A 288,358-nucleotide genomic window follows, 5' to 3' on the forward strand; every position below is an offset into this window, starting at 1 on the left:
GCAGCAGCCAGTTTCATCAAAAGGAATTTCTATGTTGATGATGGGCTCATTAGTGTAGAAAATGTGGACGCAGCTATCAAACTAATCCAGGAAGCCCGAAATGTGTGTGCAAAAGGGAAATTGCGTCTACACAAGTTCATGTCCAACAACAGAACGGTTTTGGAGTCAATTCCTGTCAGCGAAAGAGCCAGCGAAGTTCAGAATGTGGACCTTGGTTCTGATGAACTCCCAGTTCAGACTGTGCTGGGGGTAAAGTGGAGTGTAAATAGTGACACCTTTTCCTTTAAAGTTGCCCTGGATGAAAAACCAGCAACACGGCGAGGAATCCTCTCCACTGTGGCTTCTGTGTTTGATCCACTAGGCTTCCTGGCTCCCTTCCTCCTATTAGGTAAAAAGGTACTGCAGGAGATGTGCCAAAAGGGCATTGGATGGGATGAACCGCTGCCTGAAGAGTTAATGCCACAATGGACAAGCTGGCTGAACGAGCTAAAGAAACCTGCAAAATCTCCAGATTATGAGATGTTTTGCTCCTGAACATCTTGGGACTGTTCAGAGGATCGAACTCCCATCACTTTTCAGATGCGAGTAGCCATGGCTATGGTCAGTGCTCATATATCCGAGTGTTGAGTGAAGACAAAGTGTACTGCTCCTTTGTTATTGGCAAGGCAAGGGTTGCACCCGCAAAAGTCGTGACCATACCAAGGCTTGAGTTGACAGCTGCGGTGATCTCTTCAGCAGTTAGTAGCATGTTGAAGGAGGAGCTGGAGCTCAAAATTGATCAAGAATATTTCTGGACAGACTCGAATCTAGTCCTAGGCTACATTAACAATGAAGCACGTAGGTTTCACGTGTTTGTGGCAAATCGAGTTCAAAGAATTCATAAAACAACTGACCCTGCACAGTGGCATTATATAAATTCGGATCAAAATCCAGCGGATCATGCCTCCAGGGGCCTCAAGGTGTCAGATCTGATTCACTCAAATTGGCTAACGGGACCCAAGTTTCTTTGGGAAAAGGATATTATCACACCAAAGACAACTCCAGAGCTGCTTGTTGGTGATCCTGAAATCAGAACGACACAAGTACTACAAACAAAGGTAGTAGAAGATGAGAATTTTTTGGAGAGATTTAAGCGGTTTTCAAAATGGCACACAGCATTGAAAGTTGTTGCTCGTATCCAGCAATTAGCAATATACAAAACCGTTCAACCCATAAATGTTGAAGACATGAGAAAGGCCAGTATCGTGCTTGTAAGATTGGCACAAAAGGATGCCTTTAAAGATGAGATGCAAAAACTGAGTCATGGCAAATTGTCACATTGTCATCCATTGTTCCAACTTGACCCAGTACTGCATGATGGTGTTCTGAGGGTGGGAGGGCGATTGATGAAAGCTTCCTTACCTCTTGACTCGAAACACCCAGCAATCCTCCCGAGAGATAGTGTATTCACACGTCTTATCTTGGATTACTGCCATGAAAAAACTCAGCACCAAGGCAGAGGACAGACCCTCAATGAATTGAGAGCGACCGGTTATTGGGTTGTTGGTGGCAGCAAAGTTGTGGCAAATCACATTAAGCAATGTGTTACGTGTAGGCGAAATCGCAGGCCAACAGAGATGCAAAAGATGGCAGATCTACCAGCTAGCCGTGTTGATCCCTCTCCACCATTCTCTTATTGCGGGATGGATTGTTTCGGACCATTTTTCATTAAGCAAGGTCGTAAAGAGCATAAGAGATATGGTCTCATAATCACCTGTTTCTCCTCAAGAGCAATCCACATAGAGATGCTGGAAGATCTCACAACTGATGCCTTCATAAATGCCTTGCAGTGTTTTATAGCTATCCGTGGAGCTGTAAGAGAGATCAGATCGGATCAAGGGACAAATTTTGTTGGGGCGAAAAATGAGCTGACAAAAGCTTTGAAAGAATTGGACAAGGACAGATTGACTGCTTACCTATCCCAGAAGCAATGCGATTTCATAATGAACGTACCTGATGCCAGTCACATGGGAGGGGTTTGGGAAAGGCAGATCAGAACAGTTAGGAGTGTTCTAAGCTGCGTTCTTTCACAGAGATCTGGAAGATTGGATGATGCTTCCTTGAGAACTTTCTTCTATGAAGCCATGTCAATCATTAATAGCCGCCCACTCACCACAGATACAATCAATGATCCCAAGGGGCTAGAGCCACTTACCCCAAACCATTTACTCACCATGAAAACCTCTGTTCCTCTGCCTCCACCAGGGAAATTTGTGCAAGAAGACCTGTACGGAAGAAAAAGGTGGCGCAGAGTACAATATCTGACAGAGCAATTTTGGAGTAGATGGAGGAAGGAATTTCTGACAAACATCACTCTCAGACAACGGTGGCATACTCCAAGACGCAATGTGAAGATTGGGGATATAGTCATCGTCAAGGAGGAAGGGGTTCCGCGCAATGAATGGAAACTTGGAAGAGTGCTTGATGTTTGTGAAGATGAAGATGGCCTGGTGCGAAAAACCACAATACAAATAGGAAATAGAAAGTTAGGGAAAGAGGGTCAGCGACTTACTAATCCATCCATTCTTGAACGTCCTATTCATAAATTAGTGGTACTTGTAGAAAACAATTAAATCTTATGCAATGGAACTAATCTCTTTACTCCTACACAAGTTGAGAGTTTGAAGTATTAAGAGTTTAAATATTAGACTTGATGCCAAGAGTCAGAGAACATTCTATTTGGTTCTGAAATTTGGTTTGTGAAATTACTAAATTTATTCAAACTTTTGCAAGTTTACAAGTTCATCATAAATTATAGTAATTTGGTGGGAGTGTAACTGTCAAAGGACATGTTTTTTGTTGATATGTGTATTTATGTTTTTGTTATAAATTAATGTCAATTTGAGTTCATTAAATTTGAAACAATTGTGTTATTCAGAAGCCGATATTTATAATGTATGCCCTTTGAGGTGTTTAAAGTTAGGGGTTCTTTGAGATTTACGTAGAAAACGTGATGTGTCACATGACCCAGTTCAGTTTGGAGCGGGTCTGCGTCATTTTTGGGTCAGAGCGAATATAGATGCAGAGAAACGACATATAGTCTGAGAAGGAATTGTGTGATCTGCATGGTTTGAGAGGCGCACACGGTAATTTGCCTTTATATATTTCATAATGTTTATAGTGTTGTTTTATATTACTTTACGTGCAATGTGATGTGCTATTCATGATGTTGATTGTGTTTGTCGTATTTCTGTTGCAACATTCACGTGCATTTCATTGGACATTGGCTCGAGAGACTTGTGAAGGACTGAGAAATGCATATTTTGAGTATATGTTTTTATTTCTTGTAGTTTTCACGGTGTCTACAGTGTCTACTGAAGAGAGAGAGATACAAAATAAACTACAAAGACATCTGTATGAAGCGTGGCCTTTATTTCATCAGACCAATGCAGCTACAAAAACAAACTATTATACACTATTTTATGTTTTATCTATGTAAGTCAGTGTTTCACTGTGTATTAGATTAAAATATTTATACTTGATAATTTAACATTTAAAATAATATGAACTAATATTCACTATTAAAATACTTATACTTGATAATTTAACATTTAAAATAATATTAACTAATATTCACTATTCAAATACTTATACTTGATAATTTAACATTTCAAATAATATGAACTATTATTCACTATTTTATGTTTTATCTATGTAAGGCAGTGTTTCGCTGTATATTAGATTAAAATATTTATACTTGATAATTTAACATTTAAAATAATATGAACTATTCTTCACTATTTTATGTTTTATCTATGTAAGTCAGTGTTTTGTTGTGTATTAGATTAAAATTTAAATAACAATGTAACTCTCAAGGAAGCAAAAAAGGCATCTGGGGTGTATTCCAGAAAGCAAGGTTATCTTACCGTCAAACATACCCTGAACTCAAGGTTGATTCACCCAAACCTTGCTTACTCGAGGTATGCTGGTTCCAAAAATGCGTCAGAGAGTAAGTTAATCCAACTCAGGGTATGTTCGTGGTTAACACATAAGACATTCTCAACAGAGATGAATCGACGAGTCACCAAGGAAACAGACGCTAAGAAAAAGTGTGCCTTACTAATTCTTTCTTCTTTTGTTAAATGCTTATTTACATAGTGCATATGACCACCTATTTGATTGGTTGTGCAATCGTTTTTCAATCTTTTCATTTAATAATATTTAATCACGGTGAATAAGAACTATATTGTTTGTTTGATGCTAATTATATAATAAAAAGAAAGACTGATTAAACTAAATTACAGTTTGCTTACAAAGATAACATGGCTTTTTTTGTAAAAGTTTTTTTGTTTAGTCATTTTGCTTCTATATTACTTGAAAGGCAATATATATCATATCATATATCATATCATTTCATGTCTTTTATTATAGAAATACATTATAGCAGAGAAAATCGTCCTGTTTCAAAAAAACAAACAACAAGAAAGCGTCTGATCAACGGAGATCAAAGATGTGTGAGAATAATATAGCAATATATTAGAATAAAATTAACATTATCTTGTTTTAATAGTGCTTTATTTATCAATATAACTATATGATATTGTGTGCAATCTGTCACGCCCACTGGAGCCTCATCAATAGAGCACGCATGCGCTGAACACCTCTGAAATAAACTAACCCTGGAACAGATCCTGCTCCGGAGCAGGTTATGTTCAGAGAGTAAGTTGCTATGGCTACTTACATACCCTGAAAGTTAACTCCGTTTTTGGAACCGAAAGTTAAGGTTATCCTCTTACTTACCCTTAAAGGAACACTCCACCGTTTTTTGAAATAGGGCTTATTCATATTCTTTCATACATTTAGATAGGTGGGTAAATGCATTTTTGTCTCAGTGCATGCATTGTTTTAGTTTGACAGGGTCGGCACTAGCTTAGCTTAGCACAATGAATGGAATCCTTTGTTGCCAGCTAGCATGTCCTGAGAAAATGTGATTTTTTTTTTTTTTTTAAACCCACGTAATTACTTCATGTGGCCTGCGTATTCACAACAAATACAAATAGCGATGCAGATTAACACTAGGTGATTTCTTAGGCAGATATTGACTTGGTACTATATTATGGGGAAGCACAGGCGAAGCACGGCTACTTAGGCGAAGCACTGCTACTTGGGCACAGAGATATCACGCAACACATGAAATCCCACGACTTCCGTCAACATACCGGTGTGAATAGTAGCTGCCTGGCTATTTTCCCAACAGTACATGAATGGCGATGAACATGGCTGATTTTGTGTGAGCCAGAACCATACCTATATACAAGAGTTTACAGAAAATTAGTGGAAATAGAACGACAGGAGGAGGAGGTTGCGATCGCTCAACAGCCCGAGGACGTGAGGATGAGAACCAACACGAACTGGTGGTGTGAATGTGGGGGAATATGCCGACTAAAATAGAGTGTCTGTGCTGTGGCGAGTGGGACAAGTTTCTGTCATTGATAACCAGGCTCAACGTGTCAGATCAAGATGAGCGTGCCCGCAGTTGTGTCACAGCTAACTTTACCGCGGATTTCACGGCGTTGATTCATCCGGCAGTAATCGATTTTTTTTTTCGGTGTGATAAAGTGAACTGGAAAAAACGCCCCACGCCGAATAGACCAAATGGACAGCTGTCCACAGAGTAAGTGATTATTTTAAACATGACTCATGTATAGTAAACTGCTTGTAGCCTTCTCCTCTCTAGTAGTTATACTAAAACTCCTGAGTCAAAAGAACCAGGCTAACTCGGTGAGAGAAATATAGCTAACTTAGCCCTCAGTCATTTCATTTTACAGGTAACGATAACAGCGATTTTTATTTTATTTTGGTTGTTCATGCTAAACAGGTTGAATTCAACATGAGGTTATACTAGAGGAGGCTAACGTTATTTGAACCGTAGTCTTCTCAGCTTCTCAGCATCTATCGTACAACCGAATAAAGACACAGATTAACATAAGAAAGAGTAATAAAGGACAACTTTCATGTGCACTTTGTTCTGCCTGTGCTTTGAAAATAGATGGGATGGGTACAGCCGTATGTTTCAGACGTAGTACCGTCTTTCTGGGCCCATATTCCATTCTTTCAAAGTAACTTAGTCCTCAGGTGCAAAATGCTCTTCGCAAACACGATACTGTTTGATTTTGTAGAGAGGCGTTGAAGTACAGATCTCCAGAGCAGCTAGCCATTTATTTCTCAGTTCCACATTCGATGGAATTCTGTGAAACATACATTCGTGTATGTCCTTTGCTTGTTCTCACAACCTTTTGCTACGCAGATAATTACCATGTTTGCTGTAACTGTAGCTGTAACTTCTCAAAAAAAAACAATCCAAAAGCGAAGACACTCGGTGCAGGTCACGCGTGTTGTTCTTCTGTGTTTTGACTCGTTGCACACCGGTATGTTGACAGAAGTCGTGGGATTTCATGTGTTGCGTGATATCTCTGCGCCCAAGTAGCAGTGCTTCGCCTAAGTAGCCGTGCTTCGCCTGTGCTTCCCCATAATATAGTCCCAAGTCAATATCTGCCTAAGAAATCACCTAGTGTTAATCTGCCTCACTATTTGTACTCGTTGTGAATACGCAGGCCACAAGAAGTAATTACGTGGGTTTAAATTTTTTTTTTTTATCACTTTTACTCAGGACATGCTAGCTGGCAACAAAGGATTCCATTCATTGTGCTAAGCTAAGCTAGCGCCGACCCTGTCAAACTAAAACAATGCATGCACTGAGACAAAAATGCATTTACCCACCTATCTAAATGTATGAAAGAATATGAATAAGCCCTATTTCAAAAAACGGTGGAGTGTTCCTTTAAACATACCAGGGCATGTCACATAACCTGCTTTCTGGAATGCCCCAGCAGACAACATCTAACACTATCTACACTATTATACCGGTAATAACATACAATTAAATAACCACGGAATGTACCACTATGGCCATTTACATACCCTGAAAGTTACCCCAGTTTTTAGAACCAAAGGTTGAGGTTAAAAATAAATAATAATGAATTTAATTTAATTTAATTAATTTTGAGATTATACAGGTTTACAGTAAGCAGGTAGGTGCTAAGCTTGGTAAGTTTTAACAATATGTATACCAGAAGTTTCTTATATATGCTCACTTTTTCACTGTAGGTACATACATTCCTTGGTATATTATAACAAAGTAAGATAAATATTATTCTATTGTGTCAGGCAGGACAGATATATGAGAGAAACATGTCGACTTCATTAGCAATGATAACAGGACCTGGGTGAACATTTTCACGTAGATAGTGACAGGACGTCATCTGCCAGACATCGAAGTAGATTACTCCATCAATATCTCGGAACATCTCCTGCATCACTGTATTCATCTGTATTGTATACCAATCACTTTGAAAAATATCCTGCAACAACACAGATCAGTAACAGACAATACTATAAGCATTAATATTAACTTGGTTTAAATAAACTACATTGTTTGCATTTTCTACCAGAAACAGTGATGAGTAGGTTACTTAAATTTTTGTCTGTCACCTGTTATAACTGACATTAAACTTTGACCTTGTAGGCCTGTCTAATAGGGGGAAAACAAGGAATAGTTAATTAAAAAAATTATTAATTCATCTACGTTTCCTCATGTTTTATGCTGAGCTCTATTCTAGTCTCTATTATTGAACAAAAAAGCGATTTATAGCAGAATGTCCAGTAAACGGTGACCATTTTTTCATGGGAAAAATAGTTCCCTTTCAAGAATGGTCACTTCGTATTGCGTAGCTAATACGCAGTGGGGAAACTCCTTTCCTCGAGAATATTGAAGCCTATATTTAAAACGCAGTGCAGCTGCACAACGAGCATCAGTAGAGCGACAAGCTCGCCCATTGACTGTGCTGCGGCAACTGCACTAACCAATGGCGAAGCGGCTCTGACGCACGAACCAATCAGGCAGCTTGACGCCCAGCACGTCAGAACCCACCAGAAGGGTTTATAGAACCCACCAGAAGAAGCTTATAGCTATAAAAGCACATCATTTTAGCCATAGCATCCAATTTAATCTCCTTCAGCGACCTTCACGTCACTGCCTCACTCTGAAGTCTTCGCCGTGGAATCAAGCCTTTTCAGGTGGAACGAGCCTTCTGCTTTAGTGGGCCTCGCCCGAGGAGCTTGCTAAGAGCTGTTTGGGTGGTTGGTTTCTGCCCGGGCGCCTATAAACAAACGCTGTTTTTACAGCGACCCAAATAAAGCACAAAAAGAGTATGTTTCAAGCACACAACACCTGGGTATCCGGATCCCCTTCACTTGGCGGCCCATCCCCAGTTGTCACTCTATCTCAATCCAGTCGGGTCGAGGCCTGGCAAGCCAGCCCCGAAGCATGTATGAGCACAGAACACAACACACAGGTACTAGGTCCCCCTATACTAGGCGGCCCATCCTCAATTGTCATTCAACCCCTAGCCACATGGACCAAGGCCTGGCAAGCCATCCCCGGTGTGTCGAGTTGGGTAATGAACACTATAAAACGAGGCTACTCACTTCAATTCACTCGCAGACCCCCACGCTTTCAGGCAGTCATCAAGACTTCGGTGAGAAGCAGCGTGGCTCACATGCTTCGAACCGAAATATTAAACCTGCTAGCAAAAGGGGCTATAGAGAGAGCACCCCCCGTGCTGAGTCAGTCGGGTTTTTACAGTTGCTATTTTCTTGTACCAAAGAAAGACGGCGGCACCAGCCCCATCTTAGATCTCAGATATTTGAACCCTCATGAGATGACCATTCAGAATGCTAACCACCAAACAAATCCTTGCACAAGTTCATCTGGGGGATTGGTTTTTCACAGTGAATCTGAAAGATGCCTTCTTTCATATACAGATAACGCCCATAGACCACAGGCCACAGGCCATTCTTGAGATTCGCCTTTGAGGGGCAGGTATATCAATACACGGTCCTACCGTTCGGTCTGTCTCTAGCACCCCGTACATTTCTGAAGTGCATGGACACAGTACTTTCTCCCCTGAGACAACGGGGAGTGCACGTGCTGAATTACCTCGACGACTGGCTCATTCTAGCTCAGTCAAAAAACGAGTTATTGACACACAGATCCTGACCTGTTTGGAAGGGTGGAGGTCAACCTTTTCGCTTCAGAAAGCAACACTCACTGTGCAAAGTTCTTTTCAAAGAACAGGGATGCGCTGGCCCATGCCTGGCCCAGGCGCCCGCTCTACACGTTCCTCCCTGTCTCGATGATACCACAGGTCATTAAGTGGATCAGGGAGAGCAGATGCGCGGTCCTTCTAGTAGCCCCCTCTGAAGAACCCAAGTTTGGTTCCCAGCGCTGGTGCAGATGTCAAACACAGCCCCTAGCCGATACCTGTGTGGAAGGACCTCCTCACGCAGGCAAACGGGGAGATCTGGGACCCTCGTCCCGATTTGTGGGCCCCCCATGTGTGGCCCCTCAACGGATATCCTGGGACCTCCCAGAAGAAGTACTAAATATCATCACTGAGGCAAGAGCACCTTCTACTCGGCACCTCTATGCTCTGAAGTGGTCAGTTTTCACCAGTTTGTGCGCAGCTAGGGACCTCGACCCACGTTCGTGTGTGGTACCAGTGATACTCTCTTTTCTTCAAGAGCTTTTGCACGTGGGACGCTCCCACTCCATGCTCAAAGTATATGTGGCAGCCATAGCAACCTACCATGCTCCTGTAGTGGGCCAATCACTGGGGGAAAACGTCCTTGTTGTTCGTTTCCTCAAAGGCGCCAGAAGGTTCCAGACCTCTTATATGTCATAAGAACCCGACTCATGTCTGGTTCTTGCTGAGATTCATATCCCTTTGGGAGTTTTTGATTTGTGGCTTGTGTCTTTCTGTGTACCTCGGGCTGTTCGCCCAGGGCGCCAGTTCTGGACAAAGTCAGTTGCTAATGTGCGGAGTTTTGCATTGCGTAGCCACTGCGTATTATCTACGCGTTAGGAAGTGACAGTTCTCGAAAGGGAACGTACTCGGTTACTAACTACTGAGAGTAGGGAACGAGTATTGCGTAGCCTGCCGCACTATTGCAATCTGCTAGGTGCTTCGCTTCAATCGATTTAACCTGATGCTATGGCGAAAATTATGGGCTTTTATAGCTATAAGCTACGCCCCTTCTGGCGGGTTCTGACGTGCTAGGTGCCAAGCTGCCTGATTGGTTCGTGCGTCAGAGCCGCTTCGCCATAGGTTTGTGCAGTTGCCGCAGCAAAGCCAATGGGCGAGCTTATCACTCTGCTGATGCTCACTGTGCAGCTGCACTGCGTTTTAAATATAGGCTTCAATATTCTCGAGGAGTATTCAATATTCCCCACTGCGTATTAGCTACGCAATACTTGTTCCCTACTCTCAGGGAACCAAGGTTACATTAGTTATTTAATTTTATTTAATAAGTTTTAATTATTTCTTTTATTATTTTAATTTCTTCTATGTAAAGCACTTTGAATTGCCATTGTGTATGAAATGTGCTATATAAATAAACTTGCCTTGCCTTGCCTAGTAACCGAGTATGTTACATTTAATTCTGTTTCTCTCACAGAACTATCATATGCCTTCTGAAACATGGAATAGTGCTTGAGTCATATGGACTACTTTGCTTGTACTCTGGTACCCATCCACTTTCATTCAGCAAAACCATGGAAGACAATCATACAGGTTTGTAATGACAGGATATGACTGAAACACCTTTAAGGGATGGAATTTGGCATGAATTGGAAAATGAAGTGTCACCTCAGCACATGCATATTTGTGTTTCTAGACTTTAAATATAAAGACAGCTGGACAAATGTACCATATTACGAATACAAGATAGAAAGTTATTGAAAATGGAGTAGGATTGGAAAATGAGCAATTGTACCTTTAATCCTGCAGTGTTTCCAGACTTGATGATGACGGTAGTCTCTGGTGCACGACTCAACAATGCAACAACAGACTGACGGATTTTGGCCACTTCATGCACGTAAAATGTTATTGGGTGATAAGCCAAGTGGGCAAATATTGTAAAGACAACGACTGCATGATGACCACCAGCTATTTCATCAATATCATTGCTGATATAATGCAAGTCAGTAATGAGCATTTTAGGAAATCGCAAAGGAACACCGTGTGGCCTCCAGTGAACAATGATATTATTTTTTAACCCTACAGCCATCAGGGGTCCACCAGAACGAGGAGTGTGGAGGTCCATTCTTTTTATGTCTAAATAAGATAAGTAAAACTTACATTAGACTCATTGCTTTATTTATTTATTAAACAACTTTGCAAAGCTGCTTTTTATTGTACACAGCAGCCCCCTAGAAATATGGGCACTTAAGGAATAGTACACTTAAAATGTTTTATTCTGTCATCATTTACTCACCCAAATTGAATGTTTGAATGCTGATGAGTAAATGATGACAGAATTTTCATTATGTGGTGAACTGTCCCTTCAAGATGCACTGACTCATTTGCATGTCTGAATGTCATTGCATTAGATGCAAACAAATTCTTTATGAATTTTTGCAATTACATGTTGCAATGAGGAAAAAAATTACAGTGTAATTTTTAAGTGTGACCTGTTTAAGTCTTTAAAAACAATTGTCACTTGATTTAATATTTTGGTGTAATTGCAAGACATTCATGCATTTGTTGATGAAGTATCCAAATACTTTTTGGGGCTTCTGTATATTTCAGTTATATAACTTTTATGACATCAAGTCTTAAATAACATGAGAACATTTTGAAATAATCCTCCGCCACCCTCCCATCAATGTCATTTATGAACAACTTGCCTGGCACTTTTCTCTCTAAATACTCAAACCACTGCCTTGTGGTAGAGTCTCCCATCAAGTAGACAATCTTCTTTTTAAGACAATTTCTCATTTGTGAAGAACTGAACTTCTGGGTGTTGCACACAAAAGACTTCCAGACGTCTTTCAGATAAAACCCTGCAGGAACTGGTGTTGTCATGCCAGATCTGCATCTCTCCATTGTGCCTGAAGCAAAGAAACATTTACCTGAAGAGACTGTGCCGTAATTATGCAAATTCTTAATTCTCTTGCAAATAACAACATTTGATTTTAGATTATATCGGTCCTCCTGATATATGAACATACCAATGCCTGTAGTGTTGGGAAGGACATTTATGATTTGTGTGTATCCAGTAATAGCAACATTTGTTAATGTCCTGTGTGGAGAAAAAAAAAAAAAAAACATCTTCCAGTTTTTCTGGTTTTATAATTCCTCTTTAATTCATTTTGAATCCTTTCCCACTTACTTTGTGAAAATTTGCTCCTCAAAAGGATTTAATGGGTTTTCCAAACCACCTCTTGAGTGATGAACCAGTTTGTCACAAGAAAGTTTCTTTGGTCTCTCACATTGCCACACCGTCCCTGTTTTTATATCCTTATACTCACAGCAGCAGTCGCCTTTACTCCAACTTCGATCTGCACCCCACTTAAGATTGCATTGTACTACTTCACTGATCCTGGTTTTTTTGGGTCCTGGCCCTTCAAAATAGCCATTATAGTGGCTGCGTGGAAATGAGGACTCCCTGTATTTTTTTAGAATCTGCACAAGCTCACTGGAGTGCTCTAGACGTACAAAAACTTGTGCCTGACCTTCCCAGGGCAGAAGAAGAGCAACAGAGTAAGTCCCATTACAGTGATCCACAACCTCCCCGTACACACTCGCCTTCAGGAAGAATAGAGAAGGTTAAGTGTAATGCAGAAAACTAATTTATGTTAGTAAATCAAATTTTAAAACATAAAACTTTAATTATAAAATGTAAACCAACCATTAACAGGCAAATGAAACTCAGCTAATCAAATTCAGTGTCTTAATTTTTATAAAAAGAAATATTATAAAATAATATAAAACAAACACACCTTTAGCTCTGAATTGAATAGCTTTGCTTGGAAAAAATCTCCTCCATATCTTTTCAGGTTCTTGTTGTGGTCTCTGGCTGTGATGGTAACAGAGATCTTTTCTCCCACTTTGTAACTCTCCTTGAGTCCCACAATAGAGAATGTTGAGTGGACTGGGCTTGTGCTCTGATTCAGCTGAGTAATTTCTTGATCTGGACCGGGCCAGTCCAGAGCCTTCTGTAGCCCGTCCCACTCTTCTTCACTGATTCCCATGTCATGAGCGGATATTGTAGATGAATAAATATTATTTCGAGGAACTGGTTTAGGTCTGGGGTGCTGAAATGGTCTTATTTGGATCCCACCATTCAATCCCCATAGAGCCTGGGAGAGGACCAGAATTTTAAATCGACCAAATTCAAAAAATTCATTATTTATTTATTGTAGATAAAGATAATTTCTGGATAATACTATAAAAGTTATGTGGATCTCATTTGCGGTTGGTGAAATCCTGCACAAAGTGTGAATGGGTTAGGTCCTATGTAGCGCTAGCAACGCCATCATGGGTTCAAAAGCAAAGAATTGTCTTTACTCAACAAGTCAAAAGGGAACATCAAAGGGACATTAGTTCTCATCAAGATGGCTGTATGTTCGACATTTTATCTGCTTCTCCACTACTAAAATAATTATGAGAATACTTAAAATACTTTCAATCCTAGATAAATATGCAGAAACAACTATAAGTAACCTTGAACACTATGAACACAATGGTCTGTGGTGCTACACTGAAAAAAAAAAAGTTTAGTCAGTTCAACTTAGAAAATGTACTTCATGTGGTAACATCCACAATAACTGGTTTTGGTTACAGTTTTTTCTGAATGCTTAAACCCTAACCGTGATTCTTATAGCATAATTTCTAAACCTATTAATACTTATAGCAAAACCACTCACTGAGTTTGCAAAACTAAAAGCACAAAGACTGCTTTGCACTCAGTTTGCAATTTTGTAAAACACACTTTGCAAAACTGTAGGTACAATCCACTGCACAGCACTCTTTTTGCAGAACTGTAAACACAACTCACTGCTTTACACTTAATTTCCAAGTGATCAGCACACTCCTAGCAAAATTGTACACATGTATGGCTATTATTTACACTATTTTGCCAACTGTCTGGCACACTGTCACATGTGAAAACTGTTTTAGATAATTAGTTCACTTTGCAATCAGCCTAAGCACTATAAATAGCCACAGGTAAGCTGTCCGTGTGGAGTACAATGGAGGGAGCAGGAAGAGTGAGAAGAGTGAGAATTAGAGGAGGCCGAGGAAGAGGACGTGGAGGTGATGAAGCGAGAGGGAGAGGACGACAAGGACAAGGAGGGGAAGTTAGAGGAAGAGGACAAGGAGGAGCAAGAGGAGGACGAGGAGGGGGAAGAGGAAGGGTAAGAAGAGGAAGAAATAGAATTACTGATGACATCAGAGCTACAATAGTGGACCATGTAATCAACCATGGAATGACCCTGAGGGAAGCTGGCCAAGGGGTTCAGCCTAACTTGAGCCGCTACACTGTAGCAAGCATCATTAGGACATTTCGAAATAAGAATCGGTTAGTACAGTCACTTTGCACTTGCAAGTTTTGTAGCACTGCCATACTATAATGAGAATCACAACAATACCATACAAGTAAAAATACTGAAATTGTTACTTTACAGAACTGCTGGACGTCCAGATGCCGGGGGCAGAGGAAGAATGTTCACTGCAGAACAAGAGACCTATATAGTCAATATGGTGATTGCAAATAATTCCATAAGACTACGAGAAATACAGCAGCGCATAATTGAGGATGACACCACCTTCCAAAACATACACAATGTGAGCATTTCTGTATTATCTCGTGTTCTTGCCCGCAACAGAATCCGAATGAAACAAATCTACAGAGTCCCTTTTGAAAGAAACAGTGAACGTGTAAAACAACTGCGATATGACTATGTGCAGGTAAGCTATAGTATCATTGGTACTGAATCTGGAAGTGCACACTGTAGTGCTGTGCATGGGCCTGCTGTGCTGCATTTGTTTTGTCTTGTCCAGAGAGTGATGGAGCTAGAGGCAGATGCCATGGGTCTTGAGCTGCTTTTTGTGGATGAGGCAGGTTTTAACCTCACTAAAACAAGGAGACGTGGCAGGAACATTATTGGACACCGTGCCATAATCAATGTCCCAGGACAACATGGTGGTAACATTACTATGTGTGCAGCTATAAGTCAAAATGGTGTTGTTCACCATCATGCAACCCTAGGTCCATATAACACTGCACACATTATTACATTCCTGGACACCTTACATGACATGCTCACTAGGTGTGTGAATTGGCACTGGTTTCAAGATTCAATTCGATTACGATTATCATGTCAACGATTCGATTCAATTCGATTTCACGATGCATCACGATGCATTCTTTGCAACCTCGGTTTTCAATAATCCTGCACATGGCTACATTTTCATCAGTAAATAGTCTACAAGCAGTCAGATATATGAACTCCCTTTTTATTTTATCTGCTTCAAATAAAACTTAAGTCTGAACAGAGTAAATGCACTAGTAAATGAACACTAGTAGTAAGTGAACACTAGTAAATAAATACTAAAGGCACATGAAACTGTCAAGTACTGAATGCATTTAAAGTGCAGTGTACTACTTCAAAAAGTATTTAAATGTTAACAAATGTATAAAAATTAAGTTAATTTATAACCCAAAATAAATACTACAGTCTTCAAAACAAAAACTTTCTGCAAAGCTCTAATATACAACATAAAATCAAATAAATATAAAATAGCACTGGGCACTTCCTAAATGTAGCAAACATTAAACTAAATTTAAGTCTGAACACAACAGACAACAGAGCATTTAGAACTAATAAATGCTAGTAAACACTGCAGTGCTCTAACATACAAAATAAAAGCAAATAATTGGAAAAAACATTAATTCTATCACTAAATTGGCATTCTTTCATCTACGTTGTATCGCTCAGCTCCGTCCCTTTATCAGTATCTCAGATGCTGAAACTGTCATCCATGCATTTGTCACCTCACGTCTTGATTACTGCAATGCACTTTTCATTGGCCTATCAGCTAGCTCCATTTCCAAATTACAATACATTCAAAACTCTGCTGCCAGACTACTCACCCACACCAAGCGTTCTGCACATATTTCCCCAATTCTGCATGATCTTCACTGGCTTCCTGTGGCTTACCGTATCAAATTCAAAATTCTCCTTCTCACTTTTAAGTCTCTGCACGGCCTGGCGCCCCCCTATCTCTGTAACCTGCTTCTCCCCTACACCCCGACTCGCTCTTTACGATCCGCTGATTCTAGCCTTCTCGTCGTCCCTCGGCATCGCCTTGCTTCAATGGGGGGCAGATCATTCAGTGTTGTTGCGCCCAAAATGTGGAACTCTCTCCCCCGATCACTCTGTTCTGTTAACACTATCTCTGAATTCAAATCCATGCTCAAAACTCACCTATTTTCTGAATGTTATAATTCTTAATTTTCCAATAATTTGTTATATCTGTTTGTATTCTGCTGGTTGCCGCCCCATCTACCAAATTTTTCACTTACTGTACTCAACTGCCTACTGTTGTCCTGTCTGCTGTCTTTGTCAACTGCCTTTATTGTTGTTTGTTTATTGTAAAGCGTCCTTGAGCTCTGGAAAGGCGCTATATAAATAAAACTTATTATTATTATTATTATTATAAATAACAAATCTAAAATAACAGCTCTGGGCACAGGGTACTTCCTAAATATGCCAACATGAGTCATCACAAACATGAGTTACTGATCAGCATTTGGGAATTTGTAGGTTTTTCTGTAAGAAAACTAATTGATCCACATGCTCTGGTTTAAGAGTGCTTCTTTTAGCAGTGACCACATCTCCTGCCATGGAGAAAACACGTTCTGCAGATACGCTTGTGTCTGGGATACACAAGTATCGCTTTGAGAGCCGAGAGAGGAGGGGAAATGTGACCTCATGGGCATGCCACCAGCTCATAGGATCTTCAGTCAGAGGCAAAGATGGGGCTTTACAGTATTTCTCCATTTCCTCCTCAGCCCTGGCATAGGGTGTTTTGGGTTGTAATGTACCTTCAATGTCAGTGAAAGACTGTCCCAGCAAACTCACTAGCAGTGATTTTGATGAGGCCTTTCGTTTGGGAGAAGAGGGTTTGTCCTCCATGGGTTTTTCTGTTCTTTTTGCCCCAGGCACTTCATCCACATTTGTCCTCATAACTGTACACTGAATCTGTGTTTGAACAGAAAATAGCATTAAACTAGCAGACTGTGTACAAAAATTCACCTAATGTAGCCACCAATAATATTATTAAAATGTATAAATTTTTTACAAGAAAAATAATGGAATTACCTCCAACGATGCAGCCTCCTCAGTCACTTCTTTATATATCTCCAGTCTCTCCTCCTCCATGAGGAAAGGCATTCCCTTAAACCGAGGATCCAGGGCAGAGGCTGTATAAAGGATCTTCTTCTCTGCCTCACTACTGTACCTCTTCAGGAGATCTGTTTTGATTGCATTCTTTATCTCGTGGATCATGGGTGAGTCTTCGATGGTGTCTGACATATTCTGGAGGAGTTGTGCAATTAGAGGAGCAATGAGAGACACTGTTGGATTGTTCTGACATCAGTGTTGTTGCATCTTTCATTGGCTTTAATGCCCTCACAGCATCTTCTGCATTTGTCACATCTGTTTCAGTGAGACTGCACAGGCCTGACTCTCCTCTTCTGACCTCTGGAGACAGCAAGGTGGCACAAATTGCAGGTTGTTGTTCCAAGAACCTCTCAACCATGTCGTAGGCGCTGTTCCACCTTGTTGAAACGTCAGTTATCAGCTTATGGTTATTCAGGCCTAGACACTGCTGTTTCACTTTCAGACAGTGGCTCGCTGTGGTGCTGCGATGGAAAAATGTTGATATTCGTCTGACTCTGCCTAGAAGCCTGGAGAGCGTTGTCACTTTAAGCGCCCGCTGGGATGCGAGATTCAGCGTATGCGCGAAGCATTTTACATGAGAGAATTTTCCGACTTGAGCAGCAACGCTCACGTTCAACGCACTACATCTTTATCTGATAGCTGCCATTCCTCCACAACATGAGACAATAGCTCTGCCAGATGAGCACCCGTGTGAGACTCTCGTTTGCAGCACATGTCACAAAATCTGCCAGTCCTCGCTAACATAATGTGCCGTTATTGTTACAAAAGACTCCGTGCTCACCGAAGTCCAAGAATCACACGTTATTGCTACTCGATTAGCTTGGTTCATTGACACCATTACCTGGACTTTGGTTTCATGGTAGAGTTCAGATATTACCTTTTCCGTAAAGTGGCTGCGTGCTGGGAGCTTATATCGTGGCTCTAGCGTCTTTAACATGTGACGAAACCCGGGGTTTTCCACGACAGAATAAGGCCGTAGATCCTTCGCTATGAAAGCTGCCACAGATCTGGTTATTTTCTTCCCTTTCTCCGAGTTGTGCGGCAGAGTTGATATTGTTTGAACTATTGTTGGCTGAGCTGGGTCGGCCTTGGGACCAGCAGCCGTCAGCATCTCAGGGTGAAAACGTCTAACATGATTTCTTAAGTTAGTCGTATTCCCAACATTTTTTATTTCAGCGTGACAGGTTTTACACACCGCATGTGTCTTGTCCAGCTCGTCGTGCCTACCAATGCGTTCATAAAAAAAAAAAAGTGCCCAGATCTCAGATTTAAAATTTGTAGGTGCATTTTTTTATATTCGCGTCTGTGTTTCGCCTCCTTCCGCCATTTTAAACTCGCAAGACTGACACGCGTATATGCGAATGACGTCATAGGCTATAATCGATTAAGGTCTATTACTGCATCGATGCAGAATCGTCCACGTCCGCATCGCGATGCATCGATGCAACGATTAATTTCAACACCCCTAATGCTCACTAATGTTCAGAGACCAGAGCAGACCAGATACGTCATCATATGGGACAATGTTAGTTTCCATAGGGCTGCTTTGGTCCGCAACTGGTTTACAGATCACCCACTCTTCACTGTACTCAACCTCCCCCATACTCTCCATTCTTGAATCCAATTGAAGAGTTCTTCTGCCTGGCGCTGGAAGGTCTATGACAGTCATCCCCATCAACGCATAGCCCTTTTACAAGCAATGGAGGAGACATGTGGGGATATTGACCAGGCATCATGTCAGGCTTGGATACGGCATTCCAGGAGATATTTTCCCTGGTGCCTTGGACTAGAGGACATTGCATGTGATGTAGACGAAGTTTTGTGGCCGGACCCAGAGAGACGACATGATGTAGAGTAGACTGATTATTTAATTTTTTTTCTCAGTGAAATTACTATTTTGTGTTTTGACTTGGAAAAAAACACTTGTGTTTGTTTTGATGTGTGTGAATAAACACCAATACTTGAAGTTTGGATCCCTGTATGTTTACAGAACTATGACAAAAGTATGACCTCTAACTGACATAGCCTACCTTGTGCACAGAGAAAGCAAAAGCCAGATGTGTTTTTTATTCATACCATCAGTGTGTAGTTGGCGCATTGTGTGCTTATTAATGTGATGGCTTGTGTTAACTGTTTGATACGAAAATACAATTTTTATGAAGGTTTGAAGAGTTAAGCAAGGTTTATTAGCTTTTGCAAGAGAACTACAATGTTTTGCTGATTTGGTGAAAGGTTTTCTTATTTGTGTGTAGAGTTTGGCAAAAATAGCCAATAGTTACAAAAAATGTGCTTAAGCCATCAGAAAAAACTGTAAATGAAATAAATGATTTAAGATTACTGATTATAACCGAATTTACCCAACCTGAAAAACAAGGTTTTACTGAAGCATAACTCTCAGTAGATTTCAATAATAGAAACAACTCTAAATGTCCAACATACCTGAACATTAAACATTACCATAAACTACCAACAGCTTTCCCTTTACTTAAAAACCCATAAAGTAACACTTAATCTCTAAATACGCTCTCCTAATGCAGCCCCTTGCAAAGCATGCTAGGAACTACAGGTCCAGTGCTCAGGGCTTCGTTTAGCATTGTAAGCCAATAGATCTTAAAGCCTTTGCCACCAATGGTCTCTATGATCAACTTATATCTCACAATGCTTTTGAGGAATGCAGCCCCGAGCAGTGGATCTGTAGTTCCCAGCATGCTTCGCAAGGCCTGCATTAGAAGAGTAAATTTAGGGATTAAGTGTTATTTTATGTTTTACAGTAAAGGGAAAGATGTTGGTAGTTTGTTAATGTTAAATGTTCAGTTGGACAGTTTCTATAACTGAATTTTGTGGTTACCATTGTGGTGAAGAGTAGTGCTGTCAATTGCGATTTTTTAATTTTTCACTTTAACATAATGGGCCCTATTTTAACGATCTGAAACGCAAGTGTCAAAGCGCAAAGCGCAAGTAACTTTGTGGGCGGGTCTTGGCGCTGTAGCTATTTTCCCGGCGGGATAAATTACTCTTGCGCCAGGCGCAAATCTAAAAGGGGTTGGTCTGAAGTAGCTTCATTATTCATAGGTGTGGTTTGGACGTAACATGAAATAAACCAATCAGAGCGTCATCTCACATTCCCTTTAAGAGCAGGCACGCTTGTTCTTTAGCGGCTTCCTATTATAACGGCGGATTTGCCAGGCGCACGACAGGAGCGGTTCACAGCCGAGGAGACCGACGTTCTCGTCAGGGCTGTAAAACACAGAGAAGTGACGTTGGGGATTGAGAAACACACCCAAATTAACTTCGGTTAAACATTAAACAGGCGTATGATAATTTGGGTAAATGTGTAAGCTAGATGTAGGCTTTTATAGTAATCTATCTATCTATCTATCTATCTATCTATCTATCTATCTATCTATCTATCTATCTATCTATCTATCGTAATAATGTATGATTTGCAAAAATGAGAACTGCTGCTTCTGTGTAGATGAGAGAATCAAAGTGTATGTTGTGCACACGCTACATTGATTATGGCCAAGCATGCGCCCTTAAAATAGCATATGAATAACATGCGCAACGCTCCACTGACTTTAAACTGTTTTTTTTTTGGTCAGTGGCGCAATTGTTTTCTAAACCTGTAAAATAGCATGAGGGAACGTTTGCGCCGGAACACGCCTCCTCTTTGCACTGAACCGCCCCGGGAGCGCAAGTGTATTTCTTAGTTAACCGACGTGCATCTGTGGAGGGAAAAGTCTGCTTTGCGCGGGTGCAAAATAGGAATGATACATGCGTCCGTGTACAAAGTCAATTGCGCTGGGTGCAAGATAGGGCCCAATGTTTATAATAACCCCTAATCACAATTTCTCATTGAAGCAAAATTCGCCGAACAGCAGTGAGCAGGTACGCCTGTGTCGAATGTGTCCATCCTGAGCTTTAATGGAAATTGTATGTTGGGTCAATCTAAATCAATTAAGTTAAAACAGCATATTCCCTTGTTTTCTGGTACATCAAACTGACTGAAGTTGGTCACAGAACTTGTAGGTGAAATCATGTAGAAATACCTCCTTAACCCTCTGGTGCTCTTTGGTCACTTTTGACCGAAAAGGTTTACATTTTGAAATTTAAAAAATCGTAGCTTCATCGGAATGGGACAACACCTGGTGATTTTATGGCACTTGGTATATGAACACAAAAAAATGTAGGGCATGATTTGAAAAGACTAAGTGGTTGTAAAAAAATTTGACACACTCATGGTCTTTGCGGTCAAAAATAACCGCCATGGGAAATAAATAAGAAATGGGCAAAAAATATGTGTAAACAGAATATTTTTGTGTGTACAATCTACAAATCAGCCACGATGCAGAAAAAAAGTGCACAGCAATGAAGGGGTGAAACTCTAAAACATCAAGAGTGCAAAACAGACAGACCCCCCCACACACACACACACACACACACACAAATAAACTGGAAGGACTATTACCATACAGCAAAAATTAGTCAGAAGACTTGAAAAAAAAAGGGGTTGAAATTAGATCAGATGGATTAAGCTGTGATAAAGGAATCCTGTTTATTTTTGTTATATTTTTATTGAATTTTGATGTTACATGTACCAAAATGTTTTCTCTGTATTCAGGTTTGACTGTAGTAATAATAATGCAAAAACGTTCACACTTCAAATCAAATTTATTATTTCTTTTTATAAACCTAGACAAAAAGTAGTATTAGAAATTTTCTAAAAAAATACTTTCGAATCTTAAAAGTAAGTATTTCTGTCTAAAAACTACTAAATTCACAAGCCTCTCTATACATCATATAGATTTTAAAATATTGCTAATTACTTACAAAGCACTAAATGGTTTAGCTCCGCAGTACTTGAGCTCTTAACGCATTATAGTCCTTCACGTCTATTGCGATCTCAAAATTCCGGCCAGTTGATAATACCTAGAATATCAAAATCGACTGCTGGCGGTATATCCTTTTCCTATTTAGCACCAAAACTTTGGAACAGTCTTCCTAACATTGTCCGGGAAGCAGACACACTCTGTCAGTTCAGATCTAGACTAAAAACACATATCTTTGGCCCAGTATACACATAACACATTATAGACTTCTATAATTCAATGTTAGGCTGCATAGATTAGGTCAGCCGGAACCGGGAACACTTCCCATAAATCCTGATGTACTTGTTACACCATAAGAAGGATGGCGTCTATGCTAATGTTAGTCTCTCTGTTAATCCCGAGGTTTACCGCAGTCCGCCGTATCCAGATCTGATGAAGGACCTGCGCCTGGACACGACGACAACGCAGTCCTGAAGTGTCAACTAGTCTCTCCCCTGTGAAGGCCTCCTTCCCTCCCTTTACCTCTGTACAGATAAATCGTTGTCGTTTTATCTCTACAGAGTCACCACGTTGCTACGCGGACGCGATAAATAATTCTGTATTATACATTTTTAAGGCCATTTTGTTAAGGTTGATTTGTAAAGAAGGACTACACGCCTGCAAACATATACAGTGAGGAAAATAAGTATTTGAACACCCTGCTATTTTGCAAGTTCTCCCACTTGGAAATCATGGAGGGGTCTGAAATTGTCATCGTAGGTGCATGTCCACTGTGAGAGACATAATCTAAAAAAAAAAAAATCCAGAAATCACAATGTATGATTTTTTAACTATTTATTTGTAAAACTATGTATTTGTCGTTAGCTGCATAAAGACACCTGTCCACCCCATGCAATCAGTTAGAATCCAACTACTAACATGGCCAAGACCAAAGAGCTGTCCAAAGACACTAGAGACAAAATTGTACACCTCCACAAGGCTGGAAAGGGCTACGGGGAAATTGCCAAGCAGCTTGGTGAAAAATGGTCCACTGTTGGAGCAATCATTAGAAAATGGAAGAAGCTAAACATGACTGTCAATCTCCCTCGGACTGGGGCTCCATGCAAGATCTCACCTCGTGGGGTCTCAATGATCCTAAGAAAGGTGAGAAATCAGCCCAGAACTACACGGGAGGAGCTGGTCAAAGACCTGAAAAGAGCTGGGACCACTGTTTCCAAGGTTACTGTTGGTAATACACTAAGACGTCATGGTTTGAAATCATGCATGGCACGGAAGGTTCCCCTGCTTAAACCAGCACATGTCAAGGCCCGTCTTAAGTTTGCCAATGACCATTTGGATGATCCAGAGGAGTCATGGGAGAAAGTCATGTGGTCAGATGAGACCAAAATAGAACTTTTTGGTAATAATTCCACTAAACGTGTTTGGAGGAAGAAGAATGATGAGTACCATCCCAAGAACACCATCCCTACTGTGAAGCATGGGGGTGGTAGCATCATGCTTTGGGGGTGTTTTTCTGCACATGGGACAGGGCGACTGCACTGTATTAAGGAGAGGATGACCGGGGCCATGTATTGCGAGATTTTGGGGAACAACCTCCTTCCCTCAGTTAGAGCATTGAAGATGGGTCGAGGCTGGGTCTTCCAACATGACAATAACCCGAAGCACACAGCCAGGATAACCAAGGAGTGGCTCTGTAAGAAGCATATCAAGGTTCTGACATGGCCTAGCCAGACTCCAGACCTAAACCCAATAGAGAATCTTTGGAGGGAGCTCAAACTCCGTGTTTCTCAGCGACAGCCCAGAAACCTGACTGATCTAGAGAAGATCTGTGTGGAGGAGTGGGCCAAAATCCTTCCTGCAGTGTGTGCAAACCTGGTGAAAAACTACAGGAAACGTTTGACCTCTGTAATTGCAAACAAAGGCTACTGTACCAAATATTAACATTGATTTTCTCAGGTGTTCAAATACTTATTTGCAGCTGTATCATACAAATAAATAGTTAAAAAATCATACATTGTGATTTCTGAATTTTTTTTTTTAGATTATGTCTCTCACAGTGGACATGCACCTACGATGACAATTTCAGACCCCTCCATGATTTCTAAGTGGGAGAACTTGCAAAATAGCAGGGTGTTCAAATACTTATTTTCCTCACTGTATATTCAAACACATACCAATGGACTGAACATGTGATGCGCTTGCGCATGTGCTAAATGTCAGTGTTTGCACAGAGGTTGCGTAGGTTTGCGCAGAGATAACTTGACTATAGAGAGCTATACAGGCATGTAGTGGTTACACCATAAAACCACGGTTTATTTTATTTTCTCTCACCGGATGGCTCTAATCTGCCTTCAAAAATTAGATTTAAAAGCCTCTATGGTTAGAATGCATAGTCTCTATATTAATCTAAAATTCTGCATTCATTTTATTTTATTATTATTTTCAATGGCAAAAATGGACCATTTTTGGATGAATGAAAAGGGAGTTTCATTTTCACGTGTCCGGTCACTTTTGACTGAGAAGAAACAACTGCACATGTTCACTTTTTACAGTGTATGAAATTTCCCCTATTTGTTTAGTCCCCTCATGGGAGATATATATACTGTACTGTATATATCAGTCAGTTGAGTACGTCAGAAATAAAAGTGGGGCGTTCACTATCAGTGACTGGGCGTGCATCAAGTGTGGACAAATTATAATGAGTTAAATATGATTTTGATGAGGCGCATATTGAAAAGTTTAGTTTTGTGAAATAAAGTAATATTGCTGCACCCTCCATTGCAGTTTGTGATAACCTATGTAACTGAAGTTTGAATGTCAAATTTCTAAAATAGTTTATTTAACACGTATAATTTATGATGATCTCCTCCAAATGTTATGAAAGTGGAAAAACAACAACAACTCACGACTACATTGTGTCAGAATAGAACTTTATTTAAACAACTACTATATAACATAATTATTTACAACTATAGCTCTATAGAATTATAAAATACAGACATTTGTGTCAGTGTCTGTGTAGCTGCTGGGTTCCTCTGGAGAAGTGCTGGATGTTGCCACTCCATTCTCTGTTGTGACAAACTTCAGCATGACCCTGCATTAAATAATAATGCAGAACATATTAGTTATTCAACAACAACAATCATTTAACAACACTCATGACAAAGTTTTAGGATACTGGGTTAGTTAGGTAATCTGATTTCTGATTCTAAACTACAACCAACAATTGAATTTAACTTTAGAAAATTATCTCATGATTTTCTCACCCTCAAGTCATGCTTGACATTCTTCTTTCAGACGAATACAATCGGAGTTATATAAAACATTTTCCTGGCTCTTCCAAGCTTTATAATGGAAGTGAATGGTTGTTTCTGTTTTGAAGTCCATAAAAGTGCATCTATCCATCATAACAGTCCTCCACACGGCTCTGGGGGGTTAATAAAGACCTCCTCAAGCAAAGCGATGAGTTTGTGTAAGAAAAATATTCACATTTAAAACTTTATAAAGTAAAATAACTAGCTTCGGGCCAAACGCACATAGGATTCGACTTAAGTCTAAAGTGCAACTTATGCGAGTAATGCGACGAACTGCTGATATTTACGCTACGCCACGATGCACTACACTACTTCTAACGTCACAAGTTGTGTAAGTTGCCCTTTAGGCGTAAGTAGATTGCGTATGTTCGTTTGGCCGGAAGCTAGAATTTTACTTTGTAACATGTTAAATATGAATATTTGTCTTATACAAACTCATTGCTTCACTTCAGAAGGTCTTTATTAACCCCCCAGAGCTGTGTGGAGGACTTTTATGATGGATAGATAAACTTTGATGGACTTCAAAACAGAAACAACCATTCACTGCCATATACAGTAAAGCTTGGAAGAGCCAGGACAGTTTTTAATATAACTCTGAAAGAAGAATGTCATATATACACCTAGGATGACTTGAGGGTGAGTAAATCATGGTCTAATTTTCATTTTTTGGGTGAACCCTTTAAGTGTCAGTATAAATCTAAGACATCTGCCACTTAAGAATCACTGAGTTCACCTTTAATTAAACAGTTACTTATAAAAACAAGAGCAGTGAGTGTTTAATAAAACAAAAGTTGATTATAAACCAATATAAAACATAATAATGTCCTATGGCTACTGTTGTCTGATTGATTTTATAGCCTTGGGCATTCAGAAATCACAGAAAGTAAGATTATGCAGTTTTGTTGCAGCAAATAATTTACAAAAAAGAAAACACTGTAGGCAAATATGACAAAAATGACAAATATCTTTACCATAGTTCAAAATGCACAGTGTAATTTAATTAAAATATGGCATAAATTTGATATACAGTACATTGTTGGTACTTTTATCAAATCAGGTGTGTTGGTGGTGGTTAAATTATTAATGCTGTTAAACATGTTTAATTAATCACATTAATAAAATGTCACAGGTTGGTAAACATACCTTTCTTTTTCGCTTCTCCGCACCATTGCTGTTGTGTCCTCCTGTCCATCAACTATCATTTGCAACCAGGTGCAAATTATAGTTACGCTGAAAGGTAGGGTAGGCAATTTCGGAGAGGCTAGCAATAGCAAGCTAGCTTTGAAAGCACAAGATCCCACCCTCACTTCCAAGCTTCTACAAAGCCATGCCTTCATCAATACACATGAACACACAGCAGAGTTTTCAAAGCATCACAAGACGAGAGACGGTGTTAAATTACCTCATGTCTCAAAGCACATAACATTGCAATAATAATGAACACCAGCAACTTACAGAACTCTAGTTATACCAACTGACTGCAGCAGATTAATTTCCAGGCGTTGATGGTGTTGACATAGAAAAGCATAAATCTGAGTAGAACGTCAAGGGTAGCCATCTTGTAATTATGGTTTTGACATGGCGTGAACGCAACATGAGCTCGTTGTTTTGGTTCAAAAGCTTTAAAGCGGCTAAACAACGGCTGTTTGTTTGTGATGTATGTCTACAAATCTGCCTAGCCTCGTGGAATGCGCTGATCATGTGTGATGTCTGCATGAGCATGGTGCGCAGAGGTATTTAAATACATAAGGTAACAGGCAGGTACAGTCGGACCAAATTCAATGATTGAGACTTCCACAGAAGATATATGTACACATTAGACCACTTCTATTATTGATTGCGATCAGGATATGAAGAGAGTTTAAACCAGTATAACAAAAAGTGTTTATAATACAAATTGCCTACCCTACCTTTAATAAAGTGTGGAACGTGTGGAGGTGTTTTTTTATTAGGATTTTTGATGAAGTGAATGTTTGAAGTAGAAATTAAAAAATGTTTTTAATTATTTGAAATGTAAATCTTTAGTAACATTATACATGTATTTACTGACATAAAAACAAAAACAGAAAAAAAAAAAAATCACATTTATAATAGAAGTCAGTACTTAAATATAGGCTATAATTACACATTATACATTACACAGAAATAAACTTTTTAATGTATCAAATTTATGAACTTACCAGAAGGGATGATGTACAAAGAAAACACGCCAGTAGTAGTAAAAATTCTCTTAACCTCCAGACTGAAATACACAGAAATGATCAATTTCCAAATCCTTCAAAACATGAAACCATCTTGACCCATAAATATTACAATATTCATAAACTAATGATTACCTGGGGGATTTGATTTATTTGTGGATGGTACGACCATGGCTAAGACTGTTGTTTTTCTAGAATAATTTTAAGTCAGCATGTGAGCGAAGTACATTCACACAACTTCAAACCAATGTCCTGTTAAACTGGCCACACCGCTCTGAAAATGAGGCGTTCCCACTAAATATGTGACACTCAGTTGGACATCCCATCTGTCCTCAGTAGTGGTCTAGCCAGTTTGGCTTTGTTTGATTGACATAAGTTGTTAAAGTACATATGAATGGTGAAGATTTTCTTGCTAAATTTCTTTTTTTGACGTACTAAAAACAAAATTCTTTTTCCTGTTCTTTTTTTCCCAGCAGTGTAATTATTTTGGCTCTGTGGCACTCACACAACATTATTTTCACTTTTTATTGCAAGGAAAATATACACACAATATATTATATATACAGGGTGGTGTCACGATGCGGTAGAAACAGGGAGGAAGCAGGATCCACATGCAGCACACTTTATTCAATAAACTAAAAAACAATACAAAGACTCAGACCAGGAACAGGACTCAGGAGCAGTACAACCAACATCGACAGTAACACAAGAACTCACAAAGACTGGACTAAAACACAGGGCTTAAATACAAGGCCAAACAAGCTAAACAAGATAACAAGGGGGCGTGGCTAATCTGAAACACCTGGGGAGACTAATAAACATGAAAAGACAGGGGAACACAGACTGACATCAGAACATAACCCCCCCTCTATGGGCAGCTCCTGACGCCCATCAAATCCGGAAACACAGTTCGGGAGGGTGGTGGAGCGGAGGCGTACCCGGTGGAGGGATGGAGGGCCAAGTCCGCACAGGGAACGGGACCAGGGAATGTGGGCTGAGCTGGGCCATGGAACGAGGGTGGACCTGGGCCATGGAATGGAAGAGGGCCTGGAGACTGAGTGAGGACTGGTGGCCAGGGGAAAGCAGGCTACGCAGGCAACCAGGGCGGAGCAGACGGCCATGGAGGTGAAGACCCTTCGGGCGGCCATGGAGGTAAAGACCCTTCGGGCGGCCATGGAGGTAAAGACCCTTCGGGCGGCCATGGAGGTAAAGACCCTTTGGGCGGCCATGGAGGTAAAGACCCTTTGGGCGGCCATGGAGGTAAAGACCCTTCGGGCGGCCATGGAGGAGACGACCCTTCAGGCGGAGACGACCCTTCAGGCGAAGGCAACCATTCAGGCGGCCAGGGCGGAGATGACCCTCAGGCGGCCATGGCGGAGACGACCCTTCAGGCGGCCATGGCGGAGCGGCCTCCATGGTCCAACCGCAGGACATACTGCCCCCCCCCCCCCCCAATTTTCTTGGAGACAGCTACGGAGTCATAGGTTGGAGCAGGCACCGGCTCAGGAACAGACACCGGCTCAAGAACAAGCACGTCGGCCGCCATCTCTGGTGAGGGCTGAGGTTCTGGCATGCCGGTGGCCATCTCAGGTGAGGGCTGAGGTTCTGGGGTGGAGACAGGCTCAGGACTGGGCAGAATCAGCGGCGGAAAAGTCTCTGTGCTGGACGGGACCAGCGGCGAAGGAAGCTCTGGACTGGACAAGACCAGCGGCGAAGGAGGCCCTGGGCAGGACCAGCGGCGAAGAGGGCTTTGAGCTGGGCAGGACCATCACAGACTCTGGCTCGGCAGGCATGACGCTTTCAGTCTCAGGCTCGGTGGGCATGACGCTCTCAGTCTCAGGCTCGGCAGGACTGGCGTGAAGCGTGGGCTCGGCTGGACTGGTGTGAAGCGCGGGCTCAGCTGGACTGGCGTGAAGCTCGGGCTCGGCTGGACTGGCGTGAAGCTCGGGCTCGGCTGGACTGGCGTGAACAGTCTCTGGATCGGCAGACGTGAAGTGAACAGTCTCTGGATCGGCAGAAGCGACATGAACAGTCTCTGGATCGGCAGAAGCGACGTGAACAGTCTCTGGCTGGACAGGCTCAGGCTGGAAGGGCTCGGGAGCGATGGTTCTCTTGGCAGCACGAGCTGACATCAGTGGGGAATCAGCCACGCTGGAAACAAGTCCTGGATGGCCATAGACCATACTTGCCAACCTTGAGACCTCAGAATTAGGGAGATATTCAAAGGGGGGGGGGGGGGGGGGGATATAATTCATTTATTTCTACATAATTTATACATACATATTATGTACAATAACAACAACACTCCTGGAGTGTATAATCTGTAATAGCTACGTAGATTATAGGGTAAGATCCCAGTAATTCCATGGAAATAAAAAGGCTTCCTTTTACAGTACAGTTTCACTTTACTTACTGAGAATGTGCAACGTGATCTCATGAGAATACGTGTGTATTTTTACGTAAAGTGTAATTCTACCATACGTACATTTACTTACGTTTTATACACACAGAAACGTATAATACTGACGTATTTACAGCACTAAAACGTAAAATGTTTACGTGTTAACAGCACAAAAACGTAAATTATTTACGTATGAACAACTCTACCGACGTACATATTTGTACTCTTATTTATGCATATTAAAATCGTGGCATTAATGTTTTGACTCTATTGCATTCAAATGTCTTATCAATTACGTTTTCAGTCGCATTTATGCAGTTTACTCAATAAATAGACTAATAACATTTCGCTCTGTTCGTGCCTTCTGCTGCAAACTCGTTTCGGAGGATTAGCCTACATGCAGTTAAACAAGAATACACTTTAAAACCTTAAAAATACCTTATTTAATCGTTTAACCATTGCAATATTTAGTTTATTTACAGTGAGACAAAATGCGTTTTCTCCAATAGAACAATAATACACCAAAACCCAACATAAATTCACAAAGACATCAATTTTATTATACTTGATATAATCCAAATCTTTAGAATCCATACGTTTGCAAGAAAGAGATCCAAATTCAGCCCTTTATCCAGTGAATGATCTTCATCTCCATTTCACAGGCTATCACAGCAGTGCAGTCCGTAACTGTCAAATCCCGCGCTCGTGATGAATTCAAATTCAAAAATTGCGCCCTCAAGAAGCGTTACGACATGTTTTACGGCAGTGATATCAAACGCTCATTGGCTCTCGCCTTTTCGTCTCAGGGGGGAAGGAAGTCGACCGGAAGTTTAAGTCGGCCGCGTGCCGCCATCTTGTAGCAGAACTTCACCTGCAGTTAGCATCCCATTGACTCCCATTCATTTTGGCATCACTTTGACACCGAATAACTTTACATCTGAGGCGTTTAAAGACTCCATTTGTCCATTATTTATTTCTAAAGAAACACGACAATGTATAAAATGCTCCATTACCTTGTAGCTTATGTTATGGCCCCGTAGAAGCAGTTTTTGTAAAAGTAGGCTAATGATTGCGTCATAACCACGCGACTCTCTGTCGCACAGTAGAGAGATTACCGTATGGACGGGAGGAGAAGCTCGCGGGCAATCGGGGGGACGTGGAGGCAAAATGACAATATAATTATTCAGAATACCTAGCAAAAGTTGCTCCTGCTCCAAGCTCATGGACAGCTCCTACTCACACTCTCCGTCTCTGCAAGATTCGGAAGGGAATGATTCAGATTTCTCTTGGCACAGCTACTAGAAGACAGACGGGTTGCTCACGTGGTCCGTGTAACGCTTTGCTCGGTTTGAGTCTGTGCGTCAGGAAAGAAAGTGCTAAGAAATCGCTAAAAATGGGCTTCACTTGTCTCAATTGAGTTCCAATGGGGTCGCTGTGTCCATTTCTTTTACTGTCTATGGTTCGTCTATGTTCGTCACAGATTGCGACATGCCATATTTCAGTCGGTAAACTACATTTGAAATGGAGAAGCGCGCGCACCTTCACACAGAGCGAAGCCGGATTAACATTTTCATGGATTAATAATTTAAATTCTGCTCTGTACCTAATTCAAAACTATTATATACTGAAAGAGAGGACTGTGACTGCAACACATCGTCATGTGAACGACATTTGGTACCGGTTTTGACATTTTAGCAATAAATAAATTATTGTGATTACACTTATGTTGTTTTTCTTCATAATTATAGCCTATGTAGTTTTAAGAAATTGTTATGGTAGGTTTAGGGGTAGGAGTAGGATTAGCTGCTAAAAAAAAATCTTTTAATGCTATATTGTTAATAAAATTGCCATTTCCCTACACTCGGTACGTTTTATCCTTTTTATATTCAGTATAAAATGGGTAGCAGTAACGTTATGTTTAGGTTGGGAGTAGGGTTAAGGGATCTTCCATTTATCTATAAAATGGTAAAAGGTAAATTATACAGATATCTTAATGATATGAAAGATTCGTAAATATTTAACGTTTTGTAGCTGTAAAAACGTAATAATGTTACGTTTAATTTTTGCAGATACGTCCATATCATACGTTTCAGCATCTATCCAAACGTACAAAACGTAGGCTACGTTTTCTATCTTTGAAAATTATGTATTAATACTATGTATTAACAATGAGACCAGGCTGGAATGTTTTAGTTAAGTTGCAGAACACACATGGTAAAAGTTTGTGCTTTCAAAAATGTTTAAGCAGTAGCAAAGGATGTGGTAAGAGTCTGGTAATACAATGGAAATAAACAAGGCTTCCTTTTACAGTACAGTTGCACTTTACTTACTGAGTAAATTTTCATGTTTTCCTTGGTAACGTTGCAGGACATACGAGGTAAAAAAAAAAAAAGACAATGGAAAAGGGAATGATCAGATTATATGGTACAATTCCGGTAATACCATGGAAATAAACAAGGCTTCATTTTACAGTACAGTTTCACTTTACTTACCGAGTAAATTGTCATGTTTTCCTTGGTAACGTTGCAGGACATACGAGGTAAAAAAATTTGACTATATGGAAAAGGGAATTATCAGGTTATATGGTACAATTCTGGTAATACCATGGAAATAAACAAGGCTTCGTATTGCACTTTACTTACTGAGTAAATTGTAAAAACATCTGCAAGAACATACCCAGTATTTAAGATGTGCCATGACATTAGGGAAAACTGTTCCTGCGGGGTAGTTACCAGGTAAGTGTAAGGTAAATTATTTGATAAACCCTCTATAAATGGGTGTAGCAATGAACAACAACTATGTAAGACAAGGTAATTTATTGGAAACTACTGTCTTAATTTCAAGATAGTAATAAATAAACATGGACTGTTACCAACATAACCCTAGGATAACTACAAACCTAACTTGAATTGATGGGTAATACTGGAGGTGTTTCTAAAAATTGGCTGCCTACATTCTAAGGAAGTACACAATTAAATCTGAGTTATTACCAACCTAAACAGGTAACAAGTACACAGTACTTTGTTGAGTTGATATTTAACAGTGGTGTTTTTTTTTTTTCCTGGTAGTTTCTCTGTAATTGCATACTAATCACCTTAAGTAATTACACACTAAAATACTATAATTTACCATATGCTTACCAGGTAAATACTTATTAATTAGTTTGTAGTTTCTCTGCATTTACATACTTGTTACCTGTGGTAATTACCAATAACCAACTATAACTTACCATATATTTACCCGGTAAATACCTAGTAATTAGTTTGTAGTTTCTCTGCATTTACATACTTGTTACCTGTGGTAATTACCAATAACCAACTATAACTTACCATATATTTACCAGGTAAATACCTAGTAATTAGGGGACTGTAAAAGGAAGGGTTACCCACTCGCTAACTTCCCTCTGTCTCATTCACTCGGATGTACGTCACTGCTTACGTTGCACGAGTGCCCACTACTGGCGGAAACTGCCATATGCTAATGCAACTTTGACTGTCGGGAAGAAGTCTGCTGCGGGCTCAGCAAAAGTGCGCATCGAGGGCGCATACCGCCCGTAAATGGGGTCGCTCACGAGCACCGTTCTGAGGCCTAAAATGACAAATGGGACACCCTACGGTCTCACAGACTTAACAGACACGCGCATGCGGCAGCCATTGTAAGGCCGAAAGTGCATATGAAGTGTGCCATTAGGGACAGGGCCCATATAAACTTCCCTTGTCCACTTCACAAAGTGGAACGCACTTCAAAATGGCGACAGGGATTCCCCCGAGGGGAAGTGCTTAGGGAAGATTGCAAGTGCATGTCTAAAAGAGGATTTTATTCACACTAACGTTACTATTGAATTCAACGTATCAGCGCTCGGATTCATTTCCATGGTGCTGTCAAGTACGACTTGCTGTCTGTGATGTAAACTAAATGCTATTGACTATTTAAAAAGGGGGAGAACCCTTTCAATATGTCCCACCTTAGCTTCCTGTTTCAGTGGAAATTACGTCAACGCATCATACAAAGTTAAGAGTTTCAAGGCACTTCAGTGGGCCTCTAAACATACCAGGGCATGTCACATAACCTGTTTTCTGGAATGCCCCAGCACACAACATAACACAATATACACTATTATAATAACAAACAATTAAATAACCACAGAATGTACCACTATGGCCATTTACACACCCTGAAAGGTACCTCAGTTTTTGGAACCAAAGGTTGAGGTTAAAAATAAATAAATAATGAATTTAATTTAATTAATTTTGAGATTATACAGGTTTACATTACAGTTTTTTTACGATTGCTATGACAGATTTCTCAATACTTTTGACAATTTTCCAAAACTCTTAACACAGTTAGCACTACATCCGTCTGTGTAAGCTATACTATTAACACATTTCTTGTTGATTTAACACAAAATGCATACAATTAACACAAATTTAAAATGCTTGAACTTCTTTTACACACAAGCTCAAACAAGACCAAAACAATGGATTTTTACTGCCAAATTTACCAATGCTTTAACACTGTATGTCAGAACAGATAACACCATGTTCTAAACCAAACCTTACAGGCTAAAGTCAAGGTAAACAGCTGTTTATATTGTGAATTGAAACACAAATATATCCCCTGTATTTTATTCCATTACTAGTGAGAAACAGCTGATTGAAGTTATGCAAATACTGTATGGGACAATGTGGCATTCCACCATTCCCGTGCAGTCACAGCCTGGTTTGACGCCCATCAGAGGATGATGTCCATTTTCCTTGCCCCTTACTTCCCTTTCCTCAACCCCCAATGAGGAGTTTTCTCAGCCTGGAGATGAAAGTTTTTGACCATCGTCCACAGGACCAAATGTCCCTCCTGTATGCAAAAGATGCTGCATACCAAGACATCACAGCTGAACACTACCAGGATAAGGCAAGCCAAAAGATTCTTCCCAAGATGCCTTGCCAGGGAAGATATCAGGTGTGATGTGGATGAGAACGTGAAAAAATGCAGAAGACCGCGCAGATTAGAAGATGTCTTTTTCTGTTTGTATATTTTGTATTTTCACATACAGTAATACTGTAAATGGCAGCTATATTGCATATTTTTGTTATCTTGCAGAAATGTCCTGTTGCAAATAAAGCCGTTACTGCAGCAATTCTGTCTCTGTTTTCTTTTTTTCATAAACCATACATTCTATAAAGCTACTCTAAGAAGGGTCATTTATTTTGTTGTATTGAATTTCTGCTGCAAAAAAACAACAACAACAAAATTCATGCATTTACATTACAAACAAAACAAAAATGTAGAGAGACTTAAAGGAGTCATGACCTCATGTTACCTTGGATACCCAACGCTCTATTATAGTCTTTCAGGCACTTCTAAAAAAAAAAAAGTGGAAAAAAAATAAACACAGAGCTCCTCAGACCCTTATTTCTAAAGGCATTATTGTTTCGCGAGATCTGATGCGATGTTTTGGCTGTCGTGGACGGTCATTATAATAATGCAAATGAGGGGCGCTTTGATTGGTTGCAGGAAGGAGGGGGGTTGACAGCGTTGCATGCTCGTAGTTTCTTTTGCCCTTGATCAGTGAGGCGATACACAGCGCGGGCGCCTCCGCATTTACGCGTGTATTGAGTGTGCGCTTCGAGCACAGGATAACGGCTGACAGGACAAGAAAGTTTTTCTGAAGTGAAAGACTTTATTTCAGCGTACACTAATGTCACTGTCTGGTAGTTCCTATTGTGCTGGGGTTTCTGAAGTAGTCATAATTCATCTCTCATAACATAACATGCTCTAAACACGCACGCAGAGTGGAAAAGGAAGAGCGGGGGCGCGGGGAGCAGAGCGCAAATTTGAACTATATCGATATATGCGATATGGTCTAGCAAACAGTTTTAGCCACTGACCATGGACTCCTCACTACTGTTGTGTAAAACAAAGTGGAAAGATGTGGATAGCATTCGTAGAGTCCATTCACCGTGTTTATCTCGAAGCTAACGTTACATACTTAACACAGTCTTACCGTTTCAATTTCAGGCAGGTCTCTGATGGTGGGGATGGCACCTTTTCCCAAACGGAGCTTCGAGGCCAACTTCGCATGATATTGTCCCAAATTACTAAATGAATCCTGTGTAAAATGTTTAGCGCAGACACCAAACGTTAGGCCGGTTGAAAGGGTTGTTGGGACAGCGTCATTAAAAATGAATTTCATCCACTGATCCCTGATAGTTTCGTCCGTTTTGGGTAGAGAAAACACATTAGAATGCTGTTTATGGCAGTCAACCACAGAGCAACGCAGGTGTGCACTTGGTTTCTCCATCTTTCTTTGCCGAATGAATATGAGGGGGAGAGGGGTAGGGCGTGGCTTCCTGCTGCGCTGTCCATATATGGCATATCCTCCACCGTCGTGACGTCAAGCCAGGGTAGAAATCAAAATCTCGTATTTGAGTGCGCGTGCACGTGGGATATTTTACAAACCATGAGGTAAACAAACGCTTCACTTTTAAATATCGGCTTCCCGGCCAGTGTATAATCGTTAGGCAATCATAACATACATTGATTCTCGTGGAAAAATGCAAAATGTGGGTCATGACACCTTAAAAAAAAAAAAAATGCAGTGCAAAACACAATCTATGATCAATACAATATACTGTCTGTTGTATAAGGGCATACCTGACACATATAAAATAATGCAGTTTCTGTAATTTCAGCTGATGATAGTGTTTTTATTGTTATTGTGTTATGATTGACTAAATGTTCCTGCTGGAAGAGAACATGTGTTAGTGTTTTGAATAATTATTTGATTTTGAAACATGTTTGCAGTGTTTTGGTAGACATAGTGTATTGTGTTAGTGTGTTAGTGTATTATTGTATTTTGAAAATTATTTTTGCCATTTAGTTTACAAATGTGTGATTTTGAGCATGAAATTAACCGTTTTGCCAATTGTATGTTTTAGGTGTGTTGGTGCGTTAAGAGTTTAGGAAACTTGTTAAATGTATTGAAAAAACTGTCATAGCGATTGTAAAAAACTGTAAGCAGGTAGGTGCTAAGCTTGGTAAGTTTTAACAATATGTATACCAGAAGTTTCTTACAGATGCTCATTTTTGTACTGTAGGTACATGCATTTCTTGGTATATTATAACAAAGTAAGGTAAATATTATTCTATTGTGTCAGGCAGGACAGATATATGAGAGCAACATGTCGACTTCATTAGCAATGATAACAGGATCTGGGTGAAGATCTTCACGTAGATAGTGACAGGACGTCATCTGCCAGACATCGAAGTAGATTATTCCATTTATATCTCGGAACATCTCCTGCATCACTGTATTTATCTGTACTGTATACCAATCACTCTGAAAAATATCCTGTAACAAAACAGATCAGTAGCAGACAATACTATAAGCATTAATATTAACTTGATTTAGACAAACTACATTGTTTGTATTTTCTACAAGAAACAGTGACTACGTTTACATGCAGCCAATATCCGGGTTATGGTCGGGTTAGGGTCACTATTTGGGTTTCTGAAACATTCGGAATAACCCGTTTACATGCGTGAGCAGAGAGAGTTACTCCTGTATACATGGAATTTGTAATCAGTTGGCAATATCCCGATGTAAACGGCGACGCACGGTTAGCGTCAGGACGTACGGACAACCTTAAGACGCAATATGCGACATTTCCGATTCTTCTTCCTGTATCCAAAGACATAAACAACAGCAGCAGCACCCGGATAATGAATAGTTCGGGGCAGATAGCGATCTCCTTTGTTTGCGCTTTCCTTCTCGCTCCAAAAGTGTGTTGCTGTGCTGCGTCTCGCCATGTTAACCTCTACTTCTTGTTTACTTCCGGTATACTGCACGCGGGTTTTTGTATGCGCCGTCTCTACTCAAAAGACCAAGATTCCTTGCGAATAGAACATGCGCAGAACACAAATCAATGTTCCTTTTGATGGGCATATGCCGATACGCGTTTACATGACCAAATATTCGGGTTAGAAAAGGGGTACCCCAGGGGTAATATCCGGGTTTTTAAAAACCGGGATATGAGCATATCCGGGTTTTTGCCGGTGTTTACATGGCCGTGCGCGACCGGGTTATTGCTAATATCCCGGTTTTGAACGGGTTATTGGCTGCATGTAAACGTAGTCAGTGATGAGTAGGTTACTTAAATTTTTGTCTGTCACCTGTTATAACTGACATTAAACTTTAATCTAGGGGGAAAACAAGGAATAGTTAATAATAAAAAAAAAAAAATTATTCATCTATGTTTCCTTAAGTTTTATGCTAAGCTCTATACTAGTCTCTATTATTGAACAAAACAGCTATTTATAGCAGAATGTCCAGCAAATGGTGACCATTTTTTCATGGGAAAATTTACATTTCATTCTGTTTCTCTCACAGAACTATCATATGCCTTCTGAAACATGGAATAGTGCTTGAGTCATATGGACTACTTTGATTGTACTCTGGTACCCATCCACTTCATTCTACAAAACCATGGAAGACAACCATACAGGTTTGTAATGACAGGATATGACTGAAACACCTTAATGGGATGGAATTTGGCATGAATTGGATAATGAAGTGTCACCTCAACACATGCATATTTGTGTTTCTAGACTTTAAATATAAAGACAGCAGGACAAATGTACCATATTACGAATACAAGACAGAAAAATAATTGTTCAGTTCAGTTCAGTTCAGTTCAGTTTATTTGTCATTGTTACAGAATAACAACGAAATGTTGTTAGAGCAATAACAGACAGACAGGCATATAGTTTTAAGTTGTTCACCCATTTGCCTTATCAATATATGTCCCCATGAATTGAATTACCTAATTTAACTCCCCATAAATACCCCCATATAGAAAACCCCATAAAGTGCTATGTCCAGTAAAGTGCATGGTGCAATTGATAAATCAAATAAAGGTAAGGTTATTGGAGTGTTTTTGCAGCAATGCAATGTCCAGGTCACAGGTATTGAGGGACAGAGACATTATGTCACAGAGGGATGTCCGATGGGGAATGGGGGGGTAGACTGCCCATTAAGCAGCCTGACTGTATGGGGGTAAAGACTGTTGGCCAGCCTGTTGGTTTTGGCCCTGATGGACCTACAGTATATCTTCTCCCCGAAGGCAATAGTTCGAAGAAGTGATGTGATGGATGTAAATGGTCCTGGAGGATGTTCTTCACTCGGTTCATGCAGCGGGAGGTGTACACAGTTGGAATGTCTGGGAGAATGACCCCAATGATCTTTTCTGCGGCTCTCACCACTCTGTGTAGGGCCTCCTTCTCTGCGCTGGTGCAGGCAGCAAACCACACCAGTAACCCGTAGGTCAACACACAACACACAAACTTAAAACTAGAGACCCTCTCCACCACCTCATTCCCAATGAGGAGTGGAGAGTGGTTTAACTGTTCAGTCTTGTGGAAATCCACAGTGATTTCTTTGGTTTTCTTTGTGTTGAGGGTCAGGTTGTTGCTGCTGCACCATTCCACCAGCAGTAGGACCTCTCGCCTGTATGTAGTCTCGTTATTCCCGGTGATGAGTCCGAGCACTGTTGTGTCGTCGGCAAATGTTATTACGTAGTTGGATGGGGAGGATGAACTGCAGTCGTGTGTGAAAAGTGTGTAGAGAAGTGGTCTGAGCACACAACCCTGGGGGGCCCCGGTGTTAATGATCAGGGTAGAGGACGTGTGCTTGCCTACTCTGACATATTGTGTGCGGTTTGTTACAAAGTCCAGTATCCAGTTGCATAATGTGGTGCCTAGTCCAAGTCCATGTAGTTTGTTACGGAGTTTGTTTGGCAAGATTGTATTAAATGCTGAGCTGAAATCGACAAAGAGAAGCCTTGCATATGTGTTCCTGTGCTCTAGATGTTCTAGCAAAGTGTGTAACACAATAGCTATGGCATCCTCTGTTGACCTGTTCTTCCTGTATGCAAACTGGTATTGATCTAATGAGGGCGGTATGGCAGTTTTTATATGTGTGATGACCAGTCTCTCAAAACATTTTGCAATGATGGGGGTGAGTGCCACTGGCCTGTAGTCGTTCAGGCTTGTGACATTAGACTGCTTGGGGACTGGAACTATTATGGCCGATTTCAAGCACGCAGGGAGCCATGAGGTCGCCAGAGACAGGTTAAAGATGGTAGTGAAGACCGTTGTTAGCTCGGCTGCACAGTCTTTAAGCACCCGACCCTGTACTCCATCTGGTCCTGCTGCTTTCCTTGGGTTGATGTTGCGTAGGCAAAGTCTGACATCATGGGTGCACAAGACTAGGGCCGCATCATTAGGGGGGAGAGGGGGCAACACAGAGTCTTTGTTATCCCTGTCAAAGCGAGCATAAAAGATGTTAAGTTCTTCAACTAAGGTAGCACAACTGTTGACAGGGGATGGCACTCCCTTGTAGTCTGTGATTGCCCTAATGCCCTCCCACACCTGCCGGGGGTTTGAGGAGTTGTAAAAGTGTGCCTCAACTCGGTTCTTGTATGCCAGTTTGGCATATCTGATGCCCCTTCTAAGAGCTGCCCTGGCTGCACTGTATGCCTCAGTGTCCCCTGATCTATATGCTATATCCCTGGCATTAGTTAATGTTTTTAGTTTTGGTGTCATCCAGGGTTTTTGGTTTGGAGCTACACGGACCTGCTTCAAAGATGTAATGGTATCCACACAGAAGTTGATGTAATCCAAAACTGATTCAGTGAATTCATCCAGAGATCCCCGTGTCAGCACCTCCTGGCCTCTGAAGATGTCCCAGTCGGTGGAGTCGAAGCAATTCTGGAGTCTGGGGATTGCATCATCAGGCCATGTCCTGACAGACCTAACTAAGGGTCTAGTGGATCTGGCCTTCGGGGTATAGCAGGGGTATAAGAGGAGTGAAACATGGTCAGAGAGACCCAGGTGGGGGTACGCCTGAGCTCTGTATGCGTGTGCTATGTTAGTGTATACCTGATCGAGTATATTATTCCCTCTGGTTGCACATCTCACATTACGATGGAACGTATCAAGTACAGTCTTTAAGTTGGCATGATTAAAATCCCCCGCCGCAATAAAGGTACTGTCAGGGTGTGCAACCAGACATTTGTGTATGCAGTCATGAAGCCTTGTTAACGCTAGTTTGGTATTTGCATCAGGCGGAATGTAGATCGCGCAAATGTAAACAACACTGAATTCACGGGGAATGTAGAATGGTCTGCATTTAAGCAGCAAAGCTGTTCAACTACAGTGGTGTTTGTGCACCAAGAGTCGTTAATGTAAATACACAGACCTCCACCGGTCTTCTTACCAGAGTCTGCTGTCCTGTCAGCTCGGTAGTTAGTGCGGCCGTCTAGCTCGATCGCTGCCGCCGGGGTCGTGCTGTCTAGCCATGTTTCCGTGAAGATCAAGCTGTTGCAGTTGTCCATCTGTTTCTGCATAGTCAATCGCAGTCAGACTTCATCCATCTTGTTCCGGATTGAGCGGGCATTTGATAGGAAGATGGTGGGAAGCGGGGTCTTGAATGGATTGGCCTTTAGCCTGACCCGCACTCCCCCACGCTTGCCTCTCTTCTGTCGGCGCTCACAGCGTCTCCTCCTCCGGTTCACAGCCTCGGGAGTCTCGTGTAGTGATCTAACGATCTCGGGGGGGGATGGATATATCCACTGGAAGATGGTATTCTGCTCCGTTGTTAAGTCGTAATAGTTCATGGCGACTGTATGTGTGTGTCTCCAGTTGAAAGCTGCGTGCAATAATATTGAGTGCTACCAAAACAGCGAAAAAAACCTATGCCCACTGTGAGAGCTCCTAGCCGCTGCGACTGTGCGCGCCGCCATGTCACTAACATGCCATGTAACATGCCATATTGAAAATGGAGTAGGATTGGAAAATGAGCAATTGTACCTTTAATCCTGCAGTGTTTCCAGACTTGATGATGACGGTAGTCTCTGGTGCACGACTCAACAATGCAACAACAGGAGTCTCCCATCAAGTAGACAATCTTGTTTTTAAGACAATTTCCCATTTGTGAAGAACTGAACTTCTGGGTGTTGCACACAAAAGACTTCCAGACATCTTTCAGAAATAACCCTGCAGGAACTGGTGTTGTCATGCCAGATCTGCATCTCTCCATTGTGCCTAAAGCAAAGAAACATTTACCTAAAGATACTGTGCCGTAATTATGCAAATTCTTAATTCTCTTGCAAATAACAACATTTGATTTTAGATTATATTGGTCCTGATATATGAACATACCTGTAGTGTTGGGAAGGACATTTTGATTTGTGTGTATCCAGTAATAGCAACATTTGTTAATGTCCTGTGTGGAGTAAAAAAAAAAAAAAAAACATCTTCCACAGTTTTTCTGGTTTTACAATTCCTCTTTAATTCATTTTGAATCCTTTCCCACTTACTTTGTGAAAATTTGCTTCTCAAAAGGATTTAATGGGTTTAACAAACCACCTCTTGATGACCCAGTTTGTCACAAGAAAGTTTCTTTGGTCTCTCACACTGCCACACCGTCCCTGTTTTTATATCCTTATACTCACAGCAGCAGTCGCCTTTACTCCAGCTTCCATCTGTACCCCACTTAAGATTGCATTGTACTACTTCACTGACCCTGGTTTTATTGGGTCCTGGCCCTTCAAAGTGGCCTCTATAGTGGCTACGTGGAAATGAGGACTCCCTGTATTTTTTCGAATCTGCACAACCTAACTGGAGTGCTCTAGACGTACATAAACTTGTGCCTGACCTTCCCAGGGCAGAAGAAGAACAACAGAGTAAGTCCCATTACAGTGATCCACAACCTCCCCGTACACACTCGCCTTCAAGAAGAACAGAGAAGGTTAAGTGTAATGCAGAAAACTAATGTCTGTTGGTAAATCTTATTTTAAAGCATATAAAACTTTAATTTATAAAATGTTGTAAATCAACCATTAACAGGCAAATCAAACTCAGCAAATCAAACTCAGTGTCTTAATTTTTATAAAAAAGAAATATTATAAAATAATATAAAACAAACACACCTTTAGCTTTGAATTGAATAGCTTTGCTTGGAAAAAAATCTCATCCATATCTTTTCAGGTTCTTGTTGTGGTCTCGGGCTGTGATGGTAACAGAGATATTTTCTCCCACTTTGTAACTCTCCTTGAGTCTCACAATAGAGAATGTTGAGTGGACTGGGCTTGTGCTCTGATTCAGCTGAGTAATTTCTTGATCTGGACCGGGCCAGTCCAGAGCCTTCTGTAGCCGGTCCCACTCCTCTTCACTGATTCCCATGTCATGAGCGGATTTTGTAGATGAAGAATTATTATTTTGTGGAACTCGTTTAGGTCTGGGGGGCTGAAATGGAATTTGGATCCCACCATTGAATCCCCATAGAGCCTGGGAGAGGACCAGAATTTTAAATCGACCAAATTCTGTTTTTTGTTCTATATATAAATTATTTATTTATTGTAGATAAAGATAATTTCTGGATAATACTATAAAAGTTATGTGGATCTCATTTGCGGTTGGTGAAATCATGCACAAAGTGTGAATGGGTTAGGTCCTAGGTAGCGCTAGCAACGCCATCATGGGTTCAAAAGCAAAGAATTGTCTTTACTCAACAAGTCAAAAGAGAACATCAAAGGGACCTTAGTTCTCATCAAGATGGCTGTATGTTCGACATTTTATCTGCTTCTCCACAACTAAAATAATTAAAACTTAAAACTGAAGTTTGTCTTTTTTTCTTCTTAGAATACTTTCAATCCTAGATAAATATGCAGAAACAACTATAAATAACCTTGAACACTATGAACACTGGGTCTGTGATGCTACACTGAAAAAAATGTTTAGTCAGTTCAACTTAGAAATTCATGTGGTAACATCTACAATAACTGGTTTTGTTTAAATGAAATAAATGATTTAAGATTACTGATTATAACCGAGTTTAACCAACCTGAAAAACAAGGTTTTACTGAAGCATAACTCTCAGTAGATTTAACCTGATTTCAGTAACAGAAACAACTTTAATGTCCAACATACCTGAACATTAAACATTAACATAAACTACCAACAGCTTTACCTTTACTGAAAAACACGTAAAGTAACACTTACTCTCTAAACACACTCTCCTAATGCAGCTCCTTGCCGAACAACGACACGTTGTCGTTTTATCTGTACAGAGTCACCACGTGGCTACGCGGACGAGATAAATAATTCTGTATTATAAACTTTTAAGGCCAGACAAGTAGTTTGTTGAGGGTAGTTTGTACACGCCTGCGCACATTGCGTTGAGGGTTTTCTGTTAGAACGGTGTTGTGTTAGCGGCCCCTAAGTTAATAACTAATGATCTTCGCAACGGAAGTGAATCGATCAAAACTAAATTTAGCTGGACAATAACTTTATCCTAGAGGTGCTGTAAAGCCAAAACAATCTCTGTTACTGTAATTTCCTATTATCACTGTAAAGCTGCTTTGAAACAATTAATTTTGTTAAAAGCGCTATATAAATGACGGTGACTTAACTTGACTTGACTATAGAGAGCAATACATGGGAGAGGGGGTTCTGATTAATTCGGTTCGGTAGTATAGATAAAAGCCCGCCCGCACTGACAATTCATTGGTTGGGTCCTTGCATGCGCTTCATGAGGCACACTAGCACACACACGCAAGGTCTCTCGCTCCCTCTCTCTGCCGTACGCGCGCTCTTGCTCGCTCGCTCTAGATTCCGGGAGATTTTAACTGATTTGCGGGCATCAGGGAGCCGCTATCGACATGCGGGAGACTCCCGGAACTTCTGGGAGACTTGGGATGTCTGATTATCCCATGATTTACTCACCCTCAAGTCATCCATGACATTCTTCTTTCAGACGAATACAATCAGAGTTATATTAAAAAGTGCCCTGGCTCTTCCAAGCTTTATAATGGCAGTAAATGGTTGTTTCTGTTTTGAAGTCCATCTATGTTTATCTATCCATCATAAAAGTCCTCCACACAGCTCTGGGGGGTTAATAAAGACCTTCTGAAGTGAAGCAATGAGTTTGTGTAAGACAAATATTCATATTTAACATGTTACAAAGTAAAATTTGCATAAAAAAGTAATGCGACAAACTGGTGATATTTACGCTACGCCATGATGCACTACACTACTTCTGACGTCACAAGTTGCGTAAGTTGCCCTTTAGGCGTAAGTAGACTGCGTATGTTCGTTTGGCCGGAAGCTAGAATTTTACTTTGTAACATGTTAAATATGAATATTTGTCTTATACAAACTCATTGCTTCACTTCAGAAGGTCTTTATTAACCCCCCAGAGCTGTGTGGAGGACTTTTATGATGGATAGTTAAACTTTGATGGACTTCAAAACAGAAACAACCATTTACTGCCATTATAAAGCTTGGAAGAGCCAGGGCACTTTTTAATATAACTCTGATTGTATTCGTCTGAAAGAAGAATGTCATATACACCTAGGATGAATTGAGGGTGAGTAAATCATGGTCTAATTTTCATTTTTACTATCCCTTTAAGTGTCAGTATAAATCTAAGAATTTTTTTTAAGAATCACTGAGTTCACCTTTAATTAAACAGTTACTTATAAAAAACAAGAGCAGTGAGTGTTTAATAAAACAAAAGTTGATTATAAACCAATATAAAACATAATAATGTCCTATGGCTACTGTTGTCTAATTGATGTTATAGCCTTGGGCATTCAGAAATCACAGAAAGTAAGATTATGCAGTTTTGTTGCAGCAAATAATCATTTACAAAGAAGAAAACACTGTAGGCATATTGACACGTAAAGCCACACACCACGGATGCACTGTATAGCATGTGATCTGAATGTCAATGACAAATATGACAAAAATGACAAATATCTTTACCATAGGTCAAAATGCGATGCTGCGCACAGTGTTATTGAATTGAAATATGGCATAAATTGGATATCCATTGTTGGTACTTTTATCAAATCAGGTAGATGTGTTGCTGGTGGTTAAATTATTAATGCTGTTAAACATGTTTAATTAATCACATTAACTTCAATAGCCAAAAAATAACATTTCACAGGTTGGTAAACTTACCTTTTTTTTCTTCCCTTCTCAGCACCAGATTGCTGTGTCATCCTGTCCATCAACTATCATTTGCAACCAGGTGCAAACATAAGGTGTAGGTGTGGATGCAGGAATGGCATGTGCTAACAGCGTTCACAAAATGCCTTTTTTTTGTTTTTATATTGTTATTAGTTTAAATGATTGGTTGCACTTTGTTATCCGTGTTACAGTGTAATTATACTGAACATTTAAGTATTCAATTATTAAATTATTTAAAAATAATGAAATAATGAACTACATGTACTTACTAAAGGGTTAGGTTTAGGGTTAGTTGAATGTAATTATGTATAATTCATTACTATTGTAACTAACGTGTAACAAGGACAGTGCAAAATAAAATGTTACCAATTATAGTTACGCTGAAAGGTAGGGTAGGCAATTTCGGAGAGGCTAACAATAGCAAGCTAGCTTTGAAAGCACAAGATCCCACCCTCACTTCCGAGCTTCTACAAAGCCATGCCTCCTTCAAAACACATTTTCAAAGCGTCAAGAGACGAGAGACGGTGTTAAATTACCTCATGTCTCAAAGCACATAACATTACCACATGTCTGCGCGAGCATGGTGCGCGGAGGTATGGAAATACATAAGGTAACAGACAGGTAGGACAACAATCGGACCAAATTCAATGATTGAGACTTCCACAGAAGATATATGTACATGTTTTAATATTTAGACCACTTCTATTATTGATTGCTATCAGGATATGAAGAGAGTTTCAACCAGTATAACAAAAAGTGTTTATAATACAAATTGCCTACCCTACCTTTAATAAAGTGTGGAACGTGTGGAGGTGTTTTTTTATTAGGATTTTTGATGAAGAGAAAGTTTGAACTAGAAATTTAAAAAAGAAAAGCAATTTTAATTCTTTTAAATGTAAATCTTTAGTAACATTATACATGTATTTACTGACATAAAAACACTTTTTCACATTTATAACAGAAGTCAGTACTTAAATATAGGCTATAATTACACATTATACATTACACAGAAATAAACTTTTTAATGTATCAAATTTTTAATGAACTTACCAGAAGGGATGACGTACAAAGAAAACATGCCAGTAGTAGTAAAACTTCTCTTAACCTTCAGACTGAAATACACAGAAATGATCAATTTCCAAATCCTTCAAAACATGAAACCATCTTGACCAATAAATATTACAATATTCATAAACTAATGATTACCGGGGGGGGGGGGGGGGGGTTTCTAGAATAATTTGAAGTCCGCTTGTGAGCGAAGTACATTCACTCAACTTCAAACCAATGTCCTATTAAACTGGCCACACTGCTCTGAAAATGAGGCGTTCCCACTAATTATGTGACACTCAGTTGGACATCCCATCTGTCCTCAGTATTGGTTTAGCCAGTTTGGCTTTGATTGACATTAGATGTTAGATTTCATATGAATGGTGAAGATTTTCTTGCTATGTGAACAACAAAAATATTTTTCCTGTTCTTTTTTTCCCAGCAGTGTAATCATTATGGCTCTGTGGCACTCGCACAACATTATTTTCACTTTTTATTGCAAGGAAAATATACACACAATATATTATATATACAGGGTGGTATGAATTTACAGATTAGAAGATATATGGAACCTGTTAGCCCACCCTGGGAAATGTTAACCAGATTGCAGGTGATAACCAACCAATATGGGCAAACAGGTTACACAGGTCAAACAGGTTTGTTTCTGTAAAGGCAGCCGCAGAAGTCTTCTTGCATGAGAAGATATAACAATACAAATCTAAAATGTCTGTATAGGGTTAAATCCCACAGAAACTGACGATTTTGCAGGGTCAGTCAGCTTCACTTACATAATGACCGGTGGATATTACTTTACAGTAGGAATATGAATATGATCGTGAACATGCCCTATTATGCACACTTATGCAAGCAGGTCATTGTAAGTGTTTTTTTTTTTTTTTTTGCCTATGCCCACACGTTTTTTGAGATTGGGATGTTTCTAGTGTTCCAAAATCCATAACAACAATGGACACCAAATTCTCAACACCATAACTTGCTCAAAAGACATGTGTTGTCATGCCAGACCTGCATTTCTTCTTTGGTTGTAACATTAGCTTGCCACCTGTGTGCTTATGTTGTGAATTAAGAAATGTATTTGAATTTCCCCTTTCTTTAGTTTATATTTAAATGACAGGCCTCTAACAGTTTAGGTTATTTCCAAGCATGTTTTTCCACACTACCTTTTAACCTAACTTTATACATGTACATTGAATACACCTTTTATGTAAATCTGAAACCCCTAATAGAAACAAAATCAAGACTTTGTAAAAGGACATAATAGGACCCTTTTAAAAACAGTATAGCAGTAAGCAGTAATAAACAGCAATTTATTCCAAACATTATAAAGCAGTGTTGTGTTGTGTTACAACACAATGTGTTGCATCCAAAGTTCTCTCTGGTGGTATACAATAGTTTTGTGAAGGTAACCCGTAGAATTAAAATTATTAATAGCTGAAAATCATATCCTGGACCACTCTGTGAAGGAACGCATTTTATTCAAATGCATAACTATGGAAGTAAAATAATGACAAATGTTTTTGAAACAAAAAAGCTTGTTGAATTGCACTAATAAAAAAAAATAAAAAAAATGCATTGTATTTTTAGGGCTTGTCAGTAAGGGCTGAAATTCAACATGGTCGAATATTTAAGCGGTGGATATTTCAATTCAAAACATTTCACACATATTTTCATAATTCATTCATTAATAATTCATATTCACCTTTCAGATTTCACTTCCAAAATGTTCATTCTGTTTAAAATCCAACCTATAATATTCAACAGGCACTTTTCAGTCCATTTTATTTCGCCTTACAAATTCGCTTCCACAAATTCAGTGGTTCAAATTCGACATTTGACATCTGCGAACGGCAGGAATAGCAGTAGATGCAATGTTTATTAATCCAGTAAAGAACCAGTTTTGTAACAAACTTATCTTTTATTCTCTTTCAGGTCACGAGCAGGAATAGCAACAGCACATCTACTCTGACTCTCAGTCTGCATACTATACAGGTAAGTGTAATGCTACTGACACCTAGTGGTTAGTTTCGGTACTCACATCTACAACTACACTATCAGTAGATTACCGACTACATTCTCCATAGCTGTTAGTCGACCTCACCAGCAGGAGGTGCTAGCGGCTGTTGACGAAGACCAGAGCAACGGGTGAGAGAGTCATTCATTCTTAAAAACGGATTTACCGAAATGGAGAAAGCGGTCAGTGTGATGTTTATCAGGACCAGTAAGTTAGTAAGTTAGCTATATATATGGAAAAGCTGATAAAGACATAAAAGCTGTGTTTACATTTAAGTATTCACAGTTAGTTTTGCACATGTAAGCAGCTTTCTCTAACGTGAATGAGATTATAACGTTATTCCCCGATTCTCCAAATGTTAAATCTGAGGTAGTAGACATATATTTCTCTCGGTTGTTTAATTTCCTTAATATTGCAGAGCTGTGCTTCCAAACTGGGGGTTTCCTCAATACCTCATTCTCAAGGATTCCCCTGCGTTGGGATGCTAAAGTAGCTTAATGGACTAATAGCCTACAGTGATAAAAAAAAAAAAAAAATCGCACCTTATTGGGGATGTAGGCTAGCCTACTACAGGGTTATTCAACTAGCTTCATTTGAGGGCCGGATTATCAAATTGAAAAGCTGAGGTGGGCCGGTGGGTTGGTTGGGGGGTTTAGCTTATTTATTGAAACATAACAGTTTCAATAAATAATTTAAAGTAAACCTAAAAAAGTATGGTATTTACTTGGAAATGTGGTACCCAACAGTATGCAGATATATAAAAACATAATATATAAAAACTTGATAATTTACAGCTGTGTACAACAATTTTCCTTGGAACAAATACATTAATTATACAAACTCATAGCTATTGGTGAGAAATAATAATTATTTTATTTATAATTAATATGCTTAAATGAAAATATTCTGACAGTGAGACTCGATAACCACAGGCTACTCATCCCACTGTATAAAAAATGCCTAAACATAGGTTAAAAACTATACGCACCTTTACAAAGAAACTGACATAATTTCCTAACAAAAATGCATTATATATTCCTCTACCCACCTAATAAATCTAATGCAATATAAATAACTATAACATAGTATTCAATATAAAAATTGCACATTTCTGCTCAACCCATGGTAAATTACTACAGTATATTCATGGTAAATGTTTGTAAGGGTGGTGATTAGGGGATTTAAAGTATTCTAATTTTGTTCATGACACAATGACGTTCATGTCCTGCTTTCCTCATCAGTCTTGTTGGGAATGTTGTGTAGCAAGGTAGTCTGCATGTCTCATGCCATTTCATTATGATGTGGCATACCGCACAGGTTCTCAATGCCCCTGCTGATTATCAGATTGCAGATAATGCTGTTGCTCCTGCTCCTGTTGATGATGTTGATGAGGAGTGTGTTGCTTTTCAAATTGCCGCCTGTAATTCTCTGTCTGTTACTGATGTTGATGCTGCATTTGCTTCTTTCCCTGCTCTAACCAAACTTTATATACAGATTTCTAATGGTTGGCCTCCTTCATCCAAGGGACTAGAGCTGTTGCCGTACTATAAACTGTGACTGGAACTGTCTGTTAAGGACAACTTCGTCTTCTGAGGCTTGTGGCTGATTGCACCTGCTGCTCTTCAATCTGTGCTGGTCTCCTTAGCGCACAAACGACATCATGGAGAGGTGAGAACCAAAAAATACCTTTGTGATCTCTATTTGTGGCCAGGGATGGATGTTCAGGATCATGATTCTGTCCGTTCTTGCCACCACTGCATGATAAGGGTCAAATCTGGTAATATCTGGCCATGGTAATCTGTTGTGTTATTTCAGGTATGTATGCGGAAAATACCTTAGCCAAGTTACGTAGAACAGTACATTTCCAGAAATACCCAGATATTGGCGTACACAGACATATACAGGAATCCATGAAATTTCGTGGACATACACTACTGAAACACTGACGGCTGTCAGGTGTGAAGACCTTTCATATGTCATTGACCAGCAGTTAAGCTGCTTGCTGTGTTCTCAGATGGAGGGAGGGGGGTGAGCCTGGGAAGTTTCACAAAACAGCCTCAAAATCGTCTTAACACTACTGAACTCTAATATAGTCAGTGTTATCAATTTTTTCAGCCATTAGAGAATATATCAATGTATGAATTATAATTTGAAGGCATCCTCTCTACCCAACTTAATTTTTCTTTCCATATTATTTCACAGAAATGAAGACCTGGTCCTTTACTGTGTGTAGAGGACAATTGTAGTTTCTCTGTAAAGGCTGTACAAATACTAGAAATCATGAAATAATTGCCAATCATGTAACCAACAGTACATTTAATTTATCCATTATAACTTTTATGCTGTTTTGGTCGCTTGGCTGTTTCCTTATAAAGGTCCAGAAATGCAAGTTTTTCGTCAGGTGTGTGATGTTCTTTTTTAATATGATTGTCATTACTTTTCTGTCTTGCCCAGCCCCAGCCAATCACTGCATTGCTAATCATGTATCGATATATATCGGTCCTTTCCAATGAACACAAGAACACATAGTAATCTCAGATAACTTAATCCAGATATTTTAATCAAATCCGCAAATTCATTTGAAGAGCCAAATTAGCCAGAGATCAGTTGTCACGATTAGAAGATCTGGCATTTGTCAAATCATCTCATATGTATTAAGCGAGGTACAAAGAACGGACCCCGAGACAGACATGACAAAGATTGACTAAACTAAAACACAGTCTGCTTACAAATATAATTTAAGAACACTTCAATTTAAGAGTCCTCCGGGAAACACACACATACTGTAGATCCATGGTGTGTGAGATGAGAAAATGTTGGTTTTATGATTTTTGAGGTAAAATAAGAAACACAATTCTTTCTTATAACTATGAAGTAAACTTAAGAAGTAAACTAACTCTGGAACATAACCTGCTCTGGAGTTGACTATGTTCAGAGAATACGTCACAATTGTTACGTTCCAGATGTAACATTTGCCTAGGGTGAAAGAGTAACAGTGAAAAAGAAAAAAAGATTTTGGGTGAGAGATTGTGCCAGGCCCTGCCCCACATGGGAGACATATTAAATTCCAGTTCAACAAGGTTTATTTACAAACCCGTTGCCTCATCGTCCTCACTGAAGTCCCAGCGTGTCACATAACCTGCTTTCTGGAATGCCCCAGCACACAACATCTAACACAATATACACTATTATAATAACATACAATTAAATAAGCACGGAATGTACCACTATGGCCATTTACACACCCTGAAAGTTACCTCAGTTTTTGGAACCAAAGGTTGAGGTTAAAAATAAATAAATAATGAATTTAATTTAATTAATTTTGAGATTATACAGGTTTACAGTAAGCAGGTAGGTGCTAAGCTTGGTAAGTTTTAACAGTATGTATACCAGAAGTTTCTTACAGATGCTCATTTTTGTACTGTAGGTACAAACACTCCTTGGTATATTATAACAAAGTAAGGTAAATATTATTCTATTGTGTCAGGCAGGACAGATATATGAGAGCAACATGTCGACTTCATTAGCAATGATAACAGGACCTGGGTGAATATTTTCACGTAGATAGTGACAGGACGTCATCTGCCAGACATCGAAGTAGATTATTCCATTTATATCCCGGAACATCTCCTGCATCACTGTATTCAGCTGCATTGCATACCAATCACTCTGAAAAATGTCCTGTAACAAAACAGATCAGTAACAGACAATACTATAAGCATTAATATTAACTTGGTTTAGACAAACTACATTGTTTGCATTTTCTACCAGAAACAGTGATGAGTAGGTTACTTAAATATTTGTCTGTCATCTGTTATAACTGACATTAAACTTTGACCTTGTAGTTCTATCTAACAGGGGGAAAACAAGGAATAGTTCATTTAAAAAAAATGATTAATTCATCTATATTTCCTCATGTTTTATGCTGAGCTCTATATTAGTCTCTTTTATTGAACAAAAAAGTTACTTATAGCAGAATGTCCAGTGAATGGTGACCATTTTTTCATGGGAAAAATAGTTACATTTCAGTCTGTTTCTCTCACAGTGCTTGAGTCATATGGACTACTTTACTTATACTCTGGTACCCATCCACTTTCATAGTAAAAAAATAAAATGAGTAGACATTCTGCAAAACCATGGAAGACAATCATACAGGTTTGTAATGACAGGATATGACTGAAACACCTTTAAGGGATGGAATTTTGCATGGGTAATGGAAAGTTGGATTGGATAATGAAGTGTAACCTCAGCACATGCATACTTGTGTTTCTAGACTTTAAATATAAAGACAGCAGGACAAATGTACCATTACAAATACAAGACAGAAAAATTATTGAAAATGGAGTAGGATTGGAAAATGAGCAATTGTACCTTTAATCCTGCAGTGTTTCCAGACTTGATGATGACGGTAGTCTCTGGTGCACGACTCAACAATGCAACAACAGACTGACGGATTTTGGCCACTTCATGCACGTAAAATGTTAATGGGTGAAAAACCAAGTGGGCAAATATTGTAAAGACAACGACTGCATGAGGACCACCAGCTATTTCATCAATATCATTGCTGATATAATGCAAGTCAGTAATGAGCATTTTAGTAAATCGCAAAGGAACACCGTGTGGCCTCCAGTGAACAATGATATTATTTTTCAATTCTACAGCCATCAGGGGTCCACCGGTACGAGGAGTGTGGAGGTCCATTCTTTTTATGTCTAAATAAGATAAGTAAAACTTAAATTAGACTCATTGCTTTATTTATTTCTTAAACAACTTTGCAAAGCTGTTTTTATTGTACACAGCAGCCCCCTAGAAATATGGAAATATGGCACTTAAGGAATAGTACACTTAAAATGTTTAATTCTGTCATTTACTCACCCATATTGAATGTTTGAATGTTGATGAGTAAATGATGACAGAATTTTCATTATGGGGTGAACTGTCCCTTCAAGATGCACTGACTCATTTGCATGTCTGAATGTCATTGCATTAGATGCAAACAAATTCTTTTTGAATTTTTGCAATTAGTTGCAATGAGGAAATTTTTTTTCATTTTTAAGTATGACCTATTTAAGTCTTTACAAACAATTGTCACTTGGTTTAATATTTTGGTGTAATGGCAAGACATTTATGCATTTGTTGATGAAGTATCCACATAATTGTGGGGCTTCTGTATATTTCAGTTATATTAATTTTATGACATCAAGTCTTAAATAACATGAGAACATTTTGAAATAATCCCCCGCCACCCTCCCATTAATGTCATTTATGAACAACTTGCCTGGCACTTTTCTTTCTAAATACTCAAACCACTGCCTTGTGGTGGAGTCTCCCATCAAGTAGACGATCTTGTTTTTAAGACAATTTCCCATTTGTGAAGAACTGAACTTCTGGGTGTTGCACACAAAAGACTTCCAGACGTCTTTCAGATAAAACCCTGCAGGAACTGGTGTTGTCATGCCAGATCTGCATCTCTCCATTGTGCCTGAAGCAAAGAAACATTTACCTGAAGAGACTGTGCCGTAATTATGCAAATTCTTAATTCTCTTGCAACTAACTACATTTGATTTTAGATTATATCGGTCCTCCTGATATATGAACATACCAATGCCTGTAGTGTTGGGAAGGACATTTATGATTTGTGTGTATCCAGTAATAGCAACATTTGTTAATGTCCTGTGGAGAAAAAAAAACATATGCAGATTTTCTAGTTTTACAATTCCTCTGTAATTCATTTTGAATCCTTTCCCACTTACTTTGTGAAAATTTGCCTCTCAAAAGGATTTAATGGGTTTTCCAAACCACCTCTTGAGTGATGAACCAGTTTGTCACAAGAAAGTTTCTTTGGTCTCTCACATTGCCACACCGTCCCTGTTTTTATATCCTTATACTCACAGCAGCAGTCACCTTTACTCCAACTTCCATCTGCACCCCACTTAAGATTGCATTGTACTACTTCACTGATCCTGGTTTTATTGGGTCCTGGCCCTTCAAAGTGGCCATTATAGTGGCTGCGTGGAAATGAGGACTCCCTGTATTTTTTAAGAACCTGCACAACCTCACTGGAGTGCTCTAGACGTACATAAACTTGTGCCTGACCTTCCCAGGGCAGAAGAAGAGCTAAAGAGTAAGTCCCATTACAGTGATCCACAACCTCCCCGTACACACTCGCCTTCAAGAAGAACAGAGAAGGTTAAGTGTAATGCAGAAAACTAATGTCTGTAGGTAAATCCAAATTTAAAGCATATAAAACTATAATATATAAATGTTTTAAATCAACCATTAACAGGCAAATGAAACTCAGCTAATCAAATTCAGTGTCTTAATTTTTATAAAAAGAAATATTATAAAATAATATAAAACAAACACACCTTTAGCTCTGAATTGAATAGCTTTGCTTGGAAAAAATCTCCTCCATATCTTTTCAGGTTCTTGTTGTGGTCTCTGGCTGTGATGGTAACAGAGATATTTTCTCCCACTTTGTAACTCTCCTTGAGTCCCACAATAGAGAATGTTGAGTGGACTGGGCTTGTGCTCTGATTCAGCTGAGTAATTTCTTGATCTGGACCGGGCCAGTCCAGAGCCTTCTGTAGCCGTTCCCACTCCTCTTCACTGATTCCCATGTCATGAATGGAAATTACAGATGAGGCATTTGTTTGTATCTGTTTTCCTTTCGCACGTTTAGGAATGGGGGGCTGGAATTGTCGTATCTGATGACCACTCTCCAGGAATCTCCATAAAGTCTGAAAGATGACCAAGAAATCAAATTATATTTAAGTGTTAGCATTGTATCACAAAACAACAGTGTTGGGGAAAGTTAATTTTAAGCAATATTACAATATTAATTATGTTACTTAGTTACTTTTATGGAAAGTAATGTTACTTTTTCTCACATGGCTGAGGCTCGATCTCTTTTTTTGCAAGTGTTTAACACCATATTGCACTCAACAGCCTATATAACTTACACCTGCATTTTCTTTTAAAAACACAGATCCCTTGACGTTACAGGTTATACCTACTGTACCTACTGTACAACTCTTTTTATTGAAAGTTGAAAAAAAAAAAACTAGTTAATTCAGTAGTTTAAAAAAAAATGTTTAAGCAAAATAATTAAACTGAAAAGTGATATGCGTTACTTTAAAAAAAAAAAGTACTGTAACTCAAATATTTATATGTAAATATTTATGTTTTAAAAGTAATGTGTTACTTTACTTGTTACATCAAAAAGAAAACAAATCTGATTATGAAATGCATGTTAATTCTAATGCGTAACCCCCAACACTGCAAAGCAGTTTCCTCAGTGGCGGCCAACCAAGATATTGCCTTTCGTCAGTGAGGTATTGAGGTTGGTCTTTTCTGTTGAGCTGGATACCCTGGTGTGTGTGTCTCTGTGTCACAAAATTGTGAGTAGCTTTCCATGTATTGTGTCTTAGGTATTTTGAAAAGATGAAGTCTCCTTAAGTTAATTTTTATAGATAGCAAAGGGCCCTTGTGGAATCAGGTATCTAAGTTTATGATTTGCTTTGTGGCAGAAAGGTTTGGTTGTCAAACCAATTGATACTACAATCAAGCAACTTTGAAAACATTTTTCTCAGTTCCAATGTTGGTGTAGTTACTGTGTTTGGCCTTTGTAGAGCAGTGTTGTGCTACTAATATATTTCTGTATAGTTGTTGGGATGTAGTATGTGCATAATGGGCCCAAAGTTTGTAAGGTTAGGGGCATCAAGTACTTGAAAGATATTCTGAGCTTTCTTTGAGATTAAATAATTGAAGCAAATGATTTATTCAAAATTTTTCCATGCTAGTATAATATATTTATGATATCCCCTTCCTTAAACGGCATGTATGCAGCATGTATTTTTCCAGTTAGCATGGTGACATTGAGACAATGTTGAGTTTTGATCTAAACCATAATTTTGGTTGAGATTGACATTTCAATGTTTAAATAATATTGGATCAGCATTGCAATTTTGATGAAAGTCAACAGCCACATGGGTGGAGACAGTGACATTGAACTAATAGTGATTTGTAGATGTTGACCAGAAGATCATGCAGGTATGCATCTCTGCAGAACACTAGTGGGTGCTTCTTAATTAGTGGGGCGTCTCAAATCATTATGGGCATTATTATGGAAGTAAAATAATGTCAAATGTTTTTGAAACAAAAAGCCTGTTGAATTGCTCTACTTGAAAAATAATAGGCATTGCATTAACCATGCTCGCATTTTAATGCATTGTATTTTTAGGGCTTGCATTTTTATAGGCTGAAATTCAACATGGGTTGAATATTTAAGCTGTGAATATTTCAATTAAAAAACATTTCAAACACATTTTCATTATTAAAAATTCAATAATCCATATTCACCTTTCATATTTCACTTCCAAAATATTCAAACTGTTTAAAAATACAACCTATAATATTCAACAGGCAATTTTCGGTCCATTTTATTTCGCTTTGCAAATTCACTTCCACAAATTCAGTGGTTCAAATTCGACAGTAAATTCAACAGAACTGCAGGAAAAGCAGTAGATTATCGAGCATACTATCCATCTGCTGTTAGTCAACCTCACCAGCAGATGGTGTAAAAGCGCTTGTTGTTGACGAAGACCAGCAACAATTAGAGCAAGCCATTCATTCATAAAACTCATTTACAGCAATGTAAGTGTATTTGTGATTATTATGACGGTGGTTTTATGTTAAATTCAGTGTCTTCACGGCTACTTTCCCTGTGTAGCCTACAAGCATCTTTCTCTACCGTGAATAAGATTATAATGTTATTTCCCGATGCAGATATACAGATCCAATGTTACATTTTTGAGGTTGACGTATATTTCTCTTGGTTGTTTAGTTGCCTTAACTTCATATTGTGGCGATGTGCTGCATGCAAGCTATTAGGGTTTCCCTCAATACTTCAGGATTCCCCTGCTGAACATATAAAACGCTTAACGTCGCTTAATGGACTAATTACAGTGATATAAAAGACCAAACTCGCAGGCAAGCAGATGGACTCAGAATAACGCGCAAAGTTTAATGCTGAGCGTTTCCCAGTGATACACTGGCATAAAGTTGGCTTGACATTGGACATTCGCACATTTAGGGACCGTCTCTAAGGTGTATAGGGGAGAGGCGGGACGATTGAAACGCGGGACGGATGAAACACTGAGATTTCCTTGAAAACCACTCACGTCATGTACGTCAAATTTCGTCAGCACGTACAGCACGCAGTGCCTACCATACCCACGAAAACATTTCTTCTTTACGTCGTGCCGTTTTGGAGTTAAAGCCGCAAAGCTGTTTTTGAGTGCTGTAAGTGAATTCTTTCGTGCGGTACTTTTTACTATTTATTGTTTCATGTGCCATTGTAATGATAATACGGCAGATGTATTAGTACTGCAACACACCCTTAAGTGTGCAATAACAGAGTTTTTTAGTTTAAGGGCAAAAGAGGTTTAAATGACAGGAGGCGCTGTCGGGACGGTTGAAACAAGTGTTTAAACCGTCCCGACCGCGCGTCCTGCACGTTAAACCTGGTCATAGCCTATACTGTTCATAGATTCATATACTGTTTCTAGACTTGTGTTTCTTTTAATGCAAATTAATTTTCCATTACGCAACACATGCTATCTCTGTAATAATCATCAATTGTCCAATATTCAATCTTCAATAAATTTCATTTATCGTCGTCTGGTTGACCTCGTTTTCTTCATAATAACAGGCTATTCAACTAGCAAACACTCAATATGACTCAAGAAAGAAATGTAAGAAAATTAATTGTGAACGGATTTGTCTGTCTTCGTCAAAATAGCCTATTAGAAAGATTACAAAATGCGCATATAGGCTTATCGCTTATTGTTTGTTGGGCGGCAGAACAAAAATGATTAATATGAACCTTTAAATAAAAATAAATTACAAAATATGTTTGTAACAATATGTACATAAGTTACTTGTCAGGTATTGTTCACAAAAATAAGCATTAGATGAATAGTTGCCGTTTAAACTGTTATGTTTCATCCGTCCCACCCCTGTGTTTCAACCGTCCCGCACAGGCGGGACGATTGAAACAAAGCACAACTCCCGTTCAAAGTCAAATTTTACTTAAATCATTATATATTTGTACCGAATAACACATGATACTAAGAGAACACATATGTGAGTTGTTAATCACAAAAAAATAAAAAATCTATCTGTAACCTTATCTTAGAAAACGACGTTTATCTGAAAAGTGTTTCAACTGTCCCGGCTCTCCCCTACGTCTTTGGTATACACGTTTCTAACTTCAATAGCATTTGAATAGAACGACTTACAGTCATAAAACCAACTGTAATGTGTTCATGTGGTGCCAGCCATAATGCACACCCTTTAGATTTTTTATATTTATTCAAATAAATTAAAGTTTGCTATTGAAGTTAGAAACGTGTATGCCAATGTTGTACACAACTTTTGAGACGGTCCCTAAATGTGCGAATGTCCAATGTCAAGCCAATTTTACATTTAGGCTACATTTAGTCATTTATTTAGCAGACGCTTTTATCCAAAGCGATTTACATTTAAACTAACAATAGGAGGACAACAATATGCAAGTACTATGACTCTTCCCAGTTTAAGCTAATGCAATACACGTAGGCATAGCCTACTATACTATACTATATATATATATATATATATATATATATATATATATATATATATTGTATATATATATATATATAGAGAGAGAGAGAGAGAGAAAAGAGAAAAGAAAGTGTTAGTATATTGATCAAGTGTTGATTTTATGCCAGTGTATCACGAAACGCTCTGCATGAAACTTTGCGCGTTACGTTCATATTCTTAGTCCATCTAGCCTATATTGTAGCCTACAGCCTACATCCCCAATAAGGTGCGAGTTTGGTCTTTCATATCACTGTATTAGTCCATAGCGTTTTGCCCTGACGGAAGGGGAATCCTTGAGTATGAGGTATTGAGGGAAACCGATTATAATCCTGTTCATGTAGGTAGAGAAAGCTGATAACATAGGCTACACAGGGAAAGTAACAATGAAATTATTGAATGAAACATAAACACAACTTTTGTGTCTTTATCATCTTTTCCACATACATACTGACACAGGTAATCATTTTCATTTTATGAATGAATGGCTTGTTCTAACTGTTGCTGGTCTTCGTCAACAACAAGCGCTTTTGCACCACCTGCTGGTGAGGCAGATGGATAGTATGCTCGATAATCTACTGCTTTTCCTGCAGTTCCTTTGAATTTACTGTCGAATTTGAACCACTGAATTTGTGGAAGCGAATTTGCAAAGCGAAATAAAATGGACCGAAAATTGCCTGTTGAATATTATAGGTTGTATTTTTAAACAGTTTGAATATTTTGGAAGTGAAATATGAGAGGTGAATATGGATTATTGAATTTTTAATAATGAAAATGTGTTTGAAATGTTTTTAATTGAAATATTCACAGCTTAAATATTCAACCATGTTGTATTTCAGCCCATAAAAATGCAAGCCCTAAAAATACAATGCATTAAAATGCAAGCATGGTTAATGCAATGCCTATTATTTTTCAAGTAGTGCAATTCAACAGGCTTTTTGTTTCAAAAACATTTGACATTATTTTACTTCCATACATTTTCAATTGCTTAACCTGATTTGCTCTAATCCAATGGGGGCTTGGTTTGGGCCTTCATGATTTTAGCAAGTCTGTGGAAAAATGGTTGAAAAACACTGATTGTAGTTTGAAAATGTGCAATGATTGGAAAATGGCCATTTTGATTCTTCATCTGCACTTCTCAGTAGTTTAACTGATGCTTCCTCATTAGAGGGAAAACACAGGAGCATCCTATATAGAAGTCTTGTTTGTTAAAGGGTTAGTTCACCCAAAAATGAAAATTCTGTCAGTAATTACTCACCCTCATGTTGTTCCAACCATGTAAGTCTTTCGAACACAAATTAAGATATTTTTGATGAAATCTGACAGAATTTTGACTCCTCCATAGGCTTCCAGTGTGACCGAAACTCACCGGCCCAGAATAGTTATTAAAACATCGTTAAAATAGTCCAAGTAACTACAGTGGCACTACATTAAGTTTATCATGCGACGACAATACTTTTTGTGCGGAAAAACAACAAAAATAACGACTTTATCCAACTATTAGTGTTCCTCAATGTGGGCCTCTGACGAGAGTTCACGGGAGCGCCAGGACGCATGCGCGAGAACTGAGCTTACAGCGTTCTTCTTCTACTACTACTTGTTACTGACTGCTCACTCCTTGGGAGTATTTAAGCTCAGTTCTCGCGCATGCGTCCTGGCGCTCCCGTGAACTCTCGTCAGAGGCCCACATTGAGGAACACTAATAGTTCTCTTACGAGAGGTCTCTCGTACTGCGTAAGATATCTTACGCTAGGGGAAAATCCTTTTTCCGCGAGATATTGAAGCCAAAAATTATCCTTAATTTTGTAATAATGCAAAACGCGTTGCGGCAGCATGCAGACATAGGCGAGACAGCTCGCGCGCCTATTGGCTGCTCTGCGGCAACTGCAGCAGCCTATCGAGCGAGGCCTGGCGTGACGTCAGACCCAATCAGGGCACTTCGCGCCCGCTGCGTCACGTCCCGCCGAAATGGCCGTGGTCTAGGCCTATAAATACCGCTCGCAGGCAGCTATTATCTGATTTTTCATCCTTCAAGCGAAGCACACGCATCGCTGGAGCCAGAGAAGAAGCCGCGCCGTCTGAGAGAGAGCACCTTCAGCGGGACGAGTCACTGAAGTCGCTGGCCGCGCCGCCTTCCTGCCTTCCTGCTGCGCTTTCCGGCGCTTATATCCTTTCTATTACTCTGTACTTTTGTGTGTGTGTGTCGCCGCCGCGACACACATTCTAAAAGAGCTAGCGTCTTTTTAAAGATGCCTTCCTGCGGCTCGTGCAGAGCCACACTCAGCGACGGGGACCGCCACGTGATTTGCGTTTCCTGCCTGGGTGAGGAACATGCAGCTCTCGCGCTCGCTGACGGCGGCTGCCCTCACTGCGAGCTGATGGCAATGGCGACTCTGAGGACTCGCCTAGCCTTCTTCACCGAGACTGCTCCCCCGCCCGCCGCGGCGTCGCGCCGTAAAAAGCGCCGTGCCCAGCGGGCCCCGGAACCCTCCCTCAGCCGCCAAAGCTCGCCGGTTCGCCCGCTTGCTTCCCCGGCTTCGTCACCCTCGCTTCCTGACGGACAGCGGCCGCCGTCTGCCGCCGCTTCCGTTGACATCGTGGATGAGGAAGCCCTGCTGGGAGAGGATGATTCCTGCTCTATCCTGGCGTCAGGCAGTGAGGATTGGGCGGGCTCTGAGGACCCCGCGCCCCCTGCCCGCATGTCTTCAGGCAAGAGAGCGTCCATCGAGACGGAGCTCACGCGAGTACTCGCACAGGCCGCGGCGAGCCTCGGCCTCGAGTGGTCTTCGCCTGAGCAGCCCGCTCACAACCGGCTGGATGGATTTTTCCTGCCTGGGGAGCGCGCTTCGCCTGCGTCCAGACCGGCGCCTTTTCTTCCTGAGTTACACGAAGAAGTCGCCAAGTCCTGGAATGCCCCCTATTCGGCTAGAGTGCGTCCTGCTGTTTCTTTGGCATTCTCCGCTGTTGACGATGCCAAGAACAAAGGATACCTTTCGCTGCCGCCGGTCGAAGAGGCGATAGCGGCCCACTTATGCCCGCCCTCTGCTGGACGGCGTGCTAAGTCGGCCCTACCCTCTAAAGCTTGCCGCACGACGTCAAGCCTGCTCCGCCGCGCTTTCTCCGCCGCCGGGCAAGCTGCGTCAGCGCTGCACACCATGGCAACGCTTCAGATCTTCCAGGCCGATCTCCTCCGTAAGCTGGATGAGGAAGGGCCTGACGCGATCTGCGACTCTTAAGGAGTGCCACGGACCTCGCTCTCCGTGCTACTAAGTCTGCAGCGCAAGCCATTGGACGGAATATGGCCTCTCTCACCGTTACTGAGAGACATCTTTGGCTGACGCTCTCGGAAATGGCCGAGTCTGAGCGCACCGCGTTCCTCGACGCCCCGCTTTCCGCCACAGGCCTCTTTGGATCCTCCGTCAAGGATTTCGCGGAGAGATTCGCAGAGGTACAGAAAGCGTCACAGGCTATGAAGCACTTCCTCCCGAAGCGCTCCAGCTCTGCAGCAGGCCGTGCGAAACCGTCTGCTCAGAGCTCACAGCCACAGCCACCGTCCACTGCCTCCACTTCACAGCGCCGCCAGGCCCGAAGCGTGAGACCGCGCTCCCGCTCATCCGGTCGCCGCCCCGCTGTACGTGGCCCGCGACCTAGGATTACGGTGAAGCCCGAGGCCCCGAAGTCGTCCTAGCACAGCTAGGAAAACGACGGTGTTTAAGTCCCGCTGCGGCCAGACTCACACCAAAGCTATTCGCTCGTCCAGTTCCAGCAAATGTGACTGTTCCAGTGTTTTCTGCAGCCAACAAGTCGGTTCTGTCACCCGCTTGCCTGCACACAAATGCCGTTTTCACGGCTACCCAGATAAATCCCCAAAAGAGTGTATTTTCTGGTGTCCCGGCCACGGCCGATGGTGTTTCATGTGTAGTAAGAATGCCCACTGCCCAGTGCCCATCCCTACACACAAGCACAGCCTGTCACACAGGGCTCGCGCACATAAAACCGACTCAGATCGGTTGCGCTTCAAACATGGTGAAAGTGCCCACTACCCAGTGCCCACTAACACCGCGTTGTGCATGTCTCATGGTTTCTGTAAAAACGAAACCAACGTGCACTCGCTTCACGCAAGCGAACGATGTTTTCGGTGTGATAGATGTGCCCGCTGTCCCGCGCCCACATCCACACATAGACATGACAGTTCCCACGGGAACCGCCCAGCCCTCCCCCTTCGAGTGGGTGCTGAACATTATAAAAAGAGGCTATTCGCTGCAGTTTCGCCGACGCCCTCGCCGCTATGTGGCGCGCGTCGAGACCACGGTAAAAACAGAAGTAGCACATTTACTTCGAGCCGAAGTGACGAAACTACTGAGCAAAGGGGCCATAGAGCCTCTCTCTCAAGTTCAGAGCGAAGGAGGGCTATACAGCAGATACTTCCTGGTACCGAAAAAAGACGGGGGTCTCAGACCCATACTAGATCTAAGGCAACTGAACAAAGTGCTTGTGAAGCGACAGTTCAGGATGCTCACGACCAGACAAATCCTTGTGCAGATTCGCCAAGGAGATTGGTTTGTGTCAATAGATCTGAAAGACGCGTATTTTCAAATACAGATAGCGTCACGTCACAGGCGATATTTGAGATTCGCCTTCGAGGGCCAGGCATATCAGTACACAGTCCTGCCATTCGGTTTGTCCCTGGCACCCCGTACATTTACGAAGTGCATGGACGCGGCGCTCGCACCCCTCAGAATGAGAGGCATACAAGTGCTGAACTATTTGGACGATTGGCTGATTCTAGCGCAATCTCGCGCAGTGCTCATAGAACACACGACCATTTTACTCGATCACCTCGAGGATTTGGGTCTCAGTGTCAATTGGGCGAAGAGCTCTCTGTTACCCAGTCAGAAGATATCTTTCCTGGGCACAGAATTGGACTCGCTGTCCATGATAGCGCGACTATCACCACAGCGCGCGGTAGACATTCAGCGCACAGCGAACGCGTTTCACTGCGGCGCGTCTGTCCCGCTCAAGAAATTTCAGAAGATGCTAGGTCTCATGGCCTCAGCATCGTCAGTGCTCCAGCTGGGCCTGCTCCGCATGCGCCCGCTGCAGTTTTGGCTGAAAGCGCGAGTCCCACGCAGAGCGTGGGCATCCGGTTCGCTTCGCCTCAGGGTCAATCAGAAGTGCGTCACAGCTCTGAAACCTTGGAGAGCGAACGACTGGTACCAATTAGGTGTAAGCCTGGGGACTTCCTCGAGGGTGAAAGTGGTGTCCACGGACGCGTCCACCTCGGGATGGGGAGCGCTGCTCGAGGGCAGACCGTTCTTCGGCCAGTGGTCGGAACGGGAGAAGCTCCTGCACATAAACTGCCTCGAAATGCTGGCAGTAGACAACGCGCTGACGCGTTTTTGTCCCCAGATAAAAGGACGCCACGTCTTGGTCCGTTCGGACAACATGTCTGTGGTGTCCTACATAAATCGCCAGGGCGGCCTCAGGTCCAAGAACCTGTACAGGCTGGCGGAACGCCTCCTGGTATGGGCTCAGTGCAACCTGCGCTCGCTCAGAGCAGCGCACGTGCCAGGGCTCCTGAACATAGGACCGGACAGACTGTCCAGGAACAATGTTCCGGCAGGCGAGTGGTCTCTACACCCACAGACAGTCCAACTGCTGTGGAAGAAATTCGGCAGAGCGGAAGTAGACCTGTTTGCGTCTCAAGAAAACACTCACTGTCAGGAATTTTTCTCAAAGAGCAGGAGCGCGCTGGCCCATGTGTGGCCCCGCCGCCCGCTCTATGCTTTTCCCCCCGTCTCTCTCCTGCCTCAGGTGATAGAACGGATCAGGGAAGAAGGATGCTCAGTACTGCTGGTGGCACCGTTCTGGAAAAACCAACCTTGGTTCCCAGTCGTGATGCAGTTAGCAAGTACTGCCCCGTGGCCAGTACCAGTGAGGAGAGACCTCCTCTCACAGGCCCACGGTTCGATCTGGCATCCTCACCCGGAACTGTGGTCCCTTCATGTCTGGGCCATCAACGGGTACATGTTGGACTCCCTGAAGGAGTATTAAACACGATCACGCAGGCTAGAGCTCCGTCTACGAGACGACTCTATTCCTCGAAATGGTCAGTGTTTTCGGGCTGGTGCACAGCCCGTGGTGTGTCACCCACAGACTGTGGTGTGGCGGAGGTGCTTTCCTTCCTACAAGAGCTGTTGGATGGGGGCAGGGCCCCCTCCACGCTCAAAGTTTATGTGGCGGCTATAGCAGCGTTCTCAGAAACAACGCTTGGTCAGTCAATAGGAAGGAACGATTTAGTCATCCGCTTCCTTAGAGGGGCTAAGAGACTGAATCCTCCCAGACCTCCCTCAGTCCCCGTATGGGACCTTTCTACGGTTCTGGAAGCCATGAAAGGTGCGCCATTTGAGCCTTTACAGTCAATCGATTTGAAACACCTGTCTTTCAAGACGGTGTTTTTGCTGGCTCTCGCTTCGGTGAAGCGCATAGGGGATCTGCACGCGCTCTCTGTGAGCGCGGCGTGCATGGAGTTTGGGCCCAATGACTCAAAAGTTATACTCAAACCTAAGCACGGTTATGTTCCGAAATCCCTCAACACACCGTTTAGGGCGCAGGTTATTTCCCTGTCAGCCCTACCGGTCCCTGATGAGGAAAGAGACGCGAGCCTCCTCTGCCCAGTCAGGGCATTACGAGCTTATGTGTCTCGCTCGTCTGGTTTCAGACAGACGGAGCAGCTCTTTGTTTCGTTTAGCGGACGTTCTAAGGGACTAGCCGCGTCAAAACAGAGCCTATCCAGATGGATAGTTGATGCTATAGCGCTGGCATACGCCTCCAAGGGCATGCAGTGCCCGTTGGGTGTCAGAGCGCACTCCACGAGAGGCATGGCCTCTTCGTGGGCCTGGTCAAGTGGGATTGCCTTGCAAGATATTTGTATGGCGGCAGGCTGGGCCTCCCCGTCTACATTTATAAGGTTTTATAACCTAGAGGTTCCCGCCCTGCAGGCCAGGCTGCTGTCGGTCTAAGTTTACCAGTATTATCTGACCTGATGCGTCAGCTCAGAATGCTGCGTCTACTGAGCACAGCTCAATGTTCGACAGTAAAAAAGTAGCAGCACGAGATGTGCCTGGGCAAACTGTGTAAGACCCACATTCCCCCATCAGTTCAGGCCGTACCCCGCCCTGTCTGTATGATGAAATTCGCGTCTCAGCGACGCTACCATATGTGGAAGAGTGCGGCTTCGCCCCTCCCTCTTCCTGGACTCCCTGTGAGTTCCCTGAGTGATTGTGCACTATATGTACCCCGGGCTTTCGCCCTTGGGTCTTTGGTGTCAGATCTCAGCATGCACGGCGTTTTGCATTGGGTCCCCTAGCGTAAGATATCTTACGCAGTACGAGAGACCTCTCGTAAGAGAACGTACTCGGTTACTAACGTAACCTCGGTTCTCTCTAGAAGAGGGAACGAGTACTGCGTATCTTGCCGTGCATGCACACGCTCTGGTTGCTTCGATGATGAAAAACCAGATAATAGCTGCTTGCGAGCGGTATTTATAGGCCTAGACCACGCCCATTTCGGAGGGATGTGACGCAGCGGGCGCGAAGTGCCCTGATTGGGTCTGACGTCACGCCAGGCCTCGCTCGATAGGCTGCTGCAGTTGCCGCAGAGCAGCCAATAGGCGCGCGAGCTGTCTCGCCTATGTCTGCATGCTGCCGCAACGCGTTTTGCATTATTACAAAATTAAGGATAATTTTTGGCTTCAATATCTCGCGGAAAAAGGATTTTCCCCTAGCGTAAGATATCTTACGCAGTACTCGTTCCCTCTTCTAGAGAGAACCGAGGTTACGTTAGTAACCGAGTACGTTGGATAAAGTCGTTATTTTTGTTGTTTTTCCGCACAAAAAGTATTGTCGTCGCATGATAAACTTAATGTAGTGCCACTGTAGTTACTTGGACTATTTTAACGATGTTTTAATAACTATTCTGGGCCGGTGAGTTTCGGTCACACTGGAAGCCTATGGAGGAGTCCAAATTCTGTCAGATTTCATCAAAAATATCTTAATTTGTGTTCCGAAGATGAACGAAAGACTTACATGGTTGGAACAACATGAGGGTGAGTAATTACTGACAGAATTTTCATTTTTGGGTGAACTAACCCTTTAAAGTACCTAACATACATGACTTCTACGGGTTTCACACAATGGTACATCTATCTTATTATTTTTCTGTTCCTTTGTTTTGCTTTCTTGTTATTTGCATTTGATTTATTGTTACTGACTCTAATGAGAAATTAATTAAAAAAGTTATTAAAGTGTTTGAATAAACCATCCATTTTCCACATTCTTGAAAAAAATGCATGCATCTTGCTTTAATATTATTTATTAGGAATTTCCTGATTAAAGTTCTAACAGCATTTAACAGATTTCTTGAAGTACAAGTCATGAACGTGAGCAAGAATGTCATACACTCTAAAAAAGATGGTTCTTTAAAGGTTCTTTACACGCAGTAACAGTTCTATTTAGTACCGTATCGTCCTGAAGAAACCTTTTTATGCTGAAATGGTTCTTTGTGTTAGAGTTTAGGGTTTTTAATTTTAACATTGATAAAATTATATTACCATTGATTATTTTTGGTCATTCCGATGTTGATTTAACAGCAGTGATGTAGAATCAATCAGTGTAATGTTGATTCACTGGCATTACAATTGAAAATATGCCCATGGAAACACGTCACGTACGTAAAAGTCGATCATTCTTTAAAGATGGCATGGTATGTTTGGACAGAAGACAAGAACGTGTTCTTTATTAAACTCATAAAAGACAAAAGTATTACGGCAGGAATCGTGGATTCTAAACAACAAAGAAATGCCTCAATTTATCAAGACCTTGAAGCAGATAGGAAGGAGAAAAGCCTTGTATGTGCCGCTACACATAAGTATAAGTAAAAGGGGCTTTCCTTGCCATTACTGTTTGGATAAAACAACTAGGAAGTCTCCTTCGGTTATAAATAATGGCTAGAGCGGTGGCCATGATTTTTGGAATGACTTTTGAATGTTTTAGTTGCATAACATCGGTTAATGGAAACTGCGTAATTTCGCAATAATTTTTTTATCGACATTTAGAAAACTAGTGCAAAATGCCCGTGCAAAATCAGTTTTTGTGTGTGTTTTTATTGTTGGTTTGGTGTGTTTGAGTGCTCATTGTTACAATTACACAGCAAAAGTTAAGTGACATTTTTATTTGTACATGGTATGGAAAATTGAACTACTACATGATTCAGGGAGCAGGCTACACAGTGAACTCCAAGAAAACACCATGCTTGAGCAAACAGTTTGTGAATAGGCTACTACAAATGATGCCCGTGAAAGAGACTGAACGGATTGAATATGATATGTTGGTAACACTTTACAATAACTGCATGCTATTAATCATTAGTTAAGCATCACTAAACAGTTAATTCATCATTTATAAAGCATTAATAGACATTAATAAGCAGTTTATAAATACAGCTATAAATGCTTTGTTCTTGATTTATAAGCATATCTATAATGTGTTTAACTAGATGTACCGCATGGCGGTACAAAATATGACCGCCGCTCAGGCCTGCACTGGCTTTCCACAAAAATAAATGACGTGGAGCAATTTGGCTGTATTTTGTGTTTATGTATATACCTAAAAAAAGTAGTAGTATGTGCATGTCTGTCTGTGTGTGTGTGTGTATGTGTGTGTGTTTGTGTATGTGTGTGTCTCTGTGTGTGTGTGTCTGTGCGTGTATGTATGCGTGCATACATGTGTGTGCGCGTGTGTGTTTGTGTGTGTGTGTGTGTCTGTGCATGTGGATTTGTATGTGTGTGTATGGGTGTGTGTCTGTGCGTGTGGATGTCAGTGTGTGTGCATGCTTGCGTTTGTTTGTATTCCTGCATGTGTGTGTGTGACAGTATCATCCTAAACCAGCAACCCTTCGCTCAACACCACCATCTACAGGCCGATGAGTGTACAGTCACTAAATGTGCACATAAATGAATTTATTTTATACCCCCCCATGGATGAAATTCTACGAAACTTAGCATACACCCAGAGGATGTCAAGTTAATCATACACATGAAATATGGTGCAGTTCTGAACATCTCAACTGAAGTTAGGGGCGATTAAAGCAGAATAATATTGCATTTTCATTTTTTATGGGAGGGGCGCAAATCACAAATGAGTGATTATGGGCTAGGTTGATGTGGGCCCTTAAGAGCAACATACAGTACCATAAAAATTTCTTCATCCTCGGTTCCACGGTTCAGGTAGTTATTTAGGAAAAACTGCATTTTTTGGGTTTGGGGGGGCCCAGTGCGGGGGGGGCAGTGGCCTCCGGGGACCAAACTAAATTTTTCCGTAAAAGTCTAGTGGGGCTACATGCCCACCAAATTTCATGTTCCCCGGTGTTTCGGTGTCCCTGGTATCGTTGACGAAAAAATTTAGTAGATGACAAAAAAAAAAAAAAAAAAAACTTTGACAATCGATTATGGGCTAGGTTGATGTGGGCCCTTAAGACCAACATACCATACAAATTTCTTCATCCTCGGTGCCACGGTTCAGGTAGTTATTTAGGAAAAACTGAATTTTTTGGGTTTGGGGGGGCCCATCGCGGGGGGGGAGTGGCCCCCGGGGACCAAACGAAATTTTTCCGTAAGTCTAGTGGGGCTACATGCCCACCAAATTTCATGTTCCCCGGTGTTTCGGTGTCCCTGGTATCGTTGACGAAAAATTAAGTAGATGACAAAAAAAAAAAAAAAAAAAAACTTTGACAATCCCTATATGACCGCTTTATAATAATTGTATTTTCATACTTTATTAATGATCAATTTATCATTTATAAATGAAGTATAGCATTATTTACAAACCAGTTACATTATTTACCATTATTTACAAACTAGGTGTTTGTCATTGATTAATAAGATCACTTAGAAAGTGTAAGTAAATGTTGTAGATTCAGGTAGTTATAAAGCATTTAGTAGTGGTTAGTTAACTATTTTTTGTGAGCTCATCTAACGTGAGGACTAGTTATGCCCTGTAAAACATTTACAAATTAGATTTAAAGGCTCATTGATCTTCTAAACAGAAAAAGGAAACAAAAACAACACAATGATACAGAACATTAACATATTTAACAGCCTTTAAATCTCGTTTATAAATGTTTTACAAGGCATAACTAGTCCTCACTTTAGATGAGCTCACAAAAATAGTTAACTGACCACTACTAAATGCTTTATAACTACCTGAATTAACCATGAATTACAGTAGAAATACATGTTAATAAAGCATTTATTAACACACTAAGTAACTATTACTATATGTCTGAATAATAATATGTATTTAAACAGTTTAATACTCATTTACTTACACTTTCTAAGTGATCTTATGAATCACTGACAACTCCTAAATAACCGGTTTGTAAATAATGCAATACTTAATTTAGAAATGATAAATAGATCATTAATAAAGTATGAAAATACAATTATTAAACACATTATAGATATGCTTTAAAATCAAGAACAATGCATTTCTAACTGTATTTATAAACTGCTTATTAATGTCTATTAATGCTTTATAAATGACAAATTAACTGTTTACTAATGCTTAACTAATGATTAAAAGTGTGCAGTTATTATAAAGTGTTACTGATATGTTTAGTTGGTGAATAGCATAGGCTGCTTTTACACAGTAACGATAACGTTAAGCGCACCAGAATGAAATATAATATTCAGAAGTAAACAGCATAGCTGACTTACAGATTCAGTTAACATCCACAAATGAATAAGTGCATCGATTCAGGGAGCAGTGCAAAGTGCCCGTGCAAAATCATTTTTTGTGTGTGTTTTTAGTAATTGTTGGTTTGGTGTATTTGAGTGCTCATTGTTACAATTACACAGCAAAAGTTCAGTGACATTTTTATTTGTGCATGGTAGAAAGCAAATACTGATACTGACATAATGACATACAATAAATGTGGAAAATTTAACTACACGATTCAGGGAGCAGGCTACACAGTGAACTCTGAGAAAACGCTACTTAAGCTCCGCTGCTTTCTTCGACCCTCTCTGTCTCTGGTCCTGGGCTGTGCTCACTCAGTGTCAGTGTGAGAGGGGGAGTGGCCAGCGGCTAGAGCGGCAAAAGCCAGTGTGTGCTTCTTTTACCGATATATATTTAACGCTATCTTTTGCATTTCTTATCCAAACAACGTCAAACTTGGCACTGCACTGACTCATGCCGTTGCAAGACACCTGTCAAGTTTGAAATCCATCGGACTAACGGTTCGAGAGATATGCGAATAACACACACACATACACACACACAGACAGAAAGATGTTCCGTAATTTATAGATAGATATAATATACAGAAGTAAACAGCGTAGGTGACTTACAGATTCAGTTAACATCCACAAATGAATAAGCGTGACGATTCAGGGAGCAGGCTACACAGTGAACTCGACGATTCAGGGAGCAGGCTACACAGTGAACTCTGAAGAAATGCTCATATAATAAAATATAATATTCAGAAGTAAACAGTGTAGCTGACAGAGTGTTTATGTCAGAATATTTATTTTTAAACCACAACCTTCTAAGTGCTTCTTTTACCGATATATTTACCGATATCTTTTGCATTTCTAATCCAAACAACATAAAACTTGGCACTGCACTTACTCGTGCCCATAACGAGACACCTGTCAAGTTTGAAATCCATCGGATTAACGGTTTGAGAGATATGCGAATAACAGACATACTGACAGACAGACAGACAGACGTTTCTGTAATTTATAGATAGATATTGTAAAAGTTTTGCGCAAATCTGTAATGGAAACGTGGCTAATGATTGCTTGCTATCTTGGTCCCTTTTTACACCCAAATACTACTTATAGCTAGTCATTCTTTCAAAACTTACATTACATATATATATATATATATATATATATATATATATATATATATATATATATATATATATACAGGGGCGGCTGGCCAATAGAGGGCGCTAGGGCGCCGCCCCCCCATGAGCAAATACCATAGACTGTAGGCAAATACATGTAAATACATAAATAAATCATATATACAAATTATCAATATTTGTGTGTTTGAGATAGTAAATGCACCTAGTATATGTGAAAAATATGATAGCAATTCAAAATGTCTGTTTTTTCTACACGTCCCGTCTAGATCTGTACACACGCTGGAGAATTTTTACTGTATGATAAATTACAACGGCGAACAAAATGACTCCAGACGACTCTAACTCGATTCAATCTCTTGTCCAATATCCGTTTGAAAGATGAAGCTTAGTAAATAAACTCCGTGTGAAAGAGCTGGACCCAGATCAACCAGATATTTCGATCAGACAGCAGGCAAGTGATAAAGGAAAGCAGTAAGTGCGAGGCTTCTCACGCAGCTGGTATACCAGAAAGGCTTGGTTGGCTGGATGTTCTCATGCTAATGCCTTATTTTGCTTTCCGTGCATACTTTTAAAAAATACGGGGACAGATCCAGCATGGACAGTTACCGGAGTGAGGGATATGAAGCACTTGTCTGAGAAAGTAACAAAACACGAGAACACCAAGGTACACATGGATAATTCCGTCAAGCTAGCTGTACTGGGAAGGGTTAACATCGCGACCCAGCTTGATGAAGGCCACAGGGTTGCGGTGAGGAAACACAATGAGGAGGTGGATAAAAACCGGCACATCTTATAAAAAATAATCGACTGTGTGAAGTTTTGTGGGGCTTTTGAGCTGGCCTTGCGTGGGCATGATGAGACCGACACCTCGAACAATCCCGGCATTTTCAGGGGACTGGTGGACTTCGTTGCTTCACTCGACAGCGTGCTGGAGGAGCACCTTAAGACAGCCACCGTTTTTAAAGGTACGTCAAAGACCATACAAAACGAGTTATTAGACTGCATCAGTGCTGAAGGATTACATTCTGGAGGAAGTCAAGATCGCAGATTTCATCTCCATACAAGCTGATGAGACAACTGACATTTCCACCCACTGTCAGCTGGTGCTTGTGCTACGTTATTTAGACGGCAAAAACAACATACAAGAGCGGTTTTATGAGTTTATTTCGATCCAGAATGCCACCGGCAGACACCATCGCTACAGCGCTTCTGGAGAGGCTAAGCGTCATACTCCCAGATGGACAAAAAGTCAAACTTATCGGCCAAGCTTACGACGGAGCTAATGTAATGAGGGGAGCCACCGGCGGAGTGCAGCGCAAGGTGATGGATGTCCATGTAAACGCTCATTACGTCCACTGTTACGCGCATCAGTTAAATCTCATCATGCAGCAGGCAACGTCACACATCCCCAAAATCTGCACTTTTTTTTCCGATCTTGCAGGATTTTCTGCTTTCTTCTCCAGGTCACCCAAGCGAACCACCGTACTTGACCAAGTGGTTGCCCATAGACTTCCCAGAGCCTCTACAACACGTTGAAACTTCCACAGTCGCGCTGTAAACACCGTGTACGAACAAAGAGATGACCTCCTAAAGTGTTTTCAGACCATCAGAGATAATGGAAACTTTGATCCCCTAACTGTCAGAGAGGCTGGGGGCTTTGTGAGGATGCTTGAAGATGAGTCTTTCTGTTTTTTTCTGGCACTGTTCCACAAAATCATGCCAGATGTGGACATGCTGTGCAGCTGCAGAAAAGGAACATCGACGCAGTTTTCATCAAATCACTTGTCCAGAAGTTTACAGACAGCGTGCAAACGATCAGGTAAATAACTTTATTTACGATTGGCTGATAAAACTTTTGTTAGAAATGTGATTTGTTTATTTCCAGATTTGTGTCTAAATGTGCCTAGTCATCCAACTGGATGATTATCATAAGCCCATTACAATTATATGTGTTTCAGTATTTTAAAAGCAAAGAGACTATTAGATTTGGATAATAATGAAGGTAAAGTAGTTACTTCCCCATTGACTTCCATAGTTAAAAAAAAAATAAAAAATACTATGGAAGTCAATGGGGTCCATCAACTGTCTGGTTGACGACATTCTTCAAAATATCTTTTTTTGTGTTCAACAGAAGAAAGAAATTCATAGAGGTTTGAAACAACTTGAGGGTGAGTAAATAATGACACAATTTTCATTTTTGGGTGAACTATCCCTTTAATAATCATACTTGACTCGTTCAGTCAGAATCACTTTCATTAAAATGGCTTTATTGGAAATTTATGCTGATGAATCTTTTAAAGGTATGTGATACCATCCTGACCCATGCCAAGGAGCGGTTCTCCTTCACCCAGCACCTCATCAGCGCAACACTGCTGCATGGAGATCTCTTCCCACAACACTGTGTGAAGTTCACTGACACAGCGCTTGAAACAACAGTGGAGGCATACCCCATGCTGAACAAGGCCAAGCTCAAAACAGAACTGTTCCTTATCTATGAGAACGACGAGTTCAATGCTTGCAGTGGTGCAGTACCTCTGTACCAGTTTTTAATGGAGAACAACCTTCAGAGCACTTTCACAGAGACTGTCAGTCTTCTCAAGATCCTCATCACCACACCCATGACTACAGCTGAGTCTGAGAGGTGCTTCTCTACTTTAAAGAGGATCAAGACTTTCCTGAGAAACACCATGACGCAGGATCGCCTGAATGCTCTGGCGATGCTCTCCATGGAGAAGAAACTTATCAGGGACATTCCTGACTTCAACAAAAGGGTCATTGAGAGGTTTGCCACTCAGAAGGAGAGAAGAGCAAAATTCCTGTACAAATGAGATCACACACACACACACACACACACACACACACACACACTCACACACACTGTTTCTTTGTACATTAATTTTATAAATATAAATTGTCTTAGACAAATTGGCCAGCTGATCCAAGCTGGCGTTAGCCCATAAGATTTCAACAAAAAGTGGAGAAGGGAGGAGTTCCCGCAGCGTTGCTACGCAATGACTCATTTCCGCCTCTCAGGGAACCGAGGTTACAATAGTAACCAGAGACAGTTTCAAAGCTTCATGAAGCAGATTTTCGAAATTGCCAACACTAGTTATCTGGATTGTTTGTCCTGTGGTTTTGACCCTATACCTGTTCTGAGGATTACAGCTGTAAATTACCCTCAATAAAGCAGTGTTTGGGTCTTCAACCTGTGTTTCAAAGCAGTTTGTAAAAATAACATAAATGGGTATAAATATTATGTTTTTTAACATTATATATATTATTATTTAATATGTTTTAAATGAACTTACCATACAGGTGGATGTCCAAAGACAAAGCAGCAAAAAATAAATGGAACAGTGTGTTATCCTGTGAACTAAGACACTGTAATGAGAATTTGTTTTGCAAATGTGACCTAATTGTAACCACATTCTTGTACATCCATCTTTGTGAGGACATTCATTGACACAATACAATCTCATACCTTACCCATCACAACTAGGTGTTTAACCCAAACCTTTACCCTAAACCTACCCTTAACCTTATCCCGAAAATCAAGTCTTGACCTTCAAACAGGCATTTAACACCAGAACCGCCACTAGGTAAAATTGACCCATGGCTGTTTTTCAAATGTACATAACAGATTTTCAATAAAATATCCATATAAAAAAGTCTCACAGTCATTGACTTTTACTAAAATTGTGTCCAAAGTGCCAGCAGGTCAAATGTAATAATGCTTTTATTTTGGTGCAATTTGTTTGATCAATGTGTATGCTTAATGTAAACAGTCATAAAACGCATGTTCAAATGTAGATGTTTTAGCCAGCTCAAAAATGTTCAAACTTTGTATTAATTAATAATATTTGTTTTGCAATTTTTATCATCTATTGTTCCCTACCGTGTTGCTATTAATTCAAGTCTGCCCATTTCCTGAAAAAAAAGATAGATCTATGATGTAATGAATAAAACAATTTTTATGATTAAACCAAATTTATTGGTGTTCATTTATTCAAATTATAAATGATATACATTTTTTAATAATTAAAGGGATAGTTCACTTTGAAATTAATTTTTGATATGTTTTAGCTTACCTCAAGGGCATCCAAGATGTAGGTGTCTTTGTTTCCGCAGTAGTTTCAATTTTGATATTTTTAGGTCAAACCGTTCTTGTCTGTCAGTCATATAATGCATGTCGATGGTCACTGGCTCAAAACACAAGCACAGAGTCCAAATTAAAACAATTCCCCATCGTCCAAATGAAACAATTCCCCATCATAAGTACACATTGATGGCCTAAGACACGAAACGAGCGGTTTGTGTGAGAAAACGAACAGTATTTATATCGTTGTTATCTCTTGAAAACAGCACACGTCCAAATGATCTGACGGCGCGGGCGGGTATAGATATATACATAGATGTCACAGTATTAATTCTCCCGAGTCTTTCTGGTAGAACATGGGTTATCTTAATATGCGATTAATTACACCACTCAAATATGTATTTATTTCCTTCTAATTCTCATTGTCATTGCAGGCTGTTTTAGCCTATAGAAAAGTGATTAGTGTAGCTTGCTTAAAATAGCCTTGAACATGAAACAACAGGACATAAATATAGTTGATGACTAAAAATAATAATTTCATGACTCTAGACATTACTTTGTGAAGATGGTGGCATATTACAGTAACATAATACATTTTTTAGCCATATCAAAACAGTAGTCATGTGCATGGGTCATTTTTTCCCTCCAGCGATTTTAGGTATACAAGACCCCTGGCGGTTAAGGTGTTCCCAAAAAGTGAGGACCGGACAAAATGTCCTCACTTTACTAATTTTGTCCTCACTCCACTGGTCAATGAGTTCACTTAAGACAGTAATATGTTTATCATAAAATAATTTATGAATGCTTTATTTTTAAGCAAAAATTATGCAAAAAATGTAGGCCTATTTTATCAAAACCTGTAAAAGGTTAGGTTATAGCCTATAAAAATAAAGCATTGATAAATTATTTTATGACAAACATATTGCTGTATTACTAAGTGAACTCATTTATAGTTCTCAAACTGGTCCTCACAAAGACATTAACAAGTACACAATGAATTACATTTAAAAAAATATATATATATTCCATTTTGATTTATATTCTAATCATATTTATATTCTCAGTCATAATAAACTCCCTATAAACAATTATTTACCTGAAGAATTAGCTGTGGGTTGAATGACCATGGTCACATTCGATGGTTTCTGCACAGCAGGGGTCTCCAGACTTGGTCCTGGAGGGCCACTGTCCTAAAGAGTTTAGCTCCGACCCCAACACCTGAACCAGAAAAACAGTTGGTGTTAAGAACACTCATTACACACACACACACATATATATATATATATATATATATATATATATATACAATTGCTTGGACTGATTTCTCAATACTTAGGTCACTTTTTCAAAACTCAGTCTATGTGGGCTAAGGTGTGGCTTATTTATATCCAATATATATATATATATATATATATATATATATATATATATATATATATATCCTAGATGTTCATGTCTTTCTTTCTTAAGTCAAAAATAAAAATAAAAATTTTGAGGAAAACATACCAGGATCTACTTATAGTGGACTTCAACGAGAACCAACATACCAATATTGAAGGTCCAAATTGTAGTTTCAGTGCAGCTTCATAGGGCTCTACACGATCCCAGCCGAGGAATAAGGTTCTTATCTAGTGAAACGATCAGTCATTTTCTAAAAATAAAATAAAAATGTATATACTTTTTTATATAATCATGTTGGAAAGGTCAGGCGGTAATCGGAAAATGTAGGGTAGAGCGAAAAACGTCCGACATCGCTGTTTTACCTTGTATTTCTTTCTTTTTTTTGGTGAAGGGCGTTTGACTTAGTCTTTGCACATTTACTTTGTAAACACTAGGTCTGCACTTCTGCCTATGTTACGCGTGACCTTTCAACGTGATTACGTAATGCGTGGTGAATCGGAGATGTGGTGCAAGTCGAGCGTTTGTGATTAAATAGTATATATATATAAAAAAAAAATGTATATAAAAAATGACAGATTGTTTCGCTAGATAAGACCCTTATTCCTGAAGCTGCATTGAAACTGCAATTTGGACCTTCAACCCATTCGTTGGTTCCCATTGAAGTCCACTATATGGAGAAAAATCCTGGAATGTTTTCCTCAAAAAAGACATGAATATCTTGATGACGTGGGGGTGAGTAAATTATCAGTAAATTTTAATTCAGAAGTGTACTAATCCTTTAACAATGACACATGACAGGATCACATTACGGGATAAGGGAATCACATGACAAAACCAGAAACATGACAATGGGAAAACTTCAAAATAAGAGACATGAAAACGTACTCAGTTACTAACGTAACCTCGGTTCTCTCTAGAAGAGGGTACGAGTATTGCGTAAGTTGCTTACGCTACGGGTAAAGTAATCTTTTCTCGAGATATTATTCTTAATTTTGTATTTATTGTCAACGCGTTGCAGCAGCTAGCAGACCTAGAGCGGGCTAACTAGCGCGCTCATTGGCTGCTCTGCGGCAACTGCAGCAGCCTACCACTGAGCCCTGCGTGACGCTTCGCGCCCCCACGCGCCATAGCCCGCCAGAATGGGCGTGGCTTAGCGTATAAAAGGACAGGCTCGGGAGCTGCTTACCTGGTTTTCATCGACTGAAGCGAGACCAGCTCGAGGCGCGAGCACGGCAGGTTACGCAATACTCGTTCCCTCTTCTAGAGAGAACCGAGGTTACGTTAGTAACCGAGTACGTTCTCTTACGAGAGGTTCTCTCATATTGCGTAAGTTGCTTATGCTACGGAAACCCCTTGTCAACGCCGTGCACGCCAAGCATCAACCACATGCTTGGGCACACCCGGGGGACACAGATTAGTGGGAATAAGACGGCAAACTTGAGTGGGCCAGTACATGTACATAAGCACACAGTATCAAGTGGCAGGGAATACAGAGCGGCACAGCTGGTCCATACTGAAATGGGAATATCTACCCTTATAGTGCAGCTCAACCAGGGGAGCTAGGATTAATGTGAGAGTAGCCTGCGCACGAACGAATCTGAGCAGAACATACTCCTAACTTAGACTGACAAAAGTCTAGCCTGCAGGGCAGGAACTTCTAGGTTATAAAACCTAACAAATGTAGAGGGGGAGGCCCAGCCTGCCGCCATACAAATGTCGTGAATAGAAATCCCGCTGGACCAAGCCCACGAAGAGGCCATGCCTCTAGTGGAATGAGCCCTGATGCCCATGGGGCACTGCAGGTCTTTAGACACATATGCTGCCACGATAGCATCCACAATCCACCTGGACAGACTCTGTTTCGAGGTGGCGAGGCCCTTGGCGCGCCCACCGAACAAAACGAAGAGCTGCTCCGAGTACCTGAAGGTGGCGGAGCGCGTGACGTAAACCCTTACGTAAACGTAAACAGGGCAAAGGAGGTTAACATCGACTTTGCTACCAGATCCCGGTAGGGCCGATAATGTAATAACCTGCGCTCTGAAGGGAGTGCCAAACACTTTGGGGACATAACCATGTCTCGGCTTGAGGATGACTTTAGAGTCATTAGGTCCAAACTCGAGACAAGCGGCGTTAACAGATAACGCGTGTAAGTCACCCACACGCTTGACTGATGACAGGGCTATCAGAAAAGCGGTTTTGAGTGAAAGGTATTTCAGATCCACGGTCTGTAAAGGTTCAAAGGGATGTGCTTTCATGGCCTCCAGGACCATAGAAAGATCCCAAATAGGAACCAACGGGGATCACGGGGGATTCATCCTCCTGGCTCCTCTAAGGAAGCAGATGACGAACTCGTTCCTTCCTATTGACTGGCCGCGCGTCGACTCTGCGAACGCCGCAATGGCCGCAACATATACTTTGAGCGTGGAAGGGGTCCTGCCCTTATCCAGTAGCTCTTGAAGGAAACAAAGCACCCCAGAGACCCCACAGGTTTGTGGGTCTAGGTTTTTGTTGGCGCACCAGCTAGTAAACACAGATCATTTAGACGTGTAGAGCCTTTTCGTAGAAGGAGCTCTAGACTGCGTGATCGTGTTCACAACCCCTTCTGGCAGGACAACAGGTATCCATTGATTATCTATGCATGCAGAGACCAGCGCTCTGGATGAGGATGCCAAATCGAGCTGCCGGCTTGAGAGAGGAGATCCCTTCTCACTGGAATCGGCCATGGGGCTAAGTCCGTCAGCCGCATCAGCTCCGGGAACCAAATTTGGTTTTCCCATCGCGGGGCTATGAGGAGCACCGAGTGGCCAGTCTCCCTGATTCTCCTGATTACCAGTGGTAACAGCGAGATCGGGGGAAAAGCGTACAGTGGGCAGCTGGGCCATGCTTGGGCCAGCGCGTCCTCGTTCTTCGAAAAGAACATTGGGCAATGAGCGTTGTCTTTTGACGCAAATAGGTCGACTTTCACTTTGCCGAAAAGGCGCCAGAGCAGCTGGACTGTTTGAGAATGCAGGGACCATTCTCCCGGGAGAACGTTGTCCCTGGACAGTCTGTCTGGACAGTCGTTCAGGCGACCAGGCACATGCGCGGCTCTCAGCGAGAGCAGGGAGTGCTGAGCCCAAATGAGGAGGCTTTCCGCCAGAGCATTGAGATTTCTGGATCTGATACCCCCTGGCGGTTCACGTAGGCCACCACTGACATATTGTCCGTGTGAACCAGTACATGGTGGCCCCACAGGCATGGGAGGAAGTGCCTCAGCGCATTCTTGACCGCTATCATCTCCAGACAGTTTATGTGAAGGCACTTTTCCTGGTCTGACCATTGGCTAAAGACCAGCCTGCCCTCGAAGAGGGTGCCTCAACCTAGGTTGGAGACGTCTGACGAGATACCATTCGGCCGCTATCCAAGGCTCCAGAGCTGAAATGCAGCTCTGAGTCACTCTGATCAACCAATCGTCCAAATAGTTCAATATTCGCATGCCCTGACTTCTGAGGGGAGCGAGAGCCGCGTCCATGCACTTCGTAAATGACCGGGGTGCTAAGGACAGGCCGAACGGGAGGACGGTGTATTGATATACCTGACCGTCGAAGGCGAATCTCAAGAATGGCCTGTGACGGGGTATTATCTGAATCTGAAAGTATGCGTCCTTCAGATCGAGAGAGATAAACCAGTCCCTCGGGCGAATTTGCGCGAGGATTTGTCTGGTCGTGAGCATTTTGAACGGTCGCCTGATGAGAACTTTGTTCAAATATCTCAGATCTAAGATAGTTCTGAGAGCCCCATCCTTCTTTGGTACGAGGAAATACCGGCTGTAGAAGCCTGACTCGCTCTGGGAAGGCGGTACTGGTTCTATGGCCCCTTTGCATAGCAGCTTTGCTATTTCTGCGCGAAGTAGGTGTGCTACTTCTTGATTCACTTTTGTCTTGGTCCGTGCTAGAAATCGCGGAGGACGGCGAGTGAATTGCAGCGAATAGCCCTGCTTTACTGTATTCAGCTCCCATTCTGACACTCCCGGAATAGCTTCCCATGCTTTTGCGTGCATAGCTAGGGGTAGAATGGCCTCTCGGTTCCTGTCGCCACACGGCGTGGGCTCGTGAACCTGAATCTGAGGCATCGGCGCGGTGAGTGCGCTCTCGATGCTTGAACACAGCGGCGCGCTGAAAGCAGCGGCTGGCCGGTTTACATGTAACGTCCCGGTCACCTTGAGCGGGGAACATTTCATGGGGAAAAGCCCGGAACGCGTGTGTAGCGCCGGGCGTGTAGTGTTTATCAGTAAGCGTAAGCGCTCGCGGGCAGACACAGGACTTACATTTACAACATAGCCGGTGTGTGTCGGCTTTATAGGTTTTGTCCCCTGGGATAAAAGTGTAGCAGAGCAGGCAGTGAGTAGGTGTGGGCACTGTTTTGTGGGCACATTTCCTACATCTAACACTCGAGCGGCATACGCCAGCTTTATGAGAGTGGGATCTGCATGAGTGAGTGACACAGGGAGAACCGTGCTTGTGTGTAGGGGTGAACACTGGGAAGCGGGCACATTTTCTACACTCAAGACACCATCGGCATGAGCCGGATAACCAGAAATTGCACTCTTTATGAGATTTCTCTGGGTCGCCATAAAAACGGCGTTTGGGTGCAGGTGAGTGGGTTGTACAACGCGCTCATTGGCTGCAAAATACACATCTGTAGTCGCCTTTTTTAAGGGAACTGACAGAGCGAAACGCTTTGATGGCTGTCCGGCCGCGGCGGGACTCAACCATCTTCTTCTCCTTGAAGTTGCTAGGAGGACTTTGCGGGCTCAGGCGTCAGCACAATCTTAGGCCGGGGTCCCCGCGGGGGAGGCGGCCTGCGGCGGCTTGACGAGCGCGATCTCTGGCGAGCGCCTTGGCGTCGTTGCGAAGGCGGAGGCTGGGAGGACTGCTGGGTAGAGCTCCGGGCAGGAGGCTGCTTTTGAGAGCGGCCTGCGGCGGAGCTCGAGCGTCGAGGCAGAAAGAGCTTCATGGCCTGTGTGGTCTTCTGCACTTCAGAGAACCGGTCGACAATCCCACTTACAGCTGGGCCAAAGAGGCCGGACGGAGAGAGCGGGGCATTCAGAAACACGGCTCGCTCAGCCTCCCTCATGTCTGCAAGTGTCAACCAAAGATGCCTCTCCGTAACGGTGAGCGAGCCTCAATCCCAATAGCCTGGGCCGCGGATTTAGTAGCACGAAGGGAAAGGTCCGTTGCGCTCCTTAAATCCGTGATGATGGACTGGTCCGCGCCTTTCTCGTCCCACTCACGGAGGAGATCGGCTTGGAGAATCTGAAGAACTGCCATCGAGTGCAGGGCGGAAGCAGCCTGTCCAGTGGCCGACGAGAGCTGATGTGGCCCGGCAAGCTTTAGACGGGAGGGCAGCCTTTGCACGCCATCCCGCAGAGGGCGGACAAAGGTGCGCTGCTAACGCCTCTTCCACGGGGGGGATAGACTTGTATCCTTTCTCACTGGCGCCGTCCACTTGGGAGAGCGTCGGGGAGACGGAGGAGTGAAGTCTCGCGGAGAATGGTGCGTTCCATGATTTCGTGAGCTTGTTGTGGAGCTCTGGCAGGAAGGGCGCTGACCTGGAGGAGGGCGCGTGGCGGCGGCCAGGCAAAAAAGCACCCATCGAGCCTGTCGCAGCGGCGAACACACACTGGCAGATAAAGGATATTGACGCCGGATAGCGTAGCAGGCACAGATGGCTGAAGGCGGTGAGAAATCGTCCGGCTTCCTCAGGCACTCTCCTAAGCTTGCTCTGTCGCTAGCTTCAACGGCGGCGGCTTCTTCTCAAAGATCCAGCGATGCGGAGAGCTTCGCTGAAGAGATGAAAATCAGGTAAGCAGCTCCTGAGCCCGTCCTTTTATACGCTAAGCCACGCCCATTCTTGGGGGCTATGACGCGTGGGGGCGCGAAGCCAATGAGTGCGCTAGTTAGCCCGCTCTAGGTCTGCTAGCTGCTGCAACACGTTGACAATAAATACAAAATTAAGGATCATTTTTGGCTTCAGTATATTGAGAAAAGATGACTTTACCCGTAGCGTAAGCAACTTACGCAATACGAGAGAACCTCTCGTAAGAGAACATGGAGATGAATACAAAACCCAAAAGTTTTGTTAAGAATGTAAATTATATTGTGGACTACTATTTTGAAACCGGAGAAAAATAACTTTTGTGAAATGATGTAATGTGTGAGAAGAAGGCTGAATCCGAAATCGCCCCCTATACCCTCAAATAGGGCGTTATTTGAGGGGACAGCCATTTATGGTGTCCATAAACCATAGAGGACGTTATTGAGCGCACTTATTCAGTCCCACATTGCACTGCAATAACGAGTGTACAACCAATGTACACTCAACAGCTGTCCGAATTCGCTCACTCGTTTTCATTCACTCCTTCAAGTGAACAGTAATAGTGGACTAACGTAGGGAAGAGTGAATGAGGGTATGAGGGCGATCCTGTCTCATGTGCTTCGTTGTTTAATAACTCCTGACAGATACCACACATCCACTATCTATACTAAACGTTGAGAATAACATAGAGATAAATCTTGTGTTTAATTAAACTGACCATGAGATAATGTTAGCACCACATTTTTGGCCATCTTTTATTAGCCTTATAACTGTTAAAACAAATTATAACAAGTGGAGCCTAAAAACACATTTAAACGTATGCATAACAACACACACACACACACACACACACACACACACACACACACACACACACACACACACACACACACACACACACACACACACACACACCTAACCAACAGTTAAACTCTGGTAACCTAACAAAGCACAATATTTAATTAAATTACTAATAAAATAAATAAATATTAAACAAATTAAATAAAAGGAAATAAAACCTCAAAGATATCACAGGTGTATATGCTAATGAATATATAGCAAAAAGAAAATAAATAATACTAAAAAACATTAAACGTACTTAAAAAATGTAATAAATAATGAATAATTTGGTTTAGTCTGCTGTGGAGGAAGAGAAAGTTACTGATCGACTAAGGTGAACTTTATTTGTTACTCTTTTCTTGTTACGTGGTAAATGAAATGTAAAAGATTGAACATTACGCTAAATTGTGCAGATCAACACAATCAAACATTCACAAGGTCCGTGAAATTTAATTGAAACCAGAAGTTACTGCACTGTACTGTGCACGGAATAATCAGCTCATACTCCCAGCATTAAGCGCAGTGACTATAGGGGCTTTCGCACCGGAGGAACCTTTTCATAGTTCCTAGAACTATTGGCGAAAGTACCCTGGTGTCGGCGTGTTTGCACCGCAGGAACTAGGAACGATTTTAGTTCTAGGAACTATTTTGGAGGAACTAATTTAGCTCCTACTTCAGAGTCGGGTCTAAACCAGCACTATAGGAACTATCCGAAAGCACGCGAAACACCAGCACCCGCCATTTTTTATAATTTTTTTACATAACAGCTATGTGTAAACACACAGATTATAGCCTATATATTTACTCCAGAAACTAACTATTCAAACATCGAAAACAGTGATAGATGGGCCTCTTAACCTTTACGCTGAGGAGAAAATCCAACGCATCTTTGAGGAGACCAAGCCAAACATGATTATGTATTTCTGCTCAGCAAGCAACACTGGACATCAACCACACAGTACACGAAAATAACTTTTCATATCCTGTCTACTTTGTACAACAGTTATATCTAATAACGTATTAGACATGACTGTTAGACAGATCGTAAACTATAATGAACACGGAGAATGAGAGCGCTGTGTGCTCAGGCTCTGACTGGCGTTCTCAGCGCCATCTAAATAAAAGTCACAACAACGAGCGCGGCTTACGTCACTTCAGAGTTCCTACTGGCGGTGCAAATGCAATAGGAAAACGTTCCTATGGGAACCATTCGTTTTCGGGGAACCACCCTGGTGGTTAGTTCCTAGAACTAAGTTCCTAGACCTATCCGGTGCGAAAAGCCCAAATTATCTACTTCTGACTCATTGACTTGTGGTGGATTTGGTGGTTGACACTGGGTTTTCCATATCTATCCTGCCCTACAGCACTTATAAATACCATTTCAGTAACGTTATGCTGTCACAACCTTGTGAACCTACAGGCTTGTGACGTGTTCAAAAGCCCAAATTCCGGCGGTTGGATGTTTATCAGCGACCGTTTCCCAACATGACCACTTAATTCCTACTATGTTCTTTATTGTGGACAAAGGGACACCACTCATGGGGAGGGACCTAATGTCTGCACTGCATGTGTGAGGATTGAAAACAATCAAGTCCTGCCTCCTAATGCCCTTCTTGTGCCCGTTTCTCTTGTGCCAGTCTTTCACTGCACTGTTGCTGAGTCAACTGATTTTTGATGTGCTAAAAACTTTATACTCCAGGTAAAGCTGGATGAAACTGCCACACCGGTGCGCCAGCAAATTCACTGTCTACCACTCTTTGTTTGCAGTGCTGTGACAGAGGAATTAAATTGCTTACAAGCAGCTTGGGTGATAGTGTATCGACAACTCTGCATGGGTATCACCAATTGTTGTTACGCAGAAAAAATTAAATAAAAATAGGATGTGCAATGACCTCAGAGAGCCAAATAAAGCGGTGATCGTGGACTCTTTTCCATTGTTACACATGGATGAACTGCTCTCTGCTCTAAAAGGTCCATACCATTAACCTGAAAAATGCTTACAATCAAGTGCTACTGCACAAGGACAGTCGTGCTCTCACGGCCTTTATTACTCACAATGGATTGTTCCGTTTTTTTGTGTTCCTTATGGATTGGCTTCATGCGGCATTTCAGAAGATGATGACCATCATCCTGACTGCCATGTCAGAGGATGATAATTACCTGTATGACATTATCATCCACGGACAAGACATGTCTATGCATGAAAGCACTCCAAAAACAGTCTTGCAGTGACTAGAAGCCGCTGGCTTGCAGCTCAATAAAGACAAGGGTTGTTTCAGGCAAACCAGCCTGCTTTTCTTAGTTCATACTGTTTCAGCAGAGGGTCTACTTGGTGAATCACGTTTACACGTGATTCCCAATGCCTGATTATCAGTCATGTTTGCTCTACCTGCTTCTCTTGCAGATGATGCTGTTGCTCCTGCTCCTGTTGATGATGTTGATGAGGAGTGTGTTGCTTTTCAAATTGCCGCCTGTAATTCTCTGTCTGTTGCTGATGTTGATGCTGCATTTGCTTCTTGCTTCATATACAGATATCTAATGGTTGGCCTCCTTCACCCAAGGAACTGGATGTTGAGTTTTTGCTGTACTATAAACTGCGACTGGAACTGTCTGTTAAGGACAACTTTGTCTTCTGAGGCTCGTGGCTGATTGCACCTGCTGCTCTTCAATCTGTGCTGGTCTTCATAGCGCACACTCTAAAAACTCCTGGGTTATTTCTTCAACCCATTTTCTGGGTTATTTGTGTTGGGTTAAAATTATGGGTTATTTTTTCAGAGAGTAACCATTTTCTGGGTTATAGGGCTAATATTTTGACCCAATTCATGGGTTGTTTGGGTTTCTGGGTTATTTTTCAAAGAGTAACCCATGTTCTGGGTTATAGGGTTGGCTTTCTCTCTCTCTCTCTCGCCCGCCCGCCCGCAGTTGTTCTGGAATTTTCTCACAACAGTTGTTTGAAATAACCGTCGCTTTCGCGCTCGATCCGTTTTGGCCTGTGCTTCATCGGTGCAACTTCATCTATATTCAAGGTAAGAGAGTATTTTCAGTGTTGATGTAATGTAAACTTTTCTGTGTCCATTATTTATAAAATAATACGTTGTGACTAGCGTTAGCCGTGGTAATTCTGTGGTTGGCATGTAGCCGCGGCTATCACGACAACATCCAGGACAACTCGAGGTAACGTTATCACACACCGGACGCGATTTTGAACACGTTCCTGAGCCGTTGCTGGGTGTCGCGGACAGACGCCGGATGGCGCCGCCGGTGTGTGTACACTAATAGAGAATAATGTGTTCGAATTTTAAAGACGCGGCACTGCGCTTCGCGTCCGGTGTGTGAGCCCCTTGAGAGACTGCACGTCCGGTGAGCGATACCTCGAGTTGTCCTAGAGACGCGACGCGGCGCTTCTCGTCCGGTGTGCAAACCCCATAGCCGCGGCTACAGAGCGACGAGGCAACACAATAAGTTAGTTGAGTTATGTTTTCCAGCTGCGCCGTGCTTATCATATTATACAGTGCTCTACTGGCTGAAGTAGTGAGAGTTAAAGAAGCGGGTCAAGTCTTCAAATTGTTGCTAACCTCTATATTGCTATGTTTTCTCCAGGTCATTTTGAATGGACAGTTTTGTCGCTGATAAGCTAACTGAGTGGCAGCTGTCTGAGCTGACAGAGAATTTTAGAGGTGAGCATTTTACTCTTGTTGCCCTTATATCATCTCTCTATACCTACATTTTTTTTAATAAGACTTAAATGTGTCAGTGCAAGATTTTGTGAAAGTCACAAATTCTTCGCCAGTGGGGTATACACAACCCTAAAAGATTATTGTGCCTTGTCTTTAAGCTGTTATGCATAAGAATGGGCAAGATATTCACCTTTGCATTAATATCATTACACTTTTTAATGAAAGAAAAGATGTCATTCACACAAAATGGGTAACGTTAATGCTGCAAAAGAACCACATTAGTTAACTAGCAATTTGGGCCACGTAAAAAAAAAAAAAAAAAAGCCACTGCATTCCCTTAAAAGTGATTATTTGTTAGCTTGATAATGAAATGAGTGTCTGGTGAGTGTCTGGTGAGTGGTTCACAATTGTCTTAACTTATTAACAATACTCATGTTGTCTTGTTTCCTGTCTTTCAGATGAAGACATAGATGAGGAGGCATTTCTTCTCTTTGATGAGGACACTATCAAAAATCTTGTCCCCAAAGTTGTCCCCAGGCTTAAATTCCTGAGGCTCTTCTGAGAATTGTTGTTTATTTTTCTATTTTTTATTTCTAATATTGTTATTACAGTGTGACCTAAAATAAATAGGAAAATAAACATGTCCAAGTGTGTGTTTTTTCATATAGATTTTAATTTAATGCAATAAAAATGTAAAAGTGCTTGAAGTGTGTAATATAATGTAAAACAAAGTTTTTTTTTTCTGAAATAGGCATACTGGGATAGTGAGGTTAAGTTAGGTTATTTTTGACCCAACTCCTGGGTTAAAAAAGGATCAACTAATTTTTGGGTTATTTCTACCCAGATGTTGGGTTTTTTAAACCCAACATTTGGGTCAGGTATTTAACCCAGAATTTGGGTCAAAAAGCATAACCCAATTTTCTGAGTTGAGATAACCCATAAATTAGTTGGTCCCTTTTTAACCCAGGAGTTGGGTCAAAAATAACCCATTATGGGTTATTTTTGACCCAGGAGTTTTTAGAGTGCACAAAGGACATCAAGGAGAGGTGAGAACCAAACAACCCCTTTGTGATATTTATTGGTGGCCAGGGATGGATGTTCAGGTTCATGATGCTGCCCGTTCTTGCCACATGTGTCAGCTCAATGACAAAAAGCGGGGTGCTTGCACTCCTTGTTTCCAGGAGGGGGACAAAGTGAGGGTATGGAACCCCTTGCATCTTCCTAACACCATGTCTACATTGGACGTGACAGCTAGAAGCTGTCTATACTGGACGCGACAAAGCGACCGTTGCAAATCCATTTGTCTTTCCTATGAGAAGTATCGCGAGTGCTTGGGTTATGTTACAAATAGAACGAGGCATCAGTTTACTGTCGGAGATTTGTCATGTCGCTCCCCATTCAGTGTATTGTCTTCTGTCGCGTTGTATTGCGCCGCTTGCGTCCAGTGTATTGACAGTGCAAGGGACACAGAAAGTTGACCGATCCACTCCAGGCTGCCGAAAGACTGGGATGCAGAGGGAGAATGTGAAACCCGAGGGAGGGGTTCTTGCAGACCAAGCACAGTGCTTGCGGTCCGTGTAGAATTGACGCGTTGTTAAATGTTTGGGGAGGTGCACGTGAGGGTACACCATAGGCTACGCGTGCTACACACAGCCTATGGCGTGAATTCGACGCAGAAGTATTAATTGGGCTTTAGGCTATAGCTCCCTTCCTGGACCTTCGAGGATACCTTTACTGATCAGAAGGTTCAATATGGTTCTGGTTAGGAATAGGTGTAGGGGAGGGCTTTAGGAATAGCAACAAGTAATGTATCCACTTTTTTAATAAATATAATCATATACACTGAATATGTTATTGCATACTGTTTTACAAAGTACTGCATACACTGAGGTGCCAATAGTTTTTGCCACCATTTGCACCAATTATAAATAGCATCTATTGCGATTTGCACTTAGTACAAATAGCCTCTGCCTTTTTATACCAGATTTTTCATTCTCTAATATATTGTACATTAGCTTTGCAATAATCAAAATGCTTCAAAATAGTTTATTTTGTGATCCTTATTTTATGTTTAATATCAGTGGAGTAGCAGACAGGCACGCACTAATGCTTTACTTGGGAAACTTTGGCTATGTTTGGAATAACATACTACAATTTTACAACATATAGCAATACTTTTACTACTGATTATAATTCATACCAGGCTTGGCAGAGCCCTATCACGCTAGTCATCTGCTTGAGAACATAAATCCAAACTATAAACTGGCAATATTGGAATTTATTAGCCATGATTACACTGACAATACAAGTTTACACTCCTAAAAATAAAGTTTCTTTATTGACATTGATAATATCACAAAGAACTTTAACATTGATGGAACCCTTCCATTACACAAAAGGTTCTTTAGATTTTTAAAATGTTTTTTTTTTTTTTCACACCAAGATAAAGATGATTCTTTTAAAAACTGTTCTCTTAATCATTATTTCACTGAACTATTATTATTGTTCTCGCGCTATGGCATTTTTTGTTGTTTTTACAGTCACCATAAAATAAAAATTGACAATTCTTTATTTCTTTTTTCTTTTCTTTTTTTTTAAAATGGAATATTGCAGTATTTATTATAAATGATATCTGTTCAAATCCTTTTTTTAATTATTAATATTCATGTGTCCTCTTGAATCAAATAACTTTCCCTTCCTCTTGCAGTGACATCTCTTCTCTTCTCTGATGACATGATTTGTGGTGCGAGGGTGGGAAAACCTGTCACTCACAGTCACATGAAATCACAGCAAGAGCAAACTCCAGTGCACGTGTAGATTTTCTGCATGTGCACAACTGAGCTGCATTCAGGCCACTTCATCAAATCAACATCCAACCTATCACAACAATGTTTTTTTTTTTTAAAGAATTGAGTCATTTTAAATCTAAGGACCATGAGCAACATATATATTTATATATTGATTCATATCAAAATTCATGTATTTTGCTTATTTTTTTTCAAATTAAATTATAAGTTAAGTTAGTATAGCCTCTGCCTTAAGCGATTTTGTTAACCTGTTTGATTGATTCATTAGAAAAGCTTCAACTCAAAAGAGTGAATCATTTGTAAATCTGATATTTCTAGTTCTGATCTTAAACTGCTAAAAAATACTTGACTTGATTATTTGAGTACGTTATATAAATATCTACAAAAATAGGTAGGCAATAATAATAATAAACTTTATTTTCTATTGCGCCTTTAAAAAGTAGCATCTCAAGCGCTTCACAAGAATAGAAACAAAATAAAACATAATTTTACAGATAAAAATAAAATACCAAATAAAAACATACTATCAAATGTTCATAAATAATAATAATAATAATAATAATAATATGGCAATTACGAACAATCATGTAAAAGCTACCCTAAACAAATACGTTTTAAGGGATGATTTAAAAACACTAAGGGATTAAGTAACTTAAGTAATGGCTTAAATAACTTTAAATTGAATTTATATTAAATTATATTAATGATAAGGCCTAATATTAAATGGCAACGTGTGTCCTATTTACTTCACATTTGGTGGCTATTATTTTTATGAACTGAGATATGTATTTGCAGGCATATAATCGTACTATTTTTCTTGCTAAAATATTCATATTTTGTGTTTATATGCCTGCAAATACCTAGCATTTGTTTTGCAATAGAATGAATGAAATAATGAAACACTAGTCAAAAATCCTATTTAATTAATAGTTTTTTTTTCTCCTGTTCAAATTGCTTAAAATGACTAGAAAAAAAGGAGACGAGTGCCTGTATTTTAAATGAATGTATGTTATCCCGTGATTTTAAGTGATATTATAATTCAGTCTTCATGTAAATTACTTACAGCTGCACTTTCTGTGTTTAGCCATCTCAACCACTGACATTATGGTGGGGGGCGTTTGAAGTGGCGAAAGCACCAGTCTATTTCCACTGGCTGTGGAGAAGGGGAGGGTCTTTTTTTTACCCCGGACCGAGACTGAATCAGTTCAGTACAGTTGGGGCCGGAGACAGACGCGCATCGGCGAAAAAAGACGCGCATCACGACGCGCGACTGGAAAACAAGACGCCGGCGGATGTTCGCAGTGTATTGAATGCATCCTGACTGCATTCATAACGGTGACTCGGTTATAATGTACTAATGTCTATTCCGCTACTGTAGTGGTTCTCCATCACCGCAGAACAACATAAGCAAACGTTTCAAAAGGGATTTCTCTTACGGTCGATACTGATGGACGTTAAAACGGATATGACATTGTAAACGTTCGCGATCATTTTTTTCTGAGGACTGAGGGGAGAATCCGCGCACTGCAGTGACTCTACATTCAACAATGCACACGACTGGACTGTGTGGATGTGATGGATAATAGATATATGTCGGCAAACGAAGAGATTGCATCTGGGTTTTCATTAAGAACAAAGTTTGCTTGCATGGAAACATCGTTTTAATTGATACTGTGTGTGCAGTTGCTCATTCACTGTAATCGAGTGGTTCAAGCCACTCTATCTTTCAACAGATGAGAAGCAACCAGTTCCTACAACTTCAATTGTCTGTACTAGGGGAAAAGAATGGTCTTTATGACAGAAATCTCAAAACATTTCGGAACCATCCCACGAAAATAGTATCCCAGCCTGGAATCGTAATGAAAGTGTTGCGGAGAAAAAGAATAGTCCTGTTTATAGCGTATTTTCTGCTGTTAGTTCTCACAATGCTGAACTTGGCTAACTACAGATGGACTAAAGAACCTCAACAGTGTAATCTCCAGATGAGAAGCACTCCGTATCAGGGAAGGTCGGACATCCGATTCCTCTACAGACCATCTCTTGCTAAGAAGAGACAGCTTGTCTACGTTTTGACCACATGGAGGTCCGGTTCATCATTTTTTGGAGAGCTATTTAATCAACATCCAGAGGTTTTCTTCTTGTATGAACCTATGTGGCACATCTGGCAGAAGCTGTACCCGGGTGATGCTGTGTCCTTACAGGGAGCAGCGAGGGACATGCTGAGCTCATTGTACCGCTGCGATCTTTCAGTTTTTCAACTGTACAACAGCCCTGGGAGCAAAAACTTCACCTCCCTTGGACTTTTTGGGGCCACACTTAATAAAGTAATCTGCTCGTATCCTCTTTGCTCAGGTTATAGAAAAGAAGTAGTCGGGATGGTGGATGACAAAGTGTGCAAAAAATGTCCCCCACAAAGCCTCAGTCTTTTAGAGGAAGAATGCCTTAAGTACAATACTATAGTCATAAAAGGGGTCCGGGTTCTGGACGTCAATGTTTTGGCACCCCTTATGGAGGATCCGTCTCTGGATCTGAAGGTGATTCACCTTGTGCGAGATCCCAGAGCCGTGGCCAACTCCAGGATCAAATCGAGGCACGGGCTTATTCGTGAGAACTTGCAGGTGGTCCGAAGCAGGGATCCCAAACTCCGTCGGGTACCCTTTGTGGATCCTGGCCACAAAATTAGTAAAAAAGACGGTGCAGATTACCATTCGGTTGGGGCTATGGAGGTGATATGTGATCAGACGTACAGGAGCCTGAGGACTGCCTTAAATCCACCCAACTGGCTGAAAGGGAAATACCTGGCGGTGCGCTATGAAGATCTGGTGGATAACCCAGTCAAAATGCTCCGGAATGTTTATCAATTTGCCAATATCAGTGCCAACCTAGACATTGAGTCTTTTGCTCTTAACATGACTAATGGCACAAGCTCTTCCTCAAAGCCATTTATTGTGTCGGCCAGGAACGCGACACAGGCGGCCAGTGCATGGAGAACAGTGTTGAGTATTCAACAGATAAAACAAGTAGAGGAGTACTGCCATAATGCAATGGCCATCCTGGGTTATGAACGTGTAAGAACAGCTGGAGAAGCAAAAGACCTGAGTAAATCTTTATTGACTGCCTCCAAACTGTGACAGAGTTCTTGCACTAGAGATGCTTTCAAAAGCCCACCTGAAACTGTGGATTTGTTTGTTCCAATCAAAGTGCTTTTGAAAGATTTAACTATCGCTTTCTGGAATGTCATAGCTCTTTGTGGTCATTCAATAGCATTGTTAGTTTTCTAAACGAACCAGTAGATGTTTGATACAGCAGCATCTGTGAACCACAGCTGGAAAATTTATATTGTACAAAACAAATGTTGCATTGCCCTTTTTCCCTTAAATGGATGCTTAAGGTTGTTTGGAATGTTCTAGGTCTGTTTTTGAGTTTCAGTCCATTTGCTGTATGTAAAATCAAGAAATGAAAATGGAAAATGAGCAACAAAAATACTGATCAAAACTGTTATGCAGAATGCAGGTAATGCTATTTCTTTAGAATTAATTCAAAGACAATCATTAAAGTTCACAATGAATGCCAGTGTTATGTGTTGTTTAAGGCATATTTCTCATTACCAAATAAAACGTTAAAGCAATTCTTTACAAAATCTTAAAAGCTATATTTCATTTCACTGCTTATAGTTCCAGGCTTATTTGATCAAGAAAGCCTTTGAGTCCCCTTTATGTCTGCCTTCATCATATTAGGCAAAAAAGATTGCATTTTAATGAAGTAAAAAAAACAACAACAAAAAAAAACCTGTACTTTTAGTTAGTTCTGAGAAAAGATCTAGCAGCATTTGTTGGCTGATTTGTTTGGTTTGGTGTTTTGTCATGTACAGTGTACAGTGTGTACTGTAGTGACATTCAGACATTATCTATATATCAGAATATAAAAGTAGATATAAAAAAATATATGTATGTGTACAGTACACACACACACACACACTCACATTTGTGAACAATGTGAACATAAAGTGAATTATGTAAACAAAAACTTTTATATTAGATGCGATTAGTCATGATTAATCGATTTGACAGCACTAATCAGTGTACACAGTGGGACTTCAGGAACTATGACTATGACTTGACTGTGGAACTATGTGAAGTGTCAGATTTTAGGAAAATTGTTTCTTTGAGACACTATAGTGCATGCTTGGAAGAAAGCAAATAGGACTAAACCACCAATTTTTCAGCCCAAAAAAAAAAAAAAAAAAAAAATGCAATTAGATCAACTGCTGTTTTGGTTGGACTTTAACAAAAATTTAATAAATGCGCTACTTTGTAGTTAGAATAGTAAGTATCCTATTCTATAATAATGATATAATAGTAAACCTATAATAAGTAAATCTTTGGTTATATTTGACCCAAATTAAATCGCAAAACCTACCAAAACCTACCAAACAACATTCATTTTACTGACAATAATAAAAAAATAAAAAAATAATAATAATATGATAGCTCTCTGGATACTAAGAAGAGACAAGGGTCTTTCTTGTGCCACAGGTCATTTCCATGGGTATTTAGGACTTCTTTACAGCTTTCATATTTCTCAAAATGAATGGATGTTATATAGAACAATATGTAATTGGCCTTATGGGTTCTGTAGGAAACAGAATGTCTTCAGCTAATCTTGCTTGAAAGTAAAAATAACATGACGTGAAGGCCAATATTGTAATGCATACCCATAATTTGTCTTCTGCCATCCAAGTTAGTCCACACACATTAGGAGCAGTGAGCACACAAATACTGCAAACCAGGGACACACACACCCGGAGCAGTGAGCAGTTATTTTGTTGTGGCGCCCGGGAGTTAGTCTGCCTTGCTTACACTCAGTCATTTTCTGCCAGTATTGAGAATCATTCCCCCAACCTTCGGGTTACCAGTCTGACTCTCAAACCATTAGGCCACGACTGTGCTAGCTACCAACACAGTCTGGCTACAAACAAACAGGAACACGCTTGCGCACAGTTTGTTCTCCATGTACATCATAATGACCGGGTACCATAGCATCTCTCTGCTTTCCTCTGATGATGTCTTGTGCAGTTGCCATGACAACAACTCAAGGAGGTGCAGCTATTATTGTGTATGAACTGAAGCAGGTGGTGAAGACTCAACCTTATGAGAAAGAGACAAAGAGAGAGAAGCTGTATACACACTCTTGTTGAATTAATATATGGTCCTACACTTTTGGTGGCATCATCACATGTTGGAATTGTCCATGTCATGACTGGATTAGATGTTATGCCTGTGATATAGGTTTGACTGTAGTTTTTACATTGTGCCTCTTTCACTGCACTTAACAGCATCTGATACAGGAATAAGAATTGACTCAGTTTGGATACAAGTTTTTTTGGCATTATGCACAGGATACTGAATCTTGATTTAGGCCTACTGCAGAATGACAGGAAGAGGAATATACTCAATTGACTCAAGTACAATTTTTATACTTTGATTCCCTGATACTTTTCCCCCCTCAGCCGGGTAGACATATTTCTCTTAATCATTCAACACTGCCATTGGATTTTAATTTTGTCATTCTGCACCACAAACATATTGTTTTAGGATAGCTTTATAACATCACAGAATCATCATAATTATGGAGTATGTTAGAGCATTCTGGGAAATAAAGTATATTAATTTATTAAAACAATGAAAATATCGATTTAAATGTTTTTTTTTTAATGGCATTTCAGTTTTTGATACTGTGTAAAGTTAAGTGTATTATATTGTTTGAGTAATTTGTACTGAACATATGAACATCTTTTTGAATTCCATTCCACTTGAATTCGACTTCCTTTCAAATTCATTTTGAATTCAATTCTGAATAGCACCCAAACTGTGCCTATACTTCTAAATTTTGAATATAAGTTATTCTTATTCTAGTATCTGTCTTTTTTAATTTTTTTATAATATGAATTAATTGGGGAACCAAAACTTATTTTTTTATGGATATTTAAAGTGAGTTTTTGTGACATAATCAAGAAAAACCTTTTTAGAACAAGTAATTTGTGGAAATACAAATTGGTTAATACTGCAAACAAACAAACAAACAATCAAAAATAATGCAAATGTATGAATTAATACTTTAATATAATTACTTTTTGTTTGTGCATATGTCACTGGTATTTGATTTTAGGCATTTTTGCTATATTTAAGTTTGTTTTTCCTGTTTTAACAGTGGCATTTTTGCTGTGTAACAACACAAAGTTCTTCTGCATCCACAGTGTTACACCCCCCAGCCATCCCCCCCACCCCCCCACCCCATCCCCAATGTAAATGAGCCTGAACTTGAGTCTACTGGGGTCAAATGGACCATATCCAATGACCCATGCACTCAAAGAAAGTCCTTTCCGTCAATGGAAATGACCCACTGTTGTAAATGAGACACCAAATCTGGGGGCGGGGGTTCCCTTAAAAAGAGCCTCATGTAAGGCTTGATTATTCTCCCAGGTGAGATGAAGGTAAGGTTGTCAGTTACACTGCCTATTTACATTAGAATAATGTTCAGAGTGCTTTTAAAACCTCAAGCCCTGCTGCTCAGTTTGTATGCTGGCAGCAAAGCAGTTACCTCCAAGACAAAGGAAAACTACATCCGCAAAAAAAACATCCTTAGCATTCGCATCTTCATTTCATACAAATGTTGTTTTGGGGGATAACTAAATCTAGTCATGCTATCCTTCACTGCAGTTCTTCAATAATAATAAAAAAGCGTTGATGGAAGCAATTTTATGCAAAGGGAGGATGCTTTTCTTTAATGCCAACTCATTATTGTGTACACAATACCAGACAAAAGTGTGACGCAAAAAAAAAAAAAAAAAAAAAAAAAAAAAAAATATATATATATATATATATATATTTAGGGACAATATTGTGAGAGAATTGAATGTAACAAGATAAAATACCAAAGTTTTAGAACTGCTTAAAAAAATATGGTAATGAATTATTTAACATTAATTAGGTATTCATTAGTGTAATGTTTAGTAATACAAATTATTAATACAAATCATTAAGTAGAAGTAGAAGAAATAATTGTTATTTTTATTTAATTATTATTTGTGTAATAACCTTTTTGTGTTAAGATTGGGTGAAGGGATGAGGTGAGGACTCATGGATGCAGAAACAATGGGCTTTTTATTAATAATAAAATTAAACAAGACAAAGAAAAACTACCTTGTAGGGGAAGACATGACCGGCAACTTGACTGGGAAGGAAACAACAAAGCAGGGCAGGAACATGCAAGGAAACACAGGAGTGGAACCTTTGACAAAGAACTGACACAGCACAGGACCGCAAACTAGAGCCAGGACAAACAAACTAGCGGAGCCCCCAATGTGAGTTTTATAAGCGTTTATCTCAGCGTTATTTTATAACGTATCACCAGTATGACAGATGTAGCCTACCGCTATTATTTAGTTTTTCTTTTTTTCCCCAAAAAATATTCACAAACTTATATTTCATGATATGATATATTCCAATTGTCAAATATGTCTAAGTGAATATGTTTTGTCATTTAAACACATTTATAATGATCATGTGAGATCTATGACGTGCAATGGGAGCCGCCATGTTAGTTTGCACAGTAATTTAAAGACTCGGATCTGTCAGATTTACATCACGTAAATTTCCATTTCTCACGAATTAGGCTACATAAAAGTAAGTGGCCAATGAACTGGGAGAAGATCGAGAAGAGACTCGATCGCTTTATATGATGAATATTCAGATTAAATTTAGGCTTTTATTAACAAACATTGATCAGTGAACATAAACAGAAGCTCAACCAAACCTGCTTAACGTATGAGAACAAACTTCTTGCTCAAACATGCTGCGTAACAGGAGAATGATCCTCATTGGTTCTCACACGTCAAGCAAACATGCTTGAGTTTCCGTTTACCACAACTGATGTGTGAGTTGATGAATGTTTATGTGTGAATGAAAGCCTAAGTTCAATCCGTTCATCATATAAAGCAGTCTAGTCTCTTCAGAAAATTATTATTATCTGCTTGATTAGTTTTATGATCTCTTTATGAACTTTTTGAAGTGTCAAAGTGTCACTTGCGGAGGGATAGAAAGCTCTCAGATATCATCAAAAAGATCTTCATTTGGGGAGAGGTCACGTGACCCATACATGCGATGGTCGAGTGACTCTGATGCTCCGTCCAAACCTCCTTTCTTTTGCTAAATAACAATTTATAGTATCGACAGCCAGTTAGTTCCTACTCGGTATATTGTCAGCAAGCATAATGTATGGAAACAGAAAACAGGACTCCTCGCCGTCCACAACTCCCTCCGGGAAGAAAAAGATGAAGCTATCGAGCACTGAGGCTAATCTGACAGACGCCATTGCTGAGGCACTTTCAAAACAACAACTCTCGCTTGAAACTACGATTCAAAATGCGATTCGGTTGGCTATGGAGGATGTTAAATCTTCTCTGATCGAGCTCCGTCAAGAAGTGCAATCTCAAACGAACACGGTACGAGAATTGGTATCAAAGCTAGACAAGATTCAGGGTGAGACGCGGCAGATGAAGAAAGATCTAAACGTGCACAACAGAGCAGCAAAGCCTCTCCTTGAAAATCGCGGAGTTAAAAGACAGGTCTTGCTGAGATAATGTGCGTTTGGTGGTACTGCCGCAGGGCCGGGAAGGGGATGACCCAATAGGTTTCCTTCAAAAGATTCTTCAGGGAGCCAAGGAAGTGATGAAAACCGAACTAATTTGTGACCAGGAGTTCCTACTGCGTTTTTTCGCTGATTACAACGGTTTATCTCCCGTAAACGACAGGCCTTCGGAAGTATTCAAAAGGAGCTGCATGCACTGGAAATTCCAAACTTCCTCATATACCCAGCCATCCTTCCTGTCAGTTTTGGTGGTAATCAACACTCATTTGATTTAGTTAAAAAAGCGGAGGAATTCTTAATTGGGAGCTCGTAATACCCATGCATCGGGTGCCAGACGTAAACTGTCCTTTTATGGGCCAGCGCCGCCTCCAGAGTCTATGGATGTGTAAAGCAAGTCATTAGGTTTAGGAGTGAGTACTCTGATAATGTAAAGTGCAAGCAATATAACGATCTGTGTCAGAGGAGTCCTGTTAATAAAACAAAATTCTTTTTTTTTTTATATATGTATTTTTTTCTCTTTCAGCCAAATTGGTCAAACACTATATTTTGTTTATTTATTTTATACATATAATACATGGCTGTCACTACTGTTTATAATATGTATACTGTTGTTATACTACATACTTCATGTTCAATGGAAGAGGGTGGTTGATGTTCTGGTGAACGTTGACGTTATGCCAGCAGCCATATCACCCTGTAGCCCAAGACTGGTTGCCCACTGAAGCTAAGCAGGGTTGAGCCTGGTTAGTACCTGGATGGGAGACCTCCTGAGAAAACCAGGTTACTGCTGGAAAAGGTGTAAGTGAGGCCAGCAGGGGGTGCTCACCCTGTGGTCTGTGTGGGTCCCAACGCCCTCGTATAGTGACGGGGACACTATACTGTCAAAGAGCACCGTCCTTCGGATGAGACGTATAACCGAGGTCCTGACTCTCTGTGGTCATTAAATATCCCATGGCATTTCTCGTAAAGAGTAGGGGTGTAACCCCGGTGTCCTGGCCACATTCCACCCATTGGCCCTTGCCAATCTTGGCCTCCTAATAATCCCCATCCACTGAATTGGCTCTATCACTCTCTCTCCTCCCCACCTATAGCTTGTGTGTGGTGAGCGCACTGGCGCCGTTGTACTGTGGCTGCCGTCGCATCATCCAAGTGGATGCTGCACACTGGTGGTGGTTGAGGAGAGATCCCGTCATGATTGTAAAGCGCTTTGGGTGTACAGTAGTACATATGAAAATGCTATTTAAATGCCTCATTCATTCATTCAACGATGGTGGATGTTGTCACGGGCCCTTATAACGTTGGGGGATTTTGTGGCCTCTGATAGGGGGTATTTGTTCATGTTATGTCTATCTATCTCTTACAATGTTTTGGTTTTGTCACAGGTCAAGCAGATATATTTTGGTTTTGCAAAACGTATTTGCACCACTTTTTCATTAGATTATGGATAAATAAAAAATTGTATTGCTTAATATCAGAGGACTCAACAGTCCCCAATAAGAGAGACAAATTCTTCATCTACTTGCGCAGGAAAGTGATTGATATCACTCTAATTCAGGAAACACATCTAAAGAGAGCAGATGTTCAGAGATTATAGAATACAATTTATAGAGTCACAGCCTTTTCTACTAATGCTAAAACTAAAGGTACAATTGTTTTGTACATTTAAACTACACACACAAGCACACATTTTAATTACAAAATTATTTATTAGAGTGTATTCTACAAGATACAGTTGCATGACCGAAAGTCTTACGGGTTTAGAACAACATGAGGGTGAGTAATCTTTGACAGAATTTTCATTTTTGGGTAAACTATCCCTTTAACTGAGAAAATAATTGGCTGTTTGGAAAAGTAAGGAAAGACTTAGTCTTCTTGTCTGGATCTTACATCCATCAGAAATGGCATATGAGCATATATGATGGTGTTAGGTGTTAAATGACTCTAATATTTTTGTCTGAGATGCTCCAGTCTAAATCTCTAAATCCAGGCTAAGTCTCTAAGGCTGTTGAATGTCTAGGTTACAACTGTAACCTCTGTTCCCTGAGAACAGGGAACGAGACACTGCGTTGATTGATGCTAAGGGGAACGCCTCAGGCGTGACAGGTGTCTGAAATCACAATCAAATCACGGTAATCCTATTGACTGACAACAGCCCATGACATCATCGTGGTGCTAACCAGGAAGTATATAAGGGTGCCTTGCAAACATGACAATCACCTTTACATCTGAAGGGACTGTTTGGTAGGCAGGCCTCGAGGCATGGCGAAAAGATGCAGTGTCTCGTTCCCTCTTCTCAGGGAACAGAGGTTACAGTCGTAACCTAGACGTTCCCTTTCGAAAGGGAACTCGCACTGCGTCGATTGATGCTAAGTTGAACAATATACTAATGCCACCATGCTAAGGGAAGTGCATACCCATTGGCAGTGACAACTGTCAAAACCAGCAAATTCAAATGAAATACCAGAACCACTCACCCTCAGGTCACACTGGGCTGTCAGTGACAGCATTCCCTACGGTCAAAGCCCAAGCTATATGTTCCTCAGGAAAACCTCCATAAACACTGCCTACCTGGGCCTGCTCAAGGGCCTAGGACCACAGCTTCAAATTTAGAAGGGGTCCCTTCTAGGGAATGTGGCTAGGGAACCCGAAGGAGCCCCAGCCAATCACTATTCAGGGGAACATACTCACCTGAAATGCCACCAGGAAGGCCTGACCTGGTGTCACTTACATTGGACACTTCAGTCTAGCCAACTTTCTGTCTGTCCAAAGACAGACCCTCTGGACACTTGCCTTTAGGTACGGCATCCAACCCGAGGGACTGTGAGGCTGACAGTGAACCACTCGGCCCGGACCTCAGAGACAGGGTATCCCGGAGAACATGACTCAGCATAGTGCTTACAACCCTTGCTAGCGAGGGGAGTTTCTCTGCTCGGTCCACGGATCTACCCAGTGTTTGTTTTTCAAAACACTGAGGAGGCCTGAAAAGGCCTAAGGGATGATCTAACTGGGAGGCCTCACTAGAGGCCTACGACCGTCTGACCAGACTCAGGAGGCAGAGTACTCATAGTGACCCTCAGTGAGGGGAGCACATGGTCTGCCCGGTAGGCAAACCAGGCTGTAGTCTAGATAAAAGAGGTTCCGGGAGGGAACCAGTAGCAGAATATTACCATTTGTCATGCTAGGGCACAAGCTCACCTTCAGAAGCTGCCTGCTAAGGCCAGCTGAACTGATAGTAAGTGGCCACTAGCTGCCAGAACAGCTAGGGAGGCCTGGAGGAGCCGATTACCTGCCTTCAAGGAGGCCTGGAGAGGCCTACTATCTGATAGCAAGCTCAAACTGGTTATTGCTATGAACCCTGATTCTGGGTGTCAGTCCCAGGGCGGCCTGCTAAGGCCTGCCAGTCTTAGTGCTCAGTCTCGGAGCGGCCTGTTAAAGCCGGTCACCTGAAATTTTTCTTTAGGTGTAGAAACTGACTGCCATGTGCAAATAAGGTTTGGGACTGAGCTACATGGTGGCCTGATAAGGCCAACCGCCTGACAGTGATCAATCCTATTCGGCTGATCATAATCAGGGCGTGCCTCCAGAGAGGCCCACTGAAGCTAATTGTCTGATTGGCCAGCGAATTAACAGTAGAGCACCCCATGATGGGGCTCAGGGTCAGGGAGGCCTTGCTATTTAGGTCAGCGCCTGACCATCAACACTACTGTTTGTATACCCCGTCACTCAAGACTCACTTAGAGGATTTGAGAGGCCTACTAGGCCTGAAGCAAGTCAGTGCTGTCAGCCAAATTCATACTGCCGGGGTCTCGCCATCAGGGTGGCCTGGTCGGGCCTACTAACTGATAGCCAGTCTATTCTGCTACAAACATACACCGTTGGGAACCATACTACTCGTACACAAATATTGAGGCCACCCACAGGAGGCCTATTAAGGCTAGCTACCTGGTCGCAGCTATAATGTATATCCCACAACGTTAGACGCCTGTTTAAGACCTACTACTCATCAGTGAGTCTACTACCTGAACTACTAAAGCCAACCACCTGAGGTGAGCTGGCCTACAGAGCCCTCTTGGGGGCTGCCTGGTCAAGGACGCCTGCTGAGGCCTACTATCTAACAGCGTAGCCTTCGTTGGCAGATACCTGGTACCTAAATCACATTGCCCATGGCAGTGTACTCCGTAAGAACGCAACACCCTTTAACCCCCTGGGGTCGGCTATTGCGCTGGCGCGATAGGCTCGCTTTTTTTCTTATCAGTGCAAAAGAGACTCAAAATACTCTGTTGATTTTGATCTTACATATAAGTGTTATACATCATTCGATGTATAAGTGTCTATTTTTTTGTGTATACTCACAATAAAAACAAAGTGTTGTACTTTTTGCCAAATAAAGAAAAAATAAACATAATGCGAGTTCTGCCTTCTCTCTGTCAGTGTAGTCCATTCTGAAACGCATCCGAAAATGAACTATAACTCAGCGAATCCTCAGTCAAACATGCATACAGACACACAGGCATGGAGCTGGAATTCTCTTCTTTTAAATGAAGTAATTCATATAAAAAAATTTTTCTCAGTTTATGTAATCTGTATGAAAAGAGAGAGATGTCAGTAGTTCTCATTACAGCTCATTATAGCTCATTAAAGGTTGTATCAGTGATTTCAGGCCCCCCAAAAAATGATCATATTCATCTAATCTTTCCTAACGATCTGCTAGCTGCCCGCCCCATAAGCATGCCGTCAAAAAAACGCGTCTCTGTAGGCAGCCTCTGAGATCTGCACACAAAAACAGTTGGTTTCACCAACCACTCAAAACCAAAACAAATAGTGTTCCAACCAATCACCGACAGGGGGAGGGTGTTGTGAGGTTTTGTGCTCGTGCACGGCTGCACGCGAAGTCGGAGCTGAAGAAGAAGCTGGGTCGCGTTTCTGTGTGTGAATGAATGAACAGCTTTTACCAAACTATATTGCTATACTGAGATGAGTAAAGATGTTGAAATAAAATGTCTTTGTATAAGCAACGTATTAAACTGCAAATTAACATTTAAATGCCCTAATATATCATAAAAACAATGTTACAGACGAAATATGAAAGACAACATTTCGTTGACTAGTTTTGTATAGATTATAATGTTTTTACTGTAAAATAGACTACTGTCACATCAAATAAGCTTTTGTTTTGCAATTTCTGCTCATATGTTAATATATATATATATATATAGTATGTTTTGTCAAAAATAAAGTTGTCCACTAAGATGTTATTATAGTGTTTGTTCCAATGTAGGCTATATTTCAACTAATAAATCCATAAGTTTGAAATACGTATGATAAAATGTATAGGCCTATACTTTATTTTTTTTTACAAAGAAAGAGTACACTTGAAATATTGTTAAAATTGTAATTGTTGTTGTAATTGTAATTTTTTTTATAAAATAGCAAAACATATATTTACAAGGTAGATCTTAAAAGGTCAGTATAAGCCTTCTCTTTAAATTATTTTTATTGTGTTTTATTAGTGACACATTTGGGGAGAGAATATATTCCAAAACTTTCTGAAAATACAGTATGAGAATTAACTGCACAATTACTAGAAATGTTTACCTTGGATATAATACAATTTACAAGCATACGCAATTTGTGAAAAAAAAAAATTAAATTCTAATTATTTCAAATTCTGAACCATCATTTATAAGTGGTTAGTTAATGATGAACTAATCATTTACAAAACATTCCTAAATGATTAGCAAGTGATATACTAACATTTTATGTATGTTTTGTAAATTGTGTTACAAGTCATTTACAATTGATTAGTCATTGATTAACTAATCATTTACAAAACATGACTATGCGTTTCATAAATGTTTAATAAATTATGTTAAAACAAATTTTGTATGTTTTTCTCACATCAGGTGCACAGTGGTTAGACTCCATGTGTTTCAGAGAAGACAGCTGTCTATACCCTCACCAGTCAGCACTTACACTGCAGTACACACTACAGTGTTCAACACCTGTTATAGATGAGTAAATGCATGAATAAATCATTTACAACACTTTCTGCATCCCCTAATCTAACGTGTAAACTAATCATAACTTGTAAATGTCTTACACTTCATTTGTAGATTACCACTTCAAGAATCAAAAAGGCATAAGATCTACGAATGTTATCTACAAATGTATATGTAACACATTTACAAGTGATGAATAGTTTACACTTTAGATTTGGGGATGCAGAAAGAGTAATAAATCACTTCTGCATCCCCTAATCTAAAGTGTAAACTATTCATCACTTGTAAATATGTTACACTTACCTGTTACAAATGATCTGAACGTGTATTCAAGGCATTTACAACACTTTCTGCATCCTCTAATTGCTACATACATACACTTTTTGTTTTAAAGGGGTCATATAATGCCATTTTTGTACAAGCTAATATGATTCTTTAGGGTCTAAATTAAAAGTTTGTAATATACTTTAATTAAAAATTCTCATTAGTATTGTAAGAAAACACTAATTTTACCTGGTCAAAAACAGCTCTGTTTTCAGCACGCCGTTTCAGTGCATGTGTCTTTAAATGATAATGAGCTTTGCTCACCCCGCCCCTCTGTTCTGTGCGTACACAGTTTGTAACACAATAACCACGCGTTGTTCATTATAAACGTGGGATTATGAATTATATTGAGAACGTCGTACATAGAAAACATGCTGTAATGTACCCTGAGTGTAAACCTTAGATGCATTCATTGTGAAGCCTGCAGCAAGGTTTGCAAATTTCGCAAAGATTAATATAAATACTAATATAAAGGTTAATAAAACATTACACTCACATCTTCTGGAGGTTCAGCAGTAACACGTTGGTACCGATCCGTTTTTTCTCGTTTGTAAAGCTGTCTGGTGTGAAATGATTCGCGTAAACATGAAAGCATGGACGATCGTGGGGAATCCCCGTGAGGGAATCCCCGCGTCAATCCTTTGGGCATATCCACTGCATCTATAGATATATAGTTATATATAACGGCTCAGATTTAGGAACATCCAAATGACTGCTGTGTTCCTTATTACATCTAAGAACAGAACACCACAATCGCGTAGACGCCATTCTACTCCATTCTACTCCAGCATATCAACAATGGCGGACTACTATGACGACGGCTGTCACAGCTTGCTCAGGGCGGGTCTTGTGTTGAAGCACGGCTGTCAATCACAATCGCGGGAGGGGCGTACGATCTTATGACGTCACAATATCGAACGGCTTGATTTCATAGATGGTCAAACATATAAGGGGATTAAAACAAAACCACTGGATGGATTTTAATCATGATAGGATGGTTGTGTACAGGCACTGCCAACAGACATTTCAGTGCAATCAACTTGTAAAAGTGCATGTACCATTATATGACCCCTTTAAATAATAATAACATTATTTATTAAACATTTATGAAATGCATATTCATGTTTTGTAAATGATTAGTTAATCATTTACTAATCACTAGTAAATGACTTGTAACGGAATTTACAAAACATACATAAAATGTTAGTATATCACTTGCAAGTCATTTATGAATGTTCTGTAAATGATTAGTTCATTATTAACTAACCACTTATAAAGTGTTACCGTAAGCTAACCACCTACAACCAGAGTGTGAATTACCCCACCATAATTGGGGGGTACTGCTCCTTCACTTCTTCTATGATCATGGTCCACTACCATATCAATCCCCACCGTGATCGCCAAGTGCAACATGTGTTGTGCAGCACACATATAAGGTCTAAACATGCGACAAACCGATAATCAGTAGGCTACAGAATATCTCATTGTTATTATATATCCAAAAGAGAACTGTTTTGATCAACTCCCAAAAGTTAGAAGTTAAGTGCACTGAAATACCATTAAAATTTTTGTTGGTGGAGCTTGGTATCTCTGGGGGGTAAAAAGAAAATTTTGTACATTTTAAAGATAAATTCATTAATCTGGTGCACTTTGAGTCACCCGAATCCACTATTAAAAATAAATAATCCACCCCCAAAACCACCTATATTCTTTGATTTAGATATCAGCATCTGATCATCACATTGATTACATTATTCAAATTCTTAATGTTAAGCATGATAATATGCTAACATATCACACTGACGTAGGCTGCTTTAAAATGAACATTTATTTAAAAATAAAAGTTCTTCTTTTGGCAAAATTTTATTTCCTTAATAGCCTAAACACAGGCTTTACTCCCTTCAAGCTTAAATTGTCAATGTTTCATTACATCACTGTTTGAAAACACTCAGAATAATTTTTTGTACCTTTATAAAGGGCATTTTCCCCTAATTTTATTAAATGTATGCTCCATCTTTCATTTCAAATTCTTAAATTTGATAAATATATTCAATTAAAATAATTAGACACTAGGCTGTTACCAATAAAATAAAATTAGATTATTTTAAATATTTTTGAATATACAAATAAGGAATGTTGAAAAGAATGATACTTTATGAAACTAGCGTTTTGTCATTCAACGTTGACACTTGCTTGAGAAGTTGAATTCGTTCTCTATCTCCGTTGCTTCTAGTCATGGTGGTTAAAAATGGTACGGTCCACAATAGGGGTGTCTGAAATCGCTTCACATTAAAATGTTCCTACAGTGAAAATAGGAGTTGACTTGTATTGTAACTGTAATTATATTTTTTCACAATATCAGAAAAATTATCTGACCCCCCCAAAACTGATATTCCTGTCCCTTTGGGGGGTACTGGGTCTTCATTGGGGGGTATAGTACCCCCTGTAATTCGAACTATGCCTACAACCCGTCGCTCGAGCAGTAGCTCAGCGAGGTGAGTGGAGCCTATTCTGGCGGCCCAAGTCCATATGCTAGTTCTGCACGGCGGGGTCAATCAGACAAAACTGTTGAGATTGTCTCATTGTGAGGCGAAAGACGGCCTAACCCTGCTCAAGAAAGACCCATTGTACCGGGGAGGTCTTATTGATGCCTAACCAAGGGTCTTTATAAATTACCAAACCGCATTACTCTTCTCGTCCCAGAACACAGAAAGGGGACGGGTCTTGGCCTAATGACTCCCATGTGAGGAGGCTGTCATATAGGGATGCTAAAAGCCTACATTCACAAAGTGGAGGGCCAGAGGCAGAAATACTTTAGCAGAACGCCTCCACTATCCCTAGTATAGCCTAGGCCAGCTACAGAGGCGGCCCTGGTGAGGGCCAGCCTTTAAGCATAGATCTACCTGAAGGCTCGAAGGAGCCACAGCCTCCAAGAAAGTTTACTCAAAGAGGGGCTTCAAAACCGCTCAGCCTAACTGAAAACACAAACAGAGCTCAAGGGGGTGATGTACTCAGGACCAAAAAATGTCACGGTCCTGTTGGCCGGACATAAGATCTATCTGAAGATCCAGCGTCAGTCTATACTCCAAAACGAAACAAACATTTTTTTTTATTTTTTTTTTAAGAGAGACCAACTACTCTACCCTGAGGTGGCTAATAGCCCGAGGGCTAACACAGATGTGTGTAAAAAAAAAAAACAAGCGGCAGCATAAACATTTCCATCCCTCTTTCTAGAATGATGTTCTGCCACTTTCTGGCACTCTCACTAACCAAGCCGAGGAGGGCCATCAGAACATTGGGTAACATTTTATTTTACAGTGTCATTGTTACATATGTTACATGTATTTACCATAGTAATAACAGTAAATTATGCATAATTACATACAACTAAACCTCAACCAAATCCTAATCCTACCCTATCCTTATAGTAAGTACATGTAGTTGATTAATATTACTTAGTACTTAACCCTCTGGGGCCTAAGGTGTTTTTGGGGTCCTTGAGATGTTTTGACATGCCCTGACATTTGTGCTTTTTTCAGTTGCTTATAAACATATTAATGGCAAAGGTATAATTACACTCTATTTAGCACAAACAGGGCTACCATAATATGTGAGCAACATGTATGTACATGTTTGTATTTTTGAGAGAATAATGTTTATGCATGGTTATTGAAAAAAACTAAAAATGAACGTTTCTGAAATAAGGCCACAAAACAAATACTAAATATGTGTCCACAAGACTTCTGAATAATACATTTTGTCGCCTAGAGTTTTTTCTTCAAAATGATCTGAAAATAATCCTGCCTAATCAATCACATAAAACAATACATTGATTTAAATTTTGTAAGACACTTTTTGTTTGGAAAGGCAATATGCGTAGGGGCATGATTCACACCTGAGAAGACAATGGCCCACATAATGGGGCTGCATAATGAGCCTTTCATTCAGGTGTGTGACTGAGCCACAAGAAAGAATGCAAGGACAAAAAATATATATATATATATATATATATATATATATATATATATATATATATAATTGGTTCACAGTTGGAAACACAATTGTTGTTTTTCTCACAAATTGTGCTTGCAAATTGTATAATATCCTAGGTTAACATTTCTAGTAATTGTGCAGTTAATTGTTTTCATACTGTTTTTTCAGATTTGGAATATGTTCTCTACCCAAATGTGTCACTAATAAAACACAATAAAAATTATTTAAAGAGAAGGCTTATATTGACCTTTTAAGATTTTATTTACATCTATCCTTGTATGTAAATTTTTTTTTTTTGTGCTATTTTATTAAAAAGGTTATACAATTGCAACAACAATTACAATTTTAACAATATTTACAGTGTAATCTTTCTTTGTAAAAACTAAAGTATAAATTTTATCATACGTATTTCAAAGTTAAGGATTCATTAGTTTGAATATAGCCTACATTGGAACAAACACTATGATAACATCTTAGTTGATGACTTTATTTTTTGACAAAACATAGTATATATATATTTAACATATGAGCAGAAATTGGCAACACTATAAGCTTATTTTATGTGGCAGTATTTTACAGTAAAAACTTTATAATCTATCCGATTTTTGTAGTCGATTTTTACTCATCTCAGTATAGCAATAGAGTTTGGTAAAAGCTGTTCATTCATTCACACCATAGACTGTAAAAAATATGGACAAAGCGTCTGTGACGTCACCCATAGACTTTCTGAAGAACGGTTTTGAAGTATGGGCGGCGCCATCTTGGGAAATCTTGGGAAATCCTAACCCCGCCCACCTTCTGACGCAGCGCGCGTCACTCAGCTCGCTGTGCTACTCCGGTTATCTCTGTGTATATTTTAGGCAACGAAATATGTTATAAAACACCATACTAACTCTTTTCGTTTTCATTTAAAGAAATCTTAACATTATAGCCACACAAATGTGGTTCAGGCAACGCGTATTGATTATATTCACTGCACATAACGTTTGCCTATTTATAAAAAAACAAAATATAAAAAACAAACCTGCCTCTTTTCGTTTTAAATATAATATAAAAATATTAAACATTTTAATATAGTCCAGGCAATATGTGCATTTGTACTAAACAACAGATTTTGCAGTAAACAACATAAAGATCATCTTCGTTGTATTAAAATTTAAAATGACAAAACTCAACCCAGTCTCTTTTTGTTAAATTTCAGTTTTATCAATATTAGCCATTATAAAAGTATAAGTAAAAGGTATAAGAAGCTATACAAATAAAGCAAACAATTCAGTCAAACACACAAAGTCAGCGCTCTAGTCTAACCATACAACGGTAAAGTTAAATAGCTTATAAAGTTATGAAACTTCCCCTCAGCCAAACCGATTGACCAGGGAACAATTTATAGATTCACGAGACCAAAAATCGCCGTTAGATATACACAAGACGAATTATATCTCATGTTTAACCACTACAGAGACCCCAGGGTCAGCGGCGAACGACTAGCCGAGGAAAAGCTGTTCCAGGTGGGGTACATGAGCGCCGAGCGCCCGGTCATCATCGCTGGATCTCACAACTGGATAAAATTTTCATAAATCTTTAAATAAACCACAGATTTGAGCTTTAAACAACTACATTCTTGCCTGAAAAACTCTTAAAACTACATTTCATGATACAGAAACAGTAGTATTATATTTCAACTGTGTTAAAAAATGGCGCTTCTTATGTTGTCATTCTCCTTGGCGCAGCCTAAGCTGTCAATCAAGCTTAACCACGCCCTTATTTGACATACATTTTATATCTAAATACTATCTAAACTAATGAGTTAGAAAAAAATTCACTACCCTCGCCGTTGTCAGGCACTCGGAACCTATCGAAAAATACAATAAAAGTCCATGGGACCAACCTGTAAAAACATGAATTTATGCTGTGAAAACGGACATTTTAACATGGGGGCTATGGACATTTGCTCCCTTTTGGGACCTTCCCCTAGCGGATTTTCGATGTATTGCAGTTTTTCACACTTCCGGGTAGACTTCATTTTTCAGATGAGAATGTTGCCCCTTGATTCACACACAAAAACGCGATTCATGTTTAAACAGTATTTGTGCCAGCTGTAGTAGCTACACAACAGTGTGCATCTGTGCGTTGTTCATTCACACACAGAAACGCAATTCATATTTAAACAGTCTTTTTACATGTACAGACACTATTGCGATTAGAACAAAGCAAATATAGAACTGACCTATTCCTCAGCTGGATCCGTTGCTCCTCGAAATGAAACTTCCAGCACTTCTGAGGTAAATTTTCCAGGATTATTATTAAGATAGTATTATTCCTCACAGCGTCGTAAAGTACATGATTACTCGCGGTGTGTTTTATCCAGCTGATGTGGGCGTTCACAGGTTTGTATGGATGCCTCAGATTATTTGCGTTTGCGTGGGCGGGGTCACATTAAAACATAATGAGCTGAGATGAGAACGACTGACATCTCTCTCTTTTCATACATATTACATAAACTGAGAATATTTGTTTTTTATAAAAATTACTTAATTTAAAAGAAGAGTATTTAAGCTTCATGCATGTGTGTCTGTATGCCTGTTTGACTGAGTATTTACTGAGTTGCAGTTCATTTTCGGACACGTTTCAGAAGGACTTCACTGACAGAGAGAAGGCAGAACTCGCATCATGTTTATTTTTCTTTATTTGGCAAAAAGCACAACACTTTGTTTTTATTGTGAGTATACACACACACACACACACACACACACAAAAATACACACTTAACAGGATCGATTGATGTATGAAACTTGTATGCAAGATCAAAGTCAACAGAGTATTTTGAGTCTTTTTGGCACTCATAAGAAAAAAAGCAAGCCTATGGTGCCGGCGCGATAGTCGACCCCAGGGGGTTAAATATATAATTACACTGTAATAATGACACCTTAAAATAAAGTGTAAACGGACATCATCATGGGCCCAACCTCTGGCCTGATGTAAGAAGTGCCTGGAAGTCGGAGAAGATGGGAGAAGGCTGCGATATAATCACACCCTCAGGGTGTGCATTTGTGCTTGATCACCCCCCTCAGATCCATCTTTCTTGCGGGAGTCTCGCCTTCTCTGTGACCTACTCCTGCAAGGTGGGGGCGGACGAGAGGTGACACTGGTTCTCTGGCCCTGTCAACGGTCCTCGGCCCGTGAGGGGCCAGGCCCTCCAGCTTGCCTGGGCGTGGATGCGGATCTCAGCGGTATGCAGGTCCTAAATCCCGCTGAGCTCGCCTTCGCCTCTCTGAACTATCCAACCACCGCCTCCACAGAGGTGCCAAAAAGTTCAGAGGCGAATCGAGGAGAAAGCCTTTCTCTTTCTACCCGATGTTGGCCAGGTTCAACCACAGATGTTTCTCCGTGGCCACCATTGCCGCCATCGACCTGCCGATCGCGGCAGCAGTTTGTTTAGTGGCCCGGAAGGTAAGATCAGTGGTGCGGCGCAGCTCAGCAACCACCTCAGGAGACATCCCTGCCCCCTGGTCGAGATCCCCCAGCAGATCGGCCTGGTAAGCCTGCAACACCGCCATGGTGTGCAGGGCAGCACCGGCCTTACCCGCTGCCATTTATGCTCTGCCATTCAAACGGGATGTTGCTTTAAGCAGTTTGGATGGCAGAGTTGGAGCTCTCAGTGTCGATATCCTCCCAGACGCGAGATAGCTCAAGAAAGTCTCGTCGATGGGCGGCATCGACACATACCCATGTTCCCCTATCCCCTCAACATCAGCGAAACTGGCCCAGTGTCCATATGTAGATCAGGAAGGAATGGAAGGCTCACCTGAGCTGGTGGCTTATGGCCGGGGAAAAACAGATCGTCAAGCCTTCCGCGAGCGATCTCTCCCCCAACGCACTGCCAAGGCAACCGCAGCCTGCCTGCAGTGTGATCCATCACAGCATACACGGGGCAGAGTGGCTGAGAGAGTTCAGAATCTATCTGAATTTCACCACCCTCATCAGCCATCTCCTGCTCATCCTGATAAGCACTTGCTGGGCTAGGCGAAGGAGAGAAATCCTCCACCTGCAGCTCACCCTTGTCAGCCGCCGAACCGTCTGAGAGGGTTATCCCCCTCTCAAGGCGATCGGTGAGCTCCATCTGGGAACCCCATGATTTGCGTTGCCGCTCTGCCTCGAGAAGAGGGCCAGATGAGAGCGGAGCGTTCTCAAGGGAAAACGCTCACAGTTTGCACAGGCAGCTCCCTCGAGAACTGCCTGTGCGTGCTCTTCACCCAAACAAAAAACGCACAGCTCGTGTGTGTCACCCGGCGCCAGATATCTTGGGCACAGGTCTGCACACTTCTGGAAGCTTTGCTTCTTCTCTTACAGACAGAACAGTCATTGAAGATGAAAAGATGATTGTCATGTTTGCAAGTGCCCTTATATACTGTACTTCCGGGTTCGCACGACAATTATGTCATGGGCGTCGCCGGTCAATAGGATTACCGTGATTTGATTGTGATTTCAGACACCTGTCGTGCCTGAGGCGTTCCCCTTAGCATCAAGTCAAGTCAAGTCAAGTATATTTGTATAGCGCTTTTCACAATACAGATTGTATCAAAGCAGCTTCACAGTATTAAATTAAAATAATACAACAAGGTTTGTTTCTAGTGGAATTTATTGATAAAATCAAATTAGATATCCCCAGAATATCCCCAACTGAGCAAGCCAAAGGCAACAGTGGCAAGGAACCGAAAAACTCCATCAAGTGACCTAATGGTGTCCTAAAACTCCATCAGGTGACCCAATGGAGAAAAAAAAACCTTGGGAGAACCCAGGCTCAGTCAGGGGCCAGTTCTCCTCTGGCGTTTATTAACTAGAGGCCGGATTGTAATTTGAACTGTAAGATTAAAAATATTATATGAATGCCTGGCTGAAGAGATGCGACTTTAATCTAGTTTTAAACTGGGAGAGCGAGTCTGAGCAACGAACACTATCAGGAAGACTATTCCAGAGTTTTGGAGCTAAATGTGAAAATGCTCTCCCTCCTTTGGTGGTTCTGGATGTCCTAGGTATGACCAAAAGCCTTAAATTAAGTGATCTTAAAGAGCGCGATGGATTATAGGGCGATAGAAGATCCGTTAAATAGACTGGAGCTAAGCCGTTTAGGGCTTTATAAGTAAGTAGCAATACCTTGTAATTAATACGGAACTTTATAGGTAACCAATGCAGTGATGATAAAATCGGTGTTATATGATCATATTTTCTTGATCTAGTAAGAACTCTAGCGGCGGCATTCTGGACTAACTGTAGCTTGTTAATTGAGGATGCAGGACAACCGGCTAATAAAGCATTACAGTAATCTAGTCTCGAGGTCATGAATGCATGAACTAACTTTTCTGCATCAGAAACTGATAGCATATTACGTAGCTTAGCAATGTTTCTAAGGTGGAAAAAGGCGTTTTTTGTAACATATGAAATATGATTTTTGAAAGACAGGTTGCAATCGAGTATAACACCCAGGTCTTTTACTGTAGGGGATAAAGTAACAGGACATCCTACTATATTAAAGTTGTATTGCGAAAGGTTTTGTGGGCGGTTTTTTGAACCGATAAGTAGTACCTCTGTTTTGTCTGGGTTTAATAAAAGAAAATTACGCGTCATCCAATCTTTTATATCTTTAACACACTCTGTCAATTTGGATAATTTAGCGTTTTCATCTGGCCGTGATGAAATATATATTTGAGTGTCATCAGCATAACAATGGAAACTAATTCCATGTTTCCTTATAATATTTCCAAGTGGCATCATATATACTGAGAATAATAGAGGGCCTAACACAGATCCCTGCGGCACTCCATAGTTTACTGGAGTTATGATCGATTTTTCTCCATTTAAATAGACAAAATGGTAGCGGTCAGATAAGTATGATCTGAACCAGCTTAATGCTTGTCCTTGAACACCAGTATAATTTTGTAGTCGATCTAAGAGTATTGTGTGATCTATAGTATTGAACGCAGCACTAAGATCAAGTAAAACTAGTATTGAGATACAGCCTTGGTCAGAAGCTAAAAGTAAATAATTTGTGATTTTAACGAGCGCAGTTTCAGTGCTATGGTGCGGCCTGAATCCTGACTGAAACTTTTCATAGATATCATTTTCTTGCAAGAAAGAACACAATTGAGCGGACACCACTTTTTCTAATATTTTAGACATAAATGGAAGATTTGAAATGGGTCTATAATTTGCTAGGTTATTATGATCTAATTGTGGTTTCTTAATGAGAGGTTTTATAACTGCCAGTTTAAATGTTCTTGGAACATGACCTAAAGATAAAGACGAGTTAATAATATTGAGGAGAGGCTCTTCCACTACAGGTAACACTTTTTTCAGTAGCTTAGTTGGTATAGGATCTAATAAACATGTTGTAGTTTTAGATGAAGTGATAAGTTTATTTAACTCTCTTTGTTCTATAGTTGTAAAGCACTGTAATTGTTCTTGCGGGGTGATAATTGAGGCTGAATTAAAAGGCGCAATTGAAGATTGAACGTTTACAATTGTGGTTCTGATGCTTTCTATTTTCTCAGTGAAGAACTTCATAAAATCATTACTACTAAACTGTAACGGGATATTTTGTTCGGGTGACGTCTGTTTATTTGTTAGTCTAGCCACGGTGTTAAATAAAAACCTTGGATTATTTTGGTTATTTTCTATTAGTTTGCGGAGGTGCTCAGCCCTGGCTGCTTTTAGGGCCTTTTTATAACGTGACATACTGTCTTTCCACGCGATTCTAAAGACCTCTAAATTAGTTTGTTTCCATTTACGCTCTAAAATACGGGTTTCTCTCTTTAGAACATGCGTAGTATTGTTGTACCACGGTGCTTTAATTTTCTCTCTGACCTTTTTTAATCTAATAGGTGCAACAACATCCAATGTTCTAGAGAGAATAGTGCTCATAGTGCTAGTTAGTTCTTCTAGTTCATCTGTTTGTTTGGGTTCAGGCAGCAGCTGAGACAGATCAGATAAGCAATTTGAGAAATTATCTATGGTGGATGGAAGGATTGTTCTGCCTGGTTGATAACGCGGCGCCGCATGACATATTACAGCAGTACGTAATATGCAAGTTACCATGTAATGGTCAGTGACTTCATCACTTTGCGGTATAATATCTATATCGGTTGGATCGGTTCCATGTGATATAATTAAATCGAGTGTATGATTAAGACGATGAGTTGGTCCGGTGACGTTTTGCTTGACCCCAAATGAATTTAATAAATCTGTAAACGCAGCCCCTAATGCATCATTTGGATTATCTACGTGTATGTTAAAATCTCCAACAATTAATGCTTTATCGACATTGACTAATAGGTCTGAGAGAAAATCTGCAAACTCTTTTAGGAAATCAGCGTAAGGCCCAGGCGGTCTATATACGGTAGCCAAGGCTAGAGATAATAGGGATGTTTTTCTAACATCTAAGAGCGTAACATTTAGTACAAGTACTTCAAACGAAATAAACTTATAACCCGCTTTCTGAGTAACATTGAGAATATAGAATATAATATAGATTGTCGCAACACCACCGCCACGACCAATCAGACGGGGCTCATGCTTATAGGAGTATCCAAGAGGAGCAGACTCATTTAGACCGAAATAATCATTTGGTTTAAGCCAGGTTTCAGTAAGGCAAAGTACATCGAAGCTATTATCTGTGACTATTTAATTTACAATAACTGCCTTAGGTGTGAGTGATCTAATGTTTAGAAGACTTAGCTTTAGAAATTGTTTTTGTTTACTAATAGCAACATTTTCTGTTTTAATAACAATTCGATTTTTCCTAGATCCTGCAGTAGATTTATTATTTGATCTCACTAAACGAGGAATAGACACGGTTTCTATGCAATATTCTACACTAGTATTTATATCAGTTAAATCGGTGCAGCAGAGACTATGATTTGGACTTTTGGTTACTAGTCAAAAGGTATTTAACATTTTGGAGATGTTATCCGACAGAAGATCTGCTCCGAATCTGCTTGGGTGTAAGCCATCGGCACGGAAAAGCCTAGGACGCTCCCAAAACAGATTCCAATTATTTACAAAGAGCAGTTTCTGCTCATTGCACCATGACATTAACCATTCATTTAGCGCAAATAATCTGCTAAACTTTTCATGTCCTAGTCGGTACGTGGGAAGCGGCCCTGACACAATGATCGTTGTTTCAGGCGATGTGCTGCGTACCGTATCGATCAGATTCCTGAAGTCTTTCTTCAGAATCTCCGTCTGGCGCATCCTGATGTCGTTCACTCCCGCGTGCAGGACAACAGTTCCGACGCGCTCGTCACCGTTCAGAATCTCGGGAACGTGAGTAGCGATTTCAGAAACACGAGCACCAGGAAAGCAGTGACTGTGCACCTTACTTTTACCTAACGTTGCGCGTACGTGCCGAACGATGGAATCGCCGATGATCACAGCATCGCGTTCTGTTTCGCGAAGCAGGGAGAAGCGGTTTTGTGTGGATAACTCGAAAACCGGGAGGGTCGGAGAGAGTCTTGGTCTAGACCTGACTCGCGTCTTCCGCTGCGGAACCACCCAGGCTTCGTGGTGGCGTGTTGGAGCCGGAGTGAACGAGACCATGGCTGATCGCGACCTCGGCGCTCGGGACCTATGTTGAAAAGCGCACGGAGTAGACGAAGTCAGCGGGTTAGTAACGTTAATCTCTGATTTGTGTGCATCGGCGCGTGATGTTTCAAGAGCTAACCGCCGGTCTATCAGCTCGGCTTGTCTCAATAAAAGGTCGTGGATCTGTTTCTCAACAGCTTCCAGCTCAGACTGTAGTGCGTGCAGCTCAAATGTGTCCTCACCTGCACCAAAAGGTAGACTACTTACATCTGATATATTCGCCATTTTAACAGATGGACAGTAAGTTAGCAACGAAGCCACCAGTGATGCTATCAATATTAATACTAATTTATGATTGAAGTCTTAGATATAATCCGTCTTTTTAGTGGTACGGGTGTAGAGTAGACGCACGATAGGCGAAAAATGTTTGTAAGTGAGTGTTGAGAAGACGCGTTCAGCCGTGATCCACGGACGTAACCTATAGGAGTATCTAGCGTTGGATCACTAATAGGCTTGAGACGCGTCTGCTCAACAGTCCGCGTTGTAACTATGAGGGTTGAGCAGTAGTGCTTCTCAGTGAGGTAAAGTAGAAAATGTTTGTTGTAAGTTTAAAGAATAAAATCAAGATTTATAATCAAATCGATGGAGCTCCAAAGACAACAACGCGTTCAGACGCGACGCATGCGCATTCGAAAACAGGAAGTAGCAGGAACCAGTCGACGAAGTGCGAGTTCCCTTTCAAAAGGGAACTCATTGACGCACTGAAAGAGACACTGACGCATTATAGCAGTGAGGCCTTCTTTGAAGATCTTTGGTCAAAGATACTTAAGACATGTGAAAAGATTCACATTTCAGTAGCTTTTTGAGGAAGGAAGAGATTGTCATTTTGGCTAATGCTTATGAGTCAAATGTTGAAGATATTAAGCATGAGCTTCACTAGTTAGGGAGAGTATTAGAATGGGGATGGAAAGAGTATTAGGTAGGGAGAGTATTAGATCGATTTAAGATGAATGGAAAAGAAAGTCCTATGGAGTTTGTTTGTTCATTTTACTGGAACCATATAAGAATGTTTTCTTTGAACTGTTTAGGTTGTGCAAAATAGCTGTTGTGTTAGCAGCACCACATGTGAACAGTTTTTCAGCTCTGAAGATAAAATCACCAAAGGGCTACAATGGCAGAGAGTAGATTGTCGAGTTTGGCTATTCTCAGCACTGAGTCAAAACACACAGAGGCCTTGAAAGATTTGCTGAACAACATGGTAATCGCTGCATTTAGCTGCTGTAGATTCAATTCACTTGCATCCTTTAGAGGTCAATAGTAGATAATATGTCTGCAATTGGACACGTATACCAAAGTCATGGACATTTTTAATTTGTTGGACAATTTAATAGATTGCTGGTCGTAAGCTTGTTACACCAAAATGTGTGATTTCGTTTTTTGTTTCATCCAAGTTTGGTGGTTTTGTAACAAAAAACAAACAAACAAGAAAAAAAGAAAAAAGAAAAAGAAAAGAAAAGAACAAAGGCTTTTTTGCATTTTCATCCAAAATCCAAGATACTTGACTTAAAGGGTCTTTTGTTTCTGTAGTTGCACTAAACTTCTTGATTTTGTTTTTTGTTTCATCCAAGATATTTGATGACTTTAGAGGATTATTTTGTTGTTCTTGCTGCACTGAAACCTGTGATTTATTTTTGTATGTATTTTGTATATATTTATTTATATGTGGTATCTGTCAGGAGACATTACGCAACAAGAGTAGCGAACTTCATCCGTCTTGTAAACTCATTCACTTCCATTCTTGCACATTACATCATTCCACAACACTTCAAAATAGTAATCAACAATAATACAATTCTTCTCATGAACACAACACACATAACTGAATAGTTATATACACTGCATGCAATCTGGATGAGTGATGGCAGATAGATACATGTGTGTTTATGATTATTCCATAAGCTATGGTTATTTCAGAGCTAAGCTCTGAAAAAGCCTGCTTCTATTTTGGCCACCTGCCCCACTACTGACGAATAGACACTTGTTCATATATTTAGTTTTTTTAAGGATAGATGCATCAATTACTCCTTAAAGGACAAACTGGTTTAGTTAGACCTATTACAGACATCAAAACAGATCAGACCTAGGATGGGGAAATAAGTTCAAAAGGACTAATAATAATTAAATGGCTTAAAGGCCTACAGTACTTCTCTTGTGAAGTTAAAGGGATAGTTCACCCAAAAATGAAAATTACCCCATGATTTACTCACACCCAAGCCATCCTAGGTGTACATTACATTCTTCTTTCAGACATTATATAAAAAAATGTCCTGGCTAATCCAAGCTTTATAATGGGAGTGAATGGCTGGTGAAAATTTGAAGCCCAAAAAAGTGCATCCATCCATTATAAAATTACTCCACACGGCTCCAGGGGGTTAATAAAGGCCTTCTGAAGAGAAACCATGGGTTTTTGTAAGATAAATACTCATATTTATAACTTTATAATTGAAAATAACTAGCTTCTGCCAGACGACCATACGCATACTACGCATGTCGACTTGAGCCACAAGAGTAATACGCATGCATGACGTATGTAGGAGTATCGTAAGCTCAGAAGCCATTGCGGTTTAAACAAATAGGGCTGTCCAACAAACTGAAGCTCCTCTATATTATATAAAAAAATCCTCTGACATTTCTCTTCAAAATTTCAAATTTGCAACCGGTGTTTTGTTTTTCTCTTTCCACTGAGCTTCCGCTTTCGTCATTATGTTGTGCGTTGGGTCAGGGGTTAGCCTTCCACCGATGCGTACGGCCATCTGCCGAAGCAAGTGATTATAGTTTATAAAGTTTTAAATATGGGTATTTTCCTTGCACAAACACATAGCTTCGCTTCAGAATGCCTTTATTAACCTCCTGGATTATGGATTACTATTATAATGGATGGATGCACTTTTTTGGGCTTTAAATTTTCACCAGCCATTCACTCCCATTATAAAGCTTGGAGGAGACATTTTTTAATATAACTCCGATTGATTTCGTCTGAAAAAAAGAATGTCATATACACCTTGGATGGCTTCAGTGTAAGTAAATCATGGGCTTATTTTCATTTTAAAGTGAACTATCCCTTTAAACACGTCTAATCCAACACATACCTAAAGCAATGTTCTTCACCTCAGCAAGAAGAAAAAAAACTAGAAGAGAATGAATGGTATTGCCTATGTAAACAGAGTGTTTTGATTTTGATTTTAAGAAAACAATATACTTCTTATACATTTGAAAAACCTTTGTAAACTGAACACCAAAGAGCAATATTAACTATTGAGCGGTGGTGCGCGTGTTCATGTAGGTAGGCTAACATGTAAGGGACCTAAAGCGCACCTAAAAGCTGTCACAAAGAACCGGCAGATATAGCAAGGATACAGCAAAGATATAGCAAGGATAAATTTCAATTGTTAATTAATAAACAAGTGTTTTCTGTCTCAAAGATGAAGTTTCCGATGCTGACTCGCGATCTTCACAGTAGTGAACGCGCCAGAGAGAAATGCACATTTCATACGGATTACATAAGCAGAGAGCAGTCTGTTTTCTTTCGGTTTAAAGAAACTTTTTAAAAGTTTAAAAGTACACATTTCAAGCTTTCTATAGATATATTTCTCAGGTCTGTGAGGTAGCTTATACGCTGAGTTTTGATCGGTTCATTTATGAGACGAGCTCCAGTTCACGCGCCGGCGCCTTCGTGTCCTGATTATATTGCCTGCTATATTTAATTATTATTTATTAAATCCAGGCAATTGGTTGATGAAACATTGATTAAACTTAAGATACAATTAATACGAAACGAAATTCACTTTAAAGAAAGGTTTTCTACAAAAACAAACTTAATGAAGTGGCCAAAATCATGTCTGCCCACTCGTCTCCCGATATACTACGCATATTATGATCTTACTCATGCTTTTCACTTTTCATATAATCAAAATAGATGAAATTAAAAAAATATATATATTTTATTTAAACATAAATATGAAACTAAATTGTTTTCTTTAATGACTGGGCTACAACATGTAAAACCACCTAAAAGTTAAAGATTTGTTGTGTCACGTCCGTTACAAGCATGTGTTCCCTTATATTAAATATAAAACGCATGTGTAGATTGATATTTTTCTAATGTCTGGACTCATTTATTAAGGGAGTATGGAAACAGACGTTTCAATATATTGGTATTAAATGCGTTTTCTGAGAATTTATATTTCAAGTTTTGACTGCAAATGTCACGTCCATAACGCTGGAATTGCCCAATAGTAATTTAAAAATGTGGTAGCATGGGATCTGGAAGGGAAGGATAACTCTGGGAGTTGGAAGGGGTGTGTCGTGATTCTGTCTTCTTACACCGCGACACAGGTTCGTGGATCTGAGTATAGCGCGTATTGTTACAGCCCTAGAAGCAAAGCATTCAGGTAACTAGAAATCTGCTGTAACTCATTCCGTGAATGTGTGTGTATATATATATGTGTGTGAACATACATTCACATTTATATTGGAACATGTATGTTGTAGCAACAACGGGTTGTACATTAATATTAATATTAGCTCAAATGATCTATAGGGAATTTTAATAATCATGAATATGATTATTATTTTGCATATTACAGTTATATTAATTTATCGCAGCTGAACTAGATTGATATATGAATGATTACCATAACGGGTTATGGTTCGTCATTAATACATAGTCTTATTTCAGCTCGAAGTTATGGGATAACTTTACTGGAATTAATTTAGCTATCAAACAATCTGTTTGTCCCGCAAACATTAAACGTAAGATTAACTTAACTCTCAAGGAAAATTATCCTTCTTACAAACACAAGAAAGAGTATCCCTTCCAGGCCTTGAAAGAAAACAACTCTCTGGGTTTGTAAGATTAGGTTACTTAAATCGTATCAAGATAAAGCATATAGCTAAGATCGACATTTCAGTGACTTCGTAACATGGGCAATTAAAACAGAGTCAGTCAAGGAAATATGGAATTTAATAATTGGACTAACACATCGAACTAAGGAATATATCAAACTACACGTTACACACGGATTATATGTCTATGTACATAAAATACAGTTAAACAATACAAGATAACGAATACAGTGAGAGAGAGAATAAAATGATCAGAATTAGAGAAAGATATGAATGACAGAAAAGGATGAGAGAGAGAGAGAGAGAGAGAGAGAGAGAGAGAGAGAGAGAGAGAGAGAGAGAGAGAGAGAGAGAGAGAGAGAGAGATAAGAGATGAGATCGGAAGTGAAAACAAAAATCTGCGATCAGAGATCGCAGTAGGCTATGGCAAAAATCACAGACAGTGACCCTTAAGAGACAACAAAGAAATCACATTTAGAAGTTCAATTCAATAATCGATACTTGCATATGGTTCTCTTTGTATGAGGAAGGAAGGCAGAGTCCTGCGTGTGTCTTTAAAAGCAGCGTGAGTCGTCTGATGGGAGGCGTGCGCGTGCTGTGTCTTCCATGCAAGCGCGAGCGCGGGAGGTTCAAAGTGTCATAATGACTAGATGAGACAGGAAGCAAGTGCAAGTATTTATTTCGGCAACACAGTCAACAGTACAAGCTGATGTGAGATGGGTGACGCAGGGACAAGATGGTCAGGATCCGTGATGAAGTGCTGTGACGGTGACGGTGAGAAGACGACAAAATCCACGAAGAACGGGAACAGGAACACAAGGCAGGAACGGACACCGGAACACCAACACGGAGGACATCAACAAACGATCTGACAAGGATGATACAACAACGGTGAGTATTTATAGAAGGGTGAATTGCTTGCAGCTGGTGAAGTGATGATGATCAGCTGGAGCGGATCAGGTGATGTCATACACACACCCACTACACACGCGCTCACACAACAACATAAACACGAGACTAAAAGGAACAGAGAATACGTCTACCGTGACAGTACCCCTCCTCCTAAGAACGCCTCCTGGCGTTCCCAGGCCCCCCTACCTGTCGATTGAAATCATCGATAAGGGAGTGATCCAGGATGTCTCTAGCAGGTACCCAACTTCTCTCCTCCGGACCGTAACCTTCCCAGTCCACCAAGTACTGAAATCCGCGTCCCCTCCGCCTAGAGTCCAGAATACGATTAACCGAATAAGTGGTCTCCCCATCTACGAGTCGCGGTGGAGGAGGAACCGGGACAGGCGGATTAATGTGAGAACGAAACACTGGTTTAATTTTAGACACATGGAAGGCGGGATGAATCCTCCTGTACGCGGGAGGCAATTTGAGGCGGACTGCCACCGGACTAATGATCTTGGTGACAGTAAACGGGCCAATAAATTTAGATGCAAGCTTATTAGAGACGGTACGCAAAGGAATGTTCTTAGTAGAAAGCCACACTTTTTGACCCACGACGTATACGGGAGGCTTCGACCTGTGGCGATCGGCCTTGGCCTTGGTGCGCTCTCCCACTTGGAGTAGAGTCTCACGGGCTCTAGTCCAAGTACGATGACACCTCTGGACAAAGGCGTGAGCGGAGGGAACCGCAACCTCGGATTCCAGACTGGGAAAAATAGGTGGCTGGTAACCTACACTACACTCAAATGGAGAAAGGCCCGTGGCCGACACTGGCAACGTGTTGTGAGCGTACTCCACCATAGAGAGTTGCTGGCTCCATGAGGAAGGATTCTTGGACACCAAACATCGCAACACCCTTTCCAAATCTTGGTTGGCTCTCTCGGTCTGACCATTGCTCTGGGGATGAAACCCTGAGGACAGACTAACCGTCGCCCCCAGTAATCTACAAAATTCTCGCCAAAATTTGGACACAAACTGGGGTCCCCTGTCAGAGACCACGTCAATCGGGAGGCCATGTAAGCGAAAGACGTGGTCTACGACGGCTACCGCTGTCTCCTTAGCTGAGGGTAATTTGGGTAAGGGGACAAAATGGGCTGCCTTCAAGAACCGGTCCACCACAGTCAAAACGACCGTGTTCCCTTGAGAGGGTGGGAGGGCGGTAATGAAATCTAGAGCGATATGGGACCAGGGTCTCGAAGGAACCGACAGCGGTTGAAGTAACCCATCAGGAGGTCGATTGGAAGTCTTACCAGTGGCACAAACCGAGCAAGCCAAGACAAAATCGTGAATGTCGCGAGCCATACGTGGCCACCAGAATCGTTGCTTGACTAAAAAACTAGTCCGATTAACTCCTGGATGGCACGCCACGTTGGAACCATGACCCCACTGGATAACGTCGGACCGTAATCCCTCCGGCACGAATAAGCGGCTCGGTGGACACCCGGGCGGAGGCGTTACCCCTTCTAAGGCCCTCTGGACCCTCGATTCGATCTCCCATGAGAGTGTGGAAACGACTAGAGTTTCGGGCAAAATGCACTCGGGAGTAGTCGGGCGTGCGGAAAAATCAAATATGCGAGATAGAGAGTCGGGTTTGATGTTCTTAGAACCCGGGCGGTACGAAATAGAAAAATCGAAACGACCGAAAAAAAGTGCCCACCGAGCCTGCCTGGAGTTCAGTCTTTTAGCAGTGCGAATATACTCTAAATTCTTGTGATCAGTCCAGACGATAAAAGGTACCCCTGACCCTTCTAACCAGTGGCGCCATTCCTCCAACGCTAGCTTAACTGCCAACAACTCTCTGTTGCCAATGTCGTAATTACGTTCTGCCGGGGACAACCGATGAGAAAAAAACGCGCATGGATGCACCTTGTCGTCTACAGGGGAGCGTTGTGTTACAGCCTCAGCTGTGTTAGACCACCTGAACGTCGTTCTGGGGGAGGTCAAGGCGGTCAGAGGTGCGACTAGTTGGCTGAAATTGCGAATAAAACGCAGATAGAAGTTGGCGAACCCCAGGAACCTCTGCAGGGCCTTGCGAGAATCCGGGCTTGGCCAATCTACCACAGCCTTGATCTTCTCAGGGTCCATCCGCATCCCCTCAGACGACACGATGTACCCAAGGAAAGGAACTGACTGTGCATGGAATTCGCATTTCTCCGCCTTGACAAAAAGCCCATTCTCTAGCAACCTCAGAAGCACTCGTCGGACGTGTTGCACATGTTCCTGGAGAGAAGAAGAAAAAATCAATATGTCGTCCAGGTAGACATATATGAACTGATCGATCATATCTCGCAACACATCATTGACCAGTGCTTGGAAAACTGCCGGGGAGTTGGACAGCCCGAAGGGCATGACCAAATATTCAAAGTGCCCCCTGGGGGTGTTAAAGGCAGTTTTCCACTCATCCCCCTCCCTAATGCGAACCAAATGATAAGCGTTACGCAAGTCCAATTTAGTGAAGATGGACGCTCCCTGCAACCTCTCGAAGGCTGAAGACATCAACGGCAAAGGATAAGTATTCTTTACCGTGATGTTATTCAACCCCCGGTAGTCAATACAAGGTCGCAGAGAACCGTCCTTCTTCCCCACAAAAAAGAACCCCGCCCCCGCTGGAGAAGAGGAAGGGCGAATGAACTTGGTTGCTAGAGAATCAGAAATGTATTTCTCCATAGCCTCCCTCTCCGGAATAGAGAGTGAATATAACTTGCCCTTAGGCGGAGACTTACCTGGCAGTAGATCTATCGCACAGTCATAGGGACGATGCGGAGGAAGAGAAGCAGCACGAGACTTACTGAACACTTCCTTCAGGTCCAGATACTCTGCGGGCACGTTAGACAAATCCCCTGTTTCCTCCTGAAAAACAGAAACAGGCACAGACGAACAAGCAGACACGAGACAAGACTTATGACATTCCTTGCTCCACTCCAGCACGACTCTATGATGCCAGTCCACTCGAGGGTTGTGTTGAATGAGCCAGGGATGTCCGAGGACGACGGGTGCCAGAGGTGAATCCATGATGTAGAATGAAATAGTCTCAGAGTGGTTACCAGAAGTGATGAGGGTTAATTCTTCAGTGGATAGTGAAATGGTGGGAAGTGTCTGTCCATTAAGAGCGTGAACTGCAATTCTGTGAGTGAGAGGTTTGAGGGGAATCTGTAACTGTTGTGCGAATGAGTGGTCCATAAAATTACCTTCAGCCCCAGAATCCAGAAGTGCTCGACAGTCGTGCTGGTGGACTGACCATCTTAGTCTTACCGGGAGGAGCGTGGAGGTAGATGTAACAGCTGATGAGGTCTTCCTGGCGGAGATCCCACCCGATAGTAGCCTCAAGTTTACTATCGGGCTTGGCCTTTTACCGGGCAGTTGTATGAAAAATGTCCCGCTCCTCCACAATATAGGCAAAGGCCCTGGGACCTCCGCCTCTCCCTCTCCTCCCGGGAAAGCCGAGCTCGACCCACCTGCATGGGCTCGGGATCGTAGACTGGGCTGACCACGTCCCTGCCGTTGGATCTTGAACCGTCGACCCCTCCGAAGGTACGGGTGGACGGGACTCGGCGTTCGATCCTGGATAGCCGAGCGTCCACCCGCAGAGCTAAGTCAATCAACCCGTTCAGTGTGGTAGGTAGATCCAAGGCGTAGATCTCCTTCTGGACGTGGTCAGCCAACCCATGCAGGAACATATCCCACTGCGCCTCCTCGTTCCAGCCGCACTCCGCCGCCAGGGTCCGGAATTCGATAGAAAAATCTGAAACTGATCTTTCACCTTGACGAAGATCCGCCAATGTCCTGGCAGCTTCTCTCCCCGAAAGCGCTCGGTCAAAGACCTTCTTCATCTCGGCGGAGAGGGTCTGGAACGAGGCGCAGCATGGATGTTGATTCTCCCACACCGCCGTTCCCCAGAGTGCAGCCTTCCCAGTCAGCAAGGTGATAACGAACGCCACTTTGGCCTGTTCCGTACTGAAAGTCTGTGGTTGAAGAGCAAAGTGCATAGAACAACGCGTCAAGAATGCTCTACAAAAGGCTGGTTCACCTGAATAGGTCTCCGGTGTGGGTAGACGAGGCTCGGACTGGGAAGGTCTTGCAGGTGTTGCGGGGGGAACAGCCGGTGTGGGCGGCGCAGCGGGAATCTGTAGGCGATGGATCTGCTGGGTGAGCTCGGACACCTGCGTCACCAGGGCTTGTACTGCGCGACCCGTGTCGCCGATCTCTTGTTGTTGCGAATCCATTCTTCGGATACTGTGATGAATGAACTCTTCCAATGCTCCAGAAGACGCGCTCGCTGCTTCCATTCCGTGGTCAGATCGTTCTGTCATAATGACTAGATGAGACAGGAAGCAAGTGCAAGTATTTATTTTGGCAACACAGTCAACAGTACAAGCTGATGTGAGATGGGTGACGCAGGGACAAGATGGTCAGGATCCGTGATGAAGTGCTGTGACGGTGACGGTGAGAAGACGACAAAATCCACGAAGAACGGGAACAGGAACACAAGGCAGGAACGGACACCGGAACACCAACACGGAGGACATCAACAAACGATCTGACAAGGATGATACAACAACGGTGAGTATTTATAGAAGGGTGAATTGCTTGCAGCTGGTGAAGTGATGATGATCAGCTGGAGCGGATCAGGTGATGTCATACACACACCCACTACACACGCGCTCACACAACAACATAAACACGAGACTAAAAGGAACAGAGAATACGTCTACCGTGACACAAAGAGTCTCTTTCTTTGAGGTGAAGTTGCCGGGAATGATTCAGGCTAAGTTCATTCAGCTCGTGAATGAACAGAGGCGAATAGGAAAACTAAACTAGACTATAGAAAAACATAAAAAGAAATAAAAGAGAAGAAAAGGAAAGCAGGCCGAAGCCGGTCCGGACTTGGGTTTCCAAAGTTTTGGAGGAGGGAGAAGAGGAGGAGGTCAGAGCGATCGTTGAAAGAAGAGAGTTAGAAGTGGGGGTCTCTTCCTTTTAAAAGACGTAAGTTTACACCTTCTGTTTGTAACAACAGCGAATCAAATCTTCTGATCCAGGGCGGAAAGAAGTTTCTTTGTTGTGAAGAAACGCCTACTTTGACTGTCGTGTGAGAGATCGGAAATAGCATTCATATTTAGAAATATGGTATTTCCTGGAATAAATGCATATCCTTGTATTCTGCTATCGGAATTCAACTCCGTTAGATTGAGAGGATTACAGAGATATCAAAAATAGAATATAAACGTTGTGGTAATGCAAAGATGCATTATTATGCATTAGTATAGGCATTTGCAGTTCAATTAATGTTACAATAGGACATATATGTTTTCCTATGGTTTACACACACCTCTATTATAAGGTAAAAACTAATCACACATGCATATAGGATTTGTACATATATTTAAGAGGTAAAATAAAAGACATTTATCTTATTCTCAGTTATACACAAAGGGTGTGTGTGTGTGTGTGTGTGTGTGTGTGTGTGTGTGTGTGTGTGTGTGTGTGTGTGTGTGTGTGTGTTCGGCATCGGTTGCATCTCGTGGTGCATACCACGTGAGGGGTTAGGGTTTTACTGTAATCTGAAGATGGCACTCAGCAAAGACAAAGGTAGTTCTGTGGCACAGTCACTTAACAGCCTGAGGCGTTGTAGAATTGATGCTGAGGGAAGCAGATAGTTCTGGAGAACTGAAAGGAGCCAGTCTTTTAATTTGCCTTCAGTACACAAAGAACAAACGTTAGACATAGCAAAAGGGGTGTTGTCGCAGCACGTGATAGTTTGAGCAACAACAGGGGCCTGTTGTTATGATGATGAGGAAGGAGAACCCAGGCGCAGACAAAGTACACTAAACACGATTTATTATAGGCAAAAAGGGGAAAATAAAGCCCACAATGGGGTAAAACAAGACAAGACTGAGGATACTAACTAGACTATAAACTTGACAGAAGACTAGACACTAACTAACAGCAAATACACGAACATGATCTTCACAGGACTCGTAACGAAGACAGGATACTAACAGGAACTATTTTGCAATGACTCACATGAAATAATAGCACAGGCAAGATTCACAGAGTAACATCACCACAGTATTCACAATGAACCGACACAGGACAGAAAACATGAGGGGATTAAAAAGGGAGAAACTAATCAGGAACAGGTGACACAGGTAATGCTGGGTACACACCAAAAGATAATCGGGTTGATTTTGGGCCGATTTCTCCCCTTCCGACAATCCTAGCTATGTCCCGATTATCTTGATGGTTTAACAGATTATTTTATCAGATTTTCCCTTGGTGTGAGGTGTGTTAAGAGTGTCCGAACCTGCTCGGAAGAACGTCGGAGCCGCTCCGATCGCGAATCGTAAATATTAAACATGTTTAATATTTACGATCAGAAATCCTGATGTGTGTGGGGAACTCCGAGGACAAACACGCGCACGCTCTGGAGATTATCACGTGAAACGAAACAATATCCAATCAGAAAGCGAGATGATGGAAGACACGGTCATTCTCACACACACACACTTGCAGGAAGCTGAATGTTAAGATTTAGTATTCATAAGTGTAAATTTCGAGGAAACAAGCCTTTGTTTTTCATTTTAAGAGCAGAAATTTTACAATACCTAAACACAATATTGGGTTTGAAAAATAAGAAAGCTGCAACAGTGCGTTTCAATCTGTAAACATTTTCAAATTTTTGTTTAACTTTTAAGTTTGTCACTGTTTATGTATATGTCTTTTTATGTTTGTTTATCAGCTTTACTCTTTGTACCCCCCTGACTGTAATTGTATAATTCTTAAAATCAATAAAAAAAAAAGATAAAAAAAAAAAAAAAAGCTGAGTGTTAAGGGTTCAGTGAGGTTCTATAGACTAGAGGGATTAAATAACTTTTTCTAAAGAGACAATAAATCCAATAAAGAATAAATAAAGACAATAAAGAATGAATATATTTCTGTATAAAAGGTTATAATGGTAGGTACAATGGTTTTTTCACGTGAATTTTCTGTGAAAATCATTCCAAACACTATCGCAATTTCTTCCTGCATATCGTCCGTCATGCTTATTCTGAAGTCTCACGATATTTTGCGAGATTTCCTGTGTTCATAGTCGAGACTCTGGTTGAAAATCTGTTTGTGTGTGGTGTGCTGTCTTTGTCACATCATGGCATACCACACACTATAGGAGCAAAACGCTTAAATCTAGGATTTTTTGTCCTCATGTTTGTGGTCTGTCACATTTTGAAAATCTTATAAGATGTAAAAAATCTTTTGGTGTGTACCCAGCATAAAGCAATAATCTAACCAGGGACACAGGTGAAACAATAATGACTAAACAAGGGGGCGGGGTTACATGACGAGACAACGCAAGCACATGGCCAAACAAATGGTCTTGGGTGGACAGGACGATGGCTGAGGGCGAGGGGTCCGGGCAGACTTGGATGGGGACACATGAGGAACAGTCTTGGGGGAAACAGTCCGGGGTGAAGTGGTGACAGGGGAAACAAACAGAGGTCGGGTGACAGAGGGAACCGCTACAGCCGGCGGCGGAGCGAAGACAATGGGTGTGGCAGGTGGTAAGGGAGCAGAGAAAGATGCAGACTGTGAAGCTGGGACAGGGCTGGACACAATAGCTGGGACAGGGCTGGACACAATAGCTGGGACAGGGCTGGACACAATAGCTGGGACAGCACTTGCAGTGGCGGGCTCTGGAACAGTGCTTGCAGTAGCGGGCTCAGGAACAGCGCTTGCAGTAGCGGGCTCAGGAACAGCGCTTGCAGTAGCGGGCTCAGGAACAGCGCTTGCAGTAGCGGGCTCAGGAACAGCGCTTGCAGTAGCGGGCTTCAGATCAACACTGGCTGCAGCTGACTCAGGAACTGGATCTCTTGCAGCTGTGGATTCAGGACTAGAGGACTTGACAGGACTGACAGGGACCTCAAGGATCTTGACAAGACGTGACAGATAATTAGATAAGGTCTTTGCCGCGACAACAACAGGTAAGTCTTGATGGGCTGATACGGCTTGAAGAACTGCTTCAGCAGCTGAATCGGCCGCAGCTTTCTCCTCAGCACTCACGGCAGTGGGCTGAGGAACAGCGCTTGCAGTGGCGGGCTCTGGAACAGCGCTTGCAGTGGCGGGCTCTGGAACAGCGCTTGCAGTGGCGGGCTCTGGAACAGCGCTTGCAGTGGCGGGCTCTGGAACAGCGCTTGCAGTGGCGGGCTCTGGAACAGCGCTTGCAGTGGCGGGCTCTGGAACAGCGCTTGCAGTGGCGGGCTCTGGAACAGCGCTTGCAGTGGCGGGCTCTGGAACAGCGCTTGCAGTGGCGGGCTCTGGAACAGCGCTTGCAGTGGCGGGCTCTGGAACAGCGCTTGCAGTGGCGGGCTCTGGAACAGCGCTTGGAACAGCGCCTGGGACAGCCAGAGACGAAGGACGTGAGGCTCCCTTCCTCCTCTTCTTCCTCATGGGTCGCGGAGCGGAGACGGAAGCCAGACTGGTGACAGGAGAGGGAGGTGAAGCAGGAACCGTTACAGGAACTGAGGAGCTCAGCGCAGGCGAGGAGGACTCCGGGCAGGAAGACTCCGATGCTGACTCCCACGACGGGTGTCTTCCACGCTTACCATGAAGATTGATGGACGTGGACGGTGTTTCAGGAGTAGCGGCAGGTCTGGGTTGGTCCCCATGTGTAGCGACGGCTAGCAGACGACCCTCAGGGATCACAGGAAGCTTGACAGAGGGTGGAGACCTCAAGGAAGAAGACTGCGGCTCCTCCCGAGAGAAACGATCCCAGAGTTGGGCATAATTCTTCAGGATCCACTCACCCTGGGACAAGAATGGAAGGTTGACCTTTCTGTCGGTGGGAGTTGACAACCAGCATTGTTCACGGAATTCCGATTGTCGCTGGAGCTGGGAGAACATACCGTCTGCTGGGTTCTTTAAGGGTCGGTTCATTCTGTTATGATGATGAGGAAGGAGAACCCAGGCGCAGACAAAGTACACTAAACACGATTTATTATAGGCAAAAAGGGGAAAATAAAGCCCACAATGGGGTAAAACAAGACAAGACTGAGGATACTAACTAGACTATAAACTTGACAGAAGACTAGACACTAACTAACAGCAAATACACAAACAGGATCTTCACAGGACTCGTAACGAAGACAGGATACTAACAGGAACTATTTTGCAATGACTCACATGAAATAATAGCACAGGCAAGATTCACAGAGTAACATCACTGCAGTATTCACAATGAACCGACACAGGACAGAAAACATGAGGGGATTAAAAAGGGAGAAACTAATCAGGAACAGGTGACACAGGTAAAGCAATAATCTAACCAGGGACACAGGTGAAACAATAATGACTAAACAAGGGGGCGGGGTTACATGACGAGACAATGCAAGCACATGGCCAAACAAATGGCCATGTGCTGCACATGAAACATGGGCCTGTCATGATCCTGCCTCAATACCAGGGAAAATCAGAGACAAGAAGGCAGAATCATGACACCTGTTAGTTGATTTCATTAAGTCGTGGTAAACATTAACCAGCGGTCTGGCTTGCGAACTTGGAGACATGCTACCAAGCCACATTATTCAAAGCTTTCTGAATACGAACAGGTATATGCTCATATGTGTTTTAGCAGGAGAGAAACAATCAGGATTCGCTAATTCAGAACATCTGGACGGATGCCGAGTCAGTGTTGCTACAATGTGCAATATATGTACACAATAAAGGATAAAACTTTGTCAATATAACATGCAATGCTATTTTTGTCTTCATTAATAAAGAACCTGTAACGGTCATCAGCTGGAAGTGCCCTTGAGAGCCACCTGAGGGCACTCCACATCAGACAATCATGTTTCACTCACAAACTCCCATATAATTCTCTGCCTGGACTCATCAGCACTCATTATCACATTCACCTGTGTCTCATTATCTTGTTTAGCTCACCCCATATAAGCCTGGTTCACCCCATCACTCACTGCAAAGTTTTGTATGTTGTTATACTGCATTTCTGAGTTTTTCCACTGTTGTCTATGTTCCTGGTTCTTGATATCTGCCTGTGTTCTGGTTTTCACGTTATTGTCTTACCCTCTGGATTTGGTTGTTGTTTTTGGATTACTCTAATAAACTCCATTTGGATCCTCAACCTTCTTGTCTCTGAGCAGTTTGTAACAGAACCACTGAGATAAACAAACTTCAAAATAAGGGTCCACAGAAATGCATATTGGGAAAACGTGACATGTTGTTAATTAATATTACTCAGTAAATATTTGTGTACTTGCATTGTAAAAAGAACACCTTAAAGTGTGATGGTTATTTCATATCTGCTACTGTCTTCGAAAAGTGTTTAATTAAAGCTGCGGAAGGCAATGTTTTTCACAAACACTTTGTTATAGTGGTTGAAACTCTCTTGACATCTTGATCGCAATCAATAATAAAAGTGGTCTTAATATATTTTTTTTAAATTACATTTTCTGTGGAAGTCTCAGGACCAAAAATGTTCATCAAATCATTGCATTTATTATCGCTGCAAACAAACAGCAGCCACCAGTTCTTCCTGAACCAAAACAACAAGCTTATGCTGCGTTCACGCCATGTCTTAATTAGGCTATCGTAATTACGAGATGGCAACCTGTGACATTCTACTTTGAGCTGTTCATCCTTAGACTCAGATTTATGTGTTTCTATGGCAACATTATCTGTGGCAATCAGGTGGTACATGTCAGAGCTCTCTAAGTTGTTTAAATCCATTAATATTGTAATGTTATGTGCTTTGAGACATGAAGCAATTTAACACCGTCTCTCATGACACTTTGCAGACTCTGCTCTGGCTCTGCACATTCATGTGTTTTGGAGGAGGCGTGGCTTTAGAGAGTGCTTTAAAGCAGTGGTTCCCAACCCTGCTCCTGGAGTACCCCCAACACTGCACGTTTTCTTTGTCTCCCTAATCAAACACACCTGATTCAACTCATCAGCTCATTAACCCATGTGATAATGAGCTGATGAGTTGAATCAGGTGTGTTTGATTAGGGAGACAAAGAAAACGTGCAGTGTTGGGGGTACTCCAGGAGCAGGGTTGGGAACCACTGCTTTAAAGGGTGGTTTATATCTCCCAATTTTGACTTTATTAATCGCAATTGCGAGTTTATATTTTGAGGGAAAAAGTATAAGAAAAGAAAAATCTGAATTGCAAGATATAAACTCATTATTATACAGAATAACAAGTTTATGTTTCTGATATTTTTCAAAATAGTGGGATAAAAACTCGGAATTGCAAGAAAAAAAGTCAGAATTCTGAAACATAAACCTGAAATTTCTTTTTTTTAAATTATTTTGTTTCATGGCTTCAGTAGACTGCTACTGCAGAACTGATTTTTTATTTTTTTTTAACTACCACGAGAGTGAATTGCGGGAACAGCAATCAGGTAGACTTGTGTTGTCTCCTCTCCAAGTTTGATGTCAGCAGATAACAGTAAAGTCAAGTTGAAATGCATCTTTCTCTAGTCTGTCTGTCTTGCTAACCCAGCTGGGTAGTGCATCTTTTGGTCTTTCTGTGTCTTGCTTGCTAATGTCGGCCACTTCCAGGCCTGTGTTTTGTGACTAAGTGCCTGACAAAAAAAAAGTGAAATACTATTGATAACCGACAAAGGGCAACAGAGTTTGTTTATGAACTGCAGCTTGGAAAAGATAACCGTGTCGCGCGTAACTTGCGTTTATGTGCACTTTCCAGCAAAACATCTGTGGGGACCAGTACAATATGGGTGTGATGACACTCCTCATTATAGGTGCACATACTTTTAAAACAAGACAATGATTATCTAGTCTCCAAGTCAAGGTTTAGTTACAACTCTGCAATAAAGCAAGATGGAAAGCAATGTATTGACATTTATTATTGATTTATAAGCTATATTAAAACACAGAGACATGCTATGGCAAGCCATTTTAGCTTTTATTCATTCACAGGATGCATTTTTTATATCAATAATTAAATTTTTACTGTTTAAAATACGAATTCTTGATATTAAGAATGTACTTTTTCTAGAAACAGTGTCTATTTCTGTTATCAGGAATTACATTTTCATTTGTACTAGTTAAAGGAGAGAGGATTGTAGTGGGAGCACTGGAGTGTCAGGTGTGATTGTGGGGCAATGGCAAATGGTTTACATGGCTTATGGGTAAGGTAGGAGGGCCCCTTAACAGAATTTTGTTTAAAAAAAAAAAAAAAAAAATATATATATATATATATATATATATATATATATATATATATATATATATAAACTGTTTAAATGTAACAAAAGTAAATTATGTTAGTTTTAATAAAAAAGAAACCCCTAGGACATAAAAGTGCCCAAACTGAGGAAACCTCTGTCTATGGAATAGAGATGCGCGGATGGGCTATTATTTCATCCACAACCGCATCACAAAACTGTAGCAACAATGGGTTGTACATTAATATTAATATTAGCTCAAATGATCTATAGGGAATTTTAATAATCATGAATATGATTAATATTTTGCATATTACAGTTATATTAATTTATCGCAGCTGAACTAGATTGATATATGAATGATTACCATAACGGGTTATGGTTCATCATTAATACATCAATAGTCTTATTTCAGCTCGAAGTTATGGGATAACTTTACTGGAATTAATTTAGCTGTCAAACAATCTGTTTGTCCCGCAAACATTAAACGTAAGATTAACTTAACTCTCAAGGAAAATTATCCTTCTTACAAACACAAGAAAGAGTATCTTTTCCAGGCCTTGAAAGAAAACAACTCTCTGGGTTTGTAAGATTAGGTTACTTAAATCGTATCAAGATAAAGCATATAGCTAAGATCGAACATTTCAGTGACTTTGCAACATGGCCAATTAAAACAGAGTCAGTCAAGGAAATATGGAATTTAATAATTGGACTAATACATCGAACTAAGGAATACATCAAACTACACAATACACACGGATTATATGTCTATGTACATAAAATACAGTTAAACAATACAAGATAACGAATACAGTGAGAGAGAGAATAAAATGATCAGAATTAGAGAAAGATAGAATGACAGAAAATGATGGGAGAGAGGATGAGAGAGAGAGAGAGGGATAAGAGATGAGATCGGAAGTGAAAGCAAAAATCTGCGATCAGAGATCGCAGTAGGCTATGGCAAACATCACAGACAGTAACCCTTGAGAGACCACAAAGAAATCACATTTAAAAGTTCAATTCAATAATCGATACTTGCATATGGTTCTCTTTGTATGAGGAAGGAAGGCAGAGTCCTGCGTGTGTCTTTAAAAGCAGCGTGAGTCGTCCGAGCGCGGCGTGCGCGTGCGGTGTCTTTCGGGCGAGCGCGGCCCCGGGAAATTCAAAGAGTCTCTTTCTTTGAGGTGAAGTTGCCAGGAATGATTCAGGCTAAGTTCATTCAGCTCGTGAATGAACAGAGGCGAATTGGAAAAACAAAACTAGACTATAGAAATTAAAATAAATAAAAGAGAAGAGAAGAGAAGCAGGCCGAAGCCGGTCCGGACTTGGGTTTTCCAAAGTTTTGGAGGAGGGAGAAGAGAGGGAATGAGAGAAGGTTTGGACTTTTTATCAGTGTCCCGTGTACGCCTCCTTTTTCGTGAAGGACGAATCAGCAGCAGGAAGATTGTCTTGGTGTGTTAATGCTGCCCGACCCTCGTGTGGAATCACGAGGGAGCAAAATATGATATTATGCTCGGGGAATTAAAACGCATGGAACCATAACGTTTATCACAGTCTCTTATCAAAAATCTCCTTCGTCGTGCAAAGGGGATTAAAACAATACTAAGGACGAATATTGACAAAGATAGCAACATAGAGATACATTATTTTGGTTGAACAAAGGCACTTTAAAATTACCTTACTGTAATCCAAAAACACAACTATTCTAATATCACACTGGTGAACATGCAAATCACCCGGAACCCTCTTTATACAGTTGTAATAGTTGGTAAAATGAAATTTTACTAGTGGAAGTCCAAATATGGCAATGTGTGTGTGTGTGTGTGTGTGTGTGTGTGTGTGTGTGTGTTAGAATGTCGCGTTGGAATGTTGCGCTTCCGTTGTCTCTCTTGCATAGGGCTGGATGAGCTTGGTGGTCAAATTTTATGACCAATGGTCAATGAGATCGGGTTACGGGATGCGATTCTACTGGGAGAACATTCTTCAAAAATACATGTAAGAGCCGAACACTCGAAGATCATAACTATATGATCAAAACAACATTAAAGGTGCTCTAAGCGATGTCACATGTTTTTTAGGCCAAAACATTTTTTGTCACATACAGCGAACCTCTCCTCACTATCCGCTAGTTGCCTGTCCCCTGAACACACTGTAAAAAAACGCGGTCTCTCTAGACACCACAGGCTCCACAAACAGCAAGAAAAACAAACTGGGCTCACCCGCACCACAAAACACAACAAACAGTGTTCCAGCCAATCACCGACAAGAAGTATCTGAGGGTGGGGTTAGTGCGCGTACACATGAAGGGGGTGTGGAGGAGAGAGAAGCATGAAGAGGGAAGTTTGAATTATAGCCGACACACGACCAAAGAGACGACGTTCCGATGAACAAATTGCAAAGAAGGGGGACAAGGATAAGGAACGCGCGAAGTCCCGAATTTACATCGGAAAAACCTTCGAAAGGTGGTGAGAACTCCGCCGGCAGAAGGGCTTCCAATCCGACATTCAGGTTCCTCTGTTTTTGCAGAACAGGTAAATCCATTTTTTCTTTCTAAATTGATGTTCATGTTCGCCAAACCAACACAAGAATGTAATTAGCTAGAATGCAGTCTTCGTTAACTTTGGTGAATACAACATATATGTTTCTAGCAGCTAGCGATCAATCTCTATTGTAAATGTTAAAGCAAATTCACAGTAGGGCGACAATTTGTGTGAATGATTGTTTTCACCCACTGTTTGTTATGAATTTGAATGTTCATTTATAGGCTGTTGACAACTTTGACTAAATTTGTTTACGACGCCGCCGTTGTTTATGCTCACTGGGAAACGCGAAGCTAACGTTATCTTGCTATTATTGCGTCCTTGTATGGGAGCTATAGTTATAACCTCAGGTGGCGAAACGATTTTAAGATAATGTTTCTCTTTTTCTGCATTCTGTTCTGCAATATATAAAAGCATTTATCTAACTTGGCGACATTACACATTGAATGAAGTATCAGTAAAACTCAACTTTGTTTGTAGTGACTACTTTGACTTTCCTTTATGCCGGAAGGGAGGGGAGGAGGGAGGGTCTAGCTAGCCTCCGTTTTGTTTGACAACAATTCAAACGTCAACAAGAAGTTACGTCTCCCGACATCGCTTAGAGCACCTTTAATCACACATACATACAGGAAGTTCAGATACAAGTCTGAGTTACATACATTGAAAGGATATTAAGTTAAACACAAAGGATGTGTGTGTGTGTGTGTGTGTGTGTATGTATGAGTGTGTGTGTGTGTCATTCAGAATTCAGGCTGCTTTTGTGAACTCTTGTCCTTTCCCCCACCCTTTCGGGGGAGGGTCGGGATGTGAGTCCTGTGAGTTGGCGAGATTTGAATCAAGGGACTAGGTCGACCCTTTTGCTCAACGCTCGGCTTGTTATAAATGTGTCATGTGCCAGGGAGGCCCTAGCCCGAGCGGCGCCCCCGCTGGTCAACATGCCCCAAAGGGATCGTAAACTGAATGCTCTTTGTTTACTCAAGAGGAAACGAACTGTATTTTGCAAATCAGGAGTCGCCAATTCAGAACATCTGGCCGGATGGACGGTCAGTGTCGTTACAAAACTCAACATCCGTCCGCCATCCATCCGCACCAACGTTTTTGACCAATTTTCAAAACCGCACCCGCCCGCCATCCGCTGATTGGTGTATACATAATATTTTTAATTTGTTTGGTTCAACCGCCCGCCATCCGCCCGAATTTAATTCAAATATTATTTTTCGTCACGTCATCCGCCCGATCCGCGGTTTATGTAGAACAACTACACCGCTTTACTACTATAGGACAGGAAGAGCTAAATAAACTTATCACTTCATCTAAAACAACAACATGTTTATTAGATCCAATACCCACTAAACTACTGAAAGAAGTGTTACCTGTAGTGGCAGAGCCTCTTCTCAATATTATTAACTCGTCTTTATCCTTAGGTCATGTTCCAAGAATATTCAAGTTGGCAGTTATAAAACCTCTTATTAAGAAACCACAATTAGATCATAATAACCTAGCAAATTACAGACCGATTTCAAATCTTCCATTTATGTCTAAAATACTAGAAAAAGTTGTGTCCGCTCAACTGGGCTCTTTCTTGCAAGAAAATGATATCTATGAAAAATTTCAGTCAGGATTCAGGCCGCACCATAGCACAGAAACTGCGCTCGTTAAAATTACAAATGATTTACTTCTAGCTTCTGACCAAGGCTGTATCTCAATACTAGTTTTACTCGATCTTAGTGCTGCGTTCGACACTGTAGATCACAAAATACTCTTTGATAGACTACAAAACTACACTGGTGTTCAGGGACAGGCATTAAACTGGTTCAGATCGTACTTATCAGACCGTTACCATTTTGTCTGTTTAAATGGGGAAAAATCGAAGATAACTTCAGTAAACTATGGAGTGCCGCAAGGATCTGTGTTAGGCCCTCTGCTATTCTCAATATGCTGCCACTTGGTAATATTATAAGAAAACATGGAATTAATTTCCACTGTTATGCGGATGACACTCAATTATATATTTCATCACGACCAGATGAAAACAATAAATTATCTAAATTGACAGAGTGTGTTAAAGATATAAAATACTGGATGACGTGTAATTTTCTGCTATTAAATTCAGATAAAACGGAGGTATTACTTATTAGTCCAAAAACTGCCCACAAAACCTCTTACAATACAACTTTAATTTAGAAGGGTGTCCTGTTACTTTATCCACTACAGTAAAAGACCTGGGTGTTATATTAGACCGCAACTTGTCTTTTGAAAATCATATTTCATATGTTACAAGAACAGCCTTTTTCCACCTTAGAAACATTACTAAGCTACATAATATTCTATCTGTTTCTGATGCAGAAAAGTTAGTTCATGCATTCATGACCTCGAGACTAGATTACTGTAATGCCTTATTAGCTGGTTGTCCTGCATCCTCAATAAACAAGCTACAGTTAGTGCAAAATGCAGCCGCTAGAGTTCTTACTAGATCAAGAAAATATGATCATATAACACCAATTCTATCGTCTCTACACTGGTTACCTATAAAGTTCCGTATCAATTACAAAGTATTACTACTGACCTATAAAGCCCTAAATGGTTTAGCTCCCCTGTATTTAACGGAACTTCTATCACCCTACAATCCATCGCGCTCTTTAAGATCACTAAATTCGAGACTTCTGGTCATTCCTAGGATATCTAAGTCCACTAAAGGAGGGAGGGCGTTTTCACATTTAGCTCCTAAACTCTGGAATGGCCTTCCTGATATTGTTCGAGTCTCAGACTCGCTGTCCCAGTTTAAAACTAGATTAAAGACGCATCTCTTTAGCCAAGCATTCACATAATACTTACCTTTTATACTACTGTTGAATCAGATTGAATGCATTAATATTATGAACAGCAGCTACGCTAATTATTTCCCATCTGCTTTTCTGTTGTTATCTCAGGACGCAAGTCCCGAGGTAAATACAGATCGTCAGCTCCAGTTTGTATCCAGCCTCCCATGGAAACTACAGATGCCCCAACACCCGTGCAGAGACGACTCGAAGCCCGTGAAGAGACGACTCGAAGCCCGTGAAGAGACGACTCGACGCCTGTGAAGAGACGAATCGACGCCCGTGAAGAGACGACTCGACGCCTGTGAAGAGACGATTCGACGCTGGCGATATGTTTATGCCCTAAATCAATACATGATTAACTAACTGTATTTCTCTATGTACATTTCTGAAATGCACTGTCTGTAAAGCTGCTTTGAAACAATATGTATTGTGAAAAGCGCTATACAAATAAATTTGAATTGAATTGAATTTTGAATTGAGAATGCAAAGCTTTTAATAAAAAAAAGTGTAAAGCGTCTGAATGTTAGATAAAGGAAGTCAGCTCTGCACTGGGGCCCATGTGGGCCTATGATAGAAATTTCAGTGATAACCCTACTCTTAAAATAACTGTTTGTTAAAGGTACACTCTACAACTTTTGGTGCTAAAGTGGTTAATAAACAAAACTGCATTACAAGATAAATTGAATTCAAGCAAAAATAAACTCCGGAATTTAATTTTGGTTATACTGTCCATCCCTATGAGCAATGATTGAAAGATGATCAAATAAGCTCTACTTCAACATTTAAGCATTTGGTAGACACTTTTATAAAAACAACAACTTACTTTCTCTAGTTGAGTCACAAGAACTGTACAGATGTTGAGGAGACTTAATGAAGAGTTGAACTTGGTTCAATGGATTCTAGTAAGTTCTGTGAACTATCAGACTATTTTTTGGTGAAAATCTCTCTATAATGTTGTCGTTTGTATGGCTCATGCATGCAGAGACTGTTACAGTTAGATAACCAGTGCCGGCAGCATGAGAGCTAAACATGCTCCACCCTTTTTTAGCTCTGTGAATATCCTTCCTTTCACTTCTGAAACCACATTGCCATTTCAATGGCCAAAAAAAAACAAAAAAAACATCTGCTGACTGTGAAAACAATGATGCAGGATTTCCCTTAACTAAGTTTTGGAGTACTTGCGACGTATTACTCCTCTTCCAATGCATTTTCTATCACTCTCAGGCTCAGCAGCAGAAGGTTGAATACTGAGGATCTGGTACAAGTGACTAATTTCTCTCTCTCTATCTGTCTGTAGAGCCGTTAGAAAACTTTTACATTTACATTTACATTTACATTTACATTTATGCATTTGGCAGACACTTTTATCCAAAGCGACTCACATTGCATTTCAAGGTACACATTTACATTCTTATCAGTTCTCAGTTCTTGTGAACTGAGAAAATGAACATGAACACTTCCGATGAAAGGTCTCATTCTGTTTCTGGCAGAATCACATTACTCTGGCCTGGCCTTCTAATATGCTCTGTAATCTTTGGAATGGGAAACAGCTGTCTCTGAATGTAAGAAACCAAAACGGCATGGCAGGAGTAAGTGTGGGTGGATGTACGAGAAAGAAAGAGACATCCTTTGTTCGCATCTGCTTTCATTACACCATCCTGTCGTCTCTTCTTCCTTTCTTTCCTCCTCCTCCTTCTCTATGTCTGCTTTAAAAATTATTCAACTCCTATGCAGGTGATCAAAATTTAAGAGTGCTTTTGAATAATTGAAGAGCAGAATAATAATCGCATGGTATAGCAAGCTGTGGCTGGAGAATAGGTTCATTCTGGCCCTAAAGGCTCCGTCAAACTCACTTTGTCATGCATATCAAGCCTCGAGCCTCAACCTGATCTCACTGTTTATAGGAAACTGGAATTTCTGCCGAGATCTTTTCTCTTTTAAGCTAACTTGTCAAAGTTTGATAAAGTGTTACTGGCATTAAAGCTTTTTTTAATTGAAGATGTAGTCCTTTTTAAAAACACATTCAATTTATATTTATGAATTTAACAGCTGCAGTTTTACACTAAGAATTATGGTTCCCAGGGCAAATATCAACCCAGGCTCATTCGAAAAATGTGCAGATTTCTTGCATGTTTCGTGCAGTGTTAAGTATTATTGAGATATTAGTATGGTTATCAGTATTTTGAAAAGTTTTAGTAATTGTGTTGTTTCTGTCATTTTTATTGTCTATATAGTTTTTTTTTTTTTTTTTTTTAAATATACAGTGCTATGCATAAGTTTAGACACCCATGCTAAAGTTGACTAAAAAGAGGAATAAAAAATCATCTTTTGGAAACTGAACTTAATACCTTAATTTAAAAAATTAGGAAAAATCCAACCTTTAAGGACACCAATTTTCTTTGTGAATGAATAATGTATCGTAAATAAATAAATGTTCTTCCTTACAATACAGGGTGCATAAGTTTGGACACCCCTATGTTAAATTCCCATAGAGGCAGGCAGATTTTTATTTTTAAGTATTTTTTGTAATTTTTTTTTTAGGATACTAAGCATCCTGATAAAGTTCCCCTGGCCTTTGGAATTAAAATAGCCCCACATCATCACATAGCCTTCACCATACCTTGAGATTGGCATGGGGTACTTTCCATAAGATCATCTCTCAATGCAAATCAAACTAGCTATTAGGCTAACTGAAATAAAACCATGCCAATCTCTAGGTATGGTGAAGGCTATGTGATGATGTGGGGCTATTTTAATTCCAAAGGCCAAGGGAACTTTATCAGGATGCATAGTATCCTGGATCCATGAAGTAACTGGCCTTTAAAAATAAAAATCTGCCTGACTCTATGGGAATTTAACATAGGGGTGTCCAAACTTATGCACCCTGTATTTTAAGGAAGAACATTTATTTATTTACGATACATTATTCATTCACAAAGAAAATTGGTGTCCTTAAAGGTTGGGTTTTTCCTAATTTTTTAAATTAAGGCATTAAGTTCAGTTTCCAAAAGATGATTTTTTATTCCTCTTTTTAGTCAACTTTAGTATGGGTGTCTAAACTTATGCATAGCACTGTATATATATACATATACATTTTTTATGTTAAAATAAGTTTAAGTTTTTGTTATTTAGTTTCAGTTCAATTTTATTTAATTTCAAGTAACTTTTTTTTATGGTGTTAGTTTTAGTTAACTGTAATAGCCCTGGTTCTCTTACGAGAGGTTCTCTCGTACTGCGTAATAGCTCGCCCTAGGGGAAAAACTCTTTTCCACGAGATATTGAAGCCAAATATTATCTTTAATTTTGTAATATTGTAAAACGCGTTGCAGCAGCATGCAGACATGGGCGAGACGGCTCGCGCGCCCATTGGCTACTCTGCGGCAACTGCACCAGCCTATCGAGAGAGACCCCTCATGACGTCAGATCCAATGAGTCACTGCGTCACGTCCCGCCGAAACGGGTGGGGCCTTGGGCTATAAATATAGCCTCGGGAGGCTGGTCTAGCTGATTTTTCATCTCTTCAAGCGAAGCTCATGCATCGCTGAATCCCGAGAGGAAGAAGCCGCGCCGTCTGATAAGCCTTCTGCGGGACGAGCCTTTGCACCTGAAGCCGCTGGTCGACAACTCGCCGCCTTCAGTCGCCGTTCCTGCTCACGCTTTCCGGCGTCTATATCCTTTTCTCTGCTGTGTGTGCTCGCCGCCGCGACACACACTCCCTATCTAAAAGAGCCGAGCGTCTTTCTCAAGATGCCTCGCACATCCTGTGGCTCATGCCGAGCTCCACTCAGCGACGGGGACCACCATGTCATCTGTGTTTCCTGCCTGGGTGAGGGTCATGCAGCTCTTGCACTCGCTGAAGGCGGCTGCCCTCATTGCGAGCTAATGCCCATGGTGACTCTGCGGACTCGCCTGGCATTTTTCTCCGAGACTGTACCTTCGCCCGCTGCGTTGCCGCGCCGTAAAAAGCGCAGCGCTCAGCGGGTCCCGGAACCGCCTCCAACCTCGAAAGCTCGCCGGTGTGCCCGCCGGCTTCGCCGCTGGTTTCACCTGAGTCTCTCACTGCTGACCAGCGGCCGCTGTCTGCCGCCGCTTCCGCCATAGGAGACTACGAGGAAGCCGTCTGTGTGGAGGACGACAGTTGCTCTCTCCTAGCGTCGGGCAGTGAGGACTGGTCGAGCTCTGCGGATCTCGCACCTTCTTCTCACCGGCCCTCTGGGAAAAGAGCCAACATTGAAGCAGTCATGCGTCTGCTCGAGCAGGCCGTCGCGAGCCTCGGCCTTGAGTGGTCGATGCCCCAGGAGCCTGCACACAACCGACTGGACGGCTGTTTTCTGCAAGGGGACCGTGCTTCGCCGCCTTTGAGACCAGCGCCTTTTCTTCCTGAGCTTCATGAAGAAGTCGCTCCTGGAGCGCCCCCTTTTCAGCCAGAATGCGTACTTCCATGTCAGCAGCATTCTCCGTAGTTGACAGTGCTAAAGACAAGGGGTACCATTCTCTCCCCCCCATGGAGGAAGCTGTAGTTGCCCATCTTTGCCCGCCCTCTGCTGGACGGCATGCTAAGACGGCGCTACCATCCAAAGCTTGCCGCACAACGTCAGCCTTGCACGGTCGCGCTTACACCGCCGCCGGGCACGCTGTCTCTGCGCTACACTCCATGGCCATACTACAGATCTTCCAGGCCAACCTTCTCCGTAAGATGGACAAGGAAGGACCGGAAGCTGTTAGCCTGCCGGTTTTGAGGAGTCCGCCGCACAGGCCATAGGGCGGAACATGGCCTCTCTCACTGTGGCTGAGAGACACCTCTGGCTCACGCTTTCTGAGATGTCGGACTCGGAGCGCTCCGCGTTCCTCGACGCCCCGTCTCTCCCGCTGGCCTCTTCGGATCTTCTGTCAGAGACTTCGCAGACAGATTCGCTGAGGTACAGAAGACATCGCAGGCCATGAAGCATTTTCTGCCCAAACACTCCAGCTCCGCAGCAGGTCGCTCTAAACAGCCGTCTGCTTGCAGCTCCCAGCCGCAACCCCCGCCGACTGCCGCCGCTTCACAGCGCCGTCAGACCCGGGACCAGAGTCCGAGCAACCCCCGCCGACTGCCGCCGCTTCACAGCGCCGTCAGACCCGGGACCAGAGACCGCGCTCTCACTCCACCGGCCGCCTCCCCCCTCCACGTGGGCCCCGGCCGAAGATTGAGATAAAGCCTGAGGCCTCAAAGTCTTCCTAGCCAGCCTAGGGAAACGACGGTGTTCAAGTCCCGCCGCGGCCGGACTTCCACCGAAACTTCTCGCTCGTTCAGTTCCAGTAATTGCGACTGTTCCAGTGTATTCTGCAGTAAACAAGTCGGTAACACAGCCCACTTGCCTGCACACAAACGCTACACTCCATGGCCATACTACAGATCTTCCAGGCCAACCTTCTCCGTAAGATGGACAAGGAAGGACCGGAAGCTGTTAGCCTGCCGGTTTTGAGGAGCGCGACAGATCTCGCCCTTCGCGCCACTAAATCCGCCTCACAGGCCATAGGGCGGAACATGGCCTCTCTCACTGTGGCTGAGAGACACCTCTGGCTCACGCTTTCTGAGATGTCGGACTCGGAGCGCTCCGCGTTCCTCGACGCCCCCGTCTCTCCCGCTGGCCTCTTCGGATCTTCTGTCAGAGACTTCGCAGACAGATTCGCTGAGGTACAGAAGACATCGCAGGCCATGAAGCATTTTCTGCCCAAGCACTCCAGCTCCGCAGCAGGTCGCTCTAAACAGCCGTCTGCTTGCAGCTCCCAGCCGCAACCCCCGCCGACTACCGCTATAGGAGAGCAGAGCACGGGCAGGCTGCCCGCTCTGCAAGCACATGCTGCAAGCACGGCGTGTATGTTACAGCACACCGGTGCTCTCCGCTCGCCACTAGGTCGCGACCAGAGCCCAGATATCATTCTACCCCTAGCTACTCACGCGAACGCATGGGCAAAGCTTCCCGGGAGTGCTGAACATTATAAAAAGAGGCTATTCGCTACAGCTCGTTCGACGCACGCGACGTCACGCGGCGCGAACCGAAACTACGGTGGAAAAGGAAGTAGCACACCTACTTCGAGCCGAAATAGCGAAACTATTGAGCAAAGGGGCTATAGAACCCTTATCACAAGCTCAAAGCGAAAGGGGCATGTACAGCAGATATTTTCTGGTACCCAAAAAAGACGGGGGTCTCAGATCCATTTTAGATCTAAGACAGCTGAACAAAGCACTTCTGAAACGACGGTTCAGAATGCTCACAACCAAGAAAATCCTCTCGCAAATTCGCCAAGGGGACTGGTTTATGTCAATAGATCTGAAAGACGCTTATTTCCAAATACAAATAGCGTCACGTCACAGGCGATTTTTGAGATTCGCCTTCGAGGGCCAGGCATATCAATACACAGTCCTGCCGTTTGGCCTGTCCCTAGCACCTCGTACATTCATGATGTGCATGGATGCAGCGCTCGCACCCCTGAAACTCCGGGGCATACGAGTTCTGAATTATTTGGACGATTGGCTGGTTCTAGCTCGATCACACTCAGAGCTCATAGAACACAGGACCATATTACCCGATCACCTCGAGAATCTAGGTCTCAAAGTCAATTGGGCGAAGAGTTCGCTGTCTCCCAGTCAGACAATATCTTTTCTGGGTACAGAACTGGACTCGCTGTCTATGACAGCACAACTGTCGCCACAGCGCAGACTGAGTATTCAGCGCATGATGAAAACTTTTCGCCACGGCACTTTAGTCCCGCTCAAAAAGTTTCAGAAAATGCTGGGTCTCATGGCTTCAGCATCTCCAGTGCTTCAGCTGGGTCTGCTTCGCATGTGCCCGCTGCAGTTCTGGCTAAAAGCGCGTGTACCGCGCCGAGCGTGGACCTCCGGTCTCTTACGCCTCAAGGTCGATCAGAAATGCATCTCAGCTCTGAAACCTTGGACAGCAACCGATTGGTACCGGTCAGGTGTGAACCTGGGGACTTCCTCGAGTGTGAAGGTGGTGTCTACGGACGCCTCAACCTTGGGATGGGGAGCGCTGCTCGAGGGCAGACCGTTCTTCGGCCAGTGGTCAGAACGGGAAAAGCTTCTACACATAAACTGCCTGGAAATGGTGGCGGTCGACAAAGCGCTGAGGCGCTTTTGTCCCCAGATAAAAGGACACCACATCTTGGTCCGTTCGGACAACATGTCGGTGGTGGCTTATATAAATCACCAAGGAGGTATCAGATCCAGAACCCTTCACAGGCTGACGGAACGCCTCCTGATCTGGGCTCAGCACAATCTGCACTTGCTGAGAGCAGCGCACATGCCAGGTCACTTGAATGTAGGACCAGACAGACTGTCCAGGAACAATGTTCCAGCAGGAGAATGGTCTTTACATCCGCAGACAGTCCAACTGCTGTGGAAAACATTCGGCAGAGCGAAGGTAGACCTGTTTGCGTCTCAAGAAAACGCTCACTGTCCAGAGTTTTTCTCCAAGAGCAGGGATGCGCTGGCCCACGTCTGGCCCCGCTGCCCGCTCTATGCGTTTCCCCCGTCACGCTCTTACCCCAGGTATTAGAGCGGATCAGGGAAAACGGATGCTCAATGCTACTCGTGGCCCCATTCTGGACGAACCAAGCCTGGTTCCCAGTTCTGATGCAGCTGACGAGTACCACCCCATGGCCGATACCAGTGAGGAGGGATCTCCTCTCGCAGGCCAACGGCTCGATGTGGCATCCTCGCCTGGAGCTTTGGTCCCTACATGCCTGGGCCATCAACGGGTACCCGTTAACCTCCCAGCGGGAATATTAAACACGATTACGCAGGCTAGAGCCCCGTATACTAGACGGCTCTATTCCTCGAAATGGTCTGTGTTCTCTAGCTGGTGTACAGCTCGTGACATATCACCGTCAGACTGTGGGGTGTCGGAGGTTCTTTCTTTTCTACAAGAGCTGCTGGATAAGGGCAGAGCCCCATCCACGCTCAAAGTTTACGTGGTGGCCAAAGCAGCGTTCGCTGAACCAACGCTTGGCCAGTCACTGGGAAGGAACGATCTGGTCATTCGCTTCCTTAGAGGAGCTAAGAGGCTGAATCCTCCCAGACCTCCCTCAGTTCCCATTTGGGACCTTTCCACGGTTCTGGAAGCCATGAAAGGTGCCTCATTCAAGCCAATTCAGTCATTAGACCTAAAACACTTATCTTTCAAGACAGTGTTTCTTCTGGCTCTCGCATAGGGGACTTGCAAGCGCTCTCAGTGAGTGCGACGTGTATGGAGTTTGGGCCTAATGACTCAAGAGTCATACTCAAACCAAGGCACGGGTATGTTCATAAATCCCTCAACACACCGTTAAGGGCTCAGGTGATTTCCCTGTCTGCTCTGCCGGTCTCTAACGAGGAAAATAGTCAGGGGGCCAATTCTGAAAAGGGCTTCCGTTAAGACTTTTGCGGACATGTTTTGGTACAAGCTGTCACCCTATTTTTTTAGTTAGAAGACACCCATAGGTAAGATATTAGGGTGGTTGTCAAGCTGAATTTTTTTTTTTGTGACTTGTACAAGCAATTTCAGGCCAATTTTTTGGTTTCCTGCTCAACACGACATGCCAACAGTAAATGTTGAATATCTCCACAACCACAAGGGCCATATTCATAAAAATGGTATCAAATGAAAGCCAACACTCATGGGATGTCTGCTAAAGTGTCAGAATGAACATTTATTGTACAGTGTAAGAGACAACAGAACTAGAACATGAAAAAAACAATCTCCGCCTAAAGAGAACCAGTTTTCAAAGTGAATATCAGCTTGGAAACATAACCTAGTATCCCAAAACCTCTATCAATCAGTACCCATATCTATGGGAATGAATCAAGCCAAGTTTAAAGCTTGTAGGGAGAGACAGTGCAATGCTGCACAAGTTATAATACTTTAATGTCAAGGCGGAAATTTAGAACTGTAGATGATGGTCTATGGTGCTATTTGACTTAGTGTACCAGGTTGTAACACAAATTATATTTAATTCACATATCACTATAGTTATTAATTCCATCATAACAAAACTGCTCTTTCACTTCTTTAGGGTTAGGGGTTAGTAACTAGTTAGTAGTAATAACTATGTAATAGGCGTATGGCAAAGGTATGTTTTTCCCCATCAAAGCAGTGGCTCTCAGGTTGGCAGAGGTTGGCTCTCAGGTTGTCAGTCTCATCCCTTTGAGACTGAATGGATTGAATAAGCAAGGTCAAGCTAAGCGCAATGCAAATAATGGTGTGTGTCTATTATATTGCAAAAATTTGCACAATATTATACTACAATAATCTCTAGAAAGAGCACAAAGACACCACTTCCTGAAAAATCACTTCAATCAAAGGGCTTTATCTTGACAAATGAAACATTTTTCCCAATCAATATCTCTTCCTATTTTTTTCTTTCTTTGGACGCTAGGCTTACAGCTCCCTCTGGATCCATGTTATCTCATCTGAAGGCAAAGAAATTTTTCACTACACTAGTCTGATTGGTTTCTGAGTGGATCACTACAATGTCCTCTGACATAAGCTGAGGGCTTTGCTATCTAACAAACTTATTAACACTTTTAGCTATAGAAGACTGTAAAATAGGCTGCTGTGCAGCAAATAAATTAAAAACATAATATTTCCATTACACATCTGCACAAAACTTAATTTACCTATTAGTAAGTAAGCTAGTAATTATGAAAGTAAATTAGCCTAGCTATACACTCACCTAAAGGACTATTAGGAACACCTGTTCAATTTCTCATTAATGCAATTATCTAATCAACCAATCACATGGCAGTTGCTTCAATGCATTTAGGGGTGTGGTCCTGGTCAAGACAATCTCCTGAACTCCAAACTGAATGTCAGAATGGGAAAGAAAGGTGATTTAAGCCATTTTGAGCGTGGCATGGTTGTTGGTGCCAGACAGGCCGGTCTGAGTATTTCACAATCTGCTCAGTTACTGGGATTTTCACGCACAACCATTTCTAGGGTTTACAAAGAATGGTGTGAAAAGGGAAAACATACAGTATGCGGCAGTCCTGTGGGCGAAAATGCCTTGTTGATGCTAGAGGTCAGAGGAGAATGGGCCGACTGATTCAAGCTGATAGAAGAGCAACTTTGACTGAAATAACCACTCGTTACAACCGAGGTATGCAGCAAAGCATTTGTGAAGCCACAACACGCATAACCTTGAGGCGGATGGGCTACAACAGCAGAAGACCCCACCGGGTACCACTCATCTCCACTACAAAAAGGAAAAAGAGGCTACAATTTGCACGAGCTCACCAAAATTGGACAGTTGAAGACTGGAAAAATGTTGCCTGGTCTGATGAGTCTCAGAGTTTCTGTTGAGACATTCAGATGGTAGAGTCAGAATTTGGTGTAAACAGAATGAGAACATGGATCCATCATGCCTTGTTACCACTGTGCAGGCTGGTGGTGGTGGTGTAATGGTGTGGGGGATGTTTTCTTGGCACACTTTAGGCCCCTTAGTGCCAATTGGGCATCGTTTAAATGCCACGGCCTACCTGTGCATTGTTTCTGACCATGTCCATCCCTTTATGACCACCATGTACCCATCCTCTGATGGCTACTTCCAGCAGGATAATGCACCATGTCACAAAGCTCGAATCATTTCAAATTGGTTTCTTGAACATGACAATGAGTTCACTGTACTAAAATGGCCCCCACAGTCACCAGATCTCAACCCAATAGAGCATCTTTGGGATGTGGTGGAACGGGAGCTTCGTGCCCTGGATGTGCATCCCACAAATCTCTATCAACTGCAAGATGCTATCCTATCAATATGGGCCAACATTTCTAAAGAATGCTTTCAGCACCTTGTTGAATCAATGCCACGTAGAATTAAGGCAGTTCTGAAGGCGAAAGGGGGTCAAACACAGTATTAGTATGGTGTTCCTAATAATCCTTTAGGTGAGTGTATGTCTGGTAAGTATATAGCTAGTTGGAAAACAGTTTAGCTTACCTGTTTCTGGCAACATTTTATGGTAGAATGGTAGAATCTTGAGGTAAATGTTTGTGTAGACAAATAGATCAAGTTAATCTGTTGTGTGATTGTGTGATTCACTCCTTTATAAAGTTTTGTTCAGACTGTACTGTTGACACCTGCTGTGATCATCTTCTCTGGATCTGCTGCCTCAATCTGCTGCCAAATCACAGCTGTGCTGAAACAACAGTGACCCTTGTGGTGTGATACTCTTGTGGTATTTATTGATTATTATTTTTTAATGATCATGCTTGCACATAAATTGGATTATATTGCACATTTGCTCAAAATTACAATAGGTAACATGGAAGAAAATGGAAGCACTTTGGGAAAAAAATCCGCTTTTACCACTTTTAAGAATATAGTGTTAAAATGGACAAAAAAAACATTTTCTAAGCTGACAACCTGGCTAGAACACATGTTGAGGGGTTAAATATTAATACTGGATAGGTTGTATACTTGTACCAAAAAGTGTCCAACAAAGTTTTAATATCAGTTTTGGCCCCCTGACTAAAAGGACGCCAGCTTCCTTTGCCCGGTTAGGGCATTAAGGGCTTACGTGTCTTGCACGTCTGTCTTCAGACAGACGGAGCAGCTCTTTGTTTCACTCTACGGACGTTCCAAGGGACTTGCCGTGTCGAAACAGAGTCTATCCAGATGGATAGTCGATGCTATTGCGCTGGCTTACGCCTCTAAGGGCTTGCAGTGCCCATTAGGTGTCAGAGCACACTCCACGAGAGGTGTGGCCTCGTCGTGTGCTAGGTCTAGTGGGATTGCCTTACAAGATATCTGTATGGCGGCAGGCTGGGCCTCCCCGTCTACATTTATAAGGTTTTATAACCTAGAGGTTCCCGCTTTGCAGGCTAAGCTGCTTTCGGTCTGAAATTGGTACTATCTGCCCCGATGTGTTCGGCCCAGAATACTGAAACTGCTCGAGCAAATGCTCGCTGTCTGATCGCGCAGCTCTGTGGGCAGTGTGTAAGACCCACTATTTTCGTCAGCTCAGGCCGAGGGCCGCCCTGGCTGTATGATTCATTATCAGTATAATTGCTCCTTATAGGATGTTTATTATTACAGGAATGATGCTATTCTAGCCTCTCTTTTCTGGACTCTCTGTGAGTCCCTTATGATCATGTGCTATATGAACCCGGGCACATGCCCTTGGGTCTTTGGTGCTGGATCTTAGCATGCACAGCGTTTTACACTGTGTTCCCCTAGCGAATTATGAATACCGTATGCCTACAGAGAGCACACACTATTGAAATCAACTCGATAAAACTCATTAGATGCATGTAGTTTACGTCGTGTAGTTTACGTCATCTCGCGACCCTGTGAGTCACTCTCCATTTTAGAGTCTGACAGCAGCTGTCAATTAATCCGTCACTGCGGGTCTTAGGTGCACGCCCCCCCGCTCAGCCCCGCCCTCGGTTCGTCCCCTCTATCTCCGCTGGAGTCTGCCCACTTTTCCAGCATTTTTCAAATATTGCCAGTGGGTGGATTTAGGCTCTGACCAAGGGTTTAGTTACCGTTGAAGTTTAGAGACTTGCTCCAGAAAAAAAGTTCATGGAAACGGAGAGGCAGAAAGCACACCGTTTATTTTCTTTATTTTACAAAAGCACAATGTTTTGTTTCGATTGTAAGTGGACACATAAAAAAGTAGACATTTAACAGTTAATTATAGTATTTTAAGTCTATTTGGCTGCTATGTGAAAAATATAGAGCAAAACGCGTCAGCGCATTTGCCGACCCCAGAGGGTTAACCGTCTCGCCCTTCTAAAGAACCTGATGACCAGGTAATGCTTCTCGACTTTCCTCCTATGGGGTCGTGATATGCGGATATAGCGGCAGCATAAACAACCTGTGCTGCAGGAAGGAAAGCACAACAACGATCGAACATCTTCGGGGGTCCTCTCGGTGAGAAGAACAGCACTCAATGAACAGGTTCCACTTCAAGGCATAAGTGTTAAGTACCTCTGGGGGTAAGTCACCTAGAACCTCAGCTTCCCGTTCAGGGACCAGACATGGAGTTTCCAGAGGTCTGGGTGCGGGTGCCATAGGGTGCCCCGTCTCTGAGAAAGAAGGTCCTTCCTCAGAGAAATGGGCCAGGGAGGAGCTGTCGTGAGGAGCATGAGTTTTAGGAACTAGATCCGGTTGGGCCAGTAAGGCGCAACTAGCAAGACCTGCTCCTCATCCTCCCTGACTTTGCACAGTGTCTGTTCAAGTAGACTCACTGGGGGAAACATAGTTATCAGCGAGAAAGTCGAGATAGTTGAGAATGCAAAATGTTCATATATGGGAACAAGGGACAGGGACAGCCGAAGGGTAGGACTTTGTACTGATATGCTCGAACGCAAAGCGCAGAAACTGATCAACTTCAAAACTTGCAGGTCTGATCAACTTCAAAACTTGCAGGTCCAAGATCGGCCGTAACCCACCTCTATCTTGGGTACAATGAAGTAGGGATTGTAAAACCCCTTCCTCATATCGGCTGGAGGGACCGGCTCTATTGCGTCGCCAGTAGGACTGCGATTTCCGCCAGCAAGGCATGAGCATCGATAGCTTTCACTGAAGTGAACTGGACACCTCTGAACTTGTGGGGATTGCGGACAAATTGAATTGCATAGCCGAGCCTGATGGTCCGAATGAACCAGCAAGACAGGCTAGGGAGCGCTAGCAGGTACCGTATGCCAGCAGGTACCGTAGGCGTACCCGAAGTGGGGCAGCGAGGTTGAATGCAGGGACCTGGCCCGGAGGGGCTCTCTCTTCAAGGCAGCCCACCACCGTGCGAAGTTCGTGTAGAATTTCTGAGTCGTGAACACCCTTGTACAGGTCCTTCAGTGCCTTGGCCTGATGGACCTGCAACAACGCTATGGCGTTTATGGCAGAGGCGGCTTCCCCACAGGCCTGGTAAGCCTTGAAGGTTACATCTGACGAGTGCTTACAGGCAGCACAACCGAATAGTCACCTCCAAAGAGGTCAGGCTTACCCTCCGATGCAGCGATTGATATCTGCTTGTCGGGGGAGCCCCAAAGGATACGACTGGTACAATGCCTTTAAACGTTCCAATGCATTCCTGAAGCAGCTTTACTGGCTGCGGAGCGCACGAGGAGTGATGGTTCCTAGGGGGTTGGTTCCCCGAAGAAAGTGCGCTCACTGAGATCCTCAAATCACCCCTGCTATTGCCTGAAGTAATCATGTGGGGAGGATTAGATTGAGGTAGGGGCATGGGGACCCCACCTCTTTGGAGGTTTTGGAGTCTCGACCGCAACTCCGTGATGGTCATCTTCCCGCAATGGGTGCATGGCTCATCCACGAACGCAATCTCAGCGCAATCTCATCATGCGCCAGGTAACGACCGCATCCAGAAACACACAAGCTGAATGTCATCTTTATAAAGACGCAAGCTCAAACCCGTGTAAGCTCTTTTAGAGAATTGCTCTCTCTCAGTGCTGAAGAACGCAGGGGAATGGCCGCAGCAACACAGAAAAGGATAGTGCAGCCTATCATCTCCTTTCACTCTTTGGAGGTCTTATCAGCTATCAGAACAGCTTTTTAGCACTCTCACACAGCGCACTGACCAGCTGTGAAAACAGCCTTTTTGCACAGATAAAAAAACAAAAAAACAAAAAACAAAGAGGAAATCCGGCCCCGCTGCTACGCTTTCTCACCAACACTGACAAGGTGAGAGCTTCTCCAAAAAGAGCTGCTCGTTAAAGAACACCGCTTGTAGAGAGCAGACAACATGAACTGCTCAGCTCCAAAGCGAAAAAAGCTGAAGATGCGATGCACCCGATGCTCATTATATGCGCATGGCACGATGCAGCGCAGCTGATGCAATTATCGCATGCCAATATGCATTGGCTCGTTTTAGTTACACTCGAAGTAGATTGCCTCTCTAGCGAGATTCCTATTCGTCAGTCACCGACATGACGTCGAGAGTGACCGACTGAAAGGGAAACTATAGTTCTGTGTGAAGACACTGCACTCATGAAGACACTGCACAAAAAAAGGAGTAGACAAACCACTGTAGCATAGTTGCTAGGCTTTATTTGTTCCATAGAAATAACGTTTAAAAGAACATGTTTGAAACTTGCCTTGCATGGCTATACAACTGCTTGCCACTTCTGCACACCACTACATGCTGGAAAAAGTAGCTTGTTACTGGAAAAGGGTCTTTATTTTATAGTAAACTTGTTCAACTTACTTGCTTGTAATTTCAGTGATGCCACAAATATCTCTGCAAAAAAAAAAAAAAAAAAAAATTCAATGGAGGCCTACTGTACATATGAAATGTACTAAACATATCAGTTGCACTTTTGATGCTTAGGAGGAAGATTGCTGAAATGTGCATAAAGAATAGTCTGCTATAAATAGCCAAAGCTGAGAATGATGGGTAATGGACGACTCATTCCTTCCTAGAGACAACCCACGCCCAGTTTTGGTATTTTTAATACAAACAGAGGAAATGCATCTTAGCACCTCTTTTCTTTCAGTTCCTTGCAAGTATATTTAAGAACTAACCCACATTTCTCACAATGCCACTTTACAGACAATAAGTGATGCATCAATTTGTCTTAAATAATTTGAGAGAATGAGTCCATATCAGTGGTGTGTGGTGGTCTTATGAAATGAGGTCCTTTTATTTGTTGATAGTCTCATTTAAATTCCTGTTCCATTATAATGTTTACTCAGTTTCAACAAGCTACCAATGCCATAATATTTATATATTGATGAGAATATTAGTCACAAAGACTTATCAGGTTTTACCCTTTTTTATTGCTTCCAAAATAATAGCAATTATACCATACAGACAATATTTTGTTACATTTTTGTAATGCTAATTATTTTCTAATTTGAGGCAAACACTCCTAGTTCATACATTATTTTTAATCCTTACTTGTTGCTTTTATCCTCCAGGACTGTTTTTTCCCCTTTGCTGTTAACTTTGCTGTTTGAAGCTTACAGCTGTTGTAGTTGTCATATTATTTCAAAGTCAATCAATTTATTTGTCATTTACAAATATCACACCAGATAACCTGGGCACTAAAATTCTTCAGGTAGATCCTTCAACAATGAAACAGCATAAAACATTAAATGCAATATAATTAAATTATACGCTATAAATTATAGCAAAATCATACAAATACCAAATATATCCATGTATCAGTACAATGTGCAAACAACATACAATAATGACAGCAACAACATAATTAAAAAGGCAACATATACAGTATATACAGGTATAAACTAGTCAATCCATCCATCCATTTGCCAAAATTAAGTGTAGCATAAGTTCTGGCAGGACACGTTAGCCAAGCTGACACTCAGCTGATCCATGTCTACCTATAGTAATACGACGCCTATCACTATATACATATATAAGATCCTTCAGTATTATAAGCAGCTATTGCGTTTCTCAGGAGCTAATTACCCTCCTCCATCCCCAGCTCCTCCTCTTGTGCAGTCAGTATGGCATTCTGATTCCCCTTGAATCAGAATAAATTCTCGAATTATGTTTTACTTTAAAATCTTGAATTAATGATATCTGCAATATATTCATGTTGGTTCTGTTCTGTTTACCCTAAGGGGGTTATTACTGCTCTCCCTGCTCTTATCCATGCTAGGCTGCATGGATGTGCAGGGAGTTCTTGCCCAGAACAGAACCATACTGCCAATCCTAACTGTATGCAATTGCCAATCGTATTTGACGATAGTGGTCCTGACAGAACTGCTTGTACTGTTCATCTTGAGGCTATATGCAGCGAAACCAGTCCTACATATCTTTGGAATGTGGGGGAAACAAGAGGAAGACACTGCAGACACTGGGATAACATGCAAACTTAATGTCAGCAGACTTCACAATGGTGTTGGTGTTATAGTTTGCCACACAGACATGTGTAAACAGCATTATACTGGGACCCTGGTGCAGAAGATGAGAGTGGAGGATGTAAGGCTACCAATTGTCATTCCTAATTGTCATCCAATTCCATATAGGCGGTTGTCCAGCGAAAGGCCCTGTAGCTTTGCGACAAGCTTGGCTGGAATAATGGTGTTGAATGCTGAGGGGTCATCACCATTCTCACATAGGACTTGGGAATTGTGTAATGTAAACGCAATAGTCTTCTGTAGATCTATTGGAGCAATATGTTTTAAACAACCACTCAGCACTTCATGATGATGGAAGTTGGTCGAACTTTAATCATTAAAAATGTCATAACCTGAGAGCAGTGAGTCGCTAGTGCTGATTCCATGCGCCAGCAAGAGTTCATTATAAAATACCCCCTCCACCCCTGCTCTGTTCTGTCGATGAATAGTTTTGTACATTTGATATGTGTAACAGCCGAGTCAGGCACAGTATATTACAGTTCATAATGTCCTGTTAAAATCTGGGCATACAGTTCATCTAACATGTTGTCTAATGACTATATATTGGCCAGCAGAATACTGGGTAGAGGAGGATTTGAATCCCTACTCTATTTTCAGGCATAGATTACCAGCTAGCTTACCTCTCTTCCTCCTTTTTCTTAAACAAGGGGTAGAGGAGGACAAGCAAAGCTCCTTCCGTATTGTAGTTGCTTTGTTGAAAAATTTAAATCCGAATTCACAGATGATCGTATGTTCAAAAGTGCTTCATACTGAATCAATAACCTCACAACAGGAGCAAGGACAGACAAACACACAAAACAACACACAAACATATAGAAAACAACAGTTTTGTGCAGGGCTCCAGGAAGTATTATTCTCATGACAAGATATACAAATTGTTAGCCCAAATGGGCTGCTGAATTTGTTGTACAAATGCTCCATCTGCCGAATGGAGTTTGTTACCAATCTTGAACAAATCTTTGTCACCAATACATTTAATTTCTACAGGGAACCTTGAGCAACTGATCAGTTGTGAGTGTGATAATGCTCACCATGATTTTTTTTTCTCAACCATTCAATAAAGAAAAGCTAATGTTGTGTAACTTACATTTTAGACATAACTATACTTGTAAATGTTTACTCCAGCAATGAAAATAATTTGAAACGAGGTCAAGCGCAATAAACCAATCCATCTCCAAGCAACACAGAGTATTGGTGTTTCATTACTTACTGAATCAGTGTTGGTGAATGATTCAGTTGGGTGAATGATTCAATGACTCGTACATAAAGACAAGGGCTGCATCCAAAATTCCATTCTTCCCTACTTTATAGTAAGTGAAAAACAGTAAGTGAAAAGAGTAGAATGTCTGAATTCACAGTATTCATAAAACAGTAGTAAACCTGGATTACTTAATACTCTTGTCAATATTCCGAAGTGCTTATTTAATGGACATTTTACTATCTCATGAGGCCACAGTAAAGGAGTTATGAATGGCAGTGAAGCATCGCAACTGATGTTGGTAGGTCATAATAATGACAACATTACCATTGCAGTACTTCCGGAATATGCATTCTACATACTAATACTATTTTGAATGTATATATATATTTTTTTTTACATTACAAAGTAAAAAATAAGCACCTATACTCAGAGATTATGGAATTTCAGATGCTGAAAGGCGCTTGTTTCTTTCCTAAATTAATCAGTATTTTTTTAACAAATGGGTTGAGTGAATGATTCCATGACTCATTTGTCGCCTCCTTCAGGCATTACGATGCAATCTGCAGGAAGAGTCACATAAAAATGCCCAGGATAAAACAGGGTCCCTGGTAATAAGCTACCTGAAATAGTTGGAGTGTAGTGCTCGGCTGTATGCATTTATTTGTTATTAATAATTGTGCTATTATTGTACAAAGCTGTGTTATGTGGCAGACTGCTATAGCACTGACACTTGTATTTGATTGAGCAAACTACATGAACAGCACCACAGTCTCCCTTCTTTCTCTGCTTCAAGGGTACCAGTTTATGACATGCTATTATCATTTTCTGTGCATATCTCTCAGTGTTGTTATTGATGCCATGTCAATTTAATGGCTGTTGGCTTGATTAGACGAGTGGAAGATGTTGGTTTCCCTGCTGATAAACAGTCCCCTGCCTGCTGCACTGTCAGACCAATAAGTCCATGTGGGGGATATTTACAGAGAGAGAGAGAGAGAGAGAGAAACAAGACAACTGTAACAAAATCTGAGCTGACTAGCTACATAGTCTTTTAAGGCATCATCGGTACACACTAAACAGAAGTTGAACTGAAAAAAAATGGTGTTTATTTTCTCACAAATTGCTTATAAATTTCACAAATTACAAAGAATCAACAAGTAATGTTCAAAAAATCAGGTAAAAAATTTTTTTTGTTAATGTTCAGGTAAAATCCTGAAGTAACAAAACTGATTTTTCTTGTAAAATATACTCAAGTAATCTTCCAAAAAAATGTTTTACAGTGTGGGTAACGCTTTACAACAATGTTCCATAACTAACAAGGAAAAATACTTCTAAAGCTTTTTTTTTTAAATCTTAGTTAATGTTAATTTCAACATTTGCTAATACATTATTGAAATAAAAAAAAAGAATATTACTAAAATGAACTAACAATGAACAGTTTTATTATTTTTAACTAAAAAAGACGAATAAAAACTGTAACAAATGTATTGCTCATTTAAGGTAATGTTAATGCATTAATTTATGTTAACTAATGGGAATTTATTGTAAAATGTTGAATGTTGTTTTTGGAACAAAAAGTTGTTCCAAAAAACGTTATGCTCTCTTAAGACATATCTTTTTCTGTCAAATTCAAAGCCAGAATTAAATGAATATGTTATTTAATTAATAAAAAAATAAAATAAATCATTAATCAATCAATCAATCAATCAATAAATAGTAACAGGTTTCAAATATTTAATATAAAAAAATATATAAAAAAACCTTGAAGAAACAGTTTATTATTTATATAATACAGTTCAATTCATGAAACAGGGGAGCATGCAAAACATGAGACAGCTAAATGTTATGTTTGCTAATTAAAATTAATTCTTAATTGTTTCCTAAAGATGCATAATGACATTGCTCTCATGATTTTAATTGTTAGATACAGATAAAAAGGTCAAGACCATAAGATGAGGCCACCTTTGACACATGTTTTCGCACTCAAGGACATTGAATTTGTACCTCTTATTGTCTAAAAAAGTCTGCGTAGGCAGTAAACAGCAAGGCAGCTCACTGGGTTTTGGAATAGAGTTCAAGAGAATCCCATGAGGATGACTGCAACTTAGCATCTTAATAGTGCGATACTGAGAGCGAGAGAGGGAAAGATGTGCCTGGGCTGTATGATTAGGCAAGATAACATTTCCCTTCTGATCAGCATCAGTGCTGTAATCCCTGCTGAAACTCACTGTCTCATTACCTGAGCCTTCGAGCAAGACGTGCAATTAACATTCTTCACACATTACATCCCACATCTACTCATCAGCTCAGAGTTCAGGCCCAGTTAATGTAAATGTTAGCTCATCCTGATTGCTGACATATTTCGCTGTGTCAGTATAGCCGAGTGTTGTTCCAGCTGTGAGGAGGTTGGCGAGTAATGTCTGAATCAGCTGTAGGAGACATGAATGTCTGTGTTGGGAATGCAATAGACCTATTCCAAAAAGAAGGGAGTAAGAGGAATATTGTATTAACAGGGAGTGATAAAATGAGAGCGATTCAATTCTGTCTAGAGGCAGGGTAAAAACGAAATCAATAGCAGAGTTAGCTACGACAAAGCTCACTATATAAACTGAAAAGCCATATAATTCAGGGTCATTCTACAGAGTGAATCATACATTTTTCATTTTTTCTAAAACTAAAACCGAAAACTATAGCAATACAAAACAGGGAGCAGAAACAGGCAGATATAAACAGACTAGACCAACTATGTTAGATTTTTAAACAAATCATTCTTTTCAGCCAGTAACCAGTCGACCCGGTTCACAGAATCTTACTTTAATTCCAGGTTGATGGTGCAAGAGCACATCCGAAGTAGCAGCCAAGTTCCCAGTGAACCAATGAGCATGTCCAGATGGGTTATTGAACCAAAGAACCGGTTAAAAATGAACAAATAAAAAGAACTGACTCAAAAAGATCTGAATGTGCTGGTTCTAACACGCATGGTACTCGATTCAGTTCAATTCTGAGAATCAGCTTGACCGGTTACGAGCTTAACAGAACAATTTGTTCAATAATCGAACATCACTACAACCGAACATTATGACATAAGCAACAATACAAAATAAACCAACACAGGACAGAACACACAATTAATTAATAATCAGATAACTTATAACTAAATATCAGATAACAAGGAGGGCGCGGTCAAGACATTAGACAGGAGATCACATGACACTTGGGCTGCGTTTAACTCCACTTTAGACATACCTTCACAAACTTCCCTAATCACTTCCAATGCAATCTCACAGCACGTATTTTTTTGAGGTGGCTAGCTCGTACGAATCCGTACGACCTCACGTTTTTGTATGATTTGTTTAGACCGTAGTACGATTTGTCCTTCCTGATGACTTTTTTTGAACATTCATACAAGTTTGTACGATTCAAATCATTCAAATTCGTTTGAATTAGCCACCTCTTAAAATGGAATGGTGCGTAAAACAAATTCATAAGGAAAAAAGAACTGTAAATAATAAATCCGCTCCATTGCGGATTGCAAGTGATCAAGGGCTTAGGTTGATTAAACACATTGCAATGTTGTATATTCGAGTAAACGAGATAGAGGGAAGTTAGCGAGGTAAGGGCATAAAAATGGGACCTAAAGAAACAAACATGACAGAAGCAATGTGCAGACACCAAACATGAAAATACAAGAGCAACTGGGCAATGAAAACTCACAAGCCACTGGGAAAGGCACCTAGATAACACTTTACAATAAGGTCCCATTTGTTAACATTAGTTAATGAATTAACTAGCACGAACTAACAATAAGCAATGTATTCTTTCAGCATTTATTAACTTTTGTTAATGTTAGTTAATTAAAACGTTCATGTTATCTAACATGACTAATGTTAACAGATACAACTTTTGATCTTAAAAATGTTTTAGTAGCCTACATGTTGTGATTAACAACTTTAATACATGCTTGTAGTATTGGTCATTTTTAGTTAATGTAGTTAAATAATGTTAACAAATGAAAAGTTATTGTAGTGTTACCAGCACCTACTTCTTATATTAACTCTTAAAACGTCAACTCTGTTACTATGATTTTGTAAACAACTGATAATTTTATGTTGTAACTGATAAGTGTTCATATTAAAGGTGCAATAGGTGATTCTCTACAGAAATGTTTTTGTTATGCTAGTTGAAAGTCTCCTCATATCCTGATAGCAATCGCTGTGTTAAGCGGTCTAAATGCATTTTTATAAATATATATTGTCTGTGGAAGGTGTAGGATCATATAATGTTTGTTAAATCATTGGAATCTGTCCGAATGAAATGAAAGCATGTGCTCCCTGTCAGTCAACATGTGTTTGCATACCACTGCACAGCCTGTTCACGCAAACATCGTAAGTCATCAGCACGTTCACGTACGCTGTGCTGACAGAGCGAGAATGGCAGGCAAACAGTAGTTTACGTTTGTTATTGTAATACTGTTTCTCACTGTACTGTAAAGTTTTCATATCGGTGAATGACACATGATGTAATCAAATAACGCTGTCTCTGGTCGTCTCGCTTCTGGTCTGTGTGCATTCATGTGTTGTTGAGGAGATATGGCTTTGGACGGCGATTTACAGGGAGGGTGGGATCGTATGCTTTCAATGCTAGCAGGCTAAAGTTAGCATTGCCCAGATCAGCTATTGCACCTTTAAATATTATAGCGTTATATCACCAAAACTGGAAATTATGTCATCATTTGTATTAAATTAGCTTGAGATGACAGAATAATTTATTAACATTTCAAAACATTATTTACTGTATCTGAAAGAATATATGTTACAAAAATACACCTAATTAAAATCCACATTATTAAACTGGAAATCGCTCCAGTTTCATAGAATGACCCTTGAACTTGAAATTATTTGATAATGTTCTGAGGCATATTTAAAAATCTATTACAAATGACTGCAAAAACAGAGACAGAGACATCATTTGAGATTTTATTGTGAAATTCAGGCAGAAGAGGTCTTGGAGGAATATTACAGCTGCAATCCATATCTGATTATACCACTAAGAGACTCATCTCCCACACAGTGCTGCATTGTGTATTCCATAGCGTCCTCTATTTTGTTTAATAATAATGCATACCAAAAATTGCTCATTTCAGAATTCCCAACCCGGAGACATATGGTTGGCCCTGCAAGTCAAGAAATCTCATTACAGCTTGCTTCATATTTCTCTAGTTAAAGTGCACACTCATTTGCAAACTTCATGTCTTAAAGCCAGCCATCCTTTAAATTGGTTTTCGAATGCACATTTTTCAAACTTCATTTATGTTTGTGCTAGATTGAAGAGAGCCGTTTGAGGGGACGGAAGAAATGAGAGAGCAATAGATTCAGGCTGCTGGACAGAGTGGTATCAGGCAGAGGGTGGCATGGCAGTCATTTCTTTATTCCACTTTATCTTTATCAGTCCTTCCATTGTTGGATGACTTTCGTTGCGATTTTTGATCCAGGCCAACACAACACTCTCCTCCTCTGATTACACCAGAGAGAAAACTAGGTTTTGTGCATTGGTTGGACTGTGCGAGGAGAGCTCTGGATACACCATATCTTGTTGCAAAGTGTCTGGCACTGAAAACTGTTACCATCAGTTTTGGGGAAGCTACTTTGAAACTGTAGGTTTCCAAGTTAATTGTATCCAAAAGTAATTCAAGCTACCTATTTGAAAAGGTATAATTAGTTACACTACAAAGTAATGGCAAAAATCAACCAACAACACTGAAGTACATGGTAATTTAATCAGTCAATTGTTATTTTTTTTTTTTTCAATGAGTTAAACGGATAGTTCACCTAAGAATAAAAATTATTTAATTTACTTACCCTAATGTTGTTTAAAACCTGTATGAGTTTCTTTCTTCTGCTGAACTCAAAAAAGGGTATTTTGAAGAATGTTGGTAACCAGACAATCGACGGCACCTATTGACTTCCATAGTATTTTCTTTTTGTCTAGTATGAAAGTCAATGGGTGCCGTAAACTGTCTGGTTTCCAACATTCTTTAAAATATCTTATTTTGTTTTCAACAGAGGAAATAATCCCATACAAGTTTGGAACAATTTGAGGGTGAGTAAGGATTTAATCTCTTTAAATCCAATTTAAACTGGCAGAGAATAAATTATTCTATAAATAAAATAAAACAAATACTAGAACACACTCATGATTGTTGTCCCAGTAACAGTAAAAATGTAAATTTCCTGTCTGAGTTTGTCTTTAATTTTGTTACTGTGTAATTATACAAATTATCTTATTCAAATGCACAATTACCTGAAACATGGCATGTTGTGATCAGTTATAAAACATGCAAGAGCCAATGAGGATTTGATATCACTGATGTAAACCCTTATTGAGGCAACACATTTTTAATTTGTATCGAGAGGGGGATTTGACCAATCATTAAATAACAAACTAGGGCTGCACGATTAATCGCTATGAAATCGCATGGATTTGGCAAAGGCTGCGATTATTTTATGTGCAGCGTGTCAGTGCAGTGCGGCTGATCAGTAGTAAATTCTGCCCCATCTGAACACCAGATGGCGCTCTCACGCAAACACGGCAAACATGCCCTGCTACAAAAGTACAAAAACGCACATCATTCCTTTGTGTGTTCGAAATCGCCACCTATACCCTCATTCACTATTCCTTACATTTCTCCCCTAATTTAGTCCACTGAAGGAGTGAATACAAACGAGTGAGTGAATTCGGACACTGAGTGCTCCAGAAGCACTGCAGCTTTTGCATGGTTTGTGTAATAATATCATTTAAAACATGGCAAACTGGCAGCTCCAGTAGTAATGAAAATATTTATCTTGAACTCTGTCATGGAAACTAGCATACATAAACCGTAGTTAAACAATCTAATAATCAATTAAAAAGGAACTGCACCAGCGGTTTGGAAAATGGGTGGATGATTCAGCTGCAGGCGCCATCTTCTGGTCAGACGCGGGAATTCATTTGATGCGCGACTCTCACAATGCAATATGGGTATTCTCTAGCCGTTGAGCATCAGTTGTACACTCGTTATTGCGGTGTATTGTGGGATTGAATGAGTGCACTCAATAACGTCCACTATGGTTTCGGACACCACTACAAATGGCTGTCCCCTCAAATAGTGCCCTATTTGTTTTTGTTTTATAAGTTTTTGCACGCATATTTTTAAAATAAATTTCACAAATGGAATTAAGCAAACTCTACTTAACTAAGTTAAATTTAAAAAATGAATTCCAAATGTCACAAAATGACAGTGAAAAATCAACCTAATTAATTATTCAAGACCCAGTGCAGCCTTGAATAATTAATTTGGTTGATTTTTCACTGTTTTCCAGCTGTATTTACACTGTTTTATCATTGCTTTTGTTGTTAGGATTAGTATCTTGCCATTTTGATGGGAACACCAGCATCAGGAAAAATTTAGTAATCAAACTACATGCTTGAATTAAGTGCTAATATAGAATGTACTTCATTTTTTAAATGATTGCCTTGAACTAACTTTTTCATGTAGAAAAAAATATATATATATATTTTTTAATAATAATAAAAGATTGAAACGCTTTGATTGGTTAAACATGACCAGAGTTGGGTATAACACGTTACAAAGTATTCTAATTACTTTTTGTGATAACGCAATAATGTAACTCATTACATTTAAAATGTATGTAATTTGATTACAGTTACTGATATCAGTAAAATTAAGTTACTTGCGTTACAAATGTATTGTTAAGAAAAAAATAAGTAAAATTAATTTCTAATCACGTTTGGCGCGGCTGCATCAGTTAATGAGCATGCGCTTTAATGAATTACCTGAGAACACATGCTGCTAAAATGGACGCAGACGAGTGTGGTGGTTGTTTCTTCAAGTGGAAATATAAACATTATTTTGATTTCATTGAGCGTAAAGACAAAAATATAACTGTTAAATGCAAACTGTGCGCAATTTCTAAAGAACTTTCTACTTTAACTTTCTATATACTCGACCAGCAATTTGTTGAAGCACTTGAACAGAATGCATTCTACGACAAAACTCATCGCCAAGGAGGATAACAATACCCACACCCGAGACGAGAGCGGTGCAACCTCGTCTAAACAAGCTAGATTGGATTTTTGTTCAGGATCGGGAGAGAAGGTAACGGTAACACTTTATTTTACGGTGCCCTTGATACAGAGTAATTACTTAATTAGGTACTTAGTAATAGACGTTGTAATAACATGTAACAAAATGTACTTAACATGTAACTAAGTTATGGAACAGCCTGTACTTACAGATTGTAATTACACACATGTAATAGGCAGCTACTGTTACACATGTGTAACAAGCCGAGTTGGATGAGGTTTATAGATACACATGAAGTACACTTAAGTACATTCTTGATACACTTTATTTTACGTAGCTTATACCTGTGTAATATTATGTAATTACAATGTAATAAGGAAACGACTGCATGCATTTAAGCTGTGAACTAGTGAGTTAAATCAAAGTAAGGCAGAGATGGATAAGGTATGTATACACAAAGTACACTTAAGTACATTCTTGATACACTTTATTTTACGTAGCTTATACCTGTGTAATATTATGTAATTACAATGTAATTAGGAAACTACTGCATGCTAGAGTTCTCAACGGGCCTGCAAATTACAACCCGACCCGACCCGGCCCGTGGTTTTTAAAGCCCGGACCCGATGTAACCCGACACATCAACTTGAATTATCTGCCCGAACCCGTGTTTTTTTTTTTGTTTTTTTTTCTTCATACACCTATTATCATGACCAGCAGACGGGAATTCAAATCAACCTTTAATGTTCACGCCTTTTAACAATACAAACAATAAACACTTTCCAGACCTCTGATTTTCCCACTCCTGTAGTAGCGACGGTGAATTCACCTGCGGCAAGTTTACTTTTCACCAACTCCATCTTCTCCAGGCTAAAGGCTTGCACGCAGCGGCGTCAGGTCTGCCCCCACCCCTCTCCATGATGCACGTTGCACGCAGCAGCCAGACTTTCTTTATGGTGAACAGCAGCGATGATTAATAAAAAATTGTTTGTTGTTGTTGTTTTTTTCACTGAGCGGAAAAGATTAAGCCCGAGGTCCGACCCGACCCGAGTCATTTGCTTATATTTCCGACCCGAACCCGGACCGAACCCGCAGGTCCCGTCGGGTTTGTCAGGCCGACCCGACCCGTTGAGAACTCTACTGCATGCATTTAAGTTGTGAACTAGTGAGTAAAATCAAACTAAGGCAGAGATGGATAAGGTATGTATACACAAAGTACACTTAAGTACATTCTTGATACACTTTATTTTACGTAGCTCATCCCTGTGTAATATTATGTAATTACAATGTAATTAGGAAACTACTGCATGCATTTAAGCTGTGAACTAGTGAGTTAAATCAAACTAAGGCAGATAAAGATAGGGTATGTATACACAAAGTACACTTAAGTACATTCTTGATACACTTTATTTTACGTAGCTTATCCCTGTGTAATATTATGTAATTACAATGTAATTAGGAAACTACTGCATGCATTTAAGCTGTGAACTAGTGAGTTAAATCAAAGTAAGGCAGAGATGGATAAGGTATGTATACACAAAGTACACTTAAGTACATTCTTGATACACTTTATTTTACGTAGCTTATACCTGTGTAATATTATGTAATTACAATGTAATTAGGAAACTACTGCATGCATTTATGCTGTGAACTAGTGAGTTAAATCAAACTAAGGCAGAGATGGATAAGGTATGTATACACAAAGTACACTTAAGTACATTCTTGATACACTTTATTTTACGTAGCTTATACCTGTGTAATATTTTGTAATTGCAATGTAATTAGGAAGCTAATGCATGTATTTAAGCTATGAACTAATGGGTTAATTCAGATGGATACCATTTGTAGATACACAGGAAGTGCACTTTAGTACAATCTTGATACACTTTACTTTGTTACATACAAGTAATGTGTATGTAATATGTAACAGACTCGGCTTGTTACACATGTGTAACAGTAGCTGCCTATTACATGTGCGTAATTACAATCTGTAAGTATAGGCTGTTCCATAACTTAGTTACATGTTAAGTACATTTTGTTACATGTTATTACAAAGTCTATTACTAAGTAATTAATTAAGTAATTACTCTGTATCAAGGGCACCGTAAAATAAAGTGTTACCAAGGTAACTTCTGGACAGGTGAAGAGAGCGTTAGCAGCGGATGTGGTGGAGGAAATGCTGCCCTTGTCGACTGTGGAATCGCAGTCATTTAGAGACTTGCTTACGATGATACCCGTGACGGACAGGTCTGTACCCTTGCAGGACTGAAAGACATTTGCAAGGTATCTAGATAAATACTATGTGGATATGGAGTATGAACTTAAAAATGTCTCCACAACCGCAGACATATGGACTTGTAATAATAAAAGCTTCCTTGGAATGACAGCCTATTGGATTAATCCTGTGAATTTCAGCTGTGAAAAAGCTGCTGTAGCCCGTAAAAGAATCAAAGGAAGGCATTTTCCACATATGATGTGATTGCAAGTGAAATAGAGCAAGTGCATTCAGCATTTGGAATGTCATTTAAAATCACAGCGACCGTCACAGACAATGGGCCAAATTTTCTTAAAGCTTTCAGAATGTATAAGCCTGCTGAAGATACAGAATCTGATCAAGTCAAGTTGCTGTTTTCATATTTCTGTAATATTTTTCAGTCAATATTAAATTATGGCAAGAACTGAGTTTCACTTTGTAGTGTATTCTTGTAGGTTTAATAGGTTTTCAAAGTAACTTGAAAGTAAAGTAATTACTAATCTGATTACTTTTTACATGCAGTAATCAATAATGTAATCAAATTACAATTTTAAAGTAGTAATTTGTAGTGGATTACTTTTTTTGAGTAACTAACCCAACACTGAACATGACTAATAAACACACGAGACACGACTGCCTTATTCTGTGTAAGAAGCCACATCATCTCACAGAAGGATGAGCCTATCTGTTGTTATGAAATGAGTTTGGAGTAAAAGCATGTTATTAAATGTTGTCTTTTGTTGGACAAGAGGTTCATAAACGCTTCTCATGTTTGGAAAGATGTGTGACTCGTGTTTCTATTTCAAAAGCACGTTCTGACCCCTGATTTCCACCAACTGCGGAACGGCTGCGGATCCGCTCCGGAACGGCGGCGGAGTCAATAGGTTTCCATTAAAGTCAATGTGTGTATTTTCACTGACTGCGGAACGGCTGCGTTCCGACTCCGGCGATCCGCAGCCCTCCGGAGCAGATACGCAGAGCTTCTATTTTTGCCGGATGCTGGAGAGCTCCGCAGCAATTCAGCACTTATATCGCGCGATCATACGTGAATTAACGAGATCTCGTGGGTCCTCGTGACTTCAGCTGTTAGTCATGGCCGCAGCCGTTCTGCAACAAATCCGGACCTGGTGGGTATTGAAGGACAGCGGAGCACGGAGCCGACACGCAGCGGAGCCGATCTGCAGCCATTCCGCAGTTGGAGGAAATCAGGGGTGAGCGACTCAGTCTCACAGTACTTTCAGATGGAGCAGCAAGTTTTTTTTTTGTTTTATATACTACTTTTTTATATACTTTATATACTTCTTTTTATTTACAACTTTGATGAATGATTTTTAGACGGCTCATTTCTGCAAAACAACATTAGATTAAACATCATCTTCCCAAAGGCACCCAATTAGTGCCTCTAGAGGATTGGGATAGGGGCCTACTTCTCAAACTGTTTATCAAATATCAGTACTCGCAATGTCCCACAAATCATTGTTTTCCATTTCGCTGCTAGAGCTTCTGTGGCTTGACAGTGAAATCTAATAGGAGCAATAATGGCTTTTGGGCCAAACATTTGGGCGTCCACCGTGAAAAGTCAGGCCTTTTGGAAATAGGCCATATCAGATTGTCATGGGGACTGAGCTTTGCTCTGGTGTCACTAAAGTGTTTATACAGTCTCTGTAGCCAGCACTCCACTACACCACAGACAGAACAAGAGGCTTTAGAAGTCCAGTGTTCAGTCAAACCTTAGTGAATAGCTTTGCGTTTCTAATGTTCCCCTCAAAATGAGGCTAAATAAGGAAACATAAAAGTTTTACAGAAATAATGTGCCAGAAAACATCAAATTCAATTATAATTAAACAACTATGATGACAAACACACAAAGTAAAACGAATGTTCAATTACAGACATGCAGATATGCTTTCACACAGGATAAACAAGAGAAAATATGGGTGAGGCACAAATGGCTTCAATAAATATGCTGAAAGGCATGTTTTGGCAGCTTTCAAAACTGTGGTTTCGTAGCTGTGGTATGGCTAAGCAATTGCTAAGCTATGGATAATATTTGAAGGATGTGTATTATACAAGCTGGTCTTATTAAAATGTTTCCCTATAAACTCAATATGTAAGACAAACCTATCTGGGAAACGGCACAACTGTCGATTGAAACTTACTTACTGCCTAATCTAACCATAATAAAAGTGGTATATTCTCATGGTTAAAAGTGATTTGAAGCTAATGGTTCAGTAAAAAAAAGTAAGCACTATCATAAAAGATCACATTGTTGGCTATTAAACAGTGAAAGTAGGTCATGTTCCTGGATCATCTTCTGTTGATCCTGAAAGAACATTTCTATCAAATAAATATAGCTGTAATCCTATCCCCATTTCTAACCATAAAGTCCCCTGTAAAGATATGCTGTGCCATGCACTTTTTTAAAATTACACTAAAATGTAATATTAATGAAGTGGCACAAAAAAGTAATATAAAATAAACTCTGCATGACAGCTCAAAAATAACTGTTTTCTTCACACAAAATAATGTGTTAAAGCCCGAACACACCAAGAACGATAGCTACAGTATAATGATGGGCTGTTAATGTTTTTGTATTCCATCAGCTGGAAAAAAAAATCGTTCTGAAAGTCATTCGAATGATATCATTGCTCTTTGCCATTATCGTCATAGTTCTGCTATTATTTTTATTTTTTTATATTTACAAAGATTTTTAGAACTATATCTTTATCGTTATCATTGTAGTTGTGGTGTGATACCACAGTAGTTTTCGTCCTTGGTGTGAATGGGCCTTTAGTAATTTTTTTACAGTTTTTGATTATGCCCTAAATGCTTTTTTTTTAATGTAAAAATCATGTAACTTGCAGTCATTATAAAAATAGTCTATATTCTTAAGTTGCATTCATAATCTGCTTGGTTCAGAAATTAGTGCGTACAAAATGCAGTTCGCAAGCCACCATCGGCCGAGGAAATTAGGAAACTGGCAAAGTGCCTCTATCATGCTTTTTTCGAATGCCTTTAATGTAATGTGTTTGTGTGATAGCTGTTTGTGAATATAAAATGTTCAAACGTTGCAAAGTTTCAAAGATAAAAAGTGCAAAGGAAGAAACAATTCTGAACTGCCTTAAATGATGTTTTATTAACATAGTTCGGGAGGAGCAGGTTCAGATAATTAACCAAATTATGCACAGCTGGAGATTAATCAGTAATCAACTCAATGACAGAGTATAAATTCACAGCAGACCTATCTCTGTTCATTGAAAGTTTGTCAGCATCCCTCCTCCACCCCATCTCCTCACTTCCAGTTCCATCTACACTTACCAACTGGGGGGAGTACTCTGGGTTCGGGCCTAAAGGCCATTGCACACTGAGTCCGAAATTTTCGTATGCGTTTTTTCGTGTTCGTCAGCAGTAAAATTCGTCACGCACAGAAACCTTGCACACTGAGTCCGATGCGTATTTATTAAACCTTTGCGGAAAAAAACGCAAAAATACTAAATGGATTCGTCAAGCAGTGAGGATGAATTTGTTGCCCTCTTTCTTCTTAAAAAGAGAAAAAGAAAGAGGAAATATTGGGTCCATCCAATCCTGAGATTGCGCCGAGAGGAAGGAAAGTTTCACCTCCTTATCAAGGAGTTGCGAAATTATCCCAAACGATTCAAAATTTACCTCAGAATGTCAGTGGAACAGTTTGATGCTTTGCTAGAGATACTGGAGCCACATATTAAAAAGAAGACCACCAATTTCCGTGAACCAATCGATCCTGAACAGAAACTGGCAGTATGTCTATGGACGGACACACACACACACACGCGCGCGGCCGGCAGAAGCGCTGGGCAGACAGAACAGCTGTATACAGGTTATATTTTATTCAGTGTCTTTGTAATCCGCATTTTGTTTTTCATACAGTACTTGTGCTGCGAGACGAAGTGTATCAACTTGTCAGACGTCATTCTGGATTTTGTCGTTCGCTTGTACGGTGGCTCTGAATTTTCAAAAAACCTCACAAAACACTGGCTGTGGATGCGAAAAACACAGAAAATCGAACCCAATCCGAATTTTTTTTTTACGGACGAAAGTTTCGTTGACAGTGTGCAAGCATGATTGACATAACGTGAGGTCGAATTTTTTTTTTTACGTGCGAAAATTTCGGATGCGAATTTCGGACTCAGTGTGCAATGGCCTTAACTCCGAGCTCGGAGCCCTCTCCCCGGACAGCACGCCAAATATGCATAAACTTATTGTACTATTATATGTAGATGTGAACTCGTGAAACAAGTCATCAGTAATTACAGCCTTCCTTCCTGCACAAACATGTAACAAATGTGTGTGATGCCAGTCTTGTTCTTCATTGGCTGTCTGCAAACAACATCTATCTTGACATCTATCAACATGTTCATGTTGTCGACAACGTCGAGAAGACACTGTTTTCAGACAGGAGGGGTTTAGTGAGACCAGATTCTTAAACAAAACCGTATTAAACACTGAGGAAAGAGGTGATGCTCCAATGTATATTATGAGAAAATTAAAGTGTTTTTGACCTTGGAGGCATGTTAACCTATCGTAGGAGACCAAACGTAGGAACCTATAAAATAACATAGTAGGGCACTTTAATGACAGATGTATTAAATGTGGTTCTCTTCTGGGAGACTCAGTGGAGCAGAAGCTTGGAGGGCATGTTAATTATGGAGGTGAAAGGTCACCTCTCACATGTGTAGTTGACATTGTAGAGGTCAGCGTTAAGAGCTGATCCCTGTTATAAAGCTAACAGAGTGAAAACGGAGGTTAATGAAAGTGATAAAAACCCTAGTGTATCTGAGAGAGAGAAAATAACAAAGATAATAACAAGATTGATTATCATATATAACTGGGTTGATGTTTTGTGGAATCTGGTCATACAGTTGAGATTTATCTATGAGCCATGTAGCATACATACACACACACACACACACACACACACACACACATATATACAGTATTTACTAAAATTGGTCTGCAAAAGAAGCTTCTTGTCAGTATATGTTATTTGCATCATATTGTTTGTGATTACTTGTATCATTTGCTTTTTTTATGATTTGGGGTGAAATATGACCCAGGTTTTGTAAGATGTATTTAAATAACACATGGACAAGGACCATTACAAAACATCATGTTCAATCCAACTACAAAATCTGTTCCCACACTCACAGACAGTGCGAGAGCATGTGTTCAGGCCTGGAGAGACAAACCGAGATAGAGAGGAACAGAGAGAAATGTATACTCTTGAACTGACTCTAGAAAGGGGTGGTGTGTATATACACTGTAAAAAGACCATCAGACTCATCAAGATGGCCTTGGACAACATCAAAGGGGACATTTGCAAAAGAGGAATTCAACTGTGAATTTTCACAATAGCTTTGCTATTATTTTGGCAGATGTAGAGTGAGACTGAAATGAATACTATATTGAATTTCAAAGGTTATGCAAGATATCTAATGTTTCTTAGTTGTATGCCAAAGAAAGCATCATGTCATCTATGAGATCTGGGACATGCAGAAAAAACTATTTGAATATTTGTTATGGATTTAAGAAGCTACTTGCATACCGTCCATAGATGCTGCTAAAATCTCACCAAGGACAGATAATAAAAGAAATGTGAAGGTCAGAAAAACACTGCAGACATTTTTTGCAACATTTTGTGAGTGTGCATTGTGATGGAAACTGGGTTGGAGCAAATCAATTTTTTAAGAGTCCCGAGACTGTTAAGTATTTAATGCATTGGAGGGGAATAGTCTCTATGTCAAAATTTCTCTTATTCCTCCTAGCAAGTTCTGTTCTGTCTTAAATGATTTACCAACACGAACAATGTACAGATTAAATAATAAGTGAGAACACATCCAATATGTCCCACACACATACTATATGCTAACTATGAAGGGAACATAATTAAAACAGTTTTGACAAACTTCTACTGTAAGCCCCACCCACGTTCAGTTTTAACCAAATACAGATACGGATTCAAATAAGTTTGCCATTGCAGAAACAGATACTAGGTACAGATACTAAATTATTATTATTTTTATTTTTTTACCAAAACACTGAAAACGAAATTGACGATTTTATCAACACTCAGATAAAAGTATATACAAACATTTAAACGGCACATTAAGACGTTTTGATATAAACTTTTAATGATATAATGATGTTTTCATGAAAGATTTATGATAGCAAAAGCTTATTGTTATTATTGGATGGCATATGCACTACAAATAATATTTTGTGAAGTTTTGTTAACATATCTTTGTGTGCATGAAACAGACACAGTCAAAATGCACCATTGGAGAAGCACCTACATTTGTGCATCACTGTAGCGGCAATGGGTAGAAGCCAACCACCAACTAATCTTCTTCCAGAAAATTAGTTCAAACTTCCCACTTCCTGCCGAACAAAGAGGAAGATTTGTTCAGAACACCTCATGATCATCATCAATCTTGCCATCGGGTCCGGCATCACCGGTCTGACTAATTAAAGGAGCCCCCAGCACTAACTAAATAATGAATGGACAATGCTAGATTTGTGCCGAAACACTGACTGGTCAAGAGATGATGTGAGACCCAAGGTCCCACGAGAGACAAACAGATTTCAGCAGGAAATACCCATGACCCCAGGGCTATCTTAAGCCCATAAACGTTACACACAAAGAGACGTTAACCCTCTGGGGACCAAGCTGTTTTTGGGGTCCTTGAGATGTTCTGACATGCTCTGACATTTGTGCTTTTTTCAGTTATTTATAAACTTGTTAATGGCAAAGGTGTAAATTCACTCTATATAGCACAAACAGGGCTACCATAATATGCGAGCAACGTGTATGTAGATGTTTGTATTTTTAAGAGAATAATGTTTATGCGTGGTTATTGGAAAAAATTAAAATGAAAGTTGCTGAATTAAGACCACAAAACACATATTAAATATGTGTCCACAAGACTTTTGACTAATGGATGTTGTCCCTTTGAGATCTAGCTTCAAAATTATGTGAAAATAGTCTTGCTTTATCGTTCACAAAAAAAAAATACATTGATTTAAATGGTGTAAAACAGGTTTTGCTTGGAAAGCCAATATGCGAGGGGGAGGTAGTTTACACCTTAGATTACAATGTCCCACCCACTCTGCATAATGACTCTGCATAATTAGCCATTCATTCAGGTGTGACACTGACTGAGCCACAATGCAAGGACAAAAGATGTATTTAGAAGAAGACTTATATTGACCATTTAAGATTTCGCTTACATCTAACTTGTAAATATGTTTTGCTATTTTATTAAAAATGTTACAATTACAACAATAATTACAATTTCAACAATATTTCAAGTGTACTCTTTCTTTGTAAAAAAGAAAAAGAAAAAAGATTATAGGCCTACATTTTATCATATGTATTCATTATTTTGAATATAGCAAATATATAAATATATATAATATATATAAATAACATAGTTATATATAACGTTAGATATGAGCAGAAATTGTTAAACAAAAGCTTAGGCTATTTGATGTGGCAGTATATTCTACAGTAACGTTAGCCTAAAAACTGTACCCAAATCTAGTCAACAAGTGACTGACTGTAACGTTGTTTTTATGAAATATTAGGGCATATAAATGCTAATTTGCAGTTTAATACATTGCTTATACAAATACATTTTATTTCAACATATTCCAGTCGATTTTTACTCATCTCAGTAGGCTATAGCAAAGCAGTTTATTCTTTCACACACAGACGCGCGATTCATATTTAGGCTAAACAGTCTTTACAAATATGTACCCTTCATTCATCTCACAGAAAGGCGAGTCATATTATAGAAATGCGATTCATCTTTTTGCGGTTTGCATAGGCCTACACTAACGTTCCATAACGTTATTCCACATCAACACTTGAGAAAAGAAAACAGCCTACCTCACTCCTCAGCGGGATCTGCTCCTCATATCAGGAGATATTGCTCCTCATATCAGCACTGTTCTGAGGAAACTTTTCTCCATAAGGTAGGCTATATTATGCCTCACTCGATTTCAACGCGCTTTGTTTACAGCTGATGTGGGCGTTCTCAGAATTTGCGTTTGAATAGCACGCGCTCTCCGGGGAGTGGTCAAATTACTTTTGAATGGCTCGTAATGAGCTCGACTGGAGTCGCTCTCTTTTTATACAGATTACAGAAGCTGATAATATTTGTTTTTTATATAAATTACTTCATTTAAAAGATGCGATCTCAAGCTTTATGCCCGTGGGTCTGTTTGCCTGTTTGACTGAATTTTCGCGGAGTTATAGATCATTTTCGAATGCGTTTCAAATGGGAGTTTACTGACAGAGAGAAGGCAGAAATCGCATCATGTTAATTTTTCTTTATTTGTCAAAAAGCAAAACACTTTATTTTTATTGTGAGTATACAGAAAAAAAATAGAAACTGAACAGGATCGATTGATGTATTACACGAAAATGAAAGATCAAAATTAACAGAGCATTTAGTGTTTATTTTCATTGCTAAAAAAAAAAAAACGAGCCCCCAGAGGGTTAACCTATCAAAATCCTTGAAACTCAACCCAGAGCCATGAATCATTCACAGTCTCCAGCTAGTCTACGCTAACCAACGAAAACCCCCAACTAAGAACTTTTATGAGCCCAGCTAAAGGAAGAACTTGTCAATGTGAGATAGCTTGGAAAAGAATGATTGGTTCTGAGATGACACAACTCGAGCCCACAACATTCCAGACCCCCTCCTCCTTAAGGACCTCTGAACGAACAAACCAATTCTCTTCTTTTCAAACCAGAGAACTGAGATTTTACCTAACTATACATAAAATCATTCAAGAACAATTTTCGATGGACTTATACTCAAACATCATGCAACTACATAATCCTGTGTTGTTTCTACCACTTATATGAATGTTAATAAGATTATATCCCATGTAAGTCCTTTAATGGGTATAACTGTTAGACGTTTGAATGAAAGTGTGTTGTGTTTCATATCAGTATGATCGTATGCCCGAGATTCAAAAGATGGCTTGAATGATATCTGTGTAATATGTTTTGATCTTCTTTTAATTAGAAATCATGTCTAAACTGTGGCCTCTGTTCTCTCTGCTTAAGAGCTAGAGAACAGACACCCCCCCCCCCCCCCCCAGATAATGCATGATTTACGATGAGACACACAAAGCCAGTGTCTAATTGGTCCGATCTCTTCAGGAGGGGGGACAAACTTTTAGTTTAAAAACCTTAGACTCAAAACTCATCTGCTCTCTCGGTGCTCTCTCGGTGCTCTCTCTCGGTTCTCGCTCTGAAGAAGAACTCTCTCAACAAAGGCAGAACAAAGATGGGCAGAAAAAGATGAAGATCTAAAGCAAGACTAGTAACCATGTAACTGAGGAGCAGACCAACCCAAATTAAGATCAGATGGGTTAGATTAATTTCCAGTCATCTAACTACTCTCCATATCTCATTTCATTTCTTTCTTTGTGTTATTTTCCCTTTCCGATTGAAAGTCTCGGTTTTAAGTTAAGTTTTGCGGCAAAGTTTCGGTCAACGATTCACGGCTGCAACGAACACTTTCAACTTCAAAGACATTTCATTCAGCAGCTCCAGTACACCACGTGACTGGAACGCCACAGACATTTATCCAAGCACGAGGAGGCCAGCCGACGAACGAACAAAGGGAAACCCCCCTTTTACGCAACAAAAGGAATTCCCAAAAGGAAAAGCAAAGACGCAAGTACCTCCAGGCTAAAATCTTAACTGGTGCAATGTATACATTTAATAACCTGTCTTAAAACGATAGAAGGGTTAAATTAATGTTTGATGGTTCATTCAGGTTGTGTCTTATTAGTGCATAGAAACGTGGGATTTAATCATCTCATCTCTTAAAACTCTCTCTCTCTCTCTTTCTTTCTGCAACTCGTATGAATGTGTATGCGTGTGTTTGTGTTAGATATTAGCTTTATGTGTTAGTAGCCTATATAATCAATAAAGTATTGTTTGTATTTAAAAGAGATTACTCGTGTGTGCTTATCAGATTTATTGTCTTGAACTTCGATTTAAGTTACCTATGCTGTTACCCTTAATTTACTTCGTAATTTATTGTTAGCTGGGGATTAATTCTTTCTTGGCCAGGAAGAGATTATATTTCCTAGAGTTAATACTTGTTTATGCTTTCTGTTCATTGGATGAACTGATAAAATGATCATACTATTGATTCTGCTACAGTAAATTATGAAAATAATTAAAAATAATTAAAATATTAATTATTGGTCATATTCCGTTATGAATAATAATAATATTTATACGTGGGCGTATAAACGCTACATCACTAACAGAGACAGCTCCCAGCTTTTGCACCCAGCTCATTCCTTTAGGCCACAATTTATTTTGATGGTCCACTGTAGGGTTAGGTTTAGGGATAAGGTTAATTTTCGCACAGGAATGTGGTTCCAGGATCTACGAAATATCTTGATCCAGGAACATGTTGTTCTTGGCAAAATCACTACTGACTATAAGTAACTTTGCAACTACATGTCGACTTTTTCAACTTACCAAAACCCTAACCTAAAATTCTACTACTGTTTATTTATATTCTAATGAGAGTTAATTGACATGTAGTTGCAAATTAATGAAAGTTAGTTGACACCCAGGTGAAAAGGAAATATATTTAAATAGTGATTTTTTGGACTTAATATATTTTAATTGTACTGTCACAGCTTGAAGGAAGGATGACGAAGATGAAAGTAGTAACAAACACTTTCTTTAATAATATAAACTCAGTATATACAGGAACAGGCGAACGGGTGAGACAGCGTGTGAAACAAACAATACCAGACACTGAACTGAAGACAGGCAGAACTTAAATACACAGTGATGATTAATGCTAACGACAGGCAGCTGTGAGGAAGGTGATCCGGATCCGGAACAATGGAGGGAGGACCGGAGGGGGTTCTGGAGGTGGACGAGGTGAAGGTGAACTGAAGGTGAGAGGCTGGAAAGACAGGATGGTGAAGGGAAGATGACGAATCCCTGGTGGCGCTGATGGAAGGGGCCTGGTGGCGCAGACCCAGAGCGGTCCAGTGCCGACAGCCCACGGCGGAGTAGAGGGAGGGAGGAGACCAGGTGGTGAAGAGGCTGACGGCAGCTGGGGGACGACCGACAGAGACTCGGCGGTGGGATTCGTAGGCGCAGACGGAGAGCCGGTGGACGCAAACGACGTCACTGGACTTGGAGATCGAGGTGACGTCGGGGCGACGAGCGCTGGAGGTGGAGCTGGAGTGAGGGAGGACAGAGGTGACACCGAGGGGGAAGGAGGAGCCTGCAGTAGCCGAAGGGGTGGAGGGATGGAGCGTAGCTGACGGACTGTAAGTCCGTGGCGGAGGTAGAGTGACGACTGACCAAGGGGGAGCCAGCAGGACGAGGGAACCCGATGTAGTCGAAGGTTCGAGGGTCTCAGGCAGAGCCGATGGTGGGAGGAGCCAAGACGGAGCCAGCAGGTCGACAGGCCGAGATGGAGTGCAGAGGACCGAGGCTGGAGGCGGAGCCGCGGGATCCTCATGCACGGGCGCTGCGGATGGAGGGCAGACCTGTGGCTCAACGTCAGGGGAACTCCCCAGAGGCGGTGCAGGCCTGCGGACATCCAGCAGCAGCGGGGCTGGAGGACTGGCTGAGCTTGGTGGTAAGATGGTAGGGTATATGCAGTCACTGGAGTGGTGAGAAAACGACAAAGATGCAGATGACGGGTGGGAAATTATGTTTCTTCGGTGAAGTCGATCAGCCAGTCCTCATGTTCCGTCGATTGGGTTCCCTCGTCTGCAGATGTCGTGGGCTCACACCCCTGGTCAGACTCTTGTTGGAGCTCCTCCTTCGAGGTGAGGGTCAGCTCTGTCCTCTTCATCTCGGGCACTGGCTGGCGCGTCGTCGTGGGTGTTAGCTCTCCGTCTGCGGGGGGCGCGCACAAGTCCTCTGCGATCGAGGGTTGCAATCCGGGCTCTGGGTCTGGCTGTGTTCTGGATCGGGGTGCAACGCTCTTCAGACACCTGATGATGGCCTCCTTCCAGTTCAGGTTAGAGGTGTCTGGGAGGTCGATCAGATGGTGGAAGTTTGCCCCGATCCAGTGTAGGGTCTTCAGGGTTTCGTCGTCGAGGGGGCTGGTGACTGCAAAGTAAAAGAAGTTCGTGGCGAAAGACAAAAAAATCTTGGCTCTTCTGAGCAAGGAGGATGAAATCTAAATTTTCCTTTTTTTGGTCCGGTATTCTGTCACAGCTTGAAGGAAGGATGACGAAGATGAAAGTAGTAACAAACACTTTCTTTAATAATATAAACTCAGGATATACAGGAACGGGTGAGACATCGTGTGAAACACAAACAATAATGGTGCATTACCACCACCAACTGGACACTGAACTGAAGACAGGCAGAACTTAAATACACAGTGATGATTAACGCTAAGGACAGGCAGCTGTTAGGAAGGTGATCAGTGTCCATGGTAACAGATTGGTGGCGGGAAACAGGTGAGAAATGAAAACAAACTGAAAGTCTATGAACAGAACATAATGGTGACATATACTATACTAAGTGCATATTTAATGTATTATTTTGAAACAACTTCAAGTATATTAAGTGTTTTTCAAGTTATGCTTAAGATCAATTTTAAGCTATTGACAATATATTTTAATATATTAAATTGTGCTAAAATGAAAACTCTTCAAGTACATTTAGTGCAATTTAAGTGTATTTCTGTACAGTTAATTTAAAATATACTTTCATACTTTTAAACTACAGTTAGAATATATTTGAAGCTTCATTTTAATGTGCTTCAAGAACATTTTAATAGCATTTGAGCTAATTAGAAATGTATTAGCATTACACTATATTATAAAGCTGTTTTTTTGTATTCAAAATGGTATATTAAAAGTGCAAAAATAATGTAATATAAATGTTAAGACACACTTTGAAATCAAGAAGTCTTGTTGTGTACATTGCAAAATAAAAATATAAAAAACTAAACACGTTATAATACATGAAAGTGCTATTTTTATACATTTATAAGAACATTTCTGTAATACCTGTATTACTGAAAAGTATTAATATTACATCACTAAATAAGCATCACAAAAGTTATGGAAAAACAATATATGCAGAAGTGAATAATGCATTATTTACAAACTTAGGCCTACAAACGGCTGAACCAAAGAAACAGAAGAGTTGAAATATCTTCATCTTCAAGTGGACGGTCACTTCTTTGAGTACAACTCGCATTTTCCACAACTGAGGGCTTGTGGTTCAGATACTTTAGTATTTGAAGACTGCTTTATCATCTGTGAAAGGGAAGAAGAATTTATATAAAATTAACCAATGATTAAGTATCCATGTTTGAATATGTGTATTATAATTTGCATAGATATGTGTTAAAATTCCGTTCACTTCTCAGTTTACCTTTCAAAGCTTTGACTATATCCTCATCAAGCTAGACATGAGTGTCCATTTTTATCCTCTTCTCTGTCGTCACTATACAGCACTCTATGAGTTACATTGAACATAAGATTAGAAGAAGCCCAACACAGTGAGCAAAGTTCAATCAAAAAGTCACTGATATAGTTATTTGCAGCAATAAAGCAACCTGTGAGTATTAGAGGGTATGTTGTATATCGATAATTGTGGTTTGTTTAAACCTAGGGTATTTCCAATTAATGTGTCTATTGTGGTCATGCTAACATGCACTCTCTTCATCTCTAAAAAGATTTAAGGAAATTAGAAGTTGTGCAAAATATTGTATGCCAGGACAACTAGGACAAGTGACTTGCAGTTTTACCAAAAAAACAATTAAATAAACAGATTTTTACATGAATGACTCAAAGGAAGCACAAATTAGACACCTGAAATGGACATATTGCTAACATGACAGAATCACCTTTCAATAGGCCTGATTCAAAAATGTCTATAACAGAGGTGATATATGATTAAACCATACTTACTACTCTCTTCTTTGCTTGTCTCTGCACTCAGATTTCAGTTTTTCTTCTATAGCAGCTGGTCTGAAAAACAGAAAACATTAATGTTGCTGTTTTGCATAAATAAATAGCGCACTGTTTAGTTTTTTTCCTTGGTGGATAGGTCTAAAAACGTTGATAAATCTGTTTAAATTTCTTTTAACAACTTTTAAATTGTCTTAAAACAACTATAAAACATTGTCCAATACATCTAAAACACAATTAGTTATTATAACATACAACATTACATTAACATTCTTTTTATTTGCAAAATGAAGCTGTGTATTTAATTATGATTTCTTGAACAATTTGGCTTCATTGTTATGATGTAAATGATCTTTGAAAAGTAAAAAAAAAAAACTTGCCAGTAACCTCTGAGGGCAGTATCTTCATTTCTTCGAGTCTGCTTCGACTTCGACTTGAAAAGCTTGGCTCTGATTGGTCAAATTGAATGTAGCTGCAAAATCTGAAAAATACGTGCTGTTACACTTTGTATCAAAAAATACGACTGGCACAGACAAGTAACGCAAATTTAATACAAATCTTACCTAGAATCACAAAATAATGACGTTCCAAAAGTCACAAGCAATGCAAACTTGACGAAGCTGGGTAAAAAAACACACACAAAAAAAACACACACATAACACTACATTTTCTATTAAAGGGTTAGTTCACCCAAAAATGAAAATTCTGTAGGTAATTACTCACCCTCATGTTGTTCCAACCCCGTAAGACTTTCGTTCATCTTCGGAACACAAATTAAAGGGATGGTTCGGAGGAAAATCAACCAAGGGTCCTTTGCACCATGACCTCGAGCCAAACACCCCACAGAAGCCTTTTTTCCCTTGGTCGAACATTATTAAAGTTAGAGCTTATTTAGAGAAATCAGTCGAATGGCTTAGTGCAGGCGCTAACGGATCCAAGGATGTGTCTCCTAAATTACCCCACTAATAATGCCCAGAATGGTACCAAACTTCTACAGTAGTACAAATAGGTTCTGTACTCATAAACCGAGGCATTGGAAAATTTGTAAGTACATCAGGAGTTTATTTAAATAACACTTGCCTGGCGGCTCATGCTACTGCTAACCCGGACACCGACGTCACTTCAGTGAGTTTGGGAAAAACACGTAAAAGTCCTGGCAGAAAGCGATGCATAAGGATGTAGAAATATATTAAAAGTGTGCTTGTGTTTAGCAGATTTCTTAAAAGTGCAACTAAGAATATATTTATAACCAATGTACTTGTAGTATACTTTTTAGAAATATATTCAAATGCAATTCTATATATTTTTAATGCACGTCAAATAAGCATATTGGGAATACAAATGTATTATAAACATGCTACTTGAATTTTAAGTATATTTTTAATACATTTAATATATGTCTTTTTCACCTGGGGTAGTTGCAGAGTTACTTATAGTAAGTAGAATGTCTAAAGTGGACAAGCGAAATAAAGTGTAACCCTCACTGAATCTAGATATAAATTGATTTTGGCTCTCGATATACAGTAGTTTGCCTTCTTGGGACCCCAAGACAAGTATGTTTTACAATAGCCACATACAGTGCTTACCATATGAACATCTGCAGCAGATTACTCTGATGTGCAGTGAAGCCTGTAGGATTCTGCCAGAAGCAGTGCCTCCTCTTCTGGTGAGTATAAAGTATTTAATGGCAGATGAACCTGTCTTTGCATATCTGTGTAAAATATCTCTGATTTCATAAGTCAGGGAAACTCTACATCAGTGGTTCTCAGTGTTTGGAATAACGCCGTTTAAAAGAACGGCGTTAGGTAACGACGTTATTTTTTCAGTAACGGGGTAATCTAACTAATTACTTTTCCCGTCGTTACAACGCCGTTTACATTTCTGGACGTTAAAGTCGGTGCGTTACTATGCATTGATTGAATAAACTGTTTAATCCGAACGCACCCCTGGCTCGCACAGCTAGTGAGGAGGTGGGTTAATAACGAGGTAAGCGATTATGATTGGCTAAGGCAGAGCCATGTGTTTCATGGTAGCCAATCAGAGCCAGTGTTTTTACACACATGCCAGCACACGCGCCACACACACACACACACACACACACTAACACACACACACCAGCTAAACAGAGATTCGATGAAGCAGCAGAGATGGCGAGTCAGGAGCAATCCGATGAAAAGTTGGCATTTTCAAGGTGGAGATATAAGCACTACTTCAAATTAATTGAGGTCAAAGGCAAGAACTAGGGGTGGAACAGTACATGTATTCGTATTGAACCGAGAGAGAGAGAGAGAGAGGCGCGGGCGCGATCGAAAAGTTGCAAAGTGTTTACATTTGTGTGTGTGTGTGTGTGTGAGAGAGAGAGAAAGAAAGAGAAAGAGAAAGAGAGGCGCGGGCGCGATCGAAAAGTCGCAAAGTGTTTACATTTGTGTGCGTGTGTGTGTGTGTGTGTGTGAGGCGCGGACGCGATCGAATATTGGAAACATAAAAACATAATCCGTAATTTTGTTTATACAGGACATTCAAACTGCAAAGTGTTTTAGTTACTGCTAATTAAAATTTTAAGGAAAACAAATATATTAATCTGAAATTTAGCAAATTAATTTTCAATTCATTCAAATTACCAAACGTATCTCAAGGTCTTTTTGTCTTTTTATTAATTTAATTAATAAACTAATTATATAAAACATATATAATGTTATATAATGTGCACAGTCAGTGCACTATAAATAAACTGGTTCAATGCCTTTACTTTATTAATAAAACTTTTAATAAAAAGTTGAGAGAGGTTGATTTAATTTGCTAGAGTTAAATGCACTTTATATGGTGTAACTGTTTACTTTTCTTACAAAGATAATGCTTGAAGTGCAGGATAAACCTCTTGCTGTCTGTCGACGTGCAATAAATATTGAAAGTTATGTACAAACACCTGTCTGTTCTACTCATTTCAACTGACTTGTGAAAACTGCTCAAAAAAATCCAAATTCTTTGACATATAGCAACTTTTTTTTTAACAGTAACGCAAATAGTTACTTTCCCTGGTAACGAGTTACTTTTATTATAGAGTAATTCAGTTACTAACTCAGTTACTTTTTGGAACAAGTAGTGAGTAACTATAACTAATTACTTTTTTAAAGTAACGTTCCCAACACTGGTGGTTCTTAACTGGTGGGTTATGAGCCATAAATGGGTCACAGGCCTGTTCAGATAGTGGCAACAATGAAGCTAAATGCAAATAATAAAGTAGTACACTTATGCTGCGTGCCAGTTTGCCTACTTATACTACGCCCTAAAAGTATGTACTCTTTTTGTGGAGAAAAAGTACATACTTTTGAGTGTGTAGCAAAAGAGTAGGCAAGCTTTGGGACATACTACTTCGTCATCTTAACAGACAGATCTGTCGCATGCATCCTGTCACCGTAAACTGCCCTGTCAATCATCTTGTCACAGTTAAAATCCTCCATTCAATCTAATTACATTTTCTACCGTTGTGGAGAGAAATGTAGTTGCACGTTCATCTGCCAGTCGTGGGTCTTTCATGCGGAGACTCTCCTCACAACATGTCTGCAACATGACATCATGACTTTGCGTAAACATACACGCCACTTTCAAGTCAAGTGGCGTGTTATCTATACGCATTTTGAGCTGTCCACGCCGTCATCTTCCGCGTGTATGTCTACGCCGTTAAATGTCCGAGTGATTCCGCGTGTATGTCTACGCCGTTAAATGTCCGAGCGAAACGAAGCAAAATGTAAATCTACATCTGGGGAGCGATATTTTTTTACTAGGATGGTAGGGGAAGACTCATAAATGGTATTAACCCCAGTGACGGGTAGGTTTAGGGACGGGGTTGGGGTAAGTCATATATATTTATATAGAGAGTAATGTAACGTTAAGTCAACGGCGTTGATAAACACGCTGAAAAGCGATTATGCGTGTTGATAGCACGCCAAAAATGGAAATACGAATTGGCGTGTCATACATACGCCATTTCCTCATGTGTTTGCAATTTGAATATAATGATGCATTTAAAAGTATCTTTACAAAAGTTCACAAAAGTGCTGCTGCAGATGCAATATAATGTAGACAATATTGAATACAAATTTTTTCGTCAGGTTAGATACTGATAATTAATCACTCAAACCCCTTTATCTAAACCTCGCTACATAACCGCCGGACTCGGACATCCTCAATGTCTGTAGTTTTGTAACACTTTTCACTCGTGTTTGTAGTTCTACCCGAATCCTCGTCCAATGTGCAATGGGTTGTGGGCAATATTAGCCGTTCGAGTGCGCATCGATCTGCACTTCGGATTCTGATTCTGATTCGGAAATAGTAGACCATCCGGGTCTCTTTTGAACACTCATTTCAACATACTACGATTTGGGATGTACTAATTCTATTTCCGAACACTATTTAGGACGGATAGTATGCGAATTGGGACGCAGCATTAATCTTACAAACTTTTAAAAAAGGAGAAGAAAATTCTTCCCATGTTGATGTCAAAGGCCGCACTTCCTGCGAAACTACAGTATTATAATGCAAGTTTTGGTGTCAGTTGATAGAAGCTACTCTAATGGATAAGTCCATCAACGGAACTATACAATGCCTTGTGAATAGTGGCTACTGCATGCATGAAATAATTATTTTGGCAACACTTTACAATAAGGTCCCTTTACTGCATTAAATGATATGCAAAACATTTTATTTATTAATCTTTGTTAACGTTAGTTAACAGATACAAATTTTGATTTTAATGTATTGTTAAATTCTGAAATTAACAACAGGTAAGATTAATAAATGCTTTAGTAGTACTTTCATCGTTAATGTAAACTAGTTAAATGATGTTTGCAAATGGAACCTTTTTGTAAAGTGTTATCTAGTAATAAATCTGAATAACATTTCAAAGGATTTTTTATTTGTTTGACAATTTTGGCTGTTGATGACATATCAGTGTTCTGAAGCAAAACCAGTTTGCCTCTAATACCATTCACCACAAGGCTGGGCTGCAAAGAAAAAAGTTCTGAGGATAAAAAAACACAGACCAGTCAGCTAAGGAGAAACAGCTGCTGGTGGATTGAGGTTATATGGGACTAGAACTATCAAACAAAACGGTCAAACAATTAACAACTGACCAAGCCCATTCGGAAAAACAAACATTTCTGGTGGAGGTTCTGTCTATATAATCTGTTATCATGGGACTCTCATAAAAAAACTCCACAAACAGTACTAACAGCCCACATCCCTTCTGGAAATGGTCCAGACAAAGTATCTTATGCATACAAATAGAGTTTGAACATTTACAGAGAACAGCAAAAGATATCCGATATCTGCATTTACCCTATACATTTGGCGAAACAACCCAAGGTAGACATACTGCCCTACAAAGGCAAAATACCTTAACTTGCTAGAGTGTGGAACTGAGAAAAATGACTTTAAAGATTTTTAGTTGTCCCGCCAAATTATAGGTAGGTCACTGGAAATCTGGCAAATAGATGTTTTAGTAATGAAAATGATATACATAAAAAAATCTTTTTAATCTACAATTATTTATAGCCATCTACTTATTGCTATCCTGTGCTTTGGTTGCATTCTGATGGCATTATTAATACATTTGACATGACAAAATACCTCCATAGATATATTAGTCCAGCGTTGTGTAACATTTTTCTGTCAACTATTCATAATCCTTCGCGATCGATATCGCACGTTTGTCGATGGAGCGGTTTCAGACCATACTAAATGTTCTGACCGCATTTGTGCAGGACAAAGCTCTGAGGACATCAGAAGTTAAGAGGGACTGATGACAGCTGTACAAAGTACACAGGCTACACCGTAAAAAAATTTTTAATGGATAGTAAAACAAAGGCAGATAACCGTACAATCTGGTAGGTAGCATTATTTGATAGAACACCGGCACAGTAACTTCATATTGGCGGGCGGCTAAACAAAGGCAGAGTACCGTAACTCAATTTGAGCGTTCCAAAACAAAGCCAAAGAGCGGTAACTGGTGTTACGGTGTTCTACCTTGGTTTCTCATGGGCTTTTGGAAGTTACTGTTAAGACAACTCATTATTTTCTCGAAAAAACAACGGAATTGATTCAAGATACTCATCCACATGATGAAGGAGGTCTTGAATGTGCCAAAAATATAAATAACTAATTTTCGACCAAAAACGAAGTTACGGTCTTTTGCATTTGCACGGCAGCATACTGACCCGGAAAAGCAAAAAGGAAGTAAAAACGGAACAGTTTGCAATGGATGCAGATGAAATTATAATACTAGTTTTGCTTTCCAAGACTAACTTTTTGCCATCTTTAAAGGCCAGCAAAACATTGGGCTGAGCCTTTGTCCTCCATTGCGCCATTGAAAATAGTCATGTGATCACGGTTGGTGTCCACCTGATTTGACATCATTCTCCCCTGTCGCTTTTTCAATGCCGTACGACTTGCATTGACAGAGGAATATCCACTTAGATGTAGATGGCAGATATAAATGCAAGTATCCAATTCATATCAGATTTATTTCCACATATGAGTGAGACTTGAAACCTATCTGAGAATATCGGAATCCATGTGCTTTTTTCCTGCTTACACGTTTGTGGGTCATATCCTATCTGTGCCACATGGGAGAAAAAAAAATCTGAATTGGGTCACTTGAAACATGTAATGTAAATGCGGCCTTACATGACATTGCTGCTTATATTTTTGAAAAACATTTGTCCACTTTTGAATCAAAGTCGAACCAACATACAGAAAAAACAGAAAAAAAAACAGGAAATGATATCATTGCGCCCCTGTGGTAGACCCTCATGACTGTGTGTCAAGGTCAATAAATCTCTTAAAATATACAAGACAAGGTTGGTTCAGGTTATAAAAAAAAATACCTTGAAAAATGTATTTCTATTTTTTTTTAAATAATTATTAAGACGTTCATGTGTTGAAATTGTGAAGAAAATACAGTATGTTATTACTTTCTACTTTATGGCTACACATGACATTTTTTTAAATTACATTTAAACTTCTTTTAAAAAGAATATGGACGTTTTTCAAAAACACATGAAACACAAATACACAGAGTATATGTCTAAGAACACATCACGCTATATTTATAAAATTAATATATTAATATTAGATTAATAATATAACTTTTCTTTATCATGGACATTCTTATTTGTCATTGACCAAAATACTGGTCAGCCTTTCTGGTTAAGCTGGTTGAACAAAGAAGGCTTGATGATGGTTACAAAAGCAGGAATATTAACATGTCTGTCTTGCAGGCTTTCTAGATTCATCAGGTGTCAGAAAGGCTATCATTGGGCAAACAGTTTCGAGGAATGAGGCCAGTGTAGGGTGGGAAGGGAATGTCAGGGCTCATCTCTCTCTCTGCTGTTTAACTATAAACAGACCCAATTCAAATAGCCTAGAAGGGACAACACAGCTGGCCGAAAGCTCATCAGGCACCACCCCTCCTGATTGATGACCTTTCCATCGCGACAGGAGCTGTGATTTGCTAAAATAAACTTTAGCACGGTATCCTTCAGCACATTCAACATGCAACTGTTGTATAAATGTGCAATTACAAGACAAAAGTGGTTACAGCACAACAGGTGCCATACCTGCTAGAAAATCAATGTTAAGCTAGCTGTTTTATATCGTAGCTTAAGGTTATCTCTGTAGACTGTTGACCTTATGTAGCTCCACCCCTTTCCTGCGCTGCACTCATTGTGTGCTTTCTTCCAGTTTGTATTACCAAACCATTAAGATAAAATTTTACAGATTTGTGAATAAACCGCTCGTTTTAAAATCTTCCTAATCTACTGACATTTGTTATGACATCTGCTTAAAAGGGGACCTATTATGTCCCTTTTTACAAGATGTAATATAAAGCTGCATTTTCACCGAAATTACCCGGAACAATTTGTCCCAGGAACTCTTTTCCCCCCAGACCTGTTGCTGTCTATGTTTCCATCGCGGTCTCCAGTACCGTGAAGATTAGACAAATAGTCCGGTGACGTAGGACTGCGCGCTACTTTACAGCTCCCGCTGGATTTCATCCTCTGAATTTAAGCTTAATAAAGCCTGAACACCTCGTCGTCTGTCCATCGGTCGTATTTTTTAAACTCAATTGTTGATTAGAATAGCAAACAACTGTTACTACACGCACCGCAACAGATGGTGGTTGAAATAAAATTCTGCGTGGAGTCAACCAATCAAAATGTGGCATGAACTCAACCAATCAGCATGTTCAGCGGCCAAGTCCCACCCCCGAAAGTTCCTGAATTTTGAAAAAGTACCAAAAGCAGGGACTTTCGGAGGGGAAAATATTTACCCGGAACTTCATTTAGACCCTGGTTCCTGCGGTCGAAACACACAGAGTACCACCCCAAAGTTCCTAGTTCCTGGGGAAAATTCCAGAATAGCTTTTCCACTGTGCTTTTACAGCTCATGCCTTAAGGCCCTTGCACACTGAGTCCGAAATTCGCGTCCGAAATTTTCGCACGTTAAAAAACAAATACGACCTCACGTTGTGTCAATCACGCTTGTACACTGCCTCCGAAACTTTCGTCCGTCAAAAAAAATCGAATCAGGTTCGATTTTCTGCGTTTTTCGCATCCGTAGCAAGCATTTTGAATGGTGTTTTGACAATTCAGAGCCATCGAATCAAGAAAAGCGAAAAAACGCATGCAATAATTTCGGACTCAGTGTGCAAGGGCCTTTACTCTGCCAAATTCAAAACAGTTGTTTGGTTTTGATTATTTTATCTATGACATTGTAGTTCTTCATCATCATGAAAGTTATTATTTGCATGCGTTTTAAACCCGTATCAGTTTAAATATCATATACCATATCAACTTGTAGGATTGAAAATAATCCAAGACATTTGCTTTACTGTTTTCCACCCCCTCTTTCTACCACAAGGACCATTTGGAGATCAAAAAGGCACAGAGAGGCTGATAAGATGTGTGTACTTTGGGGGTCTTTGAATTGTCACACGTTTAGTACAATGGGGGAAGTTGTAATTATCTGATTGGTCAGTTTGAACGCATTTGGGTTTTAGTCAAATGGTCTCTCAGGTAACATTTTTCATAAATGCTGGGTAAGATTAATGGTATCAATTATCATCATCTCATACATCTATTTTGTTACTATTTTAAGTGTAACCATAACCATGTTTTGTCACCTTTTCAATTACAAATAATGTGGTAAATAGTTTTGATTTGGTATTGACTTTGAAGTGCTACCTATTACAATACAATATTGTCACTCTCTATAGCAACGCTTTCCCACATATTAAGCTATTGTAACTGTGCTTATTTCCGTCGTTGGTATAAGTAGCAGTGGGTGGTAATAGACACAAAATGTACAGTTTTCTACCATCATGCTGTCAATGTTTCTTTAGTCATTCGGCAGTCTTGCAGTCTGAACCCCTGCAGGAAATCCACCCTTACAAACTGATCCACATCTACCACAACGCCTATCACAACATCCATATATAAGCTCCTTCAGTATTATCAGCAGCTGTGGTGTTTCTCAGGAGCTAAATTACCTAAATGATCCTCCTCTCGTCCAGTAAGGATTTGTCATTCTGATTCCCCTTTGAATCAGACTAAATTCTCTAATTATGATATCTGTAATACATCCATGTTGGTTCTGTTCTATTTACCCTAAGGGGGGTTATTGCTGCTCTCCCAGCTCTTATTCATGCTAGGCTGCATGGATGTGCAGGGAGTTCTTGCCCAGAACAAAACCATACTGCCAATCCAAACTGTATGCTAATTGTCAATCGTCTTTGACTATAGTGCACCTGACAAAAACAAGGTTAGGTCAAAACCCCACAAAGTTCACAAAAACACGGTCAGTTATGGCTGTGAATGTAAACAGCAGGGAAATAAATCACATGTGTATCTTAGATCTGTGTATTAAAGTGAAAGCAGCGTAATATACAGTACCTACTGCTGTATAAGCTGTTAATGTGAATCAAACAAAGAAAGAAAAACAAAAAAATCACTTACTGCTCTTGGTTGAATAACTTTAGTAGCTTTAATAAGAATACATTTCTTACTTGAATGCTGCTGTTTCATGCTCTGATGAGGAGATAAACATGGCGGACTGTGTACAGTTCACTGAAGGGGAGGGGCTAAGCTAATAGGGCAGATTCCATGCCAGTCATGGGCGGGAGTTCAAACAACATTTTAATTAATTTTATTTTTAGAATAGAATAGAATAGAATACTTTAGAATATTTTAGGTTCATAGATTATTTATTTTTTAACGTCATTACGTTTATGCTACTTAACACTTGCCTAATTTGGCATTGTAATAATTCCATTATGTTCTGTGAGATCTCTGGAACTGTATTTGTAACCTGGTTCTGTCCAGGTTGCTCCTGTTTCCCCTGCCATGTTTGTAATCACTTGTAGTTTTGATTGTTTCAAGACTTGTTGGTCCATTACCCTTTGTGTATAAGTCCCAGTGTTCCCCGTCTTTGTTGGATTTTGTCTTTGTTTTTTCTTTGTTGTTTTTTGTCTTTTCTTTTGCTGTCCCGGTCTCAGCAATCCCCATTCGGTGGTTCCCGTAGGTATTTCCTCTGTCTTAGGTGCTTCTTGTAGCTTTTTTTTTTTTTTTTTGGTCTGTCTGACAGCTATATTAGCCAGGTTTGATCTGCTATGAAGCGACTTCAGCATGACAATTGACTAAAGCTATTTTTCTGGAATCTAATCATATTAGATGAAGCTATGCTGGAGTCAGATAATCTGTAGTTTATATCTGTTTTGCATTGTGATTGGCATGATTACACGAAAATGTTCCTGTTGCATTATTATGTATGAGCTGTTTTGACACATGGACAACAGCAGCCAACTTCAATCATGCCTCTGCATTGTGCAACACTTGCTTTGCAAAATGCTGTTTTCCCTTTTTCCACCACAGCATTGCCTCCTGCATGAAAAAAATCTGCATGAGTCTGCAAAATGAGCAGCAGTTTTAAATGGTTGCTGTCACTGACAGTCACATTGTATACACAGCCTGATATCACGCGGGAACAAACATCACTTACAAATCAGCGTAAGGAAAGATGAAACATAAATCAGGAGGTTTACACAACATAGTCCTTGAGGATTTTCCTGGGACTCTACATAAACAAGGACAACTCGTTTTTGAAAACAAAACAAAATAAAAAACCATAAGAAGAATAGGCGGTTACACTTTATTTTAAGGTGACGTAGTTAGATTGTACTTATTCAAATAAGTACTGAGTAATATTAATTAACTACATGTACTTACTATAGAGTTATGGTTAGAGTAAGGGTTTGGGTTAGGGTTAGAAACTTTTATTATGCATAATTTATATATAGTATGTACATGTAGTAACGTGTCACTACGTCACCTTAAAATAAAGCGTTACCTAATAGGCTCTTAAAAAAAGTGTTTATTATGTCTCTGTTAGTTTTGTTTGTTGTCTAATAAATCAATATGTGAAAAACAATCAAGTATATATGTAAATAAGTAAGGAAAAACTAAGTAGTGTCCAAAAGACCCCCTTGTGTATGGAAGGAATTATTACTAATTCAAAAATGTAACAAACTAGCAATGACAGCTCAAGCAGTTTTTGAGAAGTTATTGGAGTAACAATACGGCAGCATGATTGTGTGATAAAAATAAATAAATAAAAAAGTTTATATTGAGTAACTTACATTTTAGACACAATGTTGCCAATATTGTTACTTTATCTGTTTTTGCTAGGCCAACAAGAATAATTCCATATCCTTTCACAGCAGATCTGCTGCATCACAGAGAAACACAGTAGTGGTGTTTTGTTCCTGAATTATTCAGTGTTCGTGAACAAATAGGTTGGGCAAGTGATTCGACTTATAATGGTTTCAAACAAATTGGTTGAGTGAATGTTACTGGCATAACTATGTAACCTGAAGAAAGAGTTGAAAGAGTCTGGAACATGCAAACATGGACAAGATGAGTGATACAGACAGTGAAAAGTTCCAGTGCTGTTGGACTGTTATCAGCACTCTTGGAAGGCTACCTGACCATTCAGATTCAAGATTCACTAAATATTGTATTGTATTGTATTGTATTCTATTGTATTCTATTGTATTTAATGAGGCAGCTTTGACAAATCAGACAAATCAGTCCAACAGTTTCAGGATGAATTGTAGACAGACCCAGCAGCAAGAGGAACGGCAAGTTACCACAAGCCTGACTGCATCTGAAGCTTGTTAACATTCCTCTGACAGGGTCGCGTTCTATGCACTAATACGGTCTGACGTTGTTTGTGTGGCAGAACTATGCTCCTAAAGGCCACCGGAACTCGACTAATAGGACACAGAGGGACACAGTGGGCAATATTTAAATTAATCTACATGTTCCCAGGCGTGTTTGTCAGCCAGTTTAACACTCAACATTCCAAAGGGTGTCATTACTGGAGTAGTTTCACCAGATTTACAAAAGGAACATGTGTATACATAATGTATAATATATTTATTTAAATGTTATTGCCCAGGTCTGCAGTGTGTACTGCTGAATATCTTTGTTTGGGGTACACAGAAGCACATCGCACCAGCTTACAAAATCTAGGTATCACGTCATTAAGTCACTGCATCAGATGGAAAGCTGCTGTGGCTGGGAATCATCAATTAGGATACAGATCCACTCAATCTTATAGTAAATAATCTGTTAAGAGTGACTGTTTTTCCATTCACAGTTTCAGCTTATACTAAGATTTAGTTGTCCCAACCCAATATTCAGTTGAAATGACCACGTGGAACCCTTACTGTCATGACTGATTTCTCCAATCCATCTCCCATGTCTACAGTAAAATCTTGAGTTCTTTGCTACTCCAGTTTGCTCCTCAACGTCATCCTCTGAGATTAGGTTAATTTAAGTGAGTAAATTTCTATATATGCTTGATTCATAAGTACATTAATATAATAATTTTAATTGACTTCTGCATTATAGACATACTTGCATATTACATTACATATATTTTTGTTTAAAACCCCAAACAATGGCAGCATTGAATGACTGCTTTAGATGTAAACAAATTAAATCAGTGCTATTTATTAAGAAGTTTTTAAATGCTTGTTCAACTTTGTAAATTACAGACCAATGGTTGGTATAATAGCAACCATATTTTTGTACCTTACTGTACACCGTTTTTGTTGAGGGAAGAGTAGGGAAATGTGTGGTGACTGACATTATTGCTCTCAATAATGTATTGAACCTGAAGCATATTTTCTTTCAATGCCATCAGCTCATTCATATTCCTTGAAATAAATTATCTGTAATTTACAGTATATGATTGCTGAAAGTCAAATGTATAGTGAATTACTGCTTTTTGAGAGTGTATGAGAGAGCTGAACTGTGCATTTAATGAGAGCTTGCCACCTCCATATGGTCACCACCTTCAATCAGCCCTCACATCTTTTTGAAAAGGCCTCTCCTGCCAAGTGCACTGAACCGTGCCAATCAGAGCAGACCCCATGCTGCTACAGGAGAAGAACAATGCAGAAGTACATTACACCCTAAATCTTTCACTGACCAGATTATTCAAATTAAACCTGGGGACATGTGTAGTTCAGAAGTCCATACCATTAAAGTTTCCAGTGTTCGTAACAAATTAACAAGGGGCAAATTTCTTGTTTTGTGTATTGGTAAATGTAGTACTGTGATGAACTGTGGTAAGCCAAACATTTTGTTTCATCAAACATCTCTGTCTTCACCTGTTGATGATATCAATCCACCCATTCAAAGCAACTGGTGAGCAATGACAGTGACTAAGTAATGCAACTAAATGTATAATGATGTGCATCATTTAAATAATTATTGCACAGATTTAGTATAATCTAAATGTATTACCCCTGGTTTCACAGACCAGGTTTAAGCCTATAGTCCCAGACTAAAATGCTTGTTTGAGCTGTTTTAACTGAAAGCAACTTGCACTGACATATCTTAAAATATGTCAGTGCCATTAAAGTATTTTGTCTCAAGATGCACACCAGTAATGTTTTTTTCTAAGACACGTTTATAAAAGCTACTTAAATGTCCTAATTGAACTAAGGCCTAATCCTGTCTTAATCTAAACCCTGTCTGTGAAACCGGACCTTAGTCTTAGAAACCAAAACTCGGCTGGGTCTATATTGTGTTGGTTGATACATAAAAAAAAAAAAAGCATTAGACCTGATAAATTCGCTATAATTTTAAGAGAATCTCTGGAGGACTCTGATAATAATAATAGAAAAAAACATTTCAAACATAACTTGAAACATGTTTTACTTACATCAAACACAGATTGTGAAAGTAACTATAAAGTTTATGCTGTTCTTCTCCAACTTTACCGGCCACTACAACGCTATCTCACGACCAATTCGTACAAATTCGTACGAGTGAGTACGAGGTGGCTAATTCATACGAATTTGTAAGACCTCACTCATACGAATTCGTACGATTTGTCCAAACCCCAGTGATGGGTAGGGACGGGGTAAGGGGAAGGTCATTCATACGAACTCGTAAAATATGTACGATTTAGCAAAAATCATACGAATTAATACGAGTGAGGTCGTTTGAATTCGTACGAATTAGCCACCTCTTAAAATACGTACGAATTGCCGTAAGATTGGGTTGGCCACTCACTTTTATGTCTTTAGGGCGAAGTGCCAAATATCCAATCCAAATATCAAATATATATGATATTTTACAGAGGTGTAAAGTACTTGAGTAATTTTACTTGATTACTGTACTTATAAGTATTATTTTTGGGGATTTTTACTTTACTTTTGAGTACAATTAAAAATCAATACTTTTACTTAATTACATTTTTTTAAGAAAAAAAAGTACTTTTTTTCTCCTTACAATTTTATTTACAGTCAAAAAGTACTTCTTTTTTGGAGATCATTTCATTCTATTTCCCCTTGCTATTCCCAAACCAATTGAATTGCGCTGATGCCCAGTTTAATTTAAATGTTATTTATTCTACCTATGAGATTAGTTTTCACATTCCATGAAATTGGTCAGACATGTTCATTGGTCCTTTAGAAGTGACGTCATGCCGCATCTATTACCACAATGCACAGCACCTTGACCTAGAAATTAGAGAAATTATAACAGTCAATCAGTGGAAGAAAATGGAGGAAGAACGTGATTCAGCTGCGAACACAGTCCAAGATCAGCCACAGAATTAAGAGCACCCGTGGCCGTACCTTAGCGAATTATTTTCTTTTAGTGGCAAAAAAAATAAAAGCTGTACCAAAAAGCATGTTTCCTACTTGAACATAAATGTTGCTCTCCTTTCTTTCTGGCCAGCAAATTTCTCAATGACTCTCTGATTTAAGTCAGTCATCTCAGTAACAAGTCTCTTTTCCATGGACAGCAATGCCAGTGCATTCAGCCTTTCCTGGGTCATGGTGTTTTTGAGAATAGTTTTTATTCTTTTCAAGGTTGAAAAGCACCTCTCAGCTTCAGCCGTGGTCATGGGTGTGGTAATGAGAACTTTTAGGAGAGTCACAGTTTCGGAAAAGACTTCTTCGAGATTATTCTCCATAAACAGCTGGAATAGGTTTATTTTTCAGATAGATGTTTGAGGTCTCTTACACCCGTTGTTGTCCACAAAACTTCAGTGACAAAACAAAACAGGTCACTGCTAACATCACATCACATCCAGCCAGCCACCTCCATTTCTCATAACAAGCGCGGGTGAAGCTCCGGGTGTAGGTCACAGTCCATAACTCTTTCTCGGTGCTGGTGGAGACCGGCCGGCTACGCTATTACCTTATTCCAAACCGGCCTTTGCGTTGCCTCAAAAATGGTCGCCGTTACCCACAATGCACCGTTCCGTAACGTCTACGCCGAGCTCTATATAAGGCTCACGTAATAAAATGTTAGGAATGTATTTGTAATTGTCTGTAAATTATTTGCTATGGTAACGTTAGTAGGTCCACGGGAAATTTGGCGCCTATAGCCGTATTGCTTTGAATCATCATTATCGTTCCACGCTCTCATTGTGTTTGAATTCACAACACAAGAAAAGATATCCGTGAACTGATCGACCAAGCTTGTTTCTGCTACAAGACCTGGATTACCAAAAATCATGTTGTATTGTCAAAACTAATGTAATGAAATCAATTCACCCTGTCATGTCAGCCTTACAGTCCTGTGTTTTTGTCAATATAATCAGAAAAAAAAAATCATGTTTGATAGTCACTAAATGCTACTGTATTTCTAAAATCAACAAGTATTTAACATTATGAAGTGTGCAATTGGCTGCAAATGGCAGTTTTATTAACGCTGTAATCAGAGAGTGCATAAGTGTAATTGTTACATTTATATTGCATACAATATAAAGACTAAATATTTATTTGTTGTTTTTACAGAGAATGCACCCAAATTACCTCAAAAACTACTCTAAATTGACAGCACAGAAGAAGAAGATTGGGACCTCCACCCATGCTTCCAGCAGTAAGCAACTGAAAGTTGACTTAGATTTCCCAGTCAAACATGTGTCTCCAGTCACTGTGAACAAAGCTATATTAAGGTACATCATTGAAGGACTTCATCCGTTCAGCACTGTTGATCTGCCATCATTTAAAGAGCTGATTAGTACACTGCAGCCTGGCAGTTCTGTCATTACATGGCCTACTTTACTCTCCAAGATAGCTGAAGCTGCTCTGATCATGAAACAGAAAGTGACTGCTGCCATGAGTGAAGTTGAATGGATTGCAACCACAGTGGACTGTTGGACTGCACGTAGAAAGTCATTCATTGGTGTAACTGCTCACTGGATCAACCCTGAAAGTCTTAAAAGACATTCCGCTGCACTTGCCTGCAAAAGATTAAAGGGCTCTCATACTTTTGAGGTTCTGGCCAGTGCTATGAATGATATCCACTCAGAGTATGAAATACATGACAAGGTTGTTTGCACAACCACACCCAGATAGCATGTAACCATTGAAACAATGTTGAGTCAGTGTTGATGCGTCAACGCTGATTACATTGAAATGACGTTAGAAAGTGATGTTGTTTTACCATCACTCTTGCACCCTCAGTTAATATTGAAATAATGTTCAGATTTCAACCACAAATCAATAGTGTTAATATTGCTTCAACATTAAAAAGTGATGTTGTTTCAACATAACTTTTGCACCCTCGGTTAATATTGAAATAATGTTCAGATTTCAATCACAAATCAATGGTGTTAATATTGCTTCAACATTACAAAGTGATGTTGTTTCAATGTCACTTTTGCACCCTCGGTTAATATTGAAATGATGTTCAGATTTCAATCACAATTCAATGGTGTTAATATTACTTCAACATTACAAAGTGATGTTGTTTCAATGTCACTTTTGCACCCTCGGTTAATATTGAAATAATGTTCAGATTTCAATCACAATTCAATGGTGTTAATATTGCTTCAACATTACAAAGTGATGTTGTTTTTGCATCACTCTTGCACCCTCAGTTAATGCTGAAGCAATGTTGAGATTTCAACCAAAAATCAACGGTAATAGTATTGATTCAACATTACAAAGTGATTTTTTATCAACATCACTTTTGCACCCTCAGTTAATGTTGAAACTGTTGAACAAAAAATCAATAGTAATGCTACTGAATCAGCATTACACTATGATTGATTCTACATCACCGATGCTGAATCAATACTGAAATTAACACAAATAATCAATGGTAACATTGAATCAACGTTACACTAAGATGTTGAATCTACATCACTGCTATTGAATCAACACTGAAATTAACTAAAATAAATCGATGGTAATATTGTTGAATCAACGTTACACTATGATGTTCAATCTACATCACTGCTGTTGAATCAACTCTGAAATTAACTAAAATAAATCAATGGTAATATTGTTGAATCAAGGTTACACTATGATGTTGAATCTACGTCACTGCTGTTGAATCAACACTGAAATTAACAGAAATAATCTTTGGTAATATGGTTTGATCAATGTTACAATGTGATGTTGATTCTAAATACATTTTGTTGAAACACTGAAAATACAACTGAAAAGGAATGTCAACCAATGTTGCCATCTGATGTACCAAGTTAATGTTGAAACAACATTAATATTTCAACTACACTTCAATGATGCGTCAACAAATTCCTGACCAAATATTTGGCAAAAACCTTTTAAAATATAAATGACACATTTCCAGCAGTTGAGTTAATTTATTTTATTCAATCAATCAATGACAAACATATATTAAAAGATCATTCTTTTAAAAAGAAAGGGGGAGAAATAGGACAAAAGCATTTCAACCTTTAAAAATAAAATTGGCTTCAGAAGTCTGATGTCATAACTACAGGTGGTCCAACGGTTCAGGTTTTTAAAAATCTGTCATACATCAGACTACTGCCTCTTTTCCTCTGGGTTCTCTGAAATCTGAAAAAGAAAGCATGATGTTACTCGAGAACAAGTCAATTCAGTTGCCACATTCAAGAATGTTAATATACTAAACACAATACGATTCACTCTTTAAAAAAAGTTGCTGAACACAAAATATTCTAACTATGATTAAAGTATCGTTAAATTCTGATTATTTCATTTATTTTTCTAAAATCTATTAATGCTTCAATATAAAAAAAATAAAAATCACTACGGCAGGGGTGTCCGATTTTATCTCCAGCCCTAATTAAACACACCTGAAGCAGCTAATCAAGGTCATTAGGATCAATGGAAACTTCCATGCAGGTGTTGGAGCTAAATTCATGACTTCATGAAGAGGAACAAACACCTCTGAGCTGTAGCCATTAACAATATCTCAGTTCAATTTCTGTTAAACTACATAGCATTCAAGTAACACGTTTATCTTGTAGAATAAAAGAACTTAGGTTTTTTCAATGAAAATTTCTTTAAAGGGATGGTTCAGCCCGAAATGAAAATTCGGTCATCATTTACTCACCCTCAAGTTGTTCCAAACCTGTATGAGTTTCTTTCTTCTGTTGAACACAAAAGAAGATATTTTAAAGAATGTTGGTAACCAGAAAGTTGACGATGGCCATTGATTTCCATAGTAGAAAATAAATTCCATGGAAGTCAATGGCTACCATCAACTGTCTGGATGCCAACATTCTTCACTCTATCTTCTTTTGTGTGCAGCAGAAGAAAGAAATTCATACAGGTTTGGAACAACTTGAGGATGAGTAAATAATGACAGAATTTTCATTTCGGGATGAACTATCCCTTTGAAGCTGCAGATTCACCTTATGTAGAACTTAATCTCTTCAAATATCACAAAATAGCCATGTCAGTCACTTTCTTAATAAACACAAGATGTTTTTTGTTATTGTGTGTCAGGAAATTTCTCAAATTTAATACAGATTCAGGAATATGAATGATTACCTGATTAAGCAGTAATAAGGCACAGGATATCATCAAGTCCCAGGTCAGGTGATTATGCTGTCGACAACAACTCGGTGTATAATCAATGTCAGCATTATCAGGAGGGGGGTGCTTTTTATTAATTTATTGTCCATTTTCGTCGGCCTTCATTCCTACTAAAGGAGCAATGTGCTCTGCATGCAAGCACTGATGGATGCAAGACATGGGCTATGTTTGCAGTGTAACTTTCTTGCTCATGTTCATGTCTCCTGGACTTCAAGAAATGTGTTAAATGACGTTAGAACTTTATTCAGGAAATTCGTAATAAACTTTACTAAAGCAATGTGCATTTTTTAAGTATGTAGATGCACCATTGTTTGAAACTGTGCTAGAGAAGTGATGTAAGTATGTCAGGTGCTTCAACAAACAAGACTTCTGTATAGGATGCACCTATGTTTTCTCTCTAATGAGGAAGCATTACACTACTGAGAAGTGCGCATACAAAACCAAAATGGGCGTTTACCAATCAGTGGCCAATTTCAAACTACAATAAATGTTTTTCAACCATTTTTCAACAGACTTGCTAAACCACCCCACCCCTAAACCAAGCCCCCACTGGATTATAGCAAATCAGGTAAAGCGGTTGAAAATGCCCATTGTGGTTTGAAAACGCCCCACTGATAGACAAACACCCACTAGTGTTCTGCAGAGATACCTGCCTGTATGATCTTGTGCTCATCAACTACAAATCACTGTTAGTTCAATGTCACTGTCTCCACCCATGTGTGCTGTTGGCTTTCATTAAAATTTCAATGCTGATCCAACACACTTTAAACACTGAAATGTCAATCTCAACCAAAATTATGGTTTGGATCAAAACTCAACATTGTATTAATGTTCCCATGCTATCTGTGCGATTTATTTCAACAATTTACTTACTTGGAAAATTAATGTATGTTAGTAGATTTAGTAACAATACATAAAATGCAAGTAAAAAGCATGCTAAAAACAGAAATACATTATATGCATCGTTTGAAACTCAGAGAGTTCATGCATGTCAAACACACAAGACTTCCGTATAGGATGCACCTTGTGTTTTCTCTCTAATAAGGAAGCATCAATTAACTACTGAGAAGCCCACATGCAAAACCAAAATGGGCGTATACCAATTAGTGCCAACTTTCAAACTACAATTGGTTTTTCAAAAGACTTGCTAAAATCATGAGAGCCCACCCCTAAACCAAACCCCCAGTGTATTAGAACAAATGAGGTAACACCATTGAAAGTGCTCATCATGAACTGAAACGCCCCACTGATTGGGAAACACCCAGTAGTGTTTTGCACAGATACATGCCTGCAAGATATTGTGCTCATAAACTAAGACTCACTGTTAGTTCAATGTCACTGTCTTCACCCATGTGTGCTGTTCCCTTTCATCAACATTTCAATGCTGATCCAACACACTTTAAACATTGAAATTTTGATGTCAACCAAAATGATGGTTTGGATCAAAACTCAATATTGAATCAATGTTACCATGCTGTCTGGGCAGACAGTGGTTCCAACTTCCTGAAGGCTTTCAGAGTTTTTGGTGTGGAAAACAATGATATCAAGACTGAGGCAAGAAGGTTTGAAAGTGATGACACTGATTCTGAAGGCTGTGGTGAGGGAAGTGATGGTGTGGAATTCCAAGACGCCTCTCGAGTCCTGGACCATGACGATGGCTCTGAATTCCAGCTACCAAAACATCAAAAGTGTGCCTGCCACATACTTAACCTGGTGTCAAGCGTTGATGCCCAAAAAGCTCTCTCAAATGAACACTACAAGAAACTCCAGATCTGTCTTTGCTTTATGGCTTTTTGCTTTATGGCTTTATGCTTTATGGAATACAAGCAGCCAATCGGCTCTAGCAGCTGAAGCTGTTGAAGCAGAGAGCAGGCTTCAGCTTTTAAGGCCAAACCAAACACGGTGGAATTCAACTTTACATTTATTCATTTAGTAGATGCTTTTATCCAAAGCGACTTACAAATGAGAATAATAGAAGCAGTTAAACTAACAGTAGGACAACAATATGCAAGTGCTATGACTCTTCTCAGTTTAGTCTAACGCACTACATGTTATTTTTTTTTTATATATTTTGTATTATTATTTTTATATAGAATAGAATAGAAGAGAAAGTGTTAGTATTACTGGATCAAGTGCTGTCGAAAAAGAAGCGTCTTCAGCCGTTTCTTTAAATGTCAACTTTCATGGCTGTTGACAGAATTCTTCAAATTTGCAAAGAAGCAGGAGAAGGTGCACTTAGGAATATATGCACCTCTCTTGAGGTTCCAATGTAAATGTTTTTCCCCTCTATTGATGTAAACAAATTTGGGTTGTTGTTGTTGTTGTATACTCTTTGATTATGCTGATTTCTCCTGTAGGTTTAATCCAGCAGAAATGTTGTCCTTGACAGAGTGGTTCAACACAATGCGTCCAGTTGCAAAAGGTGGTGTGGTGTGGTGGTGTGGCGCAATGGATAAGACAAATGCCTTTGGTGTGAGAGACCCGGGTTCGAATCCACTGCGAGACACCAATGTGTCCCTGAGCAAGACACTTAACCCCTAGTTGCTCCAGAGGCGTGCGACCTCTGACATAAATAGCAATTGTAAGTCGCTTTGGATAAAAGCGTCAGCTAAATGAATAAATGTAAATGTAAAAGTACTCGACATCTTGCAAGCGGAACCGAATACACAGCTGGGGTGGCTGCTGCCTAGTGTCCATCAGTTAAAGGGTTAGTTCACCCAAAAATGAAAATTCTGTCAGTAATTACTCACCCTCATGTTGTTCCAACCATGTAAGTCTTTCGTTCATCTTCGGAACACAAATTAAGATATTTTTGATGAAATCTGAGTGCTTTCTGACTCCTCCATAGGCTTTCAGAGGGACCCAAACTCGCCGGCCCAGAATAGTTATTAAAAACATCGTTAAAATAGTCCAAGTGACTACAGTGGCTCTACATTAAGTTTATCATGCGACGACAAAACTTTTTGTGCGGAAAAACAACAAAAATAACGACTTTATCCAACTATTAGTGTTCTTCAATGTGGGCCTCTGACGAGAGTTCACGGGAGCGCCAGGACGCATGCACATCAGACAATTTTGGGTTCAAACACGCCTTGCACACCACACATACTTAGTGTTAAATTTGAAAAATACTGTTCGACAGAACTGCTTGCTTTGTTACCACAGTTATCTGCGCGCTTCCTCGGCGATGAAGTTCCACATTTGCGGCTATAATCCAACACGAAAATGCATGCAGCAAAGCCTTTGTTTTCTTCAGATAACTCCAAATTTCTCCCACACACTGGACTTGACTTTTGATGACGTATTGTCGACAACTTTACAATCTCCACTAGCTATTATTTTTTTCAACTCCTCAGCATCCATCTCGACGACTGCAGTGCAAGCAGATCGCGCGCGCGGTTATGATGAATTTTTTTAACTGAAAGTAGGTAACGTTATAGATTCCTGGGAGGGCGTGGCCCGTGAGCACAAATAAACTGATGTGGATTTTAAATTATTTTATCAACTTGAAATACAGGAATATTTTTGTAGACGTGTTCCTAAAAATATGCATATATTTTTACGTTTGCATGTGATTGTTTTAAACCCGTGTTTAGACCCGTGTTTCCCGCGTGTCCGACTCGCACCCGTATCCGACACAGTTGGATATTTATATCATCTCTTACAGTAGATGGCGGTAATACTCCCAAGGAGTGAGCAGCCAGTAACAAGTAGTAGTAGAAGAAGAACGCCGTAATCACAGTTCTCGCGCATGCGTCCTGGCGCTCCCGTGAACTCTCGTCAGAGGCCCACATTGAAGAACACTAATAGTTGGATAAAGTCGTTATTTTTGTTGTTTTTCCGCACAAAAAGTTTTGGCGTCGCATGATAAACTTAATGTATAGCCACTGTAGTCACTTGGACTATTTTAACGATGTTTTTAATAACTATTCTGGGCCGGCGAGTTTGGGTCCCTCTGAAAGCCTATGGAGGAGTCAGAAAGCACTCAGATTTCATCAAAAATATCTTAATTTGTGTTCCGAAGATGAACGAAAGACTTACATGGTTGGAACAACATGAGGGTGAGTAATTACTGACAGAATTTTCATTTTTGGGTGAACTAACCCTTTAAGCTTGAAACTTCAGCGAATCCACCATTCTCTCAGGTACTGTGGCTCACTTGTGGATGCCCTACAACAAGGAGTCCAAACACAATTCAAGCATATGTCTGAAGATCCTGAAATCATCGCAGCTGCCATCCTTCTCCCTAAATTTCGGACCTCTTGGACAAATGATGAAACCATCATAAAATGAGGGAAATTAATGCAAGCAACATACACTTGATGGATTCTAATCTGGGCAACATTTGAGCCATACCAATATATATTTTGTACTTTTTAGGAATATTATGAGCCAATCCTTAATAAAAAAAAATTAAATTAAAAAAAATTAAAAAAACCTAGTAGGGGAGGGGCGCATGCGTACGCAGCGACCGGCAGCAGTGGGAAGCATGTCCGTTTTGTTTGTCAGAGTTTTTTGTGATTTTAAAGTCTGTTAAGCAGTTTGCTTTAGTTTGTTTTTTGTACTGATCAAACATCTACTCCGGCTTGCCAAAGCGTGTCAAAACTCAGCGACATGGATCCGACTTTGTTCCTTTTTTTGGCGTCCGTATGGCACCTGGGATCACTTTGGCCGATTCAATACTCCAAAGACTATCTGGTCATTTGAAAAACCTGTGATCAGCGGACCACCAGTGGACTTGATCATACCTGATCTGGAGGAATTGGCCGGCCTCGGGAAAGGCGATCACTTCAGAACTCCAGAACGGAGGCCAAGGAGGCGAGGAAGAAGAGGCGGGGTGCGGGAGCGTATGAGACGGCAACATCCGCCTCGCATTCCCCTGCCTTCAATTATCCTGTCCAACGCCCGTTCTCTCCGTAATAAAACTGACGAACTCCAGGCTCTTGTTCGCCATCAACACGCATTCAAAGACGCCTGTATCCTGGCCTTTTCAGAGACCTGGCTCGGGGAAAGGGACGCTGATGGTGATTTAGTTATAGACGGGTTTGGGATCCCGTTCCGCACCGACAGAACGTCCACGACTACCGGGAAATCATGCGGAGGTGGAGTATGCGCGTACATAAATGAACGCTGGTGTAAAAATGTTATAGTGAGAGAGAGACTTTGTACCAAGGACGTGGAGCTGCTTTCTTTGTCCATGCTCCCTATGTATTTGCCACGAGAATTCCCACAGATTTTCGTTACTGTCGTTTACGTTCATCCAAAGGCGAATGAAAAAAACGCCTCAGAGGTCATCTCTCAGTCTGTGCATAAACTTCAGTCTTTATCTCCTGACGCTCCTAACCTGGTTTTAGGAGATTTGAATCACTGCTCACTGGACAAATCTCTCAGGAGCTTTTATCAGTACGTTTCCTGCCCCACTAGGAAAGACAGGATTTTGGACAAGTGTTATGGGCCCATCAAAAATGCATATAAATCAATTTCATTCCCCCCTCTCGGCTCAGCTGATCATAACTGTGTGTACTTGGTTCCATCCTATCGGACATGTCTTCAGAGGGGGAAGGTGACAACTAGAAACATCAAAGTGTGGTCAGAAGAGGCCACCCTCACCCTCCAGGGCTGTCTGGAGAGCACAGACTGGGAGGTGTTTATCGAATCCTCTAGAGACATTCACGAACTCACTGATGTGGTCAGTTCATGGATAACTTACTGTGAGGACATTGTTGTTCCTGTAAAGACTGTCAAAACCTACCCAAATAGTAAACCTTGGGCAAGCAGACACCTTAAAGTGATACTAAATAAAAAGAAACAGGCTTTTAAACAGGGAGATTCTACTGAGCTAATGTCCGTACATAAGGAAATTAAACGGGAAATTAGGAGAGCTAAATTATCTTATAAAAGAAAACTAGAAGACATGCTTAGCAACAATAATATGGGTTCAGCATGGGACAGTATCAGGTCTATGGTCGGTTTGACTGACAATGTAAAGAAAAGGGTCTCACTAGATGGGTTCACCTCTGATCTGGTCCTGGCACAAGAGCTAAACAAATTTTACTCCAGATTCGATGTGCATTTCTCCAATAATGAAATAATGACGCTGAGAAATACAGCACTGGAATCAAAACAAGTTTCTCCTCTTTTTGATGAATATTCTGTTGTTAAAACTTTTGAACACTGTAAAATAAGAACAAGTGCTGGCCCAGATAATATAAGTAGTCGATTACTCTCCAACTGTGCTGAACAACTAGGTCCGATTTTTAACTATATTTTTAATTTATCCTTGTCTCATCAGAAGGTGCCTAATTTGTGGAAACAGTCTACTATAGTCCCTGTTGGTAAATCTAAACATCCCAAATCATTAAATGACTTTAGGCCGATAGCCCTGACCTCATTAGTTATGAAGTCACTGGAAAAACTGATCAAAGCTGAACTGCTGAAAACTACTGAACACCTGATGGATCCCCTGCAGTTCGCATACAGGACCAAGAGAGGGGTTCAGGATGCCACCATAACTCTGTTGAATTACATCTGCAAGCACCTTGACAGTCCAAACAACCATGTCAGATTGATGTTTGTTGATTTTTCATCTGCCTTCAACACTATTCAGCCTCACCTACTAATCCAGAGACTAAGGGATAACTTTGGTCTGGAAGGTAGTATTGTTGGCTGGATTTTGGACTTTCTTACATTCAGAACACAAAGAGTCAGAGTAAATGGCCAATTTTCGGATCTATCTGTAACATCTACTGGCTCACCACAAGGGTGCGTTCTCTCTCCTTTGCTGTACATATTGTACACAAATGATTGTCGTAGCATTTTTGGAAACCGTCATATATTGAAGTTTGCGGATGATACAGCTATAGTAAGCCTGTTGAATAGCACTGAAACTTCGCATGGTCCTGTGATTGATTACTTTTTAAAATGGTGTCAGGAATCTTTTTTATCTTTAAACGTTTTAAAGACAAAGGACATGTGCATTGATTTTAGACGTGTTCAGCCTTCCCCTGACATCACAGTGATTGATGGTCAGATAGTCGAATCGGTAGAGTCTTATAAGTACTTAGGCACTTTCCTTGACAACAAGCTGACATTCAAGAAAAATACTGACTCGAACAATAAGAAAAGCCAGCAGCGTCTATTTTGTCTTAGAAAACTATCTAAATTCCAGGTTGACTCTACTTTGATGACTTTGTTTTATCGTTCTTTTATTGAGTCTATTATTACGTTCTCCTTTATTTGTTGGTTTCAATCCTTGAGGGTAAAAGAGAGGAACTTACTGAACAAGGTCGTTAGTGTCAGTAGTAAAATTATTGGGCTTCCACAAGAAACTTTACAGGATCTCTACAAAAAACAGCTGTTTAAGAAAGCAAACTCCATCTTGACTGACTGTTCTCATCCTTTATATCAACAGTTTCAGTTTCTACCATCAGGTTCATTGCTTAGACTCCCATTTGCTAAAACAAACAGATTCAAACATTCCTTTGTTCCGTCTGCTGTCTCTCTTCTAAATGTCAGGAGGAAAAGGTAGCTTACACATTATTGAATTTGATCAGAATGTGCATTATGTTATTTATCATATATGTGTATTTATATATTTTTTTGTAAGTTTGTGTGCTCCTATGCTGCGACTTGAACAATCTTTGGCTGTGATCTCAATATGAATATTGATGTATAGTATTCATGCAGCAGGTTGTAGTTATCCCTCAGTGTTTCTTGAAACAAAACTCTCATATCATATGTGGCTTGGAAATGCTGTTAGAATTTATGCTAAAATAAGGGATTTCACTTCTTTGAAACCGACAACACATGAAGCCAGCAAAGAGTTGGATGGATATCTGGCCTGTGTTTCAGACACCAGGGAGTCTCTGCTCACGTTCCCTGCTATTTGCAGCCTCTCTATCAAGACTAATACACCTCTTCCTGCATCGGCTGCCTGTGAGAGGCTTTTCAGCACTGCAGGATTGCTTTCCAGCCCCAAAAGAGCTTGACACTCAAAATTTTGAAAATCAGCTTCTGCTTAAGTTAAATATGAGGTTTTACAACTTTGAGTAGCATGTTGCATACTGGCATTAGATAGTAGTCTTATAGTTTGATAATTAAATGCAATTAAATACAAACAGTTCTAAAGCAGGATAAAACCTTGTATGTGGTTCATTCACTTCATGTTTTTAGAGATTAAAAGCTTAAACAAGAATCTCTAGTTTTCATTCTTGCTGTTACTTTTACTTCTTTAATACTCAAGTACAATTTTAATGTGGTATTTTTTTACTTTACTCAAGTACGATTCTGGCCAAATACTTTTACTTTTAATTGAGTAAAATTGTCCCTCAGTATACTTGTACTTTCACTTGAGTAACATTTTTGAGTACTTTTTACACCTCTGATATTTTATTATATTAAATGATTAATAGAATATTTGTAAATATGACAGTTTCATTATAAATATGGTGATTACCTCGAAGGAGGTAACCAGACTTTATATATGATATTTACCATCTGAATCTAACCATGTCATGTCAACAAATGGAAAAGTCAGCCAGCTGTTTATTATCATGTTATTTATTGTACCTTTAGCCCCAACAGCAGGGGGCGTCCCTTTACCCCAGATAACATACTTTTACAGTTTTTAAAAACTTTTGCTTTAATTACCTTGAACATTCATGAAAATCATTAACAAGACCTTTATCTCAAAAATATAGACTATAATTTCATCGATTCTCATTTGCTACATAAATCTACAACATTTTAAATAAACATTAAATATTATATCAAATTAGCGCAAAATCAACTTCGCATTTCTGTCTGCAATCGAGTCAAGGATCAGGCAAATTTCCAAATGCATAATCATAAGCAGTTGTTAAGAACAGTGTTGAGCAGAATTTTTGTTCCATCTAGTGGTTTAAAAGACAATAAAGTCAAATGCGCCTTTTACCCGGGTGTGCCTATAGCCCCCTTGTACCCGTTTGAATTTTTTTAATTTTTGAAATTCTAAATAGTAGATTGATTGTACTACTGTCATTAGTACATATGTACATTGATTGTATATAATGACAAAGCAAGATAAATAATGTTTTTTTTTATTTTTTAAGTTTTAACAATTTTATACATCATCTTTTATTGTGGTTGAATCTGAATGTATTAGGAAGGACAGATATAAGAGAGCAAAATATTGATCTCATTAGCAATAATAACAGGTCCTGGGTGAATATTTTCACGTAGATAGTGACAGGACGTCATCTGCCAGACATCGAAGTAGATTACTCCATTGATATCTCTGAACATCTCCTGCATCACTGTATTCAGCTGCATTGCATACCAATCACTTTGAAAAATATCCTGTAACAACACGGATCAGTAACAAATATTAAAATAAGAAAAAAAGTTGTTTTAGACAAAGTACCTTAACTCTATTGTTTGCAATTGCGAACAATTCACACATAGCATTCAGTCCTTTTTGTAGTCTTATTTGTCTTTCACATTTTGTACCTCTCCAACCATGTAGAAATGACAATAAACCTATTGTTTTTATCTAGTAGAAATAAATAAATAGTTTGCCCAAAAATGATTCATTAATACACTCATACTCATGTTTTTCGATGTCTATATTTTTATCGCAATGTCCAAGATACTCATTTCAATGCAAACAATTAACATTTCCTTATGTTTCTCCCACAGAACTATCATTTTGCTTTAGAAGACTTAAGCCAAATGGACTACTTTATGTTTTATGATCCCTTATTGTCCTTTTTGCAGCTTGGCAGCCTTTAATTTTTCCTTTCATTGTAAGTGCTTGGACATTCTTCTCATTCTGACATTCTCTTCTTCTGTGTTCCACAGGTGAAAGTCAGTCATACATGTTTAGAATGACATGAAGATGAGTAAATGATGTCATGTCATGTCATGTCATCTTCGTCCGCTTATCCGGGGCCGGGTCGCGGGGGCAGCAGTCTAAGCAGAGATGCCCAGACTCCCCTCTCCCTAGACACTTCCTCCAGCTCTTCCGGGGGAACACCGAGGCGTTCCCAGGCCAGCCGGGAGACATAGTCTCTCCAGCGTGTCCTAGGTCTTCCCCGGGGTCTCCTCCCAGTGGGACGCGCCCGGAACACCTTCCCGGGAAGGCGTCCAGGAGGCATCCGGAACAGATGCCCGAGCCACCTCAGCTGACCCCTCTCGATGTGGAGGAGCAGCGGCTCTACTCTGAGCTCCTCCCGAGTGACCGAGCTTCTCACCCTATCTCTAAGGGATCGCCCAGCCACCCTACGGAGAAAGCTCATTTCGGCCGCCTGTATCCGGGATCTTGTCCTTTCGGTCATGACCCAAAGCTCATGACCATAGGTGAGAGTAGGAACGTAGATTGACCGGTAAATCGAGAGCTTCGCCTTGCGGCTCAGTACATCGACCACATTACTGCAGAAGCTGCTCCGATCCGTCTGTCAATCTCCCGTTCCATCCTTCCCTCACTCGTGAACAAAACCCCAAGATACTTAAACTCCTCCACTTGAGGCAGGAACTCTCCACCAACCTGAAGTGGGCAAGCCACCCTTTTCCGACTGAGGACCATGGCCTCGGATTTGAAGGTGCTGATTCTCATCCCAGCCGCTTCACACTCGGCTGCAAACCGTCCCAGTGCAGGTCCTGGCTTGATGAAGCCAACACGACAACATCATCCGCAAAGAGCAGAGACGAAATCGTGTTGTCACCAAACCCGACACCCTCCGGCCCCTGGCTGCGCCTAGAAATTCTGTCCATAAAAATTATGAACAGAACCGGCGACAAAGGGCAGCCCTGCCGGAGTCCAACATGCACCGGGAACAAGTCTGACTTACTGCCGGCAATGCGAACCAAGCTCCTGCTTCGGTCGTACAGGGACCGGACAGCCCTTAGCAAAGGACCCCGGACCCCATACTCCCGGAGCACCCTCCACAGGCCGCCGCGAGGGACACAGTCAAATGCCTTCTCCAAATCCACAAAGCACATGTGGACTGGTTGGGCAAACTCCCATGAACCCTCCAGCACCCTGTAGAGAGTATAGAGCTGGTCCAGTGTTCCACGGCCTGGACGAAAACCACACTGTTCCTCCTGAATCCGAGGTTCTACTATCGGCCGTATTCTCCTCTCCAGTACCCTGGCATAGACTTTCCCAGGGAGGCTGAGAAGTGTGATCCCCCTGTAGTTGGAACACACCCTCCGGTCCCCCTTCTTAAAAAGAGGGACCACCACCCCGGTCTGCCATCCCAGAGGCACTGTCCCCGACTGCCATGCGATGCTGCAGAGGCGTGTCAGCCAAGACAGCCCCACAACATCCAGAGACTTGAGGTACTCAGGGCAGATCTCATCCACCCCCGGTGCCTTGCCACCGAGGAGTTTCTTGACTACCTCGGTGACTTCAGCTTGGGTGATGGATGAGTCCACCTCTGAGCCCTCAGCCTCTGCTTCCTCAATGGAAGACGTGACGGCGGGATTGAGGAGATCCTCGAAGTATTCCTTCCACCGTCCGACGACATCCCCAGTTGAGGTCAACAGCTCCCCACCTCTACTGTAGACAGCATTGGTAGGGCACTGCTTCCCCCTTCTGAGGCGCCGGACGGTTTGCCAGAATCTCTTCGAGTTCGCTTGGCCTGCCGGTACCCGTCAGCTGCCTCAGGAGTCCCACAAGCCAACCAGGCCCGATAGGACTCCTTCTTCAGCTTGACGGCATCCCTTACTTCCGGTGTCCACCACCGGGTTCAGGGATTGCCGCCTCGACAGGCACCGGAGACCTTACGGCCACAGCTCCGAGCGGCCACTTTGACAATGGAGGTGGAGAACATGGTCCACTCGGACTCAATATCTCCAGCCTCCCTCGGGATCTGGACGAAGCTCCGCCGGAGGTGGGAGTTGAAGATCTCTCTGACCGGAGACTCGGCCAAACGTTCCCAGCAGACCCTCACAGTACGCTTGGGCCTGCCGAGTCTGTCCAGCCTCCTCCCCCGCCATCGGATCCAACTCACCACCAGGTGGTGATCAGTTGACAGCTCCGCCCCTCTCTTCACCCGAGTGTCCAAGACATACGGCCGCAGGTCAGATGAAACGACCACAAAGTCGATCATCGACCTACGGCCTAGGGTGTCCTGGTGCCACGTGCACTGATGGACACCCTTATGCTTGAACATGGTGTTCGTTATGGACAAACTGTAACTAGCACAGAAGTCCAATAACTGAACACCGCTCGGGTTCAGATCAGGGGGGCCGTTCCTCCCAATCACGCCCCTCCAGGTGTCACTGTCGTTGCCCACGTGGGCGTTGAAGTCTCCCAGTAGAACGATGGAGTCCCCAGTCGGAGCACTTTCCAGCACCCCTCGCAGAGACTCCAAGAAGGCCGGGTACTCTGCACTGCCGTTTGGCCCGTAGGCACACACGACAGTGAGAGACCTATCCCCGACCCGTAGGCGCAGGGAAACGACCCTCTCGTTCACCCTCTCGAGTAAATGATGACATTTTTATTTTTATTTTTTTATTTCTAGACTTTCAATAAAAAGGTAGCAGAACAAATGTAATTAATTCATTAATGTGTTACTTTTATATAGCGCATTTCTTGGTCCTCAAAGTGTTTACTTATGGAAGGGGGAATCTCCTCAACCACCACCAATGTATCATATTTTCTTATTTACCATAAATATTATCATAAGAACACAATATAGAAAATGTCTCGGGTTACATGACTGTAACCCTTTTCTCTGAAAAAGCAGGAACAAGATGCTGCGCTGATTAGCGCTATAGAAAAATATTTTTTTGACCAGTTGTAAAGACGTGTGGCAAACCCGCCAAGAATTTGGTTCTGATGATGACGTAATCGGAATGTGCATGTCACAGGCTATATATGGATGTGTGGCAGGTGTGTTACAGCTTATGTCTTTTAGAAGTATGTGTTTGCGTTTCTGAGTGGCCTACACTCAAGCCAGCAGAGATTCTGATTGGTCTGATCCTGATTGGTCTAAGTTTGGTTCCTTTAAAAAGGACCACCCCCCCCAAACACTATGGAGGCTGAATGGGTGCCATTTGTTTTGTTCTGTCTTGATTTCCTCTGTGATTGTGTGCCTTTTGTGAAACTTACTTTTTTTCATTCGATTTATAACTCTTAGGTTGTTTTGAATTTCTTTGGCCTTAAGTTACACTGTGTAGTGAGTGTGACACCATTTCTTTTGCGTTTGAACATTATCTTTGTGAGTGAACGCACATTCATGTTGCAGCTGGCCCTAGACGGTCGTAACATAAATTAGGGGCTCATCCACCAGTTCAAGCTTTTCTCCAGTTTGAATGATCAGATTCATTAAACAAATGGTTCATTCGATCTAATGAAAGTTGCCTTATTTTTTATCGTTTGCCTTGGGGTTTTTACTTTAAAGGGAAGGGAATTTGGCAGTGTATTTGAGATGTCTTCTAAATTTGATTTAGAGGAGTTTGCAATTCGGCCAACAGTGTAACAATTAGAAAAATGTCGTAAAGATGACTTATTTGCAATCGCGGATTTATATCACATCAAGGTGCCTTGAGGTACAGTAAAGAGGGAGATTAAGGAAGTGGTTGTGGAATATATGATGGAAAATGGGATCTTGCCAGAGGAGGGCGAGCTAGCGGGTGTTGCAAATCCAAAACCGAGTTCCGTGAGTAAGGGAGCAGAGCAGACCAAACCCGAGGAGCAATTCGGCATAGATCCCGCTGAGCTGCCATCTCCACAAAACCCATTGTTGACCATTAAATTAAAGTAGCTTGAGTTGGAACTGAGCCGGCAGCAGTACCAAAGTCAGCTGTTGCACGTAAAAACAGTCGAGCTGGAAACTCAGCGCGCAATCCGACTAAAAGAGCTGGAGCTCGAACTTAAAACTATGGTTCCCAACAGGTCTCCAACTGCTGGTCCACCTGAGTACGCCTGTGTCTTCTCCAAGCAGCACTTCCACTCCTGGTTCTGAATCTGTCTCGACACAATTTGCAAGTAAGTCGAAGTTTTGATATTAGTAAACAAATTGCGTTAGTCTCGTTCTTCCGTGAAAGTGAAGTGGGTACATACTTCACTGTGTTTGAACACATAACCGCCACGCTTCAATGTTTGGCTGCTGCTGTTGCAGTGTAAACTGGTTTGTTCCGCGTTGACTCTTGAGCAGAGTTTAGATTATGATGCGATGAAGAATGCTGTGTTGCGCGCCTACAAATTAGTTCCTGAAGCGTACCGTCAAAAATGTAGGAATCATGTAAAATCCTCGGGACAAACGTTTGTGGAGTTCGCTCGTGTTAGGCCAACTTTGTTTGAAAAGTGGTGTACTGCGAATAAAGTCACAACTCTTGAACAACTCAAGGTGTTAGTTTTGCTGGAAGAATTCAAAAATTGTTTGCCAGAGAAAATTGTAGTTTTTTTTAATGAACAGAAAGTGTCTACTCTTACAGAGGCAGCTGTTTTCTCTGATGAATTTGTGCTCACTCACCGAGTGTTTTTTTTCATCACCTACTAAGCGCAATTCTTATGTTCGTACATGAAATGTTAAAGATTTTGAGACTTTGAGTAAAGAGAACGCAGGTAGTGACAATATGGAAAGCCGTGAAGGTTTTTATTGCCATGAGGCTGGGCACCTCATTTCAGCTTGTCCTGCTTTGAAACAGAAATCTAGCAGAAAGCCTCACTCTTCAAAGAGTGTGGTCCTAGTTCATAGTCGAACATGTTCATCAAAAAGTTCATCTTTTTCACTGCTGAGTCTGCATTCGAACCGTTTATTTTTGATGGAACAGTGTCATTTGATGAGTCAAAGTCTGAAGCCAAACCTGTCCGCATCCTGAGGGACACAGGGTCGGCTCAGTCGTTTATCTTAGAGTACTATCCTTTTCTACCCATTCTAGCTGTGGGGCTGATGTACTAGTAAAATTAATTGATCTGGCTATTGTTAAAGTTCCCCTGCACAATGTATTTTTACAGTCTGGCATAAGTTCGGGGCTTGTCAAGTTGGGTGTTTGTGCTGAGTTACCTGTTGAGGGAGTATCGCTCATTCTTGGTAATGATTTGGCGGGTAAGAAAGTTTTCTGTTTATCTGAAGTGACAGATTACCCCGTTGATGTAAATAAAGGTAATGATGTGTTTCGTGAAACATTTCCTGATGCGTTTAGTGCTTGTGCAGTGACTCATGCTCAATCTTATAAGTTTGAGGAGACTGTGGATCTTTCCGAATCTTTTTTTGTCTACTGATGTTTCTGATCAACCTCATCAAGATGTAAACAATGTGAATGAGTTGAATATGTGTGCCATTCCTAATTTTAATCTGCCTTTAGGTAAACTGGAATTTATCAAAGCGCAGCTTGCTGATCCCACTCTGATCCCTTGCTTCAGAACCGCAGTGAAACAAACTGCCTTGCCGAAGCATTCGGTTGCTTATTATTGCGATGAAGAGGTCGTAAATGGTCTCCGCCTAAAGCTGAGGAGGACTGGAGTACAGTTTACCAAGCTGTGGTTCCAAAGCCTTATTGACTACAGGTATTAAGCGTCACACATGAACATGAACTCTCAGGCCATGTTGGCATCAGGAAAACATGATTATTTGTTAAAACATTTCTTTTGGTCATCTTTGAAATCTGATGTAGCAAAGTTCTGTAAGTCGTGTCATGACTGCCAGCTAGCCAGTAAACCTAACCAGGTTATTCCCCCAGCTCTGTTGAAACCAATCCCAGTGCTTGGAGAACCATTTGAGCATATTTTAATTGATAGTGTTGGCCCTCTGCCGAAAACAAAATCTGGAAACTCTTATCTTTTAACCTTAATGTGTGCAACAACCAGATTTCCAGAAGCAATCCAATTGCGAACTCTTAAAGCTCCGTCTATTATTAAAGCCATTGTCAAATTCTGCACTACGTTTGGTCTGCCCCGGTATATTCAATCTGATCAGGGAAGTAATTTTATGTCAAAGGTGTTTGCAAAAGTAATGAAGCAATTAGACGTCAAACACCAAGTGTCTAGTGCCCATCACCCACAGTCTCAGGGCGCTCTTGAGCGTTTTCACCAAACGTTAAAATTGATGCTCCATACCTTTTGTGTAGAGCGAGAGCGGTATGGAAAAAATCCTCTTTTATTGTTTGCTGTCCGTAACACAACACAAGCATCGCTTGGTTTTAGCCCATCGGAGTTCATTTTTGGTCAATCTGTGCATAGTCCATTGAAAGTTCTGCAAGAACAAATACTAAGTGATGCGCATCCCTCTCAGCCAACAAATGTTTTAGATTATGTCAGTAGTTTTCATGAGCGTTTGCATACTGCATGGAGCTTGGTGAATAAATCACTTAGTGCTGTTCAATAGAAAATGAAAACGCACTATGATCGTGAGGCCTTTAGGGGAAGTAGGGAGAGTGACGCCATTTCTTTTGTATATATATATATATATATATGTTTATTCTATGTTTTGGGTTAAGGAGTTAGGAAAGTTGCATTGTATTTTTCTTCTGATGTGATTTGGGAATTTAGAGGGTACTAAACCAGTTATTTTTGTTTATTATTTTGGCATTGTCCACTCCTGAATCTAACCCCTTTGTTTTAACATTATCTTTGTGAGTGAGCGCACATTCATTTATGTTGCAGCTGGCCCTAGACGGTCGTAACAGGTGCGTTTTCAGGTCAGTTTGTCTGAAAAACGTCCTGAACACGCCCCAGTGCGGAAATGCAGCTCAGCATTTCATTCCCGTTAAGCATCAAGTAACCCGAGACGTTCCCTTTCAAAAGCTACTCTCAATGCTGCGCCGACTAGCGCTATGGGAACGAGAATACCAACACTGCCGCATTGAAAGTGTCTGCACCCTTCAATGTTGTGTTGTGTATGCGCACAAACACGAGAACACGAGTTTGAGATGTCGATTTAAGGACGTGTGAGCCCGGAGTAACATGAACATCCAAACTGTAAAATCCAAGAAATGAGTGCAGAGAGGACCAGTCTGTCGCATCGTATACTTGTTGCAAGGGGGAACCTCTTGCTAAAGCCCTGGAGGATGCAACCCGCCTCGAAGACTGAGCCCTATTGCCCAGGGGCGAAGCTTGACTGAGTGCCTCATAGGCTAGGGCAATGGCATCCCTCACCCAATGCGACATAGTCTGCTTTGTGGCAGCTATCCCCCGGTTACAGCCCCCATAACAAATGAAAAGCAGTTCTGACCTGCGCCACTGGCTAGTGCGGTGGACGTTAATAAGAAGAGCAGGAACTGGACACAGTAAGAGGAGTTTCTCGTAGTAAATGGTGGAAGAGGACAAAAGGCTTCAAGAATGAATGACCAGATGCAGGGTCGAAAATGGAACTATGAGAAGATATTCGGGGTGAGGGTGCAAAATAGCCTTGACCAGTCCAGGGGCAAAGTAACCCAATGGGGAAGCAGGATGGCAAAACCGACAGAGCCTGCAAATCCCCAATTCTCTTTAGTGACGAGATATCCATAAGGAAAACCATCTTTAGAGTCAGAAGCTTGACCGGCGCTGACTCTAGTGGTTCAAAGGGGTTGTCGACTAGCCCCTCAAGGACCACGGCCTATGTCCTATGAGGGAACTTTCACTCTGACGGGTGGTCTCAGTGACGGGTGGTCATGGTCTCCGTGACGGGTGGTCATGGTCTCCATGAATGAAGCACTGAAACAATCTGGCAGTGAACTGGTTCTGCATGATATAGTACACCATTTTTCAAAGACGTGCCACTTAAAGGTGTACAGTGGAGGGAGCCCTAGCACTCACAATAGTCTATTACATCTGCTGGAAGTCCAGAATCTCTTAGCCGGTCCCCTTCAGGGGCCAACCATGAAGGTTCCATAGAGACGCTTCCTGGGCCATGGCGTCCAGACCTGGGCTGGAGGAATCAGCAAAAAGTAAATGGGACATTGTGCTGTTTCCTGTGAAGCGAAGAGGTCCACCCCTTGGCCACCCGACAGAAATCTGTGATCTAACTTTGATAGTCTGGGATTCTCTTGTTCCTGTGGCCAGTCTAACTGAAGACTGGCATGAGTGATTACCTGGAGTAGCTAATCATATGATCTGTCATCACAAGAGGAGTGCTCAGAGGCAGCACACTCAAAATCCATCTCCCAAAGAGAACTAGCATCCTCAGCCCGGTTTGAAGAAACGCCAAAGCACACTCCAGACACAGGCTCGATGACCTCATGATCTGGTGAAAGGACAAGAGAAAGGGAAGGACACGTCTCCCGCCCTTCAACCAGATCGACACGTGAGCCCCATGATCTTGTCATCGAGGACGCACAGGCTCACTCTTCCGAAAGAAGGCGAGCCTGGGGCAGAGCACTTTGATGGAGAATAAGTCGCAGTGCTCACATTCTGTGTCCTCGAGGGCTGACATAGCATGATGTTTCCCCAGACATAAGATGCAAAAGTCATGCGGATCATACTCTAATATGGGCCATGACCAGGGGGGCACGAATCTCTTGCTGGATTCTCTCAACATGATTCTCTTTTTTTTTCTATTTTAACTATTTTCTTTTCATTACAGAGAAAGAGAAAGAGAGTGAGGAAAGGCTTTATTCCTACCTGACAAAACTTACTCCTAGCAAAAGGGTAGTTTAAGAAAGAATGCAGCACAGACGGCACACAATGCGATTCTTAAGAAAAAAAGGAACCTGAAAGTGCACGTCTCCATCTATGTATTGCCTCTGTCGTGCACATTCCGATGACATCATCATCAGAGGTTATTTAAGCCAAATTCTTGGCATGTTTGCCAGATGAGTTCACAGCCGGTCAAACAAGGATGTTTTCCACTATCGCTAATCAGCGCAGCATTTAGAGGAGCTTTTTTAAAAGGGAACTATTGAAAACAGAGTAGGATTAGACAATAAGCAATTGTACCTTAAGTCCTGCAGTGTTTCCAGACTTGATGATGACGGTAGTCTCTGGTGCACGACTCAGCAGTGCAACAACAGACTGACGGATTTTGGCGACTTCATGCACGTAAAATGTTATTGGGTGAAAAACCCGGTGGGCAAAGAATGTGAAGACAATGACTGCATGAGGACCACCAGCTATTTCATCAATATCATTGCTGATATAATGCAAGTCGGTAATGAGCACGTTAGAAAATCGCAAAGGAACACCGTGTGGCCTCCAGTGAACAATGATATTATTTTCCAACTCTACAGCCATCAGGGGTCCACTCAAATGATGAGTGTGGAGGTTAATTTTTTTTATGCCTGCAAGTAAAACTTACATTAGTGTCATTGCTTCATTTTTTAAACAGCTTTACAAAATTGCTTTTGCTTAATGTATACAGCAGCCCCAAAAAGCAAGTGCACAAAAGAAAAAAAAAAAAAATAATAATCATCACATATTCACACTCTGTAATGGTTATGCTTATTGTTTGACATTCTGTTGTTATTTTTCCTTTGGTTCCCATGTTTCCTTTGTGTTAAGTTCATTTTCCCTTTGTTCCCGTTGCTAGTTGGATTCTATGATTACTCATTGGTTAATTGATGTTCACCTGAGTCTTGTTTGTTTTCCTAATTTATACATGTATTTAAGCCCTCAGTTTGGTTCTTCTCTTTGTCCTGTATTGTGTCTGCATAAGTGAAGCTGTTACATTGATTCTTGCCTTCTGGATTGCCTTTGTTTTTGTAAATAAAGTAAATCTGTAATTTAGATCCTCTGCTCCTCTTCCCTTGCCTGCACCTTGACAGAATAGGACCAAACATGGATCGAGCTGTTGCCTTTCCATGACAAAGTCTTCCTTTGTTGGAATACTCTGCCAGGGTCTGTGAGTTAGCAAAGTGCTCCTAACTTGAAGATGCCACACTAAAATCAGTTATTTTGGGTTGGAAAAAATTATTATGGCCCTCTGGACTTAGCCTGGTAATACCAGACTCTGCTACTTCACTTTGCTTCGTAGAGAGAGTCTGGAGTTCCGTAATAGAAAAACATTTTCTTTACCGCCTGGGGGCGCTAGTCTGAAGCTTAAAATCATTGGTTACCCGTAAGCCAATCACAAAACGTTTGGTTATGGCGTGTTATGCGCATGCTCAGCCGCATCTAACTTCCACTGTAAACACATGTATGATGCGAAAACAAAACCATCGAGCGAAATACCGGAGTGAACATGGCTGTGAACGACTTTTGCAGATTATGTGAAGTAAATCTACGCATCCACAGTACAATCAGCGTCTACGTCACGGCTCTCAGCCCGCCCTCTGTTAGTTGATTGGCCGGCTGTTTTCAGGCAGGAGGAAAACGGAAAGCTATGACGCGGTCTCAGACTGAGTACAGAAGCGAAATGAAATTGAGCGGAAGTACGAAGTCTGACGTAGTCAGGCTACTCTGGACTTACCAGACATGGGAAATCTAACATGGATAGAAGCCAATCTATTTTGTTTAAAATATGCCTACCCATTGTTGATGTCCACGCCCACAACTACCACAAGCCCAGAATCAGAGCACGTCCAGCCCCTCCTCATGCCTGGTTGACCCACAGCAGGAGCCCACAGAGCTCCAGATCCAAAGCCAGCCGAGTCTGACCAAGTGTGTGAGCCGACCACAATGTCTGTCCAGCAGTCCGAGTCTTGAGTCATTGTTCATCCAGGAGCCCTAACTTGCACTTTCTACATGCATGAACAACAAAGCAGAGCCCAACATAGACCCAGAGGCTGAGCCTGCTGAGTCTGACTAGGTGTGTGAGCCGGAATCTATGTTCATCCTTGAGGAAGTGCTGGTGGAGTTGGATATCGTGGAGCAGAGTTTCATTCACCCTCCTAGCTCTGAAACCGATTCCTCCCTGTGTGAACTCTTGGATTCCCTGATTTCCTCCTACCTTCAAGCCCTGTCTCAGCCGCTGGTTCCATCCAGCTTCAAGTCTCCTTTATCGAGGCCGGTTCCGTCCAGCCCCAAGTCTCCTTTGTCACTTCTGGTTCCACCCGGCCCCAAGAGTCCTTCGTCGCCGCTGGTCCCGCCCAGCCCCAAGTCTCCTTCCTCCCATGACTACACCTTCATGCTTCTTGGGCCTCTGGCTATGCCTCCCACTCCCCCTCCCCCACCCCCACCCCCACCCCCTTCCCTCCAGCTCCACTGTTGTCTTCCCTCCCACCGATTCTGCCCCAAGCCCCCATCTCCACCTTGGTCCCACAAGCCTGTGGTTCTGCCCTGGCCCTCCACAGTCTATTGGTGTCACCCTTGGTCTTTATCTCATCTGCACCGCCTGGGTTTCCACGTGTTCCACCTGTTGTTGCCTTCTAGATTGCCTTTTTTGTTTATATAATGAAGTAAATCTGCTGCAATATACATCCTCTGCTTCTCTTCCCTTGCCAGCACATTGACACACTAACAACACGGAACCCCACTGACTTTCAATGTATGGAAGAAAAACAAAAAAAATATTTTGTGTTCCACAGATTAAAGATTAAGTTTAACAACACGAGTGTGAACAAGTGATGACAGAATAACATTTTTGGTGAACTATCCATTTAAGTCGCACTGATTTATGAATGTGTCATTGCATTAGATACAAAATTAACCAAGTAGCATCTGAAAACCAAAACCGCATGTACTTTTCTCAGAACTAACTTCACTTTGTGGGACCTCTGTATGTTATTTCCGTACATTCATGCTATGAAGCCTTAAATAACAAAAAAAAAAATTTTAAGAGAGAGAGAAAAAAAAAAAAGTCACCTATTCCGAAATCAAAGCCATTTATGTCAATTAATAACTTGCCTGGCACTTTTCTTTCTAAATACTCAAACCACTGCCTTGTGGTGGAGTCTCCCATCATATAGACAATCTTGTTTTTGAGGCAATTTCCCATTTGTGCAGAACTGAACTGCCTAGTGTTGCATACAAAAGAATTCCAGACATCTTTCAGATAGAACCCTGCAGGAACTGGTCTCGTCATGCCAGATCTGCATCTCTCCATTGTGGCTAAAAGAAAAGAAACATTTACTTGAAAAGACAGTGTTTTAATTATGTAAATTTAGCATTTTCTTGTAACTACATTGGATTTTAGATGACATCTCTCTGTGTATGTTTTGACAATTTTCTATTTGGAAGGAATGAATGACAAAATTAAAGCGAGTATGAGCCGAATTCTTGTTTTCGGTTTGCTAAAAAAAAAAAAAAAAAAAAAAAAAAAATCTGTCATTATTTTCTATATTCCTTTCCAAATTTGTAATAAAATGGTCAAAACTACACATATCATATGTGAACATACCAATGCCTGCAGTGTTGGGAAGGACATTAATGATGTGTGTGTCTCCAGTAATAGCAACATTTGTTAATGTCCTTTGTGGAAAAATAATAATATTAAATTTTATACACTTTTTCTGATATTCTTCTGGAAGTTGCTTTGAATCCTTTCCCACTTACTTTGTCAACAATTGCTTCTCAAAAGGATTTAATGGGTTTTCCAAACCTCCGGTAGAGTGACGAACCAGTTTGTCACAAGAAAGTTTCTTTGGTCTCTCACACTGCCACACCGTCCCTGTTTTTATATCCTTATACTCACAGCAGCAGTCGCCTTTACTCCAACTTCCATCTGTACCCCACTTAAGATTGCATTGTACTACTTCACTGATCCTGGTTTTATTGGGTCCTGGCCCTTCAAAGTGGCCTCTATAGTGGCTGCGTGGGAATGAGGACTCCCTGTATTTTTTAAGAATCCGCACAACCTCACTGGAGTGCTCTAGACGTACATAAACTTGTGCCTGACCTTCCCAGGGCAGAAGAAGAGCTAAAGAGTAAGTCCCATTACAGTTATCCACAACCTCCCCGTACACACTCGCCTTCAAAAAGAATAGAGAAGGTTTAGTGTAATGCAGAAAACTAATGTCTGCAGGTAATGCAAGCTTAAACACGTGTGTACACATGTAGTATTGTGTAATAAACCAACAATTAACAGGCAAATCAAACTCAATGCAACAAATGTCGGTATATTGATTTTTTGTTTAAAATTTTTAATATAAAATATTATATTATATTATATTATATTATATTATATTATATTATATTATATTATAAACAACACACCTTGAGCTTTGAATTGAATAGCTTTGCTTTGAAAAAATCTCCTCCATATCTTTTCAGGTTCTTGTTGTGGTCTCGGGCTGTGATGGTAACCGAGATCTTTTCTCCCACTTTGTAACTCTCCTTGAGTCCCACAATAGAGAATGTTGAGTAGACTGGGCTTGTGCTCTGATTCAGCTGAGTGATTTCTTGATCTGGACCGGGCCAGTCCAGAGCCTTCTGTAGCCGGTCCCACTCCTCTTCACTGATTCCCATGTCATGAGCAGATAATGTAGATGAAGAATTGTTATTTCGAGGAACTGGTTTAGGTCTGGGGGGCTGAAATGGTCTTATTTGGATCCCACCATTCAATCCCCATAGAGCCTGGGAGAGGACCAGAATATCTATCAGACCAAATTCTGTTTTTTGTTCTATATATAAATTATTTATTTATTGTAGTAAAGATAATTTCTGGATAATACTATAAAAGTTATGTGGATCTCATTTGCGGTTGGTGAAATCCTGCACAAAGTGTGAATGGGTTAGGTCCTACTATGTAGCGCTAGCAACACCGTCAATCCTAGATAAATATGCAGAAACAACTATAAGTAACCTTGAACACTATGAACACTGGGTCTGTAGTGCTACACAAAAAAAGAAAAGAAAAAAAAAATGTAGTCAGTTTAACTTAGAAAATGTACTTCATGTGGTAACATCTACAATAACTGGTGTGAAGTTTATTTTGTTTAATATTCATTGTATTCTATTTTTACATATTTTTGTTAAGGACTTTTATTTTGGTGTTGAGTCTTCAGAGGAAGAGGATGATGTAAGGGGAGGAGGGAAGAGTGTGCGGGCGAGGAGTGTGGTGTTGCTCTGCTCCCCAGTTCTAACACTCTGCTCAATAAAAGTTATTAGCCATCAATATTTCAAGTCCATCGTCTTTATTGAAATGAATCCACAGGCAGCTAAACCCCACGCCTTACATATTTATTGGTGGCAGCGGTGATTGTCTCCGGCCTCTTTGGAAAAGTTGCTGTTGGACGGGTATGGACGCGTTTTGCTTAACGTGTAACATTTTCATTTACATGGACTGTATTCAGACGGATGTATAACTTTAGAGCAGCTTTATTGTTTTCACCATCGTGTGAGTTTTCTTTTCATGTACAGTTGTTTATTTCGTTTTATTTTGGTGAAAAAAAAAAGAGTAAAAGACGACGCCTGCATCTCGAGGATTCGAAGTTGGCTCATTGCCAGGATTTGATGACGCTCACTTTTTCTGAAACGTGTGTGCATGTCTCCCTCCTGTGGCGGACTTCGGTAACTTCACATGGCCGAGAGTACAAGGAGAAAGTACAAGGACTTATTTTACGTGTTCATCTACTTTTTTTATATATACATCCTTGCTACAAAAGTCACAGTATAAGTCTAATTTGCAGACAATCTTTATCAATAAAAGACTTTGCTGGTACTGAACTGGTTGGTACAACTGCATTGGCATCACTCTTTTCAAACATGGCAGAATACAAATGTAACAACCCAACAAGTGCACTTCAGAGCTCTTTTACCTCCAGACTTCACTGGGGATGGCAACGAAAGCTTTTCTCAATGGGCTCGTCGTTTTCAAGTATGCTGTGAGACCTCAGGTACGGACAAACCTCAGCTTGCCAAAGTTCTTCCTTCAAGATTGCCAGGTGCTGCATTCATTTACTGGGATAGTTTGTCGGATGACATAAAAGCTGATTATGACAGTACATGTAACAAAATTGCTGCAGTTTTTGACCACAAACAGCTACAGAGAACTTTTTGAACATACTTAAATGCCAGACTGCATCGGAGTAACGAGCCATTGGAAGTGTGTGCTGCTGAATTGACCCGCCTTGTTCACCAGGCTTTTCCGGATTATGGAGAATCTGCCATCAAAGGTGAAATTTTGCGACGCTTTATAGCTGGACTTGAGCTTTCATTGCAAACTAAACTGTATGAGTTTGGTGTAACTACACTTGAGGATGCGATTAAAGTAGCTGGTCGGTGTGAGAGGGCACGTTCCACAGTTACTGAGCCTTTTCCACTGCCGACATCCTCTGCACCTCAACCTGTGACCTCCATCTGAAAGTAGACAAACTTCAGTCTGTTGTGACTATGCTGACGCATCCTAAACCTCATCACACCAGTTCTCATCTCCTGATCGTCACTTCACCTATCGTCAGAGATCACCTTCACTTGACAGAGTTAAAGACAATCACTATATGCCATCTTCTCGTTATAAACATTTCACCGCATCTGATGAGCCCTACTTCAGAGGAAGATCTCCTGTACGTTCCAGTAACAGTCATCGCAGACTACACGGGAGCCCCGGACCAAGTTATCATCAGCAGCAGCAAGGTTATGACAGACCCTTACGATATGACAGTAAAGATACCCGCTTTAGCCCTCATCAGAGATATACTGCATACAATGACTCAGTGCCTTCTCAACCTAGCTAAAGGCACACAGGACACACTGACAGGACAACAGTTAGACATTTTAGGCTCATTATCTGTTACATTACGTCTGGGGTCACACATATACAGTATGAACATGTATGTCGTAAGAGACTCTACACAGGATGCTCTTCTTGGGTGGGACTTTTTCTAAATGTATGGTACTTCAACTGACACAGCCTCTGGTGCTTCTATGTTCAAGAATGACAAAATGTATCTTTTAAGTTCCTCCCAAGCACTGCCTTTTTGCTGTAATGTGTTCCTGCTCTCACAGGTCTCAGTCCCCCCTTTGACAGAGATTGTTGTTCCTGCCTCTGTAGCATGTACCTCAGAAACAGGAAGTCAGCTCCATGGTTTTCAAAGTATTCTGGAACCACATGTGACCTTTGACAAAGATTTAGTTGTTGCTTGTAGCTTCTCTAATGTCGGAAATGGGCTCACAGTAGTTCATCTGCTTAATCCTACACACCAAGACATTGAGTTGCCCAAACAGACCCATTTGGGTCAGTTCTACACTGTGCGTGACATGCCTTCTGATTTCCATAAGCCTGTGGACAGCCTTGTAGCTCAGGTTAGCCTGCCAAGACCTTCATGCCGATTACCTGATGTTCGCATGGGTACAGACACTCTTACTCCCAAGGAGTTAGAAGTAGTTAACTCCCTCCTACAAGAGAACTGCGATGTATTCGGTACTTCCTCTACTGATCTAGGTAGAACTGATTTGATTAAGCATAGCATACACACATCCTCCACATCCCCTGTGCGTCAGAGAGCATACCGTACATCTCCTGTCCTATGAGAGGAAATCCACAGACAAGTACAGAAACTCCTTGATGCTGACTTGATTGAGCCTAGCCAAAGCCCATGGGCCTCCCCAGTGATACTTGTTCGTAAGAAGGATGGGTCTTACAGATTTTGTATTGATTATAGGCATTTGAACTCGATTACCATCAAAGATGCACATCCACTGCCACGTGTGGATGACAGTTTAGATGCCCTTTCTGGAGCCACCTTGTTTAGCACTCTAGATTTGTCAAGTGGCTATTGGCAGATTCAAATGGATGATGCTAGTAAAGAAAAAAAATTGCCTTTACAACAGGAGATTCCCTCTGTCAGTTTAAGGTCATGCCAATGGGCCTTACTTACTACTGCGACAGGCCGGTCTCAAACTCCATCCTCAAAAGTGTCAGCTTTTTAAGCAGTCTGTACTCTTTCTAGGACATGTGGTTCCAAATGATGGCATTCAACCTGACCCCAAAGTGACTGAGAAAGTTCTGAATTGGCCTCGTCTAACTACACCTACAGAGGTTAGAGCTTTCATAGGCCTCTGTTCATACTATTGCCGGTTTATCAGAGACTTTGCGGAAGCAGCAGGAACGGCGTAAAGCACAAATGCAGATTCACTATCTAGACGCCCGAGTCAAAGTGATACTATTCCTTCTGTTCCCTCAATGTCAGACAAACCAGAACCTTCTGTAGTCACCACCCCTCTTACCGCTCATACTACTGCAACTACTGCCAACAGTGTGTTTCATGCCAGTCTAGATCTATGCCAGTCCCACATCGAATAGCTCCCCTACAGACTATTCATGCCAATCACCCTTTTGAAAAGGTGGCAGCTGACATTACTGAGCTTCCTGTGACACAATCAGGCCATAGATATGTCCTTGTTCTTCAAGACTATTTCACCAAGTATGTGAATTTGTACCCCATGAAGGACCAAAGAGCTGTAACGGTGGCACACTATTTTTGAACAGTATGTCACAGAGCATGGTGTTCCTGAATGCCATCATACAGATCAAGGCCGCCAGTTTGAGGCAGATTTAATCAAGGAGTTGTGTTCCAAGTTGGGTGTCACCAAAACTAGGACTTCTCCTTATCATCCTGAGGGGGATGGTTTAATTGAAAGATTCAATCGCACCCTGAAAGACCAATTGAGTAAATGTCTGTATCAGCAAACAGAGCCATGGGATACCATGTTGAGGTCAATCCAGTTCTCTTACAATACCAGTATGCACAGCAGTACTGGATACACCCCTTTTTTCCTTGTTCATGGACGTGAAGCCAGACTGCCTGTTCATTTACTCTTTCCTTGTCCTACTGAAGCTTCTAGTGCCTCTGCTGGCACCCCAGCAGAGTATGCTACATCTGTCTGCAGGAAACTGCAGTTTGCATTCAATTTGCGTCAGGAGAATCAGGAACATGCTCATGTACAGCAAAAAGCTCAATATGACAAAAAGGCCAAATTCACCACGTACAGTGTGGGAGACTTGGTTTGGCTGAATGATCCTGCTCATTCCCGATGTAAACTGGCCCCATGCTGGCAAGGACCCTACATTGTAACACAAACTGTTCAGCCTGCCAATGGTTATCCTGTGCTGTATGTTATTCAGCCAAAAGGTTTTCCTGGAAAGACACCGAAAGTGGTACATCATAACCGTCTTAAACCCTACCTGCCTTCCACATATCAGTTGGGGCGAACAGTACCAGATGCATCCTCTCCCATTGCACAGACTGTTGAAATGGAAGTACCCCCTAGCACTTCTAATTCTTCTACATTTGCTGTCCGAGAGAACTTGCCTTCTGTTGTCTTTACTGGAGAAGTCCCCAATCAGAGTCCAACTAGGTCATTGTTTTTGGGACAGTCACCGCTGAGCTCAACTCAAAACACTGGACAGTTTAATGTCCCTCAGTCTGATAATATGGACCACTGTAACCTCAAAAGGGGGCTGTCCTACTGCTGTGGCTTCACAGGCTGTTCTAGACTCTAGACCGTTAGGTCGCAGGCCTTTCAAATTGCCTGCAAAGTTCAAAGACTATGTTGTGAAGTAAAAAAAAAAAAAAACTAAGCAAAGCAAAAAAATGGTTATCCATCCTTTGCTTTATAACTTTTGCTGAAATCCTTGCATGTCTTGGACTACAGACCATATTGTGTTTATTGAAACTGGTTTTAGTGCATCAATAATCTGCACATTGCTTTGCCTGGTTTTGTTAATGGCATTGTTATTTTCTGTATGTTGAATACGTGGACGTTTCTTTTCCCACAGGGTAACTAATGTGAAGTTTCTTTTGTTTAATATTCATTGTATTCTATTTTTACATATTTTTGTTAAGGACTTTTATTTTTGTGTTGGGTCCTCAGAGGAAGAGGATGATATAAGGGGAGGAGGGAAGAGTGTGCAGGCAAGGAGTGTGGTGTTGCTCTGCTCCCCAGTTCTAACACTCTGCTCAATAAAAGTTATTAGCCGTCAATATTTCAAGTCTATCGTCTTTATTGAAATTAATCCATGGGCATCTAAACCCCACGCTTTACACTGGTTTTGCTTAAATGAAATAAATGATTTAAGATAACTGATTATAACCAAATTTAAAGGTGCTCTAAGCGATGTCACGCGTTGGGGAGTCAATGAAGGGGGTGTGGAGGAGAGAGAAGCATGAAGAGGGAAGTTAGCTAGAGGAGAGATGTCCTAGACAACGACTACGACTAACGTTATAATTATATTCTCTTGAATTTTGATATGGCCGACACATGACCAAAGAGATGACGTTCCGATGAACAAATAGCAAAGATGAGGGAAAAGGAGAAGGGATGCATGGAAGGGAGGGGGGAGGGGACAGGATGAGGAGGAGGGAGGGTTGAGCTAGCCTCCGTTTTGTTTGACAAAACAATCACAATCACAATGCTTTTGAGTAATGAAGCCCCGAGCAGTGGATCTGTAGTTCCCAGCATACTTTGCAAGAGACTGCATTAGGAGAGTAAATTTAGGGATTAAGTGTTATTTTATGTTTTACAGTAAAGGGAAAGATGTTGGTAGTTTATGTTAATGTTAAATGTTCAGTTGGACATTTAGAGGAGTTTCTGAATTTTGTGATTACCATTGTGGTGAAGAGTAGCGCTGTCAATTGCGATTTTTTATTTTTCACTTTAACAATGTATATAATAACCCCTAATCACAATTTCTTATTGAAGCAAAATTCGCCGATCAGCAGGGAGCAGGTGAGCCTGTGTTGAATGTCCTGAGCTTTAACTCTCTGAGGTCGGCAAACGCGCCGGCGCGTTTTGTTGGATTTTCTTCACATAGTAGCACAATAGACTTAAATTACTCCGTCATTTATGGTCATACAGAAAAAAGAAATATGAAAAAATTATCTGTGAGATGTCTACTTTTGTATGTGTCCACTTACAATCAAATCAAAACATTGTGCTTTTGTAAAATAAAGAAAATAAACAGGGTGTGCTTTCTGCCTCTCCGTCTCGGTGAACTTTTTTTTATTGAGCATGTCTATAAACTGAAACAAAACTCAGCGAATACTTGTCACACATTTATGAGCCATATATCTTTATAAACATTTAAGTGTGTACTTTTAAATGATCGGATTCAAACTGAAAACAAATATTCTCTGTTTAAGTAATTTGTATAAAACCAACAAGATGTCCAGTTTCTCAAACCCTTGCTCATTATTTTTAATGTGACCGTGGCCACGCCCACACCCATGCGCGGAAAAGAGATTGACATGCAAATCTCCACGTTAAGGAACGCGAACGCGTTTCTTAACTCAAACACAAAGCACCAAACTTCATAAGTCTCTGCTTTTCGTCGAGTTTGACAGACCGCCGTGAGCTTGTAACGATTGTCAGAGTTTTGAGTCTGCCCAGGATGAATAGAAAAGACAGCGCAAACGGACGGTAGTTCCACGAGTCTTTATATGATTCCTCTCAGTTAAATGCACTCTTCTCATACATGTCATAGAGCGAATATTAACAGGGGAAAAACACTCTGAAAACACGCTACAAATAAGAGTAGAAAGTAAACACAGTAAATTAAAGGAGCAGTCGGTAGAGCGGTCATCTCTCTCTCTCGTCTCACTAGCAATACTCTTTTCTCACTGCGCGCGCGCTCACTTGAACAGCACGCATACAATAATGTGTCATCTTAAAGGTATATACAACATTCACGTCATGAACACTATAACATTAGGTGGCCGTTACAAGCTTACATTGGATTTACCTCAGAAGAAGAACGCGATTTGAAGACTAGAAAGATATAAGGTAAGAAATTCTTAATTATATTAATGTTATTGTTGCATAAACTTCACATTATAGTTGAACTGTTGCTAGATATATGGTGAATATTATAATATTTAGACCCGTGTTTACTGTTAAATACTGTGTTTGTGGATATCTGCTCAAACGTCGATATGTATAATATTCTAACCATAATGTTTCATATTTTGGAGCGCGCTGTGCGTTTGAATGTTTCATATTCAAAACGCGCTGTGCGTTTGAAAAGCAAAATGCACCAAACATTAGGCTTCATGTTTTTACTCCAATCTCATTTCATAACATCATAACGAATGGAAACATTTCAAGTAACCTATGATAATCAATATATTTTTCTCTAGCGTAGGTGTTACTGAAGTGCTCCTTTTTAACGATATATAGGCTGCTATAGGTTATTGTTATTATTATTATTTTATGCAGCACTGCGCACTGCATAGGCTACCTATGCCTACAAGGCACAACAAACCTGGTGTTCATTATATATTGTTGGAAACATTTGTATGTGAATTTTAAAAAGCAATTTTAACCAGAAAAATAAAAAATCTAATCCCAAAATCGTGCAGCCCTATAGTTTCTCTTGATATCAGCATGTTCACAGGTTTTTTTTTTTTTTTTTTCAGGGACCAGATCCCACTGATGAGTCCTACTGACTCAAACATTCACATGAGACTCTGTACATGAACATGGTAAAGTGAAAATCAAACACACTGGAAATGAAAGGTATGTACAATGTTTTTAGGAATGGCACAAAGGTCTCTGTCATTGGATCATTGTTTTCAATAGTGTGCTTTTTTGTCATTTGTTGCGTATCTTTGGATTATGTTGTGTTGTAAATAAATCCAAACAATCAAAAAGCCATTCTTTTTTAAATCTCCTCATTCTTTGTGCAAGGTTCCTCAGAATGATATGGCCTGATAGCACCTAATAGGGCCATTAGGGGAGGGTCTTTGTCTTTCTCAGGTGTGAAAATCCATAAATATTCAGGATGTGTTTACGCCTACTCGCATTAAGCTTTCGAACACAAAACACGTCTTACAAATTTTAAATCAATATATTGTCTTATCTGAATGAGCAGTCAGGATGAATTTCACATAGCTTTGAAGCAAATTCTAGGCTACGTGATACAATTTTCAAAAGTTATGTGAAGAAAGAATCAGTATGGGTTTCATGACCTTATTTCAGTGACAATTTATTTTTATTTTTTTCACAAACCACACATAAATGTCACTATCTCAAAACTACAAACTTTTACATGCTGCTGACATATTATTGTAGCAGAGTTTGTGCTACATACAGTGTAATCAGACTTTAGCCATGAAAATGTCACAAGTAACAGAAATAAGCACAAATCAGAGCATGTCAGAACACCTCCAGGGCCAGAAAACACCTCAGACCCCAGAGGGTTAATGGAAATTGTATGTTGGGTCAATCTAAATCAATTAAGTTAAAACAGCATTCCCTTGTTTTATGTTACATCAAACTGATTGAAGTTGGTCACAGAACTTGTAGGTGAAATCAGGTAGAAATACCTCCTTAACCCTCTGGTGCTCTTTGGTCACTTTTGACCGAAAAGTTGTACATTTTGAAATTTAAAAAATCGTAGCTTCATCGGAAAAAGTACAACACCTGGTGACTTTTATGGCACTTGGTATATGAACAGAAAAAAAAATGTAGGCGCCATCATGAATAGGAAATGGGCAAAACATATGTAAACACAGACTATTTTTGTGTGTACAATCTACAAATCAGCCACGATGCAGAAAAAAAGTGCACAGCAATGAAAGGGTGAAACTCTAAAACATCAAGAGTGCAAAAAAGACACACCCACTCGAAGGCGAAGGCCCTATTGTATTCCTAAGGATTATTATTATTAGGGCCAGAGCACCGATGGTAAGAGGACCCTCTTGGAATTGCTCCGTTTATTAGCGCCCAAGCCCTGAAAGGGCAAAGGCCCTATTGTTTTCTTTAGGATTATTATTATTAGTAATTATATATTATATTATTATTAACCTGTTAAGCTGCAACCCCACTTTTGAAAAATCCCCAGAAATGACATACCCAAACTGAAACAGATACAGTTCATGATCCCTTTGCACTAAAAACACAAGTATGATCTCATTTGAAAGCTGACACCTGGCAGTTTATTGTAAATGTAGCATTAATTATTGTCATAATGATTTTTTATTTTTTTTTAAATAGCTTCAAAGTTTTGTAAAGTTATTAGAAATGAATTTTTATGAAACATTTTCATGAAAATATAATTGAAGTTGGCACTGTAGCAATCTAGAAATGCACTGCAGCTAAAGCCATATGCCTGACCATATTATATTTAAAATATGAAGATGTTAAGTCTAAAACTCTGTATTTAGTTAAATGTTTTTCAAGATCATGTCATGACTTTATTTTGATTAGACTCTAAAATGCTACTGATGTTTAGTAATCTTCTAAGTCATCCATTCAGTCTTTTGTCTCTATTGTTTTGTGGTGCAACGAGCCCCATTCAGTGTCAGTCTCCCCATGCACACATTAACACCTCTCCAGCCTGGTTATGGCTCTAAATATGCATTTCTTTTGTCTGCATTATAGCTACTAACGACTGGCTATTCACAGGCTATTCATAGAGTTTCAATCCCTAATTTCTTTTATCAAAGTTCTCACTGTATCTAACTGTATTAAATGCCCTTCTGGAATAAAGAAACATTTCAGTAAGGATTTCTATTTAGAAAAAAAAAAAAATCATAAAAGAATAACGGCTATGTGGCAGGTGCACCCAGAGCTAGCTAGCATGTTAGCTTAGCACACCATCAATACACAACAATTTATGAGATTAAAACCATGTTTGTGCTCCAAACTTACTTTATAACGCAAGTCGAGTGTTTTAAATAATCTTCTGTGATCTAATTTGGCTTCAGATAAAAAAAATCTGACAGAAAATTTATTATTTTATAGTATTCTGCACAATGATAAAGTCTATATAGATTAGCATTACATTATAAATATAATTTATTATTATGAAAATACCTGGCATGGCTTGAAAAACAGATAAATCAAATATCATTGCAATCATGTTTATTGTCTTCAAAACATCTTTATCTGCATATTACTGCGATCTCTGATAGCTTTGTGTGTGTTCGTGGCTTCCTGGAAAGTCACATGATCATGGCTCTTCTTCATGTTCCATATATGGACTATTATTGTGCATAGGGTGCCCTCAGGCTGTTGGTATGAATTGAAAACACAGTAAATCAGCGTATACAGCGCTCATAATGATTACATCGACGCATTTGGGTTAGCCTGGCTAATGTCAGACCAAGTCTCATTGAGACTTGGTCTGGGAACTACGTGCGCATTTTCTCGTATTTGAGGCGTGGTTTACGAATGCCCAGAGCCGTTTATTGGGCGCTATGAATGTCTATCAAATGCGCCTGTATGTAGCTCATAGCCAATCGCTTCAATTATACCAGATGACGTATGTAGAGTGAGAGAAATTCGACGAGGAAAAAGACGATGGGTCAAAGATTTATTTGTACACGATGGTGTTTAGCGAATATTACCGTTTGTGCAAGATAAACATGAGGGTAGAAGGTAACGTCGAGTCTGATATAAACAAACTGCTTCGGTGTCGTCATCATCTTGCTGCTCCCTCCCCGTTCTGTGATTGGTTCCCTTTTTCAGGGGAAAAATTGTCCCATGGTGTCCAGACTGCCTAGCAGCGTGAATAGAATCGCGCTGCGAGCAAGGCAGTATGGGGAAACCCAGGCTACATTTGGGTATAAATTCAATAAATATTATTCATGTCTATAGAAATATGGGTAACACTTTAGAATACTGTATCTTACTTACTGCATAACTAATAAGGAATTATTGAGGAACTAATAGATAATTATTTATTAACACTTAAGTCACTACTGTTAACTACTAAGGAAGATGTGTTAACTAATTAGTATGTAATAGAATTGTATGATTGTGTTAAGTTTCAGTTAGTTAATCAATAACTAATGAATTATGTCATAACTCTTGAAGAACTATTATTAATTATCTATTAATTAATGTGCAAGAAAAATAACTAAGAAGTAACTACTAATGAACAGTCATACACAGTGGTTACTACAATAAGCCCTTTTATTTTAGCAGTGGAGTGGTGGATGAAGTACACAAATCAAGTACTTGATTAAAAGTACAGATAACCCAATAAAATATTACTCCAGTAAAATGATAAACGATTGGCCTATTCATTTTCAAAATTACCTTAGTGAATGTACAAAGGTAATTACTTGAAAAGTAAAAAGCACTGATCAATGTTTTTTATTTTATTTTCTAGCCAGTTTTAGTCATTCTTCAGCACTAATAAGAAAGATAAGTGCAGACATTTACTAGGCTTATATATTGATCTGCAAATAAGCAAACTTTTTATTTAATTAGCAAAATGTATCATAATGTATGATAACTTATCTATTTTACAAAGGTTTAGATAATACCGTTAATAATGTGTTTTTTACAGTAAGTTTGATTTGAGTCAGAAGTATGTGGTAATTCTGTATTAATTACTAATGAGTTTCCTATATTCTCACTTTAGAATACTGTTCCAGGTTCCAAGTAATTCCTGAAGAATTATCTAATAATTATTTGTTAATTACCAATTAATTTCCTTATATGTTCACTTTAGAATACTGTTTCAGGTTATAAGTAGCCTAATTCCTGGATAATTATTTGATAATTATTTATTAATTACTAATGAGTTCCCTATATTCCCACTTTAGAATACTGTTCTAGGTTCCAAGTAATTCCTGAAGAATTATCTAATAATTATTTGTTAATTACCAATTAATTTCCTTATATGTTCACTTTAGAATACTGTTTCAGGTTACAAGTAGCCTAATTCCTGGATAATTATTTGATAATTATTTATTAATTACTAATGAGTTCCCTATATTCTCACTTTAGAATACTGTTCTAGGTTCCAAGTAATTCCTGAAGAATTATCTAATAATTATTTGTTAATTACCAATTAATTTCCTTATATGTTCACTTTAGAATACTGTTTCAGGTTACAAGTAGCCTAATTCCTGGATAATTATTTGATAATTATTTATTAATTACTAATGAATTCCCTATATTCTCACTTTAGAATACTGTTCTAGGTTCTAAGTAATTCCTGCAGAATTATTTGATAATTATTTATGAATTACTAATAAGTTCCCTATATTTTCAGTTTCCCTCAGTCATTGCCTCAAACATGAATTTACTCAATGGCATTCTATGCTGAGGAAAACAGACACACACAGTACTGTATATAAAATATAAAAACTAATCTGAGGTTAGTTTTGTGTGACTGTTCATTAGTAGTTACTTCTTAGTTATTTTTCTTGAACCTTAATTAGTAGATAATTAGTAGTAGTTCTTCAAGAGTTATGACAGAATTCATTATTTATTGATTAACTAACTGTTACTTAACACAATCATAAAAATATATTACATACTGATTAGTTAACACATCTTCCTTAGTAGTTAACAGTAGTGAAGAAGTAGTTAATGAATAATTACCTATTAGTTCTTCAATAATTACTTATTAGTTATGCAGTAAGTAAGATACAGTATTCTAAAGTGTTACCGAAATATGATGTAAACCTATGAGAATCTATCAATATTTCTCCAAATCTGCACATTTTTGAGCTAAAAGCCATGAGGGACGTTGTTTTGTCAAGCGCTGTCATGACGACAGCACAGAGTTTTTTTTATGAATGAAAGCTGCTGACGCTCATAATTCATATTAAAGGTATCGCCTCATTTTTTCATTTCATAACTCCTGACACAAATTAAGAAATAACTGTCGCTCTAAGTTTCTCAGAATACAATAGTGGTCAAATACTGAAACTTGAGTCTTATATCTTTTTAATGATGTATAGTTTGTCAAGGTATAACATTAAATCTGATAGTAACTTTTTGAACTAAGTTAAATAAAAATAAAAAAAAACTTAAGTGCGCGGGCGCACTGGCAACGGTTAACAGGTTTTTAAACTCAAATCTCAAACGGTTTTGCTACAGTGAGGGATTAAAGTAATGTCAAAAAAGTAAACAGAGAGTCTATTAAAAATAGGTATATTGTGCCATCTAGTGTTTTATACTATGTATAAATGTTTTTGTTTTTGTTTTAAACAGTGTTTTAAAGTACACTAGTTTCATTTTATTAAACACTGCATTTTTATGTATATTTAAACATTATCAAAGACTACTTTTGTCAAAGTCAGGATGTTATCAAACAATCAACAACGTCGCTCTAGATGTGTAAAAACAAGTGGAAAGCGCGAGCGCGCCGCTGTCTCCTTTCCACAAGCGCTTGCTCTCCCGTTGCGTCTGTCGTTGCTATGCAACCATGAACTGCGCTCTCCATGATGACAAGGAAGTATCAGCAAAAGATTAATAGATTCCTAGCCCTTGCATTAGTTTTACTACTAGATATATTTATGGAGATGAAAAATAATAAGGCGCCCTGTACAGTTATGATCAGCTGTTCGGCCGAACATTCAATGTTGTTACGCTGCAAGCTGATCAGTTGGTTCGTTGCTGCCGCGCTCTATCACTCGCACACCATAAAGAGCAAATTGTTTTTTAATGTTTCAATTTCGTGATTAAAATGACATAATTTGGAAGCGGATCATTTCTTCACAAACAGCTCATTATGACTCAATGTTAGAATGCTGCACCTACACTCGATAGTGTGAATAAGATCAGCACAACACAGACCACTGCATTAACAGCGTGAAACATATGATCTGTCTACGGCCAGGGCGCAGCAGAAGACAGAAAATGCCGGTCCAGCGCTGATTGAGGAATTAAATTCGAAAATAAAAGACAGTTTGACATCTTTTTTCTCGCATCTGTGAATTTTTTTTTTTATCATTTGCTCTGAGATGAAGCGAATATATTTGTGCGGGAATTTCTCACACTATAAAAGCTAACCTTGCGGGAATGATTTAAATTATGCGCAATCCCCACATTCCCGCACCGAAATTCAAGCCCTGAAATGGCAGCGGGATGTGTAACTCTAGCATATGGCGCATATGTCATATAAAGTTAGGCAAGGCCAAACAGCGTTATCCATGTTGTTGCGATTGCATCGCTAGAGTAAGCTAATAGTGAAACTGATAGCGTTTTTCATTTAATTACAATATGAGGACTGACGGTAGGCTATAAAAATCTGCGTTTCTGTGTAGGTGATGACAACCATCTTGACAGCAGCAATCAAAGCATCGCTAATTACAGTAGACCTTAAAGGTACAATATGTAAGAATTTTGCATTAAAATACCCCAAAATCTCAAGGCCAGTGTTATATATTTTGTTAAGTTGATTACTTACAATATCCCAAATTTTTCCAACTATTTTTAAATCGTGAGAAAATTGCGATTTTAACCAAGGAAACGGGGCGTTAGAGCAGGGGTGAGCTGGGAGTCGCCAGTCAATTGCATCATATCCGCGTTACCCTCGGTTTCCGCTCATACTGCGCGGAGTCCTGGACAAATGCGGAAGTTGTAGTTGTAGCGTCTATCAAGCAAGAAACGTTAGCTTGTTTCGTGCTGTCGTTATGGAACACAGTCATTCTTTACCGATTTTAGCTGTTTCCGTCGACAAAGCATGCTTAATTTTATATTCAAATGTAGCATTCGGTAATAGTTATGTTTATGTAAGGAAAGTATTATTGCTTTAGATTTGTGTATAGTTTATTGACATTGTTTATGGCCATGTAAATAAACATAGCATGTGTTATACATAAAGATTAATCAGTATTTTGTCAAATGATGTGGGTATGTTCGAATGTACTTTTACAACATTTGTTTAGAACACGTAAAACTGCGCAGCGCTATCACAACAATGAATTCAACATACAGTAACATCTATGATAACCAATGTAGTATTAAACCTTACTTTTCTTGCGGTTAATTCATTTTAATGAAATACAAGTGTGATGAGGTCCAAGAGTCAGGAAGGAAGAAGACAGGGGTCGGTGTGACTGGGACTCATACTTTATTAAAATAAAGCAAAACAAACAAAAGTTGCGCACAACGCGCATTCACCGTGGCAACCGCTACGGCTCAAAACAGTTCAAAAATGAGCGCTTGGATCCAAAGGTTCGCTTTCTCTGCGTCCAATTTTCTCTTCAGTCTCTCTCTCTCTCTCGTTCCAGCGCGCGGCTTATAAGCGGTCTCTCCACGCCGATCACTGCAATAAGATACAGGTGTTCGTCATTTGCACTTGATCTACTTGCGTCCCGCTCGTCTCTTCTCTCTTCCATTACAGACCGCGCTGAACCACGCCCTCCTCGCCACAAAAAGCATGTCATTAAACGCAACATTTATAAAAATAGAACTTAGCCTCATCCATGAACATGATTTTTCGATTCCCGTCTGACTGATTTACATCCACGGTGAGTTGAAAACAACAGTTCCCATCATTCCACGCTCCTTCACATCGTCATCAAGCTATTAAAGTCATCAAGCATCGATTAACCTCTCATGACCGGCAATCGGATGGTCGGATGAATTTCTGGCATGTTAGAAATTTTGGTCGCTCCTCGTGACTATATCGCACAGTTGAAGCAGAGCTATGAACCGATTGCCCTAAACTCAGTGTTTTTTCCCCTCACTGCGCCTGCGCAAAAACAGTTTCATCTGCAGCAAAAAAAAAAAAAAAAAAAAACCTACAAATTACTGTTGCTTATACCTCCTGTTCGTGTTGCAAAATGGATTAACCATTACCCACTTCTTCCAAGCCACCTGCGATGTAGGCTACACTTTGCATCTTTTATTGTTAAAAAATGTTTTTGAAATAAAGCTGTTTTTAATTTTCATTGATGAATTATTGCAGTGTTCGGAAATATTATAGACTGTTAATAATTCATTATATGTATATAATTCATTGTAATCGACCTAAATGTTTTAGACAATTTTTAATGAGGAGAAGTAAGCTTCTATGTAATATTTTCCTCACAGCGCGTTGGTTATGCGGTGATTGAATTAAATTGTTGCGTGGCAATTTAATTATAATAGCCTATCACTTTAATAATAAAAGTAGCCTTCCCTAATAATAATAATAATAATAATAATAATAATACTATAATACTAGCCTACTAATAATTTAATATATAAATTGGAAATGCTAAATCTTCTTGATATTGATAGCTGATGCTTGTTTTGACAATATCTCTGGATAGGCTACATGATATCGTCCATAGGCGCAACCCGGCACGAGGATTTATTGCGCTGATTCGCGCATATTTCACACGTATAGTGTGAGCAGTCAAGTCGCAGCTCGACGTTCGGACCGTACAGTGTGAGCACATAAATCCTGAGCTTTGGCTTTACATCGCATGCGATCTACTCGTTCAGTGTGAGTAGGTTCCTTGCTAAAATCGCACAGACATCACACAGTGTATGCCCGCCTTAAATGAAGACTGTCAACTTCTTTTCAATACTATTTCATCACCCAAAACACTCCCACTCTCTGCTGTATAACCAAATATTTCAAAACCAACAACCAAGCCACATAATCAATGCCATTGGCACTAGTCTACATTGCAGACATGTACATAACTTTTAACCTTTTTGCACAATCTTGAAAAAAGTACTTATTGTTGAAATTCTCAGATCAAGCAAACTTCAACGCACCCTTAATCCACTACCTGCTCACGTTAGTGAACCGCACCTGAGCAAGCACACGTCGCAGTTCCTCCGGAAATGCATTCTAGTTAATATTATTATTATTTTTCTGTCAACCTTTCGGGCACTTTTGAGGCTCTTAACATGCTCAAACTCTTGAAACTTTGCACACAGGTCAAAACCTGCAGCCATCAGGCTGAGCTGAGGCTGGTACCTGGGCGTGGCAGGGGAGCTCAACAGCGCCCCCTTGAACGGGGTCCGAAAATTTGGTCCATCAATCAAACATGCTTGCATGTAATAATATGAAACTCTGTACACATATAGATCTCATTGGGCTGAACAACTTTCATACTTTTACTTTTTAATGCCAGCCCAACAGGAAGTCGGCTATTTAGGGTTGTTTGGAAACGCATGCTATGGAATTTGAAATACTCCTCCTAGGGAGGAGTCACCATCATCTTCCGATCACCACCAAACTCAGTCAGCATGAAGTCAAGAAATTGAGGATGATAACTTGACAGCGGATTTGATATCTCAAATGGTTTGGCCGTGCCGAGGAAACAAATTTATGGGGAAAAAGGGAAACAGGAAGTGTGTTATAACTTCTGCATACATTAACTGATCTTGATGAAACTTCAGCAGTGTGTTCGTTGTAAGAGGCCGATCACATGGATGTGACTATCTTTAATATTCTTTTTGAATGCTTTTGAGACTCTTCACATGCTTGAAATTACACGAAACTCGACAGGCACATCACATTTATTAGCCAGCAGACATGTACAAAGTTTCATAAACGGGCGTGGTGCAGGGGCTCAGTAGCACCATCTTTTGACAAAAGTGGGGGGGTTAGTTTTATCTACAGTAACAAAACTTGGTTTTTATCAAGCCAGACAACTTTCTAATTTACAGTCATTAGCTCCGACCAACAGGAAGTTGGGTTAGTTTAATATGAAACTTGGTACACATATAGATATCATCGGGCCGAACAACATTCGTGCTCTAAGTTATACGCCAGCCCAACAGGAAGTCGGCTATTTAGGGTAATTTGGAAAGCGCATGCTCTGGAAATTGATATATTCCTCCTAGGGAATATTTTCCCACCGGTTAATTGACGTGACACCAGCGGGGGCTTTTAAATCGCTAATATAAAAGTGAAGGTAAAATACGGACATCCGCACAGACATTGATAATGGTGGCGCTCCCAGAGCGCTCGCTTTCAATGAATTCCTATGGAAGTAGGAATTAACAAAAAAAATATTCTGGTAACACTTTACAATACGGGTGCACTAATAAGCATTAATTCATGCTTAACTAATGCACAGATAATCATGTATTAATGTATGACTCATGAAGAACTAAACCATTAATTAATGATTACTGCATCAGCTTATAATGTTTAAAGATTTTAGAATTTAAAGATTATAAATGATTATAGATTAAGTAATATATTAATTGTTATTAACACTGAAAACATGCGGTCGAGAACTGCTATTTCATAACACTGTGTCTAGACTGGATAAAGACAATAGAACGTCCATTATAGTCAGTGATACTACACTGGATGTGGCGCGACGCTACAAGACAAAACCCCGACAGTAAACCGATGCCACACTCTATTTCTGACGTACTCCGAGCTCTTGCGCTAGTTCTGTTACAAAGGACAAATGGACTTGCGATGGTCTGTCATGTCCAGTGTAGACAGCTGGTCTCGTCCAGTTTAAACACAGTGTAACAGCTTCAGGAGTTCAGATTCTGGTGTGCTGATATTTGTGTGCAGCCCAACTCACCCATCCTTCAAACACATTCTTTGACATTACATTCACTGCATGTGCAAACTGTCAAAACCCATGAATGGCATATTAATTAGTTAATAGTCATGTGCCTCAACAAGTAAAGTCATAATATAATGATACATTTGCAAATCATTAGTTAATGATTAATTAAAGCAGACAACTGGAAGTTGAAGTACATTGCTTTGACCAACTGTGATAATTAACGCATTCATTTACACTTAGTTAATAAAATAAGTTAAGGAATTAATACATTATGACACATTTAATTAATAAGGTAACACTTTTGAATAACATTCAGTTGTAAGTCATTTACAGAACATTCATAAATGATTAGCAAGTGATATACTAACATTTTATGTATATTTTGTAAATTCCGTTACAAGTAATTTACTAGTGATTAGTAAATGATTAACTAATCAGATACAAAACATGAATTTGCGTTTCATAAATGTTTAATAAAGAATAATCAGGGTGTCTACAGATATGAACAAGTTAAATTTAAGACTTTTTAAGACCTTTTTAATGCCACTTTGAATGAAATTTAAGACCAAACCTGTGATGGAAATACACATTATATTACATGCGTATATATTAGGGGTGTAACGGTTCACAAAATTCACGGTTCAGTTCGATACGATACACTTGTGTCATGGTTCGGTTCGGTACGTTTTTGATACAGCATAAAGAAATAAATGCCAGAGAAATTTCCTTGATTTAAATTTTTTATTCTTTTTTATATTAAAACTAACATCATAAAGTATGATTTTTTTTTACTTTGAGCAATTCTAGAGCTATAATTGACTCTTCTTAGGAGCATATAAAACAAAACAGCTCCTTGGAAAAAATGAAATGTCATATTGTAGTAGTTATAAACAAAGGATTATTTTAGTTCAGATTAACATTTGAGGGCAGCAATTGTATTCATAATGTCAAAATAAAACCGACGTAATGTTACTTGAAGGCATTATAGCCTACTATTCCTGCCAAACTTCTATGGTTGCAGTTAGTGTTACTACAGTAAATCCATGGTGAATGTTGCTGATCTGTGGACACTGATAGTTCATTCATGGCACAGTGTTTCTTCCAGGTTTCCATGTCAGCGCTGTTTGATCCGTTAATAACGGAGACATATGAATGCTTCTCACTAGATCTCGCAGCGATGTTATTACTTCTGTCAGTTCTGTGGCGAATTCAAATGCTTTCTTTACTGTATCTCTTATTAGCGCTGTGTAGTAGCCTAACAGTGTAGCATGATCACGATCGGCTCGCGCTGCACTGGTCCAAACTGATAAACGGTCCTTCAACCACACAATAACGAGCAGTTTCGTTCCGCTTGCATTTTACGTTTGCCATTTGATGTTGGGCACTGTTGTGGTCGGGCCGGCGTCTCTTACATTATGAGCGCGCTTGCCACGGGCAACGCGCCTACATTTGAAATAACGAAACAGCGTTACCAGAAAAAGCCTACATTATCATTATCAATAGCTGTTTATGTAATAAAATCTGAATCATTCTCGCGATTCGATGCTTCACTGGTTATTTGACGGGCATTAGGTCCGTCAGACTGGAGACATTTTAGCGGTAACGTGACCAGAAATATTTAAGACCTATCGAATCTGAATTTAAGACATTTTAATACTTTTTAAGGCCTTTTATTAGGAAAACTTTATTTAAGACATTAAGACTTTTTAAGGACCCGCGGCCACCCTGATAATAAAAAACAATAATAATAATAATAATAATAATAAAAAAAAATGTATGTAGCAATTAGGGGATGCAGAAAGTGTTGATTTATAACACTTTCTGCATCCCTAATCTAAAGTGTAAACTATTCACCACTTGTAAATGTGTTACATATACATTCATAGATAACATTCGTAGATCTCATGCCTTTTTGATTTTTGAAGTGGTAATCTACGAATGAAGTGTAAGACATTTACAAGTGATGAATAGATTACACTTTAGATTAGGGGATGCAGAAAGTGTTGTAAATGGTTTATTCATGCATTTACACATCTATAACAGGTGTTGAACACTGTAGTGTGTACTGCAGTGTAAGTGCTGACTGGTGAGGGAATAGACAGCTGTCTTCTCTGAAACACATGGAGTCTAACCACTGTGCACCTGATGTGAGCAAAACAAAATGTAACATCACTTATGCATAGTCATGTTTCATAAATGATTAGTTCATCATTTACTAGTCACTTGTAAATGACTTGTAACGAAATTTACAAAACACATAAAATGTTAGTATATCACTTGCTAATCATTTATGAATGTTTTGTAAATGATTAGTTCATCATTAACTAACCACTTATTAATGACTTACAACTGAATGTTATTATAAAGTGTTACCATTAATAACAAATCATATATTCCTTAATCTATTAATCATTTAGAATCTTTATTAGTTGCTGATGCAGTAATCATTAATTAATGGTTTAGTTATTTTCGAAGAATCCAAACGGATTGACTGACAAAAGAACTCCTACTTCACGGCTGCTCTTGACGAATACGATTGCTTTGAACCACTGTTGATCTCACAATCCACTTCACGAGAGTAGACTGAATTCAAATCTCCCGCTTGCCCTTGATACAGATCCAAACTTACTTGACTGATCAGCTAACCGTTGTGGGCGGGAATAAACAGCGGAAAAGTAATGGCGGCAAATTTGAATCTGGTCATCGCGCGCGCACACACAAAAAGCCCTGAATGTGCAGCAACAAAGATTTGGAAAAATATTCATAAAATATACATGAAATTATGGGAGAATAAGACAATGAAATAATGATCAAAATGAGCATCTATTTGCAAGACATGATTAAAAGACTAGCCTATGCAATAAAAAATATTTCAATACAGGCCTACTGTAGGGTAGGCTACTGTATGTACAAATACTATTATTTAACCTTAACAAAATTAAAAATAAAAAAAAATAACACAAATCACAATAATCTTGTAAATATATTGAATAGATGCAGATTTCGGCAGTTATACCTTTTCTTTGTTTTCTAATTTCACAGAGAAAAACTGTAAAACATTACTTAATTTATGTAAAATTACACATAACTCTGTAAAAATACAGACAAGTTCCTCTTAAACGTAAAATTGATGTAAAACCAAAATACAAACAATTACCTGTAAATTTAATAGTGGACCTTTAAATTAAAGCAAATAGCAAATATCTGTAAAATAACAGGCATTTCACTGTATAATGGCAAAACGGTAAAATTCTGTAAAAAAAAAAAAAAATACAGACCATTACCTGTAAAATTACACTTTTTTTAACAGTGTACACGTTTTAATATTTAGACCACTTCTATTGATTGCTATCAGGATATGAAGAGAGTTTCAACCAGTATAACAAAAAGTGTTTATAATACAAATTGCCTACCCTACCTTTAATAAAGTGTGGAACGTGTGGAGGTGTTATTTTATTAGGATTTTTGATTGAAATTTGAAAATAAATAAATAAATAATAACTAGATGTACCGCATGGCGGTACAAAATATGACCGCCGCTCAGGCCTGCACTGGCTTTCCACAAAAATAAATGACGTGGAGCAATTTGGCTGTATTGCGTGTTTATGTATATACCTAAAAAAAGTAGTAGTATGTGCATGTCTGTCTGTGTGTGTGTGTGTGTGTGTGTTTTTGTGTGTGCGCATGTGTGTGTGTTTGTGTGTGTGTGTGTCTGTGCATGTGGATTTGTATGTGTGTGTATGGGTGTGTGTCTGTGCGTGTGGATGTCAGTGTGTGTGCATGCTTGCGTTTGTTTGTATTCCTGCATGTGTGTGTGTGACAGTATCATCCTAAACCAGCAACCCTTCGCTCAACAGCACCATCTACAGGCCGATGAGTGTACAGTCACTAAATGTGCACATAAATGAATTTATTTTATACCCCCCCATGGATGAAATTCTACGAAACTTAGCATACCCCCAGAGGATGTCAAGTTAATCATACACATGAAATATGGTGCAGTTCTGAACATCTCCACTGAAGATAGGGGCGATTAAAGCAGAATAATATTGCATTTTCATTTTTTATGGGAGGGGCGCAAATCACAAATGAGTGATTATGGGCTAGGTTGATGTGGGCCCTTAAGACCAACATACCATAAAAATTTCTTCATCCTCGGTTCCACGGTTCAAGTAGTTATTTAGGAGTTATTTGCATTTTTTGGGTTTGGGGGGGAGTGGCCCCCGGGGACCAAACGAAATTTTTCCGTAAAAGTCTAGTGGGGCTACATGCCCACCAAATTTCATGTTCCCCGGTGTTTCGGTGTCCCTGGTATCGTTGACGGAAAATTCAGTAGATTGACGGGAAAAAAAAACTAAAAAACTTTGACAATCGATTATGGGCTAGGTTGATGTGGGCCCTTAAGACCAACATACTTTGCAAATTTCTTCATCCTCAGTGCCACGGTTCAGGTAGTTATTTAGGAAAAACTGCATTTTTGGGGTTTGGGGGGGCCCAGCGCAGGGGGGGGAGTGGCCCCCGGGGACCAAACGAAATTTTTCCGTAAAAGTCTAGTGGGGCTACATGCTCACCAAATTTCATGTTCCCCGGTGTTTCGGTGTTCCTGGTATCGTTGACGGAAAATTCAGTAGATTGACAAAAAAAAAAAAAAAAAAACTTTGACAATCCCTATATGACCGCTTTCATAATAATTATTTGAAATGTAAATCTTTAGTAACATTATACATGTATTTCCTGACATAATTTTTATTTATTTTTCTCACATTTTTTATAACAGAAGTCAGGGCTAAAATATAGGCTATAATTACACATTATACATTACACAGAAATAAACTTTTTAATGTATCTACATTTTTATGAACTTACCAGAAGGGATGATGTCCAAAGAAAACATGCCATTAGTAGAAAAAATTCTCTTAACCTGCAGACTGTAAGACACAGAAATGATCAATTTCCAAATCTTTCAAAACATGAAACCATCTTGACCCATACATTTTACAATATTCATAAACTAATGATTACCTGGGGGATTTGATTTCTTTGTGGATGGTACGACCATGGCTAAGTCTGTTGTTCTTCTAGAATATTTTTTTTCCCCCAGGAATGTAATTGTAATACAATTCAAGTTCCAGGGAGGAAGAGGACAGGGTCGGCTTGCGGATGTGTGGGTATTTATTTATAAATGAGGGAAAAAAAATCTAAACAAAACAAAGTCGAGCACACAGCACTGCAGGTCCAAAGTCCAGTAGCCTATAAACAGCGATCACGTCCTCGCGCTTCCCGCATTCGGCCAAAACTCTTTCCTCTTGGTTAATCAGCGCGCTCAACCACAGATCTTCGCATGTCTCTCTCCCTGAATGATGTTTCGACCGTCGCTTATATGCGGTCTCTCCACGCCAATCACTGAAACAAGACACAGGTGTTTGTCATTTGCACTTGACCCACTTACGCCGCACCTGTCTTTCGATTTTCCCTCCTGACACAGACTTCGCTAGATCACGCCCCCCTTGCCTCAGTAGGCTAATCATTATGGCTCTGTGGCACTCGCACAACATTGTTTTCACTTTTTTATTGCAGGGAAATAAACACAATATATGGGTCAATGAAGTATAAGGATTTTCAACAGGCCAATTTTAAAATACAAAAATAAAATAAAAATACCTGTTGCAATTGTTCAAACATTAAGGATGTTGTGTACACCTAAATTCATTTAAAAAATAAAATAATTTAAGTGACTTTAGTGTTTTTTCATCTAGATGAATTGTCCATAGCCTTAAAAAAACGTCATGTGGTGCGACCATGATTTATCTTAAAATTAATTAATTTCCTTAACATGCTTAAACATTTTTTTACAAGTTCTTGGTAATTAAAGTGTTTAGAAACCAAGTATTTGCATTTCTTTTGAGTTTTTTGTAAATAATGATCTCATTTTTTGTTCTATAATTTCCGAGTTGCCTTCTTAAATCTAGTTAACAGACTTATTTTTCCTGTAAATCACATAAAACTGATAGAAATTTAAAAAATATATAATTTACTAAAGCATACTGAATCAGTGATTAATATTTCAGCCACATAAATAAGATGTTTTATTTTAAATTTAATACAGTGATTGCTTTTATTGGTCGCACCACATGATAAGTTGTCGCTCCAAATGACACGAAGACCTTATATAGTTAAAAATCTATTTAAAGATATCAATGAACAATACATTTTATACAAAAAATAGATTTAAACCAGATTTTATACAAATTTCACAGAACTTTCCTGAACATAAACATTTAATAAACTTTTTTTTATAAAAATCACATCACAAACACAAGTGCACCATTTAATTTAACTTGACTTAGAATTTCTTTCTAACAAATAATAATGTTATAGATATAAATTATTTCATAAAAGTATTGTATACAGTTAACCTTTGGGGTCAATAGTTTTTTTAAAAGTAATTAATACTTTAATTAATCAAGAACACATTCAGTGTCACATTCAGGCGCAGGCTATAATGTTAAGAAAGATTCTATTTCAAATAAATGCTGTTCTTTTGAACTTTCTATTCATCAAATAATCCTGACATATAAAATGTATCACAGTTTCCACAAAAATATGAACATTGATAATAATCAGAAATGTTTCTTGAGCAGCAATTAGTGACCCTGGATCACAAAACCAGTTGCAAGTCGCACAGGGTATTTGTGGCAATAGCCAACAATACATTGTATGGGTCAAAATTATCGATTTTTCTTTTATTCCAAAAATCATTAGGATATTAAATAAAGATGTTTTATATTTTGTAAATGTCCTACCATAAATTTATAAACATTTATTTTTGTGAGTGAATATAGCAATATCGCAAACATAAATGGACAACTTTAAAGGCGATTTTCTCAATGTTTCGATTTTGTAGCACCCTCAGATTCCAGATTTTCAGTTGTATCGGCCAAATATTGGTCTATCTTAACAAATCATACATCAATAGAAAGCTTATTTATTCAGATTTCATATGATGTATAAATCTCAATTTAAAAAAATGGACCCATATGACATTGACCCATTGAGTGGTTTTGTGGTCTAGGGTTAAATATTAGAATGATTTCTGAAGGATCATGTGACACTGAAGACTGGAGTAATGATGCTGAAAATTCAGCTTTGATCACAGGAATAAATTACAGTTTACTATATATTCACATAGAAAACAGATATTTTAAACTGTAATAATATTTCACTCTTCTCCTATCAAGGTACTCTGCTCTTGCTGCAGGGTCAGAATTTGTTCGCTTGGCAGTGGCATCTGGTAAAATAGATTGAAATAGTTTTAAATAAATAAATAGGCAATAATAAATACACTACAAATAAATGCAGTATTACTAAACTGAAATTACATGCTCTAATTATTATTTTTTTTTTCATTTTTCTCATATTGTACAAAGAGTAAACAAACTGTCTGAAATATATATAAAAAAAAAAATCCCAAATTGCATAAAAATCTATTCCAAATGATACTAAAGCAAAGTACTTTTTATATATAAACCGTCAATTGAATATAAAAGCATAAAACTGCCAATCTAGGACATATATCTATCATTGAAAACAGTCTGCAGTGGTCGCACCACATGATATTTGGTCGCACCACATGATATTTTCAAATTCATTCATAATTTACAGGCACAGAATTGGCCACCTAAACAAAACAAGCTAGCTTGCCAAAAAAGGTCACTATGAAATTTATAATAAAAATATATATTTGTAGAAATAACTTTAATATTAAATTTTTTTGGAGGTCATACCACATGACATCCAAATTTGGCAACTACATACCAACCATTACAAAGGTTTTTTTTTTTTTTTCCAATTTGAGAGAATTACAAACCTGCTTGCTGCTTCCATGGGTCCTTGGTAAATTGATTTATGATGTAACTTCCTGTGTTTGAATAGTTTTCAACATATAAGTCCCAAAATGGTAGTTCCTTGATGGTCGCACCACATGATATTTCATAAAATGGACATCATCGGACAAAGTTTGTTTGTATATTATGATGGAAATATAAATGCAAATGCTTTGAATTTTTTTAAAGGATTACAAAACATTTTGGAAATCATGCCAAATAGTGCAGAATATAAATTTGAATAAATTCAGAGTAATTTCAAAGATGTTTTCAAAACAGAAGTTATGGCCGGACGGTCGCACCACATGATGTTTTGACACTTTAAATAACAAAATTATTATTTTTTTTTAATAAGTAAAGGTTTTTGAAAAGTTAAAGTGAGTACATACATGGGAGAGGTACTACAAATGTGCAGTATCTTTTTAGGCATTTAAACCTATTTTTGCCTGAAAAAATGCAATCGGACAGAACATTTAGGCGTCACGTCATTGACCCATATACAGTATAAATACAGGGTGGTCTGAATTTACAGATTAGAAGATGGAACCTGTTAGCCCACCCTGGGAAATGTTAACCAGATTGCAGGTAATAACCAACCAAGATGGTCAAACAGATTTGTTCCAGTAAAGGCAGCCGCAGAAGTCTCACTTTTTTGTGTGAGAAGATATAACAATACAAATCTAAAATGTCTGTATAGGGTTAAATCCCACAGAAACTGACGATTTTTATTCAGGGTCAGTCAGCTTCACTGAAATTATGACCGGTGGATATTACTTTACAGTAGGAATTTGAGTGTGATTGTGAGCATGCCCTATTATGCACACTTATGCAAGCAGGAACAGCAATTTCCTGGCGCCGCCGAGAAGGGGTATAATGCCATCCCCCCAGTGGGAGAAGCGGTTGCAGCGCACCTTTGCCCGCCCTCTGGATGGCGTTCAAAGGCTGCCCTCCCGTCCAAAGCCTGCAGGACTACATCAGCCCTCGTCGGCCATGCTTTCTCCGCCGCCGGACAGGCTGCATCAGCCCTGCACTCCATGGCAGTATTGCAGATCCTCCAAGCCGATCTCCTCCGTGAGGCTCGGACCCTGCTTCCATCACCGATCTGCGCGACGGATCTCTCCCTTCGCGCCACAAAATCCGCTGCCCAGGCTCTTGGAAGGTGCATGTCCTCGCTGACCGTCACAGAGAGACACCTCTGGTTGACGCTCGCCAACATGAGGGAGTCCGAGCGGGCTGTTTTCCTCAACGCCCCACTCTCCCCCACCGGCCTCTTCGGCCCAGCGGTTAACGGGATCGTGGACTGCTTCTCGGAGGTACAAAAGACCACGCAGCCTCGACGCTCGATCTCAGCCGCACGCCATCTTCGGGACCAGCCTGCGCGAAGCTCCACCCAGCATCCAGCTCCGCCTCCATCTTCGCAGCGACGACAGGGCGGCCGCAACAGGCCGCCTCCCCCGCGGGGACCCCGGCCTATGATCGCGCTGAAACCCGAGCCTGCGAAGTCCTCCTAGCAGCTCAAAGGAGGAAAAGATGGTTAAGTCCCGCAGCGGCCGGACCACCGTCAAAGCTTCACGCTCTGTCAGTCCCCGTAGTCATGGCTACTGCAGATGTTTACTTCGCAGCCAACGAGCCGGTAATACAACCCGCTCGCCTGCATACAACCACCGTTGTCACGGCGACCCAGAGAAATCTTAAAAAGAGCATAATGTCTGGTTGTCCGGCTCATGCCGCATGTGTTTTAAGTGTAGAAAATGTGCCCACGTTTCTGTGTTCACCCCTACACACAAGCACTATAAACCCTGTGTCTCTCACAGAGCCCACTCTCATAAAGCGGACAAAAGCCGCTCGAGTGTTAGATGTAGGTCATGTGCCCACAACCCCGTGCCCACACCTACTCACTGCCCGCTCTGTTACACGGCCACTCCCTACCGGTCATATCACAGATGTAAGTCCTGTGCCCACTCTCGAGCGCTCACACATACTGACAAACACTTTACCCCCGGCGCCGCTCTCGCACGATATGTTCCCCGTCCAATGCCACCGGGACATAGAGTGTAAAATGGCCAGCCATCGCTGTCTGCGAGCCGCCGTATTCAAGCACCGGGAACGCGCGCACTCCTTCTCTGAGCGAGTCAGGCTTTTACAGCCGTTACTTCCTCGTGCCCAAGAAGGACGGAGCTCTCAGACCGATTTTAGATCTGAGATATTTGAACAAAGCTCTTATGAAAAGACCGTTCAAAATGCTCACAACCAGGCAGATCCTCGTGCAGATTCGCCCGAGAGACTGGTTTATTTCCCTCGATCTGAAAGACGCTTACTTTCAGATTCAGATAGTACCCCGTCACAGGCCATTCTTGAGATTCGCCTTCAACGGTCAGGTATATCAGTACACCGTCCTGCCGTTTTGCCTGTCTTTAGCACCCCGTACATTCACGAAGTGCATGGACACGGCTCTCGCTCCCCTGAGAAGTCAGGGCATGCGGATTTTTAACTATTTTTTAACTATACGATTGGCTGATTCTAGCACAGTCAGAGGAAGAACTTATCTCTCACAGAACAGTGCTTCTCAGCCACCTGGAAAGCCTGGGTCTCACGGTCAACTGGACCAAGAGCTCATTACTGCCCAGTCAGTCAGCCTCTTTTCTGGGTTTGGAACTGGACTCTGTGGCAATGACGGCCTGGCCGCGTCTTTCCAGATGGGCAGCACCGCACCTCTAAAAACATTTCAGAGGATGTTGGGTTGTATGGCATCAGCTGCAGCAGTGCTTCAGCTGGGTCTACTGCGTATGCGCCCGCTACAATGCTGGTTGAACGCTCGAGTGCCTCACCGAGCCTGGGCGTCCGGCGGCATTCGAATCAGAGTGACTCAGAGCTGCGTTTCAGCACTGAGACCCTGGTTAGCGGCCGACTGGTACCAGCGGGGAGTGACAATGGGAGCCGTCTCGCACCGAAAAGTTATCTCGACGGACGCCTCCAACTTAGGATGGGGCGCTCTTCTCGAGGGCAAACCGGTCTTTGGCCTGTGGTCAGACCGGGAGAAATGCCTCCATATAAACTGTTTGGAGATGATAGCGGTCGAGAACGCGCTTAAGCGCTTCCTCCCACATATACGGGGCCACCATGTGCTAGTCCGCTCGGACAACATGTCCGTGGTGTCCTATGTGAACCACCAAGGCGGTGTCAGATCCAGGAATCTCTGCAAACTGACAGAACGCTTTCTCGTGTGGGCTCATCACTCATTGCGCTCGCTGAGAGCCGCGCACGTGCCGGGCCACCTGAATGTCGGCCCAGACAGACTGTCCAGAGACAACATTCCCCCGGGAGAATGGTCCCTGCACCCCCAGACAGTCCAGCTACTGTGGCGCCTTTTCGGCAAAGCGGAAGTCGACCTTTTTGCGTCAAAAGACAACGCTCATTGCCCGAGATTCCTCTCGAAGAGCGAGGACGCGCTGGCCCAAACCTGGCCCAGCTGCCCGCTGTATGCTTTCCCTCCGATCTCGCTATTACCACAGGTAATCAAGAGGATCAGGGAAATGCGCCACTCAGTGCTCCTCATAGCCCCGCGATGGGAGAACCAAATCTGGTACCCAGAGCTAGTGAGGCTGTCGCACTCAGCCCCATGGCCGATCCCGGTGAGGAAATATCTTCTCTCTCAAGCCGGTGGATCAATTTGGCATCCCCATCCAGAGCGCTGGTCTCTGCATGCGTGGATAATCAACGGATACCCGTTGATTTGCCAGAAGGGGTCGTGAACACGATCACGCAGTCTAGAGCTCCTTCTACGAGAAGACTCTACGCGTCTAAATGGTCAGTGTTCTCCAAATGGTGTGCTACTAAGAGCCTGGATCCACGCATGTGTGGGGTTTCGTGGGTGCTCTCCTTCCTGCAAGAGCTGTTGGACAAGGACAGGTCCCCTTCCCCAAAGTGTACGTCGCGGCTATTGCAGCGTTCGCGGAGACGACGCGCAGCCGTGCAATAGGAAGGAACGAGCTTATCATCCGCTTCCTTAGAGGAGCCAGGAGGATGAACCCCCCGCGGCCCCCCTTGGTTCCTATTTGGGATCTTTCTTTGGTCCTAGAGGCCCTGAAAGCATTTCCCTTTGAACCGTTAGAATCCGTGAATCTGAAATACCTTTCGCTCAAAATCGTTTTTCTGACAGCTCTGTCGTCAGTAAAACGTGTGGGGGATCTACAGGCGCTATCTGTTAGCCCCGCATGTCTCGAGTTCGGACCAAATGACTCCAAAGTCATTTGGAGCCGCTCTATATTCTCCCTATGATGTGCTTATGTACTGTGCTGGCCCGCTCTGCTGGCCGCCTTCTCCACATGTTTATACATAGACCGGCAGAGCCGCTCTGTATTCCTATGAAGTGCTTATTACATGTGCCGGCCCGCGTTGCTGGCCGCCTGTTCCCGCATGTTTGTGTTCCCCGGGCTCCCCTGGGACTCATACAGTGGATGCTCGGCGCGCACGGCGTTGACTAGGGGTTCCCGTAGCGTAAGCAACTTACGCAATACGAGAGAACCTCTCGTAAGAGAACGTACTCGGTTACCAAACGTAACCTCGGTTCTCTCTAGAAGAGGGAACGAGTATTGCGTAACCTGCTGTGTTGCGCCACGAGCTTATTCGCTTCAGTCTATGAAAACCAGAGTTTCAGCCTGTGAGCCCTTCTTTTATACACGCTAGCCACACCCATTCTGGCGGGCTGAGGCGCGTGGAGGGCGCAAATTATTATTTTTTTTCTAAAAAAATCAGCGATTTTTTAAATAAAAAACTCGATTTACGATTCGATTCGATTTTTTTGTCTGTTACGATAGTCACTGTGTCAGATTACACGATTTTGACTCCTAAAAATCTTGTCATGTTGTGGACAAGAAACATGTCAGACTACACGTTGTTTTCCGACCAGTCATCGCGAGCCGTCTCACACACTCATTCACTTGCACATATACACAAGCTCACTCGCACTACACGCCTACATAGCCTACACTCACACACACACTCTCACTCACTCTCCCTCACTCACTCGCGCGCCGTCGTCGTGGAGGACCGTTAAAAAATTAAACATGCTAGTCTTTTTGTCGTGATGTCGTGAAGCATCGAGGGCTGCGCCGCAGGGAGCGTGCTACGGAAACCCTGAAGGAAGATTTGGCGAATGCAAAATATATGTATTGTACGCTATACTGAAGAGGGGGAGAAAAAAATTTATCTAAAAAATCGATTTTTTTGAAAATATGAATCGATTTGACCTACCAACTCGATTTTTAAATCAAATCGATTTTTTTTCCAGCCCTACCCCCAACCCAACAACAAAAAATAAGGTAATTCTACATGTAACATAATCCATACACACACATTCATGCATATATACTGTATGTGTGTATATATATATATATATATATATATATATATATATATATATATATATATATATATGGGTTTTCTGTGTTATTGTAGAATTCCTGCTTCCCTGCTTTCTTCAGCCCTAGGACGTGATGGCAGTGTCACCATGGCAACGGCATCAGTTTCCACAGTAACGGCAAAGAGAGGTGAGATGAGATCATTTCAAAAATATTACATCAGATGTCTGATAGAACCATAATTATGGTTTATAATCTCACTGTGTGTCGTTTAACATTCAGACTGTAATATCACATAAGATGAATTGTGTCCTTGCCACAAATATCCAAATAATAAGCTGGTGAAGGATGTTTTCTACGCAGCAGCCCATAGAATTACAATTATTTTTCAACAAGAGAATGAGAAAGAACTCCTCTTGATAATAAAAAGTGAAATATTGAAGAACTGAATATCAGATAAGGCTTATATTGCAAAATAAATAAACATATACAAATAAATAACATAATAAATCTTATTTATAACATGTTTTGTTTTATTTTCCTAAAAAAAAAAAAAAAAAAATTCAACTTAACATCTTAAATAAAAATGACTAGATAACAAAAATAAATGAATACATTTTTGGCACTGGTAGATATTTGGTAACAATTTACTTAAAGCCTTTATGTATAATGCATTTTAAAGGTATTTATAAAGGAGGCCTATGTTATTGTCAGAAGGAAGCAACACAGGTAAGTAGCGAAACACAGGATCTTTATTTGCTGGAACCAGAAGCTATAGCATGCTGTGTATAAGTGCAGTCAGATGTTTGAGGATGGTGACTGCAGATATAGTGTGTGTGATGAGTGGATGCAGGGGCCCGTTCTTCGTACGTCGCTAACTCACTTAGCTGGGTTTGATTGTTGGCGATTTGGCATGATCTTGGATTGTTAGGTTCTTCAACGCTCATCCTGGACTTGCTGTCATAGCAACATGTGCACAAACTTAAACCTGCTCGGGAATATCTTGGGAATGATGAATTGCTTTGACTTGTGAAAGTGAAAACTGATGATCTTATGTTAATGTAAAAATATTTTGCCATGAGTTATTGATCACATTTTTCCTGAGTGTAGGTCATTGTAATGACATTATGTTTTCTTCTTTTGTGCACTTTTACATAATACACCAACACTTGTATCTGTCCCCAAGAAAGTGGTGGCTGAAATATGTGCAGTAAGTGGACATTTTCTAACTTTCCAAAGGAAAGAAAGTATAAGACTTTGTAATGTCCATTTGTTTCCATTGCACTGAACAGTGAATAAACCCTCTCAGATAACTGTCAAATGGAGGAACTAGCCAACCTGCAAGTGCATAAATAACTTTACTTAATTTATACTTGTATGCTTTATGGCTGCAATATAAGTTGCAGGATTCCACATCTACAGAAAGGCCTACAGAAGAGTCTGCACAGACAGAGGAGACATAGGCCTACAGGTGGGCAGTGTATAGCCAACTTTTCCTTTTTATTTGTTGCATGAGGCATGTGTCTAATATCTTTTGTTGCAGGCACTTGACCACTGGCTTTTCTTTACAAAGAACAATTGAAATAAAACTCAAGGAACTAAGCATATTTGTCTTTTATTAAACATTTAATGAAAAGTGTTTTCTTTTTTGGCAGTGTTGTGTAATATGGCACATGCAACAATGTCACAGGCCCTGTCAGGTGTGCAACCGTCAGACTTTTCAGACACTGAAACCTTCCCTTTAGTTAGCCAAAGTTAATTTCATTGTGTGCCCTTGTCCTGGCTAGAGCTGCATTGTAACTGGTTTGAGTCAGGGAATGGGGTCATAAAACACCTGTCTGCAGGCAGGAACATGTCATAATCACCTATGAAAAAATGCAGTTCTGTTAGGATCAGCATAAGTGTATGTAATACAGTGAGCTTGATATTTAATTGTGGAACTTTTCTTACCACTTTCAAATAATGTGCATAAATGTGATTCTCTGAAAATTCTTAAGTCATGCACAGATCCTGGCCATTTTGCTCTCACATTTGTGATATGGAAGATTTGTCAACTGCCTTTTTTTTATTTGATATAATATTATTAATCTGGAATATTAAGAATCACAATAGTAACTGGGCTGCACATTTACATTGTGAACCCCCTTTCTGTTCACATAATCCCCTTCATTGAGGCCTTGATGGCAGTCTATGGTCTATAAGCCTGAGTGACATATACTGTAATCGGCATGGTCATGATTGCATGATCTTCATAAAAAATTATGATAGCCTAAAAAAAAACTGCTTAAAAAAAAACTGCTTTACAACATTGGGTCTTCAGTGGCTTGGAAATGGCACAAAAAAAAACTAAAACTGTTTTTTAAATCTAAAAGCCCCAGGTAAACTCCGAATGACACAACAGACAGCACTTTCCATCAAGTTCTCCGCATCTCCAGTAGTGTAAAGGAAAGAGCCACTCGCAAATAATCTTAGGGCAATGCAAACAGTTTGTGCTGTAGTTAAAGCCCGACTCCGACAAGTCGAAAATAAATGTGCGTTTCCAACAAATTAATAATGTAAACGACAATCTCACGAGTCACGAGAAAAAAAAAAATCTCTCAGAAAGCGCACTATCGCACTGCGCTGGACTTCCCCTATCAGCTCCGCTTATGAAGCCGCAGTCTAATCCTGTTCACATGAAATAAGCCTGCTCCCGAGCAGGTTTAAGCTTGCGCACCTGTTGCTATGACAGCAAGTCCAGGATGAGTAGTTCTATGAGTAGAGATCTATAGTTAACATTTTATGAGAACCCTTAAAAAAAATCTAGCAGGAATGTCATGTTTTTACATTACACCTTGAAATGTAATGAAACAGGGCTGTCCTTTGTACAAGAGCTTTAGAATTACTCTCCTGTAATGATAGAAAGGCTAGAGAAGAGAGGGTACGAGTAAAGTATCTTCTTTTCACACAGTAGAAGAGGATTCCTATTCATGTCGAGCCACAGAGGTGATACACAAAGCCTTATCAGTGTGTGCAGAAAGGCAGCGGTCATGGTGCTCTGCTCTTATTGTGACACTGTGCCGCTCTCCCAGACATGCAGACGGTGTGAATACTGCTGTGTTCTGCTGTGGAGACATGTTGGCCTTGAGGGAGTAAAAGTAACATTCGCAGAGGAAGATTTTCCCTTGTGAAAAAATAAGTGGACGTTAGAATACTTTTGTATTTTGGAAATAATATACTTTAAAGAATATACTTAAGTGCAAACTGAATGTTATGTTTTTAGACACTTAATTGCATGTTATTTACAATTAAATGCAAATGTATTATAGTTTACATTTTTATTAAATGTATAAGTATAGGACTTTTATTTAAGTATAGGACATTTATTTAAGTATAGGACTTTCATCATTTGTAATGTTGAAGTTGCAATTTAGTACATTTAATTTTTTTTTAAATGTAATTTCAAATAACAGTTAAAATTATAATCAAGTACTTTGCGTGTGCTAAGTATGTTAATCAACACATCAACACAAGTGTTCTTGTAAAGCATGAGAAAGTGCACTTTAAAAAAAGTCTACTTAAGAGTTAACATAGACATGACAATGTTATGCATCCTCTTACTCTCTTTAAGTGGCCTTTTATTTTGTTGATATTACTTTATCTGCAAGTTCAGTATTTTAATAGTACACTACAACTGGACATTCAATACAATTAAGCATACTTTTTTCCCTCAAGGTTTGAAAAGAGAGGAATGGAATTAAATGAAGCTCTTTCTTTCAGAGTTTTAAGAGAACATTATTTGGTTTTGTGGTGATGCCATAACCCTGCTAAAAATTCCATGCTGGTCCAGGCTGGTTTATGCATGTATGCTGGTCTAGCTGGTGGACCAACATATTCATGCTGTTCTCAAGCAAACCGAAGCTGGTGAAACTGGTTCATGGTCTTACAGGATCGAGTGTGAGTAGGCCAGCTGTCTGTATGCAAACAGTGTTTTGGGGGTAAGCATTGTTTCTGCTTGCATATTTCCATATTTAACACATTATTGATGTAAAAAAAAAAAAAAAAAAAAAAAAAAAACCTTATAAGGTTTAAACGTATGATTTATTGAATTATGTGTTATGTTATGAATGTGGTCCATTGACCCTATCCATTGACATGCAGCCAATGAGAACACTCTCATGTTCACAAAAAACATGACAACATGAAAGCACACAGCTAGTGTAAACACAAGCTGCATGCTACACAGCACAAGACAAAAAACGACATGAAAGCACATATGAAACAAGGCGCACAGACAAGACAAAACAGGAGTGTCAGGGCTCTGTCACAAAGCCAAGAGATAATCTAGACAGAAGTGACAGAACCCTGACACTAACTGATAAGAATGTAAATGTGTACCTTGAAATGCAATGCAAGTCGCTTTGGATAAAAGCGTCTGCCAAATGCATAAATGTAAATGTAAATGTCACTGGACAAAGACTCACTGTAACTTTTGATAATTTATTAAATGCGCGCACACACAGCGTTCAACTCTATCAGCTGGTGCCCTAGCAGCCCTGTCCAGTCTGCAACACAATACCGGAACCACAATTGTTATCAGGCATAACAGCACATCTTCCCCCCTTTAAAAGTAAATAAATTTCCTTTTAAATCTTTTGGTCTATCAATTTGTTTTTATGCCAAAAATAACACTTTTATAACAACATCATAACACATTTTTTTTTTTTTTTTTTTTACTTTTACTCAACAGTTATCAATTAGTCTTTCAGGAGGTCTAACAGTGCATTTTGTTCTGCAATACTTCACAGGAAAAGCAGTTACTTCCTTTGACAGATCTGAGTTAGTGTGATTCACAGAACTGTTGTCAACTTGTTCATTTGTGAATATGTCAGTGTCAGGTTTTGGGCAGGAAACGAGGGCATTTTATTAATAATAAAAATAAAACAAAATACAAACAAAACTACCCCGAGGGGGAAAACAACACAGACTTGACTTGACTTGACTTGACAACACACAGGAGGAACATAACAGGATAGAGTTACGCCAACGAACCAGCACATGACCGCAAACACAGGAAATTAATAAATAGGGAGAGCAAACAAAGCAGGTAACAAGGGAGGACAGATGGGGCAAATTAATCAATAACAAGATGGGAGGGGCTAGACAATCGACAGGAGAGCACATGGCACAAGGAAACATACATGACAAGCCATTTGCTCACACCAAACATGACAAAAACACACGTTTGTGTTAGCACATGACTTGTGATTTGTTTTACTGGCCATGTGCTAACACAAACGAGACATGAACATGCAGCCAATGAGAACACTCATAAGCCACGTGTTCACACAAAACATGACAACATGAAAGCACACAGCTAGTGTAAACACAAGCTGCATGCTACACAGCACAAGACAAAACACGACATTTACATTTACATTTAGTCATTTAGCAGACGCTTTTATCCAAAGCGACTTACAAATTAGGACTAACTTAAGCGAGTCATCATGAAGAGGCAAAAACAACAACAACGCAAGAAGTGCTCAAAATACGAAGTTCAGGCATTATTCAGAGTAGCATAAGCCCGATAAGTGCTATTGGTTTTTTATTATTTTATTTTTATTTTTATTTTTTGTGAAGTTAAGTGCTCACAGCAGAGATGGGTTTTCAGCTGTTTTTTTTAATGTTGTCAGGGATTCTGCATTCCGGATGAGGGTGGGGAGAGTGTTCCACCAGCATGGAACTGTGAATGAGAATGTTCTGGAAAGTGATTTTGTGGCTTTCTGTGATGGAACCACGAGACGTCGGTCGTTGATCGATCGTAGGAGTCTGGTAGGGATGTAGGCTCGTAGGAGTGAGTGAAAGTAGGAGGGAGCTGAGCCTGTGATAGATCTGTAAGCAAGCGTCAATGCCTTGAACTTGATGCGAGCAGCGAGAGGTAGCCAGTGCAGAGAGATGAACAGAGGAGTGACGTGGGCCCTCTTGGACTCGTTGAAGACAAGACGAGCTGCAGCATTCTGGATCATCTGTAGAGGTTTGGTTGCACATACTGGAAGTCCGGCCAGAAGAGCATTGCAGTAGTCAAGCCTAGAAATGACCAGGGCCTGGACGAGAAGTTGTGTTGCGTGCTCAGTTAGGAAAGGCCTGATCTTCCTGATGTTGTGCAGTGCAAACCTGCATGATCGAGCTGTCTTTGAAATGTGATCTGTGAAGGTCAGCTGGTCATCAAACGTTACTCCAAGATTTCTGACCGACCTTGATGGGGTGATTGATGATGAATCTAGCTGGATGGTGAAGTCGTGCTGTAGAGACGGATTGGCAGGGAGGACGAGAAGCTCAGTCTTTGCCAGGTTGAGCTGCAGGTGATGTTCCTTCATCCATGTGGAGATGTCTGCCAGAAAGCACATGAAACAAGGCACACAGACAAGACAAAACAGGAGTGTCAGGGCTCTGTCACCAAACCAAGAAATATAGACAGAAGTGACAGAACCCTGACACTACCCCACCTCTAAAGGAACACCAAAAAACAAGACAGGAACATGACAGCTCACCAACAGAAAACACAAGACGGGAAGATCAAAGCACAGAGACTAGGAGGGAGGGAGGGAGGGAGGGAGGGAGGGAGGGAAGCCAAGAAGGGCCATCATGACAGTCCAGGAAGTCTTTAGCAGAGACCAGGGAGGGACGGGAGGGTTGAGCCAGGGAGGCTGAGGCAGGGCTAGAGTCCTGGCTGAGGGCCAGAGTGGGGCAGGGAGTTTGGGTGGAGCAGGCAGGGCAAGACACTAGGCTCTGGAACGGCCTCCTTGGTCGTTTCTGTGAGAGCGGACAACTCTGGGACGTCAGCGGGCTGCTCTGGGACGTCCTCCATAGTAGTTTCTGAAAGAGCGGACGGCTCTGGGACGACAGTGGGATGCTCTGGTACGGCATCCTTGGCCGTTTCTGTGAGAGCAGATGGCTCTGGAACGACAGCAGGTGGCTCAGGGATGGCAGCAGACTGTCCTGGAACGGTAGTGGGCTGCTCAGGGATGGCATCCGGGGTGCCAACAGGACTGGAGGAAGCCATTTTTGAGGTGTGTGCTGCCCAAGCACGCAGGACAGCAACTACATAAAAGATGAAAACCACCCTCTTGGCCAAGGCAGGCCTGACGGGAACAGCCTCAGTGGCTGAGACGGAGAGTTGGCGGTGATGCGGAGGAAGCTTTCTTCCTCTACCTCCGTTTATGAGAGCGAGGCGGTAACAAGGAACTTACCGCCTCAGGGGGCGATGCAGCAACTTCGGCCGCCACTGGGGGTGCTGCAGCCCTTACCTCAGTAGAGGTGGAGGATGAAGCGGAGCCATTCTTCCTCCTCCGTTTATGGGTCACTGGAGGGCTGGGGCTTCCACTGACTGCAGGTGGAAGGGGGGAACAGTCAGTGTGGTGGAAATTTGTGCTACTCTGGTGTAACTGACACACACATTTCCAGAACGGCAGGTGCCCCAGCCTCCCCATCTCCCAAGGGCTGAGGGGCATTGTCAGGCAGGTGTTAAAAACCTCTTTGAGGTCTGCATTATCGCTGTAGTCCAAGTCATCCACCACAGCCAGAAAGTCAAACTCTACACATATTGACAGCTTTTTTAAATGTCAGAGCTGGTTCACGTAGCAGTCTTTCCCTGAGACCATTATCGGGAATTCCACAGACTATTCTGTCGCTCACTAGTGAATCTCTTTAATCTCCAAAGTCACAAGTCTTACTCAATGTGTGCAGTTCAGCAAGGTATTGGTCAAAAGTCATTCCTTGTTTCTGGTCAGCAGAAAACATTTTTTATCTCTCAAACGTGACATTCTTGCTTGGCACAAAGTATGATGGCACAAACTTTGTCATGAGAGCAGTTAGCCCGGATTTCCACCAACTGGGGAATGGCTGCGGATCGGCTCCGCTGTGTGTCGGCTCCGTGCTCCACCGTCCTTCAATACCCACCAGGTCCGGATTTGTTGCGGTACGGCTGCGGCCATGACTGACAGCTGAAGTCACGAGGACCCACAAGATCTCGCGAATTCACGTATGATCGCGCAAAATAAGTGCTGAATTGCTGCGGAGCTCTCCGCCATCCGGCAAAAATAGAAGCTTTGCGTATCTGCTCCGGAGGGCTGTGGATCGCTGGAGTCGGAACGCAGCCTTTCCGCAGTCAGTGAAAATACACACATTGACTTTAATGGAAACTTATTGACTCAAATTGAAAGCTATTATATATGTCCAGTGCATCCTCACCTATTACATGCAAAAAGATGGATGCTTTTAACTTCTTATCTCCGCCCGCACCACTGGCAGTAATATAAATGTTAAATCTCTGCTTGAAACGTTTCCAGTAATCAGCAAGATTACCGACGAGCTGCATTGGAGATGGTGGATTTAACTTTTTTCATGACGGGAAAACACTCAAAATTCTCTTACTTTGTTTCAGCGTCTGTTAGAACTGCTTCTGCATACACTTATAAGAAAAAAAAAAAATCTTTGTATAAGCACTTGAAATAATGTTCATAAAATATTTTAAAGAATCAGTCTTTCATCAGCCAATATTTCGTGGTGACTTTTAAAACCAAGTTTAAAATTAAATGCATCGAAACTAGAGAGAAGATTTTTTTTTTTTTTTTTTTTTTTCAGGCAGAGAGTGAACTCTACTGATCATGCTCTGAATATTTGTCATAGCACTCCAAAAGAAATTTAGTGTGTCGCAATTGCCCCTTGTTACAGCGGTCTCCCCTTAAGAGAAGCAAATGTAAACCTCACTGCCAACATTCTGTCATTGCATAGTCTTGCAAATCAATCATTTCTGTGTTTATACACGGTGCAATAATGCATAATACAGCAGTTATATATTAATGGCCTGTACTATAGTCCTGGTGAGTATTGCAGCGAAACTTCCGCATTCTCTGTTGATCCTTTTGGTCTAAATATAGGATGTAATGATTTTTCTACCCAGTATCTGTTTCCACTGCAGCGGTGCTATAGAGTCATGTTCCTCATAAGAACAATTTATCATCATTACCAGAGTTCTTTGGGGGTCTGACATATTCCTGAAACATTAATGTGAAAACACTGACACCAGAAAGTGACAATAGGACAGACAGAGAACGTTTTTCTGAGTTTTGCTTGTGTTCATAACTGTTATTAGTTAAATGAATTTGAATTTGAAATTGAACATGGATATATTATTGAAAATGCCTGATGAGACACAATGGACAAAATTGAGATGGCTGGGAAAATAGCATATTTCAATGGCTTTATGTTCACTCACAAAAGTTTTGCGTTCCCCCAAGAAACTTACATTCCCTCACAGAACATTTGCATTTAGGGGCTCCATAGAAAATTAGTGGGCGCTTGTGGCAAAACTTTCAATAAAATGTAACAAAAAAAAAGGCATTGTACCGGCAGTGACATAAATGTTGTGTTTGGCAAATGTTGCTGCTTCAGTGTTTGAAGATTCTTTTTTACATGTTTCTGTGGAATACTGGAAACCAATGATAAGCAGGCTTGATATCCACTTCTAGGCCAAATCCTGACTAATGGCAATCCATTCTTGCCTCATTAGTGCTCACAATATATGGGCTTCTGCTTGTCCTCTAACCTTTTAGGACTGACCACAGGTTCTCTATTGGATTAATAAGTGGGGAGTTGCCTGGCCACGGATCCAACATTTTAATGTAATGATCTCTGAGCCACTTCATTATTTGTGACATGGTGCTCTATCATGATAAAAAAATGCTCTGATCATCACCAAATTTCTTCTGGGTCGTTTGGAGAAGTTGCTCTTGCAGGACATTTTGATACCATTCTTAATTCAGGGCAGTGTTTTTAGGCAGAATTGTGAGAGAGCCCACTGCCTTGGATGAAAAGCAACCCCACACATTGATGGTCTTAGGATGTTTCACTGTCGGCACGACACAGGACTCACGGTAGGGCTCACCGTTTTTTTCTCCGGACAATCGGTTTTCCAGTGTGTCCCAAACAGTCAGAAAGTGACTTCATCAGAGAAAATAACCAGTCTCTGCTGTCCAATCCTTGTACTTCCTGCAGAATTTTAGTCTGTCATGATGATTTTCTTGGAGGGAAGTGGCTTCTTTGCTGCCCTTATTGACTCCAGGCTGTTGTCCAAAAGTCTTGGCCTCACTGTGGGTTCAGATGCACTCACAACCACCTGTTGCCAATATTGAGTTCTGCACTGGTGGAGACACGATTCCCTAGCTGATTCCTCAGTCAGAAGGAGATGGTTCCTGGACACTCTGGGACGTCCGGAAGCCTTCTACACTGCAGTTGAACTTCTTTCCTGGAAGTTTTTGATGATTCGGTAAATGGTTCTTTCAGGTGTAATATTCTTTGCAGCAATTTACTTGTGAGGGCATTTTGATGCAAAATAATGATGGCTGCACATCTTTCTTTAACCATTGCTAACAAAAGAAGACCATGAATGGAAGCACTTCTTCCCTCCTTTTATAGCATTCAGTCTGCCCTTATAATCCAATCAGAGATATATAGACTGTCACAGTCACCAACTCAGTCACCAGTCACCAGCTCAGTAACCTGTCAGCACTACATTTCCCAGCATCCCTCCTGGTCCCCACCTGCACTCAGTCAGCCATCACACCTGCTTCGGATCATCACGAGTATACTGATTCCCTGCACCTGCAACACACAATAGCTGTGTCCCAATCCAGCGACTGCATCCTTCGAAGGACACACAGAGACCTGTTTAAAGTATAGCCAACTGCGTCACCCTGGCGCGACGAAGGCTGTCCCAATTCGAAGGTCCTTTGAAGGCTCCTTCAATATGCGGCCTGCAAATGCGTCCTTCTTTTCCCGTGAATGCAGAATACATCACAAGGATCCTTCGCAGCCTTGCCTACCCCAGAATTCATTGCGCGCCGAAGATGAAATTGCCAGATTACACTTTTAAATGTAAGTATTGGGTTTCAATTTAATCAAATAATCTAATGTATCTAATGATAAAATGGAAACAAAATAAAAATAAACACAATAAAGGTTCAAATGTTTTTAGTATGAAGTTTTATATATAAAGTCCAGTGCGGATGTTACTGCCGCTCGTCACAATGGCTGTCACAGTTGCAAATCGACAAAACCAGAGCGTCCCAACTACCGGGACACAGCAACAACTTGTTAATGTGACAATACATTTTGTTAGTTTCATTTTCCAAATAACCAGTGTTGGAATGTAATGACATACATTTACTCTGGATTAAAGTACAAATTTGAAGTACTTTAGATTGTTATTCAACTCATCTCAGACAGAGGCAAATATTGTATTTTTTATGAAAACTGACTTTTTACACATGGATATTAGATCTTGTTTAAAAAATATGAACAGTATAATAGAAACACTAAAAATATGTCTTGTAGATCAGGGATAGGCAACGTCGGTCCTGGAGGGCAGCTGTCCTGAGTTTAGCTCATAGACTGGTTTTTCAGGTTAAAATATTGAATGGTTTGATTTTTGAGGATGTGAGTTAATTTCATTTTCTCTTTCTGAGAACATCTCAATGACTGGCAGCCCATGCCTGAGTCAGCCCTACAAACCTGTTGGTAGACAATGGAAATATGCACTCATCCCAGATGATTCCCTCTGGCAGATGCTTTACCAGGATCTCTATTGTGCTGCACCACCAGGACCTCCTGCTCAGCTCAATAGTCTAGAAAAATGTTTTCTTCCAATCTGTTTTATGTATAGAGTTAATAAAATTAAATAAATTCTGATCTTAACCGTAACTTGTAATCTTGTAAATAGTTGTAAAAAGACCTGTAAGTAAAAATGTGTAGAACAATTTATTTGTATCAATTGCACATTAATTGACATGACAAAAAAAAAAAAAAAAAATCTTCTTTTTATCTTCTCTTTTTTAAAATCTTTATTAGATTTAAAAGTTAGAACTTGCATTACAAAAATAAACAATGCACACATATTATTTTTTGTTTCATTTACAAATGATCACTTTATTTTATCACAAAATAATGTATACGATTGTTTCATTCACAAATTTTAATTCACATTACCAAAAGTTTATTTATCTACCAATCTGTCAAGAAGAGAAAACAATCTGTCCATTCTCTCCCTGCTCTTCTGTGATCTCCTCTCCTCTGTCTCTCTGAAACTTCATGTCCTCCCTAACTAGCTCGATCAGCTCATCCTCTCGGTCTCGTTTTCTCTTGGCTGCTGCTGGTTCATTTTAATCATTCAAACTTAAAGTCAGTGCTACCGAAATTTCACCAGCATGTTTCCTGTCACACCAGAGGAAACAAAACCTTAGACCATGTTTACACAAACATGGCTGAAGCTTACGTCGCGACACCCCTCCCCCACTTGGGACAGTCAGATCACCTTTCTTTGTTCCTCACCCCCAAATATGCACCTCTGATCAATCGCGTGAAGCCATCAGTGAAGACCATCAAGGTGTGGCCTGCGGGGGCAGATTTCTCACTCCAGGAAAGGTTTCTACACACAGACTGGAGTATGTTTGCTTCTCAAGCCACCAGTGGCTCTCACACGGACATTGACTGCTACACCTCCTCTGTACTGGATTATATTAATACCACCATTGACAGTGTTACAACCCAGAAGCAGATCACCACATACCCAAATCAGAAGCCATGGATGAACAGGGAAGTGCGACTCCTATTGAAGACACGCAATACTGCCTTCAGATCAGGAGATGCACAAGCCTATAGCACATCCAGAGCAAATCTGAAAAGGGGCATCAAAGAGGCCAAGCACTGCTACAAGCTTAAGATAGAGGGACACTTTTCCAACGCTGACCCTCGGCGCATGTGGCAGGGCATTCAGGCCATCAGTGACTACAAACCCTCTCACTCCACCCCCGCAGCCACTGATGTCAACTTCCTGAACGAGCTAAATGACTTTTATGCTCGCTTTGAAAGAGACAACAGAGAAACTGCCACCAAGCTCAAATCCTCAGCTGACCACCCACCGATCACACTCTCCTCCACAGATGTCTGCAATGCACTGAGCAGGATCAGCGCGCACAAGGCTGCTGGACCAGACAACATCCCTGGACGCGTACTCAGGGCATGTGCGGAGCAGCTCGCTGGGGTTTTTACAGACATTTTCAACCTGTCTCTTGCCCAAGCAGCTGTACCAACATGCTTTAAATGCACTTCCATTGTGCCAGTGCCAAAACACTCCAGCCCGAAGTGCCTTAATGACTACCGCCCTGTAGCACTCACACCCATCGTAATGAAGTGCTTTGAGCGGCTGGTCCTGGCACACCTAAAAGACTCTCTACCATCCACACTGGACTCACACCAGTTTGCCTACCGTAGCAATAGGAGCACAGAGGATGCAGTCTCCATGGCACTGCACTCTGTGCTCACACATCTGGACAATAAGAACACTTATGCACGCATGCTGTTTGTTGACTTCAGCTCAGCATTCAACACTGTCATCCCAACTAAGTTAATAGCCAAACTTGGAGACCTGGGCTTCAACACCTCCATGTGCAACTGGATTTTGGACTTCTTGACCAACAGACCCCAGAATGTTCGATCAGGCTCCAACTGCTCCACATCCATCACACTCAACACTGGTGTACCACAGGGCTGTGTGCTAAGCCCGTTCCTCTACTCCCTCTTCACCTCCGACTGCAAGCCTGTGTACGGATCTAATTCCATCGTCAAGTTTGCGGACGACACTACGGTGATTGGTCTCATCAGCAACAACGATGAGACTGCCTATAGGGAGGAGATCAAGCACCTGGCCACATGGTGCACCGAAAATAACCAGCTCCTCAACACCACCAAAACGAAGGAGCTCATCGTGGACTTCAGGAAAGTGTCAAGAGGCACACACGACACCATCCACATCAATGGAATGGCTGTTGAGCGTGTCTCCAGTTTCAAGTTCCTGGGGATCCACATCTCGGCGGACATGACCTGGACAACCAACACCTCCAGCCTGGTCAAGAAGGCTCACCAGCGCCTTTTCTTCCTGAGGACACTGAGGAAGAATCAGCTTTCCTCCACTATCCTGGTGAACTTCTATCGCTGTGCAATAGAAAGCATCCTGACCAACTGTGCTACAGTGTGGTATGGGAGCTGTTCTGTTGCAGAGCGCAAGGCACTGCAGCGGGTGGTGAAAACCGCCCAGCGCATCACTGGGACTCCACTACCTGCCATCGAGCACATCCAGAGGAAACGCTGTCTGCATCGAGCTCGCAGCATCCTTAAGGACTCCTCTCACCCAGCCCACAGACTGTTTTCTCTCCTGCCCTCCGGCATGCGTTTCAGGTGCCTCCGGACCAGGACCAGCAGACTAAAGAACAGTTTTTTCCCCAGAGCTGTCTCTTTATTAAACTCTAACCCTCATTGATCCCACTCCCCTCATATACTGATTGACTCTCCTCTCCCTCCTCACACCTGCCTCCATTTTGTTATTGCAATACTATAATGTTCATTTGCACTGCTGACTGTTATTACAGTAACAACTGTTTACATATGCATCTTGCACTACTACCTTGACTGGAATATGCTCAATTTGCACTGCCGACTGTTTATTTACAGTACCGACTGTTTATATATACATTGCAATATCGTACCTTAACTGTAATATGCAATTACTTTCCACTGCACTTTCACTCGGATAGCTTCTGTCCAAACTTTATTTGCACTACTTTAAATCCATTGTTATACTGCTCATTAGCCTAACTTATACATATATCTATTTGTTAAATTCTGTTTATAGTAATAGCCATCTGTATATTATGCTCACATTCTGTTTATAGTAACAGCCATCTGTATATATATTCATAGTACATATCTATCTGTAAAATTCTGTTTATAGTAACAGCCATCTGTATATTATATTCAGTACATATCTATCTGTAAACATTCTGTTTATAGTAATAGCCATCTGTATATTATTATATTCAGTACATATCTAGCTGTAAACTCTGTTCACAGTAATAGTTATCTGTATATTATATTCATAGGACAATCTATCTGTACATTTTTGTTTATAATAGTATTCAACTCTATATTTATTCAGTACATATCCATGTTCTGCACTTATGGAACCACTGTATATCCTGCACTTGCTGCTATTGCACTTCTGGTTAGACCTAAACTGCATTTCGTTGCCTTGTACCTGTACTTGTGTAATGACAATAAAGTTGAATCTAATCTAATCTAATCTAATCGGTCTATCCTTCGCGGCCCGGGGAAAGAAGGACGGTAGGCAGGCTTCCCAGGTCTGTACAGCAAAAGTAGCCCAAAAAGCCCATCGGCTTTTCTCCATCGGGCGGCCGAATTCTCCACTGGATTTGTGCGTCTGAGGGATGTTTTGGGGATGTTGGGGCGTCGAAATCGTACTTACGGGGGTGGAAATCAACCCGCAATGATAATGTTTACCCGTGGCAACAACTTAAAAGTAGCCCAATTCTGCTGGAAAACCTTGGACTTGGCAACACTGACGATAGGCCGCATTAGAAGGATCCTTCGAATTGGGACAGCCTTCGTCGCGCCGCTGTGACACAATCGGCCTTCAAATGCAGCCTTCGGAGGATGCAGCCCCTGAATTAGGACACAGCTTATATCTACCTGCACCCTCACCTCAGGGTCTGGTCTTGTCTATGCAATTACGACGTACAGACTACCTACCAGAATCCCTACCTGTGAACACTCACCTTTGATCGTCACGCCAGTATCCTGTCTTCCGTCTGTCCTTCATCTATAGTCCAATTCCAGTTCGCCAGTCATCTCAGCTTGTCACCATCTGCACAGAAACCCAACATCAGTCTAGAGCCAGCTAAGTCATCATCAACAATCTTCTGTCACCATCCACTCACCATCGCCTGGTTCCTGCTGTTGTCTCTCAACCCTCTGCTTATAATAAACCTGTTTTATATAACCCACCCGTCTGTTCCCCTTTGTGTTGTGACATAAGCCGCTTTCCGACCAAGTAGTTAGGAACTTAGTTCTAGGAACTGTCCACTTCTAAACAGTTCTAAGAACTACTCTCCCCCAAACTTGGTTTTGCTGTTTGCGTTCGCACTGGCCAAGTGGCCATAGGAACTGGTAGGAGGGGTAAGGGAGTGACGCAAGCACGGGGACTTTTATTTTGACGGCGCGACGGACCTTTATTTTGGCGGCGCTGAGAATGCCAGAGTAAACAATGCTCGCATTCTCTGTGTTTATTAGTTAGCAGATCGTCTAACAGTACTGTTTAATGTTATTAGATAGACCTGTTATAGAAAGTAGACAGTATATGAAAAAAAAGGTTATTAGCCTATGCCGTGTGGTTGATGTCCAGTGTTGCTAGCTGGGCAGATAAACATAATCATGTTTGGCTTGGTCCCCTCAAAGTTGCGTTGGATTTTCTCTTCAGCATAAAGGTTTAGAGACCCATCTATCACTGTTTTCCATGTTTGTATAGTTAGTTTCTGGAGTAAATATATAGGCTATAATCTGTGTGTTTACATTATAGCTGTTTTAAAAATGGCGGGTGCTGGTGTTCCGCGTGCGTTCGGTCATCAGCGTACACTAACGTCACGGGTAGTTCCTATAGTGCTGGTTTAGACCCTACTCTGAAGTAGGACCTAAATTAGTTCCTCCAAATGGAGTTCCTAGAACTAAAATCGTTCCTAGTTCCTGCGGTGCGAACACGCCGACATCCGGGTACTTTAGCCAATAGTTCTAGGAACTGTGAAAAGGTTCCTCCGGTCGGAAAGCGGCTATAGACTAGTACTTGTTCCCTTGTGCTGTAGTAAAATTCTGTCATTTATATTAGTATTTTATTTATTTGTTGCCAATCTGATCACCCCGCACAATAATCTAGAAACAATGTGAATCAACGTCACAACAACTGAAGCATTACACTTTTTGAAACATACAATTTAAGTCACTGCCAAAACTTTGGCCACAGCTGTACATGGTTTTAAACACATTTTCCAAAAGGACTATTCACTTCTTTAGGTGAAATGCAAAATGCATGAAGCAATTAATACGATTAAGCAACTAGAACAGGCTTTTCAACAGCTGTCTCTCATTAGAAACTACAAAATGACTGAACTTGTGGACTAACATCAATAAGTCAAGATGGTTTAAAAATTTTAAATCTTGGCATGGAACTGGATAATGACTTATTCCAACATCTGAATAACCCACTGTCATTCTGTCCCTCAATCTTATCTATGCAAGCTAGATTGCATCTGTGCAAATATACCAGCAGTAAATCAGGCTGCTTTCTCTCAATTTGAACCTGCTGAATCAGCAACTTCACTTTCATGCGTTATACTGAGCTGTAAAAATGGCAAATATTATAAAATACTCAGCAGATTGATTTATAATGTTTCAAGCATTTAGAAGGCCAATGCAAATAATGAATATTAGAAACATATTTTACCCATTTCATCCTGTTTTGTGACAGTAATAGGCTACCACCCACACATTACACAATTTTTGACCATGATTATGGGCTGATAATGATAATGAATATAATAATGCAGATTGCTGACAAAATCCTAAAATCGTTGCTTGTTCACATGAGTGACAATCGATATGTTTGAATTATCCAAGTCCTGTTGTGTGAAATTTGTTTTTAATGGAAATTGGCGAAGACAGGCAGTTGTGCATAGTGTGAAAAGAACAGCAATCCGACAACTTTGAAAGTTGCCTATAGTGCAGGTTTTTCAAACTTTTAGATGCCATGGACCCCCAAATATGATTGATCATCCTCAAGAAACCCCCATCCTAAAATTGAAAAGGCACCGGCTGGATGATTGGTTTTCTGGGGGCTCAGCATGACGCAGAAATAACCTTACCTCGCCCCCGTGCCTTTCTTCCCAGAGGTGCATGAAGAACTTTGGCAGTATGGAAGCATATTAGTGCCAGTATGGAAAGACAAACATGGCAAAATCTGCTTCAAAGTTTTTCCTCTCTCACTACCCTTGATGGTGGGGCGTTCAGGGGTTCATGGGGTTTCCTCAGGTGGAGAGTGCATGCCCACAAAATTCTGGCATCTGGTGGGGTCATCTGCAACTCCCATCCACAGCAATTCTGGTTGCTGTGCCTTACAGTGCTGCTGGACAGGCCGCCTCTGCCCTGCATACGATGGCCACCCTGAGTATTCCAAAGTATTCAGTGCAGGGTAGTTCTGAGCCAGGGTTGATGCAGAAACTGCGCACAGTGACTGACTGTGATGAAAGACATGCGGCCAGACAATGTCCACCTTGGGATGAATGGTTCAATGACTCAGTGATTAAGACCAACTGAATTTGGAATAGCATACTACCCTATTACCTTCAATATGCTATATAAAGACATTAATGATTTAATTGGATTGGTAACAGCATTACAAATTCTTAATTAAAATTTTAGAATAAATAGTATTAATACTTATTATTCTAATTGAATTGGATTGAATGTAATAATTTGACATAAAATATGACATTTATTATGTTTAAAAAACTGGTAAAATGTAATAAGATAAAAAGAAGGTAAAACATGCCCTTGGAAATCAGTTAAAAATATCACCCTCTTAATGGAAAAAGTTAATTTCTGTGTCTAGCCCCACCATGAGGCATTGCTGCAAGTCTAGGCTATTTATATGACCAGTATGGATATGAGAAAGAGGATAACTTGTCTTAGTCACTTGTCTCAGCTCTTTAATTTTCTATATCATCAGCTGCATGCAGTCTTTTGTTGAAACTTTCAGTCTCTTAACTGCTTTTCTTCATTGGTAAGACTCCAATTACCCAGCCTGTCCCTCTGGACACGCAGCAGAAAGAATTCTAGAGAATGAGTCATTTGCAGTCTTTAGCCAGCACTTATTCATGAGCTTATGCTAAACTAGAGCTGATAGGAGCAGATGTTTCATCCAGCATATTATTCTTAAGATAGAAGCCCTCCAGTGCAATCACAGTCTACACCAGTGGTTCCCAATTCCAGTCCTCGTGACCCACTGCTCTGCACATTTTGTATGTCTCCCTTATTTAACACACCTGAACCAGATCACCAGCTCATTAGGAGAGACTCCATGAACTGAACTGAGTGTGTCAGATAAGAGAGACCTACAAAATGTGCAGAGCAGTGGGTCACGAGGACTGGAATTGGGAACCACTGGTCTACACTGTTAAAAATAATGGTTCCAAAATGGGATTTTTGCAGTGATCCCATAAAAGATCCATTTTGGGTTCCCAAAAGAACCTTTCAGAGAACAGTTCTTAACTAGAATTTTAATGGAGTTATGGCTGTTGACACATGTGTTTTTCTTATACCAAAAAAAATAATAATTATACTCTAATAGTAATACAGTTATACTCTAAATAATAATATTAATAATAATGACTTATTATTAGTTGAATAATTAATGCCATCCCTGACTAGCATAGAACTTTCTGCTTGCCAATGAGAGAGAATAATGATACAGTTCCCTGATGTGCACTAAAGACCAAAAGTCTAAATCTGCCTAAATGAAATATTTAAGTGACCAATTATACTAATTTGACATGTTTCCAACACCATTGCATTATCATATGCTATATTACTCACAAATAAACACTAGAAGATTTCATTTCAATGATCAAGCGCACAGCTTAAACTGGAGCAGAATAGTGCAGATAACTAGCGCCATCTAGTGAACTATGTAAATGAAGACCCCAAGTATCTACATGTCCAACATGATGCATGGACCATAATATCATTGATAACTTAATTATGAATAGTGTTGGAATCAAGCAGTGAAAAGTGTATTTGACAACAATACACTACCTAACTGTCTACACTCTTTTGTATTCTATTTAGGTAATATGTATGAAACAAACTATATTTTAAACACAAATAATTAAAAATAATTGATTTTTAGTGCTATTTGCAAATGCAAGCATCCCTACTTACAGTTATCGGTTATTGGTACAAACCCCCAGCCTTTAGTTTTAATCTTTAGTGTGTAATTTACGCTGCAAAAGCACAGAAAAAAACATACAGTGCGGTGAGCGCGCAAAATACAAAAACATCTCCCAGCATCATTTCTTTATGGATATAAACACTCGAAATTTACCATATTCATAAACGAAGATTTGCTGTACGCATAATAACTGGCAAGGGATATCAGACACGACCATCACAACCTCAAACTGGGTTAAAATGCCAGCAGAATTAATACAATACACCCAAAATTCAAGATGTTGTGGAAAAATGCCCAATGAGTTATTTTTATATTTATAACATATGATATTACACAGTATTTCCAGAATATTGTGATTGCAAATATGAAAATGGTTTTATACAACAGTTCAGTAAACAAAAGATTATATTTAAATTACTAATCTCATAACATTATTTATGGTGTTGTAATTGCATGGTTAGAAAAAAATGGTTAGAACATAGTTCTGTGCCCCTGGAACTCAATTTAAGGGGTCAGATATTGTCTCTTAATGGGAAAGTTTATGTCTGCCGGTGATAATCCATAAAAAAAAAAAAAAAAATCTAGGCTAAGCAAAGTTAAACATAGGACAATTACTATAAAACCAATATAATTAATGCATCACACTGAATGTGAATTTACCTTCAAATGTTTTATCTTCAACATTTTTCGTATAATTATAATAATTATTATTATTATTATTTTGATAATCATAAACACATGCTATAATAAATAATTGATTATGATTAATATTACAATATAAATGCATAAGAAAGGTAAACATTTCTGAGGGAAAAATAAATAAGGTTACGATATAAACTCTACTTTTTTTTCTGTTTGGTATTGTAACTTGACTTCGACTTGACCCTTAGCAGGACTCGACTTGGTTTGTGTGTACTGCGACTTAGACTTGCTTGAGACTTGATGGCAGGGACTTGAGACTTACTTGTGACTTGAATATGTGTGACTTACTTCCACCTCTGCCAATATGCAATTCTACAATATATACTGTTCAAATGTTTTAGATCGGTAAAGAAAGTCTCTTCTGCTTCTTACTGACCCCAAACTTTTGGACGGTAGTGTTACAAAAGCTTTCTATTTCAGATAAATTCTGTTTTGAACTTTCTATTCATCAAATAATTCTGAACACAAATGGTACACAACTGTTTTCAACAATGATTATAATTATAACAATAAATGTTTCTTGAGCAGAATGATTTCTGAAGGATCATGTGACACTGACAATGGTGTAATGATGCTGAAAATTTAGCATCACAGGACTATTTTAAAATATGTTGGGGGAAAAAAAGAGCTATTTAAAAAAAACCAATCACATTATTAGTGCTGTTTTGAAATGTAATGTAAAAATAGTGTAATGTAAAAATCTAATATTTAAACCTATAATTGGTGCATTATGTATAAATCAGGATGTCATAATGACCTACAGTATATGTTGTCTCTCCAGGAGGAAGAATTTTTTGGATGACAGAATCTATAACATGACTGACATTTCCACAAACAATTTGAAGCGCATAAAAAAGATGCTCACAAGTTGAAAAATGTGACGATACATGAATGACAGCAATCTGAAGGTTCGCGTTTAAAGTTTGTGTAGCGAGAATGGTGTCGTCTTAGCGGCCCCTAATTTAATAACAAATGATCGTTGCGACGGAAGCGAATCAATCAAAACTAACCTTAGCTGGAAAATAACTTTATTAAAGAACCGCTATGAAGCCAAAACAATCTTACCTTAAATTATACGTTTATCTCTGTAAAGCTGCTTTGAAACAATCTACATTGTTAAACGCGCTATATAAATGAAGATGACTTGACTTGAAGCCATTTCTCACAGCTTGGTAGTCAATTTTCGGCCTGCAACATCCTTTCTTTGGCATTGCAATTTGTGGTCTTTTGTGCAATTTCGTTTGTGTTATTGCTGTCTATTCTGGGTGACATTTGTCAGATATAATCAGACTTCTGGAGAAAGCTTATTTCACAGAACGATGAACAATTTCAAGTGTACTAAGTCCTTGAGGAAACTATTGCCCGTTATGACTTAAAGGGTTAGTTCACCCAAAAATGAAAATTCTGTCAGTAATTACTCACCCTCATGTTGTTCCAACCCCGTAAGACCTTCGTTCATCTTCGGAACACAAATTAAGATATTTTTGATGAAATCTGAGAGCTGGATCACTCCTCCATAGACTTCTAGGTGACCGAAACTTGCTGGCCCAGAAAAGTAATTAAAGACATCGTTAATATAGTCCAAGTGACTACAGTGGCTCAATCTTAAGTATATCAAGCGACGAGAATACTTTTTGTGCGCAAAAACAACAAAAATAACGACTTTATTCCACTATTCATTTCCTTCTCTCTGGGCCTCGAGTTGGTTCACGTAGTGTTTTTGCGCAGCGCGTCTGTGTTACACGTCACCACGTAGGCTCACTATTGGCCGACGCTGGTCATGTGTGTGATGCGTGTGACGTACAACACAGACGCGCTGCGCAAAAACACTACGTGAACCAACTCGAGGCCCAGATAGAAAGAATTCTCGTCGCTTGATATACTTAAGATTGAGCCACTGTAGTCACTTGGACTATATTAACGATCTCTTTAATACATTTTCTGGGCCAGCAAATTTTTGGGTGAACTAACCCTTTAACTTTGAAAAACAAAACAAAAAAACACATACATTATATATATATATATATATATATTTTTTTTTTAGTTTAGGGTACAATTCTCACTATTAACTTACTATTAACTTGACCTTTGCCTCAAACTCCTAATTACTGCTTTTTAATAGTTAAAACTAACTGTTTTATAAGTAGTACTACTGTAACAAACAGCCAGTATGAGTAATGCATGATATAATAAGTGTTATGGTTTAGAAGGAGAGAACCCAATCGCAGACCATTTGCAGACATCTCAAGGGTTTATTACCGAAAAACAGGGAAAACAAAACCCACGAGGGGGCAAAACAAGACAGGGTAGATATTAGACAGACAAGACTAGACTAGGACTCAGACTCAGACAATAAACTAACAGCTAAGACAAGATCAACTCTTCACAAGACTTTCAACAGGTTACTCACGGTAGGTATCACATTGATTGAATAACAATGAACCGGCACAGGACAGCAAACACAAGGGGATTAAATAGGGAGAAACTAATGAGGGAAACAGGTGACACAGGTGAAGCAATAATGACAAAACGAGGATAACAAGGGGGCGGGGCAAGAGAACGAGACAACACAAGCACATGGCCCCACAAAAGGCCATGTGTTTGCACATAAAACACGGGTCTGTCATGATTCTGCCTCAAGACTAAAGAAAATCAAGGACACGAGTGCAGAATCATGACAGAACCCCTCCCCTAAGGAGCGGCTTCCAGACGCTCCTCAAGGGAACATTAAACACGGGACATGACGGACTGAGATACAGACACGAACCAACAAAACATGACAAATAACAATAAAGGCATACATGAATAAACAATAACAGGGTTGGGGTGAAAAATCAAAAACAATAAACAAGGCAAAGGAGGTGGAGGAAGCACACAGTTCTTAGGGGGCAGACCAGGGTGAACGGGTGGACTAGGGGTCTTGGGTTGACAGGACGATGGCTGATGGCGAGGGGTCCGGGCAGACTTGGATGGGGACACATGAGGAAAAGTCTTAGGGGAAACAGTCCGGGGTTTAGTGGAGACAGGGGTGACCGGGGAAACAGTCTGTGGACTAGTGGTGACAAGGGAGACCGGGAAAACAGACTGGAATACTGCATTAGTGGCAGCAGCAACAGACTCAGGCACAGAGGAAACAGAGGAAGACGAAACAGGACTCTTGACGGGGGACAAGGCAGGCGAAGGCGCAGGACACAAAACGGGGTGAAACAGACGACAATGGAGCTGGAACAGGGACAGGGATCTCGGAAGACGATCCGGAATCGACGCTTCTCACTTCAAATTCAGTTGAGGCGTCGAAGGCAGCAGACTGGGGATCGGCGCTTACGGCAGCTGACGGGGGTACGGCGCTCACGGCAGCTGACTGGGGTACGGCGCTCACGGCAGCTGAACTGCGATCATGACTCTCTGCAGTAGACTTGAGATCTGTGCTCTCCGGAGCATTAGGAACAGGGACTGGGGACAAGACAGGACTGACTGGGACATCAAGAATTCTGACAAGACGGGATAAATATTCAGACAGGGTTCTGGCAGCGATGATGACTGGCATCTCCTGGCGAGCTGATACAGACTCTATCACGGCCTTTGCAGCGGAATCGGCCGCTGCTTTCTCTTCAGCAGACACGACTGAAGACTCAGAGACGACATTCACAGTACAAGTCTCTGGAATGGATCTCCCCAACACCGACTGGGAAACAGTGCATGCAGTAGCGGGCTCTGGGACAGCGCTTGCAGTAGCGGGCTCTGGGACAGCGCTTGCAGTAGCGGGCTCTGGGACGGCGCTTGAAGTAGCGGACTCCGGAACGGGGTCTGGGACGGCGCTTGCAGTAGCGGGCTCTGGGACGGCGCTTGCAGTAGCGGGCTCTGGGACGGCGCTTGCAGTAGCGGGCTCTGGGACGGCGCTTGCAGTAGCGGGCTCTGGGACGGCGCTTGCAGTAGCGGGCTCTGGGACGGCGCTTGCAGTAGCGGGCTCTGGGACGGCGCTTGCAGTAGCGGGCTCTGGGACGGCGCTTGCAGTAGCGGGCTCTGGGACGGCGCTTGCAGTAGCGGGCTCTGGGACGGCGCTTGCAGTAGCGGGCTCTGGAACAGCCAGAGACGAAGGACGGGAGGCTCCCTTCCTCCTCTTCTTTCTCCTGGGTCGCGGAGCAGAGACGGTAGCAAGACTGGTGACAGGAGAGGGAGGTGAAGCAGGAACCGTTACAGGAACTGGGGAGCTCAGCGCAGGCGAGGAGGACTCCGGGCAGGAAGACTCCGATGCTGACTCCCACGACGGGTGCCTTCCACGCTTACCATGAAGACTGATAGACGTGGAATGTGTCTCAGGAGTCGCGGAGGGACTGGGTTGGTCCCCATGTGTAGCGACGGCTAGCAGACGACCCTCAGGGATCACAGGAAGTGAAGCGGGAGAAGACCTTGTAGAACCCTCTCGATCACCTCCTCTACTGCGGCCTCCACGGATCCCGCGAAACACGACCAACCGGGTCCCTTCAAAAGATTGTCGCTTGGCAGGAAAGGACATACTGTCTGCTGGGTTCAATGATGGCCGGTTCATTCTGTTATGGTTTAGAAGGAGAGAACCCAATCGCAGACCATTTGCAGACATCTCAAGGGTTTATTACCGAAAAACAGGGAAAACAAAACCCACGAGGGGGCAAAACAAGACAGGGTAGATATTAGACAGACAAGACTAGACTAGGACTCAGACTCAGACAATAAACTAACAGCTAAGATCAACTCAAGATCAACTCTTCACAAGACTTTCAACAGGTTACTCACGGTAGGTATCACATTGATTGAATAACAATGAACCGGCACAGGACAGCAAACACAAGGGGATTAAATAGGGAGAAACTAATGAGGGAAACAGGTGACACAGGTGAAACAATAATGACAAAACGAGGATAACAAGGGGGCGGGGCAAGAGAACGAGACAACACAAGCACATGGCCCCGCAAAAGGCCATGTGTTTGCACATAAAACACGGGTCTGTCATGATTCTGCCTCAAGACTTAAGAAAATCAAGGACAAGAGTGCAGAATCAAGACAATAAGCAAATCGGACCCTAAAGTGTTACCAAAAAAATACAAGTTATGTTTTCTGGGTTAGATAATATTAAAAAGGATTGTTCGTTCTCAAAAAAATCAAAAAAATAAAATAATAATAATGATAATAATTATATATAGGCTATATACAGTATATATACACTGCTCAAAAAAATAAAGGGAACACTTTTTAATCAGAGAATAGCATCAAGTCAGTTAAACTCCTGGGATATTGATCTGGTCAGTTAAGTAACAGAGGGGGTTGGTAATCAGTTTCAGCTGCTTTAGTGTTAATGAAATTAACAGCAGGTGCACTAGATGGGCAACAGTGAGACAACCCCCAAAACAGGAATGGTTTTACAGGTGGAGGCCACTGACATTTTTTCCCTACTCATCTTTTCGGACTGTTTTTCACCAGTTTTGCATTTGGCTAGGGTCAGTGTCACTACTGGTAGCATGAGGCGATACCTGGACCCTACAGAGGTTGCGCAGGCAGTCCAGCTCCTTCAGGATGGCTCATCAATACGTGCCATTGCCAGAAGGTTTGCTGTGTCTCCCAGCACAGTCTCAAGAGCATGGAGGAGATTCCAGGAAGATTCCAGAGATTCCAGTGCGAGGAGGAACATGATGAGCACTGCCAGAGCCCAACAAAATGACCTCCAGCAGGCCACTGGTGTGAATGTCTCTGACCAAACAATCAGAAACAGACTTCATGAGGGTGGCCTGAGGGCCCGACGTCCTCTAGTGGGCCCTGTGCTCACTGCCCAGCACCAGGGAGCTCGATTGGCATTTTCCATTGAACACCAGAATTGGCAGGTCCGCCACTGGTGCCCTGTGGTTTTCACAAATGAGAGCAGGTTCACCCTGAGCACGTGACAGACAGGAAAGGGTCTGGAGAAGCCGTGGAGAATGTTATGCTGCCTGTAACATCGTTCAGCATGACCGGTTTGGTGGTGGGTCAGTGATGGTCTGGGGAGGCATATCCATGGAGGGACGCATAGACCTCTGCAGGCTAGACAATGGCACCCTGACTGCCATTAGGTATCGGGATGAAATCCTTGGATCCATTGTCAGACCCTATGCTGGTGCAGTGGGTCCTGGGTTCCTCCTGGTGCACAACAATGCCCGGCCTCATGTGGCGAGAGCATGCAGGCAGTTCCTGGAGGATGAAGGAATGATACCATTGAAGGGCCACCACGCTCACCTGACCTACATCCAATAGAACACCTCTGGGACATTGTGTTTCGGTCCATCTGACATCACCTGGTTGCACCTCAGACTGTCCAGGAGCTCAGTGATGCGCTGGTCCAGATCTGGGAGGAAATACCCCAGGACACCATCCGTCGTCTCATTAGGAGCATGCCCCGAAGTTGTCAGGCATGCATACAAGCACGTGGGGGCCATTCAAACTACTGAGTACCATTTTGAGTTGCTGCAATGAAATTTCAGCAAAATTGACAAGCCTGCTGCATCATTTTTTCACTCAGATTTCCGGGGTGTCTTTGAATTCAATCCTCTGTAGGTTGATCATTTTCATTTCCATCAAACGATGTGGCATCCTTTCATTCATAACACATTACTGAGTCCATATTAGTATAGATATCCAGCATGATATTTTTCCCCATTGAGATCTGATGTGTTTTCAAAGTGTTCCTTTAATTTTTTTGAGCAGTGTATATATATAGCGGGGGCGTCAGGCACCAACAATTAAACCGGGAACTACCAGCCCCAAAACGGGGGGCGCACAGGTTCATTACCAGAAATGGGTGAGCAGAGAGAACTAGGCCAGGGAGTACAAAAAGGAGGCAACTTTATTAATATACACAAAAAAAAAAAAAAAGCAACAAAATAAAAATAAACTAAACACCACTTTACAAAACTACAAGATACAAAAATGATAAATACAAAACAACAGACACAAAAGAAAGTTTAAAAGGAGGGAGATGGCCTGCTGTGGCCCTCAATTCACACACCACACTCTGGTGAGGTCAAGCCAAAGAAGCACTGCACTCAATGTGGACACCATTAAACAGCAGCTAAACCCCTCCCCTATACACCTTCCCCACCCCTCCAAATACAGAGGAGAAAAGGACAAAACAATAAACACTATGATTGGCTGGTACTAACCAGCCCCAAATGAAAATCAGTCACAAAACAAAGGAAAATTCAGGCTCTGGTGTCAAGATGGGCTCCTGGCTGGACAGAACCAGCGATGAAAAAGGCTCTGGGCTGGATAGGACCAGCGATGAAAAAGGCTCTGGGCTGGACGGGACCAGCGATGAAAAAGGCTCTGGGCTGGACGGGACCAGCGGTGAAAAAGGCTCTGGGCTGGACGGGACCAGCGGTGAAGAAGGCTCAGCAGGCATGACGTCAACAGTCTCAGGCTCAGCGGGCATGACATTAACAGTGTCTGGCTCGGCAGGGCATTACGTGTACAGTCTCTGGCTCGGCGGGCATTACGTGTACAGTCTCTGGCTCGGTGGGCATTACATGATGCGCAGGCTTGGCAGGACTGACGTGAAGTGCAGGCTCGGCAGACATTGATTTGGTATGGTATGGTATACTTTATTGTCCCAATGGGAAATTTGTTTTAGGCTCACAAATACAGCCACTGCATCGCCACACATATAAAACAAACACAATACATAAACAGAGAAGAAATATACACATTTACACTCAAGTAATTGACCTCACGCTACTGTATACACTGAAAAAGTGATTTGCATCATGCCACTCTTTACACTGGAAAGTAATTGGCATCACCCACTCAATACACTGGAAAGTGATTGGCATCACCCCACTCTATACACTGTAAAATAATTGGAATCACTCCATTCTATACACTGGAAAGTAATTGGCATCACCCACTCAATACACAGGAAAGTGATTGGCATCACCCCACTCTATACACTGAAAAGTGATTTGCATCATGCCACTCTATACACTGGAAAGTAATTGACATCACCCACTCAAAACACTGGAAAGTGATTGCATCACCCCACTCTATACACTGGAAAATAATTGGCATCACGCCGCTCTGTACACTGGAAAGTGAATAGCATCACCCCACTCTATACACGGTAAAGTAATAGGCATCACGCCACTCTGTACACTTGAGAGAGAAAAAAAATAAATAAAAAATAAATAATAATAATCCACTCTACACTGGAAAGTAATTGGCATCACGCCGCTCTATACACTGGAAGTGATTGGAATCACCCCACTCTATACACTGTAAGTAATAGGCATCACGCCACTCTGTACACTTGAGAGAAGAGAAAAAAAAAAAAAACTTAGATGAATTATTTCTGCTTTATATTATTTAATAACTTAACAG

The 288,358-nt window shown here is 40.7% G+C and overlaps 4 protein-coding genes, 1 long non-coding RNA gene and 1 pseudogene across 9 annotated transcripts; 1 reads left to right on the forward strand and 5 right to left on the reverse strand.

Annotated features, from left to right (window-relative positions):
* Window positions 1-7,202: 7,202 nt before the first annotated feature.
* Window positions 7,203-27,863, reverse strand: LOC311284366 (NXPE family member 3-like; the record flags this gene model as incomplete). The annotated part of the gene is made up of 8 exons (XM_084399365.1): window positions 7,203-7,400; window positions 10,873-11,213; window positions 11,786-11,989; window positions 12,110-12,180; window positions 12,271-12,686; window positions 12,881-13,240; window positions 27,671-27,732; window positions 27,827-27,863. 8 exons carry the CDS (start codon window positions 27,861-27,863, stop codon window positions 7,203-7,205), a joined length of 1,689 nt encoding a protein of 562 aa, XP_084255491.1.
* Window positions 27,864-38,774: 10,911 nt separating this feature from the next.
* On the reverse strand, window positions 38,775-44,093 carry LOC311284367 (NXPE family member 1-like; annotated as a pseudogene). Its single transcript has 6 exons — window positions 44,079-44,093; window positions 43,079-43,436; window positions 42,467-42,877; window positions 42,309-42,372; window positions 41,958-42,191; window positions 38,775-40,407 (listed from the first exon to the last, which is right to left on the reverse strand). The product of its transcript is annotated as an NXPE family member 1-like (transcript).
* A 5,911-nt stretch (window positions 44,094-50,004) lies between these two features.
* Window positions 50,005-143,414, reverse strand: LOC311283911 (NXPE family member 3-like). 4 transcript variants are annotated; one of them, XM_084398680.1, is made up of 9 exons: window positions 143,226-143,414; window positions 77,964-78,085; window positions 76,080-76,144; window positions 55,566-55,937; window positions 54,951-55,366; window positions 54,800-54,870; window positions 54,476-54,679; window positions 53,569-53,909; window positions 50,005-52,878 (listed from the first exon to the last, which is right to left on the reverse strand). In XM_084398680.1, the coding sequence occupies exons 2-9, from the start codon at window positions 77,992-77,994 to the stop codon at window positions 52,681-52,683; spliced, it is 1,698 nt and encodes a 565-aa protein (XP_084254806.1). In that variant the 5' UTR covers window positions 77,995-78,085; window positions 143,226-143,414; the 3' UTR covers window positions 50,005-52,680. The 4 variants fall into 4 exon arrangements, with proteins under 4 accessions (XP_084254806.1, XP_084254804.1, XP_084254805.1 ...); XM_084398678.1 differs by lacking the exons at window positions 77,964-78,085; window positions 143,226-143,414 and adding an exon at window positions 76,860-76,974 and having other exon boundaries at window positions 76,080-76,698; XM_084398679.1 differs by lacking the exons at window positions 77,964-78,085; window positions 143,226-143,414 and having other exon boundaries at window positions 76,080-76,753.
* On the forward strand, window positions 92,662-95,078 carry chst2b (carbohydrate (N-acetylglucosamine-6-O) sulfotransferase 2b). The gene has a single exon (XM_084399461.1). It carries the CDS (start codon window positions 93,182-93,184, stop codon window positions 94,577-94,579), a length of 1,398 nt encoding a protein of 465 aa, XP_084255587.1. The 5' UTR covers window positions 92,662-93,181; the 3' UTR covers window positions 94,580-95,078.
* A 69,679-nt stretch (window positions 143,415-213,093) lies between the features above and the next one.
* On the reverse strand, window positions 213,094-229,332 carry LOC311284368 (NXPE family member 3-like; the record flags this gene model as incomplete). Its single annotated transcript, XM_084399366.1, has 7 exons — window positions 213,094-213,542; window positions 223,051-223,391; window positions 225,853-226,098; window positions 226,388-226,458; window positions 226,543-226,958; window positions 227,203-227,562; window positions 229,282-229,332. 7 exons carry the CDS (start codon window positions 229,330-229,332, stop codon window positions 213,345-213,347), a joined length of 1,683 nt encoding a protein of 560 aa, XP_084255492.1. The 3' UTR covers window positions 213,094-213,344.
* Window positions 229,333-242,730: 13,398 nt separating this feature from the next.
* Window positions 242,731-251,635, reverse strand: LOC311284308. The gene is made up of 3 exons (XR_014626189.1): window positions 251,175-251,635; window positions 251,019-251,080; window positions 242,731-242,941 (listed from the first exon to the last, which is right to left on the reverse strand). It is a non-coding gene; the product is annotated as an uncharacterized lncRNA (long non-coding RNA).
* Between the last annotated feature and the right edge of the window lie 36,723 nt (window positions 251,636-288,358).

Source organism: Rutilus rutilus (genome assembly GCF_951802725.1).
Source record: "Rutilus rutilus genome assembly, chromosome: 24".
In the NCBI taxonomy this organism is placed as follows: Eukaryota; Metazoa; Chordata; class Actinopteri; order Cypriniformes; family Leuciscidae; genus Rutilus; species Rutilus rutilus.

Bases quoted from the DNA above. Each gene is read 5' to 3' on its own strand.
- LOC311283911 (XM_084398678.1), bottom strand. From the start codon at position 76,250: ATGAGATTGTATTGTGTCAATGAATGTCCTCACAAAGATGGATGTACA. The intron at 54,680-54,799 runs GTATGTTCATAT...TCTTTGCTTCAG, and splicing joins TCCCAACACTACAGGCATTG to GCACAATGGAGAGATGCAGA. The intron at 53,910-54,475 runs GCAAGTTGTTCA...TATCTTATTTAG, and splicing joins TTTAGAAAGAAAAGTGCCAG to ACATAAAAAGAATGGACCTC.
- chst2b (XM_084399461.1), top strand. From the start codon at position 93,182: ATGAGAAGCAACCAGTTCCTACAACTTCAATTGTCTGTACTAGGGGAA.